Source organism: Stenella coeruleoalba (genome assembly GCF_951394435.1).
Source record: "Stenella coeruleoalba genome assembly, chromosome: 1".
NCBI lineage: Eukaryota > Metazoa > Chordata > Mammalia > Artiodactyla > Delphinidae > Stenella > Stenella coeruleoalba.
The window spans coordinates 130,993,038-131,281,395 of NC_137169.1; the positions used below are offsets into that span (position 1 = coordinate 130,993,038).

Consider the following 288,358-nt stretch of genomic DNA (forward strand, 5'->3'; position numbering starts at 1 on the left):
TGATTCACAAGTCCTCTTCTTCATTTTTAAGTATGCTATAATATGAACTATCTCCAGAAAAAGCTTAAATAAGATTTGAGTGGACCATCTGAAATTAGGGAGCATTAAGACTTTAAGTTATAGTTCCAAGAAGCATTGTATTTTTATCTAATTTTGGAAATTTTGGAGTTTAGCCTTAACATTCAGTTATATTTAAACACATTATTTTAAATAATAAAATAGATTTCCATCTAAAAACAATTCAATGTTCTATATTAGGAAGATCAAAAAGGCTGATAAAGGAGTATGTATACAATGCATACTTGTGATTCACTGATGGATAATGTAAGTTTTCTATCAAATATTTTTAATATTTACTGGAGATGAATTCTAGCTAATTAGACTTAAAATCATCACACATAACAAAACAAAATGTTTATAGCTAAGTCATTCCTTAAGTCATACCCAGAAGAGTTTGCCAATAGTGACTGATGCCTGGGTTCCTGGAGAGGCTCTATCCAGGCTGTTAAGGATTTGTTTCAGTTCTATAAACTACTCCTTCAGTAAACTTTTTTCCTTTAAATGATCTAGTTGTCTACATTTCCTGACACAAATGAATCTTAACTGATATGCTTCTTTATGTCTTGTAAACTTTGAGATTATATTTTTTCTGAAATATTCAGTTTTACCCTGCTCCATTTGGATCAACTATACTATGTATTCATATTTTCTACTGGAAAAAAATAGTTCAGTGGTTAATATTTTTACATGTATCATACTTATTTATTCATATTAAAAGCTTGTTTTTGGTTAAGTCAAGTAATACCATTACAAATATCACTATAACATGTACGGTTAACCAAACATCTATAACAAAGTATACTAATGATAATGAAACAAAACTAAAACTAACTAATAAATATAAAGCAAGACAGAGAATATTGCTAATATTTTATAACTTTATATGTAGAATAATTTATAGAAATATCAGATCGTTATGGTGTACATCTGAAACTAATATATTGTAAGTGTACTTCAATAAAATAAATAAAAATTTTTAAAAATAAAGGAAAAATGACCACAGTTGAAAACCATAACCATGTCATAACCAGAAAACCATGAATAACCAATGAGAAGTATATTTCCAAAAAGGTCACCCACAATTGAAACTTGTGCTTCATATAGAAGAAGCTTTGCAGCTTAGCCAGCCATTGTTTGGCATGTATATTATCTATTAGACTACTGAGTAGAGGTTTCCAGGAAATTATGGATAAGTTAATATTTTATGAACACTAAATGTTGGTTTAATTACTCATTTGGTTACAGGGAATTACATCTTAGTCATCACAAACATGAAACTCTGAGATTGTATTTCATTTTTCATTAGGAACAGAAAAGAGGAATATTTTGAGAATTTTTATGATTAAGAAGACTCCACAAGGCTCTGCTGACAATTCTTGAAATAATAATGCCTTAGTTATACATTTAATTCTAAGTTTGGTCATTTTTTCTTTGTCTGTGGTTGATTTCTAGTTTCATGTGTTGTGGTCACAAAAGATGCTTGAAATAATTTCTAAACTCTTAAATTTGTTGAGACTTGTTTTGTGCCCAAGTATGTGGTTAATCTTAGAGAATTTTCCATGTGCAGTTGAAAAGAATGCATTCTGCTTATTTTGAATGTAATGTCCTAAAGATATCAATTAAGTCTAACTGTTCTCTTGTATCATTTAGGATCACTGTTGCCTTATTGATTTTCTTTCTCAAAGACATGTCCATTGATGTGAGTAGCTTGTTAAAATCTCTTTCTATTATTGTATTCTTATCAGTTTCTCCCTTTATGTCTGTTAGTACTCGTTTTATGTATTTGGGTGCTCTTATATTGGGTGCATATATGTTGACAAGTGTAATATTCTCTCCTTGTATTGATCCTTTTTCATTATACAGTGTCCTTCTTTATCTTTTTTATAGCCTTTGTTTTAAGGTCTATTTTGTCTAATGTGAGTATCACAACCCCTGCTTTCTTGTATTTCTGTTAGCATGAAATATTTTTTTCCATCCCCTCACTTTCAATCAATGCGTGTCCTTTGCCCTAAAGTGGGTCTCTTGTAGGCAGCGTATTGTAGGCTCTTTTTTTTTTAATCCAATCTGCCACTCTGTGTCTTTTGATTGGAGCATTTATTCCATTGGTATTTAAGGTAATTATTAACAGGTATGTAATTATTGCCATTTTAAACTTTGTTTTCCTGTTGATTTTATATTTATTCTTTGTACCTTTTTCTTTTTCCTTTGTGGCTTGATGAATTTTCTTTTGCATTATGCTTGTTTTCTCTTCTTTTTGTTTTTTCTTATAACCTATTGTATGTTTTCGATTTGTGGTTATCCTCTTTTAAGTATGTTAACCCCTTCCTATATCTATTTGCTTTAGACTGGTAGTCATATAAGCTCAAACACATTCTAGGGGGAAAAAAAATCTACAATTTTCTTATTCTCCTTCCCTACATTTCATGATTTTCATGGCCACTTTTTCATGTTCATCCTTTTGCTGTTCATTGTGGTTATCATCTCTTTCACAGAAATTTTTTGATTTTTTAAAATAATCTGTGTACTGTCTTATTTAAGTGATTTACTTTCCAGCTGTGATCTTCTCTTTCCTATAGATCCTTACCTCTTTTCTATTTATAGAAGACCTCTCAATATTTCCTTTAGGATAGTTTAGTATTGCTGTATTCTTTTAGTTTTTGCTTATCTCAAAAATTCTTAATCTCTCCTATTTGAAATGATAATCTTGCTGGGTAGAGTATCCTAGGTTGCAAATTTTTCCCTTTCAAGACTTTCAGTATATCCCACCACTTGCTTCTTGCCCACAACGTTTCTGTAATCAGCTGGTAGCGTTATGGGGGTTCCCTTGTAATTAACTCTGTTTTTCTCCTGCTACCTTTAGAACTTTCTCTTTAACTTTTACCATTTTAATGATAATATGTCTTGGTGTAAGTCTGTTTGGCTTTATCTTGTTCAGGACCCTCTGTGCTTCCTGTATCTGGGTATCTGTTTCTTTCATTAGGTTTGTGACGTTTTCAGCCATAATTTCTTCAAATACATTTTCAATCCCCTTTCTCTTTCTTCTCCTTCTGTGATCCCTATTATACATAGATTGGCACATTTTATATTATCCCATAGATCTCTTACATTGCCTTCATTTTTTTTTTATTTGGGTTTCTGTCTGCTTTTGGAATTGGGTGATTTCCATTATTTTATCTTTCACATCACTTATTCATTCTTCTGCATTATTAATTCTGCTATTCTTTGCCTTTAGTTCAGCTTTCATCTGTTCAAATAAATTCTCTAATTTTTCTTGGCTCCTCCTTATAGTTTTTAGTTACTTTTTATAGCACTCTGCATTTCTATCAATAGTTCTTCTTAATTCTTTCAGTATTTGCATTATCTCCTTTTTGAACTCAGTGTCTATTAGAATGAAGAAGTCTCTTTGTTCTTTCAGGGGAATTCTTTTGGTCTGTTAATTGGGAGTGGTTCCTCTGCTTCTTCATTTTACTTATATTTCTCTTGCTCTATGAGTTTAGGAGAAAGAATTACCTACTGTGGTCTTGGAGGCTTACTTTTATGTGGGAACATCCTGTGTAGCCTGCGTGGGTTTCATATTTGTTGGTGTAAGGACTGTTTTTAGTAAGGCTGCCCACCACCTCTTTCCTCAGTGTATGTTGGCCATTATCCCTTTGATAGGAGGTGTGACTGACGTTGTGGTGACCAGAGCCTGCACTGGATATTGAGCAGGGCCTCCTCTTTGCTCTGTGGTTGTCACTGCCCTTTCCAGGGCAGGGTCTGCTCTCTTGTTGTTGGAATAGAAGCCCCAGCTCCATTCCTGAGCTGTGTTTCTGATCTGTGGCATGAGGCGTGAGGTAGGTGGGAGTGTTCCCCCTGGAGAGAAACCACTGAGTATTCCTCCACTGGTGCTGTTCACCTGTGAGTGTGCTCTGTTGTGTCACCTTTCAACCATTGTGCAGGCTCACAAAGTCCACTGTTGTTGGCACTGCCCTCAGCCCCACCTCAACCATGGGTATACCAGCAATTGGGCTGGTGCCTCTTAGGCTTTGTTTTCACAAGGCCACCAGTCCAGATCCGTTGAAGTCAGTTCCCAGGACCGCAGTATTCATGCACCTGAACCCACTGTGGGAGCTCTGAGGCAGCTCAGACCCTGGCTCCGCCCCCATGTGTACATGCCCACAAAACCCGCAGCTACTAAGGCCAGACTCATCCCAGCTGTGGGAGAACCAGTTGTCCACTTAGATGTTCTGCAGGTGCTGAATTTACAGCAGCAGAGGTATAAATATGTGGTTTGCACAGCCACAGGGAGAGATTTCAGCTCTGCTTCCTAAGCTGCAAGGCCCCTGAGCCTCAGCTGTGATTTCATCCCTACCTCTGCATGTTGGCAACCCACTGGCATCTGCTACCAGGGCCACCAAGACAACAGCCAGAGTGAGCAAGCCTGCTGGGTGGGTAGGGGGCTGAAGCTCACCAGGCACATGAGCCTGCCTGTGTGGGAGCCTCTCCTGGAGCCCACAGAGGCAGGAGCCAGGGGGTGGGGAAAGAGACTGCAATGGCAGCCCTGCCCCTCCCTTCACAGGCCACTTAACAATGGTGCTTAGCTTCTATGGAGGCCAGGGTTTCTTCCATAAACACTCCTGGTTGCTAAGTCCCACACTCCAGCCCCTTCAGGCTGTCTCCATGCAGCCAACAGCAGTCCCCTCCCTGGTCTGTCCTCTGAACCCCATGTTGCAGCACCAGCCCCTGCCCATACTTGCAGATATGCATCTCAGGCTGAGTTATTGCAAGGCAATGGCATGGACCGTCTGTACAGGTCTCTCTCTGTCCTGTCTGCCACTAACTGTTGCACTCTCCTCTGAGCCTCCGAAGCTTCTTTTCTGTCCCAGATTATCTCCCCACCAGTGAGGAACCTCTCCTCTCCTTCAGTTTCCTCCCAGGGGTGCAGGACCTGTTTTGCTCCCTCTTTTTTTCCCCTTTCATCCTTCCCAGTTATGTGGAGACCTTTCTTGTCCTTTCAGGCATTTGAGGCCTTCTGCTAGTGTTCAGTAGGTGTTCTGTGAGAATTTTTCCATTTGTAGATGTATTTTTTGATGTATTTGTGGGAAGAGGTGAGTTCCACATCCTACTACTGTGCCATCTTGATTCTGATCTGTATAGCATATTTTATGTAAAGGAAAAATCAACATGCAATATTAGTTGATTCCAACTAAATTTTGTGTGGCATCAGATTTTTTTCCTACTTTGCATATAAGTAAATTGAAGTTCAGAAAAGGACTAGCTCCAGCTAACCCCAGTAGGATGCATGAAGTAAGAATTTGAGTATAGGTTATGTAAAAGATCTGTGTTCTTACAATTTCACATTTTCTGAGGTAGGTTATCTTTGACAGATACAACAGGTTTGCAAAAGACACAAGTGAGGAAAAGCATAAGTAATAAAAGGAAAATTGATAAATTAAAAGAGAAAATGACATTTAGATGAGGGAGTATTTGAAGACAATACTTACTTAGTTTATAACTTTACCAAGGTCAAACCTGCATCAATGTCTTGTGCATTCTTTACAAATTTTCTTTTAATCACCTGGTAGGATCAAAGGTTATTCAAAGAGATCATATGATTAACCAGCCTGGGCTTTGGGAAAAGGAAGTATTAGGAAAGCATTTTAATAGTGTGCTTGATAAAAGGAAGGTCATCAAAGTACATTTATATTTGAACATTTAAAAGCACTTCTTTGAAGTGCTTCCTGATGAGAGTCCACTTAAATATTCTTCTAAAATGCTTTCCTTTCATTATATCCAAATGGAGAGAGGGGGTGGGGACAGGTTGGTATGGAGTTCCTGAACAGCTAGAGAGCTTTATGCTTCTGTTAGATTTGGAATCTTGTATTTATTTTTAAAGTTATGTTAAATGGTATATATGTCAGTTCTTTCCATGACAACAATGATATTTTATCTAGCCCATGATCTTTATGGAATTGCATGCTCTTTTAAATTAAGCAAATACATCAGAAATGTATGAATTCACCAGTGCATAATTATATTTTAATTGATTTGAATGGATGATTTGAGATTATTGATTGGGTCATAAAACAACCACTCAGGTAACTGAGTTAAAACTTGTCTTCTCAGGAATATTTCCTACTTAGGGGAGATGTGCTTCACACAATAATGATTAGTAGGTTTCCTTTTGAAAACAACCACTTTGATGCTATTTTAACATAGGTCTACATAAAATATACCTGTATTATATAGGAGAACCAGCTTTCAATTAGTTTCACTGATCTTTTTAATTGTTTTTTTTTTTTAGTTTATATTTCTTTTATTTATAGGTTTATTCCTAGGTATTTTATTCTTTCTGATGTGGTGGTAAATGGGATTGTTTCCTTTATTTCTTTCTGATAGTTTGTTGTTAGTGTGTAGAAATGCAACAGATTTCTGTACATTAATTTTTTATCCTGTACCTTTACCAAATTCAGTGATGAGCTCTATTAGTTTTCTGGTAGTGTCTTTAGGTTTTCTCTGTATAGTATCTTGTCACCTGCAGTTTTACTTCTTCCTTTCCAATTTGCATTCCTTTTATTTCTTTTTCTTCTCTGCTTGCTGTGGCTAGGACACCCAAAGCTATGTTGAATAAAAGTGGTGAAAGTGAACATGCTTGTCTTGTTCCTGATCTAAGAGTAAGTGCTTTCAACTTTTTACTATCGAGTATGATGTTAGATGTGGGTTTTTCATATATGGCCTTTATTATGTTGAGGTAGGTTCCCTCTATGCCCACTTTGTGGAGAGTTTTTAAGATACATGGATGATGAACTTTTTCAAAATCTTTTCTGCATCTATTGAGATGATTTGTTTTTTATCCTTCAACTTGTTAATTTGGTGTTTCACATTGATTGATTTGCAGATATTGAAAAATTCTTGCATCCCTGTGATAAATTCCACTTGACAATGGTGCATGGTCCTTTAAATGTATTGTTGGATTTGATTTGCTTGTATGTTGTTTAGGATTTTTGCTTCTATGTTCATCAGCAATATTGGCCTGTAATTTTCTTTGTGTGATGTCTTTGGTTGTAGTATCTGGGTGATGGATGGCCTCATAGAATGAGTTTGGAAGTGTTCCTTGCTCTGCAATTTTTGGAATAATTTCAAAAGGACACGTTAACTCTTCTCTAAATGTTTGGTAAAATTCACCTGTGAAGTTATATGTTCCTGGATGTTTGCTGGGAGTTTTTAAATTACTGATTCAATTTCATTATTCATCATATTTTCTATCTTCCTTGTTCAGTCTTGAGAGATTGCATCTTTCTAATAAGAATTTGTCCATTTCATCTAGGTTGTCCATTTTATCAGCATATATATATTTTTGCAGTAGTTTCTTATCCTTTATTTCTGTGGTGTCAGTTGTCATTTCTCCCTTTTCATTTGTAATTTTATTGATTTAGGCCCTCTCCCTTTTTTCTTGATGAGTCTGGCTAAAGGTTTATCAATTTTGTTTATATTTTCAAAGAACCAGCTTTTAGTTTCATTGATCTTTTTAATTTTTTTTAGTTGTTTATTTCTTTTATTTCTGCTCTATTTATGATTTCTTTCCTTCTACTAACTTTGGGTTTTGTTTGGTCTTCTTTCTCTAGTTCCTTTAGGTGTACGGTTAGTTTGTTTATTTGAGATTTTTCTTGTTTCCTGAGGTAAGCTTGTATCACTATAAACTTTCCTCTTAGAATTGCTTTTGCTATGTCCCATAGGTTTTGGACTGTCCTGTTTTTGTTTGCATTTGCCTCTAGGTATTTTTTGATTTCTTCAGTGATCCATTGGTTGTTTAGTAGTATATTATATAGCCTCCACATGTTTGTGTTTTTTGCATTTTTTTCCTCTCGTAGTTGGCTTCTAGTCTCATAGTATTGTGGTCATAAAAGTTGCTTGATATGATATCAGTTTTCTAAAATTTACCAAGGCTTGTTCTTTGGTCTAGAATGTGATCTATCCTGTAGAATATTCCATGTGTGCTTGAAAAGAATGTGTATTCTGCTGCTTTGGATGGAATGCTCTCTCTATATATATTAATTAAGTCCATCTGGTCTAATGTGTCATTTAAGTCCTGTGTTTTCTTATTGATTTTCTGTCTAGATGAGCTGTCCATTGATGCAAGTGGGGTGCTAAATTCTCCTAGTATTATTGTGTTACTGTCCATTTCTCCTGTTATGTCCATTAATATTTGCCTTACATATTGAGGTGCTCCTATGTTGGGTGAATATATATTTACATTTGTTGTATCTTCTTCTTGGAATGCTCCCTTGATCCTATCCTATGTAGTATGCTTCTTTGTCTCTTGTAACAGTATTTATTTTAAAGTCTATTTTATCTGATACTAGTCTTGCTACTATGGCTTTCTTTTGATTTCCATTTGCATGGAATATCTTTTTTCATCCCCTCACTTTCAGTTTGTGTGTGTCTCTAGATCTGGAGGCTCTGGTAGGTAGCATATATATGGGTCTTGTTTTTGTATCCATTCTGCCACTCTATGTCTTTTGGTTGGAACATTTAGTCCATATACATTTAAGGTAATTATCAATATGTGTGTTATTTCCAGTTTGTTAATTGTTTTGTAGGTATTTTTTTCCCTTTCTTCTCCTTTTATCCTCTTCTCTTGGGATTTGATGACTACCTTTTGTGTTATATATGGATTGTTTTTCTTTTTTGTGTGTACATCTATTATAGATTTTTAGTTTGTGGTTACCATGAGGTTTTTATATATATATATGGTTCAGTTGTTGTGCTCTTAATTTCAAATATATATTAAAAACTCTGCATTTGTACTCTCCTCCCCTCATGATTACTGTTTCTGATATATTTTACATCTAATTTTTCTGTGTATCTCTTAACTGCTTATTGTTGATATATTTGATTTTACTACTTTTGTCTTTTAACCTCCCTTCTAATTTTGTGTGTGAATGATTTCCTACCTTTACTGTATGTTTACCTCTACCAGTGAGCCTTTCATTTCATAATTTTCTTGTTTCTAGTTATGGCCTTTTCTTTTTTGCCTAGAGGACTTCCATTAACATTTTTTGTAAAGATGATTTAGTGGTGCTGAACTTTTTTAGCTTTTGCTTGCTGTAAAGATTTTGATCTATCCATCAAATCTGAGGGAGAGCCTCGCTGGGTAGATTATTCTTGTTTGTAGGTTTTTTCCCTTTCATCACTTTGAATATTTGGTGCCACTCCCTTCTGGCCTGCAGAGTTTCTGCAGGAAAAATCAGCTGATAGCCTTATGGGATTCCTTTGTATGTTATTTGTTGCTTTACCCTTGTTGCTTTTAATATTCTCGCTTTATCTTTAATTTTTATCATCTTAATTACAAGGTGTCTTGATGTGTTCCTCTTTAGATTCATTCTATATGGGACTCTCCACACTTCCTGGAATTGGGTGACTGTTTCCTCCCCCAGGTTGGGAAGTTTTCAGCTATTATGTTTTCAAATATGTTCTCAGCCCCTTTCTCCTTCTCTTCTCCTTCTGGGACCCATATAATGCAAATATTAGTACACTTGATGTTGTTTCAGAGGTCCCTTACATTGTCCTCATTTCTTTTCATTCTTTTTTGTGTTTTGCGTTCAGTGGCAGTGATTCCACTACTCTGTCTTCCAGCTTACTGATCCATTCTCTGTATCATTTAGTCTGCTATTGTTTCCTTTTAGTGTATTTTTCATTTCAGTTATTGCATTCTTCATCTCTTTGGTTGTTCTTTATATTTTCTAACTCTTTGTTCTGTGCATCCATTCTTCTCCTGAGTTCTTTCACCATCTTTACAATCATTACTCTAAATTCTTTCTCAGGTAGATTACCTATCTCCACTTAACTTAGTTCTTCTAGGGTTTTATCTTGTTTCCTCTTCTTGAACTTGCTCTTCTGCTGCCTCATTTTATCTAAGTTGCTATTGGTATTTTTATGTATGTAGTAGGTTAGTTATGTTTCACAACTTTGGAGAACTGTCTTCCTATGTGTCCGTGCAGTGCTTTCCTCTCATTACCCAAGCTATATGCTCTAGGGAGTCCCCTTCAGAGGTCTACATGGGTCCTTCTGTTGTGGTGGGATGACTATGTGGGCTTCTGGTAGGCTTGCTTTGCCCCTGGCCCGTTTGGTTGTCTGGCCCTTCCTTGTGTGGATGCTGTTGGTTAGTGGGGTCTGGTCCTGAAGTGGCTGACTGCAGAATGCCAGGGGACACTGGAGCTAGTGCTGCCTCACTGCTGGGAGGAGTCAGGGTTCTGAGACTCTGGTGCTGTTTCCTGCTCCACTGGTGGCTGAAGCCAAGTCCTGAGGCTAGTGCCAGACTATTGGCAGGCAGAGCCAGGTCTAGAGTCTGCCTGCAGGGCCCAGTGATCCCTGAGCTGGTGTCAGATTGCTGTGGTAGGGGGCTGGTTCCTGACACATTTGGATATGGTGTCTGTGGTGTCCCAAAGCTTATGTTGGCCTGGTAGTGGTCAGGGCTGAGGCCCAGCTGGTCCCAGAGTAGGGCTGGGCCTGCTGTATGTAGCCTGGGCCTATAGGCTATAGGACTGTGATTTTCTTGCATCTGGTGTCTGCCCTCTGGTTGGTTAGACTGGTCTAGAGGCTGGTGCAGCCTTTCTGGAGGTCAGGGCTAGTACCTGCCCATTGGTGTGCAGAGCTTTGTCTTGGTCCTCTGGGGGGCAAGGCCATGAATAGAGACATGTTTAGATGTGTGTGTGGGCTCAGGAAGTCTTTAGGATCCCACACAATGGCACCTGCCAGTACTGGCTTTCATGTGGTAGAACAAGCTCCCAAATGTGGCTGCTGCCAGTGTCTATGTCCCCAGGGTGAACTGCAGTCACCCACCTCCACTTCTCCAGGAAACTCTCCATGACCAGCAGGTAAGTCTGGCCCAGGCTCCTATCAAATTAATGCTTTTTCCCTCCGTCCTGGTGCACATGATGTTTTGTGTGCACCCTTTAGGAGTGAAGACAATGTTTCCCACAATCATTTGGGACACTCCTTCAAAGCCAAATGCTCTGGGGGCTCATCTTCCCAATGCAGAACCCCTGGGCTAGGGCACCTGACATGAGTCTCAGAACTCTTATTCCTCGGGGAGAACCTCTATAGTATAATTATTCTCCAGTTTGTGGCCCACCCACCTGAGGGTATGGGATTTCACTATATTGTGAGTCTTCCCCTCCTACTTGTCTCATTGTGGTTCCTTCTTTATATCTTTAGTTGTAAAAGATCTCTGTTAGGTTTCAGTCAGTCATGGTTGTTCTGCAGATAGTTGTGGTTTTGGTCTGCTTGTGAGAGGACGTGAGCTCAGGGTCTTTGTACTCTGCCCTCTTGGATGATCCCCAGTATCTTCTTGTCAAATTAGTAAGATGCAGGATTTACTTTTACTTAGTCCTGTATATCAAGTGGTAAAGCCTTAATTATTATACATATACATATACATATACAACATGTATACATATGTATACATATACAACAGTCTGACTACCTCTGGGGATGGAATGATGAAAAAGCTGTTTTGAGACTATTGACTTGATGGGGACACTCTGTAATTTTTCAAAGCTCCTGCTCAGTGTAGCTCTCTTCAGTTTAGTTGCCCGCCCTGAAATCTCTAACTGTCTTGCTCTTTTTCTCCCCAAATCTGCGTCTCCACTCAGTGAAGCACCATGCTCCACCAGAGTTCTCTCTACCTCTGCTGTGGCCTAAAAACTCTTTCCAGGCAGTACTAGGGCAAACAGGGTTTCAACTTGTTTGTTTGTTTCCCCACCTGCAGGTATCATTATCCTGCATTGTCTTATGTCCAGTGTCTTAAAATCATTGTTATGTTTTGTGTGGCCTTTTAGTTGCTTCATGCTAGAGGGTAAACCTAGTATCTATCTCTTTCTACATCTGGGCTAAAAGTAGAACTCCATTTGTCAGCTCGTAACGAGAAAATAAAAATTTCTGAAAATAAAAAGCTAAAATATATCTTGGGTAGATATACATATAAAGAAAATAGGCACAATAAATTCATACCATACCTTAAGAATGAAATAATAATTGATGATTAAGAGACAGATACTGTGTAATCATAAAATGAAAAAAAGACATCAGGAGGATATAATAACTTTTTGGTAGATGGATATAATTACATATTCTCAAATATGTAGAGAAAAAACAAAATTTTATATATCCACAGTCAGTATAAGAAAACTATTCAGTAAATCACTATTTTGGTAGTTGACATATCATGACTAGCAAAGTCTTAGAAAGGGCTGAAATTAATAGGCTTTGTATAACATATTGAAAATCCAATACACATACAAAAATAAAAACGTTTCAAATACATATGGAACTAAAATCTGACTGTAGAAGTCTTATTTTAGTTAACATTTTTGCTGTTGTTTTTTGTAAGAGCAACAAGATTGCCTTTGGGCTCAGTGGAATGCCCTCTTATCATCACCTTAATAGAAGTTTCAGTTTACTACAAGATATTATGAGCATATGTACCTTGGTCTGAGTTTTTGGCGCAGAAATATCCATGTAATTGGCAAGTTGCATCAGCTCATTTAACGTTGGTGTCAGAGCCATTGGCAATGTTCCAGGTGTATCTATGAAAGCTCCTCAAAACAGAGCCAGTGTCACTCTAATTCACAACTGAAAGGCTCAGTGTCCTTGGTACCATCTTGGCTTATGATAGGGATTGGACAACAATGAAATATTAAGTAAATGGTGCTTTGAAATTGAGTATTCTAACTAATATCATACACATATATGAATTCCAGAAAACAAACTTTCCATAAATTATTCCTCATTAATTCTTTTCTGATATTCATACTGAAAATATATATCTCAAATAATCTCAAAATACATGAAAGTGTTATTTGGTTATATAAAATATATGAAAATATATTTATAGATTTACTATAATAAAGGATTCCTAATAGAAGACAATAAGTGATACAAGCCATTCAAAACACATTTTAAACTTCATGTGACATAATATTCCTCAAGATTTAGCAATTCTCTCATAAGGAAATATTCTAGAAAGGTATGTGCATGTCTCAAGAATATAAAAATATTTTTCAAATAGGATTATTTATTATAGCCATATTTGAAATATCTTAAATGTACATTAAATTGGAAATGAATAATAAATATTTACATATATGTATAACTTAAGAGTACATATATATCTGAATATATATACACATATGTACTTATCTAAATATCAGATGACAAATAAATTGTATATAAAAGAAACACTAGAAATATATGTATTTATATACATATATATAGAAATATATTAAAGTAATTCAAATCTATACACAGATACTATATGCAAAATGCATATGGTAAAATGCAAAAAATCTTTGTTGAATATAAAATGATATTTATAGAAGTAAATATTTATTTCATGTTTTATCCCAAGAAAAACATTTTTCAATCTATTGTTTAAGAATTTCTAAATTCATTATAAGTTTTACCTCTGGAGAAAGGAGAAGGTGAATAGATTGTGGAGAAATACATAAAAATCTTTTTTACATGTAAGTCATTTTTGCTTAAGATGATAAAATAATATTTGGAGCAAACCTGACAAAATGATAAGATTTGACAAAGTTGCACTTTTGAGTTATTTTGTCTAGTCTGTTTATACAAGTAATATTTCAAGTAAAATTAATTTAAAAAACTTTATCCCTCAGACTGAATGAATTTCACTATTGAATTATAGACAGGAATGATAGGAAGGCTATTAATATGAGTCTTAGCCTCATAAAATTTCTTAGCTTAAATAATCTACAAAGTTTTCAGAGACAGTGAGGACATATGACTCACAAATGATTAAAAGTTATCCTGCCAGTATACTTATCTCCTCAGTAGGTGCTAGAATAGTGGGGAATAGCAAATGCAAGCCTCTGAGAGCAAAGACCACAGCCCCCAAGTCTTTGCTTATCCAAGATATCATTCACACACATGAATTTTTTAAAAGGCCACATTTTCAGATATTAAAGATTTCAGAAAAACTGTTTACCCCATTTAAAGAAAATAAGAAAAGAATCCAACTAAAAAGTTCAAGCAGAACATAAATATCACAGTAGAAAGTAAGTAGAACAATGAATTTCACAACATATTTAAAGTATATTTTTCTAAGCTTTGCTGATGGAGAGAAGAACTAGAGTACAATGAGTTGACAGTATATAATGAAGTGAATATGGTATATTTATATCAATATAGTACACTTATAAATATCAATGGATAGTTGTAAAATACCTGAAATTTTGTAATAAAACTTTAAAAACAAATGAATATTCTTAAAATACAAGTGGGAAAAAATTAGCAATAATTTGAAATTTTAAGTGTGAAATAATCCCACGAAAGTCTAAGCATTTAGATGGGGCCTTGTTAAAAAAAACTAAATATCACACTAAATGGAATAGAAGTGGTTTAATTAATGGGTTTTTCAATGACTATGTTATTGTAAAAAGAAGGAAAACGTTAAACCTAAGAACACATATTATTTTTATGTGTACTTTTAAAATCTTACCCCAAAAGATCATATATTTGGTTATAAAATAAGTCACAACAAATTTCAGATTTTGAAACTAGGATATTTTACAGATCACAGTGAAGTCATGTCAATATCACCAATAAATGAATAGAACATGGAATTTTAAAATCATCCGTGATAACATCAAACTATAGCAAATATTAGGAATGAATGTGTAATATGTGTAAAATATCTGTACTTAAATATAAAAATATTGAGAAAAATAAATAAAACCTTAATGAATTATTAAGATTATATACCATAGTCACTGAAGGAGGAATTAGTATTGTAATATAAAAAATTTTCCCCAATTATTCTATAGATTCAACACAACCTCAACCACAACCCCAAGTCTTATTTTTTGTGACTATTGATAAGCTGATTCTAAAACATATATTGAAATACAACTGACCAACTTAGCAAAGTCAATTTTTGAAGGAAAAAGGTGGTAACTTGGACCACCAGGTATCAAGATTTATTACAAGGCTATGGTAATTTAGATCATTTTTGATATAAGAACATACAGATGAATGGAAGGCACCTAAATGTGCAGAAATGAATCACACACATACAATGACCTAAATTATGGCAAAGGTCACACTGCAGTGTCATGTGGAAATGACAGTCCTTATAATAAGCAATGGGTCAATTGGATATTCACATGTATAACTTTGTTTGCCTGATGGTAGATTTTAAAGCTGCAATTGTGCAATGAAATTCTTATGCTAACTACCTAGAGTTAGTAGATTCCACAAGTTTAAAGGCACAGTTTCCAAAAGACCATCCTCACTACTAATGACAGCCACAAGTTTGGGGATCTCCAGGGCACAGGCACTTCTCACCAACTGAATGCAAATTCAGAGGTTGCATATACCTTCAGGTTTGATAATTCACTAGAATGGCAGAACTCAGAAAATTATAGTTTTATATTGAAGGATACAAATGATGAGCCAAATGAATGGACACATCAGGCAAGTGTAGGAGGGTCTAGAAAGCAGAGCTTCTGTGTTCTCTCTTCATGTAATCAGAATGTATCATCTTCCTGGCACAGCAGTGTGATCTTCAACAAGTCAGCTCATCCAAGCCCAGAGTTTTTATTGGAGTTACATTACATAGGCATGATTGATTGAATTATTAGACATGTGGTTGAATGCAATCTGCAGCTCCCCTGCCTTCCCAGAATGTTGGGCTGATGTTATCTGGTTTAGAAACTCGACACTATAACTACATGGTTGGTCTTTCCAGCATAGTAAGTCCCAATCCTGAGACTGTCTAGTGGCCACCATTAGACACTAGCATAAAGTTAGAAGGGGTGCATTGTGAATAATGAAGACAGTCCTACCACTTTGAAAATCAGAAGAGTTTACACTTGTATCCCAGGAACTCGGGAAAAGAAAGACAGGAAAATTTGTTTTTTTAGAAAACAAAGTTTCATACCTTCTCTTTTCCAACAGCAATGCAATATTAGTAGCAGACTTGACTATCTCACTTTCAACAATGGATAAGGAAACATTGGACTTAAAGAACACATTATACCTGATGGACTTAACAGATACTGAATACATATAGAAAATGCCATCCAACATCAGGATATTCTTCTCAAATACACATGGCTATTCTCCAAGATCATAAGTTGGACCACAAAACAAGTCTTGATAAATAAAAGAAGATTGAAATCATATCAAGCATGTGTTCTGACCATAATTGTATGAAACTGGAAATCAATTACAAAAAGAAAACCTGAAAATTCACAGAACTGTGGAGAGTAAAAAACATGCTACTGAACAACCACTGGATCAAAAAAGTCAAAAGAGAAATTTAAAGAATATATTTTGAGACAAATAAATATGAATACAACACACCAAAACTTATTGGATGCAGCAAAAGCAGTTTTGAGAGTGAAGTTCATAGTCATAACCTATATTAAGAAAAAATATAAACAACCCAAACTTAAGCCTCAAGAAAGTAGAAAATAAAGAAGAAACTAAGGCCAAAGTTAGTAGGAGGAAGGAAATATAAAATATATTAGTAGAAACAAATGAATGGAGACTAAAAAATAATAGAAAATACCAGAGAAAGTAAGAGGTAGTTATTTTAAAAGATAAATAGACAAACTTCTACCTAAACTTACAAGGAAATAAAAAGAACTCAAATAAAATTATAAATAAAAGGGGACACAATCTAAATAATACCACACAATACAAAGAATCAAATAGACTATGATGAGCAACTATTAGTCAACTAACTGATTAATCTAGAAGAAATAAATACTTAAACACACTATCAAGACTTTCTTGAAGAAAAAAATTTTAAAACAATTGCTAGTAACACAATTAATAACCAAAAACCTCCAAACAAAATACCTTGACCAGATGGTTTTACTGATGAATTTTATGAAACATTTAAATAATTAATGCCAACCCTTCAGAAACTCTTTTAAAAATTGGATGAGGAAGGAACCTCTCAAAAACTCATTTTTGGAGTCCAGCATTACCCTGACAAGAAAAACAGTCTAGGACACGAAAATATAAGAAAATTTCAGACCAACACACCTGGTTAACATAAATGCAAAAATCCTCAAAAAAATATTAACAAATCAAATACAACAATATAGTAAAAAGATCATACACCATTATCAAGTGGGATTGATTCCAGGGATGCAAGAATGGCTCAACATCTGCAAATTAATCAACACGATAAATCACATTAACAGAGGATAAAAATCACATGATCATCTCAAAGATGCAGAAAAGTCTTGACAAAATTCAGCATCCATCCATAAAAATTCTCAACAAACTGGGTATAGAGACAACATACCTTGGCAAAATAAAGGCTGTATATGACAAGCCCACAGCTAGCACCATAATTAATGTTGAAAGGTTGAAAGCCTTTTACCTAAGAAAAAGTACTAACCAGGGTGCCACTCTGACCACTTTTAATCAACATAGAATTGGAAGTTGTGGTATGGAACCACAAAGGATTTCAAATACCCAAAGTAAGCTTCAGCAAGAACAACAAAGCTGGAGGCATCATGCTTCCTGATTTCAAACAATTTATAAATCTGTAGTCATCAAAACAATATGGCACTGGCATAAAGACAGACACATAGATCAAAAGAACAGAATAAAGAGCCCAGAAATAAACCCACGTATATATGGTCAATATAATACACAACAAAGGAGCCAAAAATATACAATGGGGAAAGGATAAATTCGTCAATAAGTGGTGTTGGGAAATTAGACCACAACATGCAAAATAATGAAATTTGGCCCAATCTTACTCCATACACAAAAATCAACAGAAAATAGATCGAAGATTTGAACATAAAACCTGCAAACATAGAACTAGAAGAAAATAGAGGGTAAGCTCCTTGACACCAGTCTTAGCAATAATTTCTTCTCTTTTTTGATTTTACATCAAAAGCAAAGGCAACAAAAGCAAAAATAAACAAGTAGAGCTACATCAAACTAAAAAGCTTCTGCATGGCAAAGGAAACTTTCAAAAAAATGGAAAGGCAACCTATGGAATGGGAGAAAACATCCCATATCTGATAGGGTGTTAACATCCAAAATTTACAAAGAATTCACACAACTCTAGCACAAAATAAAAAACAATCCAATTACCAATGGACAGAGCAATCAAATAGACACTTTTTCAAAGAGGACATATGGATGGTCAACTGGTACATGAAAAAGTGCTCGACATCACTAATAATCAGGGAAAAGCAAATAAAAACCACAATGGGTATTGCCTTATACCTGTTAGAATGAGTATCATCAATAACATGAGATAACAAATGTGTTGAGGATGTGGAGAATAGGGGACCCTTTTTAACTCTTGGTGGGAGTGTAAATTGGTGCAGCAATTGTAGAAAACAGTGTGGAGGTGCTTCAAAAAATTAAAAATAGAACTACCATATGATCCATCAATTCAATTTTTGGGTTCATATCTGAAAGAAAGAAATCATTACCTCAAAGAAATATCTCCACCCCCTCTATGTTTACTGTAGCATTACTTACAGTATACCCAAGATATGGAAACAATCTAAGTGTCCCTGGATATATATATATATATATATATATATATATATATGTGTGTGTGTGTGTGTGTGTGTGTGTGTGTATATGAATATTTTTCAGCCTTAAAAAAGGAGGAAATCCTATGTCCATCAACAGAAGACTGGATAAAGAAGATGTGGTACATATATAAAATGGAATATTACTCAGCCATAAAAAAGAATGAAATAATGCCATTTGCAGCAACATGGATGGACCTAGAGATTGTCATACTGAGTGAAGTAAGTCAGACAGAGAAAGACAAATATCATATGATCTTACTTATATGTGGAATCTAAAAAAAAAATGGTACCGAAAAACTTATTTACAAAACAGAAATAGAGTCACAGATGTAGATAACAAAGTCATGGTTACCAGGGTGGATGGGTAAATTGGGACACTGGGATCGACATATACACACTACTATATATAAAAGAGATAATTAATAAGGACCTACTGTACAGCATGGAGAACACTTCTCAATACTTTATAATGACCTATATTGGAAAAGGATCTAAAAAAGAGTGGATATATGTAAATGTATAACTGATTCACTTTGCTGTACAGCAGAAACTAATACAACATTGTAATTCAACTATACTACAATATAATTAAAAAAAGAAAAACAAGGAAATCCTGCCATTTGCGACAATACAAATGGACTTTGAGGGCATTATGCTAAGTGAAATAAGTCAAACAAAAACAAATATTATGTGATCTCACTTATGTGTGGAATCTAAAGAACCAAATAAGCAAGCAACAACAAATGAATGAACTCATAGAAACAGAGAACAGATTGGTGAGTGCAGAAGAGGGGGTTGGGGGTGGGGAAAATGGAAGAAGATATTAAAAAGGTACAAACTTACAATAATAAGACAATTCTAGCAATGTAATGTACAGTATGATGACTATAGTTAATAATTTTGTACACTGGAAAATTCTAAGAGTAAATCTTAAAAGTTCACACCATGCAAAAAAATGTGTAACTATCTGAGGTGATGCATGTTAACCAAACTTACTGGGGTAATCATTTTGCAATATATACATATAAAAAATCAGTATGTTGTATATCATAAATTAATAGAATGCTATAGGTCAATTATATTTCAATAAAACTGGAATAAAATTAACAATTGAAAAATAGAGCAAAAATTAATTCATAAAATAAAGTCAAAATTAATTTTAATAGAAAATTCAAATATCCAGGAGCTTCAATAGCAAGATAAAATTATTAAACAAACCAAAGAGAAGAAATAAGCAATTTAAAATATTTTTAAGAAATAAGAAATATGCCAATTTTATTAAAATGAGAAATATTAAGTAAGTTAATAAGGTAAATTTTGTGAATATACTATGTGGATATTACTAAGAATTAGAATACTTAAGAACGTGGGTACTTTTGGGGAAAATATTATTTAACTTAATGAAGATGTAAAAATGCAAGTATATTAAAGAAAGAAATTTTAATCATGTTATAAACCTCATATTTGTCATTTGCCTAAATTAATTTGGTTCTAATTAGTCAACTTTAAATATATTAGAGTACTATCCTATCCAAGATAATTTTCAAAAGATACTGAGAGCAATAGTATCTTTCCGCACTATAATTTCTAACACCTTGGTATGTTTGCAGATTCAATGAAAATATTAAATCCCAAAAAAGTGTGCCTTTTGATTTTACCTGTTTATATCCATGTAGTTGTTTTTCCATATAAAACAGTCATAACATTAAAAAGGATGATGGAAAGATAAACCATGTTCTTGGATTGGAAGAATCAATACTGTAAAAATGACTATACTACCAAGGCAATCTACAGATCCAATGCAATCCCTATCAAATTACCAATGGCTTTTTTCACAGAACTAGTACAAAAAATTTGAAAATTTGTATGGAGACACAAAAGACACCAATTAACTAAAGCAATCTTGAGAAAGAAAAGCAGAGCTGGAGGAATCATGCTCCCTGACTTCAGACTATACTACAAAGCTACAGTCATAAAAACAGTATGGTACTGGCACAAAAAGAAATATAGATCAATGAAACAGTATAGAAAGCCCAGAAATAAACCCATGCACATATGGTCACTTAATCTATGACAAAGGAGGCAAGATTGTACGATGGAGAAAAAGATAGTTTCTTCAATAAATGGTGCTGGGAAAACTGGACAATTACATGTAAAAGAATGAAGTAGAACATTCTTTAACACAATACACAAAAATAAACTAAAAATGGATTAAAGACCTAAATGCAAGATGGGATAGTATAAAACTCTTAGAGGAAAACATAGAACACTTTCTGACATAAATCGCACTGAGCTCTTTTTTGATCCACCTCCTTGAATAACGGAAATAAAAACAAAAATAAACAAGTGGGACCTAGTTAAACTCAAAAGCTTTTGCACAGCAAAGGAAACCATAAACAAAACGAAAAGACAACACACAGAATGGGAGAAAAAATTGCAACCGATGCAATTGACAAGGGATTAATCTCCAGAATTTACAAACAGCTCATGTGGAGAACAGTGTGGAGTTTCCTTAAAAAACTAAAAATAGAGCTAACATATGATCCAGCAATCCCACTCCTGGGCATATATCTGGAGAAAACCATGGTTTGAAAGGATACATGCACCCCAATGTTCACTGCAGCACTCTTTACAATAGCCAAGACAAGGAAGCAATGTAAATGTCCAGTAACAGATGAACGGATAAAGAAGATGTGGTACATATATATAATGGAATATTATTCAGCCCTAAAAAAGAATGAAATTATGTCATTTGCAGCCACATGGATGGACCTGGAGATTATCATACTAACTGAAGTAAGAAAGAAAGACAAATATCATATGATATTGCTTATATGTGGAATTTTTAAAAATAAATGATACAAACATACTTATTCACAAAACAGAAACAGACTCAGAAAACAAACTTATGTTTACCAAAGGGGAAAGGTGGGAGGGAAGGGATAAATTGGGAGTTTGGGATTGACATATACACACTGCTATATTTAAAATAGATAACCAACAAAGACCTACTGTATAGCACAGGGAACTCTACTCAGTGCTCTGTAATGACCTAAATGGGAAAAGAATTTGAAAAATAATATGTATATGTACATGTATCAGTAACATCTTACAGAAAAACCCAAACGAAATTTTGGCCAACCCAATATAACTGAATCAACTTTGCTGTACACCTCAAACTAAAACAACATTGTAAATGAACTATACTACAATATAAATTAAAAAAGGAAATGAATGCAAATTAAAGTAGAACATTATTTTTTTTTAATTTCCATTTCAATTTGACTCTTTCCTAACTAGCAGTATTTTTGATTCCAGGTATCATCAACATTATTTTATATGGCATGGCATATAAACTATTTCCTAAGGCAGTTTTGCATAGTGTTTGAAATATAAAGTACTAAACTTTAATATATTATCATTTAAAAATACAAGTTGATGCAAAGAGTACCTTTTCTGCAATATTTGCTTGAACTAAAAATATAAAAATTTATGGTGTAAGATACATTTATTGTTAAAATAGTTGTTCATTTACATATACCTATTTTGTTTACAGAAATTTATTTTGTAATTTAACTTTTGAGTTTTTTAGTGATAGAGAAACAAAAGTGAATCAATTAAAGGATGAACTTATAAAATAGTCAGATGAAAGTGCGTGCATATTTAAATAAGTGTATTCAATCAGATAGCCACCTCTTCATGATAGTAATTATACCTAAGTGAGGATAAAAATCTGTAAAATACAGGTGAATTCTGATCAACCCCTAAAATTTTATAGCATAATAGGTTTAATTGCTTTTTTTGTTTGAAGTTTCTTCCTTATGTTTCTGTGGAATTAGGCATCTGTCCACTGTTCTTAGAGATTTAGAATTATTTGACTCAGAAGAGATCCTTCTTCCTTTTCACAGAGTGAGAGTACTTATTTCCACTTATGTAGTAGTGTCCCACACCTACAGTGATCATCCCTGTAGATAAAGGATTATTTTATCAATGGATTGAACTTGTGTTCTGCCCTTGAGTTTCCAGCTGGCTGCTGCAATCCTGGTTTACATGCTCTAGTTATCTTGTCACTTGAGGTGTTTATTTTACATTTACTAATTATTTTTTTGCATGGATGTGCTGTTGTTGGGACCACTTTTTGGAGAGAAAAGCAGATGAGCAGAGATAAAGAATCCAAAACCATGTAAAGTCTTAAATAAAACTGTTAATCTTACAGAACTTCTCTCCAATGTTGTACAGACATTGCACTATTTTGGAACAGTATATTTATCTGTTTGTCTTATCCAGGTAAACTCTGAGTACTTTTAGGTAAGGGATTTTATGTATTTTTTTTTCCATAGCATGCAGAATGGTTCCCAAAACTGTAGGTACTTAACAAATATTTCTATGTGCAAAAGTATTGATACAATTCCCTACAGAATGTGGGAACATACTATATCTCTTACTTGGCATTTTTAAGTTATGATTTATTGCTAATTGTATGACTGGATTTTTTCATGACAATAGAACAGAGTATTACTTTTGTCACACTCTGACAAGTATTGAACAAATTTCAACCAACTTTCCATAACTGTATATATAAGCATTGTCACTTTCCCTTCCTTGTTCTTTCTCAAAAAAGGCATATTATTTAATGACAAAAATAACAAGGTAGAATATAAGAAAAAATAATAACTCATCTTGGCTTCCCTATTTGTATTTAATGTGTTTTTGAAAAACTAAAATCACAATGAAATATTCTGTCAAATTCTGATTATCTCCTATCTATAATTTCATTTCTCCTACTTTAGCTTAACAAATCCTTCTCAGATCCTGACTTATTATGTTCTGTGAAGAAAGCATTTATACCTCTTCCATGTTACAATGGGTCCAGAGATTGACTGGTGTCATTGATTAAACATTGATCACTACTGCTGCTGAATTAGTATTCAGATTGACAGTGTCCTCATCAGCCTTCATGAAATTAAGTTTTTTTTTTTAATACACAAATTCTATCACTGCCACCCTAGACATTCGATCATGAAGCCATGGAGGAAACACTGGGTTGACTGGGAAAGAGGCTCAGTGACTTCATGGAGTAGATTATCCTTCTACCAGATAAACAATTGTCAAGGCAGGAGGGTTTTCATGAGCAATACCCTGAGAGAAAAGCATCTTCACATTCAATGTCTGTTCTGAAAGCTCAATCAAAATATTTTCCCCCAATACCTTTTTTTTTCAAAAATCCTCCAATATTATTTGTTTAAATCCTTGACCATCCACTAGCTCAAACAATACCATTAACCACTGCCTATACTTTGGAATGTATCTCTGCTTTTTAGAAGATGGCATCTGTGCTACCAGGGAAAGTGGACAACAATAAGTGCTGATAGAAGCATTTCCACAAGACATCTCTACCCCTACTGTCCTTCTTATCCAACCCGGAATTCGTTTGTAATACTAAAATCATTCATTTCCTCTGTGTGGAAGCATCTTATGCAAAACCTTATGTAAACTAGATAATCTAAAAGGGGAAATTTTCTTCTAGTTATAGAGGAACTGAGATTGGCTCAGAATCCTAAGAAGCCACTAGTGTAATTCAGGAAATGATAGGCTCTATCATGTATTTCAATCAAAAGCATCCACTCACAGCCACCCTACTCCTTGGCTATAAATTCCCACTTATCCTTCTTGTATTTGGAGTTGAGCTCCACTTCTCTCCTATACTGCAAACCCCCATCGTGTTAAACCTCCTGAATAAAGTCTGCCTTATCATTCTTCAACAACTATCAGGAATGTTTTGTTTTTATTATTTAATAAGACATTTCATTCTTCTCTGATGGCACCAGTCAAGATCTGGGTTTCCTATTTCCCAATCAGATTTCTAAGTCTGAAACAAACAAATGAACAAAGACTTGGAAAGTTATATATTAAACCTGTATTTTAATTCTCCAACCTACAAAATTAGAAACTGCTCATTAATTTCAGTTGTGTCAGCCCTTAGGCTTTTGATATAATAGCTTTTTAAAGTAAATTATAGAAACTATCTGTGGCTTTTTTCTCTCCCATGCCTTAAGATAAAAATTTTAAAACATAAGCCTATTAGCTTTCCAAGGTAAGTAGAAGCAGGCAGTTAAATAGCAGGTAAATAGATCCCTACAGTTCTTACATTTTTTTATGATGCCTGCCTCATGCTAGTCTACTGTTTTCAGTCAATCAGTCTGTCAAAGCTTTGCTTCAGTAGACACGTTATTCCAGATGACCACAGTTGACTGTATAAATATCCCACTGATTGACCACTGAGTGCCATCATTTACCAAGTCTCTTTACTGAAACTGGATCTTCATTTCCAACAAAACTAACAGGTTGGAAACCAATACAGATCCCTATTCCTTAAATGTTTATTGTCTCAATTACTGTATTGATCAATATTCTTAGTCACTGATAACATATATCACTCTTGAGAGATAAGGGGATTTTATGAAAGAAAGTGTGTGTGTATGTATGTGAGGGTATACATATAAACATATACATAATATACATGTATAATCTTCCAGGATCATTGAGAGGATTAAAATATCACTAGCCTAAGTCTCCAGGAATAACACCTCACAAACAAATGAACAACAACAATAAAAATCTGCTTTCCAGTAAGCTACTTCCACTGCTGCAATCTGGAATCCTGAATCAGGAAGCTTCCCTTTAAACTTTAGATATCAGAACTATGCTGATTTTTTCCAAAATCAATACAAGCAAAATTGATGTTTTCTTGAATGCTCTTCTCTCTGAATACTTCAGTTGCAAATCAAAACCTGTAAAAATTCATCCTACTAACAGACCTTAAAATACTAACTTAATCCCAAATATCAAAGGATACAAGCCTCTGCATGTTAGAAATAGTTTAGGAGGAAACTGAACAAAGTAATAAATAGTATCAGTCATACTTACGTACTTGTGATTTTTAGATGTATGCAATAGATTTCCAAGATAGAAATTACTGATTACTTACTTAGCACTCACCCCAAATACTGTAACAATTTATATTTCCACTAGCAGTATGTTAATATTCCCTTTCCCCACATTTTGTGTGATATAGCTCATTTTATAATGTTCAAAATCCTGGTGGTTATAAATTGATGCTAAAGTAGTCACTGACTTTGTTACATATTTCTATTATAGATACTTTTAACAAAATGTTTGTGTTATTTATGAAAGTTTAAAAAATCCATTTGTCAAAGCTCTTTGATTAGTATAGATATTAATAATCAGTATATGTGTGTAGACCTTTAAAAATCTGTAATTTATCTACAAAATTATTTCTTGCTTCATTCATATTTAAAACTGAGTTGGTAATTTTTTTCTTTATATATTTGTTTTATTTTCTCTTAGCTAAAAATTATTTTCTCCTACTTTTAGACTTGGCAGACTGAGTGGAAATGAGAAGACATCCCTCCTTTTTCTTTTGTAAGACAAAGTTTTTGGTTAAAATATAACAAAAAATAAATACATAAGTGGAATTAATATCAAGATAGAAGTCTTGAGATTTCAGAATAAAAGGCAAATGTAGAATAACTAAGCCATGGAAAATATTGGTTAAAACTGTGGACACTGGAGATAAACTATAGTTTTAAAGCCTGACTTTCCCACTAATCAGCTATGTAATAATGGGCAATTTACTTAGCCTCTCTGTGTCTGGTTACTTTACCTATAAAAAGAAAATAATAATAGGATTACCATTTTAAAATCCTGTTGAGTATTCAAAGATTTAATATAAGTTAAGACTTTAGAATAATGCCTGTTACATACTAAATGCTTAATAATTATTAGCTGGTTTCCTTAACAAAATTTAGGTCATAGAGCTATGAACCATAGTTACCCACAAATGTGAAGTATGGAAGGTCTCAGACTTCTAATGGGTTATTTCTGTTTCTGGGGCACAAAGGACTATTACATATAAATAGAACATAGAAAAAGCATGCCTGACAGCTCATAAAAAACAAGAAAGCTTGTCATCAGTCAGAAAATTGTAGTTGTAAGTTGTAGAAACCAACAATTACCAAAAAAAAGAAAACCAACAAATAGAAAATCCTAAAGATGACAGCAGAAAACTACTAGAGCTCATCAATGAATTCAGTAAAGTTTCAGGATACAAAACAAATATACAGAAATCTGTTGCATTTCTATACAGTAACAATAAACATTAGAATGAGAAATTAAGGAAACAATCCCATGTACCATAACAAAAAATAAAAGAACAAAATACCTAGGAATAAACCTACCTAAGGAGGTAAAAGATGTGTACTCAGAAAACTATTAAGACACTGATGAATCAAATTGAAAATGACACAAACAGATGGAAAGATGCACTGTGTTCTTGGATAGGAAGAATTAATTATTGTTAAAATGATCAAACTACCCAAGGCAATCTACAGATTCAGTGCAATCTCTATCAAAATTCCAATGGTTTATTCACAGAACTAGAACAACTAATTTTAAACTTTGTATGGAAATGCAGAAGACCCCAAAGAGACAGAACAATCTTGAGGAAAAAAAATAGAGTGAAATGATCATGCTCCTTGACTTCATACATACTATAAAGCCAGGGTAATCAAAACAGTATGGTACTGGCACATAAAAAGAAACATAGATCAGTGGAACAGGATAGAGAGTACAGAAATAAACCCACACAGTTATGATCAATTAATCTATGACAAAGGTGGCAAGAATATACAATGGAGAAAAGACAGTCTTTTCAGTAAGTGGTGCTGGGAAAACTTGGCAGCTACATGTAAAAGAATGAAGTTAGCCCACATCTGATATAATACTCAATGATGAAAAACTGAAAGCCTTCCTGCTGAAATCTGGAACAACACGTAATACCCACTCTCACCACTTCTATTTAACATAATATTGGAAGTCCTAGCCACAGCAATCAGACAACAAAAAGAAGTAAAAAGTATCCAGATTGGAAGAGAAGAGGTAAAATTGTTATTATATGCAGATCACATGATACTATATATAGAAAACCCTAAAGACTCTACACAAAAAATAATAGAACTGATACATTCAGCAAGATAGCAGGATACAAGATTAATGTACAGAAAACAGTTGCATTTCTCTACGCTAACAATGAAATATCAGAAGGGAATGTAAAAAAACAAAACCTTTAAAAACTGAATCAAAATAATAAAATGCTTAGGAATAAACCTGACCAAGGAGGTGAAAGACTCATATGCTGAGAACTATAAAATATTAATAAACGAAATTAAAGATGATTGAAAGAAACGGAAAGATATCCATGCTCTTGGATTGGAAGAATATTGTTAAAATGACCATAATACCCAAAGCAATCTACAAATTTAATGTGATCCCTATCAAATTACCCATGATATTTTTCACAGAACTAGAACAAATAATCCTAAAATTCATATGAAACCATAAAAGACCCAGAATTGCCAAAGCAAACATGAAGAAAAAAACCAAGCAGGAGGCATAACCCACCCAGACTTCAGACAATAATACAAAGCTACAGTAATCAAAACAACATGATATTGGCACAAAAACAGACATATGAACAATGGATTGGAATAGAGAGCCCAGAAATAAACCCACATACCTATGGTCAATTAATCTTCAACAAAGGAGGCAAGAATATACAATGGGAAAAAGACAGTCTCTTCAGCAAGTGGTGCTGGGAAAGTTGGACAGCTGCATGGAAATCAATGAAATTAAAACATGCTCTCACACCATACACAAAAATATACTCAAAATTCCTTAAAGATGTAAACATAAGACATGGCACCATAAAACTCCTAGAAGAGATCATAGGCAAAACATTCTCTGACATAAATAGAACCAATGATTTCTTAAGTCAGCCTCCCAAGGCAATAGAAATAAAATCAAAAATACACAAATGTGACCTACTTACAAGCTTTTGCACAGCAAGGGAAACCATAAACAAAATGAAAAGACAACCTAAAAACTGGGAGAAAATATTTGCAAATGATTAGACTGACAAGGGCTTAATTTCCAAAATATAAAATCAGCTCATACAACTTAACAACAAAAAAACAAACAACCCAAATGAAAATTGGGCAGAAGACCTAAACAGACATTTCTCCAAAGAAGACCTACAGATAGCCAAAAGGCAGAAGAAAAGATGTTGAACATCACTAATTATTAGAGAAATACAAATCAAAATTACAATGAGGTACCACCTCACATCCGTCAGAATGGCCATCATTAACAATTCTAGAAATAACAAATGCTGGAGAGGGCGTGGCATAAAGGGAACACTCCTACACTGTGGGTGGGAATGTAAGTTGGTGCAGCCACTAAGGAAAACAGTATGGAGATACTTCAAAAAATTAAAAATAGAATTACCATAGCCAAGACATGGAAACAACCTAAGTGTCCATCAACAGATGAATGGATAAAAATGTGGTACATATATACAATGGAACACTGCTCAGTCATAAAAAATAAAATAATGCCATTTGCAGAAACATGGATGGATCTAGAGATTATCATACTAAATGAAATAAGTCATAAAAGATAAGGACAAATACCATATGATACCACTTATATGTGCAATCTAAAATATGACACAAATTAACTTATCTATGAAACAGAAACATACAAACATAGAGAACAGACTTGTGGTTGCCAAGGGGGAGAGAAACTGGGGGAGTGATGGATTTGGAGTTTGGGGTTAGCAGATAGCAAACTATAATAACAAACATAATAGCAAACTATTATGTATAGAATGGATAAACAACAAGGTCCTACTGTGTAGCACAGGGAACTATATTGAATATCCTGAGATAAACCATAATGGAAAAGAATATATATATCTGAATCACTTTTATGTACAGCATAATTAACACAACACTGTAAATCAACTACACTTCAATAAAAATAAAAGAATAAGATCAGAATATTCTCTAACACTATATAAAAAAATAAAGTCAAAATGGATTAAAGACCTAAATGTAAGACCAGATACTGTAAAACTCCTAGAGGAAAACATAGGCAGAACACTCTGACAAAAATTGCAGCAATAATTTTTTGGATCCATCTCCTAAAGCAAAGGAAATAAAAGCAAAAATAAACAAATGTGACCTAATTTAACTGAAAAGCTTTTGCACAGCAAAGTAAACCACTGACAAAACAAAAGGACAACCTACTGAATGTGAGAAAATATTTGCAAATGATATGACCAATAGGGGATTAATATCCAACATATATAAACAGCTTATACAACTCAATATATATTAAAAAAAAAACCACAAACAACCCTATTAGAAATTGGACAGAAGAGCAAAATAGACATTTTTCCAATGAGGAAATGCAGATGGCCAACAGGCAGATGAAAAGATTCTCAACATTGCTAATAATCAGGGAAATAAAAATCTTTTGGGTTTTTTTTCCGTTTTATTGAAATGTAAGTGAGACAGCACTGCATATGTTTAAACTATACAGCATATTGATTTTACTTACGTATACTGGAATGGATAGTTCTTTAAAAAGAAAAAAAATACACATACCAACAAGACAGCAGTAGCTCTCTTACAATACCACACTAAATTTATGTAAAACATCAAGATAAATTTAAAAAGCAGAAATATGCAGGTGCAAACTATTTTCTGTCTTGGATCAAATGCAATGAGTTGTGACATTAGGTGTTAAACAGAGATAGCATTTACCTGGTGGGTAGCATGAAGGGTACTCATCATGCATTGTTTCTTTTTTTTCTCTCAATTTTATTTTATATCTTTTAACATCTTTATTGGAGTATAATTATTTTACAAAGTTGTTAGTTTCTGCTTTATAACAAAGTGAATCAGCTATACGTACACATATATCCCCATATCTCCTCTCTCTTTCATCTCCCTCCCACACTCCCTATCCCACCCCTCTAAGTGGTCAAAAAGCACCAAGCTGATATCCTTGTTCTATGCGGCTGCTTCCCACTAGGTATCTATTTTACATCTCATACTATATGTAAGTCCATGCCACTCTCTCACTTCGTCCCAGCTTAACTATCCACCTCCTTGTGACCTCAAGGCCATTCTCTACGTCTGCGTCTTTATGCCTGTCCTGCCCTTGGGTTCCTCAGAACCTTTTTTTTTTTGGATTCCATATATATGTCTTAGCATACAGTATTTGTTTTTCTCTTTGACTTACTTCACTCTGTATGACACAATCTAGGTACATCCACCTCTACAAAAAACTCAATTTCGTTTCTTTTTAAGGCTGAGTAATATTCCATTGTATATATGTGCCAAATCTTTTTTATCCATTCATTTGTTGATGGACACTTAGGTTGCCTCTATGTCCTGGCTATTGTAAATAGAGCTGCAATGAACATTGTGTTACATGACTCTCTTTGAATTATAGTTTTCTCAGGGTATGTTCCCAGTACTGGGATTATTGGGTCATATGGTAGCTCTATGTTTATTTTTTTGAGGAACCTCCATACTGTTCTCCATAGTGGCTGTATCAATTTACATTCACACCAAGAGGGTCCCCATTTCTCCACACCCTCTCCAGCATTTATTGTTTGTAGATTTTTTGATGATGGCCATTCTGACTGGTGTGAGATGATACCTCATTGTGGTTTTGATTCACATTTCTCTAATGATTAGTGATGTTGAGCATTCTTTCATGTGTTTGTTGGCAATCTGTGTATCTTTTATGGAGAAATGTCTATTTAGGTCTGCCAATTTTTGGACTGGGCTTTTTGTTTTCTTGATACTGAGCTGCATAAGCTGCTTGTAAATTTTGGAGATTAATCCTTTGTCAGTTGATTCGTTGGCAAATATTTTTTCCCATTCTGAGGGTTGTCTTTTCTTCTTGTTTATGGTTTCCTTTGTTGTGCAAAAGTTTTTAAGTTTCATTACATCCCATTTGTTTATTTCTGTTTTTATTTCAATTTCTCTAGGAGGTGGGTCAAAAAGGATCTTGCTGTGGTGTATGTCATAGAGTGTTCTGCCTATGTTTTCCTCTGAGAGTTTGATAGTGTGTGGCCTTACATTTAGGTCTTTAATCCATTTGGAGTATATTTTTGTGTATGGTGTTAGGAACTGTTCTAACTTCATTCTTTTACATGAAGCTGTCCAGTTTTCCCAGCACCACTTATTGAAGAAGCTGTCTTTTCTCCATTGTATATTCTTGCCTCCTTTATCAAAGAGAAGGTGACCATATGTGTGGGTCTACCTCTGGGCTTTCTATCCTGTTCTGTTGATCTATATTTCTGTTTTTGTGCCAGTACCATACTGTCTTGATTACTGTAGCTTTGTAGTAGAGTCTGAAGTCAGGGAGCCTGATTCCTCCAGTTCCATTTTTCTTTCTCAACATTGCTTTGGTATTTGGGGTCTTTTTTGTTTCAATACAAATTGTGAAATTTTTTATTCTAGTTCTGTGAAAAATGCCATTGGTAGTTTGATAGGGATTGCATTGAATCTGTAGATTGCTTTGGTTGGTATAGTCATTTTCACAACGTTGATTCTTCCAATCCAAGAACATGGTATATATCTCTCCATCTGTTTTTATCATCTTTAATTTCTTTCATCAGTGTCTTATAATTTTCTGCATACAGGTCTTTTGTCTCCTTAGGTAGGTTTATCCCTAAGTATTTTATTCTTTTTGTTGCAGTGGTAAATGGGAGTTTTTCATTAATTACTCTTTCAGATTTTTCATCATTAGTATATAGGACTGCAAGAGATTTTTGTGCATTAATTTTGTATCCTGCTAATTTGCCAGATTCATTGATTAACTCTAGTTGTTTTCTGGTAGCATCTTTAGGATTCTCCATGTACAGTATCACGTCATCTGCAAACGGTGACAGTTTTACTTCTTGTTTCCCAATTTGGATTCATTTTATTTCTTTTTCTTCTCTGATTGCCATGGCTAAAACTTCCAAAACTATTTTGAATAACAGTGGTGAGAGTGGGCAACCTTGTTTTGTTCCTGATCTTAGAGGAAATGGTTTCAGTTTTTCACCATTGAGAATGATGTTGCCTGTGGGTTTGTCATATATGGCCTTTATTATGTTGAGGTAGGTTCCCTCTATGCCCATATTCTGGAGAATTTTTATCATAAATGGGTGTTGAATTTTGTCAGAAGCTTTTTTTACATGTATTTGGTTACTCATATGGTTTTTATCCTTCAATTTGTTAACATGGTGTATCACATTGACTGTTTTGCGTATATTAAAGAATCCTTGCATTCCTGGGATAAACCCCACTTGATCATGGTGTATGATCCTTTTAATGTGCAGTTGGATGCTGTTTGTTAGTATTTTGTTGAGGATTTTTGCATCTATATTCATCAGTGATGTTGGCCTTTAGTTTTCTATTTTTGTGACATCTTTGTCTGGTTTTGGTATGAGGGTGATGGTTGCCTTGTTGAATAAGTTTGGGAGTGTTCCTCCCTCTGCTATATTTTGGAAGAGTTTGAGAAGAACAGGTGTTAGTTCTTCTCTAAATGTTTGATAGAATTTGCCTGTGAAGCCATCTGGTCCTGGGATTTGTTTGCTGGAAGATTTTTAATCACAATTTCAGTGCTTGTGATTGGTTTGTTTATATTTTCTATTTCTTCCTTGTTTAGTCTTGGAGGTGTTGTGCTTTTCTAAGAATTTGTCCATTTCTTCCAGGTTGTCCATTTTATTGGCATAGAGTTGCTTGTAGTAATCTCTTATGATCCTTTGTATTTCTGCAGTGTCAGTTGTTACTTCTCCTTTTTCATTTCTAATTCTATTGATTTGAGTTTCTCCCTTTTTTTCTTGATGTGTCTGGCTAATGGTTTATCACTTTTGTTTATGTTGTCAAAGAACCAGCTTTTAGTTTTATTGATCTTAGCTATTGTTTCCTTCATTTCTTTTACATTTCTTTCTGATCTGATCTTTATGATTTGTTTCCTTCTGCTAACTTTGGGTTTTTCCTTTTTGTTCTTCTTTCTCTAATTGCTTTAGGTGTAACATTAGGTTGTTTATTTGACATTTTTCTTGTTTCTTGAGGCAGGACTGTATTACTATAAACTTCCCTCTTAGAACTGCTTTTGCTGAATCCCATAGGTTTTGGGTCGTTGTGTTTTTACTGTCTTTTCTTTCTATGTATTTTTTGATTTCCTGTTTGATTTCTTCAGTGATCTCTTGGTTATTTTGTAGCATATTGTTTAGCCTCCATTTGTTTGTATTTTTTACCCTTTTTTCTGCTAATTTATATCCAGTCTCATAGTGTTGTGGTCAAAAAAGATACTTGATATAATTTCAATTTTCTTAAATTTACCAAGGCTTGATTTGTGACCCAAGATATGATCTATCCTGGAGAATGTCCATAAGTACTTGAGAAGAAAGTGTATTCTGTTGTTTTTGGATGGAATGTCTTATATATATCAATTATCTCCATCTTGTCTAATGTACATTTAAATGTTGTGTTTCCTTATTTATTTTCATTTTGAATGATCTGCCCATTGGTGAAAGTGGGGTGTTAAAGTCCCCTACTATTATTGTGTTACTGTCGGTTTTTCCTTTTATGGCCATTAGCATTTTCCCTATGTATTGAGGTGCTCCTATGTTGGGTGCATAAAGATTTTCAATTGTTATATCTTCTTCTTGGATTGATCCCTTGATCCTTATGTAGTGTCCTTCTTTGTCTCTTGTAATAGTCTTTATTATAAAATCTATTTTGTGATATAAGAATTGCTACTCCAACTTTCTTTTGATTTCCATTTGCATGGAATATCTTTTTCCATCCCCTCACTTTTAGTCTGTATGTACATGTCCCTAGGTCTGAAGTGGGTCTCTTGTAGACAGCATATATACAGGTCTTGTTTTTGTATCCATTCAGCCAGTCTATGTGTTTGGTTGGAGCATTTTAATCCGTTTACACTGAAGGCAATTATTGCTATGTACGTTCCTATTACCATTTTCTTAACTGTTTTGGGTTTGTTTTTGTAAGTCTTTTCCTTCTCTTGTACATCCTGCCTAGAGAAGTTTCTTTAGCATTTGTTGTACAGCTAGTTTGGTGGTGCTGAATTCTCTTAACTTTTGCTTGTCTGTAAAGGTTTTAATTTCTCTATTGAATCTGAATGAGATCCTTGCTGGGTAGAGTAATCTTGGTTGTAGGTTTTTCTCCTTCATCACTTTAAATATGTCCCGCCACTCCCTTCTGGCTTGCAGAGTTTCTGCTGAAAGATCAGCTGTTAACCTTACAGGGATTCCCTTGTATGTTATTTGTTGCTTTCCCCTTGCTGCTTTTAATATTTTTTCTATTTATTTAATTTTTGTTGGTTTGACTAATACATGTCTTGGCATGTTTATATCTGGATTTATCCTGTATGGGACTCTCCGTGCTTCCTGGACTTGATTAACTATTTCCTGTCACATATTAGGGAAGTTTTCAACTATAATCTCTTCAAATATTTTCTCAGTCCCTTTCTTCTACTCTTCTTCTTTTGGGATCCCTATAATTCGAAGGTTGGTGCATTTAATGTTGTCCCAGAGGTCTCTGAGACTGTTCTCAATTCTTTTTATTCTTTTTTCTTTATTCTGCTCTGTGGCAGTTATTTCCACTATTTTATCTTCCAGGTCACTTATCCGTTCTTCTGCCTCAGTTATTCTCCTATTGTTCCCTTCTATAGAATTTTTAATTTCATTTATTGTTTTGTTCATCATTGCTTGTTTGCTGTTTTGTTCTTCTAGTTCCTTGTTAAACGTTTCTTGTATTTTCTCCATTCTATTTCCAAGAATTTGGATCTTTACTATCATTACTCTAAATTCTTTTTCAGGTAGACTGCCTATTTCCTTTTCATTTGTTTGATCTGGTGGGTTTTTACCTGGCTCCTTCATCTGCTGTGTGTTTCTCTGTCTTCTCATTTTGTTTAACTTACTGTGTTTGGGGTCTCCTTTTTGCAGGCTGCAGGTTAATAGTTCCCATTGTTTTTGGTGTCTGCCCCCAGTTGGTAAGCTTTGTTCAGTGGTTGTGTAGGCTTCCTGGTGGAGGGGACTGGTGGGACAGTTCCACCAGTGGGACTGGGTCTTCTCTTTCTGATGAGCAGGGCTGCGTCCAGTGGTGTGTTTTGGGGTGTCTGTGTGCTTAGTATGGTTTTAGGCAGTCTCTCTTCTAATGGGTGTGGTTGTGTTCCTGTTTTGCTAGTTGTTTGGCATGAGACATCCAGCTTGCTGGCTGTTGTGTGGAGCTGGGTCTTAGTGTTGACATGGAGATCTGTGAGAGAGCTCTTGCCAATTGATATTACATTGGGCCAGGAGGTCTCTGGTGGTCCAATGAAGTGGACTCGGCTGTCTCATCTCGGAGTCTCAGGCCTACAGCCAGCTGGAGCACCAAGACCCTGTCAGCCACATATCTCAGAAGAAAAGGAATAAAAAAATAAAAATAAAAATAATAAAATAAATAAATAAAAAAGAAGAGAGCAACCAAACCAATAAACAAATCCACCAATGATAACAAGCACTAAAAACTAAACTAAGATAAACATAAAAATCAGAAACATATCAGTCGCAGACAGCAAACCCCAAATCTACAGTTGCTCCAAAAGTCCACCGCCTCAAGTTTTGGACATTTCTTTTGTATTCAGGTATTCCACAGACTCAGGGTTCATCAAGTTGATTGTGGAAATTTAATCTACTGCTCCTGAGGCTGGGAGAGATTTCCCTTTCTCTTCTTCGTTAACACAGCTCCCGGTGGTTTTGGCCCCACCTCTGCATGTAGGTCACCCTCAGGCATCTGTTCCCCAGCCAGACAGGAGGGGGTTAAAACACTGGCTGATTAGGGCTCTCTTTCTCTCTCAGGCCTGGGAGATGGAAGGGTATGGTATTCGTAATTGGAATCCAGGGTGAGCCTGTGGCAGCAGAGGTCAGCATGACATTGCAACAGGCTGTGGCACACCTTGTGTTCTCCTGGGGAAGTTGTCCCTAGATCTTGGGACTCTTGCATGGCGTGCTGCACAGGTTCCCAGAGTGGGGATGTGATTTGGGTATTGACCTGTGCTCGCACACAGGATTCTTGGTGGCAGTGGCAGCAGCATGAGTACTTCATGCCCATCTCTGGGGTCTGAGCTGATAGTTGCACCTTGCTTCTGTCTCTTGAGCTTGCTTAGGTGGTGCTCTGCCTTCTGTGGGCACGTGAGGAAGGAATTCCCTGTCCTTGTGCACCCTGAGACAATGTTCACTTGCCTCTTAAGCAGATACAGAGTTTCCCCCAGACTCCCTCCTAGCTAGTTGTGGCACACCAGCCCCCCTTCAGGCTGTTTTCACGCAGCCAACCCCAGTCCTCACCCTGGGGTCTGATCTGCAAAGCCTGAGCCTCAGCTCCCAGCCCCCACTTGCCCAGGCGGGTGAGCAAACTAGTGTCTCTGGCTGGTGAGTCCTGGTCGGCATCGATCCTATGTATGGGAATCTCTCCGCTTTGCCCTTTCCATCCCTGTTGCTTCACTCTCCTCCGTGGCTCTGAAGCTTCCCCCCTCCCACCCCCCTTCTCCATCAGTGAAGGGGCTTCCTAGTGTGTGAAAACTTTTCCTCCTTCACAGCTCCCTCCGAGAGGTGCAGGTCCCATCCCTATTCTTTTGTCTCTGTTTTTTCTTTTGCCCTACCCAGGTAAGTGGGAATTTTCTTGCCTTTTGGGAAGTCTGAGGTCTTCTGCCAGCATCCAGTAGGTGTTCTGTAGGATTTGTTCCACATGTAGATGTATTTTTGATGTATCTGTGGGACGAAAGGTGATCTCCACATCTTACTCCTCTGCCATCTTGAAAGTCCCCAGGAAATACAAATCTTAACCACAAGATATCACTTCACACTTGTCAGAACGGTTATCAAAAAGAGCACAATCAGCAAATGTTGGCAAGAACAATGAAGAAAAGACAGTCTCTCCAATAAATGGTGCTTGGATAATTGGATATTCACATTTAAAAGAAAGAAACTGGACCCATATCTTACATTACTCATAAAAATGAACTTAATTGGATTCAAGACTTAAATATAAGACCCCAAATCATAAAACTCCTGGAAGAAACATAGGAATAAAAATCCTTGATATGGGTCTTGGTAATGATTTTTTGGATATAACAACTAAAGCACAAGAAACAATATAAAAAACAGGTAGACTGCATCAAATTAAAAAGCTTTTGCACAGCAAAAGAAATCAACAAATTGAAAAGAAAACCTACAGAATTGTAAAAAAAAAATTGCAAACCATTTATCTGGTTAGGGGTTGATATGCAAAACATATGAAGGACTCATACAACTCAATAGCAAAAAGAAATAACTCAATTAAAAAATGAGCAAAGGACCTGAATAGACATTTCCCCAAAGAAGGTATAGGAAAGAGCAACAGGTATATGAAAAGATGCTCAACATCATGAGTCCTTAAGGAAATGCAAATTAAAACCACAATGAGGTATCTTCTCACACCTATTAGAATGAGCATCATTAAAAAGACATCAAAAAGAAATAACAAATACGGGTGTGGATGTGGAGAAAAGAGAACCTTTGTGAACTGTTGGTGGGTTCGTAAACTGGTGCATCCACTATGGAGGATCCTCTAAAAATTAAAAATAGAACTACCATATCATCCAACAATTTTACTTCTGGGAACATATCCAAAGTAATGAAAAAAACTAACTCAGAACAATATGTGCACACCAATGTTCACAGCAGCATTATTCACAACAGCCAAGATATGAAGACAACCCTAGTGTCCACCAATGGACAAATGGATAAGGAAGTTGTGATATATAAGTATGGTAATGTTACTCAGCTCTACATGAGAGAAAATCCTATCGTTTATGACAACATGGATGATGGATGGACCTGGAAGGCATTATGATAAGTGAAATAAGCCAGATAGAAAAAGACAAATACTGAATGACTTCACTTGTATATACAGAAGCTATAAAACAAACAAAAACAGCAACAAAAAACTCATAGGAGAAGAAGAGATCAGGCTTGTGGTTACCAAAGGAGGGGGAGAGAGAGAGGAACCTGGAGGAAGGTGGTCAAATGTACAAACTTCCAGTAATAAGATAAGTACTAGGGATGTGATGTACAACATGATGACTTTTGTTAATACTGCTGCACAACATATTGGAAAGTTGTTGAGAGAGTAATCCTAAGAGTTCTCATGCAAGGAGAATTTCTTTTCTTTTCTTTTTCGTATATCTATATGAGAGGATGGATGTTAGGTGAGACTATTGGGGTCATCATATATGTAAATAAAACATATTTACATATTCACAATATATGTAAATAAAACACTGTGCTCTATGCCTTAAACTTATACAGTGATATATGTCAATTATTTCTCAATAAAACTAGAAAAGAATGGTTACTTTTCCCCTCTTGCAGCTGGTAGCATAAGAGGATTTTTCTACTATCTAAACCATGAGAACCTGGTAGGGCTCGTTAAAATGTGGTGGTCCCCTAAGACTGGGCCCCTCAGAGTTTTTAACTCTCAAGTTACTCTACACTGAGCCTCCAGAAATTCATCAATTACAGTTTAAAATGTTCCTTCTGATATTGGCTCTAGTTGTAGTTGTTTGGTTCTGGGCTTCTGCTCCTGATAAGCTGAGATTTTTCTATAACTGTCTGTATGTTTTTAAAGTTTTTCAGTGCTTCAGTCTGCACTGAGATCTCAATTCTCTAATGAATCTAAAAATTGTTTATATTCAGTTTGTTCATATTTTTTCTTGTTGTACTGATAGGGGTGATGACTTCCAGGCTCTTTACATGTTGGACTGGCCAAATGGATATTGATGAGAGCACTAAAGCAGTTCCATAGGAAAAGGAAAATATATCACCAACAAATGAAACTGAAAACAACTTACTATCCATACAGAAAAGAGAAGAAACTTCACCCTAGTCTCACACCATAGAGAAAAAAAATCAAATTGCGATGAGCCATACACCTAAATTAAATGTTATAAAAATTTGCTTAAATAAAACATATAAGAATATGTTTGCAACTTTGATAGAGGCAAGGATTTCTTTAAAAGAACAGAGAAAGCACAAATGTAGAAGATAAAATTGAGAAATCGGACCTCATTGAAAGTAAAACCTTCAGCTGCTCTTTAAAAGATAGTTTTGTCTGAAAAGATACACATTAAACTTTCTTAAAACTTTAACCATATCTAAGTTAAGAATTATAGAAACAAATAAGAGGAACCAGTCTAGCTATATTAAGCAGAAAAGGAGGAATGTAAGTGTATAATATAGTTCACAGAACCCCTTGGGTATTATGAAAACTAAAGCTCTTCCTGCTGGAAAGAGAGCAAAATGATATCAGGAAGCTTTTTCATGGAAACATTGGTGCTGCTTCAATCTGCTTCTGAACAGCTGCTATGCCAGGGAATGAATTCTGGAATACGAATAAAAATAGTCTGAAAAGCCCAAACACCTGTCTTTCTCTGTTTACATTTACTCTCTTAATTTTCAAGTCTTCTCTATACACCTGATTAGGTGATTCTGGTTCAAATGTTGGTACTCCAATAAAAAAGAGGTCTGAGAAATTTAGTTTAAAAATTTGCAACCAATAAATGGAGAAAGTCATATTAAAGTGACTAGAAAGATTTGAACCCATATTTTGATATCTGCCATATTCTATCCCTTGAACTATACATTTTTCTTTCATTTATAAATTCTAAACAAAAAGTCACTAATTGAAACCTATTTTTGCCTAAAATGCAACCAGACCACAAAATAATTAACAATACACTTTTTACCTCTTCCAAATGAAGACACTGAAATTCTCATCGTTCACTGCATTAATTTATGGTTGATGTTCATTTCTCCCTCTCAGTCTGAATATAATATTGATAATCACAAAAAATTCTTTAAGAGAAAGGAGAGATGAATGAAAATTATTTCATATGCATTTGATTTATAGGTTTAAGGTCAAATTTTATATGTTTAATATTTTAACATTTTCATATGTTAAATAGATATATCATATTTAATTTCCTTTCTTAATATCTATTTCAGAGATGTTAAGTAAACCTCACTGTGTACCTCATACTTCTCTTTTATTCTGTGCAATTTTATCTTTTTCATATAATCTGTTTATTCTGAATATTTTAAACCAATCATCCTTAACAATGTTTTGCTTGTCTGCTGCATTGATTTGTTTTTTTCCTAAGTGATTCTCCAATAATATTAATGTTGTCTTCAATGTTTCCTTAGTTCTGATTTTTCATCTTTGATCACTGTGGTCTTTTAAATTTCTTTGAGCATGGAACGCCCCTGTTTAAAATTTTCTTCTTTTTTTTATCATATTAAGAATGTTTGAATTGATTTCAGAAAGTATTATAGATTTTTAAGAATGTCTGATTGTATTTTTCTTTTGTAGTTTCATGAAATTTTTATTTTATTTATTTATTAAAAAGAATTTGTTTTTGGCTGCACCATGCAGCTCATGGGATCTTAGTTCCCGAACCATGGATTGAACCCATGTCCCCTGTAGTGGAAGCACAGAGTCCTAACCACTGGACCACCAGGGAATTCCCCTTTTTTTCTTTTTTAAAAAATCTCATTTTCTCATATCCAGTGTTCTCTCTGCTGTGTGTAAGGAAAATAAATTTTGTTCCCATTTAGTTCTTTTATATAAATCCTAATTGATCTGTTTCTGGACCATACTATTTCCATATCTGCTCAGGAAAAACTACTGATTTCCTAGTATTTATTTATTTAAAATTAAAATGGGTTATTTATGCCTTGGTATCCACTCCACCAACTTTTTTTTTTTAAAGAATAACTTCTAAATATATCTTCTCTCCTGAATTTTGTAAACACTTTCTATTTCTAAACATGTTCGTTCATAGTAATCATAGTTAAGTGCTTTGCAGGGTGTTATTTATCTGCCTCTCTCAGAGAACCTGATCCCATTCAACAAGCTCAACCATTGCACAGTGTGGCAGAGACAATAATATATATTCATAAAATGACTTATTTTTTTGTTTGCACATAGAAAAATATATTCCTAACCGGTCTTCCACCAATGTGGGTTCTTATGATTGAGTTCTAGTGAAAGGACTATGGGGAAAAGTCATTTTGATCATGATCTTTCCCACCCTCTCTATCCTGGTCTATATGAATGGAATTAACTCTCTTATGTTAATATAGATATAAAATGGAAGAAGCAAGAATCATTGAGTTTATTGCTTGGAGAAGAGCCTTCAAAGACAGCCATCAAACAAAGAATATTCACATCAGACTTGTTTTAAGTGGGAAATACAGATTTTTCTGCAAGAAATTTGGAAATGTGACACTGATAACCTAAATCACTTAGCAGAACAGAAGAGAACTGTGTGACATGTACCTGCAAATTGTTACAGGAGAGTTCAAAATCTCCTACAACTGAGGTTTCTAAAATTGAAATTCCTCACATTATCTCTATAATATATCTTTTAAAAATATTAGCTCACATTAGTTCAAATGGATTTCTATTCCTAGTTCCTCATTATTCTTAGGAGAAAAAGGCTGTAGTCCTCTGGATTCTGCTATTGGATTTCTTGCCATCTGTCTGAATAATCATTGTGACAGTCAGAATTCCTAGTCACAAGCTGGGCCGGATGCAGCTGCTTTAAGCAGACAATGAGATCATTAAAAGGATATTGTGTAATTCACAGAGAGGGCTGGCAACGAAGGCCTGATTTCATATAATCCCATAATGGCTTTATAGGTGAATTCTACTAAAATTTAGAGAAGAGTTAACACCTATTCTTCTCAAACTATTCCAAAAAATTGCAGAGGAAGGAACACTTCTGAACTCATTCTATGAGGCCACCATCACCCTGACACCAAAACAAGCCAAAGGTATCACAAAAAAAGAAAATTATAGGCCAATATCACTGATGAACATAGATGCAAAAATCCTCAACAAAATGATAACAAATGAAATCCAACAATATATTACAATATAATACACCATGATCAAGTGAGATTTATTCCAGGGATGGAAGAATTTTTTAATATTCACAAATAAATCAGTGTGATACACCACATCAACAAATTGAAGAATAAAAATCATATGATCATCTCAGTAGATGCAGAAAAAGATTTTGATAAGATTCAACATCTATTTATGATAAAAACTCTCCAGAAAGTATGCATAGAGGGAACATACCTCAACATAATAAAGGCCATATATGAAAACCCCACAGCTAACATAACACTCAACAGTGAAAAAGCAGAAAGCATTTCCTCTAAGATCAGGAAAAAGACAAGGATGCCCACTCTTGCCACTTTTATTCAAGATAGTTTTGGAAGTCCTAGCCACAGTAGGTAGAGAAGAAAAAGAAATAAAAGAATCCAAATTGGAAAAGAAGTAAAACTGAAACTGTTTGCAGATGACATAATACTATACATAGAAAATACTAAAGATGCTACCAGAAAACTAGCAGAGATCATCAATGAATTCGGTAAAGCTGCAGGATTCAAAACTAATATATAGAAATCTGTTGCTTTTCTATACACTAACAACAAAGTATCAGAAAGAGAAATTAAGGAAACAATGCCATTTACCATCACATCAAAAATAATAAAATACCTGGGAATAAACCTACCTAAGGAGGCAAAAGACCTGTACTCTGAAAGCTGTTGGGATGCTGATGAAAGAAAATGAAGATGATAACATGCAGATTGAAAGAAAATGAATATGATAACATGCAGATAGAAAGGAAATGAAGATGATAACATGCAGATAGAAAGATAGACCATATTCTTGGTTTGGAAGAATCAATATTGTCAAAATGACTATACCACCCAAGGCAATCTACAGATTCAATGCAATCCTCATTGAAATACCAATAGCATATTTTACAGAACTAGAACAAGTAATTTTAAATTTTGTATGGAAATACAAAAGACCCTGAATAGGCAAAACAATCTTGAGAAAGAAGAAGAGAGCTGGAGAAATCGCACTCCCTGACGTCAGACTATACTACAAAGCTACAGTAAACATGTATAAATTTTGAAGGATTTTTTTTTCTCTTTTTGGGGGAATGATTTTATTACATGAGTATATAACCGAATTGAGTCCTGTTTTGACATTGAAATCTATATACGAATGGTTTAAAATACCCAACTGCATATTGTGTGAAAGAAAAATGTGCTGCCCAAGACCAAGGTTAATCCAGTTTTCTGGAGAAAGAAATAAAAAAACATTGTCATGATAAATTCTGTCACCAGTTTCCTGCTTAACCACTGGTGTCATTAATATATTTATGTATGTATTCATATATATATTCATTCTTATATATATCACAAGCCACTTAAAATTGTGATAGATATTTATGAAGATTTTTGGGACTTATGAGAGGCTCAAACACTGTACCTCACTAAAAATTACATTTAAAATTCTTTTGTTAATATATTCTCAGTCTTTAAAGTCCTCTTGTCTGCCTACCTACTGAGAATTCATAACCATTCAGGGTCAACAGAGTATCATATTTTATTCTCCTTTTCTCCTTCATCTTTTCTGATATTCAGTCTTCCCCTCTTGGCTTGCCCTGGGAACTTACTAAATATATAATAATATCAATAATATATTGAGATTATGGGGACACACATATATTTTAGACACTATGCATTACAGGTAATACCTAATTTAACTTTCATGAAAACCTTATGGTATAGGAGTTATTATCATTTTTATTTTTTAGATGGATGAACTATGTATTAAGAAAGTTAACTTGTCAAAATTTTTGTGTCTGTAATATGGTCCCAAATTTCTAAGTCATTTATTTTCAGAAAGATTGTTATGTGTAGGGATTAGAAAAACCTCTAGAGTCCTGGACTTTGCTATAAACATGTGATGGTCGTGGACCTGACTGCCCTCACACATGTGAAATACCTTCTTAGACCCTATATTGAAAATTAAAATTGTCTATTTACTTTCCTGTAGGCTCTCATTGACTTCCTAGATAGTAAGCACAAGAGGGCAGGGGTATGTTTGCTTTATTTATCATTTTATAATCAAGGCCTTTTATTGTGTCAATTTCAGTCATTATACCTAGCAATGAATATTTATTGAATGAATGAATACATGGAGTATAACTAAGATATATCAAAGGAGATGAGACATTGGAAACATTATTGACTTAACTGATTTCTGCCTCCAGGAATTAGGTTTCAATGTCAAAATCATTTTACCTGTAAGCATTCGGGGGTTGAAAAATTCAGAATTAAAGGTGGATCATTAAACACCCTGCCAATATGAAGCCCAAACACAAATGATAAGGGATCTATACTCAAAATTGTGTGACTGAGAGTTGAAACTAGTATATCTGCATTCATCCATGTTAAAGACTTTTTCTTTGTTCAAAATAACATGCTTATTTCAACTTCATATTTCAATTTCAGAAACATAAGTATAGACATAAATATTATATAGTAATAAATTATTTCAAGAAATTTGTATAGGGCTAAAATAATCAATACTCACATAAATTTAAAATAATATTCCATGAGTTATATTATGCTACAGTGAACACTTTCAGATAACAATATTTTGAAGACTTTATGTCATATCCTTATTAGCGTATGTTTATAGTGTTCTTTAAATATTACACATTGAATTTCCATTTAGGAAATCAAATTATCTAACTTGAATTTATTCAAGCATGATTTATCCATTTCATTCTTTAACAGAGACAGTCATAAACATTAAGTTCTTGTCATCATTCAATATTAAAATTCATAGAGGAAAGGATCAAAGATCAGATGTCTTGCTTCCATTATTTTCTAATTCAAAACTAATTCAGAAGAATATTGAAATCACCTCTTAATGTCAAAAAGAAACTTGGTTTTCCAGTGATTAATCTCACAGATTTCTCCACAAGTTTGACTGTTTCTTCTCAGTCTTTTCTGTGAACTTCTGTGCCCTGCTTCCTGGGTGTTGGTGACCCTTGAATTTCTATCCTCAGGTCACTGCCCCTTTCTTTTCTGCTTTTACTGCAGAAGGTAATGTGCTCACACAAGTTATTATATGAGCAATATTCAAATCTACATTTATAGCTTAGTCTAGGACCTACTTAAAAAAATATACTGCTTGCACATTTGAGGCACATGTTAAGACTCTAATTATTGAAAACCTCACAGAAGATTTGTCCCTACTCCTCCAGTGTTCTTATTTTAGGTTTTCACCAACTTCTACCTCATCTTCATGCCATAAATCTTTTTTTCTTATGCCATAAATCTTTAGGTCATTAAGCTTTTTTTTTTAAATCAATGATTTTCAATCTTTACTGCCTCTCTAAGATATATTTAAAATATGTAAGAACACATTTTATTGTCACAAAGACAGAAGTATCACTGTTTTTTAGTAGACCAAAGCCAGATACCCCCAAATCCTGTAATACACTAGATAATAATAAACAAAGAATCATCCTTCCAAAATGCCAATATTACCTGTTTTAAAAACAATGTGCTATCCACAGTGTGCCAATCTAAAATCCTCCTTCTTTTACTGCTGCAATATTTTTTACATTTATTTCTTATTTTTCATCTCTAATACCAATTTCTGTTTCAAGATCTCATAAGATCTTGGCTACTTTACTGAAATATTTTCTGAGATGTTGCATGAATTGAATCACTCATGTATTTACTGAACAATTTTTAAGTGCCTTGAATACGCCAGACATTTTTCTAGGCACTGGTGATAGAATAATGAATAAGTTATACAAAGTACATTATTTTAAATAACCCCATTCTTGTGAAAGGAGACAAATAACATGAAATTAAACGTACTCAATAACAAAATCAGACAGTAAAAATAATATGTAAAAAATAAAAATACTATGTGGTAAGCAGCAACTGAGAAAGCAGGGGCAAATTTGAATAGGATGGAGGCACAAAGGGAATAGCAATTATAACAGCATTTGTATTGAACAGATAGGAGACCATCGCAAATAAATTGGAGAGGATAAGTTGTCCAGAGACCGCAATGTGATGAGGTTGGCTGAATAGTCAGGAGGCAGATGTCATGGGCCATTGTAGAGAGGGACTATGCATTCCAGCATGCCCCATGTGAGGTCATAAATGTTGTTTGGGTGTAATTATTAATAACGGTGTAATTATTAATAACGTCCCCTAATGTTCACCCTCAGAAACTTTTACACAAGGAATTATACAATCATTCTATTTACAGAATACGTTAAAAGATTGGCATCTAACATATACGAAAAGTTGAGAACTTTTTGAAAGGTAACAATGGACAGACATGACCTAATTTAAGTAAAAACAACACTATTATGTGAAATTTTATAGGTGAGGAAGGAGGAAAGGGAAAGGTGAGAAAGATAGAAGATGAAAACGGAATAGAAGTATATTACAGCCATCCTAGTGAGAGTAACAACGGAATGGATGAGGGTTATGACAGCTCAAGTCCATATGGCAAAATCAACTATAACAACTCCTGCCTTTTTCTATTCTATTGGGATCTTTACATTGGCAGCAGCATAAACTCCAGAGAGTTCAACTGAGTGGAAAAGAAAACTGATGCCTGGGTATCTTGGTGCCTTTTTGAATTGCATTTCCTTCTACATCCTAATTTTCACTTTACCACTACGAACATTGACTTGCTTTTCTTTCTCGGAACACTCCACAATGCTATACACATGCTTTCCTTTGACAGATTTTCTTCTTACCTGGAAATATTTAAATCCTACCCTTTCTTAATCTATTCATTCTTTGGACTCAGCTCCAGTGTTATCAACTCTAACTCACCTTTACTGAATTCCTAGTTCACCAATTCATGAGCTCTTCACAGTTATTAAGCAGCAAGTTGTTTAGACATATAGACCAAATCTTATCTTCTGCCCCCATTGGCTATCTGCTGTAACAAATATTATGCAATTACAGACTTTTAGAATTAACATTATGCATCATTTTGCACCAGCATGAGATATGGGAGGCAGAGACCCTCTTTTCTTATTGGCTTTTTTTCTGCTGGAAATCACAAAGATATAACACAGTTTCAATTATCCTTGGATTTTTGCATTGAGTTTTATTTGAATGCAAACCCATGTTTAAATCAGGCCAATTGTGGTTACATAGTTATATTTACAGGATTTACAATCTGACCCCAATCCCTTACCTCACAGACAAGTACTTCCCCCTCCAAAAAAATACTTTTTTAAACGAAAATCATCTTTGATTTTCATACTTGTGTTCCTAGTGCCTACCTGGTATTTGGATATACATTAGGCACTCAGTAAGTATTAGTTTTAAAAACTGAAGAGCTGCTTTGGTGGAAGTCCTAAACATAAAATTCAATGTTTCTCTAATTGCTACTTCTTCACTGATGATCTAGAAAGTTTACACAAGACTCTTTGTATACTAGATAAATCAAATGAATCATGAATATTTATTCTTGAAGCAGTAGGTTTCGTATCAGCTGATGGTGACTTTTAGTGATCTGCCACATATGACCCTCACTTCTCAATCAATTCAGATGTTGACATTTAAAATAAAATCATCATATTCTCTAGGGAATTAAAATAACCTAGCAACTTGACACCCACTCATTTACTTAAAATATACAAGAAAAAGTCTTTTTTAATAGCCAGAAATTTTACCTGGTTGCTTTGTTTCTATGAAATTGTACTGACCTTCCATTTATGACTTTAATTTTTATCTTAATATTTTATCTTTCTAGCTTGCAAGTCCTTTATTGACTACTGTCATATTTACCACCAACAATATATGGTGGCTCCAAAGACTTTAATTTTTTTCTATTATTACAATTCTTTTTAGTATACAATTAATCATGTCAGCATACTGACCAGCAATTTCAAAGTCAAAAAAAATTTCTTTAGAAATATATTTCTTATTGAGATGAATGGAGATATTTTATTTTATTTTGTTTGCTTCAAGTAGTTTTTATTTCCCCACGGATTATTGCTTTTGTTAGAATTAGTGTTTTGTTTTCATAGGTATAACCTCTGAGGAAACTTGGTCACATAAAATAGATGGAAATGGAAGGAATTTTAATATGTTTATAGCATACCATTATTCTAGCTCATTTCAAGTTATAAGTCAAAATGTATACAAAAATCTATCATCACAAAATATAATTAATGATTGATCAACTGATAACTAGGCTAAGCACCTTTTCAATTTTGTTTAAATCAAAGGAACAAAAAACATCTGATATGTAATAGGATTTGTTTCTCTGTCATTAGGTGCCTGTTAACTTTTTCAATTTTCTGAAATTTTACAAATGCCTTTAGCAAGTCATAAGACTAATAATTACGTGTATTACGGTTTCATGTACAGAGACATTATTTTATCAGCTTTACAAACTATTTTGGGAAAATAAAAATTATAATATCATTACACATATGCTATTACAGTATTCAAATGAAATGTTTTTAAAAAATCTCCTGTCTGTTTAAATGGTTCTTGTCAAAATTTTAAAATTGAATTTTATCTATTTTCTACTTTATTGAAGTTTTTATATAATTTAACAATTTAGTGAAAGCAATCTTCATTGGCAAACCATTAGGCAAATCAGATTCAGTTCTCTAGAAAATGTTTATTTTCATTTTTCAATTCATATAACATATTAATGTATATTTAAAGAAATATTTAAAAAATACAGATATAAATTATGAAATTCAGTTTTAAAGTCATGACCAACAGCATTTACAGGCAATATAATTAATTTGTCTATGTTTATAATAAACTATGAAATAAGATGATATGATAGTTTCTCATTATCTATATTAAAATAAAGTAGTATAATATGTTGCTAAAATTGTTATTTATGAAGTGAGATGTATGATAAAATAAAGAGTATTATTTCCAAGTAATATTTATGGATGGATATGCAGAACTCTAATTTTGATATCTAAGTAATAAATAAGAACATGAATAAGAAATAAATTCTTTCATTTTTAGTTTTAACTATAATTTCCCTTGTATTTAATAAAAAAGAAAATTATATACTGCTAAAAACAAACAGGTAATATAGTAAATAGAAAATACACTATATTATAAGAAAAAATGAGAAATGACCATAAGTGGAATAAATATTTTATGACATTTTAATAAAATTATGTTACCTATTTTATAGAATTATGAACAACTTATCTAAAAGAAGTCACATTGTTTTTTCCTTTAATGTATCCTGAATTAGTTTGACCATCCTGGGAAGCACTCCAGTGGCATTTAAAAGATTTGGCATCATAAACAAATTTAGCTTTTTTTTTTTCATGCCTTTCCTTTCCACATACTCAACTCTTCCTAACGATGAGTTGTGAGAAAGCTTAAAAACACTGCTTACTCTTAAACACTGCTTAATCATTTTTATCTTTTGATATTTTATTTGACTTAGACAGAAGAAGAAAATCACTTTCACCAACTTCTCTACAGTATCTTTGAATTTTAAATATCTCAACAAGTGCCAAAATATTTTGCTTCTAAAGCCTCATTAACTCAACAAAAATATGTATAAAAAAGCACGTTTTATGATATAATAGATCATAAAAGGGGCTTCTGCAAGAACCAATAATTCTAATTGACACTTTCTTTTGCATCCCAGGTGATTTCACACCCAGGAGTAATACATCAGAATAAAATTCCAGACAGCAAGAGGATGTATTTCTTTTTTTGGGTAGGAGATTTTGGGGAAGAGGATGTGGAAAAGGTGAACCTAGAGACACATATAGGTTAGTTCTCAGGCAGATCAATTTTAGTAAAGATACCATAGGGAAATTACAGATGTGGAAATTTATTTTTATAACACTATCCATGTTCCCTCCATTAACCTTGGAAATGCTTCGTGTAGTGCATTCTAAGAACTGTGGTATCAGAAGTTTCATCTAGGCTAATTAGCATATTATTATACTGATCTGAAACATGAATAAGTATTAGCTAATTTATTGTTACAATCCATACAACTACTGGAGTGAGGAGGGGTTTTGAAGTGTATTAAAAATCCTCATTCATTATCAAATGTTACACATTTACCTCTATCAGTAGATTTCTGAGTTTCTCTTATAGAATGTTTGATAATTGTTTAATTGAGGTGAAGTATATAACTAAATATACTAAATATATGTAATTGTGTACCAATTACATATAATTTTCCCATTTAATAAATAATTTTGACTATTTATTATATTTCAGTATTTATATTGGCTTCTACAGATAAAGTGATGGCCAATCACTAACTCCATCCTCAAGTAGTCCATAGTGTATCAGCAGAAGCAAGCTAAGTAGACACAATCAATGCAGAGAGTGGGGCATTATGATAGAATTAGCAGAAGAGCCACTGGAAGGATATGTATGCCAATTTTGGACTGGAAGAAAGCTTCCTGAAGGAAACAGATACAGTGCAATCTCTGGACTGTGAGACAAATTCATGGAAACAACAGAAATATGTAGGAGCATGCTTTGATATAAAGATCACCTATCATCACTTCAATAAATTTTCTACAGTTGTGTACAAAGTGTTGATCTGAATTATGTCAACATAGTTCTTTCAATAGGTAATAGCAATTTCCTAAATATTTGACTATTCTTATTATCTGGTACTCTGCTTATTGTGTATCTCTATGTATTGGAAATTTTATAAATATAAACAATGCAAATGAGACAGATAATATAATAAAGATGAGATAATATTCTCAGAAAGAAAGATTATAATTATTACAACATAAGTGACTACGAATGGTGGTTAACTCTAATGCAGATAATCGTGCATCTTATGTATGTGCATGCCTACATGGATATATGTATATATGTGTGGGTGTGGACATGGGTCAGTGTGGAGTGATGTGAAAAATTCCATCTATCCAAATTAGCTGTTCATTTTGGAAAAGTTACAAAAATCAAGTAATTTGGAATTTAAAAATTATTCAGGGTATGCATGTTGTACTAGATTGTGAAACTAAATCCTAAATAAAATGTGTTTGCTTCAAAGTTCTTTGTTGACTTTGCAGACAGAACAGAGAGCTTGACAGTAAGAAATGACTCCATAGTTTCATAGTTGTTCAGGTAAATCAGTGTAACAGTCTGTGTTGCAGTGGTCCCAATTTTTAGTCTTTAATATATGACTGATCTGTATCTTGCCTATGATTTTTTGACCCAATAAGCTCAGAGCAATAGGGCAAAACTGACTCACGAGGTGGTCAAATGACTTTATAACTGAAAACATTTTAGAAATAAGATGATGAAGTATTTCAACCCACAGTATTAATGTGTTTTTGCAGCCTAGAAAGAAGTTGTTTTATTGCAGTATACTTATTGTGTTTATTATTGAAGATTAATCTTTAAGAGAATATGAAATATGAGAGAACCCAGAACACTAGGCATGATTTTAATTTGAAAGAGGAAATTGGAACTGTTAAGTGTGTGAGGTTAAGTCACATAGCATAATCAGATTTGTTAAGGCCTGTAAATGATATTGGAATGTGTAAGAGAACTTAATTTACTACATTTATTATTTTGGCTTATTATATTTATAAGATTTCTTTAAATGCTTAGAAATAGTTTACTTGATAAATCCTAATAGTATTCTATGAGGTATTGAGAGTACTTAAGAATATAATTTTAACTCCAGAAATATAGAATAAAATGTTATTGTAATTTAATTAGCCAAATTTGTAAATGGAGTATGATCATTTGGGGAAATTTAATATTTTAACTTGTTCCATGAAACATTAATTAAATCACAAGGAAAATAAATATTATTTGCAAATTTAAATTGTAAGCTAAAAATAATTTAGGTTTTCAAATGTATACGGTTAATAAATTAAATTCCAATATGCATGCACAATCAAACTGCAATTACCCTATACAGATACACACACACACTCACATACATACTCATACAACATTAGAATATTAAACATTCTAAATGACATCAGCTGAGTGACCTTGAGAGACTATCTTAACCTCATCAATTTCCCTTTGCTGTAAAATAAGGATAATAATAGTATCTAACTCATAGAGTTGATCTGAGCAAGTAGAGCATTGAATGATATAATAAATGTAAAAAAGATTCAGAAGTTGCTTGACTTCAAAAACATGCTACAAAATGATAACTTTATAACCTAAACAATGACATCACATGGCAATCTACTACATTCAGTGAGATTTTTCTTCCTTTAGTACGAAATATTGCTTATTTGTTGACCTTCAAAATGAGATGTTGCTTTAGGTTACAATTTTCTTTCTTTCCACTGTATACTGATAATTATTTGGAAATGCCATTACTCAGAAATATATATATAAAAGATGATTTATGAAACTCAAGGTTTTTTCATGTGTCCATAAATAATTATTGAATATCTAATGTTTGCCAGGAATGCAGCTGAGTCCTGGGAATCAAAAGTGAACCAGATGACACACAGAGTAGATCAAGGTTTTTTAAAAATATAAAATAGTAGTTAACATTCATTAAACACTGACTATGGGTTAGGAAAATGTCCTGAGTCCTTGTGTACTGTATCTCATTTCTCTTTAATGGCATTTTTATGAGGAAGGTATTATTAATCATTCATTTGACAGATGATGAAACTGAAGCTTTGAGAGTTTCAGTTACTTGCTCAGGGCGTTGGAGATAGGAACTAGTAGAACTGACATTTAAAACCTTATTCACCAATTTTATTGTGTCAAAATGACTGTTGTGTGTTGAAAGAGAGTAAATTTTTGTGTAAATTAGTCTGACTTACCTTCCTATGTAGCATATATCTATGACATTCTATGATTATGACATATGTAACTTAAAAATTTTTAACAGCTTTATTGAGGTATAATTGATATAAAAAGTGAACTGCACACACTTAATATGTACAATTTGATGAGTTTAGTTGTATGCAAAAATCTATGAAAGCATCACCACAATAGAGGAAATAGAGCCAATGCCTCTCAAAGTTTCTTTGTACATTTTTGTTTTTTTGTTTTTGTGGTAAGAATACTTAACATAAAATCTACTCTCTTCATGCATTTTGAAGTGCACAATAACGTATTGCTTACCATAGGTATTATGTTATACAACAGATCTCAAGAAATTATTCTTTTGCATAATTGAAACTTTATACCCATTGAACAGTAACTTCCTACTTCCTCCATACCCCAGTCCCTGTCAACCCCGTTCTACTCCCTTTTTCTATGAGTCTGATTATTTTAGGTATCTCTTATAAGTGGAAACATTTAGTATTTGTCCTTCTGAGACTGGCTTATTTCACTTAGCATAATGCCCTCCAGGTTCATCCATTTTTTGCAAATGGCAGGATTTCATTTTTTACTAAGGCTAATAATATTCAATTATATAGGTATACATATATAGATATAATCTCACATTTTCTTTATCCATTTATCTCTTGATGGAAACTTGGGCTGTTTCTGCATTTTAGCTATTGTAAATAATGCTGCAATGAGCATGGGAATGCAGATATCTCTTCAGGATCCTGATTTCAATTATAATGGATATATAGCTAGCAATGGAGTTGTTGGATCATATGGTAGTTTTACTTTTAATGTTTTGAGAGACCATTATACTGTATTCCAAAGCAGCTGTACCATTTTACATTCCCAGTTTACAAGAGTTCTAAGGGTTCCAATTTCTCCACATCCTTGCCAACACTTGTCATCTTTTGACTTTTTGATAACAGCCATCCTAACAGGTGTGAGATGATATTTCAGTGTGTTTTGATTTGCATTTTCTTGATGATTAGTGATGTTGAGCACCTTTTCATATACGTATTGGGAATTTGTACATCTTCTTTGGAGAATGTTCAACTCCTTTGCCCATTTTTAATCTTTCTTTTTAAAGATGTTGTAAGCATTTCATATATATATGTATATATGAAATGCTTACATTTCTTATATTTAATATATATATATACATATATATATATGTTGCATTAACCCCTTATCACATGAGTGGCTTGAAAACATTTTTTCCCATTTCCATAGGTTGACTTTTCACTTTTTAAATTGTTTCCTTTGCTGTGCAGAAGTTTTTTATTTCACATAGTCCCACTTGTCTATTTCACCTTCCGTTAACTGTACCTGTGCATGTGGTGTCATATCCAAGAATCCATTGCCAAGACCAATGTCAGAAATCTTTTCTCCTATGATTTCTGCTAGGAAATTTACAGCTTTCTTATGTGTAAGTCCTTAATCTCTTTTGAGGTGATCTTTGTGTATAGTTTAAGGTAGGGGTCCAATTTTAATCTTTTGCATTTGAATATCCAGTTATCCTAGCACCATTTGTTGAAGAGACTGTCCCTCCCCATTGTGTGTTCCTGGCACACCTGTCAAAGATCCGTTGACCATATATGCATGGGTTTATTTATGGGATCTCTATTCTGTTCCATTAGTTTATGTCTCTTTTTATGCCAGTACCACATTGTTTTGATTACTGTATTTTTGTAATATATTTTGCAATCAGGAAGTATGATGACTCCAGCTTTGTTCTTTTTTCTCAAGATCACTTTGGCTATTCTGGAACTTTCATGGTTCCATATGAATTTTAGTATTGTTTAGAAGATATTAAGTGGTATATACCTGTATCTCTCTCTGTATAATTTATATATAACATAATACTTCAAAATTGTAAATATTTGAGTTTTCCTTATAGGTCAAAGATAAAATAAAAGTATTTAACATTGTTGTTGTTATAGACTAATATATGGATTAGTCAAAAGGAGACACATATTAGAGAAGACACATTTTTGTTTTTTTCTATGAATTGATTTCTAATATGCATCTCATATATTACCTTCTTTCTCCTTTGATACCTTTGGAATGAATTAAAGTATGTTTCAGGTAATTTCAAAGCTATCTAAAAGTCTAAGCCCAAGAAGTTTTAAAGTCGTGATCTAAATAATTTTAAAAAAATTTTTGCAGCAAGATATGTGCCTTAATATTTTATATGTATATATATAGTATACATTTGCCATAACCTTTAATTTTATTTATTATGTATATTAAAAACTGATTCTAATTCATGTCTATTTGCATATGAGGTATATAAAATCAATTTTCAAAAATTTTACCTTCTTTTTAGTACAGAATAAAAATGTCACAGTTATTCAATAAAAGATAACAATATTAGAGACTATGATGTATGATTCATTTTTTTTTTTGTTTTAAGATGAATAGCCACAATTAGAATCTGACATTATAAAAACTGGAGATAAATGTATTCCTTAAAATATTAACTAGTAAAAAAATTGAATATTTAATACTTTTGGAATGATTAACCATGTTACTAAAAAAAGCATTTTATTCTTCTTCTAAGTATTAATAATTGATAATCCTAGGACAAATTTAAGGAAAATTAGGAGGTACTCAAATGTTGTGTTCCAGTCCCTAACAACCTTTGCTTACCTGAAATGGAATTCTTCAGATTAAAAATATCACTTTTTATCAAAACCCAATAACTGTGTATAATACAATAAAATGTGATTTTGCAATTAAATAATATGAACCTTTATGCCACTTTTGACTTTTAGGCAACTTTCTGTTCAAAGTTATTTTAGAGAAGTTATAAAAGGTCCTTTCCCTACAGATTTCACAGCAGCTCATTTCTAGCTCAGTGCACTGAAGTGAGCATCTTCAAAATGTGATCTTTTTTTGAGGTATCATCAAAAGAAGATGACATCAAAATCTTATCTTATACTCCTTATTAGGAACTTTGTTTTCCTCAACATGGAAAAAGAGCTGGATTCACATTTATATCTAACTTCCACCTGTGACAGTTTTTGCTTGGCAGATTAGGCCAATAATTTTGTCTTTATAAAGAATAGAAATGACACTATTAATGACACAGTGTGAAAGATTGACTACCTTGTCATCTGTATAGTTACCTGCTTACCAGGCCCATAATGAATGCTAGTTGGTTTTTTAATTGCCATTTCACATTATCTTTACATTTTATCTTTTTATTTTTCTTCTTCTAGTATCTTGCTTTACCTGGAATTTTTTTTAATGTTTGTACCCTTCCAACCTTAAAAGCAATGGATGAATCCATGACATATTTTTCTTATGAACATTAAAAACATATGCAGAGGAAGAGAGAAAAAAGGAAGAAGACTATAGGTTAGCATAATCAAGAGTTATTTCTTCACCAATTATGGCAGTGGAAGTAAGAACAATATAGAAGAGGAAGAATATGTGACTCCTTCTTTTCTGTCTAGGGACATTAATTCCCAAAGGGAATAATGATTTGAAGGTGTGTGTGTGAGTGTATGTGTGTGTGTTTGATGTTATAAACAGGAGGGTGAAAGAAGAGAAAGAAAAATCCACAGGAAAATTTTTACTCAAACTTTGAAATTCTTCCAAGAAAAAATTATAGGCAAGGCATTATTTCTGAACTATCTAGTCAGTAAGTTGGCAGGGGAACAAGGAACAAAATCACAGTCTATGTGTAATAAAATCCTCATTTACCATTGGACCTGCAAAGGCAATATCCGTTGATCTCTGAAAACAAAGTATTTCTTGGGATTATTTTTAAGCAGAGCTTCAATTAGGACACTCTGACAGCATTTCTAGAATTTGTAGGGTGTAACTTTTATAAAAAGACCTAAGAAGTGATAAGGCAAATTCTCATATTGTTCACAAATTATACTTTCTCTTTTTAACAGCTTTACTGAGGTATAATTGATAAACAAAACCTGCAGAAATGTTTAACATATACAGTTTGATGGGTTTGGGCATATGCATACACCTATGATGCTATCACCACAATCAAGATAATAGACATAGTCATCACCTCCAAATAAGTCTTTGTGTCCTTTTATTATTATTTTTGTGTGTGTAGTTAGAATGTTTAACATGAGATCTACTTTCTAACAAATTTTTAAGTATGTAATATCATGTCCTTAACTATAGCTACTACATAGATCTCCAGAATTTGAGCACTTTGTCATATAATTGTTGGCCATTTATCTGTTCAAGTCTTTTGCCTATTTTTAATTATTTGTTTTTGCTTTTTTGGTTATTGTTGAGATGTAGAAGTTTCTTATACATTTTTGATATAAACTTCTTCTTAGATAAATGGTTTGCAAATATTTTCTTCCATTCCATAGGTTGACTTCCACTCTTCTTTTTTTTTTTTCTGTGCAGGGCAGAAGTTTTTTAGTTCAATGTTGTCCTATATGTCTACTTTACTTTTGTCTTGTGTTTTGGTGTCATGTCCAAGAAACCATTGCCAAAACCAATGTCAAGAGCCTGTTTCTCTAGTGTTCTTGTAGGAGTTTTACAGTTTTAGGTCTTTAAGTTCTTAATCCATTCTGAGTTGATCTTTCAATATGGTGTAAGATAGAGGTTCAGTTTCAGTCTTTTGCATGTGAATATCCAGTTTTCCCAATACCAGTTGTTGAAGAGACTTCCCTTTCATCTTTCTGTATTCTCAGCATCTTTATCAAAGGTCAGTTGACTATATATGTGTGAGGATTTTTGCATCAAGGGATTGTGGCCTGTAATTTCTTTTCCTGCAGTATCTTTGTCTGATTTTAGTATCCAGGTAATGCTGGCCTCATAAAATGAGTTGATAATGTTCCCTTTTCTTCAAAATTTTGGGAGTTTGAGAAGGATTGGTAATCATTCTTCTTTATATGTTTGGTAAAATTTACCAGAGGAGCCATCTGTTCCTAGGCTTTTCTTTGCTGGGAGGTTTTTTTTTCCTTGTATTTTTTTTGATTCAATCTCTTTAATCACTGGTCTGTTCAAATTTTCTATTTCTTTATTGTTCATACTTGATATGTTGTATGTTTCTAAAAACATATTCATTTTTCTAGGTTATCCAAATTTTGACATACAGTTTTTCATAGTGAAGTCATATCAAGTATGTTTTCCAACTCACAGTGTGAAACTGGAAGTCAATAATTATTAATCAATAAGAAGGAGAAGTGGAAAATTCACAAATACATGGAAATGAAAAAATATATTCCTGGGCTTCCCTGGTGGCACAGTGGTTGAGAGTCCACCTGCCGATGCGGGGGACACGGGTTCATGCCCTGGTCCAGGAAGATTCTACATGCCGCAGAGCGGCTAGGCCCGTGAGCCATGGCAGCTGAGCCTGTGTGTCCGGAGCCTGTGCTCCGCAATGGGAGAGGCCACAACAGTGAGAGGCCCGCGTACCGCAAAAAAAAAAAAAAAAAAAAAAAAAAAAAAAAAAATCCTGAACAACCAGTGGTCCAAGAAAAAATTCAAAACGAAAATCAGAAAATATATTGAGACAAATAAAAATAAAAACACAACATACTAAAACTTATGGTATGTAGCAAAAGCAGTCCTAAGAGGGAAGCTTACAGCAATAAAAATCTACACTAAAAGGAAGAAAGATCTCAAATAAAGAAACCTAATTTGATATAACAATAAATTAGGGAAAAAAACAGGTTAAATTCAGAGTTAGCCAAAGGACGGGAATAATAATCAAATAAAAAATAAAGAAAATAGAGAATAAAAAATAGAAAAAATCAACAAGTTGTTTTTTTGAAAAACAAAATTGGCAAAGCTTTAGCTATATTAAGAAAAACAGAGAGAAGTTTCAAATAAATAAATTAGAGATGAAAAATAACACATTGCAATTAATGCCACAGAAATAAAAGGGACCATATGAACTACTGTTTTTTCTCCTTTGTTTTATGTAAAACAGAAAATTTCATTTCAAAGGAAACATGTTAAACTGAAGTTTTTTTCAATACAAATTCAGCAGAAATGAGCTTATGTGATGTTAAGCCTTAATTACTGCTTACATATTTTTAAATTGTAAAAAACAAAAATATAATAAAATAATCATAAACTCCTAAAAGATACTGTTCAAAAATACAAATAGCAAGAAATGGAATAAAAGGTAAATGATATTACAAAATCTACACAAAATACATGGAGAGAAATTCCAGCATTAACTTTCTTTCAAAGTACCTAAAAATGAAACTGGAATGAATCAGAAACTTTTTTTTTCCTTTAAATTTTCAAGTAGAAATGGGGTTTGTCAGGCATTTCAACCAAGTAGTTGAACTCTCAATTGTTTAATTGTCAAAGACTCTTGAACATTTTAAAAAAAACAAACACTGAAGCATTAGAATCTGAAATGCTCAGTCATTTTCTCTTGTAAAACTCATTGCCAAAATGTTCCCATGGGAACAAACCCAATTCCTTAAACATAGAATGTGTCTTTTTCAATTCTCCTATTGTAGCATCTAAATTCAGATAGTACCAGAAAAAAATAACTAAAATTTTATGCAATAAAATAAGACACTTTGATGGCTTTTGAGCTGAGTCATTGAGTTCTAAATGTACCATTCAACTGGCATTTCCCATTTGTTTAAAATAATCTTAACTCAAATAATGAATATTCACAGTACCCTGCTACTTTAATTTGGGATAAAGCTCAACAGAAAAAAGAAGTAGTGTAAAGAGAGTGCCTGTGCAATACTATATATATGTAAGTACATATATACACATGTATGTATATAGAAATACAAACATATATGTATGTGCAAGTATATACATATATTTGATAAAATTGCATGATGTATCACCTGCAAACAGAAACAGTATTATTCCTTTCTTTTTGATTTAGATGCCTTATTTCTTTTTCCTACCTAATTGCCTTGGCTAAGACTTCCAACACTATATTGAATAGAAGTGGCAAGAGTGGACATTTTAATCTTATTTGTGATCTTAGAGGAAAAGCTTTCACCTTTACCATCAAGTGTGATGTTAGGTGTGTGTTTGTCATATATGACCTTTATGATGATGAGCTACATTCCTTCCACACCTAATCTGTTGAGAGTCTATCAGAAAATGCATATATATTTTGACAAATGCATTTTCTGCATCTATTGATACGGTCATATGATTTTTCTCCTCCTTTTTTTTAGTGTGGTGTACAACATTTATTTATTAGCTAAATTGAACCATCTTTACATCCCAGGGATCAATATCACCTGATCATAGTGTATGATAATTTTAATGTGCTATTAAATTTGGTTTGCATTACTCTGGTACTATACTCAGACAAGGACACTATAAGAAAAGAGAATAATAGGCCAATATTCTTGATGTCATAAATATAAAATTCCTCTACAAAATATAGAAAACAGAATTAAGTTTGGCTTTTTAATGATATCTTAACCTTTCTTACCTGTTTATCCTGTCAGGGAATCTGCTATCATGTGAGGAAATCTTTAAATGCTATATTTCTACAAATTTTTAAGTCTCACCCACACAAAGACTAAAGAATGTATTAGTCTTGTGAAAATAAAAAAAACAGAGCTTTGATCTAAGTCAAAACATTAAAGTTGGTTAAATCAGTCCTTTGTTATCTATTATATATTTTCCTCACCCAATCACTGATTCATTCAACAAATGATTGTTTTAAATCTACTGTATTATGGGAACCATGATGAATTCTGAGATATTCAGTGATGAATGAAAGACATAATCCCTGAATGACTGAACTTTCAGTCTTGAAAGAAGAGAGATATAGGAAAGGTAATGCAAGTATTAAGGATAATACTAATGTATAGGTGTTGCTGGAGCATGTGACAGTGAGACTGATGTTTATTTGTGGAAAAGAAAATCTTCAGTGACATTGAATGTGAAACCAGGTATAATAAGAATTAGCTATTTGATGATGCTGGTACAAAACATTTCAGGGAGTGAGACTTGAATGTGTGAAGGTCCTGATACATCATAGAGAAATTTCAATATCTGGATAAAAGAGGACACATATATCAATAGAGGGTAGAGGACCCAGATGGAGAGTGGCATGGGTGAGTTTGGGGAGATAAGCAGGACAAGTTAGACCATGTTAAGCATTATTTTTTTTTCCTTCAAATAAGAGCAATAGTAAAATATTGAGGAGTTTTTATCAGAGTAGTACCATGATAATTTTCTGCTTAAACATTGTTACTCTGGCTCAGAATGGAGAATGAATTAGAGTAGATTTGGCTGAGTTGGTGTTGGTAAATATGGAGAGAAGTAGACAGTTTAGAGAAATACTTGTGAGGTGGAAACAAAAAGATATTTCCTTTGTTCCCATATATAGCATTTTGTACTTTAGAAACAGTGGAAGTCATTATTTCTGATTTGGATATATTTTGGTGGGCTTCCCACAAAACATCCAAGTGAAAATGGTTTTATTCTTACTATTTATATTGTTCTCAGGTAATTTAACATATTGTTTTCAAAAAGTAGGCTGTAAGATTTTCATGAGTGATTATATTTATTTTGCTTCCCTTTTGAAGAATGATATATAGTGTAGAAGCTTAACAAGAGAGCTTGAACAAGGATCAGAAAAAAAGAACAAACCCTATATCTACTGAAGAAAAATGGAAATATGCAAATTCAATTATAATAGATTGGTTTATTTAATGCAGATTGTATTGTTAAATATCTACTTTAGTTTACAAACCAAAGTAACTTCTACCACTAAGAACCATTAGATTGTAGAAAATCCAAAACCAAAAGACCTCTATTTTAGTAATTTCTGATTTTTATATTTAAAGAGATAATTAAAAATGTTCTTTATTTTGAAAATAAAAATAACCATTTCATATAATTTGTAAAAGCAACTCAGCTCATGATAGATAGTTGGAATTGATTGTGCTTATTTACCAACTCTTACTCTTTGGTTTTGAATATAAAACACAAGACACCATCTATAAATTTTCTTGCCAAAAGTTTGAATCTGAGTCTAATCAATCCTCTATATCTAATGTTTATTTACAGGAAATTTGAGGGATGGGAAAAACAATTAAGGGATACCAAAAGACACAAACAGAAAAATCCACGATGTGGAACACTCTCCAGGGCAACTGACAAGCTTTCTGAAACAAGTCAATGACTAAAAGCAGTGTGTTGAGAAGGGGGTCTTGTCTGGATTTAAAAATAAGAATGAAAGAAAGAGTCTTTTTTTCAAAGAAGAAAAATAAATGGTAAGATAACAATTTAGAGGATATTTGATACAGTAAAAAGAAGTCATAAACCATGGATTTTATGACATTCTTTATGAGGTCAAACCAGGCTTCCTGCAAGGACATCTTTGGCCCAGAGGCAAGGAACTGAGGGCCTGGATTAAGGAGTGGACTAGAAGTTTATTCAGATTTCTGTGCTACATTTTCTGAGAAATATACATTTTGGTACCTTCGGCTATTAATGTCTACTTGGTATGGCCTCCATATTACTGTGTCAAAGTTGTTGTCAGAAAAATGTTAAAGTGTCCCATGTCTAATATTTTAACTATGAAGATGGTATTGTGTTTGTGGCTGAGACTGAGTTGCCTGCGGCCTGACAGGAAAGCTGAGCTATTATGACAACAGTGAAACCAGGTCACATAGCAGAAAATTTGGATACATACTGCATTCTTTAGGCAAGATTCCTAGAAATATCGAGACTATTCCCAAGACTGTTTTCAAGCTGATGCAGAGTAAGATCACAATCTAACCTACCAGTGGCCCTCTGACATCAGGTTTATAAGCATTTTACTCAGTGCATTAAGGTCAAAGTAGAATTATATATATATAAATGTATATATATATATAATTTTTATTTATTTATGTATATACATAAATGTATATGTATGTATAAATACATATTTATTTATGTGTATATATATATATATATATATATATATATATATAATGTTCATCACTTCACTTTTTATTGGATTATGGAATGCACCCAGAGAAGAATACACATGTAAACATTTTTAAAACATCATAAATTTTAAACATCATAAAATTAAAATATCTTTAAATTAATACATTAACAATTTATATGTATTCCAGGGAAAATGTTATCATAATAAATATTTTCACTACTTAATAATGGATAGCCTGAACTCAAAGCCAAATTATATATCAATACATTTCATTTATCACATTATTTTCATATATGTGAAGCCATACTTTTTGCTCATCAAAAGGATCCAGAAATTATTGAAAGACATACTGGTTAAGGTTCTGTTAGTATTCTGGCAAAACTAAAACAATGAGTATCTTATACTTAAAATTTATAAGTTTGAATGCTTTAATTCATGAGAAAATGGGAAATATATACCCAAATAACTCCATAGTACATTCAGCTAAGAGTTTCTTTCTCATATTCAATATTAAAGAATTTGATGAGGTTTAAAATATTCCACATTGATAGCCACCAAATACTATATATAATTTATTTTTCCAATATGTGTAAAATGATCAAATATTGGGTAAAGGCAATTTAACAAATGAAATATAAATTTCTTTAATATATACATATTTTCTGTTTATGATGTATGCTTTTTATAACCTTTTTGAAACAGCTTTTGTTTATCTCTGCTCTAATCTTTATTTTTCCTTCCTTCTGTTAGCTTTCAGTTTAGTTTATTCTGCTTTTTCTTGTTTCTTAAAGTGTAAAATTAGATTGTTGATTTGAGATCTTTCTTGTGTTTTAATGTAAACCTTCATAGCTCTACATTCCCCAGTTAGTACTGCTTTTGCTCTATCCCATAACGTGTGGTATGTTGTGTTGCTGTTTCATTCATCTCTAATCATTTTCTAATTTCCCTTGTAAGTTCTTCTTTGGTTGTTTGATTTTGTTGTTTAACTGCCACAAATTTGTGAATTTTCCAGTTTTCCTTCAGTAATTAATTTCTAACTTCACCCTGTTGTAGTTGGAGAAGATAGTTTGCACGATCTCTATCTTTTAAAGTCTACTGACATGTAATTTGTGGTTTAACACATGGTCTACCCTGGAAAATGTAACATGTGCACTTGCAAAGAATATATATTCCTCTATTGTTGGGTAGTGCTCTGTATATATCTGTAGGATCTACTTGGTTTATTGTTTTGTACAAGTCCTCTATCTCCTTACCTATCATCTGTCTATATGGCATCAATGGTAAATTCTATCAAATGTAAAAATTAAGTAATGCCAATTATTCTCAAAGTCTGCCAGAATTTAGAAACAAGGGAACATATCTAACTCATCCAGGAGGCCAGGATTTCCCTGGTATCAAAGCCAGACAAAGCCACTGCAAGAAAAGAAAACTACAGGCTAAAATGCTCTATGAAAATAGATGCATTATTATCAAATTGAATTCAGCAGCACACATTATTATCAAATTGAATTCAGCAGCACACACAAATTGAATTCAGCAGCACATGGTTTTTTTATACCATGACCAAATGACGTTTATTCCTAGAATGCAAGGGTGGTGTAGCATATGAAAATTAGTCAATTTAATATACCACATTAGCAGAATGAAGGAAAAAAAAAAACAAATGATCATTTCAGTTGATGAAGAAGAAAACCTGAAAAAAATTCAACATCCTTTCATGATAAAAACGTTCAACAAACTAGGAAGTAAACTATTCATCACAATAAAAGCCATATATGAGTAACCTATAGCAAACAGCATACTTAATGATGAAAGACTAAAAGCTTTTCCTCTAAGATCAAGAATAAGGTAAGGATACCTGCTTTGGCCACTTGTAGTCAACAGAGTACTAGAAGTCCTAGACAAAGCAATTAAGCAAGAAAAAGAAATAAAAGCATCCAAACTGGAAAGGAAGAAGTAAAATTCTCTCTGTTTGAAAATGATATGATCTTATAAGTAGAAAACTTTAAAGATTCCACACACACAAAAATGTTAGAATAAATTCATCAAGGTAGCAAGACACAAAGTCAATACACAAAACTCAGTTTCATTTCTATACACTAACAATGAACAAACTGAAAAGGAAATTGAGAAAAAAATTCACTTACAATGAAATTAAAAAAAAAAAAAAAGAATACTTAGGAATTAACTTAACCAAGGATGTAAATGATTTTCACACTGAAAATCACAAAACACTGCTTAAAGAAATCATGAAAGACATAAATAAATGGAAAGACAACCCACGCTCATGAATTAGAGAGCTTAATATTGTTAATATGTTGATACAACCCAAATCAGCCTACAGATTTAATGCTATCTCTATCAAAATCCCAATGACATTTTTTGAAGAAATAAAAAATAATCCTAAAATTCATATGGAATCTTAAGTAAACTCAAACAGCCAAAACGATCCTGAAAAAGAACAAATCTAGAGGACTCACATGTCCTTTGTAGCAAAACATGCTACAAAGCTACAATAATCAAAACAGTGTAGTCCTGACATAAAGATAGACATAGAGACCAATAGAATAAAATAGAACATTCAGAGATAATATTAGGTCAGATTATTTTTGACAAGAGTTCCAAGACCATTCAACAGAAGAGAAAGTCTTTTCAGCAAATGGTGCTGGGAAAATTAAACATTCACTATTAGAATAAAGTTGGACCTTTACTGAATATTATATACAAAAAATATCTCAAAATGAATTTGTGACATAAATGTAAGATCTAAAACTATAAAACTCCAAGAAGAAAACAAAGACAAAAACTTTATGACATTGTATTTGTCAATGATTTCTTGGATATGACATCAAAGGCATAGGCAACAAAAGAAAAAATAGACAAATTGGATTTTATTATATTTTTTCAATTATGCATCAAAAGATACTATGAACAGAGTAACAAGAAAACCCACAAGATGAAAGAAAATATTCACAAATCATAGTTTTGATGAGGTTTTAATATCTAGAATATATGGAGGACACCTAACACTCAAAAGTAAGAAAACAAACAGCTTGGTTCAAAAATGGGCAAAGGACTTGAATAGACAGTTCTCCAAAAAAAGACATGTGAATGACTAATAAGCTCATGAAAATATTATCACCATTACTAATCCTTAGGGAAATGCAAATCAAACCACAATGAGATACCACCTCATGCCCATTACGATGGCTAATATTAAAATGAAACAAAACAAATACAGAAATAACAAGTGTTGGTGAGGATGTGAAGAAATTTGGAAACCTTGTGCATTGTTGTTGTAAACTAAAATGTTACAGCTGCTGCCAACACAGTAAGGTGATTCCTCAAAAAATTAAAAATAGAATTACCATATGATGCAGCAATTCCACTTCAGGGTATATAATTAAAATATTTCAAAACAGGTCTTGAAGAGATATGTGTACACCAGTGTCCATAGCAGTATTAGTCACAAGAGATTAACCATGGAAGCAGCCCAAATGTCCACTGAAAGAAGAATGGATAAGTAAAATGTGGTATTTATATATAATGGGATATTAGCCTAGGAAAGAAAGGAAATTCTGACATATGTTACAACACGGATAAACCTTGAAGACATTATAGTAAGTGAAATAAACCAATAGCAAAAAACCCAATATTGTATAGTTCCACTTATATGATGTACCTAGAGTAGTGACATTCATAGAGACAGAAAGTAGAGAGGCAGTTTCCAGGGACTAGGGGTAGGGAAAAATGGGGAATTACTGTTTAATAGATATAGAGTTTCAGTTTTGCAAGAAGAAAGCAATTTGGAGATACATGATGGTGATGTTTGCATAACGGTATGGACACATTGAATACCATTGAACAGGACACTTAAAAATGGTTAAAATGGTAAATATTATGTTTTGTGTATTTTATCACAATAAAAAGCAATGAAAAGAGAGACAGTTTTAGTTTAATAAATTTTCTCTATCATTTGTCTATTTATTATTTCATTGAATTCTGCTCTGATTATTTCATTGTTTCTACAGACACTGAGTTTCATTTCTATTTTCTAGCTCCTTAAGGTGGAAGCTTAGATCATTGATTTTAGACATTTTGTTTTTCTTCTAATATAAACATTTAGCACTGTATACTTCTCTTTTTTTTTTTTTTTTGCGGTACACGGGCCTCTAACTGTTGTGGCCTCTCCCATTGCAGAGCACAGGCTCTGGATGCGCAGTCTCAGCGTCCATGGCTCACAGGGCCAGCCGCTCCGTGGCATGTGGGATCTTCCCGGACTGGGGCACGAACCCGTGTCCCCTGCATTGGCAGGCGGACTCTCAACCACTGCGCCACCAGGGAAGCCCACTGTATACTTCTCTTAATTACTGCTTTAGCTTCATTCCACAGGTTTTGATATTTTTTTTAAAATTACGGTTTCAAAATATTTTCCAAATTCCTTTGAGTTTTCTTAACTCCTTTGTTATTTTAAAGTGAGTGCTTTATTTAAAAAATAATTATTTTCCATTCATCTTGTAACAGATTTGTAATTCAAAGCCACAGTGGTAGAGTACATATTCCTCATAAGTACAAATCTTTTATATTCCTTTTTTTTCAACCATTGGCAGATGGTCTACCTTATTGAAAACACTGTATGCACTTAGTTACCATTCTTTATTGACATCAAGAAAAATGCTTCAATACATATTAATGCACACTTATCTTTTTGATTATTCAGTCAAAATATTTCTGTATAACATGATACTGCTAGTGGCAGGATAAATGAGGGAGAAGGAGAGAGAGATTGAGATTGCCAGTTTAATTGTCTACAAGACAGTGTCCATCAACAAATAAATGGATAAAGATGATGTGGCACATATATACAATGGAATATTACTCAGCCATAAAAAGAAAGGAAACTGAGTTATTTTTAGTGAGGAGATGGACCTAGAGACTGTCATACAGAGTGAAGTAAGTCAGAAAGAGAAAAACAAATACCATATGCTAACACATATATATGGAATCTTAAAAAAAAAAAAATTCTGAAGAACCTAGGGGCAGGACAGGTATAAAGATGCAGACATAGAGAATGGACTTGAGGACATGGGGAGGGGGAAGGGTAAGCTGGGACAAAGTGAGAGGATGCCATGGACATATATACACTACCAAATGTAAAATAAATAGCTAGTGGGAAGCACCCTCATAGTCTCAAAGGGAGTTCAGCTCGGTGCTTTGTGACCATATAGAGGGTGGGATAGGGAGTGTGGGAGGGAGGGAGATGCAAGAGGGAGAAGTTATGGGGATATATGTATATGTATAGCTGATTCACTTTGTTATAAAGCAAAAACTAACACACCATTGTGAAGCAGTTATACTCCAATAAAGATGTTAAAAAAATAAACATATCAGCATATCCAAAAAAATAAAAAAGAAAATTAAAAAACAAAAGACAATACATCCATTTGGTCACTTGCAATATATGAAACTATCATTTCCCCTAATATCTCACTAACAATAATTATTATAGTTTAATTTTTTTGACTACGTGATGTATATAAATTTATATTGATGGATTCTTTATTTACATGTCCTTGACTGCTAGTTAAGTTTGGGATCTTTTAATTTGTATATGGTTTATTTGTTTTAGCATTTCTCTGCATTAACTACTGATATACATTGGATAAGATTTTCTATTTTATTATTAATCTTTATGTATTGACTTTAATTTTATTTTTATTACATATAGTGACCCTTTAGCTTTTATATACTTGCAACAATTTCTTCCCTATCTATGTGGTCTCTTTTGCCTTGAATGATTCACAGTTCTGTATATTGTATGATATGTCTTGGAGCTGTACATTTGTGTGGAATGGATTATTTTACACCTGCTAAATTTTGTATCTTTTTTACAAAGGACATCTGAGTTTGACATGCTATTATCTAATTTTCATAAAATATTTATTTATTTTATTAATTAGTACATTAACCTATCTGAAATTAACTTTTTTATATGATAGGAAGCATAATTCAATGGTTTTTCTTTCAGCTGGATAGGTAGCTTTGATAATATTAAATATACTTTCTTGTTCTCAATGTATTGAACTTCTAGCTTTGTCTTGTATTGATTCAAAATTAACAGTAAGGATACTTAATATGCTGTCCACAATGATCTGGGAGCATTTTAATATTTTTAATAATGAAAATAAAATTAATGTCAGTGTGAAAATGGTCTAAGACTCTCCTGTTTTAAGTGATTAAGTAACCTAATAATACAATTCTACAATGTTATCATTATCCCCAGTTACATATTAGAAAATCCAGGAGTGAGATTTAGATCTAGTCAGACCAGTTCTAGAAACTAAATATCTAAGTACTGAATAAACACAATAAGTTATACCATTAATGCAATCTCTCCTTGATACTGATGTCAGACCTTTTTAATAGCAAAACTCTAAGCAAAAAAAAAGGGGGGGATACTAAGCTTGAAGCAATAAGATCAAACTTGAAAGATTATATTTGTTTCAACAACTGCTTAAATTGAAGACACGCTGAAGATATTGAAGGCTTCAGAAATATGAAGATGGGTCATTAATAACCCAAGGAAAAATATGACATTGAGTTGAGGAGTAACTTACAGTTTTACTGTTTAAGGGGGAAATAATCAATGCCATAAAAAGGTACATTCATATGAAAAACATAAAAGCAAAATATTGACTGGGCACTGTAGTGTTAAAGTAATTAAACAAGGACGTCATTAGATTGAAATGACTCAGGGCCTTGGAAGACTACATAAGCAAACAGAAACCTAAGCCACAGTCAACTGTAAATGTACTCTTATCCAAATAAAAATGACATTTAAAAACAACAAATCACAAATAGCAAACTACTTTTCCCAAATAGCGCTATCACATAAGTCATAGCCAATCAAATAATTTCCTTTCTTTGCTTCTGCATCTGCTCTATAAAAGCATTTTTCCTAGCTCCTCCTTGTGGAATGCTTTCAGATTTGAATCTATGTCTGCTCAAAAAAATCTTGAAACGTTTTTATTTGCCTCAGTTTATCTGTTAACAGTTTAGAAGACCAAAATTGACATCAGTTTTATTATATAGTTTTGATATGGTATAGTTTTATTTTGGTCCAGGATAATATAAGATTATTGATAATTTAACACATTATAATGTATTGTTTCTTAAATTTGGAGGGAACATAGAAGAAAAAATGTGGAATCTAGAGGATTCTGACAATATCCAAAAGGAAAAACACCGTACATATGAATTGTTTCATATGGATTATGGTAAACTAATATTAAACTAGCTGATTAATTCTAAGGCCTGAGATTACTGAATAACATATGACTAAAATAAATGTTTTAAATCCACCAATCAAAAAACAGATGCTCTTAGATTGAATTAGAACAAAAAAGAGAGCTGGAAGAGACAAGATGGTGGAGTAGAAGGACTTGAGCTCACTTCCTCTCATGAAAACACCCAAATCACAACTAACTGCTGAACAATCATCCACAAAAAAGACTGGAACCTACCAAAAAAGATACTTCACATCCAAAGACAAACAAGAAGCCACAAGGAGAAAGGAGAGGTGCTTTTGCGATATAATCAAATCCCATACCCGCCAGGTGGGATACCCACAAACTGGAAAATAATTCTATCACAGAGGTTCTCCTACAGGAGTGAGAGTTCTGAGCTCTGCATCAGGCTCCCCAGCCTAAAGGTCTGGTATTGGGAGAAGGAGCTCCCAGAGCATTTGGCTTTGAAAGCCAGTGGTGCTTGAGGTTAGGAGCTCCTCCACAGGACTGGGGAAACAGAGACTCCACTCTTGGAGGGCACACACAAGTTTTCACATGCACTGGGACCCAGGGCAAAGCAGTGACTCTGTAGGAACCTGGGCTAAACCTACTGGCAGGTCTAGGAGGGTCTCCTGGGGAGGCAGGGTTTGGCTGTGGCTCACTGTGGGGACACGAACACTTGTAGCAGAGGTCCCAGGGAATATTCATCAGCATGAGCTGTCCATTTTGGCACCAAGACCTGGCTCCACCCAACAGCTTGCAGGCTCTAGTGCTGGGATGCCTCAGGCCAAACAACCAACAGGGTGGAAACACAGCCCCACCCATCAACAGACAGGTTGCCTAAAGTCTCCAAAGATTTACCAATGTATTGTTTGTTAAGTTAAGCATTTCTATTTAAATAATGCAGTGATGTTGAAAATAAGATAATGCAAAACAAAATTTTAAAAAGGAAAATACAAAATAAAAGAAAGCCTAGATAATTTTAAAGTAAAAATATAAATCAAATCAAATTTTTAAAATGCTTTCTAAGGAAAAAAGAAAAATATATTTATAAAATAAAAAAGGAGAAACAAGAAACAATAACTAAAGTATAAATTCAAAATAAATAAGGTACAAACTGAAAAAAGTATATGCAGAAAATAATATAAATAAGCAGAGTTAGATTGTAATAGAGAGAAAAGCACTGTAACTTATTACATGTAACTTAATGAAACATTTAATAAGCATTGTAACTTATTAAAATACAATCTAAATAATACAAATATCAATCCAGAACTAATGTGTATGTTTCTATGGAGAACAGAGCATTTACTTCTATGTAGTAGACTACAATAAAGCCTTAAAAATCCTGAAAAAATCAATGCATATGGACCAGGTGCTCTGAATGAAGCCTAATATACTTGAAAATCACTGATGAAAACTAGAAAAAATGTTTAGAAATTCATAAAATCTTTCTTTGCATAACCCTTGAGTTAAAGTAGAAATCAGGGTGATGTTAAATAATAAGGTACAATAATAACAGTAACAACAGATCTTGGACACAGTAATGCAATACTTATTGCAATTTAAAAAAGGTGTTTAAATATGTCAAACAAAACAATATGAAGTGAAAGCATTCATGCTATGCTATTAAAGAAACTAGCCAATATACCATCAGATTAATGCCTTTGCCCTCCCTCTCAAAAGAAGAAAAATAGAGATAAGGAAAGGATTAATGAGACAAAGAGCCAATTATAAAACAATATCAAAAATTAACAAAGACAAGAGATGTTTCTTTGAAAATAATTTGATAAGAACAATAACAGTAATAATAGAACCCTCACAGGACCTAGTAAGAAAAATGGAGAGACTTTCACTAAATAAAACATGGTGTGTCAAAATTACAAAAGTTCAGACATGGTAGGTACAATGTACTTAAAGTGAATTATAAACAAATATACACCAATAAAAATTGTGAAACACAGTTAAAAAAATAATTTCTACAGAATGTTAGATTTGACCAAAGAAGAAACAGAAAACTTTAATATACAGATAATGGCTAAATAAATTGAAAATATTCATGCCATAAAAACTCTTACCTAAAATATCATAGAAAGTTCTACCTAACTAATACTTTGAAGATGAAAAATATAATTCCTGTCTGATACAGATTGTTCCAAAGAAGAGATGACTGAAGGCTGTTGAACTCATTTTATGGTGATAGTAGAAATTATCTTAAAACTGGATAAAGCCAATAGAAAAGAAATAAACAGACACATCCATCTAATTCTCTACTCAGTGCAGTCACTGCAATATACTTGATTCATTTGGTAAAGGTTTAAAAAAACTGGACAATATGACCCTCAGCACAAGCTTTTAGTTTTATATTGTTTTAACAGATATTTGATTTGCTCTGGATTTTACAAATTAGAGGAAATCACTTGAAAAAAGATACTGCTTCTATGTATTCATGTGTCATATGTTTATTATCTTTTATATTTTCTCCATGTATATTTAGTTTTGTCGTTATATCACGGAGGATTATTGTCTAGGAAATAATCGTAATGGTGAATCATTTATTATTAATGTTAATAAAGGTGCAATTTCCTAAAAGAGTATTTTGGTGGTGTTTTTTTGCATTGCTTTATATTATATTACCTTTACTTCATTTTTATAATTTACACACTCATTGGGCTTAACAACGGTGAATTTTAAACTAGTTTCTTGTTTTAAAAAAGTTGACCCTGTTTTCAAGGAAGGCATTTTTGCTATAGCTTGGAGCAAAGTCCTAACAAGGAACAACAAAAACAGATCCCTTCCCTTTTTTCCCAGAAAAAACTCCAAACAAAATAATAATCTGAAAATTTTACTATTAATATCTATTTTTAGATGAAATCCTTTGAAAATTTTTCACATCCATGTGAGAACTTTCTCAACAGAAATGTAAGAATTTTTAAGCATGAGAAAACATACGTTAAATAGTGACAAGAAGAGAAATAAAGCACATTCAGATTAACACTATTTTCTGATAATATTGTTTGGTTCAATTTTAATTAATACTCAGAAAATGTACATTCCTTAGACTGCCCTGGCATAAGCACTGAGTTAGGCATGTCCATACCACCCAGTTATTCTCTCCATGCCTAGCTGAATGCAAGCCACACTCCTTAGATCAGTAAATCGTGTGTGTCTTCACTTGTAGCAAACACATCTTTTAGACACCAGTAGTTTTCATTTTCTCATTAGATTGGCAATAGCTAAAGAGAACCTGACTCTGCCATGAAATTCCATCTTCCTGTACTGAGAGTGAAGTTCAAAATATTATCCATACAGTTTTAAAGGATTGTTTTTAGGAAAGTGTTTGCATCCTTTTTGTGTTCAGCACATTTGGACAGATTCCCTGGCCTGCCAATTTCCCGTCAGTGGAAATCCTCCAATAGACTCTTCACATTCAAGTGATATTTTGAAGATACAAAATGAATCACTCCAGTCTCCCATTAACAGACTTTCTATACTTGATGAATTTTAATTGAATTTGTCATTTTGAAGACAAGTAACTATAAAATTGCTTTAATACTTTAACAGGGATGGCCCTTGACAATCTCTGTAGCTCTATGTTGTAGTCCATACACTCCATGCCCCAATCCCTTTTGTATTTTCTCCAGACCTATGGGGCATCTTTTCTGTGCTATTTATGTGCCATGCTCTGTCCTACTACAGAGCTGAGCAACTCTATCTCACAGGGCTTTCCAAGGTGGTCTCTTTACTCATATTTTGCAATCATTTCAGTTCTTTCTTTGACTTTCACATGCCTTTATTCTCCATATGGGTAGAGACCACATCAATATTACTTTGCCATTATAGCTTCAGGGTCAAAGGTAGTAACTATTGCACTGTAGCTGTTCAATAAAACTGTTCAATGAGTAATGAATATACTTTTATCCATTGAGGTCAGTCATTTACTTCCAAAACTAGCATTTTAAGCAGCTAAGAAGCATTTATTCAGTGCCTAGAGAATATATATATACTTAACCTCTGATTATTATTATTTTAAACATGCATGACTCATAATCTGCCTTGTAATTCCTACCAGATTTATACTGTTGTGTTTAAAATTGTGACTTTTCAAGCCAGATTATAGTTCTGTAGTTTCAATGATTGTTTACTAGCTCAGCTCTTCTCTTTCACAAAGAGAGGCTGGCATTTGATTTCACTAGAGAGTAAAAACCAAATAAAATACCACTAATTCAGGAACTCTGTAAGTCTAGACTTACCATATTTGGAGAGAAATTTGCAGCTAACTGTGCTTTGTCTTCTGACTTTTCTTTTTGAATTCATTTATCAGCAAAAAATCGTAGCAGGTCATCTGATTTTCCTGATTTGGGGAAGAGAACATATTTTGAATACAATAATATTTTAAAAATCTAAAATGTTTTAAAAATGTAATTTTTAAAATAAGACAAAAATGTTTCAACATTTTTAAATGTGAAGAAAAATTTAAAACACAATATGAAGAAAATAGTGTCACAATCTGTTGCTCTCTGCAACCAAAAATCACATTTAAATATTAAATGAATCAAGTTAGATAAATATGACATTTCTGCATAATGAAATATGTTTTTTGGGGGTTTTTTTGTGTGTCATGTGGGCCTCTCACTGTCGTGGCCTTTCCCATTGTGGAGCACAGGCTCCAGACGCGCAGGCTCAGCGGCCATGGCTCATGGGCCCAGCAGCTCTGCGGCATGTGGGATCTTCCCAGACCAGGGCACGAACCCGTGTCCCCTGCATCGGCAGGAGGACTCTCAACCACTGCGCCACCAGGTAAGCCCTGAAATATGTTGAATAAACCTTTCCCAATGCAGATAAACCTTATAACTTAATATATACATGTATGTATACATATATATACACACACACACGTATATATATATATCTTCTTGTAAAGGTTCTTCTAGAAAACTAATTTATATTTAATTCTTAGTTCAATTTAGTGTGTATTTGTGTAAATTACTTAAGTTCTCTTGGCCTCAGTTGCCTCTTGTTAATGTGAAGATAATAGCACCACTTACCTAAAACTTTCAGAAAACTGCTTAGATTTGTAAATATGTCACATGTATGTATTAATTTTTTAAGAGCAGAAATTTCTCCTTGATCCCTATAATAACTTCATGACTAAAAGGCAATTTGTACACAGAGGTATTTCAACTATTTAGGGCTAACACTACAAGTGAAGGTTGTCTTCAATTGGTGATCTGGCGTCAGATCACTGAAAACTTTGTTGGTTATTTTATTAGACCCTTTATGTAATTTCCCACCCTTTCTCTAAAGTTAATAAAAGGGAAACACCCAAATTTCTAATGAGTTGGGTGAGTTAAAATACTGTCTCTGTTATACTTTTACACTTTAATTATCATTTTACAATTTTATCTGAACTTTTCTATATTTGTCAAGTTGAAATTTAAAAGAAATCATCATCAAAATTTATTGATCTACTAGTTACAACCTTTTTTCATGAGTCTTCAGTATTGGTTTTTCTATGAATAATCAGCTCATGTACTTTGCTCAAATGTATTTTTTAAATTAATCTTAATTTTTTAATGTATTAAATACAATAATTTTTCTAAACATTGTCTTCTGTTTTGCAAATATTTTTCTTAATATCATTTCCCTTTTTAGTTTGCAATGGCTTGATTCCTGGGCAGAAATATTTAATTTTATGTAGTCAAAATTACCTCTTCTGTCCAACATAGCTTCAGTGTATGTTTTAAGTTGTTCTATTTTAGTTTATATTTTGTTTGGTTATTATCTCTTTTTTGAAAGGTTGAAATTAGCCAGTATATCTGAAAAATTTACAGCTATTTTTTCTTCTTTTTCATGACACAGTGTAGAGGTGCCATGTTAATCCATCTGGAGATTAATTTTATTATAATTTCTGTGTTGCAATTAAAAACAAGTTCTGCATCCATAACTATTCCAGCACTATTTATTAAATAATTTAGTACTACTCATTTGAAATGGTATCTTTATTATATAATAAATAGTACTTTGTATATGAGGTGCTATATCTGATGCTTACCAAAGATCTAATAAATTCCATTTTTAACTACTGCCACTTTATAATTCTTAACCAACTAATTTAATGCTCTATTTTAAAAGTGTCAACATATTGGAAGTTTACATTTCTATCAAAGCGACAATTGTTTTGAATTTTCTCCTATGAGTAGGTAAGGCCTTTGTCTACAATAAAATGCTCAGGGCAGCTAAGTTTGATTTGTCTGCACGAAAGGTTGTTTTTTAGGTCAAACACAGTCTAATTCTTTCTCTTTTCTCAGGTGACTATAATCACCTTCATCTAGCAGTCTCTAATTGAATAATAGGTTCATTATTTTTAACAACATTTAGATTTTTCATTTTAAAATGCCAAAGAACATATACCATAACATTTACCTTTATACACAGTAAAGTAACATGACCAACTAGCTGAAACTATTACTAAGTGCAAGCACTTTCCTGTAGATTACACAATTAAGACCTGGAACCTGTGCCCTGCTCTTTTAATCCTACTGAGATTCTCACTTCACACCTCCTTAATTCATCTTTTATGAACAACTAGATCCCCTAAGTCCTTTCTATTAATTATAAAGACTGTTTATACTCTCAAGACTTTCTAAAGAACTTTAGTATATAAATTTTAGAGTGTTTTAGTGATGATAAAAAGTAATAAGTCTACATAGCAATCAAAATTTTTCTGGGTGTGGAATGTAAGTGCTTAAAACACATTGTCCAATTTGTGATAATTTACTGCTTAGGATATTCTACTTGCTTTTTAGAAAGCAAGTTTTCTCTCTTTTATTTATACAAATCTCCCTAAATATTGAGGAAAGTTTGAGTCAAGGTCATTTCTATCCTTGCTATTCTATTATTTTAGGAAAGAATAATTTGAATATAAAATCTGGAATTCCAGGGACTTCCCTGGTGGCACAGTGGTTAAGAATCCACCTGCCAATGCAGGAAACACAGGTTCGAGCCCTGGTCCAGGAAGATCCCACATGCCGCAGCGCAACTAAGACCGTGCACCACAACTACTGAGACTACACTCTAGAGCCCGCGAGCCACAACTACTGAGCCCATGTGCCACAACTATTGAAGCCCACGCGCCTACAGCCCATGCTCTGCAACAAAGAGAAGCCACTGCAATGAGAAGCCCGCACACAGCAACAAAGAGTAGTCCCCGCTCACCACACCTAGAGAAAGTCTGCGTGCAACAGTAAAGACCCAACGCAGCTAAAAATGAATAAATAAATTTATAAAAAATAAATTTTATGTTTAAATAAATTTTAAATAAATTTATGTTTAAATAAATTTTATGTTTAAATAAATTTTAAATAAATTTTATGTTAAATTTTATGGAATTCCATAAACATGATTCAATAATTAGATGCAAAATTATATATGCCTTCTTATTTAGTCTTAAAATTCATGTATTTTACTTAAAAATATGAACATTATAAAAATTATTAAATTGTTTTCCCTGTCAATAGATTTTCTAGTTATTATGTACTGATCATTTAGCAAAGACAGCCCCTTCCTTAAATGTCATATTATTCCACTGTTCCTTATTCTTCTGAAAGGAAGATTTGTACACAAAAGCACTGGCTACCTCAGGCTAACACCTAAAGTGACCACTCACACAGCCAGTAGAGAACATGGCATTGTAATCTTTGGACATACCTAATTTATTGATATAGTATCAAAGAAATTAAGCTTGCATAAGCTGAGTTGTGTTTGAAATAAAACTTTTAACTCAATTATCTTCAAGTGCTTGAATAAAAGAAATATACCCAACTTTTCCTAATATTGATATGTTTCTTCTTACGTCTTTATCAATTCCTATTGCTTCAACATCAGACTGAATACGTATCCGAGTTTAAAATTATTGTAAAATGCCCAAGAAATATATACATGTTATTTCAATATTCTGTATGCATATGTATACATAATCACATATAAATCATTATGCTATATAGGCCTAATTCAATTTTTAAACACAAGAATAAAAAGTTATATGTATAATTGTCATATAATTTTTTTCAATAATTAGTACACAGAAACATCTTCTATTCATAGCTACTAAATAAAAAATAAGACCATGAAAAAAGACACATATGTAGATAAATATTAAATTAAATAAACCAGTGTCCTCCTAAAAGTCTGTTTAGATACTCCAAATTAAAATTACTTTTCCCCAAACTTCTTTTTTATTATAACAATTCAATTATTATATACCATTAATTACTGTTTATCCCTACTATTATTAATTTGTTTTCTGAATAAATCAAGACTTTCCCTTTTATTTTCATGCTTCTTCCTCTGCCTAAACTTTTCTTTTTTCCGTTGTCATATTTCCGTAGGTATTAGCCTGACTAACCCTCCCTTGTTCATCAAACTGCAGCTTAATATTACCTTTTTTGATTCCCTCAGTTTATTTACATTTTTCTTTTTAAAAGTTAGGGAGCATTTTTCTGTTTTCCTGGAGAAGGAAGGGGGCAGTAACTACATCATGTCAACCTAAATATGGAAAGTCCCATGAGGAATGCATTTATTTACAGGGGACCAGGCTCTCATGCCTTGGTTAGATGATATTTGAGCCCTGTAGTGGGGTATAGTGAGTCCTAGTGGAAGACAACATTTACCTCAAGAAGTCTTCAGTTATATACAAAGAACGAGAGTGAATTCTGTGACTGGGTTTGGAAATCTAAAGATGAAGGCAGGTAGCTTTCTCTGATTGTACAGTCAGGAGAAAGGGCAGCGTTGTAACGTTATACAGTGGCCTTTTGGTGGGACGACTAGGTTTCTAGATTGTGATTAATTTGTACCTTATGAATTTTAGAAAATACAGTCTGCAATTTCCAGAATAAGAATCCATATTATTTTGTTAGGACACTATTAGAGATTCTGTTACCTTTTTTTTTTTTTTTTGGTATTTCATATGAATGCTTATAATGAACACTTTCTTATATTATTCTTTTCCTGTGCTGTTTTAATCCATTTAATAATCACAGTTATACAATGAGTTGAGCGACTTTCATGTTATATTTCTTACTTATCTCTTAAAATGTATTTTCTCATCCTTGGAATTTTACTCACCATTTGGTTCTAGAACATTTTTGTGTAGGAATTGATTTACATGTATTTCAAATTAAATAACTTGTTTACTATTCATATTATCGTGAGGAATTCAGCAACCTTAGGTAGTAATATATCCCTGGCGGAAGAGATGATAAGATATTCTAACCTGTGACCACTTGCATGGGTTAAGTTTTAAGGTAGTTTTTCCAGGGGGTTGAATTTCCCTGAACCACATTTAACTGCTAAATATCCAAAATTGCTGAGCCTGAATCCACAGAAGCTCTGTTAACAAGTCCCCATGTTGCTCCTTTCCAACAGCCGTTAACCTCTTACTGATGCACAAAATAGAAGAGGTTAGAGATGGGCATGCTAGCAAATCTGCACCTCTTACTCTGGTGCCCCTTCCCCCCTTCTCTGCTTGACATCACCTTTGTTTGCCTCATCTGGTGCTGGGCCTCTACTGTTTTTCCTGGACATTTTCCATTTTACCTATAGTTCAAAGCTCTTCTCAGAGATGTGACCATCTCTCAATCTCTCTACTGGTTTATCCCAATTTTTATTTTGTGTGTGTGTGTGTGTGTGTGTGTGTGTGTGTGTGTGTGTGTACCCTCTTCCTTCTACTCATATGTGTCTACATGATTGGGTTTGGAATGGAGCACACCAAAATTACTGATACATTTTTCTTAAGGGATTAATATTTTACTGAGGCTAATCACTAAAATACAAAAGTAAGAGATCTGATGGGTCCCCAGATTACTAAATACACTTATTTTTAGTGTATGATTTAAAAAAAAATATCTCTGCAGTTCACTTATATTACTTTGAGAATTTTAGTTGGAAAACAGTCTGGAAATCTGACAGGAATAAACTTTCACATTATTTTTTTCACTCTCTAACTGGCAAGATCAGAAATGCCATGAAAAGTAGACTGTCGCACAGTATATTTTCTACTTCAGCTGGTTTCTGAACTTGTACAGACACACAGTCATACGCCTGATATATAAAATCACATTCTCAAAAGCTAAAGGGGAAAAGAGCAGGGGGAGAGAGTTGCATTCAATTATCTTCCAAGCTTTGTCCAAAAATTAATTGATTTAAGAGATAATAACACTTGATAAATTAATTTTTTTAAGTTATAAGGGGGCTAACAAAGTGAACAGAATAGAAAGTATTTTCTCACTGCTGTTTCCGCTCTTTATTGTAAAAATAAACAAACCAACTCAAATTTTAGATAAAATGCAAATTCAGTTTTTGAATATGGGAAAGCCTATTAAGAAATTCAGTCCACATGCTAATTTAGCTTTTAAATAATTAAGGTATGTACAGAGGGAGATAGCATAATACCAACATATTATTTCAGTGCTCACCTCATTTCATTTCATTTTACTCTAGGCATAATTAAGTCTAGATAGCACACTTCTTGTGTTTTATGGGGCATTGAACTGGTAGCACATGAGAGAATCATGACAATTACTGCTGCTGCTTCTGACAGAGTGGGAAGATAATAGGCCAATCTTCCCTCTCGATGACTCCTGCCTGACCAGAGATGATGAGGGAGAAGAGGAATTGAATCATTTTAAAAGAGGCATTTGTGCAGAATGGAGAGTGAACTATCAATTGAGTTGTACTTGACAGAAAATGGCACTTTTGCCTTTGGGCATCTTTTTAAGAGTAAGAACAAAGTTATATTTAATACCTTCTTGATTTCATGCAATGAACACTGAATTTTCCCAGATGTATATCAGAATATATGGTATCTTGGTGTCGGTGTTATTATCATAGATAACGTCATAGAAAAGAGAGACTATAACCATATTTAAGCTAATTTCCTGGGATTGAGTTTCCTTATATGAAGGTAATATCACTGACAAGACACAGAGGAATTTCCACAACACTGAATTACAAAGACGTAGGAAGATACTCAAGTTCCCAAATAAAATTTAGAAATACATGTCAATTAAACTCTCATTTCATAAGTTAGTGATGAAAACACAGGCTGTTTCCCTGAGAACTACAAAATATCATTAATACTATTTATGTATCTATGGTTTTCCTTATCTATTGAGTATCAAAAATAAAAGCTCTTTCTACATCTTCTGAAAGACCATAAGATAAACTACCTATATTACATTTGTGTTTTTCTAGTGCTTTGAAATTCCACTGCTTTGCTAAATTTTCCATTGTCTCGGCTTGCTGTTTTGGGTTTTGTTTTTTGTTTTGTTTTCTTAATAAATAGAACGTTGTATAATTTTTCAATTATTTTTCTTTCAAAGTAAATTAAACAGTCTATTCATGGCAGGAATTATAAACATGTATGTCAGAAATAGTGGTAAGAGATCTGAATTGGTAGTAATTGTTTTATGGTTATAATCATTTTGGTTTATTGTTTCATGGTTATAATCATTTTGGTTTAGGATGGCTTCAGGTTATGTATGGTAAAATCCATAAGCATAAAACTAATTTAAACTTATACATAACAAGTGAAGTGTTTTCTGACTCATTAAGAATATTATTTGTTATAAAGCCAAAATATTCCAAAATAGGATTTTTAATCACAAAATAATATGGAAGTTAATCTGAATAGATATACCTTGACTGTTGAACCCCTTCCTCTATACATATGTAAAAATATATATGTATATAGGGGTGAAGTGGTGGGGGGGGCACATGGGTGTATGTAGTGATGCTGTGGGTTCATAAGTAAAAAAGGAACTTTTTTTCTTTTAAAAAATATTTAAATCCCTTTGTGATGAGCCTAGGTAGTCATTACAGTCTTTGAGATATGCCCTTCCCTTGTGCAGAGAGATTTGGTAAGAATTTGAAGTTACTAGTTTAAATATTCCAAGATGTGGAGGGGACAGAGAGAGATGTCAAGGGAATGAAAAAAATGTTGCAATCTGAAAGTGTTTTCTCAGTATTCATCAACTACAGGTAGCACTCAGGGTTCTGTAAAAGATGAAAACTTGTGTCGTTCATGTGGGGTAGGGCTTTAAATATATATATAAGCCTTTGGAGGCTAAACATCAGGGCTACTCTACAGTCTTGAAAATAGCTGTAACGGGCCATTGTCATCAAGGACAGGACAACTGTGACCATATATCATGGTGACCTGTCTCGAGAGCAGAGCCAAGCAAGAACCTGGGATGGAGAGCTGTAGACAGCAGGAGGCAGTTTTCCTGGTAATACACTTCAGAGAAGAAAGGAGGGAAAAATAATAAATACTGTACTTTTAGCTAATCTTTATCAGTGTAGAGCAGAGTCATGCTTAATTTTACATTCTAAGAGAAGTGATCTTTATACTACAAACATTCTTTCCTCTGTTACACCAGTTTCAGAATAAAAATTAATTTGTCCATATAAGACTAATCTGTGATCTTTATCCAATTCCCTCTGTTCGAATTTTCATCATGATCAATTGCTTATTCTCACTTCCTTCTCTCTTTTCAATGTTGCCTTTCAATAATAGAAACTTAGACCAAGCTATGAACATCCTGAAATATCTGGTTATTTTTTGTTTGTGTATTTTCCCCTCTTAAGGGTGTTTCACGTGTATTTCCATAAGAATTTTTAACTGTTCATGGAAGATGAATTTAATATTATTTTAACCCAGAAGATTCCTTTATTTGTATTCATTATGATAATGCTACTAGTCAATTTATAAACATGTATACCTTCTACTTATTAGTATATGTTACCCTAGGCCCTTTATCTTTCAAATTGAACTATAATCTATCAGATTTTCCATATTGACAAATATAAAATTAATGTATCAGTTCTGCAACTATGTGTTTTGGCAAAATGTTCTGAAAACCATTTCTCCTTTAGTTATTGAAAAATTCATTAATAAACTTATACATTTAAAGGGGTTATCAAAGCTTTAAAGCACTTTTAAAGTCAACTCAGAAAGAAAGTCACAGGATTTTTAAAAGATTTTATAGAAGAAATTCCTAACTCACTTATCAATTAATTTGAATGCTTATACATTTATTCCTGAGTTTAACTGTATCTAACTAAATCATTCTAAATGTCTGTTCTATCTCTTTATGCTTCAAATTATTCTCTTTTCTGTCTTCTGGGTAGATAGAAAATTATCAGGCATTATTTAAGTCCCACTATTCTACTTGAAATCTGCTAAGTCATTCTTCAATGGAAAGTTAAACAATATAAACATATATTTTATATATATATAAAATAAAATATTTATATAAAATAAAAAATATATAAAATAAAACATATATATATCAAATAAAACATTATGATTTAGGGAAGCTACCAATGGCATTATTTGGGAATTGAAAAATTATGTAGTAAAAGAAGAGAATTTATCATTCCACTGAGTCATCTGAATATGTGATTATCATTTATGAGCCTTTAATTACATTATTCATCATGATCGACAACAAATGGTTGAAAATCTGTTTGAATAACACTGTAGGTGGCTGTGAAAAACATACTAATCGTGGCGATAACTTGCACTTGAATAGGATTAAAATTTTAATCTTGTTCTATTGAGAAATTCAGATTTGATAGACATTCTGTTTGATGTAAAAAATGATATAAGCAATATTAGATATTATTCCTGGTTGACAATAGTTATTAGAAAATATGCGTATTTGGTTACTGAGAGCTTGAAGAAAATTGGTGGTCACGCATACATTTATAGTGTGAACCGCTAGGATAATATAAAAAAAATTTCAATTTTAACCACAGACCAAGCAAAGTAAAAGTTCTGCAAGGATCTATCTCTAATTAGTGAACTAAGGAGCAAATCAATTATTTTATTTTATAAATCTTAAAAATCTATGTAAAGTTTTTACCAAGAAAGATCTTTTATATATAGTACATATCCACAACTCCTTTTCCAAATCTCTTAAATCCCCAAAGTTCTAGGAACAAACATAGTCATATGGTCCATAAGTGGAAATCTTGTGTGAATTAGCATGAGTTTACTCATGATCTTTATGTATTTCAGTGTGATTATATATCTGTTTTGCTGAAAATATGTTAACATATTTGAAAATATGTTAATTTAGATTTGGGACTGTATGTACTCATTAATTTTATAAATCTGAAAATTCTAAATTCTGCAAGACATCTGCCCTGAGAGGTTTCTGATAAGTAACTATGGACATAAACAACAAGAAACACTAGTTTATATAACTTCTGTCCATTTTGCAATGGCTTATTTATTAAAAAATAACTAAATGTCTCAATAATATAATATTTAACTGCATTGGACTTAATGAATATAAATTTCCATATGTGCCAATAAGCTGGCATTGAAAACAAAACTTTCTACCCCTTCTTATGATACCAATCACTTGGCCAAAATGGTACTAGTTTATACCGATGTCTTGGCCAATTATTATTTTTTTAACTATTGTTTATTGGAGTATAGTTGATTTACAATGTTGTGTTAGTTTCTGCTGTACAGCAAAGTGAATCAGTTATACATATACATATACCCATTCTTTTTTAGATTCTATTCCCATATAGGTCATTACAGAGTATTAAGTAGAGCTCCCTGTGCTATACATTAGGTTCTTACTAGTTATCTACTTTATATATAGTAGTGTGTATGTGTCAATCCCAACCTCCCAATTTATCCCCCTCTCTTTCCCCCTTGGTAGCCATAAGTTTGTTTTCTACATCTGTGACTCTATTTCTATTTTGTAAATAGTTCATTTGTACCATTTTTTTAGATTCCACATATAAACGATATCATATGATATCTGTCTTTCAAAATAAAGACTTATTTAAAATAAATGACATTATCTTGTTCCTTTTTATGACTGAGTAATAGTCCATTCTATATATGTACTACATCTTCTCTATCCATTCCTTTGTTGATGGACATTTAAGTTGCTTCCATGTCCTGGCTATTGTAAGCAGAGCTGCTATGAACATTGGGGTACATGCATGTTTTTGAATTATGGTTTTCTCAGGGTATATGCCCTGTAGTGGGATTGCTGGGTCATATGGTAGTTCTATTTTTAGTTTTTTAAGGAACCTCCATACTGTTCTCCATATGAGAGAACATTCCCACCAGCAGTGCAAGAGGGTTCCCTTTCCTCCACACCCTCTCCAGTATTTATTGTTTGTAGATTTTTTGATGATAGCCATTCTGACCAATTATTAATTGGGCTCCTTTCACTCTCAGAAATATCATGATTCTGATTATTCTGATTCTGATTACAAATTAAACATCTTCCTCTTCCTTCCACTCCTTGAAACCCTTCATTCTGTCTGTCTCCCCACTTCAACATCCCAGTGCTGGGAAAATCCGACCCTTCTTTCAGGATTCCCCATATCTAGGAAGCTGCTTAGGACTGTCCAGACACATGATTAATTGCGGGGAGAGGGTTTCCAGTGTTAAGCCACATATTCAATATAAGCGAAGTTATTCATTGTTCTTTTTAAGATTAAAAAAAAATAGGAACTCATATATTTTAGCACCACAATAGATCACTGTGAGCATTTCATGGATTCTTCTTCGATCTGGGTAAATATAGGTTTGGGGATGGAACCAGGGGAAGAAGAGGGTGGGCAGAGAATCAGTGGCACAACATTCTGTGCCTGAAAATGGGGCTGACTTCTCACTTTGTCGTGAGTATCATTTTTCTTTTTATGTTCTATAGCACATTTTAATGCAGTTGTATATATACAGATTTATAGAAAATCTTGAATTATAAGTGTAGGTAAGGCAAGTTTCCCTTGTAGTTCAGCTCAGTCAATTTTCTTTCAAAGCATGTTCCAAGTCACCTAGTCACCTTCTGCTTTACGCTCCGTATCTAAATGCGTGTGGATGACTTTAAGATGTATGTAGGTTCTGTGAAAGTATACATATTTAGCTGTATGCCAATTTCCCAACCATTTTTATTCCCTTAGATTCACTGTTATACTAATGTTATACTATATTTTTTGTAAAATATTGCATTACCAGTATTTTTGTTACAACAAGACAATTGTAACTATTTACAATACAGTAACTTTATTTCACTTCTTTCTACTTTTTGTTTGTTAGGAAAGAATTTGATGCTATATAAAGACAACGTTTCTCTAAGCAAATAAAATTATTGTTTCCTCTAAAACTTTTACAAACTGACCACCTCTCCCCAAAATAACTTAAAATCAACCTGCCTTGGGCAAATACATGCTGTTTACTTCTGTTCTATTTCAGTCTGATAACGTGTAACAGATGAATTGTGAATATGGATCTGGAGCAGTTCCCTTAACAGATGTGAGTGAACCAATGAGCAGTCAGAGAGAGTTTAGAAATTATATAATCAACAATATCTTCATGACCTTTAGAAATACCACTTACCAATTAAATCATGATTTTGTGACCTTGGAAGTTATTACGAAGTAACTTCATGTATTTATGAAGTTACCTTAAGATAGCACTCACACAAGTAGAGAAGATTTTTCAAATTGGATTATTGCTCTGATTTCTGTTGAAGAAAGTTATTTTTACAGGAATCTATTTGGGTTTCTTTCTGATATAAATATGAGTTTCTAAAATCTATCTTGTTAAAAATTATGGCCTCCTTAGAGTATATCATCCATTGGAGGCAAATGCAAAATTCTTTAGAGGAAATACATGTTCTTGATATATTTTAAAAATTCTTTAAATATATATTGCTAACTTTTAATTTCACTATGCTCCTTTTTAGAACACATAGGACACCAAAAAGATTTTTCTCTGATGGCTGTTTGCTGTGTAGATTTTCCTGTTTATGTGCCATTTCCACATTGGAGCTAAATCAAATGTACCTACATAACTTGAAGACTGAATTCAGTGCCTGTTCAGGCCGAAAACTGTATGCATTAAGATAAGAGGGAACAAGGAACTGGAGGAAAAATAACCTTGGCAATTGTCTTCTGTTTGCTAATGCAATATGTTTAGCTAAATCAAAGAACGCTTATTATGAGTTTTCAATTTCTCTTTAACATAAAAATACAAAGAAAATATATTTATAGAATTAATATTTTTAAATTATTAATTTGGCTGAATTTATTTATTTTTACCATAAAATTTGAAAGATGATCCTACTAATAACTGCATGAATGAAGAAAAAAGATTTGACCCCAAAACATTTTGCTTTTATATTTCTACTTAAATGGCAGAATGTATAAAACAATACTTTTCTTTTTAAGCTAAAAAAGTTCTTATAAAAAAAGTAGTGGTGTAGTTTAGAAAATAAATGTTTAGAATTTGAATCAGGAGATCTGCTTTTTATTCAGTGCCTAAGTGAACTGGAAATGACATTTTGTCTTCTCCTCATTTTCAACATGCAAAACAAACTTTGGGGAAGGTAAATGCATAATATATTTTAAAACAGATTTGAAACATTTCGACATGCAATGAGGTGACATTAACTCAAAACAATGGTTATGTCAAGGGTTCAATATGACCCTTCCTTTTTCTACTAGAAAAAAATGTTTATATTTTTAACAGCAACTACAGCAAAGTTGAGGCTAGCTTAATCTTCAATAAATAAACAAAACTGTTATTTAATATAAAATATCTTATTTTGTGGAACACAAGCCTATTTAGTAGCAAACTAAACTATAATAATTATAACTCAAACAGCACTCCTAAATGGTAATGAAGAATTCTGGTTATTAATTTGTCAAACAAACATTTTTTATTAATCGAGACCGGAATCTCATGGGATTGACTTTCAAGAACTAAGATGACATTAATAAAAATTTAATCAATACATATAAATGTACAACAGTGATTGGGGCCTGATTTTAGAAGAGCAATCATGCAAATCTGCATTCCCAGTATAATCTGATAACCACTCACCTATGATCTATATTTGTTCAGGATGAAATGGTAATATTTGGATATATATATATATATATCCTGTTTAGATAACAGGATGAATTTTGATTTTATTTGTAAATCCTCTTACCAATGTAAAGGACACTTTTCTCTTTGGGATCGTTGTAAAGCTTGACCCATTTTCAAATACAAAGTTCCTTGCTTCTCTCAGTTAATTCACAAAAATAAATAAAGCAAATTATCAACACCACCGCCACCACCACCAGCAAAATTATTCCAATAGCTATTTTCTCTCCAAACTAAGGTTTAAATTAAAAGTATTATGTTTTATGTCTTAAATTTGTATGCAGGTAGAAAACTGAAAACATCTAATTTACTTTAAAAAGACTGTCTAATAATTGTGGAGGTTTTTAAAATATGGATATGGAAAGATACTGTTGATATAGAATCTAAATTAGATTAATGTTAATAAGCATTTTGATGTTATTCTTGATGTAGTTTCTTGTTCCAGATACATTAGTTATTTTCTGGTATTCATGCCAATGTGAAATCCAAGGAACCTTTCAGGCCAGGGTCATTAAAATAATCTGATAACCTTTAATCATCATGTGCAACATTATGCCACTTAACAAAAATTGAGTTGAAATGCATCATTAGGCAGATACTATATATAGCTGGTATTTTTCTTATTTGCGCAAAGTTAATAACAAAGGTTTTACTGGCTTACATACAAAATTAAGAATAATGATGTTATGGAACAAATCAATGTTTTTAACGGAAGGTAATTTCAAAAAAGAATATATATTTGTGCAGGGAAGCATAAGGGGCAGATGATAGGTCTCATTAACTGTTGGCTTCTGGAAGTCAGGGTTTATGTAACAGCTTTATAGTATATCCCCCTTAGTCTGTATCATTGTCAATACTTAAAATTCCAAGGTTCAAATGGATCTCTAGTCACTCTCATTTGATAGTTCTATTTCATTGTACACATTATTTTTTAAAAATTAAATTTAATTAATTTTTTATACAGCAAGTTCTTATTAGTTATCTATTTTGTACATATTAGTGTATATCCATCAATCCCGATCTCCCAGTTCATCCCACCATCACCACCCCCCACCACTACACATTTTTAAGTGATCATAAATCCACAGTTTAAAACATCTCTGGTAATGGTGAATTCAGTATTTGTTAAAGCAGGTTATCTATATTACCATGGCAAATTATATACGTAATAAGTCTTTTGAGTTGAATGAAATAATTGATTAACTATCAATATATTAACGTTCTAATCTATGGGAAATGGGACATCTATGAAAGTCACAAGTTCCCTCATGTTCTTTTGAAGATTCTCTGTTTAAGATTCTTTACCTCAAACTCAAAATGGATTAAAGACCCAAATGTAAGGCCAAACACTGTAAAACTCTTAGAGGAAAACATAGGCAGAACACTCTATGACATAAATCACAGCAAAATCCTTTTTGACCCACCTCCTAGAGAAATGGAAATAAAAACAAAAATAAACAAATGGGACCTAATGAAACTTAAAAACTTTGCACAGCAAAGGAAACCATAAACAAGACGAAAAGACAGCCCTCAGAATGGGAGAAAACATTTGCAAATGAAGCAGCTAACAAAGGATTAATTTCCAAAATATACAAGCAGCTCATACAACTCAATATCAAAAAAACAAACAACCCAATCCAAAAATGGGCAGAAGACCTAAATAGACATTTATCCAAAGAAGATATACAGATTGCCATCAAACACATGAAAGGATGCTCAACATCAGTAATCATTAGAGAAATGCAAATCAAAACTACAATGAGGTATCACCTCACACTGGTCAGAATGGCCATCATCAAAAACTCTACAAACAATAAATGCTGGAGAGGGTGTGGAAAAAAGTGAACCCTCTTGCACTGTTCGTGGGAATGTAAATTGATACAGGCACTATGGAGAACAGTATGGAGGTTCCTTAAAAAACTAAATATAGAACTACCATATGACCCAGAAATCCCACTACTGGGGATATATCCTGAGAAAACCATAATTCAAAAAGAGTCATGTACCACAATGTTCACTGCAACACTATTTACAATAGCCAGGACACTGAAGCAACCAGTGTCCATTGACAGATGAATGGATAAAGAAAATGTGGCACATATAAACAATGGAATATTACTCAGCCAGAAAAAGAAACAAAATTGAGTTATTTGTAGTGAGGTGGATGGACCTAGAGTGTGTCATACAGAGTGAAGTAAGTCAGAAAGAGAAAAACAAATACCATATGCTAACACATATATATGGAATCTAAAAAAATATAAAAAGGTTCTGAAGAACCTAGGAGCAAGACAGGAATGAAGACGCAGATGTAGAGAATGGACTCAAGGACATGGGGAGGGGGAAGGTTAAGCTGAAACGAAGTAAGAGAGTGGCATGGACATGTATACACTACCAAATGTAAAACAGAGAGCTAGTGGGAAGCAGCCACATAGCACAGGGAGATCAGTTCAATGTGTTTTGTGACCACCAAGAGGGGTGGGATAGGGAGGGAGGGAGATGCAGAGGGAGGAGATATGGGGATATATGTATAGCTATTCACTTTGTTATACCGCAGCAACTAACACACAATGTAAAGCAATTATATTCCAATAAAAGTGTTAAAAAAAGTCTACAAAATTGTACGTGTAAACAAAAATGGCAACAAATACATTTGTACAGAAGAATGAACAGAAGAAAATAAAGAAAACGTTAACAATCAAAAAAACAAGGGGGACTACAATTAGAGTGTGAAAGTTTTAATGTGATGTAACATATACTAGTTATGTTTGCTGATATGGTTTAATGTGTTTTGCTGATCAATTATTCTGTTAAACTAGCTTTAAATAAATGGGCTTGTATTAAAAAAAAAAGATTTCTTACATCATTTCACTATGTATTTTAAGTAATTCAGAGAGAGAGAGAGAGAGAGAGAGACAGAGAAACTGACATTCTGTCTTGACCTATTGATCCTATTAAATGCATCTGAATGGAACTCAGGTCCACCAAATTTTCTTTTTTAATGGAATTAACGTGCTTGAAAAGAGTTACCAAAGATTTCAAGTACTTCCCTGTCTTGTCTGTAAGTTGATGATACTGATGCCGTCAAACAATTAAATACTGTTCAGATCATTTAAAAAAAACCAACAGAGACTTTTAGTTATTGTTCCAGTTAGAATAAGATAATTAATTAGCTAACTAATTATTACCTACAACAACCTTGCAGAAATAGTTATAAAGAAACAGTGGAAGACCAAATGTATAGTCAATGGGGTGCCCAATGAGATGCAAAGCTCTTTAGCTGACATAGCAGAAGATAAGGCATGCCCTTCCCAACCAGTAGTCAAATCTCACTATCTCCAATGTAATAATAACATATTCATCTTACTCTTCTATGACTGTGTGCTTGAAGCAGAAGGCAGTCTAGAAAGTTCATAATTATTGTCCAGTGATTGGCTCACAAGAAGCTGAGGTATGAAGAGTTCACTGTAGTCATTATTTTAAAAACTATAGGGACTTCCCTGGTGGCGCTGTGGTTAAGAATCCACCTGCCAATGCAGGGTACATGGGTTCAAGCCCTGGTCCGGGAAGATCCCACATGCTGTGGACCAACTAAGCCCATGTGCCACAGCTACTGAGCCTGTGCTCTAGAGCTTGAGAACCACAACTACTGAGCCCACACCACAACTACTGAAGCCCACGCGCCTAGAGCCTGTGCTCTGCAACAAGAGAAGCCACCGCAACGAGAAGTCTGTGCACCGCAACGAAGAGTGGCCCCTGTTCGCCGCAACTAGAAAAAGCCCGCGCGCAGCAATGAAGACCCAACACAGCCAAAAATAACTAATTAAATAAACACTATAACAATTGCAATATTGTAATAATTAAAAACTAGAAGTAAACCTGTCCACATGCATTCATGTAGAATAAAGACCCATATATCTATTAATTTAAAAGTGTAAATTAAGAAAAGGTTTATAGAATAATTGAATTGTGGCACAAAGAATAGTTTAAAGGGGGTCTTATTGAGCAAGCAGCCAACTCTGGGGTGTGGAAAACTTGGTGTTTTTAATTAATTATATATCTTTCTGCACTATTTGAATTGTTTTTGACTTAAATACTTATTATAATAGAAATTGAGAATAATTCTCTTAACAGAAAGATTATCACTGAATACACACAAAGGGACAGAGTTTGTGCTAATGGAAAGATAATACTATGGATCAGATTTAAATAGAATATTTTAAGGCTCAGCATTTATGGTATCACTCCATGGACTCTGCAAAGGTGAAAGCTTTAAAAATTTGAAAACATGCCTCTGTCTCAAGAAAATGAGTTAAACATCAGTACTTTCTGGTTGCTGTGAGCTCAGTCATAGCTTTTTAGAGATGTGACAGAGAATTTTTACCAAATTAATGTGACAGACTAATCTGATTGAAAAATTAACACTATTCTATTTTCATACATGTTGACTTCTCCGAATCAATGAAAGAATATTTTTTCTCCCTCTCACAAGAGAATAGCCATCATATCACATCCTAAAATTCTTGTCTTTTCCTGACTTCTCATGCAACAGGGAAGTGTTAAAAAGCACTTTTTTTCTTTACGGTATAAGCTAGAACTTCAAACTTGAACAGGAAAAAATATATATTTTATATATAAAAATAGTTTTTCACACAATTATAATTTAAGTTTAAATAAATCTATTTTTTGTAATATAGACATTGTAATAAGATACATATATGAATATTTTTACACTTAAAAGTGATTAAATGAATGAAATATGACAAGTTTTCTGGACTAAGTATTCTAGATTGAATACGCATTGGGACTTTTGGAAAATTTCCGAATTCCACAGGATGGTGGATGCAGATGTAAATGACTAAAGCCAAGCCTGAATGGTGTGTGTTGGTTCAGTTTTATATATTTTTATTTTTTAATTAAGTAAAACTCTAGTTAAATGCACATATTTTAAGTGTAAATTCTGAGTCTTATAAAGCATGTACACGTGTGTAACTAACACAATCAACATATAAAACATATTCTCACACACACACACAAACACAATGCAACATTATTCAGTCAAAATAGAAAAGGAAAATCCTGCCATTTGCAACTACATGAGTGAAACTGGAGGGCATTATGCTAAATGAAATAAGCCAGACAGAGAAAGACAAATAATCATTATATGCAGAAGCTAAAGAACTCACAGAAATAGAGAATACAACAGTGGTTGCCAGGGTGTGGATGTTGGGTGTAATATGGAGAGTTTGGTAAAATTATATAAATTCCAGTTATAAGATGATTAAGTTCTACGGATCTAATATGTCACATGACCACTGTAGTTGATAACACTGTGTTCTATAATTGAAATTTGCTTGGAGAATAGAACTTAAATGTTCTCATATACACACACACAAAGTACATATTTGAAGTGGTAGATGTGATAATTAACTAGATGGGAGCATGTATTAACCTGAATAAAATATATTTTTAAAATGATCACAACACTTCAACAAAAAGATATACAAATTGTGAGAAAGCAGTGTCTGGCAATGTTACTAATTGGTGAAACTTTCATGGAAATTACATTCTAATATTTAGCTATAGCTAAAAGGCTAAAATAGTGTAAAAATATGCCTAGACGGCCCAGCTTTTCCTTGATGTAAACTTACTTGGAGAGTTAAATCAAATCAGAAGACAGTTTGTTGGACACATGGAAGAGTAATAGCTAACATTAATTGAACTCTTACTAAGTGCCGTGTCCTAGGTGCATTTAAATTTTATTTAATCATCACAATAATTTTCAAAGTTAGAGACTATTAGTATCCTCATTTTATAAGCGAGGAAACAGAAGCACATAGTAAGGGAGTTTCCCAAGGTCCCAGAGCTAGAACCCACAGTGGAGCCAGAATGCAGATTTCAGGTCCCTCAGGACCCAGAGTCCGGGCTCTTGGCTTCTGAGTCATGTCTCATCCCTATTTCCAACTAACATTCTTCACTTAAAGAAACAAGGGCTCCTGCATAATACGTCTAATTTAGGGCTTGGATAGGGAAAGTACAAGAAGAACCTGAAACACTGTGTTTGAACAGAAAGCAAGAAAAGGCTCAAAGAGTCAAAAGGACGTGAAAGTCCATCAGGAAGGGCCTCTGCTGGTAAATCTGTGACCCCTTGAATATGAAAATGAATAAAAATAGTCACAGATTGTAACTCTTTGAATAAAGAAGAATACATTATTGAAGGAGGTGGCAGGACATGACCTGGCTGCTACTTGATCCCTGGCTGGACCTGGGCTATCTGAGGTTCCTCACCCACTCCTCTGTCCTAGGCTTTGCCTACTGTTCCCATACTAGGAGCCATTTCAAGGACACAGCCTTGATGGAGTGAGATGTTTTTGAGACCATTTGGACTGAACATATGACTGAACCCAGTTAATGCCTCTCTATAAACTTTTAAGAGTTGTGGGGTGGGCAGGTGCAAAGATCTACTGGTCTTGCGGCACCTAAGACAAGGCTTGTAAGTTCCCTTGCTTATTAAATCTACCACCTACCAGTCTGGAGTGGCCTGCCTCTTTTATGGGTCTCTCTTTGCCCTCCATGTCCTGGGGCCAGTTTCAGATTTCACCTGGGAATATCCCAACATTGCAAACCAACACCCATCATTATATATTCTTTTATATATATATATATATGGAGAGAGAGAGAGAAAGAAAGAAAGAAAGAGATGAGATATTTAGTTCTAAATGTTAACTAGTAAACAGAAAAGGAGAAATGTATTTCAAAATTGTAATGTATGGTAAAACTAATGAGTTACAGTTTGAAGTGTCATAAAATATTACAGAGACACAAAATATCTTCCAACAAGCTTTTAATTATAAATGAGAAAAGAGTAACTTTCCAACATGGAAAACTAGTGGCCACTACCTTAAGTCATCAAAACTAGTATCACTGCTATTCGGTCAAGCAAAGATCACATACTTCCTAAAAAGATGCACTGTGAAAGACAAATCAGTTCATTGCTTTTCCTGAAAATTAAATAACCTGAATCTAATGACTGCAATCTCACCTTGCAAGGCACTTCACAAAGTTACTGGCCTGTATGCTTCTAAATTACCAAGGACAGGAAGCACACAGACAAACAGTGTGAGACACTGCTACATATTATGAGAAAATAAAAAGACTTGACAGATGACAGAAAAGCATGATGTTGGACTGGAACTGGAACTGAGAAAACCAACAACTCCAAAGGACTTTAGTGGTGGAATTGGCTTTGTTTGTGAATGTGTTGTGTGTGATAGAAATGAATTATATGACATCTCTTTAAATGGAATAAACATCTATAATTCTGTAATGATATATATATATGGGGGATATTTAATTATAGATATAGATATGAAAGGATAAATAAATGGGATAGAAGCTAAGTGACAACTGTCAAAGATGGAATAATGTATTTATAAATCATAATAGATACTAAAACTGAAAGTTCGATGAGAAACATAGTTGCAGAAATAGGTATGTTCATTGATATGTTTTGTGTATATTCTCAACTATTTACACATACTATAAATATGTACCTGTGAACTGATTGACTATTTCAGTTAACCCATTATATATAAATGCAATTAAAGATAAGAAACTTAGTTCTACTGGTTGTCTAGATTATTTTGCTCTCAATATGCAAAATGCGTTATGTTTAAGATAATTGTATCTGATGTGAGATGCTTACACATGCCTTATTATCTAGTTTGAATTATATTCTTCAGAAGGAATCAAAATCCTACCAGCGTTGAAGCTTTCAGCTTAAGCCATAACTGAATCATGTCAATCAGAAAGGCAGTCTGGAAAATGTTGATACTGTGAATAGAGCATTAATTTCACTAATTAATAACTTTAACGTGCTTACACAAATATTTCTTAAATCTCACAATGAAAGAAAACACAAATCTTTTCCTGTAGCTGGCAAGTTTATACTTACAAACTATTTAGAAAAAAAATTCAGCAGTGGACAAAGAGGAAGAAAAAAAGCTGGCAGAATTAACTATTGAAATTCAGAATCATGCAGGTTATGGCCAACATCTTCATCCAAAACAATATATGAAATGAGGAAAACATTTATTCAGAAAAGTATTATTTTGGACTACTGTACACAGGAAAAACCAATCATATTCACATCAAGTTGTCTGACAGAAAAGTGATATTTCTGTATTCTATAATTATTATAAATCTGTATATAAAATTTTCTAAAAAGTTAAATTATAATTTTCTGGCCCATTTTTTTTTTACTATTTAAAATTTATAATTTTTATCATGTTACTCTCATTGTAAAAATAATAATAATGAATAGATATGTATATATACAAACACGTACACATGCACATATACATAGGAAAGAAAGGTTTATGTAAAGATCTCCATTTTGCAATTTAAACCTATGCTACAACAGCATTATGTGTCCTTTTTTTACACGGGCATTTTAGAAATCAGTGATACAAGTTCATATTAAAATGAACTGTAACAACCGTAATTCCACTGAACTCTTATCATATGGGTAAGAAGTATACTTTCTCCTGTGTAAAAGGTTAAATCATACTAGGAAAACGCAGATGATTTAATACTAAATATTCATTATTATTTAATATTAAGTTTTTATGTGAGTTATTTTATTATTACTATTAAACTTTAATGTAAATCATAAAATTTTAAGCCAGAAGATGACTTGAAATAATCAATACTAAAGTCACAATTGTAGCTTTCTCAAGAATCTAGTGATCTCAAGCTTCCTCCTTCTAGATATCCAGACCCAGACTTTGGATGGGATGGGATGGGGTGAAGATAAGTCCAGCAAGAACATAGTCCAGAAGCTGGAAGTAAGATTTTAATCTCAGTTAGCTGCCTCTCCAAATAATGAGGGTTATGTCTGAACCCAAGTACATGAAAGGAAGTTGAAGAGGAAAATAAAGTGGATGGTTCACCAAATCTGCAAAAATATTAAACAAACAATCTTGACCAAAAAAACTCTAACAGCTCAAAATAATCATGGAGTCCAAGAATTGGATGGAAATCATTAATGGAGAAAGGATTCAGAAAAAAAAAAAACAGAATTCCAGAAATATTCTAGTAAACAAATGCATTGCCAACAACTTTGAGAAATACTTTGAGGGCTGAGATTCTAGAGGTTTGCTTTCGAGAGTTGCCTTATGTGGTGGTGAGTCTGGAGTAGGTTGAACAGGGCGAGACACCAGATTCATATCTTTTACAGAAGTCTTCCTTTAGGTTTGCTGTTCTTTAGGGCTATGGTTTTGAATTTCTCTCCATATATTTCCCAGTCACTGCTTTCATGTGTGTGCAATTATTTTTCATATCTGTGAGTTTAGTATTGATCAAGTTACCATGATTTCATTTCATATCCTTTCAGAGATAAAAGCTAATATTTTCTCTTTAGTAGGACCCAATGGATAATTATTTGCCTTCATTGTAAGAGAGAAATCTTATAATGCAGATGTCTCTTAATGCCCCAAAACAGAATACTGTTCATTGCTTTTATGTTGTTCTTTGTAATTGCTCTTGTTTTATCAGGAATATCTTGACTCTGTAATTATATTTTCTATTATGGCACACTGTGTGATGGCCTAGGCCTCAGTACCCTCATCTCTAAAAGCAGTTTGGAATAGACAAGAATGTAGTTTACTTTTGGTACTAAAATTCTGTGAGTCTGACTTTCTCTGCCACATTTTTTTTCAATGTTACTCTCCTTTGGCTCACTCTGACTTCCTTTACCATGAATAGAATGGTCACATTTTAGTTTTAGTTGTCAACACAATTGGCTAATCTTATTCTTTTACAGAGAGTATTATTAAATATATAGAAGCATTTTTAAAAATAAATTTATTTGTTTATTTATTTTTGGCTGCGTTGGGTTCTTGTTGCTGCGTGTGGGCTTTCTCTAGTTGCAGTGTGGGCTTCTCACTGCAGTGGTTACTCTTTGTTGTGGAGCACAGGCTCTAGGCATGTGGGCTTCAGTAGTTGTAGCACGTGGGCTCAGTAGTTGTGTCTCACGGGCTCTAGATCACAGACTCAGTAGTTGTGGCACACAGGCTTAGTTGCTCCGTGGCATGTGGGATCTTCCTGGACCAGGGCTCGAACCCATGTTCCCGGCACTGGCAGGCAGATTCTTAACCACTGCACCACCAGGGAAGTCCTAGCAGTTTATTTTTTGATTATGTGTATTATTTTGTACTATACGAAAATCATTTAAATCATTTGGATCACAATATCCTCAGATGTGGAGGAGTTGATCTATAGCTTAGATCTGCAATATACTGTGAAACACTGAGTTGCTTGGGAAGAAAAGATGCCTCAGGCTTCAAATTGCTTTTGTGTAAAAATAAATGGGAATAAAGATGTGTCTGGAAGAAGAATTCTAGTTTCTGTTTCCTCCTGCTGTAAATTTGACATCAGCTCTACCTCTCTGGCAAAAGAGGAGGGTAACACATTTCACTATTCTTGTACTCACCCTGAGCTACAATAGTACTGTTCTTCAAGACTGAACATGATACCATTTGCAGCAACATGGATGGACCTAGAGGTTGTCATGCTGAGTCAAGTAAGTCAGACAGAGAAAGACATACATGATATCACTTATATGTGGAATCCAAAAAAAAAATGGTACAAATGAACTTATTTACAAAACAGAAATATAGTCACAGATGTAGAAAACAAACTTATAGTTACAAGGCAGAGAGGCCGGGGGAGGGATAAATTCAGAGATTGGGATTGACATGTATACACTACTATATATCAGATAGATAACTAATAAGGACCTACTGTACAGCAGAGGTAACTCTACTCAATACTCTGTAACGACCTATATGGGAAAAGGATCTAAAAAAGAGTGGATATATGTATATGTACAACGCATTCACTTTGCTGTACAGAAGAAATTAACACAACATTGTAAATCAACTATACTCCAATAAAAATTATAAAAAAAAAATCTTAAGTGAAAAAAAAAAGGACCGACCACAGATGCTTCTTATACACTCTTTCTTGCCATCAGTAAGAGGTATGATGATAACACACTAGGTATTACTTCAATCTCTTTTGTGTTGAGATGTTTAGAATATTATCTAGTCCCTTTCAGAAAATTGGGCTACCTGGTGTTTGTCCCATACAGTCTAAGTAGAGGGCAAGCCATTTACCAAATTGATGTCCAAGAAAAAGCACAAGTCGAAAGCAGAGTAAGATGAGAATATGTAACATCAGGATAAAAAAAATTTGAAAGTTCTAAGAGAAGATGTTCACAGCCTCAGAATCAGATGAACAGGAGGTAGGAAACCTGAAACCAAGGAGAGAAGGCCAAAACAAGTAAGTGAAAAAAACGCTTTTGTTCTTTGGTGATGATTCATATCTCCTTTAAAGGCTTAGTGAAAAACAGACAAGTATAGAGAAATTAAGAGATATTAAACTCAAATACATATGTGTGTGTTTTTTAGTTAATTCAAGTACAAGCCCATTCAAACATTTCCATGAGCATTTATTACAGGTTGTTAAACAAGTACTTCTTCCTTGAACATTTTATATTTAAGTATATATAGAGCTGATTAATAGATTTTTTTTCTCATCTTCAGTTTCTTGAAAACATCTTATGGAGAATCATAGCTTTGGAAAATTCTATCCAAAGCATTTTTAATAAAAATCTGTCACTATTGCCGTAAAATCCAAATAGATTTTATAAATGAAATTTATTAAAGTTATTTTTGTCCTTGTGAATTAATAGTTGCAATCAATAGATGGATAAAGCAAGTTACACTGAGAGTAGTAATCTGCCCTAAAATTATTATTATGTGGTAATGATTTTTCTATTTTTTTATCTGTCCTATGTTTTCTTCCAAAAGGAAATTATATAAAGGTCACTGCTCTTTGTGGTGAAAACATAAAATTTTACTACTATGCTGTAATAAATCCAACAGATGGCTCACAAGTTAATTGAAATATTTATCCCTTTGGCTGTTGGTAAATCACCTGTGTACAGTATATGGGTATAAAGTAGGCTTGATTTATTTGTGTGATAGATAAAAACTGGTGGGGCCAGTAAGGAAACAACCAATAAAAGAATAAAGGAATATACATATTTCATTTTTATTCTTCTTATTGGTTTCTACATTTTATTGTTTTCTATATTTTCTATATTCCATTATTTTATCTTTTGGCATTTACATTATCTTTGGCATTTTTATTAGTGGGAAATTCAGCTTGCTTTTGAAGGTATGAAAAGAATGAATGAGTTCAAACTTTTTCATTCAAAATATTTCTTATGGTTAATGAGTCTTAGTTTCTAATAACATCTCTCATAATACATCTTTTAAGTTACCTCTGAAGGTGTTTTAAGGACAAACAATGTTAGGTAAAGCTGCTGTGAGTGAGCTATACAAAAGCACACTAGGATGCAAACCGTTATCAGAATTTTAATAGTGGAGGCTGCCAAGTGTTGGGTGAGGAAGAGACAATTGACCTGCTATTTGAAGAAAGAGTTTGCAAGATCAAAACAGAATGAAAAGCCTCTAATGAGATGTAACAATACACATTAAGCCCATAGATGGAAAGAAACCTGGGATTTTTAAGGAAATAACAATCCATTGAGACTGTAGTTAAATAAATGAAAAGGTTTATACAGAACCTGAGGTTGGTCTAGTTGGTAGAGTTAAGGGGTTTTAGTTGAGTCCAAGTGGAATGGATGTGCAGGTAACACTTAAGTATCTCTCAAGGTTCTGTATGGAAAGCTGATTAGGAACAAAAGAATGTACTGTCAGTGGTCAACAAGAAATCTGTCAACCATTGTGGAGGAGAGTTGGTGGAAGTTGGATCATGGAGGTGATGGTCGATGTGGAAGGAAACGGAAGGAATCAAGGCAGAATTTGTAGTCCTAATTCACAGTACTGATGATGAGTAGGATGTGCCATATGAGGAAAGAAATACATAAAGAATGAAACTCAGAAAAAAAAGAAAAGAATGAAACTCAGGTAGTCTTAATTGACCCATTGAGTTGATTAAAATGTCATTTATGGGGTCTGGAAAGGACAGAAGTTAGGAGGTTGATTAATGAGCCTAAGCATTGTACAGTACTCTGTGATGTCTAAGAGGCAACCACTGAAGATGTTAATTAGACTTGTGTGGATAAATATAGATAAATACAGATATAGACAGAGATATACAGTATAATTAACAGTATATTAGGACAATATTATTTCTATTTTTAAAATACAATAGTGTACAGCATTAAAAAGTATTGATTTATTGGACCTCATTAAATTAAAAAAATTCTGTTTATCAAAACACCATTCAAAAACATGAAAAAATAAAATATTCACAGCAAACGACTTGTATGTAGATCTTTAAAGAGCTATACATCAGTTTTAAAATATAATTGATCCAATTTTAATCTAGAGTGTTAAATGTTAGAAAAGATGCAGGAAGTAAATATAAAATTGTACATTAATTGGAGTGTTCTTCATAAACTAAAACTTATTCATACAACCCTGCATATTGACTAGCTATTTTCCCAAGCAAAATAAGAATATATGTCCAAATAAAAATCTGTATACAGAGGGTTACAGTGGTTTAAACACAAATGAAAACAACCCAAATGTCTATGACTCTAATGACTGAACAATCTATGATACAGACGTATAATGAAATGCTATTGATCAACAAAATGAATGAATGAACTACTGATACATACAACAACAGAGATGAATATCAAGTGGATTAAGTGAGAGAAGCCAGACTCAAAAGACTGTAAGATTCCATTCCTAAGTCATGCTTGAATAGGCAAAAACAGTGTGACAAGAAACATATTAGTTGTTGCCAGGACATAAGGTAAGGGAGGGAAGGAGAGTAACTACAAACGGGCAAGAAGGGACTTTTGCGGTATTAAAGATATTATGCATCTTTACTGCAGTGGCCATTACAACACTTTTGTCAAAATTCAGAGAACTAGATGCAAATGATGAATTTACTTTATGTAAATTTTAACTCAATAAACCTGACTTAAAAAAATAATATGTACGGTGCAGGTATAAATTTTATCAGTATATAAAGATGTTCTATGAGTGTGAGTAGATTTTATTATGTTTACTAAAATTTACCTGTATTTTTTCAGATTTTATCTACAAGGTGACTAGAATTAAATAACTCAATGTTTCATAGTAAACTCAAAAACGTTTTAAAGTGTAGGCTATGCAATCATTATTCCCTTGATAAAAACAAGTTTACCTTTTCATTATTAGTAGTAAAAAGCATAATTTAAAGCTTTAACACAAAGGCCTTGCTCTTAAAAATTTCCTGGTGACCAAATTAATGAGGATCATATGTCTTGAACTTAAAAATAACAACTCTTTACAAATGGAGGGAAAGTAAGAGGAAGTAAAAAAGAAAATTCAATATTCTATTATATATGGCAAATGAAGCCAGTGGTGGCTTTGAATTCTGCACATTATAGGTGCTGATTACAGCTTTAATAATGATATTAAAAATACATAGTTCTTACTTTCCTCATATTTTATCTAATTATTATTGACAAAAATGGCATTTCTAATGTTTCCTTAATTCTGTTGGGGAATTATATTTTCTCCTCTGAATACTATGCAATTTAAAAGAGTAATTTAAAAAATCTTCCCTGAATCTCAAAGTAAGATATAAAAAAAAATAGTAAAACACAGAGCCCCATAATATGGGAAATTCTTTCCAGGAATTCTTGTTTCATAAGTAACAACGATTTCACAACTGTTTTTGTATATTCTATTTTTCCCAATGGAATTATTAATAGTTATGTTAATAAACATGTTAATGACCCTATTATTTACTACTTAGCAGTTATACTATTTATTATATATAACTATAATAAACTATGCAATTACTAATATTACTTCTATAGTGTTTATCCGTTAATTTTGTTAATGTCAACCTCTTAGAGTCAGAAACAAACATGTCTTTATATGAGGGTTATCAACCAAGGATTAATCTCAAATGCTATCTGGCCTGTGATATTGTACACCTTCTATATCAGACCTGAGGAGGAAACACAAAGCAGCTGATACTCAGAGATCATAGAAAACAATGTGTTTTAGGAAAATCAAATGCCTGCAGGGATCAGGCATTCAAAATAAAATTTTGAGCCTGGCCAAAGATAAAACAACAGAAAATACAGTATTCTTTGACATACAGAAAGTATATACCAGATTAAAGGCATATTAATTCTTAACGTTAAAGGGAAGTACAGGCCTTAAAATATCTATCTACTGAGGACTCCTGGCCCAAGAACCACCTGTTTCTGACCCTTTGACCCTTGGATTATTTACTGTTATAATAAAATATTATTATATGTAGACGGTTAAATTTTATCTTATATTTTTACCATTGTTAACATTAGTGATAGTATGATAAAAACACAAATATAAACAAGATATTTTAAACAGATTATCAAAAACAAATATTACAATTGTTCATTATTCACAAGACTGTACAAACACAGCCATCAACATAAATTTTAAATTCTGATCATAGCACACAAGGCACGGTATTTACAGTAAATCATATTTCCCTTTAATTTGTAACTAAGTTTGTGCTTGTGTGTGAATATATATTATTTTGGTAATAATTTGCTGGCTTCCATATAATTAGAAAAACTCATATCAGAGACATTAATTTTATAATATACTCAAGAGACATTAAATATTATGCTAACTAAAATGTCAGTTAATAGACATTGATTTATGATCAATGTCATAACTTCCTAGTTTTTTAGCACCATATGCCACTTATCAGCATTATGTTATTTACTATTTATTGACTGTGCATTTTATTTTCTAAGCTTGTGAACTAGAATTGCCTTCTTCTTTAGGGAGTGTAATTTCAATTATCTGAGTGGTTGATCTACCAGAAAATATCTCCAGTCAACTTTGACATTTAAAATAAGTTTGAAGTTTTCTAGAAGGGTAGTTACATTACTGAATGGCCAAATTGTTATTTAGGAACAAAATCCCTTGCATCTGAAATAAACTGGTACATGAGTAGAAAGTGAGTTTATATGCTAGTTCCCAACAACTAATATCCAGCATCCAAACCTCTATATATTTTGCCATAAAGCGTGTTTACAACTAATCAATTTAATTACTTTACAGACATTGATATTGCTGACAAAAGCATGGAAAACAAAACAAATCAATGCTGGCTTAGAAACTTCAATAAAAACCTTTTGGCATAAAACTTTTGAGTATAAAGGATCTGAGAGCCTTAAGTGAGGTGTACAGATATATCCCTAATCAGCTTCACTAATCCAAGAGATAGAATGTGAAAAAAAAATATTATGAGGGATTGTCTTTACCTAAAGAATATTATATTTTTATTCTTGGATGTACACTAATTTTTTTCAAGAAATGAAAGATATTTGTTTTACATGTAGCTACCTGGGCTGTGATAAGGTTGAGTTTTCATGACTGAATAAAATAAACTTATGTATCGTTCCTATTAGTTATCTCCCGCTATTGTTTTCTATTGACTATCATTTCTACTGGACAATTAAAACTTTAAAAAATATATTCCTATGTATTCAGTTATATAGCTCCACAGAAATGATATCTATTTGTGTTTTTAATTAACAAAGCTCATAATCACCAGGGCAATGAGTATCTGTAAACTATATAGCATTTATAATTGAAAGCTTACTGTTCATTTCTTACTTATTGAGGTTATATTTTGACTTGGACATATTTCTGCCAAGATAGCTGGGACTGGGGAAAGAGAGAGAGAGAGAGAGAAGAATAGAAAAAGAAAAAAAAGGAATACATTTAACATAGAGCAATTCTTTTATAATCTAGGAAGACTTGTTAGAGATGTACACATAAGAAACTTGTAAAAGAATGTGCAAGATGAGGAATATTAATTATGACCAAACAAATGTGCTCAGAAGTTCTCCATCAAATATTAAATTTATCTTCTATCTATTCCAGCATTTTCACAAGATACACACTGATTCCCAAATGACATTGGCTATTTGTATAAGATATTCATATTCTAAATGATGTGGAACACTGATATTTGGACTGCTCTGAAAGATGTCTGGGGATATGAATCAAAATATTTCCTAGAAAAAACCACAAAACCTTAGGTTACTTCACCAGTATATAGATGGCTGGTTAGATAGATATAGACAGTAATTTTAAAAGCCCTACAAATGCCTCCTTTAATTATTTTCTCACAGTGTCCCCATGAACATAGTTTTCTTATCTTCTTTTATTTATTATTAAAAAATAATTTAGAATTATTGTCTTTGAACTTCATACATATTTATAAATGCTTACATTTCAAAGATAGAACCACAAATTTTCTTTTATGTTAAAAAGTTTTTATACTAGTTTTAATTGGCACTCAGTAGATCTGTGAATGGAAAATGACCATTATCATTGGACATTCTATATAGCTTCTTCAATTTATCCTGTTTTTTCCTTGCTCCTAGTGCAGGAAGAAGGTATTAGTCATGCTTCTACATATACAAACTATATTTGGTAATAGTAGTAGTAGTAGATTCGCATATTTTTGTTGAGCTTTTAAAATAGGAAGTTCGAGGAATCTACTATTTTGATGTTCACAATCTCTCTGAATCAGTTTAATTTGGCAGTAAATAATCTGTACATAACTCAAGTGACAATAAATTAACTGTGCAACAAGTCCCATTTGAAATATCTTAGCACTCTGTATGCATTCTATGTTTCACCACATGAGATTAACATACCAAAACACGAGACTTCTCATTGAATCATTTACACAATTATTTAAATATTAAAAATCTTTATTTAATAATGTCCAGTAATACCTATTTATCTTCTTTAACTCTTATCTAATTTATTTCACATTCCCAGCTATGATTTAAAATAGTTTGCTTTAATATTTTTATGTCTTGCATGTCGGAAATCACCTCAAATCCTTAGTAGAAGTATAAACCAGAAAGGGTTAGCAGATTGCTGCCTAGTCACATGTCAGCCTTCAATAATCCATGTTATGATGGGGGGGGTCATTAATATATTTGACAAATTACTAAATTCTTCTAAATTTTATTCAGGGAAGATTTTGTGCTTTTCCCAGATAGGCAATTTCAAAGGCCTGAAAATAGTAAGACAGAATTTATCCACAGAAAATCTTGTGGCCTATAAAGAAATCCTCCCCATCAACTGAAAAATAATTATACAAATACAAAATTTTTATACACAATTCAATAGCTTTCCAGTCTATTAGAAACAGTAATTTAAAACAGAGTATGGAAAATGTGCCATATAAAAGCATCACAAAAGTAATAATTTAGCCACAATACTGATAACATACGTTCAAAACTTATGTGATAATAAAATGTTCTCAAAACTTTTGACTTGATAGACTGGATTGGAAAGCAGATACTGTGTACCCAAATAGTAAATATAAAACACAGAATGATGTCAATGGCTATTGTTTTCAAATAAATATATAGGTTTAATGCAGTTCCAAATACAAACATTCTGAATAGTTTTTTCGCTTTAATTATGCTCTACCTTCCCTTCTGCTTTCTGTTGACTAAGTTACATTCTTTCTGGAATCATTAGAATATTTTTTTAAATACTTGATTAATGTTTAATATTCTGAAGATTAAGTAACAAAATCAAACAAGTTTTTTACTTGACTAGGTTCATTTCCTCTGAATTCTTCTAAGAGTTTAAAACAAACTATCACACTTATTGATTTAGAACCATCAGATTTTACTTCAGGAAAATCTAATACCTTTCAAAAAGTGACCTTACACTTTAGGAAGACACACTCAGTGCTTTTTAAAATTTTCTTGACAATATATTTATTAACAAAATGCATCATGGGAAATAAATCTACCTCTTAAAATTCCATTTGCTTTTGTGGTTAGACATGCTTGACCAAAAATTTTTGGAGAAAAATATGCACCTGGTCCCAATTTAAGCTGCATTAAATTTAGTAGAGGCATTGAAATGGCCCTGTCCTCACTTTTACTGAACAAAAAGTAGATTTCATTTAGAATATTGGTAGTTGCTTTTTAGTAATAAAATATTAAGCCTATGCATTTAAAGAGGCAGGAGGAAAAAGAAAATTTGATGAAGGCAGTCAAAGGTACAAAATTCTAGTTATATATAAGTGCTAGGGATGCAATGTACAACATGATAAATATAATAACACTGCTGTATATAATATATGAAAGTTTTTTTAAGAGTAAATCCTGAGTTCTCATCACAACAAAATAAATTTTTTCTATGTCTTTAATTTTTATTTATGGGAGATGGTGGATATTCACTAAACATGGATGTCATTATGATAATCATTTCATGATGTATGTATGTCAAATCATTATGCTGCACCTCAAACTTATACAGTGCTGTATGTCACTTATATCTCAAGACTGGAGGAAGAAAATAAAAGAGTATGATAATGTTTTTAAAATTTTTTTATTTGCTTAATATTTACCTAAAAGCATGATTAGTGGGTTTCTTTTTCTTGCTTTTTGCTTTTAATATAATTAGAACTATTCTGCTTTACCCAGTTTCCCTGATGGATAATCAATGTTTGTAAGTTTTTCAGGGACACTTGCAAAATAGGTCCACAATACGGAGCCTACAAATAGGCTCACACGAATACAGTCAAGTGATCCTTGACAAAGGAGTGAAGGCAATTCAATGGAGAGAGGATAGTCTTTTCAACAAATGCTGCTGGAACAAGTGGACATTCTCATGCAAGAAAACGAATCTAGACACAGAACTTACACACTTCACAAAAATTAACTCAAAATGGATCACAGAGCCAAGTGTAAAATGCAAGAATATATAAAACTCCTACAACATAAGATAGAAAATCGAAAGCACACTTCATGAAAAAAAATATTGATGAGTTGGACTTAATTAAAATAAAAACTTCTGCTCTGTGGAAGACACTGTATAGACAAGCCATCACTGGAAAAAAATATTTGCAAAACTCACATCTAATAAAGGACTTGTATATAAAATTTATAAAAAAAATCTTAACACCGTACAATAAGAAAACAAACCAATTTGAAACTGGATAAATGATCGGAACATACGTCCTACCAAAGAAGATATTCAGATGGCAAATAAGCATATGGAAAGATGCTCAACAGGAAACGTAATTAGGGAATTGCAAATTCAAACAACGAGAAACCGTGACACACCTGTTAGAATGGCTAAAAATCAAAAACACTGACAATACTAACTGCTGGAGAGTATGTAGAGCAACAGGAACTTTCATTCATTCCTGCTGGGAATGCAGAATGGTACAGAAACTTTGGAAGAGTCTGGCAGTTTCTTACAAAGCTAAACACAGTCTTACCATATGATCTAGCAATCATGCTCCGAGGTATTTACCCTAAAGAGTTGAAAATTTATGCCCTTATAAAGACCTGCACATAAATCTTTATAGCAGCTTTTATCATAATTGCCAAACTTTGGAAGCAAACAAGATGCCCTTTGATAGATGAATGAATAAACAAACTGTGATACATACATTCCATGAAATATTATTTAATGACAAAATAAATGAGCTGTCAAGCTATGAAAATACGTGAAGGAGACTTAAATGAATATTTCTAAGTGAAACAAGCCAATTTTAAAAGGCTACATAATGTATGATGATATCAATATGATATTTTGGGAAAGTCAAACCTATGGAGATGGTAAAAAAGTTTGTGGTGGCCAGGGTTCCGGGAGGAGAGAAGGAGGGATAAACAGGTAGAACACAGGAGTGTTTCAGGTCAGTGATACTATTTTTTAATACACTGTAATGATGGAAACATGGAATTATATATTTGTCAAAATCCAAAGAATGTATAATATAGAGTGCATGCTAATGTATGTTCTGGACTCTCATTAGTAATACTGTATCAATATTAGTTTAATTCAATTATCAACAACTGTATTATGTATCACAATAATGGAAGATATAAAAAATAGGGAAAACTGTGGAGTGTGAGGGAGAAGGGGCATGTGGGCATGCTCTGTATTTTCTGTTCAATTTTCCTGTAAACATAAACTACTCTAAGAAATGAAGCCTATTAATTAAGAAAAAGAAAACTTAAAAAAAGAAGGTAAAGACAATTTCAATTCTCTACTGTCACCTCAGGCTCATTTTATTAATTATGTTGTTCAAACATTTAAACTGCATTTCTGTGTATTTTATCTCTCAGAACTGATAGTGTTATAATTAAATCTCATTACATTTGCATTTCTGTTTTTACGCTTTCTGGTAGCACTTAAGAGTTTAGCTGTGCTACATTTAATATATTCTCTGCAACACTTTGTCTTGTAACCTCATTCAATAATCTCAGGCTTTTAGTAACAAAAATAAAATTTAATAAAAATAATTAACTGAATTTCTTCCAATTCATTCAGAGTCCCCACTCACAAGGTGGTCCCTTTAATACGTCTAATATATGTGCTCAAACTCACGTCACACCTACAGGGTGCAGTGGGCTCTGTCATAACCACAGTCCCTATCCATCACATTTACACTCTCCATGCTAGTATAATTTGGTCAAGGAATATCCTGAACTTGGTATTTTCTCCACTGTATGAAGACAGTTCTTTAAATATCTCCAGAATCACGATAATTACTTCTTAGCCTATGTATAGGTCTCTGCCTTCACAATTTAAACCAAAGGCTGTGTGTCAGATATATATTGCTCCAAAACAAATTACCACAAATATAGTGGTTTAAACACCTGTTGATTATCTTACAGTTTCTGTGACGAGTCTGGACAGCTTAGCTGAGTGATCTGCTGTGATATCTTGGCACCTTTGTCATAATGTAACCTAATTAGATCACCCTAGATTGTGTCCGCAACAGGCATTTTCTAAGAATGTATTTTAGTTTCTCTATATGGTAATTTTACTATCATTTTGTGTTCCTGTTGTTTCTACTCTTGTCAAATGACATATAGTTGCAAAAACTTCACTGATTTATTTTGTTTTACTGATACATAAAATTACTCTCTACCATTATCATGTTTTCCACCTTCAAGTCTTAGTCATCTGCTACTAAATTGGTACCTGGGTTTGATTTTGGTTATTATTTGCCTCATATGTTTTCTTTTTTATTTTTTTAAGTTACCCCCTTTATTATTTGATTTAAGCCATAGTCTTTGTTTGATTTTATTACTTATTTTTAAAATAAAAAATATGTACATTTAAGGTGTACAACATAATATTTTGATATACATGTGCATAGTGAAATAAAAACACTAAAAGTAAAAGTACTGTATGATCCAGCAGTCCTCCTGGGTGTTTACTAAGAAATGGAAATATTTCCTGCCATATCAGTAAACAAAGGATATCACAGTCATCAGCGATTGCAGCCACCACCGAAGGTGAGCAGGTGAGCACTGAGGAAACTCAGGAAGGAAAAGCATACCTGCCATCTAGTAGCCATGAGACTGCAGCCACTCCCCACCAGGAGCCCCGAGGAAACTCAGGATATGAAAACACAGGATCCTGGCCCCAGAGAGCTGAGGTGCATGTCCAAGGAATGATTTCTGTGAGCCCAGACTCTTGCATCTTCCTATACATAGAAAAGCGCTAAATTCCTTAGCTTGAGATATCTGGTTTTCTTTAGTTAGCAATAATCTTTTTTTTTTTCTTTTACTTGCGGTACGCGGGCCTCCCACTGTCGTGGCCTCTTCCGTTGTGGAGCACAGGCTCCGGACGCACAGGCTCAGCGGCCATGGCTCACGGGCCCAGCCGCTCCGCGACATGTGGGATCCTCCCGGACCGGGGCACGAACCCGTGTCCCCTTTATCGGCAGGCGGACTCTCAACCACTGCGCCACCAGGGAAGCCCAGCAATAATCTTTTGACATTCAGAACACCTGCCCTTTGTTGCAAAACTCCTATATATCCTGGCTCCTCCTCTCACCTCCTTGGAGTAGTTCTTTCAGGGTTACTTGAGATGCTGCCTCCTGGGCTTTAAGTCCTAAACATTCCTGCTGAATAAAACATAACTCTCAACTTTTAGGTTGTGAATATATTTATTTTAGTCAAGACTACCTAAAGGAAATGGCATCTGTACCTCAAAGAGATATCTGTACTCCCAAATTCATTGCAGCATTATTCACAATAGCCAAGGTGTGGAAACAGCCTAAGTGTCAACTGATGGATGAATATATATATATGTATGTGTGTGTGTGTGTGTATATATATATATATATATATATACACACACACACACACACACACACACACACACATATATATGTAATTTCTTTATTCATTCTATATATATATATATTGGAGCATTATTCTGTTTTAATAAAGAAGATCCTGTTATTTGTCACAACATGGAAGAAACTGGAGGACATTATGGAAAATGAAAAAGCCAGACACAGAAAGAAAATCTCACTTATATGTGGGATCCAAAAAAGTAAAAGCAGAAAGTAGACAGGTAGCTACCAGGGGCATGGAGGTGGGGGAAACGGGAAGATATTGCTCAAAGGGTACAAAGTTGTAATTATACAGGATGAATAAGTTTGGAGACCTCATGTACAGTGTGATGATTATGGTCATTATTATTCTATCATATACTGGAAATTTGCTAAGACAGTAGAATTCAGGCACTCTCATCACACACACACAAAAGGCAACTCTGTGAAGGAATGGATCTGTTAATTAAGCATGTTTCTTGTATAAAACACATTGTTGCACTGGATTTTTAAAACCCACTGGATCTGACTATAGGATGCCACCTCCACATGATGTTCCTCTCACCTCATCCCATCCTTCTCTCTCCTTAGTCCTGTCATCATTGAGTTTCATTTCCTATATTATTAGTTGGTCAACAGAGTAAAAGAAGAACTTATTTTTTCTGGATGACCTATTAGCTACTGCTCAACAGTTTACTCCCAGCTCAGCATAGTTCTTGGAAAAGACTGGGGAAATTTTTATTTTACTTAAATTTGTTATTCACAAAAGGTTTAAGAATCTCTGGATTCTTCATTCTAATGTTAGAATTCTATAATTTTATGGGTTTAATGTCATTTCCTCATTAGGGGTTTGTTCTTTGTACCTAAGCAGATTTCTATTTTTTCTCAATTATCTTAAAATATCCTCTCTATCATACCATATTTTCACATAATTTATGCTGGAATTCACTAAAGAGAAATCTGAGCAGATCAGCAATGATGACAAGTTTATATTCAACACAACGTCCTCTTAGCTATTTGGAGCTTACTTTATCAAGAAATGTTCCCCTACGTGTCTTCTCATTTTCTTTCTTTTTTTATTCTCTACAAAGATATTACATGAGTAGGCACATATGAAATTATTATTTTCATTGTTTGGACTAAAGTCCTTATATGACATATCCATCATTTTTTCTTCATCGGAACACACACACACACACATTCTCTTTTCTAACCAGAGCCTTGTACATATCTTCAGGACTTGCTTTTGGTTTAGACACTTTTGAGGGTTAGTCCAGAGATTTAAAGTTTAGCTAGAAAGAAAAACAGTCAGACAAAGTGGGGTGGAACACTGACATTGTGTTGGTAGCTTTATTATCCATGTGAAAGTCCCCTGACTGGGTGAGGCCTTAGAGTTTAGGGCTGAGAATAAAGCCATGGTAAACTCTTACCTTATTGATAAACTCAGTAAAGCCAAATAAACTCTTCCATGTCTGTGGGCAGCAGAATAATGGCCCCCCAACGATGCTCAGGCCTTAATGCCTGCAGCCTGTGAATATCGTACATTACTTGGCAAAGCTGAATTAAGTGTGCAGGTAGAAGTAAGTCTGCTAATCAGCTGATGTTACTATAGGAAGATTATCCTGGATTACCCAAAGGGACCCAATGTAATCACAAGAGTCCTGAAAAGATCAAGAGGAAGCTGTGACTAAGGAGAAACGAAGAGGTGACAGGACTTAGCCTACAGTCTCTGGCTTTGAAAATGGGGGATTGGGGCCACAAGCCAAGAAATATGGGCACCCTCCAGAAACTGGACAAGGCATTCAGCATAGTGGATAATTGGATCGTCTACTAGAACCTTCCAGAATGAATGCAGCCCTCCTGACACATTGATTTTTGCCCAGTGAGATCCATTTTGACTTCTGACCTCTAGAACCAGAAGGTAACAGATTCCTATTGTTGGAAGCCACTGTTTGTGTCAATTTGTTACAGCAACAAATTAAGTGGAAATAGTAGAAATCTACAATTAATAGTAGACAGAGTAAAAAGTGGAAGTTAATACACTGTCCTGTGGAACAGGGGCTCAGTTCTCAGCTCTGCTGCTTACGGACTTAGTGGTAAGGTGCATGATTCCTAAAATCTGTGTCCTGGTTTGTTCAATCACAAAATAGGTAACATAATACCGACCTTTCAGAAATTTCATGTTAAATAAGATTATGTATGAAATCCACCTGTCAAATGATATAGAAAACTCTTTTGAAAAGTTAGCTATGCCAAAAAAAAAAAAAGTTAGCTATGGTTTTTCTTTGTTTTTATTGTAATTAGTAAGCATTATTGGTCTGTCGGCACTTGGGGATCTGATCTGTGGAGTGCAGATTTTCCTTCTGTGTTGCAGACCCCTTACCTAGCTAGGTTTTAATAACCTCCCAAACCTTCAAGACTTGCCTGACTGATCAACTGTCTGGACCTACTGTGTGTCCTGATCATGTATGTCTTCATTTTTCTGGGAATTCCTCTTGGGCCACTCTTTATCCGATATTCCTAATATCTGCCTTCTTCTATATGCTCTTCTGACTCTGGTTTTGTGTGTGTGTGTGTGTGTGTGTGTGTGTGTGTGTGTGGTACGCAGGCCTCTCACTGTTGTGGCCTCTCCCATTGTGGAGCACAGGCTCCGGACGCGCAGGCTCAGCGGCCATGGCTCACGGGCCCAGCCGCTCCGCAGCATGTGGGATCCTCTCGGAGCGGGGCACGAACCTGTGTCCCCTGCATCGGCAGGCGGATTCTCAACCACTGCGCCACCAGGGAAGCCCTCTGACTCTGTTTTTCATCCTAGCTCTTGTTCTGTCATTTACTACAGTCACTGCTGTGGACTAGCTGATACCCACTCCTAATTCATTTCCTGCCTAATATTCCTTATTCCACTCTCCTAGTTCTAGGCCTTTCACCTGTCTCTATGATTTGCTACTTCTTATTATAGACACTCTACCTTTCTGTATGTGTGAAGAAAAAAATAAAAAGACAAGAAATGAAAGTAACACAGTTAGTCATCTTTCAGAAAGTAATGGCGTTAAATAAGTTCAATGATAATATCCTAACTCAAAAATACATTGCCAAAAATATATATATATATATATATATATATATATATATATATATATATATATATATATATAGCCATGCCTGAAAATTGCATTGATTCTGAAGATGAAATTTACAGTTAGGATAAAGTTACCTTAGATTTCAAAATTTTAAAAGCACACATAGAGGAAAGGGGGACTTTAATAAATCACTTCTAGAATATATAGCTTAGCACGTGTAGAATTTTGGAGAGGCAAAAGTATGCATATGTATGTGAAGAGATTTTTTATTCTCCCTGGCTTACATATTCTATGTACGTTAAGTATCTTACATATCTTTGGGGGAAAATAAGGTTAGAGAAATAGTATTTATGAAGGTGCTTACTGAAAAGTTTTATTGACTGAATGGTATGAATAACCTTATTATATCTACATTTAAGTCTGAGGTTTTAAATCTTCTTAAACCTAAAAAACCTATTTAGGTACAAATGAGACACTAATAATATGGCATCTTGCTTGTAAATATCCTATTTCTCTATAATGCAAACCTATCACACTTTGTGAAAATTCATCAATGTGATATCTACATTCTTTTATTTCCTTTACACTCTATTTAACAGTGTATGAGTTTACTGTCACTTTCCCACTTCTTATTCACTAAATAAAATAATTTTAGTTTTGTTTTCTTTTAGTTTTCCTATAAAAAATTTCCAAAAATATTCCTCAACTATGAAGGGTCAACATTAACTAGATTAAGAAATAATAATGAACATCAGTAGTTAACATTTGTTGGAATGATCTGTTTAACCTGAAAAACATTCATCTACACATCAAAGTCTAATGCAGAATTTGCAATGTGTTGGTCCACAGGTCAGTTCTGGCATAGATCTGTAAGATATACTTTAGCCATTTTAAAACCAACTTTATTATTAGGACTTTTGTTGTTGTTGTTTTACATGGAGAGATTTCTCACAGTAGGTGAGGGGGGTTGTTTGTTTTTGTTGTTGTTTTGCTTTTCAGAACCTGGAATCTCACACTTCATCATACACTGACAATTGACCAGGAGGGAGCATGCTCCTTCTCCATGGCCAGCTACACTTGGATGGCCACTCTCCCTGCCACTCCCCCTGTATGACATTAGACATCTTATTTTCCTTTGTACTACTTGTTTGGTCAAAGAGTTAATTGATAAAGTTAATTTAAAAGCAATGGTTCTGGAAATATTCCAGGTGTGATATTATCTAATATGAATGAGAAAAAGCCAGATAATGACCTACAGAGTTTCCTACATAGGTTTACCCATTCAAATGATAAAGATGAACTAGTCCTAGTTCTTCAAATAAGTTCTTTCAGTGTCATTAATAATTTTTGTTTTTGATTGACATATGCCATGGTGACACAATAAAAGACATTCAATAGTTATTTAAAACTGCAAAATTACAATAAGATGCTTACTCTTACGGTTGATACTTATTAGACTAATTTTCAGATGATCCAACTTATAGGCGAGTCATTGGCCAAAAAAATAACAATGATATAAAAGTAAGGTAAAAGCCATAAAAGTAAAGGTAAAAGCCACATTTTACTAAAATAAACTTTGCTTGAGAGCCTGGTACCACCAACTATTAAAGAAGAATACAAACATTTGGTATAAGCGATGATTCTGGCATCAAGCTATATAAATTCCTCATTCAGTGAAATCAGGTGTTAGCTGTCTGTACAGATGGTGTTAATTTTAAATGGTCTACACAAAACAATCTTCCAGATGAGTTGTATGTACACAAAAAAACAATTCAAATATAAACTCCTTTTTATACAATTTAACCAAAAAAGGGGTCTCTAGGTAGGTAAAATGATGTGGGAAAGTTTTGTGATTATTCATTTTTATAAAGAACCAAGTAATTATCTAATATTTCATCAAGATTTTTTTTCTATGAGAAAATTGCTCCCATAAATTTCACTTCAATTTATAATACATTTTTAATGCTGAGGAAATGTACTACTACTGAACTATCATTGTAACATCATTTCTGGAAATAAGGCCTGATTCACAGAAGCAGAAACTCCTTGCTGTCCCTCAATTTCCATTTTCTCCTTTGCCCTTTGGTAATAGGACACGAAAGTTTTAGGCAAATACCTCACTGCCAGAAAATTGACCACATCTCCCAATCTTTCTTCCAGCTAAGTATAGCCTGATACTATACTGGCCCCAAGGAATGGGAGCAAAGATTATGCATTCACCTTCCAAATCACACCCTTAAAGTGATGAGTGAGTCGCTCCACTTTTACCCTTCTCAATCTTTTATATACAGAACAGTGCACATATCAAAGTATTCAGCTTGTTGGAATCTCACAAAATGCAGTAGGCAGCAACCAGATCAAATAACAGAACATAACGAGCATTCCAGAAACCTCTCTCAAGTTCCCTTCCATTTTCTGTATACTACCCCCTCCATCATCCAGGATCATCTCTATTCTGCTTTCTAGAAACATAGGTCAGTTATAGTTAACTTTATATAATGAAATCATATAATAGTATATATTTTTTGACTATCTTCTTTTGCTCATTACTGCATTTCTCAGATTGATTTATATTTTTGTGCATAATTGAAGTTAATTTATTTTTATTGCTGTACAGTATTCCATTGTGTGAATATAAAATTTCCAAAACACGTTACAGTAGATGTGGAATAATCAAATTATAAATAGATTGTGGCTGATATTCAGAAAAAAGGTATTAATTCTAACTTTAATTGAACATGTTGAAATAGACTTAATAATGAAATGTGCTTTTATTTTTCCTATTTTTAAATAATCATAATAGAAATGCCATTTTCAGAGTGCTGTTTTTATAAGGGTGTTTCCCATATACTATTAGTGGAAATATCTTTGTGCCAAGGGGACATCAATAAATTTTGCTAAGTAAATAATGAGGGGGAAATATGAGAACAATCTAGTAATTTTTAAACTATCCTTTGCCAATGTTCACAGTACATATTTCCATGTTAAAACCTATGGAATTAAGTTTATATTAACACATCTTTGAAGAAGGTATAATATGAAAATGTTTTATCAAGGGAGATCTACAGATAAATTATAATATTTTAATAGCATTGATACACATACCAAATACAAGAGAAAATAGAAAGTAACAATGGAAAATAAAAGAGAACATTAGGTATTGAGTTAGGGCAATAGTGTAATAATGTGTTTCTATATTTTTAACAATCATATATATATACAACGAAATATTACTCAGCCATAAAAAAGAAATAATGCCATTTGCAGCAAAATGGATGGATTATACTAAGTGAAGTAAGTCAGATAGAGAAAGATAAATATCATATGATATCACTCACATCAGGAATCTAATTTTTAAAAAAATAAATGAACTGATTTACAAAACAGAATCACACTTACAGATGTCAAAAACAAACTTATGTTTACCAAAGGGGAAACGTGGAGTGGGAGGGATAAATCAGGAACTTGGGATTAACATACACACACTACTATATACAAGACAGATAACCAACAAGGACCTACTACTGTATAGCATGGTAAACTCTGCTCAGTATTCTGGGATAACCTATATGAGAAAAGAATCTAAAAAAAATTAATATATGTATATGTATAACAGAGTCACTTTGCTGTATACCTGAAACTAACACAACATTGTAAATCAACTATACTCCAATAAAATTAAAAATTAAAAAAATTTCTAATAGCCTTTTCTCATATTGCTGTTAGAGTTCTTCACCATGCTACATACACAACTTCCAAAGAACAGCATTTTAATCTTTATCCCTAGAATGCATGTCTCTTTTCTTTCTTTACCAAATTCGGCTAGACAGAATCGTGGACATTCTTTTATACTTTCTTTTCTTTCGTGCTAATATTCTCTCAGATACTAAGCTCAGATCCACATCCAATTCATTTCTTCAGCAAATATTTGTAGTTTCAAGACCCTCTGCTAGATGCTGGGATAATATGGAGATTAGAAGAGTGTTTTCTTCTCCTTTTTTATATAATTGACTTCCTAGTGTCTCCTACAGAGAACAGTGTTCTCGCCAAGGTGAATTCTGATGCCAGGAGAGAGGACAGAGATTGCAGTGGCCCATCAGTAGTGGATGGAAGGTGTAGCCAAGACCACATGGGCTGAAGGCAGAGAGAGATGGAGGAAATGAGAGCAGCTAATTCTTCCCAATAGAGCACTGTGAGCTGGTGGATTGCAGGGCCAGTTTATCTTTGGAGATAAGCTGCATATGTAATGACAAAGTATCATGCCAGCTAAGTCACTCCCAGAAGCCACCATGAGTCTAGGAGTTTCTTTCCTCTTAGTGCCACAACAAAATATAATTTACACAGTTCTCCCTTCATAAACCGTGAAATCCTTTTACAGAGAGAAGCAGAGGGAGATTAGCTGAGAAAAAAAAAATGATATCAATTACAGGAAAAGATCTGTAAAAATACAAACACATGGAGGCTAAACAATACACTACTTAATAACCAAGAGATCACTGAAGAAATCAAAGAGGAAATCAAAAAATACCTAGAAACAAATGACAATGGAGACATGATGACCCAAAACCTATGGGATGCAGCAAAACTAGTTCTAAGAGGGAAGTTTATAGCAACACAATCCTACCTTAAGAAACAAGAAACATCTCGAATAAACAACCTAACCTTGCACCTAAAGCAATTAGGGAAAGAAGAACCAAAAAACCCCAAAGTTAGCAGAAGGAAAGAAATCATAAAGATCAGATCAGAAAGAAATGAAAAAGAAATGAAGGAAACAATAGCAAAGATCAATAAAAGTAAAAGCTGGTTCTTTGAGAAGATAAACAAAATTGATAAACCATTAGCTAGACTCATCAAGAAAAAAGGGAGAAGACTCAAATCAATAGAATTAGAAGCGAAAAAGGAGAAGTAACAACTGACACTGCAGAAATACAAAAGATCATGAGAGATTACTACAAGCAACACTATGCCAATAAAATGGACAACCTGGAAGAAATGGACAAATTCTTAGAAATGCACAACCTGCCAAAATTGAATCAGGAAGAAATAGAAAATATGAACAGACCAATGACAAGCACTGAAATTGAAACTGTGATTAAAAATCTTCCAACAAACAAAAGCCCAGGACCAGATGGCTTCACAAGTGAATTCTATAAAACATCTACAGAAGAGCTAACACATATCCTTCTCAAACTCTTCCAAAATACAGCAGAGGGAGGAACACTCCCAAACTCATTCTAGGAGGCCACCATCACCTTGATACCAAAACCAGACAAGGATGTCACAAAGAAGGACAACTACAGGCCAATATCACTGATGAACATAGATGCAAAAATCCTCAACAAAATATTAGCAAACAGAATCCAACAACACATTAAAAGGATCATACACCATGATCAAGTGGGGTTTATTCCAGGAATGCAAGGATTCTTCAATGTACACAAATCAATCAACATGATACACCATATTAAAAAATTGAAGGAGAAAAACCATATGATCATCTCAATAGATGCAGAGAAAGCTTACAACAAAATTCAACACCCATTTATGATAAAAACCCTCCAGAAAGTAGGCATAGAGGGAACTTTCCTAAACATAATAAAGGCCATATATGACAAACCCATAGCCAACATCGTCCTCAATGGTGAAAAACTGAAAGCATTTCCACTAAGATCAGGAACAAGACAAGGTTGCCCACTCTCACCACTCTTATTCAACATAGCTTTGGAAGTTTTAGCCACAGCAATCAAAGAAGAAAAGGAAATAAAAGAAATCCAAATCAGAAAAGAAGTAAAGCTGTCACTGTTTGCAGATGACATGATACTATACATAGAGAATCCTAAAGATGCTACCAGAAAATGACTAGAGCTAATCAATGAATTTGGTAAAGTAGCAGGATACAAAATTAATGCACAGAAATCTCTGGCATTCCTATACACTAATGATGAAAAATCTGAAAGTGAAATCAAGAAAACACTCCCACTTACCAGTGCAACAAAAAGAATAAAGTACCTACGAATAAACCTACCTAAGGAGACAAAAGACCTGTATTCAGAAAATTATAAGACACTGATGAAAGTAATTAAAGATGATACAAATAGATGGAGAGATATGCCATATTCTTGGATTGGAAGAATCCACATTGTGAAAACGACTATACTACCCAAAGCAATCTACAGATTCAATGCAATCCCTATCAAACTACCAATGGCATTTTTCACAGATCTAGAACAAAAGATTTCACAATTTGTATGGAAACACAAAAGACCCCGAATAGCCAAAGAAATCTTGAGAATGAAAAACAGAGTTGGAGGAATCAGGCTCCCTGGCCTCAGAGTATACTACAAAGCTACAGTAATCAAGACAGTATGGTACTGGCACAAAAACAGAAATATAGATCAATGGAACAGGATAGAAAGTCCAGAGATAAACCCACATACATATGGTCACCTTATCTTTGATAAAGGAGGCAGGAATGTACAGTAGAGAAAGGAGAGCCTCTTCAATAAGTGGTGCTGGGAAAACTGGACAGGTACATGTAAAAGTATGAGATTAGATCTCTCCCTAACACCGTACACAAAAATAAGCTCAAAATGGATTAAAGAGGGCTTCCCTGGTGGCGCAGTGGTTGAGAGTCTGCCTGCCAATGCAGGGGACATGGGTTTGTGCCCCAGTCTGGGATGATCTCACATGCTGTGGAGCGGCTGGGCCTGTGAGCCATGGCCGCTGAGCTTGCGTGTCCGGAGCTTGTGCTCCGCAATGGGAGAGGCCACAACGGTGAGAGGCCCGCATACCAATCAATCAATCAATCAATCAATCAATCAATCAATAAATAAATAAATAGATTAAAGACCTAAATGTAAGGCCAGAAACTATCAAACTCCTAGAGGAAAACATAGGCAGAACACTCTATGACATAAATCACAGCAGGATCCTTTTTGATCCACCTCCTAGAGAAATGGAAATAAAAACAAAAATAAACAAATGGGACCTAATGAAACTTCAAAGCTTTTTCAAAGCAAAGGAAACCATAAACAAAATGAAAAGACAACCCTCAGAATGGGAGAAAATATTTGCAAATGAAGCAACTGACACAGGATTAATCTGCAAAATTTATAAGCAGCTCATGCAGCTCAATAACAAAAAATCAAACAACCCAATCCAAAAATGGGCAGAAGACCTATACAGACATTTCTCCAAAGAAGATATACAGACTGCCAACAAACACATGAAAGAATGCTCAACATCATTAATCATTAGAGAAATGCAAATCAAAATTACAATGAGGTATCATCTCACACCAGTCAGAATGGCCATCATCAAAAAATCTAGAAAAAATAAACACTGGAGAGGGTGTGGAGAAAAGGGAACACTCTTGCACTGCTGGCGGGAACGTGAATTGGTACAGCCACTATGGAGAACAGTATGGAGGTTCCTTAAAAAACTACAAATAGAACTACCATATGACCCAGCAATCCCACTACTGGGCATATACCCTGAGAAAACCATAATTCAAAAAGAGTCACTTACCACAATGTTCATTGCAGCTCTATTTACAATAGCCTGGAGATGGAAACAACCTAAGTGTCCATCATCGGATGAAAGCATAAAGAAGATGTGGCACACATATACAATGGAATATTACTCAGCCATAAAAAGAAATGAAATTGAGCTATTTGTAATGAGGTGGATGGACCTACAGTATGTCATACAGAGTGAAGTAAGTCAGAAAGAGAAAGACAAATACCATATGCTAACACATATATATGGAATTTAAGAAAAAAAATGTCATGAAGAACCTAGGGGTAAGACAGGAATAAAGACACAGACCTACTAGAAAATGGACTTGAGGATATGGGGAGGGGGAAGGGTAAGTTGTGACAAAGCGAGAGAGTGGCATAGACATATATACACTACCAAACTTAAGGCAGATAGCTAGTGGGAAGCAGCCGCATAGCACAGGGAGATCAGCTTGGTGCTTTGTGACCACCTAGAGGGGTGGGATAGGGAGGGTGGGAGGGAGGGAGACTCAAGAGGGAAGAGATATGGGAATATGTGTTTATGTATAACTGATTCACCTTGTTATAAAGCAGAAACTAACACACAATTGTAAAGCAATTATACTCCAATAAAGATGTAAAACAAAAAAGACTTTCAAAAAGAAAGATTGAACAACATATGCATTTATAATAATGAATATAACAATATAGAAATTCATAATTATTTAAAAATCAATTTGAAACTCTATAACAATATAGTCTTAGCATTTCCTTGAGTTTCTTGATTACTTACCTGTATTTTATTTAAATATATTTCTTTATACTGTAATTTAAAGGAGTTGGGATAAACTGTTCTTTCCATTGTAATATAAATAACTTACTTTGTAAAGAGTAAGAAGTATTGGAGATTTAAAATATTGGTTCAAGTCTAATATCTTTCCCTGAAAATAACAGGGTGAAACTTTATGAGTGAATAATTTAACTTCTTTAGTACTTTGCTATAAAATAAAGGACAAAAACTGCCTCTCAGAATTAGAAATATGAAATTGCATGTGTTTATGTTTTAGGCATAACATATACAAAAAACTAATTTATTTTTGCTCATTTATCTTTGCTTTCATACAATATATTTTGTAAGGATTAAACAAAATGTAGAGCTGAAACATCACATCTCTAATTAAGGCACTGTTTTCTAGAAAGCAAACACAGGACTGAGATACATAATTCCTATAATGTGACTAAGAATGGATTTGCAATTCTGTTGATTTATTAAATATTCAACATTGATTGAATGCCTACCAATGCTAGGAAATGTGCTAGGCACTGATCTGAACTCGGTCCATATTTTTAATCACTTCTATTTTTTACGCAACCTACAAAATTTATGGTGAGATACAAAGATGTTAGTATATGTGTTAATGAAATCAAATGTTCAGCACAGTAATGAGCCAGTAATGGGGGCAAACAAACTCTATATTACACAGAAAGTGTATGACACATTTATTCAGCTTGATGAAAATGTTTACTGTGAATTTACACATTTTTCTTAACATCTGCAAATTCAACAGTTACTACATAACATCTTCTAATTTACGAAAAGCCTAGTCATGACAATGAGATAAAATGAAAATTGTTCATTTTAAAGTAATAGAGCATATTTTTAACACTAACATGTCATTTGAAGTCATGTAACTACTGCATCCAGGGAATCATGATCTTTTACTGAGACTGTTTTCTATTCTCTAAGTAAAAACAATTTTCAGAGAAATATGTTTTGCTTTGCATTAAAACCTTCTTCTCTTATTGGCATAAACCAGTTTCTTTAGAAAATAATGTATTTTGTGAAATATATTGTGCACCATTCATAAGGCAAAACAGTTCTATTTTTACAAAGCAATTGGATGAGCAGGATTCTAGAAGTTCCTTAAAAATATATAAATAAGTAAAATTACAAAGTTGGTTTCAAAAAGTTTTCTCCCTTTAAAATTTAGCTTCAAGTATTGAATAAGGTTGAAAGGAAAATTATAGATCTTTTAAAAGTTTAACTGTTTTAGCAATAAGAACAGTTAAAATTTTTTATAGACTCTGTTAAATACCTTCTGTATATTAATGGCCTAAGATATACTGACATTTTCTTATCAAGCTCTTTTTACTCAAGGTTGTATTGAATTTATACTTATATATTATACTATTTATACATATATAATACCCTTATAAAGATGATATCTGCCAATGTTCCCTAAATAGAATCACTGAGACTATATGAATTTCATGATTTTTTTTTTTTTACTATCTCAAAATAGTTATTTTTGGTTTCATAACATCATGTCTCTCTCCAAAATCTGGCCCCCTGACCTCCTTCTCTTTTCTCTGTGCATGTTCTCCTTCAGTCTGATGATTTCCTTTCTTCAGTTGAGTCTTCTATTTTTTTAAATTACAAATTATATAAATACTATTTTCTTCTAGGGCTTTTATTAAAATTAAATTTGTCAAATCATAAATACAATTTTTGTTCTACACTGCAAAAATTGGTTGCTTATTAGTTTTTATAAATAAAAGAAATATTTCCATATTCTTTTATAAATAATGCAATTTTTAACACCAGAACTTTAATATTCCTGGCAAAAGTTAAAAAATCATGTATTTAGGTGAAAAATAGAACTGAGACGAGAAAAGCTCTACATAGTGGATGCTTATTCACCCTTGGGTCTGGAGTGAGAATAATGAAAACAGAGAGAAGAATCCATAGTTGACCCCAAATAGACACATGACATAACTGAGGAATAAACCTCTGTTATTTTAAACTCTGGGATTTTCCTTTTTTTTTTTTTTTTTCCCAACATTGCAGCATATCTGGTACAGACACTATTAAAAACAGTATGGAAGTTCCTCAGAAAATGAAAAGTAGAACTACCATATGATCCAGAAATTCAACTTCTGGGTTTTTTCCCAAAGAAAACAAAATGCTAATTTGCTAAATATATGCACCCCTATGTTCCCTGCAGCATTAAGAAACATGACCTTCCTTAGTGTGTATTTATGCTAAAATATACACTAAATCATGAACATAGATTTAAAAATTATGTGTGTAGAAAACTATACCTCAAAACAAACAAATACACATTATTTTGAAGTGCATATGGAACATTCATCAAGATAGACTATGCTGTGACCAAAAATACAAGTTTCACCAAATTTTAAATAATTGAAATTATATAGACAATGTTATCTGACCACTAAAATACTAAATTCAAATCCAAGAACAAAAACATGTCTGGAATATATCCAAATATTTAAAAATTGTACAACATACTGCTAAATAATCCATAATCCAAAGAAGAAACTTGAGGCAAGTTAGAAAATATTTTGAATTAAATGAAAGCAAAAGCAGAACATATCAAAACTCATTGAATGCAACTAAAGATGTGATCAGAATATATATATGACATCTTATGATAGCTCATGCTAGAAAAGTTAAAAGGTTTCAGATTTATGATCTAAGCTTCCACTTATATACCTATGGGATAAAAGGGCAAATAAAGCAAAAGCAGAAGAAGGAAATAATAATTATAACAGAAAAACAAGGAGAAAGAAAAAATAATGAGAAAATTTTAAAAACCAACAAATTGGTTCAACGAAATGGTCAATAACAATAAATGTCTAGTCAGACTGATGAGAGAGGGAGAGATGCAGAGGAAAGAGCCCCACTATTTGCCTATAGAAGAAGAAGATAACATTAGCAGCTAAGTATTTGTTAAAGAAAGTAATTTTTGTAGTTAAAAGCTCTCACAGAAAAAAAAAAAAATCAAGGTCCCGAATGCCTCACTGGTGAATTCTTCAAAGTATTTAAAAGAAGATACATCAATCCACACAAAATCTTCTAAAATATAAAACAGGAGGGAACATTTCCCAACTCTCATCCCATGAACATCATAAGGATAATAAAGGAATACTATGCTCAACTCCCACAAATTTTAAAGCACAGACAACATGAACCAATACCTTGAAAGACACATCTAACCAATCTCATATAAGGATAAATAGGGAACCTGAATAAACCCTATATTAATCAATCAGTAATTAATAATATTATAAAAAATAGAGCAAACCCCAGGTAGTTTTCTGATGAATTTTACCATTTTAGAAGGAAATGATACTAATTCTCTACAATTGTGTGCAGAATTTAGAAGCAGGGGGTACACTTCCTAACTAATTCTATAAGGCCAGCATTACCTTAATACCAAAACCAGATAAAGACATGGCAGGAAAAAAAAACTACAGACCAACGTTTCTCATGACAATAGATGCAAAAATTATCAAGAAGATATTAGCAGGCCAAATCCAACACTGTATAAAATGCATTATATACCATGACCAAGTGAGATTTATACCAGATATTCAAGGATAATTCAACATTTAAAAAGCAATTTTACACTAGGTTTAGAAGAAAACTCATATAATCATATCCATTGATACACAAAAATAATTTATCAACATTCATTCATGAAGAAAACTCTCAGCAATCTAGTAGTAAAACAGATCTTAAGTTGACAAAGAGTACCTACAAAACTTTAAGCCAATGTCATGTTTAATGGTGAGTAACTAGATGCTGTCTTCCTAAGATCAGAAAAACGTCAAGGCTGTCCTCTTTTTCTCTTAGCATTCACATTCAACATTGACTGAAAATCTCGCAATATTCAAGGGAAAGAAAAGGTACACAGATTGGAAAAAAAGAAATAAAACTATCTCTGCTGACTACATTATTTAATATGTAGAAAATCCTAAAGAATCAACAACAACAAAATCCTTGATGTATTAAATGACTGTAGTAAGGTCACGGGATACAACGTTAACATACACAAGTCAATTGCAGGGAGTGACATTATCAGCATGGAAGAAGAAGAGTTTTATACCATCTTCCCCCAAAGAACATTTATTTATACTTTAACAATCACTGTGATGAAAAAGTCTTGGTGGAAGTCCAGGAATTCAGCACACTGTTGGAACAAAAGAAACCTGAGAATGGACACACTGAAGAGGGTAAGAGGAACAGTTTTGCTTTACTCACATCACCCCTCCTGCAAGGTGGCAATGCTCGTTGCCAAAGCAAACCTTCTTGTGCGTGATTTCTTCCATGAGAAAGGTGAAATTATGTGGGTGAGCATTTGGCTTCCCTAGATGTGTGGGATGCTACCAAGGAGGCCTATTTTTATCTCACTCCATCAAGAATACTGAGGAACTGCACTGTTGGAGAGCAGTGAGTGCCTGGGAAAATGGTGGCCAGGGCTCCGAATGGAACATATCAAAGAGATGGACCCTATTAACTACATCTTGTGCTCTATCATAAAGCCAGCCCATGGGGCTTCCCTGGTGGTGCAGTGGTTGAGAGTCCGCCTGCCGATGCAGGGGACACGGGTTCGTGCCCCGGTCTGGGAGGATCCCACATGCCGCGGAGTGGCTGGGCCCGTGGGCCATGGCCGCTGAGCCTGCGCGTCCAGAGCCCGTGCTCTGCAATGGGAGAGGCCACAGCAGTGAGAGGCCTGCATACACACACACAAAAAAAGCCAGCCCATGAACTGCTGGGGATGCCTAACGTACAGATCCCTCCAGTTGACCCATGGGCGCCCTCAGTGCTCAGTGGGCCTCACCCACACACACCCCCATCCCATGGACACCTCCCTGTGTGTGCTTCCAGTAGCAGTAAGGATGAGCTTTTGCAAATAGCTAGTGAGTACACACAGAGAGCCAGCCCAACTCTACAGGACTGGGAGAAACAATAAACTTGAGCATACATCACTGCCTAAGGGATAGCAAAAGGGGGCTGTCAGCACTGGGCCTGGCTTGGAAGGATCAAAAGAAAGCACAGATGCTTAAGAATACTGCCACAAGAAGAAACAAGATGTGTGGAGCAGGTGTACGCATAGAAAAGGTCAGAATCACTAGCAAGACTGACAGGCGGTATTTCTCCACCAAAACCTGTGAGTAAAGACTGGAGGAGGGGGCTTCCCTGGTGGCGCAGTGGTTGAGAGTCTGCCTGCCAATGCAGGGGACACGGGTTCGAGCCCTGGTCCGGGAAGATCCCACATGCTGCGGAGCGGCCAGGCCCGTGAGCCATGGCTGCTGGGCCTGCGCGTCCGGAGCCTGTGCTCCGCAACGGGAGAGGCCACAACAGTGAAAGGCCCGCAAAAAAAAAAAAAAAAAAAAAGACTGGAGGAGATGACTTTTCTTAAGGTGAAGACAGCAAGCAACAAAAAACTTCAAGGTACATAAAAAGCAAGAAAAAAATGACAACACCAAAGGAACACAACTTTCCACCAAATGATCCCAAAGAAATGGAGATCTGTAGTTTATCCAGTACAGAATCCAAAATACTTAATTTAAGGAAGCTCAGTGAGCTGTAAGAAAACACAGAAAGATAATTCAATAAAATCAGGAAAACAATATATGAACAAAATGAGAAGTTTAACAGAGAGATTAGAAATCATAAGGGAGAACCAAAAAGAAATTTTGAAGCTGAAGAATATGATGAATCAAATGAAAAATGCAACAGAGAGCATCAACAGCAGACTTTACCAAGCCAAAGAAAGAATCTGTGAAGTAAAAGATGGGACCTTCGGAATTATCTATTCAGAGAACAAAAGAAAAAGAATGAAAAGAGTCAATAAATCTTATACGAGCCATGGGATACTATTAAGAGAAACAATCATGCTTTATTTGAGTCCCAGAAGGAGAAGAGAGGAAGAAGGGGGCAGAATAGTTATTTAAAGTAATAATGGCTGAGAACTTCTCAAATATTCAAGGTCAAGAAATTAATCAGTCAAACCAAAATGTCAACCCAAAACAATCTTTTTCAATATACATTATAATAAACTCATCTAAAACCAAAGACAAAGAGAATTTTCAAATCAGCAAATGGGAAAACAAAAAACCTTCTCATACAAGGAAACCCTCATATGCTACCAGTGGGTTTCTCAGCAGAAACCTTGCAGGTCAGGAGAGAGTAGAATGACACATTCAAAGTCCTGAAATTAAAAAAAAAAAAAATTGCCAGCCAAGAATACATTATCCAGCAAAGTTGTCCTATAGAAATGAAGGTGAGATACAGACTTTGCCAAACAAACAAAAGCTGAGGGAGTTCATCACCATAAAATGCTGAAATGAGTTCATCAATTGAAATAGAAAGATGCTAATTACTATACAGTAAGTGCCCTATATACGAAACTTCAAGTTGCGAACTTTGAAAGATGCAAATGTGCATTCACATGTCCAATCGCGTAAGTTAGTTCACGTGTCTGACGTATGTCGTCACATGTGTGCATCCTCTACAAGTGTTCGTGCTTCTGTGTACTTTATTGTATGGTACTGTACAGAGTACAGTAGTATAGTATCTTTATTTCAAGCCCAGGATATCTGGAAGTAGGTGTAAAAACAGTGGTGATGTAACTGGTACAGTACTACCCAGACATCACTGGATTGTTTTTTCAAGAGGGTATATAGAATTGAATCCAGCAAGGAACCAGAACCTGTGCCATCAACGTCAGGCATGAGTGAAATTGCAGCTTGCCCTCCATCTCCTATTGCTGACGATCCTTCAGCTCTACCATCTCCCACCTCCTCTCCTTCCTCCAGTCAGTAACTCTTCTTGCCTGTTCACTCAGTGCCAGCCCCTATATGCCATCTGTTGTACGGTACTACTGTACTTTTCAAGGTACTATATTGTAAGATTAAAAACATTTTCTTTATTTTTTGTGTTTGTTTTTTATGTATTTGTGTGAAAAGTACTATAAACCTATTACAGTACAGTACTATATAGCCAATTGTATTTTAAATTCCATGCCCTAAATAACTTCAGGACTGGGTAAATTCTGAAAACTAAAGACAAAACATAAATCACTGTACTCTAGTTGTTGAGGTTATTTCCCATAATGATATGGGTTAACAGTTCTTATACTGTTATACATCTGTACTGGAATGGAACACTTAATAAACCTAACAATGTAACAGAACTCTCATTTATTGCTGGTGGGAATTCAAAATGGTATAGACACTTCGGAAAACAACTTGGCAGTTTTTCAAAACTAAAGATAGATGTATTTCATCTAGCAATTGTTTTCCAACTGATTTGAAATCTTATGTGTATACAAAGACTGCATCCTGATGTTTATAATAGCTTTACCCATAATTTCCAAAATCTGAAAGCAACCAAGACTCCTTCAATAAGTGAATAGTTAAACACAGTTTGGTATGCCCATACAATGCAACACTGTTTAGATAAAAATAAATAAATTATCAAGCAATAAAAAAATGGAAAAGTCTTAAATGTATACTGTTATGTGAAAGAAAGAAGCTGGTGTGAAAAAGCTACATATCATCTAATTTAAATTATATGATATTCAGAAAAAGTGAAACTAGAGATATAATACAAAATCAGTATTGTCAGGGGTTTTGGATGAGTGGGATTGAATTGGTGAGGTACAGGATTTTTTCTTGTGTGGTAAAACTATTTTGTATGTTATCATAATGGTGGATACATGACACTATGCATCTGACAAAACCCATTGAACAGCACAAGCACAAAGAATGAATCTTACTGTGTGCAAATTAAACAAAACAAAACATTTAGGAGGTTGTGTGTTCCCAAGATGGATGCAGAATGTGACAAAACAGCCTAAGTGAATTGCAGATGTCTGAAACAACCTCACAAAATGAAACTGGGGGAAAATTCCATGACCTAAATAACTTCAGGATTGAGTAAATTCTGAAAACCAAAGACAAAGAAACTACATAAATCACTGTACTCTAGTTGTTGAGGTTATTTCCCATAATGATATGGGTTAACAGTTCTGATACTGTTATACATCATGTGTACTGGAATGGAACACTTAATAAATGGACGGCAGAATGTTACAGCGAGGATTCTCACTGTTGGAGTGGGAAGTTACAGATAAACAAGCAAAGGAGGCTAGAATGATCACTGTGCTTATGGATTAGATTTGGAGATATAAGTTTGAACTCATGTTTTGCTTATTACAGATACATATGCTTACATACAGAAATATTTATAGGAATGTGTATATACAGGTTAGTATTCAAACAAATATATTCTTGACAGATGAGTCTAGTGGCAACAACACCTCTGTAGCAATGGCAATAATGCCCATATATAGTTTTCATTACTCTTCTCCAATTAAAGGAACCAGTACTCCTTGGAGAAATAGAGTGTGGCCAGAAAAATGTAAGATATGTAGGACGTGACTGAGTACTTGTGGTACTGGAAACTGAGGACATACTAAAAAAATAAACACACACACAATTATGGAATATGCTGAAGTGACACAGGAACCAAACAAAAGAGCTCCCAGTGGCCAAAGGCAGAAGAATTTGAAAAACATATTAAATAAATTAATAGTAGACTATAATCCAAAATGTAAAATAAATATTATTTTGTATAAATACTGACATAAATTATCAAATAAATAAATGAGAATGAATAGACAAATCCCCTGGGGAAACAAATCTGGATAATTTATGTAGATACTCCAATTTCAAGAAGGTGAAGAATAACTCCTTAAGTGTGGTCCACACATGGTGACTTCCTTCCAAAAGTAGAGTATATAGAGTAGGGAATATAAATAACTTGATAGTGAAGAAACCTGACAAATACTACTTCACCCAGGTGATCAAGGTTAACATCTGAATCGATAAGTCATATTGATGGTATGCACAGTTGATCCTTGCGCAACACAGGCTTGCATTGTTTGGGTACACTTATACCCAGATTTATTTTTCAATAAATACTACAATACTACATGATCTGGGGTGGGTTGAATCCAGAGATGCAAAACAGTGGATATGGAGGGCTGACTCTGGGCCTTGAGAACCCACTGGTTTTGGTATATGTAGTAGGTCCTGGAACCAATCTTCCTCAGGTACTGAAGTAAGACTATATGATTGGTATAATGAAAATGACACTTTACCTCTGCTGTCTTCTCTTCAAATCCAAAACCTAGTCTAATCATGAGAAAAATTTCCATAAAGGGACACTTTACAAAATATCTAACCAGTATTTCTCAAAACTGTCAAGGTCATCAAAAACAACAAAAATGGAGAAACTGTCAAAACCTAGAGGAACCTAAGGAGACATGGTGGTCAAACAAAATGTGGTACTCAGAATAGGATCCTGGAATGGAAAAAGATATTAAGGAAATCTAAATCAAGTAAGGACTTTAGCAAATAATAATGCATCAGTAGTGGTCCATTAATTGTAACAAGTGTGCCTTACTAATATGTTAACAGGGGAAACTGGGTGTGTGTTATATGGGAACACTTTGTAGTATCTTTGAAATTTTTCTGTAAATCAAAAACGGTTCTAAAATTAAAAGTTTAGGAAAATTTTCTAGTCTGTTAATGATCAACTCAGCCCGAAGATAGTCACAGGAAATATTTTCCAAATGCCTACTGTGTGTCATACTCTATGTATAGCTCTAACTTACAAAGGAAAATCAAATACTTGTAATTAGGAGGATTCTTAGTTTAATTATGAGAGATGTTTTGATGAGTAAATTGCAGTTAGCACTAAATGTGTAATCAGGAAATCTCTGCATTTATTGCTGATAATTGGTATATTTAATGGTTCTACAAAATATACTGGTACTGATCAGTGAAGAGGCTCTTTTCACTTCTAATTTTATGAGGCAAAGATCATTCACCATAAAGGATTTAAAATACTCTTCTTTTCTATATCTGGTAGAGACAGCACATGTCCTCAGTTTTCCTGTATTCAGATTACAAACTGAAGTAGAGAGAGGGATGAAAGCACCCTTACACATATATTTCTCCTAAAAAATAACCCTAACAGCTGATGTTTTGCAAAGAAAATTGAAAAACAGCAGCGTTTTTAATAACATAAATAAGTGTTCAACAATTGCATGCTATATCTGAAGAAATACATTGACAAACAATGAAATAACTGTGGTTGATAACGATAAATAACATGTGCTTAGCTCTTCCTGTGTACTTTACATAAACAAGTTCAGAAAGGACTGGAACATTTACTAGACCTTAGCCAAAGTTGCTTTGGAGTTACACACTTTCCCTAATAATGAGGAGCTAGAAGTTGATGATAAAATCAAACTTCAGAGTATAATAATTTTTCTCTCACAAATTCAATATTTTTTCCTCATTTCTTCACTCCAATAGGTCTCATTAGTTATACCCTTTACTTAATTTTAATTTTTACTTTTCAAATCTACTAAGAATTATTCAAAGCCGTATACTTTTACATCCTTATAGCATATTATATAACTCTAATAACATCAGTTAGGAATATATTATTTGAAAGTGACAGAAACCCAAATGCTATAAGCGTAGGCAAAAGAAGAATATGTGGTTCCTATAAATAAACCATGTCAAGGGCACATGCATCACATATTTAAGTATGATTGCAATAAGCAGCTCTATTCTCACATTGACTTTCTCTTAGATCATCTTTGCTTTTTCCTCATGTCAGTCTCATTATTTTAGACCATCCGTTACCATACTATCGGAAAGAGCTGCCAACTCTCAGTAGCTTAACATCTCACCCTGTTGCCATCACGAGACATAAGAGCCTTCTTTACCTAGCAAGAAGAGTAAAACCCTTGGAAAGTGCTTTGAACAAGTCAAGAGACCTCTCCAAAAGTAAAATGTGATCACTAAGTATATCATTTTTACATTTATTTAATCATTCAAAAATATTGAGTTCCTATCACATCCATTGCTCTGTTCTACTCATTTGGCATAAGATAGCTAATGAAACTCACATAATTCCTGCTCTAATTTATAGTCTAGTTGGGCACAAAGACAATAAACAAGTAAAATTAATATACCAGGTTATGATATTGCATTATGATATTGCAATATCATGCAACAAACATGATATTGCAACAAACAAAGCCATAAAAGGCATAAGGAACAAAGGAGAGATGTTATATTCAGTATCAGATGGTCAGGGAAGACTTCCCTGTTAAGGCGACATTTAAGAAAAGAATTGAAGGAAGTTACAACCATACGGCCCTACATATGGCTGGAGTGGGAAGAAATAAGAACAGTCTTCCAAGGAATGAGTCCCATCCCAATTTGTGCTGGCCAGATTCTAAAATAATAAGCTGACTATGCCAATTTATATTGCTTCTAACTCTTCCTTCCTTTATAATTGCCATTTTTGAAATATTCTGATTATTTTTAATGTTTAATATTATGTTTTGTGTATGCACCCTAGGGATCATTTGTTCTCTGAAAGTGTGAAGAAAATACTTAGCTGACAAATAATTTTGACATGGTACTTAAAAACATGCAGAAAATAATGCCCATTTTATTTTTCACTATAACAAGAGAAGTATATGCTGGTCATAGAAATTTAGGAAGATAGAGAAAAGGACCACAAAGACATAATGCTATTACAGGTTTCAGTATACCTATATCTTAACAATATTCCATTTAATAAAGAAGGCATCTGTTGATCTAGAATCTGCTTTTTCACATAACTATATGCCTGGTGTGAGATACAAAGTTCTTTCCCACCCAAGGTCACATAGCAATTTATGTTCTTTTTCTCCCGTTTCTTTATGTTTTTGTTTTGTTTTGTTATTTACATTAAAGTACTTAATGCATTTGGAATAAGATGAGTAAGGACAGGAGATCTGGACAGTCCTGGAGGCTCAGTCTCTCTTCCTTTAGGTAATTTAAGGAGAGCTGGCTCAGCTTCTGTGAGTTAAATTAATCCTGTGACTGGTCTCCCATCTCCCTCTTTTTAATAAAGCCACTTCTCTGCTCAGATGGTTACAGGCTTGCAGGTGTTCCCTTGTCATGCTAAATATATGTAGAGCATTACAAGGGGAGGATTCTTCTCTACTAGACATTGGACAATATGCATGCAAACTACCTGTGCTACCCTAAATCATAGAAAAAAAGGGAATTTGAGGGACTCTCTACACTTTATTACAGTTTACTTCAATGAACACTACTTCAAATCTGCACATAAGACACTAGTGGTGTTTATGACTAGACTGAATAATCTTGAGTTGTAACTTACTTGTTTCCTAGTACACATTAATTATTAACATATTCTTTTCCTAAATCATCCTATAAAAATTCTCAGACACATTCTACTTGGATATACTCATGCCAACCGCAAGTGGACAGCTGCCTTACAGCTTCACCCACGGGTGACTCTGAAGAAGAAAGGTGAACAAATTGTGCAGTGTAGATCTTAGAGCTGTAATGTGATTTCTCATATTTTTCTTGGCAAAGAAATGCCCCCTATGGTATCCCTCTGCCAAAGACCCATTCCTTACTAATTTCACCATTTTTACTGGTTCCCCAGCCTTAGGAGTACTGGCTGTTTTCTGTGGTTGCTACCTCTGTGATATGCTTATATTCTCTCTTTCTAATGCAATTGTTTGCTTAACTTCATAATTCTATATACCTAGTTAACAATTATTATTTTTTAATAGATCTTTATTGGATCTTTATAATTGCTTCACAATACTGTGTTAGTTTCTGTTGCCCAAAAGTGAATCAGCCATATGCATACACATGTCCCCATATCCTCTCCCTCTTGAGCCTCCCTCCCACCCTCCCTATCCCACCACCCCTCTAGGTGGTCACAAAGCACCGAGCTGATCTCCCTGTGCTATGCTTCTTCTTCCCACCAACCAACTATTTTACATTCCGTAGTGGATATATGTCGATGCTACTCTCACTTCGCCCCAGCTTCACCCTCCAACCACATGTCCTCAAGTCCATTTTCTATGTCTACCTTTTTATTCCTGCCCTGCAACTACGTTCAGCAGCACCATTTTTTTTTTTTTTTAGAGTCCATATATATGTGTTAGCATACGGTATTTGTTTTTCTCTTTCTGACTTACTTCACTCTGTATGACAGACTCTGGGTCCATCCACCTCACTACAAATAACTCAGTTTCGTTTCTTTTTATGACTGAGTAATATTCGATTGTATATATGTGCCACATCTTCTTTATCCATTCATCTGTTGATGGACATTTATGTTGGTTCCATGTCCTGGCTATTGTAAATAGTGCTGCAATGAACATTGTGGTGCATGTCTCTTTTTGAATTATGGTTTTCTCAGGGTATATGCCCAGTAGTGTACAGGATAGAATGCCCAGAGATAAACCCATGCATATATGGGCACCTAATTTACGACAAAGGAGGCAAGAACATACAATGGAGAAAAGACAGCCTCTTCAATAAGTGGTGCTGGGAAAACTGGACAGCTACATGTAAAAGAATGAAATTAGAACACTACCTTACACCATATACAAAAATAAACTCCAAATGGATTAAAGACTTAAATGTAAGGCCAGACACTATAAAACTCTTAGAGGAGAACATAGGAAAAACACTCTGACATAAATCACAGCAAGATCTGTTTTGACCCACCTCCTACAGTAATGGAAATAAAAACAAAAATAAACAAATGGGACTTAATTAAACTTAAAAGCTTCTGCATGGCAAAGGAAACCACAAACAAGACAAAAAGACAACCCTCAAAATGGGAGAAAATATTTGCAAATGAAACAACAGACAAAGGATTAATATCCAAAATATACAAACAGCTCACAGAGCTCAATATCAGAAAAACAAATAATCCAGTTAAAAAATGAGTGGAAGAGCTAAATAGACATTTCACGAAGGAAGACATACAGATGGCCAAGAGGCACATGAAAAGATGCTCAACATCACTACTTATTAGAGAAATGCATATCAAAGCTAATTAACAATTATTGATACTAAATTCTTCTCTGTTAAAATAGTTGGTATGGTTTCTGTCTCCTCTCTGGACTCTAATTGAAACAAATAGGTAAGTATGTTTTCAAATGATTAGGTAAGTAAGAATTTAGGTAGGTAATTTAGATATAGAGATAAACATAGAGATTGAGATAGAGCCAGATACATAATCTATTTAAGGCTGCTTGAAAGGACACACATCAGGTTATGAGCATGAGTTGCCTGGGGAGAAGGTGAGGAAGAGATACCAACAAGGAATGAGGGGAGTGAGAAATAAAAGAAAAAGGAAAAGTATTAAAACATTTATACAGTAACATTTAAAATAATTTTATAAAACAATGTGGCTACCTCATGTTTTCTTCACATTTCACCATATGTAATCTGTTTTAAAGTAGATATTATTTCTTTAATATTAAAAATAATTTTATTTCCAATTTTATAGGTATTTTACTTGGACTGTGTAGATTCTCTGAAATTTATTTTTTCTGTTTATCATATTATTGTTTTCATACTTTGACATAAAATGTTGAATACAATATTGAGTTCCTATATTAAAATTGATTTTATTTGGCTATCTCAGGCTTTTATATGATATCATTAATGTTATTGAGTTCAATGAATTTAATTTAATTCACCAATTAATTTACTGAATTTAATTTACTACCAATTTAGGGTGGGGTGCTATAAAGGAACACCTGTGTGCTTGTATTTTCTATGTTCTGTATTTAGTTGTAACCTGGCTTGTGCTGATTCTATAAGCTTATAGAGAAAGTAACTAATTTTTTGATTTGTTAGAATAATATGTAAAATAGGTAACATATTGCTTTTTAGACATTCACTGTAAAACTTTTGACATCCTGAGAGTTTTTTTTATTGTTTTTAAAAGGCTGTTAAGAAATCACTTTTGAGTGTTTTGTTTAGACAAGTATTTGAATAGGATACTTCTTGAATACTTGCCTGTGAAAGAGCATTTTATCTATTTTGGCCTCAGTGTGTGCAAGCACACATGCACGTAAATGATTTTAGTATTTAGTATAAACTCTGGAAGACAATATTTTTTAGGCTAAAGGTTTACAACTGTTTGTTATACTTATCTTCTGATTATGCAGATCCTGTATATGAGAACTTTTTAAAGAAACAATCTGATTTTATTTTCTAGATATCTGTCAGATCTTCCTATTATACATTAAAGATGATATTTTCATTCCTATACATTTATGGGTGCTTTTCCTGGGTTAAATATTCCTAGACAACGTAAATGCCCAAATTTCAGATTCAGGTCTTTTTCTGCTCAATCTACTTTCTCAGAAAATGTATTTCTGAGGTTTTGAATTGCTGTTATTATTTCCCACAATTATCTTTTATGTATTGTCCCACTTTAAACGTATTTTTTCCTTTTTTTTCTGGGACGCTATCAATTTTTATTGCTATCTCATTGTTATAATTTCCTATAAAGACTAAAGGCCATGAATTATAGTTACCATGGCATTATGCTTATCACACTTATGTATTATACATTTTAAATCTGTGCAGTCCTCACATATATCAACTTGTCATGTCTTATTCTAGACTACAGCTTTTCTTCAGTGTAAACAAATATTGAATACTGATGAAAACCAGTAGCAGTTAATTTCTAAAACTTACTGCTTTATTTATTTTTTATTAAATGGGCTTTGAGAAATTCAGCACAGAAATGATTCCATCTTTATCTTATTTTTAAGAATGTCTATAAATTTCTTCAATTATTCTTACAATAGTCAACATTTTACCTTTAACCTTTGCTTTCCCAGTAATGGTGTATAATCCACTAAATGATGAGTGGCATTATGCTCTGCATCTGTGTCAGCAAGATGAATTTTTTTGGGGGCAGCCCAGGCTATATATATATATATATATATATATATATATATATATATATATATATATATATATATGTTTTTTTACATCTTTATTGGAGTACAATTGCTTTACAATGGTGTGTTAGTTTCTGCTTTATAAAAAAGTGAATCAGTTATACATATACATATGTTCCCATATCTCTTCCCTCTTGAGTCTCCCTCCCTCCCACCCTCCCTATCCCACCCCTCCAGGCTGTCACAAAGCACCGAGCTGATCTCCCTGTGCTATGCGGCTGCTTCCCACTAGCTATCTGCCTTAAGTTTGGTAGTGTATATATGTCCATGCCTCTCTCTCGCTTTGTCCCAGCTTACCCTACCCCCTCCCCATATCCTCAAGTCCATTCTCCAGTAGGTCTGTGTCTTTATTCCTGTCTTACCCCTAGGTTCTTCATGACATTTATTTTTCTTAAATTCCATATATATGTGTTAGCATAGGGTAAAGCAAGAATTCATGGTGGGTACATGAGGCACTAAAAATGCCACTGTGTTAATCATATTATTCATAAGGAAGAACACACAAAGGATAAGACTTTCTGCTTGTTTGATTTTATATTTTAGTCAATCAATTACATTCGCCTCTGGAGAGCCAGCATGTAACAGCAGAGATCATTCAGGGACATTTTCCATTTTACTTTGCTTATTGCTATAAGTTTCTTTATTGAAAAGTTTTAGTTACTCAGCAATAGCCAACTAATACAATGTGACTTTAATTTGTACTCTCCTATACATTTGAATTGTAAATATTAATACATTATCAGATGCATATGTGTCCAATGACACCTCCAAGACTGAAACTGGCATTTTCAAATCCCTCAGGACATCTTTTTATAACTTTAGTATAAATGTAATAAAATGTATCAGTCATTTTCTTGTTGTTTTCACTTCTTGTGCTGTTGGAAAAAAATCTTTCCTTTCAGGGGACTTATAAAAATATTTGGGTATATATATATTTAAATATTATAAATTATAAATATTATAAATGTAAATTCTTTTATATTTAAGCATTTAATTCTAGACTGATTTTTAATATGTTGTATAAATTGCTAGGAATACATTCAGTTGTCCCAAACTATTTATTGAATAGTCATCATGATCTGAAATGCAAACTTTGTTATTTTTCAAGTTTCCATAGACCTATTAGGCTATCCTGAGGCTCCCTAATTCTTTATAATTATGCCTATAAAACAATATTAGGATAGATTTAATCCTTATCATTGTTATTTATGCTGCTATTATAAATATTTAATATAATTCTATTTTCATAATTATTTGTTGCTAATATATAAAAATGAAGTGTATTTTTATATGATCTTATAGTCAGTAACATTACTAATCCAAAATTTTTATGTCAATATTATCTCATTTTAAATGAAAAAAGACAGATAATCTGAATATAATTATTGTCCTGCTTCATTCTTATTAATCTTATGTCCTTTTGGTTTTTACTGTATTTGGAGGACTTGTAGGACAATGTAAGACAATACTGAATAAAAGTGATAATCTAAGCATTATAAATTATTTGTTTTTAAAAGAGAATGTTTTAAATATTTATCATTTTGTATGCAGTTCCTACAGACTTTTAATCAATATTTCTTTTTAAAATTAGGAATTTCCTTGCTTGATCAAATATTTTAAATTACATATGACTTTTAAATTTTATTGAAGTCCTTTTCTACATCTATTGAGATGAATCATTTGCCATTTTTTCCTGCTTATTATGGTAATGTAGTAAATTACAGTGATAGGTTTTTAAGTACCAAAGCAGTCTTTATTACTTGAAACAACCAAATTTGATCAATATATACTAGTTTTTTTATACTTTGATGGATTTGGGTAAGGTTTTTTTTTCCATTTTGCATATTGACATATCTGCTAATAAGTAAAAATGGCTGTAATTTATAACCTCCTAGGTAGTTTTGCAATCAAGTTTATATAATCATAATAAAATTAATATCTATCATCTTAGGGTTTGTACAGGTTCAGAATAATATGCCCTTAGAATGTTTGATAAAACCTATGAAATTCCTATCTGATTTTTATTGTGGTATATTTTGTGTGCTAGTTTTATATTTGTGGATAGTTTTATTACTGAATCCACTTTTCTAGTGATTGCATGTTTATACGGGTTTTCTCTTCCTTTTGAATGATTTCTAGTTAATTACCAGCTTTTGATAAAATTATTAAATTTGCCAAATTTATTTAACTATCAATATGCCAAATCCATTGGTTAACAATAGTTCACATGCTATTTTTTAAAATTTTAAACTGTTTTTTCTTCTCTCTCACTCGTCATTTGCTTTTGTTTTTTCTTGCCAAACCTGAGAGAGAATTTTGCATTTGTCTTTTCAAAGAGTTAATTTTTAGATGTTGAGTCTCTCAATTCATTTTCAAGTTAATAATTTTTCTTTGAACTTTATATTTCCTGTTCCTACTTCCTTTTGATTTGTTCTGTTTATCTTTTTCTTACTTTGTATATCTGTTTAATTTATTATTTTTAGTCTTTCTGTTTAAACAAATGCATTTTGAAACATTTCACTCTAATTTGTTTTTACTCTACCTAATACATTTTGTATGTAATTTTATATTTTATTTTTTAAGAATTTCTACATGTATTAATATTTTGTAATAGTATTATGCAATGTTTAAAATACAAGTATTTTGTTACAAAGATGGACAGCAGGAATTTCTGTTTCAACCTACAGCCTTGTTTCCAATTCTTTGTTGTTTCTAGCCTCTAGGGATTTCTTATGTTCCTGCAAACTCATTTATGTATTTTAAATGATGCTTGTTATATTGTGCAAAATATTACTTGGTGTTTTTAGAGTGGGAGATTTTTAAGGCTTTCTAGTTCACAAAATTGCTGCAAATTTCAATATTCTATTCATTTTTATCCCACTCCTCTTTGTTCTCTACCCTACAATTCTAATGGAGAAGTTGCAAGACCAACTCCATGCTCAGTTGATACATTTGGATACATAGCCAGGTCTGGAGACCTTCCTCCTGGGTGTGGACCCTGAAGCACCACTGGGACTAAGCTCCAGTTCCTCTTAGCCATGGTCTGGGGCCAGTCCTGCCCACTAGGAACCTACCCAGTGAACAAGCAGGAGGCCTTCCAGTGCGAGCCACACCCACTTGCCCACCCAGTAACAGGTCTACCATCTACCCCAACTGTGAGTCCTGAGGTGAACTCTTTTCCCAGTACCTGTCATACTGAATATGGTCTGCAGGCAGTTTCATCCAGGCAGAGACCAGACAAATCAATGCTGGCCTGAGTCCTCATAAACAAACAAAAAATAACTGCCAACAAAAAATAGTATACTTGGAAAAAATGTGCTTCAGAAATGAAGACATAATAAAGGCATTCTTGGACAAAGAAAAGCTGGGGGAGTTCATCATTACTTAAAATGTCTTACAAGAAAATAAATGCTAAAAAGGGAGTCTTTGAGTTGAAACAAAAGGAAGTTAAGTAATAACATGAAAACTTATGAAAGTATAAAAGTCACTGGTAAAGGAAAGTATATAGTCAAAGTCAGATTACTCTAATGTTGTAATTAGGGTATACTTTTAACGCTAGAATATAAGTTTAAAGGCAATAGTATCAAAATAAGTATAGCTACAGCAACTTTTTAATGGATGCATAAAACATGTGAAATATCACTAGCATAAAATATGTAGGGAAGAGAAGTAAAAGTAAAGAGATTTTATATGAAATTGCAAATAAGTTTTTGCTGGCTTAAAATAGACTGTTACAGCTATAAGATTTTTATGTAAGCCTCATGGTAACCACAAAGGAAAGAAACCTATAGTGGATACACAAAAGTTAATGAGAAAGGAAAATTAAAACATACCTATACAAAAAAAATGAGTAACAAGGGAAGAAAGAAAGGATAAAAGAAACTACAAAATGCCAGAAATCAACCAATAAAATGACAATAGTAAGTCCTTACCTATCAGTAATTACTTTAAATATACATGGATTAAATTCTCCAATAAAAAGACACAAAGTAACTGAATGGATAACAAATAAGACCCAACAATGTGCTGCCTACCAGATTCGTGTTAGCTTTAAGGGCACACAAAGTCTGAAAATGAAGGCATGGAAAAGAAATTTTATGCAAATCTTAACTGAAAGAGAGCAGGAGTGTCTATACTTACATCAGATAAAATACCCATTCAGTCAAAATTAGAAGAGAGAAAGAAGGTCACTAGATATAGCGATAAAGGGTCGGTTTATCAAGAAAATATAACAATTGTGTGTATATATATGAGCCCAACATTGAATCATCTAAATATTTAAAGTATACACAAAACTGAAGGGGGAAATAGTCATAAATATAATAATAATAGAGTAGTGTATCATACCCACTTTTAACAATGGATGGATCATCCATACACAAAATCAATAAGGAAGAAGCAACTTGAATAATATTATAAACCAAATGGACCTCACAGATATATCCAGAACATTCCATCCAACAGCACCAGAATAAACATACTTTTGAAGCACACATAGAAATTTCCCCATGATAGATCATATATTGGGTCACAAAGCAAGTTCTAATAAGTATAAGAAGATTAAAATCATATCAAGCATCTTTTACTACCACAACAGTATGAAACTAGAAATGAAAATTGGAAAATTAACCAACACATTTCAATATGCTACTCAAAAACCAATGAGTTAATTGAAATCGTATCAAGTATATTTTCCAACCACAATGCTATGAGACTAGATATCATTTACAGGAAAAATATCTGTAAAAAATAAAACACATGGAGGCTAAACAATACACTACTTAATAACCAAGAGATAACTGAAAAATCAAAAAGGAAATCAAAAAATACCTCGAAACAAATGACAGTGAAAACAAAACGACCCAAAATCTATGGGATGCAGCAAAGGCAGTTCTAAGAGGGAAGTTTATAGCAATACAATCCTACCTTAAGAAACAAGAAACATCTCAAATAAACAACCTAACCTTACACCTAAAGCAATTAGGGAAAGAAGAACAAAAAAACCCCAAAGTTAGCAAAAGGAAAGAAATCATAAAGACCAGATGAGAAATAAATGAAAAACAAATGAAGGAAATGACAGCAAAGATCAATAAAACTTAAAGCTGGTTCTTTGAGAAGATAAACAAAATTGATAAACCATTAGCCAGACTCATCAAGAAAAAAAGAAAGACTCAAATCAGTAGAATTAGAAATGAAAAAGAAGTAACAACTGACACTGCAGAAATACAAAGGATCATGAGAGATTACAACAAGCAATGCCAATAAAATGGACAACCTGGAAGAAATGGACAAATTCTTAGAAATGCACAACCTTCCGAGACTGAGCCAGGAAGAAATAGAAAATATAAACAGACCAATCACAAGCACTGAAATTGAAACTGTGATTAAAAATCTTCCAACAAACAAAAGCCCAGGACCAGATGGCTTCACAGCTGAATTCTATCAAACATTTACAGAAGAGCTAACACCTATGCTTCTCAAACTCTTCCAAAATATAGCAGAGTGAGGAACACTCCCAAACTCATTCTATGAGGCCACCATCACTTTACCAAAACCAGACAAAGATGTCACAAACACAGAAAACTACAGGCCAATATCACTTATGAACACAGATGTAAAAATCCTCAACAAAATACTAGCAAAAAGAATCTAACAAAGGATCATACATCATGATCAAGTGGGGTTTATCTCTGGAATGCAAGGATTCTTCAATATACGCAAATCAATCAATGTGATACACCATATTAACAAATTGAAGGAGAAAAACCATATGATCATGTCAATAGATGCAGAGAAAGCTTTTGACAAAATTCAACACCATTTATGACAAAAAACCCTCCAGAAAGTAGGCATAGAGGGAACTTGTCTCAACATAATAAAGGCAATATATGACAAACCCACAGTCAACATCGTCCTTAATGGTAAAAAAGGGAAACCATGTCCACTAAGATCAGGAAAAGGACAAGGTTGCCCACTCTCACCAGTATTATTCAACATAGTTTTGGAAGCTTTAGCCACAGCAGTCAGAGAAGAAAAAGAAATAAAAGGAATCCAAATTGGAAAAGAAGTAAAGCTGTCACTGTTTTCAGATGACATGATACTATACATAGAGAATCATAAAGATGCTACCAGAAAACTACTAGAGCTAATCAATGAATTTGGTAAAGTAGCAGGATACAAAATTAATGCATAGAAATCTCTAGCATTTCTATATACTAATGATGAAACATCTGAAAGTGAAATTAAGAAAACACTCCTATTTACCACTGTAACAAAAAGAATAAAATATCTAGGAATAAACCTACCTGGGGCTTCCCTGGTGGCACGGTGGTTGAGAGTCCGTCTGCCAATGCAGGGGACACGGGTTCGTGCCCCAGTCCGGGAAGATCCCACATGCCATGGAGCGGCTGGGCCCGTCAGCCGTGGCCGCTGAGCCTGTGTGTCCAGAGCCTGTGCTCCACATTGGGAGAGGCCACAACAGTGAGAGGCCCATGTACCTCAAAAAAATAAAATAAAATAAAAAACCTACCTAAGGAGACGAAAGACCTCTATGCAGAAAATTATAAGAAGTTAATGATGATACAAATAGATGGAGAGATATACCATGTTCTTGGATTGGAAGAATCAACATTGTGAAAATGTCTCTACTACCCAAAGCAATCTACAGATTCAATGCAATCCTTATCAAACTACAACTGGCATTTTTCACAGAACTAGAACAAAAAATTTCACAATTTGTATGGAAACACAAAAGACCCCAAATAGCCAAAGCAATGTTCAGAAAGAAAAACGGAGCTGGAGATATCAGGCTCCATGACTTCAGACTGTATTACAAAGCTACAGTAATCAAGACAGTATGGTACTGGCACAAAAACAGAAATATAGATCAATGGAGCAGGATAGAAAGCCCAGATATAAACCCATGCACATATGGTCACCTTCTCTTTGACAAAGGAGGCAAGAATATACAGTGGAGAAAAGACAGCCTCTTCAATAAGTGGTGCTGGACAAACTGAACAGGTACATGTAAAAGAATGAAATTAGAACACTCCCTAACACCATACACAAAAGTAACCTCAAAATGGATTAAAAACCTAAATGTAAGGCCAGACACTGTCAAACTCTTAGAGGAAAACACAGGCAGAACACTCTATGACATAAATCACAGCAAGATCCTTTTTGACCCATCTCCTAGAGAAATGGAAATAGAAGCAAAAGATAAAAAAATGGGACCTAATGAAACTTAAAAACTGTTGCACGGCAAAGGAAACCATAAACAAGACCAAAAGACAACCCTCAGAATGGGAGAAAATATTTGCAAATGAAGCAACTGACAAGGGATTAATCTCTAAACTACATAAACATCACATTCCACTCAGTATCAGAAAAACAAACAACCCAATCGAAAAATGGGCAAAAGACCTAAATAGACATTTCTCCAAAGAAGATATACAGATTGCCAACAAACACATGAACGAACACTCAACATCATTAATCATTTGAGAAATGGAAATCAAAACTACAATGAGATGTCATCTCACACTGGTCAGAATGGCCATCATCAAAAAATCTACAAACAATAAATGCTGGAGAGGGTGTGGAGAAAAGGGAACCCTCTTGCACTGTCAGTGGGAATGTAAATTGATACAGCCACTGTGAACAGTATGGAGGTTCCTTAAAAAACTAAAAGTAGAACTACCATACGACCCAGCAATCCCACTACTGGGCCTATACCCTGAGAAAACCATAAGTCAAAAAGAGTCATGTACCAAAATATTCATGGCAGCTCTATTTACAATGGCCAGGACATGGAAGCAACCTAAGTGTCCATCAACAGATGAATGGATAAAGAGGATGTGGCACCTATATACAGTGGAATATTACTCAGCCATAAAAAGAAACGAAACTGAGATATTTGTAGTGAGGTGGATGGACCTAAAGTCTGTCATACAGAGTGAAGTAAGTCAGAAAGAGAAAAACAAATACCGTATGCTAACACATATATATGGAATCTGAAAAAAAAAAAGGTCATGAAGAACCAAGGGGCAAGATGGGAATAAAGACACAGACCTACTAGAGAATGGATTTGAGGATATGGGGAGGGGGAAGGGTTAGCTGTGACAAAGTGAGAAAGTGGCATGGACATATATACACTACCAAACATAAAATAGATAGGGAGTGAGAAGCAGCCACATAGCACAGGGAGATCAGCTCGGTGCTTTGTGACCACCTAGAGGGGTGGGATAGGGAGGGTGGGAGGGAGGGAGACACAAGAGGGAAGAGATATGGGAACATATGTATATGTATAACTGATTCACTTTGTTATAAAGCACAAACTAACACACCATTGTAAAGCAATTATACTCCAATAATGATGTTAAAAATAAATAAATAAATACAAATAGACACACACACACACAAAAAGAAAAAGTAGAAATCAAAAGAGAAAGCAAAAATTATCTTGAGACACATGAAAATGAAAACACAACATATAAAAATTTATGGGATGCAGCCAAAACATTCTAAGCGGGAAGTTTATAGTGAGAAATGGCTACATTAAAAAAGAAGGGGCTTCCCTGGTGGCGCAGTGGTTGAGAGTCTGCCTGCCGATGCAGGGGACACGGGTTCGTGCCCTGGTCTGGGAAGATCCCACATGCTATGGAGTGGCTGGGCCTGTGGGCCATGGCCGCTGAGCCTGCACACCCGGAGCCTGTGCTCCGCAACGGGAGAGGCCACAGCAGTGAGAGAGGCCTGCGTACCGCAAAAAAAAAAAAAAAAAAGAAAAAAAAAAAGAAAAGAAAATGATCTCAAATAAACAACCTAAGTTTACCCCTCGAGGAACTGCTAAAAGAACAAACAAACTAAGTCCAGTATTTAGCAGGAGAAAGGGAACACTAAAAACCTAAGCAGAGGGCTTCCCTGGTGGCACAGTGGTTGAGAGTCCCCCTGCCGATGCAGGGGACACGGGTTCGCGCCCCGGTCTGGGAAGATCCTACATGCCGCGGAGTGGCTGGGCCCGTGAGCCATGGCCGCTGAGCCTGCGTGTCCGGAGCCTGTGCTCCACAATGGGAGAGGCCACAACAGTGAGAGGCCTGTATACAGAAAAAAACAAACAAACAAATAAAAAACTAAGCAGAAATAAATGATGTAGAGACCAGAAAGTCAATAGAAAAAAATGAACTAAGTTAAGAATTTTATTTAATATGCAAAAATAAACTGTTAGCTAGACTAACCAAGAAAAAGTGAGGGGATTCAAATAAATAAAATTATAAATGAAAGAGAAGATATTACAACTAATACCACAGAGGTGCAAAAGATCATAATAGACTACTGAACAATTGCATGCCATTAAACTGGTTAACCTAGTAGACGTGAATAAATTTCTACAAACATACACATACCAAGACAGAATCATGAAGAAATAGAAAATCTGAACAGACCAATAACAAGTAGGGAGATTGAATCATTAACGTCAATCTCCCAACACTGAAAAGCTCAGAACCAGATGGGAAATTCTACCAAACATTTAAAGAAGAAAAAATGTCAATCCTTCTCAAACTCTTCCAAAAAACTGAAGAGGGGAGAACACTCTCAAATTTATTTTAAAAGATGGGCATTACCCTGATACCAAAGTCAGACAAAGACACTATAAGAAAAGAAACTTACAGGCCAATATCTCTAAAAAAAAAAAATAGATGTGAAAATCTCCAAATAAAATACTGTAATTCAAATTCAATAGCACATTAAAATGTCATAATCATGATCGAGTGGGATTTACCCATGGGGTGCAAGAATTGTTCAGCATACTCAAATCAATAAACATGACACAAAACACTAACAAAATAAAGGATGAAAATTATACGATCATCTCAGTAGAGGCAGAAAAAGCATTTGACAAAATTCAGTACCTTTTTATGATAAAAAATTTTCATAAATTAGGTATACAAGGAATGTACATCAATATATAAAGTTTACATATGACAAGCTTACAGATAACATCATACTTAATGAAATCCCTATCAAAACTCCAATGTTTTTTTCCCACAGAAATAGGAAATAAAAAAAATTATCCTAAGATTTATATGGAACCACAAAAGACCCTGAAGAACCAAAGCATTTTGAGAAAGAAGAACAAAGCTGGAGGTATCACATAGCCTGATTTTAAGCTATGCACAAAGTTATAGTAATCAAAACAGTATGGTATTGGCATTAAAAATAGACACATAGATGAATGGAATAGAATATCGAGCCCAGAAATAAATCCATGCATGTATAGTCAATATTCTATTACAGGAGTGCCTAGAATGCACATGGGGAATGGGTGGCCTCTTCAACAAATAGTTTTGGGAAAACTACATGCAAAAGAATGAAACTGGACCCTTATCTTACACCACATATAAAGATCAACTCAAAATGGGTTAAAGACTTTAATGTAAGACATGAAACCATAAAACCCCTAGAAGAAAACATAGGAAAAAGTTCCTTGATATTGGCCTTGGCAATGATTTTTTTATATAAGACACCAAAAGCACAAGCAACAAAAGCAAAATCAACACGTGGAATTACATCAAACCGAAAAGCTCTGCCCGGGAAATAATCAACAAATGGAAGGTTAACCTACAGAATGGGAGAAAATATTTGTAAATCTTATATCTCACAAAGGGTTAATATGCAAAATATATGAGGACCTCATAAAACTCAAGAGTAAAAATATCAAACAACCTTATTAAAAAAATAGCAAAGCACCTGTGGACATTTTTCCAAGAAGACATACAATTGGCCAACAGGCATATGAAAAGTTGTTCAACGTCACTAATTATCAGGATATCCAAATCAAAACCACAATTAAGTATCCCCTCACACCTGTTAGCAGGGCTATTTCCTTAGAAACAAGAGATGACAGGTATTGGTAAAGGTTTGGAAAAAAAATAAATCCTTGTATACTGTTGATGGAAATGTAAATTGGGATAGCCATTATGAAAAAACAGTCTGGAAGGTCCTCAAAATATTAAAACTACAACTATCATATGATCCAGCAAGTAATTTCTTGGTATTTATCCAAAGGAAATGAAATCAGTGTCTCAAAGTGATACCTGCATTCCCATATTAATTGCAGCACTATTGAAATTAGTCAAGATATGGGGAAATGTGATATATAAATTGTGTATATATGGGATTATTCAGCCATAAAAAATAAGAAAGTCTTGCGTCAACATGGTTGAACATGCAAGACCTTATGCTAAGTGAAGTAAGACAGACAAAGAAAGCATATACTGTATTAACTCTTATACATGCAATATAAAAAAGTTGAACCAGAGCATAGAACATTGGTTACTGGGGTCTTGGGGATAGCAAAAATGGAGAGATACTGGTCAAACAGTACAAATGTTCAATTATAAGATGAACAAGTTCTGGGAACCTAATGTACATCATTAGATTAATGTACTATAGTTAATAATGACTATAGTTAATAATAGTGTACTGTATACTTGAATTTTGCTAAGGGAATAACTCTTGTGTTCTCATACACTGAGAAAAAACACCCAATGTCTACATGAGGAAATAGATGTATTAATTAACTTGGTTGTGATAATTATTTTAAAATGTATATGTATGTTAAACCATCAAGTTGTACACCTTAAATATATACAAATTTTCTTTGTCAATTATATCTCAATATTGATGGAAATAAATAAATAAAAAGAAAAAGGAAAAAATAAAAGGAAGGAAAATTCATTTGTCAAATTTGTTCATTAATATAGATGTAAAATACTAAAGAAATATTAACAAACTGAATCCTGCAAACTTTAAAAATGATAAGATGATCAAAATTGATTTATTCCAGGGAATTAAGTCAGTTTAACATGTAAAAATCAATTTTGCTTACCTTAACAGAATATATAGAAAAATGAAAAATTAATTCACTAGATGCAGAAGGCATCACTTGTTAAAGTCAATAACCATTCTATAGGAACTCTCAACAAACTAGTATTAAAGGGGAATTTCATAATTTGATAAAGTTTATCTACATAAATCTGCCTAATACTTAAGAGTAATTTTCAGGATTAAATGTACTATAAACTTACATATATTTTGAGCAAGTAATCAGATATTTACCTTTCAATGTGTAAATAGCAAATATATAACAAAACCAAATTATTGTTTTTGTCCCCCTCTTCTTTGCCACATTTATTTGAGTACAAACTCTAGCATAATGCAAAAATTGTAAGGATTCTGCATTAGTCTACACTCTGCCATTAACCAAATATGTCCTTGGGAAAGCAATTTACCAAGTTTCAGATTCAACACCTTTAAAATGCAAATAATATTTAGCCTTGAATAAGTTTCTAGGTTGTTATAAGATTACATATGTGTATGTATTCCTAGATATTTAAAGTGATATAAAATCATAATGCAATATTTTAATCTAGTAAAAACTTTAAGGTCTGAGAAATGTAGAGACTTCTACACCTAAGTATGTTTGTCTCAGTGATTTTACTTTATTCATGTACTTAATGAATATTTTTGATTATGTATATAGTGCCCTAGCCTAGGATACTGATTTAAGGGATACATACAATCTCTCCTCTTATGGAGCTTTCATTACACTAAGGGGGATAGCCATTCAACAAATAATTATACAAATAAGTATTCAACTTATAATTGTGGTTGTCAAAGTATAAAAATGTACTGAAACCCCTTGATTTATGGATATACCACAAATTACTAAACCTTCTTTGAGGATATTGTGGGATCAGCCTATATAAGCCTTCAAGATTCTTTATCTTGTGTGTGTACATATATACTATATTTTGATCCCTTGTAAGACACCAAAATTCCTCCGAGATTCTTAATTATCAAAACATCTCTATTTCTTGGGCTTCCCTGGTGGTGCAGTGGTTGAGAGTCTGCCTGCCAATGCAGGGGACACGAGTTCGTGCCCCGGTCCGTGAAGATCCTACATGCCGCGGAGCGGCTAGGCCGGTGAGCCATGGCCACTGAGCCTGCACGTCTGGAGCCTGTGCTCCGCAATGGGAGAGGCCACAACAGTGAGAGGCCCACGTACCGCAAAAAAACAAACAAAACAAACAAACAAACAAAAAACCATTTCTAATTCTTAATGTATTTTAGTTTTCATGACAAAAAATAGCTATGTACAAAAAATAGCTATGTCCAGTCAATACTCATTAGTGAAAGTTTAGTTAACTAGCTACAGCTATAGTCTACAATACACTTATTAATATTTCTTTAATCATTAAACATTTGTATAAGAAAAAATGTACCCTAAAAGGATAATAATTTTAGACAATTTTGCTGATTTAGCCAATATTTTAGTAAGAATTTCACTTTGAAATGTAAAGTACATAACCCTGATAAGCCTCATTAACTATGTATTTGCTTTTCTTCTTACATCACTGTTAGAACCAGAAACTTGATTGATGAAAGAGTGAAGTAATAAACAATTAGATTAGGGTATTTTATATAATATATCTCATGGAACTCTTTACCTTAAGATATTATGAAATCAACAAAAAGTTTTGTTGAAAATATCTGAACACATATTGGTCACAAACTCTGAAAACAATTAGAGCTATGACTGTGATCTTAATTACTAATACTAAATACTAAAAAGTATGGTACAGATATCCTTTAGTCTTTGCAACTATAGAATAATTCTGACCTATCTAGATTTATTTTCCCTTTAGTTATTTTATTTTATTTTTTAATCATTACTTTAAAAAAAATCTTCTAGTTTTATTGAGCTATAATTGACATACAGTACTGTATAAGTTTAAGGTGAACAGCATAATGATTTGACTTACACACATCATGAAATGATTATGACAATAAGTTTAGTGAACATTTGTCATTTCATATAGATACAAAATAAAAGAAATATTTTTCCTTGTGATGAGAACTCTTAGGAATTATTCTCTTAACAACTTTCATATATAACACAGAGCAGTGTTAATTAATCATGTTGCCCAGTACATTCCTAGTACTTACAACTGGAAGTTTAGACCTTTGACCACCTTCATCACTGTATAAATATATTACATTATTATTGACTACATTCCCTGCAGTGTAGATTTCATCCCTATAACTCATTTAACTTGTAACTGGAAGTCTGTACCTCTTAATCTCTCTCACCTATTTCACTCATCCCTCCCTCCAACCCCATAGGTTCTTAAAATCTTCTTTTGGAGTCCTTAATCTCAGTGTCAGGTTGTGAATTATGGTTTTTGTGTTGAGTCTTCTGTTCAATAGAAGTTTTGTTTTCTTTAATAGTTTGTGATACATGTATGTAGCATAGTGCCTAAGACATAGTGTTTAATAACTATTATTTAAGTGAGCTAGTTTCTGACTTTACTTGAATACAAAAGTCTAAGCCTTTAGACTTCTTAAACATATATTGGTTCTGCAAGTTTGTCATAATGTAAGGAACATTTTCACTGGAATAAGCACCATGAGCCTGAACTTTGCAAAAGAAGAGATATTTTAAGTTCCTCTCTGTGGGAAGTTATCATTCCTTTGATCCATAACATGAAAATTAATTCCTTATAACAGTATATCATAATCTCTACTATTTACTGTATTAATCAGGCCTCCATTCAAATAGCAGTATGAGGAATGAACAAAGCATGGTGTGATACATGACTAACTGCAACATTTTCCCTGGGGTTATCTGAAAATGGAGCAAGTTTAATAGGTTCCTATAAAATTATAACTGCATGTAAAATAACCAGCATAATTATAAATTTTAAAATTTATTTTGATATCCTAAAATATTTAAATCCAATAATCCTCCTTTACTGAAAATTATTGAGGTAGAAATAAAAGAAAAAGGGATAGCTACTCTATATCTGTAACCATAATGAAATGGTTACAAATGGTTTGCACTATACTACAAACCATAATGTAGTATAGTGTTACCCAAATTGATTTCTACCGATTTAAACTGTATTCCGAAGACAGAGAGACTGTGAAGGAGATGTAGGGATGGGGGGAGAGGACAGAGAGAGAGAAAGAGCCGTAGAATGCAATTTTATTTTTAAAGACCCTACAAACAAATTTGGAAAACACCAAATACTCTATTTCTCTTGGTAATTCAGAAATGTTTCCTACATATTAAAGACTGATAAGTTCGCCACAAAGAAAAGCGTTTCACTTTGTTTTACACACTATTTCCCAAATACATTTGAGAGGGGGTCTCAGGGGATCAGGCAGCAGGAAAAGAGCCCTTCTCAGTCTGTCGTGATGCTGGTTCCCCCCACCAGTCTGTTCTCTCCTTCTGCCTCATAAAAGGGATCCCAGCTGGGAGAGCAGGTCCCTGATAAGAATGGAGTCACTTCTACAGCTTTGGAAGGCCTGACTGGGTTTCTACATGAGAGAAAGGTACTCCGTTGGTTTGTGTTTTGATTTAGGGACTTTTCTGTTCCCGAGAGCTGAAACTCACTCTGATCCAGCAGGCTTTCTGAACTGAAAGTAAATATAAGCCTACTGATCTAGGGATTTTTGCTGCAGGATTGGAATTTATTGCAGTTATTCTCAATGTGGGCTGCATATCACACCTGGAGAGTTTTTAAAAATATTCTGATATCTAGGCGCCAACCAAGACCAAAGGGCTCTGGAAAGGGGGTCTGGCATCGGCAGTTCTTAAAAGCTCTCTAGGTGATTCTATAATCACACAGTCAGGGCTGAGAACCACCCCTCCAGTGCTTCATTTTTAACCTCAGCTGAAGAACTCCCTGTAAACCTGTTTTTCTCTCCATTTACCATTCCTATTCTCATTACAAGCTTAAGGGTTTCAATGTACTCTCTGTTGAAATTCCTAAGACAAGAAAACCTGATTCACATAGACAATGAACCCTATCCATATTTACAGACAATTTTAGTCCTTGTTTTTGAAAAATGGTTGTGTGTTTTCACACTAGGTCAAGTTCTAAGTTGCTGGCCGGCAAATGGGTTCTTGTTTTTGCCTCAGGGACCTATGTGTAGACCAACCATTTGTGTCCTTTGGAGTCAGAATCACAGGAGACAAAAAAATTAAAATAAAATAAAGTCAACCAAAACAAAAAAACTACATACTCCTGCGCAAAAGATAGAGACAATGTTTTACAAATAATCAATAAACCATAGTGTGGCAGTTGTTCTTAATATTGTACATTATACACTCTCTTGACTGGAAATATATACACAAATTCTTCATCCAAAATTTTCAACTATTTCTCACTAATATGACTTAAGCAATGATAAAACCAACAAGCCCACTCATTTTCTCTCAATCCGAGAGTAATACAGTGCCATTTCAATATCATTCAAATCAAGGTGTAGCATAGGGCCAAATTTATTTTATTTTTGATTAGTCTCAGGATTCACAACATCCAGTCTTCCATTTCCCTTCTGATTTTTATTCCCAACCCAATCTAGGTATTATTTCCTAGCATTTGTCAGTTTGGGGAATAAATGTTACATTTAATCACTACCAACATAGCCTATGTAAAATCAACGGGTACAAAGAGAAAATTGGCAGTACTATTTCTGTTGGAAAAGGTTAAATAATCAGAACTACTACCAAGGCAGCACTGCAGCCACTTAATGTAGTGATCCCGGCTGGTATTTTAAAACCAAACACTTTTGCATGATGGGGTATGTGTCAGGACTATTGAATCTTATGAACATCTGCATCACTTGATTGATTGATATATTACTGTTTTGTTGCATACGAGTCTCCAGGTCAACAATACGGTTGCCAAAAGTTTAACCCCATAGGGGCTAAAATCTACTACATTCCATTCCTAGCTGGTAAGAACTTCTAGGAAGAGCACACTGCTGCTGTAAGTCATTCACCTTCCTGCCCCATGTTGGGTACAGAAATTTTTAAATTTTCCACCTTAAAGTAATACCATATCTATGTTCAAATTCTCTCTTTTGGGACACATGGTATTTCCCAAGCAACCATACTAAAGGCACAGAGTTTATTTTAAATATGTGCTATTACTAAACATATATGATTCCACAGCTACTTCAAGAGTGGGGCAAGGTATAATAAAAGAAAGGATGCATTCGTCAAATAAGTGAACAAATCACCCAGGGCTTAGTGGAGACTAGAACTAAATTCAGGGCAATTCAAGGAATCATTAGGCAAGGCTCCTGTTATTGGTGTCGAACTAAAGTGACTAATCATAGAGCCCTGCCTCATGGTTCCTTGAACCACTCTTAAGAATTCACTGCATACTCTCAGTTTTCTCAAAGATTGTTTTGTCCAGCTTACTTCCAATGCTACGTAGATATTTTTGTTTTCATCAAAATACTCTTGATTTTTATGCCATTTAAATAGCTCAGTCTTTGTTTTACCTTTAGAACTAACTCTTGCTGAGGGTAATTAAACACATAGGAAAAAGAAAAAAGTTTAAAATGTGTGTACTCTGTATGTTACATTAAGTAAAGTGTTTCATAAAACCAATAGCTGTGTGAATCTCAGCGTGTCGTTTTACTGAAATGGAGTTTTGTTTGCTTTGTTTTTAAGTTAGTATAAAAATATGGGGAGGGGGGAGGGTGAGCTGTGACAAAGCGAGAGAGAGGCATGGACATATATACACTACCAAACGTAAGGTAGATGGCTAGTGGGAAGCAGCTGCATAGCATAGGGGGATCAGCTCGGTGCTTTGTGACCACCTATAGGGGTGGGATAGGGAGGGTGGGAGGGAGACGCAAGAGGGTAGAGATATGGGAACATATGTATATGTATAACTGATTCACTTTGTTATGAAGCAGAAACTAATACACCATTGTAAAGCAATTATACCCCAATAAAGACGTTAAAAAAAAATAGAAACTCCTCTTTCTTGTTTTCATGGTAAATATTTTAAATAAGTCATTATGCTTTTTTTCACACTGAACAAATTTGGAACCTCAAAATTCTTCTAACTCAACAATTCAGGGAACTGAAACACCAATCTATTAGACGCATAATGTGAATTTACATCTATTATTCATTCCTGATCTTAAAGATTACTTAATTCAACAGATAAAGACAAATGGCCAAATCATTTGATGCATGTAGATAAAAACATATATATAGATTTATTTTTTAAGTGAAAATAATAATGAAAGTTTATTTTGATATTATGGAAAATTTAATACATAGTTTAAATATAAAGACTACTGAAAATATCAATATTAATTTAAATTTTGCAATTCTTATTATTTGAATAGAAACCTTCAAATGCCTTTTGTAATGTTTCAAGGGCAGTATTCAGGAATTAATGTGTGTTAAGAAACAATTCTTCATGGGTCTCCCAGTTTCTATGCATCTTATCTTTTGTTCTGGGTGATCATGTCAAGGATGTTTGTACAGCAAACAACCTTGGAAGACAGAGATAGTGCCTCACCCTAAAGTAGAAGACATTTATTTACTGACCAAAATCAGACAGACTTTGGCACAAAGAATGGACAGTTTGCTAGAAGCCCCTATAAAAGATTGAGGATTGCTAAACTCAGGTTTCCTCTGCTGTGATGTAGACCCAGCAAGGGCACATCATTCACCTTGGTGCCCCTCCTCACTGCACTCAAGGGGTGTGGGGGGCATGAGATAAATGAATACAAACATGAAACTCTGACAGCTTACTATGCTGTGAGTTATCAAGTCCTTGTCTCCAGCACAGGAGACTCCAGGCAGCATACATGAAACTAACTTGTAATCTTGCAAGTTTGGCAAGATCTCAAACCCCTCACAGAGCCTGACCAAGTGCTTTTAATGTTTAGTATAGGGGGGATAGGGATACTCAATGGGTGCGAGGCTTTCGTTACACAAGATGAATAAATCCTAGAGGTCTACTGTGGAGTGCCTATAGCTAACAATACTGTACTGTATAATTTGAAAATTTGCTAAGAAGGGTTGATACTATATTAATGTTCTTATCACAAAAAATAATAAAAAAGAAGGCAGGAAGACAGTTTTGGAGAAGATGGATAGGCTTAAGGCATAGATTTTGGTGATGGTTTCACAGGTATATACTTATGTCCAAGTTCATCAAGTTGTACACATCAACTGTATACAGTTTTTTGTATGTCAAACAAAAAACAACCAAACAAAAAACTTCATTAATAAAATAAAATTTAAAGATATAATTTGCTATATATGATATTTCCTTTTCCTCTATGATTCAGTGTTTTCTGTACAAATAAAATTTAAAACCGTAAGCAATAATTGAGACAAGCGTAAAGTAGTTTACAATAGAAAGCTAGAAGAATGAAAACCAGTCAAGGTACTGTTCCTATACATTTTTTAAAATTTAGTGTGAAATACATTGTATACTCAGAAATATATAAAATATATGTATACACCTTAAGGAAAATGATAAAGTGAGTACACATGCAATCACAAATCAGTTAAGAAAATTAACAATTTACTTTAGAAATCTCTTTATCTCACTGCAAAAGCATCCCTTGTCTCTTTAAATAATTACTCTAACTATTGTAATAAGTTGATTGCTTTTATGTATAGGTTTAACTTCCATGCATGTATCTTTCTCAATTTGTTATACATATCAACTATTTTGAAAACTCCTATGCATAGAATTATTGAGCTTCTTTCATGAGTTGCTTTTTTTCATTTGCCATTACATGTGTAAAATGTATCCATGCAGGTTATCTAATCCTCCTTAGAGTTTAGCTTTGTATATTTTTATATTTATTTATGGTATATTTATACTATAATATATGTGCCCAATCTACTACTGAGAACCTTTTATATATTTTTTTAAGTTTTGCCCTTAAGAAAAATTCTGCAATAGATAATCTGGAACATATTTCATGGTGCCCAGATGAAGAGTTATCTATATTAATTGTCTAAGAGGAAATATCTGGCAGAAATTTGAAGGGTACATCTGATAGAGCAAGGCTTCCCACCATGTTCTGCTTCAAGAGTATCTTGGCCATTCTTGGCCCTTTCCATGATGTATATAACATCTGTTTGTCAATTTACACACACTTCGGTGTACACACACATCCTCTCATATGCAAAAAATTGACATCAGGGATGTAATAAATCTATCTAGTGAAAATAGGTCTCTTTACAACACTATATTCAGTGAGTGGAGAGGTTGTATCATGTGATTTACTTTAGACTTCTTTAATTTCTCTCAACATGTGATATATGAGAATTTTCTCCTTAAAAGCCATAAACATAGTCTGTTAAACTTATTCCTAAATACTTTAAATTTTTTGGTGCCTATCTAAAATGTAGTTTTAAAATAAGTTTTCATTTTCTAACAACATGTTCCTGTCGTAATACTGATTTTTGTATGTTGATTTTGTATGTGCAAAATCTTCCTAAAGTTCTTATTAACTGTAATGATGTTTCTGTGGATATTTCCTTATTCATTTCTTTCCTATTTTTGTAACATTTACTTGCTTAACTATATTGTTAGATAATCCAATATAATTTTGAACTGAATTGATTGATAATGGGCATATTTGTCTTATTCCTTATTCAAGGGAATGCATGCTTTTGAATATTCACCATTAAGTCCAAAGTTTGCAGCATTTTTTACATACCCTTTACCAGATTAGAAAAGTTCAACGTTATTACTACTTTGCTAAGATTTTTCGTAAGTAGATTTTAATTTATAAATTTTTTGCATCTTGTGGAAATAATCAAACCTTTATTTATTTTTTCTTTAATGTCTAAATGTGGTCAATTGAATTGATTTTCTAATTTTAAACCAACCTTGAATTCACAAGATAACTCCTTATGTTGGACATGATGCATTATTTTGTTTTACGTGTAGTAAATTTATTTTCTAAAATATGGTTAGGCCCTGCTAGGGAATTAATTTGGGATTCGATAATGTTAGTGGCACCCAATATCCTCCATGTCTTGATTTCTTAACAATGGTATTGTTTGGAGGTGGCGATATGCTTAGACCAAAAGATGTTACCTCGCATTCACTTCTGCAGCCAGGAGTGGCCCCGTGAGAGTGCTTTCTGGTCAATGAGACATCAGCAAACGGCTTGTATGGAAGCTCAAAGCAAGATGGGGAAAGGAAAGTAGAATGGGGGGTGGTAGGGGACTGTCATCCTTTTTTATTTCTGCTTTCTATGAGAGATATGATACGGAAGGATTCCAGAAGCTGCTATGGATCATGATGTACCCTTAAAATTTGAAGCCATACATATCCAAGCAGAAATATACAGGATATATGGGTCCCTTCATGAGTGGGAGGTATCTCTCCATATTTCTGTGCCTACTCATATTTATAACATCAACCCTAGGACATTTAGGAACTGGAATCAAGTCAATACGGTGAACATTTTAATTCAATGCTTTGTGGAAATAAGCCTTAAAAATCAAACAGGTCCCGTCCTCTATGTCTGCATATAAGCATAAAGTGAGGGATAATGTTCCCTTGCAAGATCTAAAATTGTTGCAAATGCAGAGAAAATGAAGAACATTTAAGCTCATAGGCAGAAACCTGTTCACTTTCCAAAATTTTTTCAGTATTTCGGATTATAACAACAAGGAAAAGTAACATGACACTAACAATTGCCAATCTTCAAAAAGAGAATCAGAGCATTTTACAGCTAAGAGTAAGAACATTATGTTTATGGCTAACTTCCATTTATTACAAATTTCCCATTCATTACTGTGCAACTGTTTTAAATTAATCAAAAGGGAGTTATCTTACGGGGACAACAGTAGGTGTGTAACAGTAGAAACAATAAGTATCCAGGGCACAAAATATTGAAGTTTGAGAAACTTAATCTCTAGAAAAGTTACACAGGCTTTTCATGAACAGTGCACAGACTAGCACAGGAATTCTAAGATTTTAGTTTAATTGTAATAAGTTATAATAAATAGAATAATATTTTAACAAAGAGAATAATTTTGTTGGGAGGCAGAATGGGAAGATATTGGAGAGACGTTTTCTAACCTGGGAGACTAGCTGGATGGTATAGTAATTTACATCACAAGAATATGGGAGGAGGAGGTTTAGGTGAGATGAGATAATTTGGTTTTGAGATGCTTTTAAGATTCGTTTTGTGAAAACCTCCTCCAAAAAAAGATTTTCCTCTCACCTATCAGTTTCAAGATTTAAAACATGAAGGAAGAGCAAGGACAAATTGCACTCCCGTCCTACAGCCCCAGAAGGGTAGCACACCCTTCTCTGCACTGATTTTACCTGATCAGCCCTGGTTGGGATGAGATGCGAGCTTCCTGGCTGATGTCAGCAGCACCATCTAGATTTCATGCCCAAATGAAGCAATCAAAGGAACCCAGTCAGCACAAAGGAGGAAAGCGTGCCAGATATGAGGCTAATGGGAGAATGGCAGGGAACAGGTTGTGAAGCTGGAACAAGCTTGTTAAGCAGGGCTAAAAACCACACAGAGCAGCCTTCTAGAAGTTCTAATTCAAAAGCTAGCTTTGTGTGTCTTCACTCAGGAGAAAGTATGTGATCAAAGTGCTCAAATATCATGTCTACAGAGGAATTCATTTCAGTAGGTTGAGTTATTAATAATAAAACATAACAGAATTTTGAAATGTTTTAACAATCTGTTTGAATTTTACCTTGGATTTTTAGCTGTAGAACATATGCACCTTTATTTGATCTTCTGAAGGGTTTTTTTCTTTTCTCATTAGTATCTTAAACCTACTGGAAAATTAGAAACTCTAATGGGAATGGTTGAAATAGACAGTAATATTATTATATTTTATTAAATTTCAATTAAAAATGCAAAAGTATATTGCTTTAACTTCCCTCAGTTTTCATATCAGTTCGTTTATGAAATACATCCTTTTACATTTAGATTATGTTCTGAAATGTATATTTCATTAGTGATAGCTGGCTTTTGTGTCATTCTCTACAAGGTATGCTACATAGAAGTCTTAATTTATCAAATACTTTTAAATTGTGTGTTCTATTTTTTATTTAGAAAATAAATAAATCAATAGGCAATTATTTTATTTGTCCATCTTATTTGTCAGGCTCCAAGTATTTGTAAGTATGAGTAAGGATCAGCCTAAACTGATACTAACAGCTTGGGAGAACTCATAATTGGGGCATCCACCCTTCTCAAAATGAAAATTAGGTAAGCTGTTTATTACTTTGTTTTTTCTTAAAATATACTTAATTGAGTTCACTTAATTCAATATTTCTTGTCAGGATCATTGCTAGTGAATATATGGTTGTGAATAAAATAAACATGTTGCTCACTTTCCTGGTGCATATGAAATAGTAATTATGAAGTTGTTAAAAAAAGTATGAGTATCCATATTATCCAGTCTACAAAGAAATGGAAAGGGTTTGTGGTAAATATTATAAATTGTAATGAAAGTGACAGGAAAATTCTCATAATCAAAAATATCCTGTCATAAATATTTTATTTAAAATATTTTTCCATATATTTTGAAATAACTTTATGTCTTTCCTCTACCTCAGCCCTCACAACTTTTATACATATTTTTTGAGTTTCCTTTTGTGTCCCCTCCTGAGACATCTTTTCTTGACTACTCTAGGTAATATAGTGAGGGGAGTTGGCATGATATATGTTCTGTATGTACATTTATGCTTTATTTTTTCAGTTTCTGCAGCTGCGGATTTATCTATATCTAAGGTAAAGCAACGTAGGGTTTGGGTTTAGAGCAGGTTTATGGAGCCAAACTGTGCTTAAATAACAATTCCACCACTAATGAGCTATTTGCCTCTGAGCAGGTAATATGATTTCTCTGCATCTCAGTGTTCTTATCTTTAAAATAGAGATTAGAAAAGCACCTACTCCACGAAGTTGTTATAAACATTGAATGGGAAAAATAGATATATGTATGATGTATGTGTGTATGTTTATATGTTTGTGTTTGTGTGAGCTAAATGCTTAGAAAGGTACCTAGCAAAAGTAATCATTTATGTAATCATTAACTACTCCAATAATGTATCTTTCTAGATACCCAAATGTATTATATCCATCTGCATTATATAAATTATTCATTCTAATTTCCTTTCAGTGGACTGCTGGCAGGTGGGGAACATGATATAGACCTTGATATATCTTCACTCCTCCAAACATCAATAGAATTTGCATCAGACCACTGACAATCGTTCAAGGAGGTGGCATTGAACAGTCATTTTTCGGCTGCTTCATACACAAGGGTCCACTAGCAATGTGCATCACACACCAAAAGTATATTGAGGTAAATAAGTACACAAAATACGCTTTCATGGATATGACCAAATTTTTCCTTCTGAAATAACTATGACTTCCTACTCTGACTTCCCCAAAATATATAGCAATTTTCTGAGAGCATTTTTCCATGCTTTTAGACTAGAAAATTTTCTCATTTAATACAAATGATTAATGCCCTTGTTAGATAAAATCTACCTATGAAAAATGAGAAGATGCACTGAAAGGAAGAATATTAGATTGTAAGGACTAATATATTCCTCATTAACAACTATTTAATGCTTGCTCGCTCAGAATACACGCGTATTAATCAGAAATAAAAGAATAGGGCTTCCCTGGTGGCACAGTGGCCGATGCAGGGGACATGGGTTCATGCCCCGGTCTGGGAAGATCCCACATGCCACAGAGCGGCTGGGCCCGTGAGCCATGTCCTCTGGGCCTGCGCGTCCAGAGCCTGTGCTCCGCAATGGGAGAGGCCACAGCAGTGAGAGGCCCGTGTACCACAAACAAACAAAAAAAGAATACATAACAAGAAGGCGCCTAATTCTCTGGCAGGATTTTATTTTGGCCACTGTGCCTCCAAGGTCATGCATCCTGAGTTCAATACATTCTGATTTCACTCTGGCTTTCACTTAGATGAGTGTCTGCTATGTGCCTTCCTTAACCCCATCCCCTTACTCAACTTGGTACTTCCTGGCATGAGGTCAAGGCATGTTTGAGGCATCAAATACATGTTTGTTGATTGAGAAAATAAATAAATGATCTGGTGATGAGATAGACAGGATATGTATTGGAGTCACGTAAGATAGAACGAGTTTTATAGAAGTTCAATGATGATGCCATGTACTAACATGAAGAAAAATCTAAAAGAATATCATTGGCTAAGGCAGAGAGGCTCTCTCCTTTGTAGTGAACATTTTTGTAAACTTTGAGACATTACTTGAGAATATATATTTTTTATTTACAAATATAACTACAATAAGATTAGTTAGAATATATATCAGAGTATCTGTAAAATATACACTAATCTGATACTGTTATTCCTGACATCTCTTCTTATCTCCTCATTTATTTATTAACTGACACAAGTTTTACATGCATAGCCGTATAAATGTAAAATACTGAAAAGAATTGGGAATCAAAATGTGAGTAATACCCCCATTTTCTAAAGAACATATTCTAAGTAATTAGTAAACTACCCCCATGAACCACCCAAAACTTTTATTTTGGCAAATACATAAAATTAATGTTCAGTGGATGACTTTTGCATTCAAGAAGGTTTAATATATATTAAATATAGTTTTGCAACTTGAACTTAGATTATAAAAGCACAAAGTGAATGAATAATAGCCTATACTTTTCTATAGAATATATCTGTGAAATCATTGTGATATGATAAATCATATTGGTTACTGATTAACTTCTCCTATTTGGATATATAAAAATCACAAAGCTGAAATCAATCTCTCTAGTCATGCTTTACATCATTTAATTTGTGCAAGTTAATCTTACTAAACCTTATGCAAATACCTTGAAGTATGTTTTAAATGATCATGGAGGTATGAAATATAATTATGCCTGTCTTTAGAATATGTATTTTATATATTAAATTGGAAAATTTAATGGAAACATCCAAAATTAGAGTGGAAATAAATTAACATTGGAAGGATAATGGTGTGTATTTTAACTGTGAACAATGACACTTCATACCAGAAAAATAAATTTATATTTATTTCAAGTTATCTTCCTTTTTGTGAAGTCACTGCTCCATGCCATTCTTCTCTCCTTTTTATCCACCACGCCATACTGAAGCTGACATTTTGAAACTGGCATACACACAGACCATTTTTTAAGACTGCTATTTTTAATCTTGACATAATCAGAAAAAGAATTTCTCTGGCGCCTTCCTTTCTGTTCTATAACACATTAGTCAGTTTGGTGAAATGTACCTCTGAGTGTCAACTTGAAACTGAAGGGGAACAAGTGTTCAAAAGAATCCAGACTATTTTTTCCCTCTGTTCTTGAGTTTATTTCCACCAATACGGCTTTCTCTCTTTCTTGGTATGCTACCAAGATAAGCAATACCATGCTTTTCTTTCTTTGGTGTAACTAATTTTAATAAAATAAAACATGAATTTGTCACACACATTTTTAAGTTCATCAATATGTAAAATGCCTTATTAATTATTGGGAAGATAATTATTGTTGACTCTAATATTGTTTATTTGTAACTCTGGGCTTCCTCTATAGAATTTATATTTTGTTATACATAATAAAATAATTTTTAAGAAATAAATGTAAGAATATATTCCTGTATACAGTAAATGACTCTGCTTTTACTTGTCTCTCTTACTGTTCTAATAAATAAATTGTAGTTTAACCCCAGTATACTTCTTAGGAAAATGCTGAGTTATAAATACATTTCTAGATATTTAATATATGTGGATTTCAAAATACATCCACACATATAAATTCAATTGCATTGGGACATTAACAAAGTTTGGTTTTATCTTTCATTTACAAATGTAATTGTGTATTACAACTATTTACATAGCATTATCCATGTCGTTTATAGATAGAATAATAGAGTTTGACAAAAGCATCTAACATACAAATGCAGATGGCTTTAGGCAAGAAAACTCCCTTCACATTCTTATATAATGTGCAAACACACTACCCACATATGCATAGATATAAACCCATCAGGTTTCTTCCTCTTAACTCACCATTAACATTGTTACTTGTATCACCTCACGTAGAAATAATCATCTTCTATAATCGATGATTGTTACAGAGTATGAGTATAATGACCACCAGAATCCTGAGTAGTTTGAGGACCAAATGAATAAAGTTTGTAAAGGACAGATATTCCAAGTGTAGAAAATTATTAACTTTGCCTAAAATGTAGATTTTATGTATATTCCCCACCTATTGTAAGACTATTCAATGTTGACTAGTTTCATGCAATAAATTTTACATTTCTTGAAAATATGTTCTGAAATTTCATCTGCTATCCATGCCTAAAAATAACTCCTCTCTCTATGCTCTTTTGAAGTAGGAAAGATGTATTGTGCTGGACTGAACCTGGGGAAGAATAGAATAATTTTTAGGTTGAGTGCACAGTAAAACATTTTTCAAAAATATGCAAAATCAGTGACACTATGTAATACTAAGTAACCTTCCTAGCTTCAGCCATCAGGGATTTGGATGTTTGATGTTTTTATGTTTACTTAGATGTGATCTACCTTTGAATGATATGCTTGGATTAAGAATCCTACTTATTCAGGTAGCAGTTGATGTAAGGAAAGAGGAATACACCTGAAATCAATCATCAGAGCCCTTCATGATAGTGAAGATAAGTGCAAGGTTTTCATTTATTTAAGATATTTTTTCTTTTGTCATTTTCAAAATAATGCGACATTTCCATTTCTGGCAATATTGAACATGAGGTATCTTGAAAAACAATGCAACGTGTACTACATAGCACACAGAAATATTAGGTAAAATAAAGCAAGCCCGTAAGAATAGATATAGAAACCAAAACTTGCAAAACTGTACTAAGACTTACAAAAAAATTACCCTGATATGCAAGACAAATACTTAAGCTCAAGCCCATTTAAGCAACACAGTCAGACCCATATTTCTGGAATAGTACAGGCAAACTGATCTAACTGCAACAGCCCCATGGATTCTACTTACTGTTCAAGCAACTCTCTTGGTTTGCAAACCGACCCACCCTGCCAAGACCAGTCAATGACTGACTAGTTCCCAAAATTTTTAAAGTACTTTGCCTTAATTTACTTCTTTCTGAGACACTCCCCAGTTGCTTTCTTATATGTTCTCTCTTGCTTCACTAAGCAAGACAAACTGTTTAAGTAGAGGGGTGTTTCTGTTGGCAAGGGGCTGGCAAGCTTCTAAAGGATGAAAGGTTATACTGGATTTGGCCAAGATCCTCACAGCTATGGACTTAGGTAGTGGAAGCCCTGACAGTTGACTTTTCTTTTGTAATTCAAGTGCCCAACTTAAGCTTTGACTGCCAATGTATACACTTCCAAGAGGCATCCACTGCAACAAAGTGGATCTCCAATAAACACAAAACACACTGCCAACCACAGGACTAGATAAGGAGCCAGGACAACTGGGCATACATGACCTCCCTCCACCTCCCACCAGGGAATCTCCTTTGATTTAAAGATCCTGGTTGATTTAGATAACTGGCCACTTGTTCCCTTTCCTTCTTCCCTTCTTCTTCTCTCTCCCTATGCTTTTAATAACGGCTCTGATATTTTAAATTTGCTAACAAAGACTGAGCCTGGGAAACCCTAGACCCTCCCCCTCAACACCAATAAAAGCAGATCCCCTGACCCAAGCTCACTCTTCCTCTCTCTACCTGTGACCTCACTGGGTGCCCCCTGGAGTACCTTGTATGCTCCAGTGCCTTGTATGCATACCTTGTATGCTCCAGTAAGTACTACAGTTTATTTTCCTTCAAAGTTTCCTTATGGCTATTACCGAGGGGCATCTTAAAATCGTAAGAACCACAAGGGTCAGTCCAGTGGCAACATTGGCTTGGAAAAGGGAGATGTCTGTGGGAAGTTCACCTGGGGCCCAGGTGAGAGACCTCAGGCATTTCTAGTCAATAACATTATAATCGATAGGCTGAGACTAGCACAAAACAACTCAGTAATAGGGTTTATATCTAAGGGTCTCAAGCCACACAAAGCTAACTTATCCATCACAGGTTCTATGCTGAATCAAAGCATTCAACAACCAACAACAACAACAACAAAAAACAAGGTTTAAACCATTAGCCACTGTAGTTGCTCATCAATAATGCACCCTGGGAGGAAGTTAGGATGAAAAGCAGGATAAGGCACTCTGTGTTTGGAAAAACAGGCCCCTTAGATACTTAGAGATATCTCAGAAAAAATTGTGAACTCAGATTCTTGCATCTGCCCATTCACAGAAAAGCACTAAAATTTACAGAGATATCTGTGCTTTGTGACTGGCAAGTAATCTTTTACCAGGATGTATGCTTAACTAGCCAAATTCACATACAAACTGGCTTCTCCCCTACCCCTCAGAGCAGTTCCCTTTGAGCTACTGAGAGACTGCATCCCTGGCTATAATCCTTAGTAGCGTCCCTGAATAAAATTTAAACTCACAACTCTTATATTGTACATTTTTCTTTAAGTCAACAAAAACTTTGGGTATTTCATTGATATCTTCAGGGTTGAGTTTATTTATTTTATCCCAGGAATAAATTCGCCCATGTCTCTCTGGTTGTATAATCAGAATTGTACTTATTCTCTTTGCTGAATGTCTGTAGGAACATGGCTTTGCTACTAACTATTCTATCTGCATGTCTACTGGCTAAATGGTGTATGTCTATTAAACTAAGTTCACAAGGTAGGAGACAGAGAGAAAATATATTGGTCTCCTGAATTCATCTCAAGTAATACCAAGTTAAGTTCCCCTCAGATTGGTATTATTAACATAAACTACCTGAGGGATCTTTTCAAAAGCTTATAAAGATGTTTCTGCATCTTTACTGTATGTGAGTAACTGGCATTGAAAGAGAACTACTCTGCACATACTCTGCTTTCTGGAAGGATGCTGATTTCTGCACCAAGACATTCTCAAGTGATGCTTCACTTTTGACTGTCAGTCATTTCTTTATGAATTCATTGCTGACAAACTTGTACTTCCTCCTGAGTGGACATTGTAGTATTCTCATTCTTGTGTTTATCTTTCTAAATGGCATAACTTCAAGCACAATTATAAATTTCAGTTACCATTTGGGGAAAATTTTAACATGAGATTTTCTATCAGAAACTTTCTCAGAAAATACTAATATTTTAGTTCTGAGGCAAACTTTTCTGTAGAAGATCAACTCTGAAAAGAATGTCTTAACTGTGATTTAAGCTAATGGTCTTGATTATAAGATTTGGGGTAGGAAAGGGATTGGAACTCTTGGAGCATTTAAACAAGATTTTAAAAGTCTGTAAATACTTGATTTATAAATAGAGATATTTATAAGTTGAGTGAAAAAGTCCATGTAACATCTCCAAAAAGTATGACTTTGTACAAATTACATGGGCAAATAATATTTGTTTGCAAACAGCTTTCTTTCTACCTAATTCTACTATAGTTTAATAATACTCTCTTTATATATGCCTAGAATTTATTTCCTCATGTTTAAACTTTCTAGATCTCACTTATTATAAATTAAGTGTCCACATATATTGCTTAAAATTAGAAATATATATATACCTATGTTTAACCAAATATAATAATTATCACAATGGATTTTTTCCCAAATGTCTGGTTTTGTAAATCTCTTAAAATGTCATAAACAAAGAATTAGTATGTCACTGTAAACTGTAATCTCAACATCTTTAAAGTCCACAAATTACCACCACATTGAGTTAACTGATAATCTTCAATCCAAGCCTAAAATCATTGTAATACTTCTCCTTGTATTTAATACAGTATAAAGTAGCCATAAATTAACAGGTAAAAAGATGGGTAAGTGACTGCTTTTGCACTACGTGAATGTTCATGCTAGTTCTGAAGGAACTTAAAAGGGTGGCAGCATATATAGGTAAGGGTCACCAATGTGATTTTGTTTATAAAGAAAAAAGAGTATAATTTTGTCCTAAAATAAAAAGTGTTTACCTGTTCCAGAATAAAGGAGATTAAGACAGAAATTTGGAAATACAGCATAAGTATAGACTACTTGGTGGGAAATAAACTTTATTTTTGTAAGATTATACAATAATACCTACAAAAATGAGATGGAGAGAATCAAATTGGTTGAAATTTTGGACAAATTTGGCAAAATATAATGATAACATATAAAGTTATAAAATTCACCATGTATTATACAACAAATAAAAACTCAATCCTTTCTAATGTAGAAATACAAAGGTGTCAATTTCTGCTAGGCAGGGGAAAATCTAAATAGTATTAATAAAATTAGAAAAACAGAAGAACCCTGCTTCCTAGCTTGATGGGAACATTCCTAACTCATGGATAAAAGAGGAAAATCAAAATGGCAAGAAAATATATTTATTTGTGACATATTTTAGTTTATGTAAAAGCAATTTTTATTGCAACTCTCAAAAATATTCTCTTAGTTCATTTGTGAAAAGTTTTCATTGGGTTTTTTATATATATATATATATATATATATAAAATCAGATTATCTGAAGCAAACATTTTTTTTTCTCTTTGATCATTTATCTCACTGTTGGTTTTTTTTTTGTGATACGCGGGTCTCTCTATTGTGGCCTCTCCCGTTGCGGAGCACAGGCTCCGGACGCGCAGGCTCAGTGGCCATGGCTCACGGGCCCAGCGGCTCCGCGGCATGTGGGACCTTCCCGGACCGGGGCACGAACCCGTGTCCCCTGCATCGGCAGGCGGACTCTCAACCACTGCGCCACCAGGGAAGCCCTATCTTACTGTTTTTAGTATTATTTTTACTTCTCTTGTTTTACTTGCTTATCTCCTTCATTAACTCCCTCAGAATGGTGCATAAAAAGAATATTTAGAGAATCTGTATGTCATAAATTATTTTTGTTACAGACTCTTGTATACTTTCTAGCTTACCTCAACAGTGTTTCTTAAACTCAGCACTATTGGTGTTTTGAGATGGATAATTTGTTTGGGGACCTGCCCTGTAGGATGGCTAATGCACCCCTATGTTCATAGCAGCACTATTCACAATAGGCAAGACATGGAAACAGCCTAAATGTCCATCCACAGATGAATGGATAAAGAAGATGTGGTACATATATACAATGGAATACTACTCAGCCATAAAAGAGAATGAAATAATGCCATTTGCAGCAACATGGATGGACTTAGAGATTATCATACTAAGTGAAGTAAGTCAGACAGAGAAAGACAAATACCATATGACATCACTTATATGTGGAATCTAAAATACAACACAAATGAACCTATCTAAAAAACAGAAAGAGACTCACAGACATAGAGAACAGATTTGTGGTTGCCAAGGGAGAGGAAGTGGGAGGTTGGGATTAGCAGATGTCAACCATTATATATAGAATGGATAAACAACAAGGTCCTACTGTATAGCATAGGAAACTATACTCAATATCCTGTGATAAACCATAATGGAAAAGAATTTTAAAAAGAAAAAAGCAAAACATCTCAGGTCTCTACTCATTAGGTACCAGAAGCTCTAACAAACTCAGTTGTGTGCAGATGTTGTGCAATGTTTCTTGGGGAAGCGTGAGCAGTATTTTTCCTGGTTATATAGAATTTCCTGCTCTGTGTAAGTAGCCAGTCTCCTAAAGGGCCTCCAAAGATTCCTGCCTCCTCCTGTTCACATCTTTGTTAGGTCACTTGCCCCATGTACTGGTGTTGGTCTTTGCAGCCAGTAGTATTCGGCAGAAATGATGGTATGCCACAACCAACATTAGGTTATAAAGAGACCACAGCTTCCACCTTGGGTTCTCTTTCTTGGATCACTTTCTCTGAGGGAAGCAAGCAGCCCTAAGGAGTGAGCTCACATGGTGCGGATCTGAAGCCTCTGAAAAATTCAGTGAGGAACTGAGGCCACCAACAACCAAGGGAGAAAAGTAAGAAGCAGATTCTTTAGCCCCAGTAGAGCCTTGATAAGACTATAGACCAAGCAGCTAAACTCAACTCATGAAAGACCCTGAGGCAGAACCACCCAACCTAACTGTTACCGAATTTCTGATCCACAGAACCTGTAATATGTTCAACATTTGGTGTTTGAAGATGCTAAATAGTGGGGTAATTCATTACACATCAATTCATAATTTATAAAATCACTAATTCCTGAGAGGCATAGCTTTTTCAGCTGTGCCTTTACTCTGTCTATTGCTTTAATGCCTTATATTTTATTTCTGTCTACAGTTGCTCCAACTATTTTTATGACAAAAGTATAATGGCACCTTTTCTTTGAAGACTACACTGCAAGGAGAGCCTGTTTACATTTCTATTACATAACTTATTACAGTTATACTGTTTATGTACATTTGGTTGTTATTTTCATTAATACCTGCTTGTACATTGAGCCAAGTGGTGAGTACATAAGAATGAACAAATTGTCACAATGTGGAAAATTAAGTAAAGAAAAACATAGAGTAAACCCAAATCTAGGAAAGCAAAAATAAAACAAAAGACAACATACTGACTGGGAGAAAATATTTGCAAATGATGTGACTGACAAGGGCTTAATTTCCAAAATATACAAACAGCTCATCCAACTCAAGAACAACAAAAACAAAAACCATATAATCCGGGCTTCCCTGGTGGCGCAGTGGTTGAGAGTCCGCCTGCCGATGCAGGGGACACGGGTTCGTGCCCCGGTCTGGGAAGATCCCACATGCCGCGGAGCGGCTGGGCCCGTGAGCCACGGCCGCTGAGCCTGCGCGTCCGGAGCCTGTGCTCCGCAACGGGAGAGGCCACATCAGTGAGAGGCCCGCGTACCGCAAAAAAAAACAAAAAAACATATAATCCAATCAAAAAATGGGCAGAAGACCTAAATAGACATTTCTTCAAAGAAGACATATAGATTGCCAACAGGCACATGAAAAGATGCTCACTCTCACCAATTATTAGAGAAATGCAAATCAAAACTACAATGAGGTACCACCTCACAACAGTCAGAATGGCCATCACTAAAATGTCTACAGATAACAAATGCTGGAGGGGGTGTGGAGAAAAGGGAAACTTCTTACACTGTTGGTGGGTATATAAATTGGTGCAGCCACTATGGAGAACAGTATGGAGGTTCCTCACAAAATTAAAAATAGAGTTGTCATATTATCCAACAAGCCCACTCCTGGGCATATATCCAGACAAAACTATAATTCAAAGAGATACATGAAACCTATGTTCATAGCAGTGCTATTTACAATAGCCAAGAAATGGAAACAACCTAAACGTCTACTGACAGATAAACTGATAAGAATATGTGGTGTATATATGTATATATATATATATATATATATATATATATATATACACATACATACATACATACACACACACAATGGAATATCACTCAGCCATAAAAAAGAATGAAATAATGCCATTTGCAGTAACATGGATGGACCTAGAGATTATCCTACTAAGAGAAGTAAGTCAGACAGAGAAAGACAAATACCATATGACATCACTTATATGTGGAATCTAAAATATGCCACAAATAAACTTATCTATGATACAGAAACAGGCACGCAGACATCGAGAACAGATTTGTGGTTGCCAAGGAAGTAGGAAAGGGATGGATTAGGAGTCTGGGATTAGCAGATGCAAACTATTATGTACAGGATGGATAAACAACAAGGTCCTAGTGTAGAGCACAGGGAACTATATTTAATATTCTGTGATAAACCATAATGGAAAAGAATATGAAAAAATGTATATGTATATATGTAGAACTGAATCACTTTGCTGTACAGCAGAAATTAACACAACATTGTAAATCACCTATACTTAAATAAATTTAAAAAAAAAAACAAAACTGAAAACAAAGCAATGGTTCTGTCAGATGATATAAATCTCTTCATAATCACAGCCATTCCATTTTAAAAATACATACAAGTTATAGCCAGTGGAAAGACCAGAGTATCAGTTCACAGATTCACAAGCCAGTAATGAACCTGCATTTTAATTTCAGCAAGCAGCTGTCTGTTGGGTGTGTGGGCTTGGAAAATGCATTTAGATTTTAGTGATAATAATAAATAACCCCAAGGTAACCTAAGATATAGTAGATACTCAATAAGTTCAGTTTGCTTTTCCTTCCTTTTTTCTATTGAATCATGTTATATACCATTTTTCGTAAAATATCCTCACATGGAACTTTTTTCCATGCTCCCTGGTCCTGCCTATTCATATCTAACGATTCACAGTGTTTCTAAGTATTAGCTTTTACAGTGATTTCACCCTGAATATAATCATTTATCCTCTGAAAGTCTAAGATCCTCATGGGTCCTTTAACATAACGTAATGCATGTTTTGTCTTGCTTTGTTCTCTTTCTCACATGCACTTTAATTTCTTCTCAAAACATGTTTTTCAATTCTTTGTTCTTATTCTCACCAAATAAAATATTGTTCAGCACAAAATATATAATCAATACATATATAAAAATTGAATGAGTTCTATTTTGTTTCAGTGGCTGTATCTCTACAAGGTAAGCAAGAAATGACAATGATAATATACTTTCCTTGGATCTAATATTTGATAACTCAAAATATGATGAGAATTTTTAACAAAAAAGTCATTGCACTGAAAGAGTAGCAATTGTGGTTCCTTTTACTTAACATGGCTTTTACTAGGTGTTCTACTGATGGCAATATATAAGCAAGAAACTAAATGTATAATTTTCTAACCATGGGAAATGGAGCTTTATTTTCACTCTATGCTTCAAGATTAGAATGACATTTTGAGACATTCAAAAGTCAGATTCATTTGGTCACTGAGGTTATTTTCAACCATCTATAAGGGTGCCTCCTTTAAAATGTGTTCCCTTTGACCCTAATCACAATATGCAATATTTTTCCTTAAAGCAACTTCATTTGATATCACCAGGCATAGAGCCATTCACATTGCGAAGCACATTGTGGAGAGATTCAACAGAACGGAATGAGCTCAAACAGCTGTCAGAGCTTTTGTCAGAAAGCTATATTATTAATCTATTATACCATTTGATTACTATGCGTTTCAAAGAATGCAATTTACTTTCCTCACAAATAACACATTACATTACAAAGCTGTCCATATTCTCAAGCCCAATCAGAAGCTACTTCTTCCACCTAATCTTCCCTGATTTCCCAGTTCAATAAGGAGCCATTTTGCCCCTGTCTGCCCCGCACAGTTATGCTAAAGATCTACACTTACCTTGAATAGAAGTTCGTCCCGTCCATGTGTTACCATGTATTCTTTGGACTATCACTTATATAACTTTGTATATTTATATGTGTGTGTTTATATGTGAAAGGATGTTTTAATTATTTTAGAGGGGAAAGTTTTGAAGAATGACTCTGCTTTATTACTGACAGTGGAAGAGTCATTAATACACTTAAAATCCTGTTCATTATATTATGAATGTTAAACCTAGAAGACACTTAAATGTGAAATAATTTAAACATGAAAATCTCTAGATAATATTCACACTGATAGAAAGTTTATTTATGTGTGTGCTTATATGTAAAAGGACATACACACTTGAAAAGGTCTAAATCATATTGACATTCATAAAAAGTGTACTTCCTTAAAAGTGGAAATTAACAAATAAAGACTTTGGATACAGATTCACTGGATTTAAAGGCAAATTTAAGCATATAATCTGTCCTAGGATGGTATAAAATAAAATTTTAAAATCTGGCAATTAAAAATTCCATGAGGTAGCATCCCAATATCTAATAACTCACTCTCATTGTTGAAAAATTACTATAATCCATAAGAACTTTCATTATTCCCTGGAGTTTATTTTATAATCCACGATAATCTAGAACTTTTTTCAATTGAAATGATATAAAATGATTACATCTCATTTTATTTTCTTACCTATCTAACTCTGTATTTTACTTATCCTTTCGCATTTTTTTTTTACCTCTCCTTTAAAAGTAAAAAGTTATTTGGGATTTTAATATTTATTTTCTTCTCTACTGCAAGTTCTATTTATTTATATTAAGGTGAGATATTTAGGAAGTCATGAGGCTAAAAGCGTTTTGATGAAACTCTAACAGAGAAATATGTTCTAAAAGAATGTTGGAGAAACCACTCAAAAATGACATAATTATCTGGTGGGAGAGGAGGCAAAGGAAGAGGAAGAACTTGCATGGTAATTGTTAAAAGGAAGAGGAGTATTAAGCACCTACAGAGGGCTCCCACTGCAGCATTCTGGTTGTGGTCCTGCACCCACTCCTGTAGCCTTTGTGTTTTATTCAGAGGGTCTGCTAAGTCGACAGCAGCCCTTAAGTAGTGATAGATGAGGCAGAAAATTCAGGATGCAAGAGAGGAGACAAAAGAAGCACCGATGCTGGGAAGGTCTGCTACGTCAGTGGAGGCCGAGTCTAAAGGAAAATCCCCTCTGCTTCCAACATTCAAATTGTACCAACACGGACTTCAACAAGCACCGGGACACTTAATATGGAACTGAATACACAACACATCAGGCACTGACCATTTTAAGGAATAAAGCATGAGGCATTGCAGGTGCAAGGAATTCACTGCATAACTATGGTTCCTGAAGATTTCTATTTTTTAATGCAAACTTTCCACCTAAGATTTACATATGAGCAAAATAATAGTCCCGGTAATTAAATATGTTAATGTTATTCTGTGGCACAGATACCTGTTTGGCATTTTAGAGATCTGCACTAGCAGTGAGCTGGGGAACACTGTCGCTACTCCACAAATTACATTACCAAAGAAATTAATGATTAAAACGTGCATGTATTATGTGACAGTATGTTTGTTGTAATAACTGAATGAACAATATACTATGGTCAAAATTCTTGTTCTTATATTCCCTAATTTTACAATACATTCACAATTGTATATATTTTAAAAAATCTAGTCTCATCAAATATGGTTATAGAAATAGTAAGTGGCTAAGTAATAACTGAACCGGTAATTGAAGATGGCAATAATAATAACCAGAGCAGAGTGCCCAAGTTTGGTTTGTGGCTGCCAGCAGATTCTAAGGACATTTTGCTTTGTATTGTTTTGCTTTATTTATTTTAGGAAGCCAATTTTATATGCTGCTACTTGGCTGCAATTAAATTCTCTAGAAAGATTCCAAGGGGAGCAAAAGCATCAATGGTAAATTATCTTGGGAAAATAGAATATCTACCAATACTTCTGAGTTTTTATAATTTAAAAATAACAAACATATACAAAGAGTAAAAAAGAAAAAAATTAGTGAAAAGTAAATACATGAAATTTTGTTAGTATCAACTAGTAACATGACACATATGCTGTGTTTTAATATTTAAATATTCCTAAATATTTTAGGAAGAAAATGAGCCATTGAGGAAACCAGGAAATCATGTGCTAACTTAGAAAAAAATTAGCATTTCTGTAATGCTGTGTTTTTGGAGATTTTGTTGCTTTCACAATATTTACAATACAAATATCTCCCTTGGGATCCTATAGGTTTAAAATGGAAGTGAAGTACTCTCAACTGATATTTAAATCTTTTTCTTTCTCCACCTCTCACACCCATACTCTTTCCCATAATTTTGTCCATAAAATTTCATAATCAAATACATAAAAGTGAACTGAATCTAAAAATGTTACAATCCAATAAAGTAAAGCCGAGAATCTTTGAAAATAATTGCTATTTAGTATATTTAGAGTGTTATGCTCACAAAAACTTTGGATTATGTGCCTGCTGTATTAAAAGCATATTGCTGATATAAAGAGAATTAATTAATATAGTAATGTGAAAATTATTATTCCTCATTAGTACATTTCTCACCGATTCTAAAATATATTACTTTTCTTCTGCTCCACTTCTTAACCACTCATATATTCTTTTATTTAAACAATAATTACACACATATATTGTGAATACATTTTAATACTCTCTACTAGAGAAGCTGTAAATAAATTACAGTTTCCAAACAATGTTAGACATAAGTAAAAATGGTGATAGTTGAAGGTATTTGCCCTAATGAAGCAGTTCCTGCAACGTTGCTCAGGAGAGGTAATTTTTACTATTCCTTTTGTTTGTTTTTAATACAAGACGCTCTATGTGCAAAAGAAAAAAAATGACTTCCTCTGACAGAGTCAGATATCTGAGATTGGAAGTAGCCTTCATTCTCTCACTTTAAAGAAAACAAATGACTTAACCCAAGGACTTGACAACGGCAAGGTAATTGGGGGAACTTTGGCAAATTAAGTGTCTACGTAATGTAGATACCTATTCTGGACTATGCATAGAAGACTATGTTAAGCTATGCATTAATGATAACAGAAACATCTTTTTTCATACAAATAAAAGTAAAGATAAAATACTAAGAAATCAGTAATTACCTTGATCTCTATGGTCATATAAAAATTTTAAAAGCTATGTAGAGATAAAACATTAAACTGTAATAGTATCATATAATTTTTCTGTATACTTCTTTGCATTTTCCTAATTTTTTTCACTTTGTTATGGATTACTTTTTTCAAAAGAAAATCTAACACATTATTCTTAAAAGTTTAAGTTGCCTAAGTGTCTTTTAAAATGAAAGTTACTAAAATAGCTTGAATATAAGAATACATTAAATGATGCAATATTTCAGTTATTTTATAAAGTGAAGGAAAGTCTCTAGTGAGAGTTGGCATTTTAAGACTAATGTGATCTTCTAGCTCTAAGTTTGTGTTTATTAACAAACAGGGTGAAAATGAAATGACTCACCTGAATTCTGAAGCAAAGCATCCTGAATCAGCATAGAAATTTAACTGCAGCAAAGACAGAATCTGAAATTAAAAATTTCACAATTTACCTTGTTTGTTCAACCACGATTCACCATTTTCTGCAATGAATTAAGATGGTTCAATATTTCAATATCATTATCTAGAAATTTATCTGTTTCTATTATATACAAAACTATTAATGATCTTAGTTTTGAAAGGGTAAGATGTATAATGTTAAAGAATTTTTAAAAATTCTATCCTAACACCTTATAAAAGGAGTACATTCCTAGGTATTTATTTACATGGGAATTCTTTATGGCTGTAGAACAAATACCAGGGATGCTATGATATTTTAATTGAGATTCTAATGAGCTACCATGACTACTTATCATTGCCTGTTGTTAGAGAAATATTCTGAAAGAAATATATTCAAGAATTACTATTATTATTTTTAAGAATGAAGTATGATTTGCTAATGTATTTGGGCAATTAAAATGCTTCTCATAAAAATTCTGCCAGTTGTGTGTTTAAGCTTGGTGCATAATTATGACATATATGGAGTACAGTACAGTTTGTTTGGGTTTTTAAAACTATTTTTTCTGTAATGAATCTATATACCCAATCCATAGTGTTTATTATACCCTCCTTTACACAATTTGTTTAATCCAATATCAATGTATACATTGCATTTCCCTCATCCCCAAACTGTTTCAAATTTCTTTTAACCTGGCAGCAGATTATCTATATGTATCATTTAATTTCATTTGTACCATCTCTCTATCAATCACAAGAGCTGGCACAGAAGTCACCTGTTCCTGCTAGTGTGTTGGTCAACCTGGAAAATGACCTTCAATTAACTCTTCAATTAGTTCTTTCAAGAAAGCACTCAACAATGTCCTGAGGATGTCACCAATTACTTGTGCCTTGTGTGCAGGTGACTGGTGACTCCAGAGCAATGTGAGTGACCCCGAGAGCACAAAAATCCCTCTGAGGCCACAGATATCACAAGTAAATACTTATATTAAAAACAAAGGTAATAAATACTCGAAAATCATCACTTTCACATTATTTCACTGCATTTTACTATTATCTATGCGTGTCCTGATATAAGTGATACAGTTGAAATTTAACCTGTCCTCCAGTTTTACAACCATTACAATAAGCTCCTGGGCTGGTCTGAATTCTTGTGTCAATGCAAAAACGGAACCAGACAAACTTAGATAAGGAAGACTTAATTTAAGACTATTGCAGAAAGGGACAGTTGCCAGAACTGAGTCTGAACTCAACTCCCACGGGAATAAAAAGCAGAACATCATATAGGATGAACAAACAACAAGGTCCTACTGTATAGCACAGGGAACTATATTCAGTACCCTATCATAAACCGTAATGGAAAAGAATATAAAAAAAAAGAATGCTTATATATTTATAACTGAGTCACTTTGCTGTACAGCAGAGACTGTCACAACATTGTAAATCAACTATACTTCAATAAAAAAAATAACATTTTTTTAAAAAAGAAAACATGATAGGGTTTTAAGAGCTGGGAAGAGGAGGACACCTCACTCTGTGTTTGCTAATTGGCTTTACCCTGAAAAAAAAAAAAATCAATGTTCTCTTAACTTCATGATTAGAGGTAATTTTGCAGCTTGGAGCAAGGCACCCCTGACTAGAGAAGTTAGGCTTCTATCCTCCCACAGGAACTGGGGATAGAGGTGCCATCTTTTTTGATGACTACATTTCAAAGGGATGAATCCCAAGTCCTTGAGAAAGACATTACTGGGTTGTAAAACAGGCAAGAGACTTTTAAAAAGATTTACATCTAAAAGATGCAGAGAAAGGATTTACAGTGATAAGTTTTCTAAAGGAAACACTTTAAGAAAAGGGAGGTCCAGGGTCTAGAGTCAGGAAGAAGAAGCTTTTCTAAAATTAAGTCAAGCTGCAGAGAATGTTAAGGTCCTTTTGGTCAGGTACTTGTTCTAATTTTTTTTTTTTATGTTCAACCAATCTATACAGGCAAAAGTTTACATATGTTTTCCTGTTCCTTCATGGTTGATTTTTTTTTAATTTAACTCTTTAATACATCAGGAATTAACTTAGATTTAATAAGTGGAAGTGTCATTTTCTCATTCAAGTACTACTTGTATCACATACTACATTTTATATGTAATTGAGACTGCAGTTTTTATCTTTTCTTAATATGTCTGCCCATTTCTGCACCTATAAGAAATATTCTGTGATATTTTAAGACAAATTATTCTGTAGTATATTATCGATCAAAAAATTACACACAACCTAAAAGTTGAGAATTTTGTTTTAATCGGGGCATGACTAAGGACTACAGCCCGGGATACAGCCTCTCAGATAGCTCTGAGGAACTGCTCTAAAGAGGTCAGGGAGGGGCTTCCCTGGTGGCGGAGTGGTTGAGAGTCCGCCTGCCGATTCAGGGGACACAGGTTCGTGCCCCAGTCCGGGAAGATCCCACATGCCGCGGAGCAGCTGGGCCCGTGAGCCATGGCCACTGAGCCTGAGCATCCGGAGCCTGTGCTCCGCAACGGGAGAGGCCACAACAGTGAAAGGCCTGCGTACAGCAAAAAAAAAAAGAGGTAAGGGAGGAGCCAGGATATATAGAGCTTTTGCTGAAAATAAAACATGTAACTGAACATCAAAATATTACTGCTAATCACAAATAACAGACAACTCAAGTTAATGATTTTAATGCTTTGCTATGTCTGGGAACATGCAAGAGTCTGGGCTCACTAAAATTATTTCTTTGATGTGCATTTAACTATTTAGGGCCAGTATCCTGGTTTTCTCCATCCTAAGTTTCCCTCAGGGCACACCACTGGGGGCAGCTGCAGTGGCTGATGGCTTGATGGCTGCAACATTCTTTGTTTACTGAAATGGCAGGTGATATATTTTTGTCCACAATATTCTTTCTATATTCCAGATATTTCTAGACTCTTACTGCATTTTCCCCATACACATGAAAATTGGAATAACCCTAAAAACTTTTTATCATCTTCTCATGTAAATCATACTTGGTTTTTTATTCAAATTATTTTAATTGTATAAGTGTATTAAGGAAGAATTTAAGCCTTCCATTCAGGAATATGCTTGAGATACATATTTTCTTAAAATAGTTAAGATGTGTAGGTCCACTTTACATTCTTTGTAGAGTGTTACATAGTTATTCATATAGATTTTCACGTCATATATATTTCTATGTTGAAATACGTTTTTGTCTTTTGTATGCATTTACATCATACAACTTATACTATTTGGTTATTTGGTCATTGTATATATAATCCTAATTTAATAATATAATAGGTAATTCACCTAAGGTTAGTTTATCCTGCTTCTTTGAAAAGTAAACAAAAGAAGAATATGGGATGCTCAAACAAAACTGTCCATAAATTATAAACGCAATTTAGAATAAACACAAAAAACATCATTCAAGCTGTCAGCCAAACAGCTGCTGTACTAATTAGGAAAGGAGAATTTGATGTACAGTACATCTGTATTCCTTTTTCTGATCATAACTCATTAGAGATTTCATCTGTTGACACCAAAAGCTAGTTCTATAAACTATGATGGATGCAGTTAAAAAATAAAATACTAACATATAGTTGTCTATAAGTAAAATGAAAGTGTTGTACAGGGTTTTATTTATACGTGGTAAGATGTGACATTTGCTTTTTGATAGGCTTCGTAAAATGTGTTTAGTCCATTTGAAGCTACTTAATTATATAATAATAATTTTTATATTAGAAGTAATTATTCAGATCTTACATGTGTTTGGTTAATTAGGTTTCCATTTGCTAATGCAGCATTATTATGCTTCTTTCATCAGAACTGGAAATATAGTTCATCTATTTTGTAATTATAGAAAATGACAAAAGTAATCACACTCTGATTTCAGAATGCTAAACAAGACATTAGTGTGGTTCATTGGACAAGATTTCATGAAACAACGATCATGTTTCCAACAATGCCAGGTGTGTGTCTTTGAATAAAATGCCGTGCCCTGATATAGTTATCTCAAACTGAGTACTTTAAAGTCACCCAAGACTCTTCAGCTCAGTTATGCTTCTGTTCCGTTGAATACAGTTTACAAATAACAGTTAAGTGTGGTGAACAAGGAGATGTCCCAGAAACATCCTTCAAGATATTAAGTGCTCATGTGATAGGCTTTACTTTAATAAAATACCATATACTAGTGGCTTAAGCAACAGACCTTTATTTCTCACAGTTCTGGGGGCTAAGAAGTCCGAGATCAGGGTACCAGCATAATTGGGTTCTGGTGAGAGCTCTCTTCCTGGCTTTCAGAGGGCTTCTTTCTTGCTATATCCTCACATGGTAGAGAGGGAAGCTCTGGTGCCTTTCTACTCTTATAGGGTCACTGACCACATCATGGGAATTCTGCTTGTGTGAATTCATCTAGACCTAATTACTTCCCAAGGACACATTTCCTAATACCATCATTTTGGGGATTAGGGCTTCAGTATATGAATTGGGGGATGGACACAAATATTCAGTCCATAACATAATCTATGTATTTTCTCTACATTTCTGCCATATTCTGCCCTCTCACTGATACCACATGGTCAGTATTTTATATCCCCTAACCTCTACCTAGACCAAAATAAGTAAAAGGTAATAAAATGTAATAAAGTCTCTATGTAATAAAAGTTAAATGAAATCAAGATTCAACATTCACCAAAATGAAATACAGAAAAATTTCCATAAGAACTGGAAGAATTTAATTTTATGGTTATTTTTGTTTTATTACTTTTTTCTTCTACTCAAAACCTACTGAGCTCAAAACTAAGTGTGACTAGAATTAGGCGAAGCTGAAGGAGAATTCCTGGAAAATAAAAAGTGGAGAGACAGGAGGCTTTGAAGAGAAATCAAGAAGACATTCAGTCTCCAAGATTCAAAAAACAAAATGGACATGACCTGGCACCTAAGTTGTCCTCCTGCGTGGCTACCTTATCATCCCATTCCCCATTAACTACCTGCCATTCTCATTTGTAAGGAGTCAAGCTGTCCCCTCTTCTGTTTATTCAGTGGGGTTTGAAACAAACACTCTTATGGGTTGAATTATGTATCCCCAAAATTCATATGTTGAAATCATAATTCCAAGTATCTCAGAATGTGTCCTTCTAGGGTCATGCAGATGTAACTAGTTAAGATGAGGTCATCCTGGAATTGAATGCCGCCCTAATCCAAAATGACTAGTGTCCTTAGTAAAAGGAGACATCTGGACAAAGACACACATGGAGAGAATATCATGTAAAGATAAAGGCAGAAATCATGGTGATGGAGCAAAAGCCAAGGAATGCCAGTGCATGCCAGTAAACCCTAGAAGCTAGGAGAGAGGCAAGGAACAGACTCTTCCTCACAGCTTCCAGAAGGAACCAACGTGTGTAATATCTTGATCCCTAATGTCCAGCCTCCAAAACTTTGAGACAATAAATTTTTCTTATTTAAACTACCCAGTTTGTGGTACTTTCTTTGGGAACCCCAGCAAAGTAATACAAACACTATATTAAAGACTATTTAAGCAATTAGGAAATGAATTCACTTGTGGGATACTCAGACTTCCACAGGCCCATTTCAAAACGAAATCTATAGTATTTATATCATGTTATGAAAATATTTTAACAATGGACTGACACTGGGTTGATAACATCTTTACTTCTTTTACAACATTTATCAAGGAGTTTGGAAAACAGTCCCAATTCCAAGCTTGATCAGCAAGAATGAAAAAAAAAATAATGATGAATACCTAATTGCATTCTAACACTTTCTCTGCCCAGAACTGATTATGCTGGTCTCTTAAGGTAAGCTACAATAGTTAGCTCAATATTGACCAAAACATCTTTATTATGTAGTGAGAAGAGAGATCCTTGGGAATATTTTATACTCACGTGTTATATTTTTATTCTGCACATGAAAACATTAGTCTATTATGCAAGAGTGATCTACAAGTAAATAAGTCATAATACTATGGCTTTTAACCAAGATTTAAAGACTACTCTGGTGTTGAAACTTTCCCTAAAGATCTTTAAAGGATACAACAGACCTTAGCAGGTTTGAGGTTACACATAAATTAAGACCTACTTTCTTTGTCAGATCTGTGGTTAGAAATATTTGAGTTTAACTTGCTGAAGTTCCAATGAAGTTGAAAATGAGTAACCAATATAAGTATTTTTAAGTCAATTTAAAATAAAAAGCTGCAAGGATTAATTTTCACTCAACATAACAACATGTATCACATGGTCTCTGGCAGTTTTTAAATCTTGACCTTTTGACTTCATGAGCTTCCTATTTGACATTGTGTTTTAAGATTTTATGACATTTTTGAAGGCTGTTTTTATGACAGGCTTCTGAGTTGCTTTAAAGCAACAGTGTTAACACAAAAAAATTTGTCAAGGGCAATTTAGGATAGAAGAATATTTATGAAAATAAACTTGTAAACACAGAATCACCCTAAATCAGTTAGTATTTTTTTCTTTTTTTTTTGCTTCAGCATTATATAAATCTTCTTTCTAGTGACTTCAAAGTGTTAAGGTAGCTTCCAAAAGATATTGATTTAGCCACTGTCTGTGTGCTCAATTTCCAGAAATGACATAAAATATACATGAGTTAGATCTTTTTACTTTATTATTGACATAAAGGAAACTATATTCTGAAATACTGTAGCAATTTTCACTGGTTTTAAAACTATAAAAAAAAGAAATTAAGAATATTTATAACTTCCCCCAATTTAGTCCTTGGTTCATGTGAATAAAGCCTAGTTCCTGATGAATTTCTATAAAATTGTATAACAATAGCAACAACAATGACAATAACAAAAATAACATGTGGGGATTTAAATTGGTAAAGGAGAACCAAGGAAAAATCAAGAAGAAACAAAGTCAATTCAATAGATTGGTCAGATTTCAGGATGGTATTCATATGACATAGGACATTAACTATTGACCTGATTAATTTGGGTAGATTAATTTGGGTAATTACTTTGACTACAAAAGGTGTCACGTTTGCCTTTATTCTCTGTGGAATTCATTCTCAAAATTGTATATACTGTTGAAGGAAAAAAAACATACAATTTCTACCTGCAGGATCTTTTAGTAATGATTAAATGATTAATTGTCTTATTCTAATAGGTTCCCCCACCCTAATACATGGGACTATAAATATTATTTAGTTGGAGAGAAGAACAATTTAAATAGGAAAAACACTATATTTCTAATCTATGTTGTAGAACAAACTACTCCAACTCTTATGAGGCCAAAATACCCAACATCTTTTAGCTCAGTTTCTGTGGTACAGGAAACCAGTTACAGTTTAGCACTCTGGCTCATGGACTTGCAGGCAAGCTGTCAACCAAAGCTGTGGCCTTTTCTGAAGGCTCTACCAAGAGGGAGATTCTGCATCCCAGTTGCCATGTGGTTATTGGTAGGACATGGTTTCTCATCATGTGAACATCTCCTTGAGCTTTCCTAATGACACAGCAAATGGCTTCCCCAGGACAATGCAAGGCAAAGATGAGAGAACACCAAAGACCACTTTGGTGGCCACCAATTTTTATAACTTAATTCCACTGTGACGTCCCATAATTTCTGCCATAGTTTATTTGTTAGAGGTGCATCAGTAAGTCCAGCCTACACTAAGGGCAGGAGGGATTAACAACTGTGTCAGAAGGCAGGGATAACTGGGGGCAACCTCAGTGTCCACCTACCATGACTAGCAGAGCCCGTGTATATGTCCAATAAGTACTTCAGCAAAATAAGGGATACAGATGTATTTTAAAAATAAAATGTCATGTCTTTACCAATGAAAAGCAATGCATGCACACACATACACACATAGAGCATTATAAATGCATCTTATATTTTATGCATATTAAATTAGATAATATATTACATGTTAGCAGAACAACTAAAATTGGGAACATAGTGCAGGCAAAGAAGACTGCTGCTCTGGGAACTGGAGATAGCAAGGCAGTGCAGTAATAGGCTTATTTGCATAAAAACCAAGGCCAGCTATGGAATTCATTTAAGACAGACTTAGGTACTAATGGGTTCCAAGAATTTGTGATCACAACAACAATAATTAGAGATGGCATTTGCTTTTTACCTTCAAGATGAAACCCCGTGAAAGTAGGAATTTACCATGAAGAAGCAGAGAGAGAGAATCTCTGGGATTCCAATTATCTTGTGTTACAAAATAACTTTATTTTCAGCATTAAATACTATTTCTTGAATTCCTTTAGCTAGGTCTATCATTATTTCAAATATATTTACAGAAGATGCTGTAAAAATAAAGGGTACATCTGACTCTCAGGAGAATAGCTATCAAAAGTAATTGCTGTAACTTTTACATTTACATCTGACAAGAGGAATTTTCCTTATTAGAGATTAAAAGTGTTGAAAGTAAAATAGTCAGAACAAAGTCATTCAGCATCCATGCACAGAAAAAGGATTATTAAAGAATTTAAAAAATGGAATACTTCAATACTTCACCTCCAAATATTCAACACTAGAATAGAATTGTATAGAACAGTTGGAGAAAAAGGCTTGTAATGCATGCTTTTAAACTCAGCCATGCGGCATCCATATGTGAAACAACAGATATATGTGATCACAGATACAATTATTGAGGAAATATCACACCCATGTATATTTCCCAAGGTGAGAATAATTAAAGATTTGATCCAACCATTTATAAATATAGGCAACAGTAAATAATTCTATAATGGAATACTATGATATAAAAGGACATAGTGTAGGCATTGAAAAGAAGTAAATATTGTAGTTTATCTGAATATATATTATTAATGTGGAGATAAAACAGAAAGAAGAACCATAAATAATTTGTAAGCAAACATATGTAAAAACAAAATAAAGATTTTAATACTAAAAGTCTGGTTATGAAGACTACATATTGCCAATAAATAAAAGAGTTTTGGAAGGATATAGGAAATTAAAGTATGTATGTTTTGAAAATTCATGGGTGATTACCAAGAGATATTCTTTTCTTTGCAATTAAAAATTATGTAAATACAGTTGTAATAATTTGAATTTTAAATATAAAAATTATGGTGAATACTTCCCAAATCATTAGATTAAAAATTGTCGATCATTGAATATATGTTATAAAGGAGAAAAACAAATAAAAATAAGAAAGCATAGAACCGTGCACAACAAAAATTGTGATGTACAAATTATATACACATTCTTTGCCAACAAATTAAAATGGATTTACATTTTCTATGAAAAGAAAGTTTAATTTAAATAAAAATTAAAAATAAAGCTCTGTGGCTTCAATAATAAAAGTGTCTTTAATATAATGGTCTAGAATAGATAAAGGCAACAGTAGTACAGAAAACATTAAATTCTGCCTATAGCAGCCCACTCACCAATAAAAATAGAAAACCTTAAAAAAAAAAAGAATGCAATCCTGAAGCAAAGGACATTGAGATGAGGACAATAGTTGGTTTCATTCTATCAGGGTATTTACTAATTCTGAGATGACCGAGTGAGTGTAAGAAGTTGGGAAAAGTTTATCTGATCTCTACACATTTATGTGGACTTCAGAAATGGAGTTAAGGACTCACCAAAGAACAGAAACCTGGTAAACACTGCAGGGCTCTTGACTGGACTTTAAAGGGCTACACATTGGATATGACTGAAAGCAAAATACAGTAACTTACCCTAAAACTAAAACTAAGTTTTGAAAAACCTCATTCTGATATTTTATTAAAGTATACCTGTCTCTACTCTCACTGTGTGCTAAAAGAAGAAAATATGACCTGGAAGAAGATAATCTCATCTGACTAAAGATGAGATTAATCTCATCTTTAAACTAAAGATTTTATATATCATATCAATCATGTTTCATCCTGCTTGCTTAATAAAAAATAATCAGACTTTTAAAAAGCATGAATTGCTCAAAAATGGAAAAAAAGACAATACAAACTCATATGAAATTTATATATCTAAGTTACATTCAGTGTTTAAAACAACTGTGATTAAATTGTACAAGAAAGTAAAGAATAAAATTGAGAACATGAGAAGAGACTTGGAAGTCATAAGAACCAAGTAAAATAACTAAAGTTAAAAACCCAGTAGATTGAGATATCATCAGGTTAAACATAGTTAAAGAGAAATTTAACAAACTGGAAGATAGGTGAGATAAAAAGTAGACTGTCATGTACAAAGTAAAAAAAAAACAAAACTGAAAATAGAGAAAAAAAGCATCGGGTCTATGTGGATATAATGATTCACAATTATGTGTGTTGTTAGGGTTCTAAAAGTATAGGAGAAAGAGAATAGGATAGGAACAATAGTACGAGGAAAGAAAACACCAGAAAACTTTTCAGAACTGATGTCATATTATAGTGCTTCTTAAAACCAAAAGTTCAAGTTAGTAGAGAAAAAAAAATTTGAAAAAAGAATATATCCTTGTACATGTGTATTAAGAGAAAATAATGCAATATTAAGAAGTAAATAGAATATAGAAATAGAAGAGAAAGAGAAACTAGAAATGAAAATAAAAACTAGAATTATAGCAAATAGAAAACACAAAGGAATGTGAAATTGATCAATACATATCTATGTTTATATTGAATATAGAATATAAGTAGACTAAATAATCCAGTTAAAAGACAAAGATTTATCTCACTTAGATATGGAATCTAAAAAACAAAAACAAAAAACTGAATTCATAGGTACAGGGAACAGCTTGGTGGTTGCCAGAGGTTTGGGAGGGTGGGACAGGACACGTGAAATGGGTGAAGGTGATTAAAAGGTACAAACTTCCAGTTATAAAATAAGTCTCAGGGATGTAATGGACAACATGGTGACTACACTTAGTAATGCTGTACTGGACATTTGAAAGTTGCTAAGACAGTAGATTTTAAAAATTCTCATCACAAGAAAAATATTCTAACTGTGTGGTGATGAATGTTACCTAGACTTACTGTGGTGATCATTTTGCAATATGTACATATATTGAATCATGTTGTACAGCTGAAACATAATGATATATGTCAATTATACCTCAATAAAAAAAGAATAGGAACAGACACCCAGAGATGTCTCCCTTCATGCACACAGAGAGGAAAGGACATGTGAGGACACAGTGAGAAGGACCACCTGCAAGCCAGGAGGAGAAGTCTCACCAGAAACCAACCCTGGTGGCACTTTGATCTTGGACTTCCAGTTTCCTTCCTTCTCCAGAACACTGAGAAAATAAATGTCTGTTGTTTAAGCCATGCAAACTGTGTTATTTATTTTACAGCAGCCTGAGCTAACTACAGTGTCTAAGAAGAGATGCCAAATTGGCAGCTGGACATATGGGGCTGAAGTTCAGGAAAAAGGAGTAGGCTAGAGATGTAAATTTGTGCAACATCATCAGAGAGATGCTGTTTAGTCATGAGGCTAGATGAGATTGCCTATGGAGGTTGTGTGACAGAGATAAGAACATGACAAAGGACCAGACCCTATGACCACTTATGTTTAGAGGTTGAGGACATGAGGAGGAATCAGTAAAGAAGACTGAGAAGTGACCAGTGAGACAGGAGGAAAATCAGGAGAGTAAAGGGTCCTGGAAGCTGAATGAAGAAAGGATTTTAATGAAGAGAGAGTGGCCATCAATGTCCAGTGCTGTTGATGGGTTTAATAAATTGAGAACTGAGAACTGACCATTGGATTTAGCAGCATGGAGGTCACTGGTGACCTAGACAAGAGCATTTGATTTAGCTTTGGGTTCCCTGATGATAAAAGCAAAAGGGAAACCTAATGGATTCTGCAAGTATCATTATCTTTCAGAAAGAAATCTACCAAATTTTCAAGACACCCAACTTTTACCCAGGAATTTTCACATGAGTTCTTACAAAAGGGGAATTGGGTAATTAAAGAAAGACAAAGGTTGTCAGATTGGATATAAAAATAAATTAAAACAACTATATGTTGCTTGTAGAATAAGTACTTTCAATATGAGAATACAGAAAGGCTGAAACTAAAGGAATAGAAGATACCATAAAAACACAAAACACAAGAAAGCTGTTACAACTATAATAATGTGAGAGAGTATCAACAATATGGCAAGGGCATCACTAGCAGTAAAGAAAAATGTTTTATAATAATAAAAAGGTCAATCCACTAGGGAGACAAAACACCTCTTAATTTGATGCAGCCTATACCACAGTCTTAAATTTATATAAAATAATAATTTAAAAAAGGAAAAATTGACACATATTCATAAAGGATTATATTAAAAATCATCTATCACACTGTTGGTGGGAGTGTAAATTGGTGCAGCTACTGTGGAAAAACAGTATGGTGATTTATCAAAAAACTCAAAATAGAACTACCATATGACTCAGCAATTCCACTCCTGGGTATATAATCTGAAAAAACCAAAAACACTAATTTGAAAAGATACATGAATCCCATTGCTCATACCAGCATTATTTATAATTGCCAAGGTATGGAAGCAACCTAATTGTCAACAGATGAATGGATGTATATACACAATGGAATATTACTTTGCCATAAAAAATGAAATTTTGCCATTTGTCCCTAAATGGATTGTCTTGAAGGGCATTGTGCTAAATGAACTAAAGTAGACAAAGACAAGTATTGTATGATTTCACTTATATGTGGAACCTAAAAAATACAACAAATGAATGAATAAAACAATAAAGAAGCCGACTCACAGATATAGAGAACAAACTAATGGTTACCAGTGGGGAGACAGAGGGGGGAAGGGCAACATAGGGGTAGGGGGAAAAAAGGCTTATTAGAGGATTATATGAAATCATCCATGTGAAACTTTTGAAAACTGTAAAGCACTATACAGTTTAAATAATCATTCATTCAATTACAAAAATTTAAAAAATAAAAAAAATCATCTATTACAATCACTCAAAGAACAAGTAGAAAAATAACAGAAAGGTCAAAGAAAATTAGAAAAACTTTCAACAATTTCTTCTAAATTACATAAAAAGAACACTACACCAAACAATCACAGACTGAACAAGATATTCATATCCTTAGGCAATATTTACTACAATTAACCAGATTATCTATCTTAGTACAAATTTCAATACATTTTAAAGAATTGAGATCATGTGGAGAAAGTTTTCGAAGCAGAATGAAATTGAACTAGAAATTAATTTTAGAAGAAAATTAGCAAAACTCCAAATGGGAAAATGAGCAATATATTCAAAATAGCCTAGGTACATTTTATTGAATGAACATTTTCAAGAATGAATATTAAAACTGAAAAATATATTAAATATTTGAAAGTACAGCAAAAAGCATGCCTAGAGGAAATTCATATTCTTATAATACATATTATAGGAGAGGAGAAAAGCTGAAAATCACTGATCTAAGCATATAGACTAAGAAATAAGAAAACAAATTTAAAATTAACCTGCAGAATATGAAAGAATTATTTTAAAGATGATAAAAATTAATAAAATAGAAAATAAATGTAAACCAAAGCATCAATAAAGCAAAAAGTAAAATTTTTGTAAAGATTATGAAAATGGTAAGTCAAATGAAAGACTGGGAAAAAAAGATTTAAGCATAACTAACCAATATAAATAATAAAAATTGTGTTATCTTTATGGATCCTACAGACAATAAAATTAATAAAAGGACATTATAAAGAACTGTATACAATTACATTTGAAAATTTAGATATAAAATATTAAAGCTGACACAAGAACTACAATATCTGAGTAGTTGTACATTTAAACTAAAAGAAATAAAATATACTTCCCGCACAGAAAACTAGACTCAGATGATTTTTATCTTTGAGCTATTCCAAATATTTAAGGAAAAATAACTCCAATCTCATGCAGAATCTTCTGGAGATAATAGAAAAGGAGAGAAAAAATCTGAATAATTTTTTATTAAGTCAACATAACCTTGATCCCAAAATTGAAATAGTCATAATAAGAATAGTAATTCATAGAAGGGCTCCAATCAAGATGGCAGAATAGAAGAATGTGGAACTCACCTCTTCCCAAAAATACACCAAAAATACATGTACAAATGGAACAATTCTTTCAGAATACCTACTGAACACTGGCAGAAGACTTCAAACACCTGAAAGGACAAGAAAGATCTCCACATAAACATGTAGGACAAAAGGAAAGGAAAAAAAAAAGAGGAAGCGGGACAGCACCTGCACCCTTGAGGGAGCTGAAAAAGAGAAAAGGTTCCCACATTCTGGGAAGCCCCCTCACCGGTGGGAAGATCAGCTGGGAGAGAAAAGAGCTTCAGAAGCTCAGAGGAGAGCACAACTGGTTTGTGGCAGGCAGAACAGAGAGAGGCCTGCACACGGTCTGTGCCATCACCCTCTGTGCCCCAACTTGAGACACGTGTCCACTGGTATGAGCAGGGGCTGGGTGCTGGAACTCCAGGTTTAGAGGACAGACCTGGGGAGAAGACTGATGTTGGCTGCTCAAAGACAGCCTGAAGGGACTGGACTGTGGTATGGCTGCAACCGGGAGTGTTCATGGAGGAAGCCTGGGCCTGCCATAAAAGTGAAGCACCATTGTTAAGTGGCACATGAATGGAGGGATGGGACTGGCCTAGCAGTCTCTGTCTCCACACGCTTGTCCCAGCTTCTGTGGGCTCTGGGAGAGTGCACCCCAGATGCTAAATGGGGGGCTCCCAGCTCACCTGGCTTCCATGCCCCAGCCGCCACCTTGGTTGACCTGCACACCCACAGTCACCTTGGTGGGCTCCTGGAGCAGACACCAGTGGGTTACCCATGCATAGAGGCAGGGCTGAAACCATGGCTGAGCCCCAGGGGCTGGATGACTTAGGAAGCAGGGTTGAAATCTTTCCCCACAGTTGTGTGAGCCATGAATTTACACCTCTGCTGGTGGCTTTGTAAACTCAGCTCTTGTGGGACATCCGAATGGACAAGAGGTGTTTCTGCAACTGGGTTGGGCCTCACCAGCTGTGGGCTTTGTGGGCCTGTGCATGCAGGGTCTGGGCTGAGCCAGGGTCTGAGCTGCTCCATAGCTCCCACAGAGGGTCCAGGTTCATGACTACTACAGTTCTGGGACCTGACTTCTATGGATCTGCACTGGTGGCCTTGTGAACACAATGCCTAAGGGACACCAGGGCCTATGGCTGGCATTTGCAAAGTTGAGACAGGGCCAAAGGCAGTGCCAACAACAGTGTACTTTGTGAGCCTGCACAACGGGTAACAGGTGACACCACAGAGAACACTCACTGGTGAATAGCTATGGTGGAGGAATACTCACTGGCTCCTCTCCCAGTAGGAATACTAAAATCCCACCTACTTTGTACCGCAGCTCAGAAACACAGTTCAGAAAGATCTGAGGGCTTCTACTCTAACATCTAGAGCAGACCCTATCCCTGACAGGGCAGTGACAACCACAGAGCAAAGAGGAGGACCCACTCAATATCCAGGGCAGGCACTGGTCACCACACTAGTCACATCTCCTATTAAGGGGATAGCAACCAGCATACACTGAAGAAAGAGGAAATGCAGGCATTCATACTAAAAACAGCACTCGCACCAAAAAATATGAAACCCATGCAGGGTACACGGGGACATTCCCACATAAAAATAGCCCACCAAGACCACAGTAGATCATTGTTTCTCCTAAACCCACAGAGCAAGAGAAATATAAGTAAAATGAAGAAGCAGAGGAACCACTCCCAATTAAAAGACCAAGAGAATTCCTCTGAAAGAACAAACAATGAAACTGACTTCTTCAATTTAAGAGACACCAAGTTCAAAAAGGACATAATGAAAATACTGAAGAATTAAGATAGATATGCAGGTAAGATAGATATGCAGGTTACTGTAAATAGGAGCTATAACTATAAAAAGGAACCAAGGAAATTTAGAGAACTCATTCACCAAGATGAAAGCTGAGCTAAAGGCAATGAATAGCATAATGAATAATGCAGAAGAACAAATAAGTGATCTGGAAGATAGAATAATGGAAATCATGCAATCACAACAGCAGACAGAAAGCCAAATGAAAATATATGAGACCTATGGGATAATATAAAGCATGCCTATCTATGCATAATAGGCATCCCAGAAGGAGAAGAAAGAGAAAAGGGGATTGAAAATGTATTTGAAGAAATTATGGCTGAAAACTTCCAAAATGTAAAGAAGAAAACAGACATCCAAGTAGAGGAAACACAATGGGCTGCAAACAAGATGAACCAAAACAGACCTACACCAAGACATATTATAATCAAAATGGCAAAAGTTAAAGAGAGGACTCTAAAGGCAGCAACAGAAAAACAGAGTTAATTACAATGAACCCCCATAAGGCTATCACCTGATTTCTCTACAGAAAAGTTACATGCCAGAAGGGAGTGGCATGATATATTCAAAGTCCTGAAAGGGAAAGATCTACAACCTATGATACCCTACCCAGCAAAATTATCATTTAGAATAGAAGGAGAGATAAAGAATTTCTCTAATAAGCAAAAACTAAAAGAATGCAGCAATACTAAACCTATTTTAAAGGAAATATTAAAAGGTCTTCTCTAAATAGAAAAGAAATAAGAATCTATAGGAAAGAGAAAATCACAATTGGAAAGTAAATTACTTAAATAAGCCAGTACACAGATTTAAAAAAAAGAAAAAAATCTGTGAAAGTGATGATAACCACAGTGAAAAGCAAAAGAATAAGCATGAAGATGAAAAAGAGGACATCAAAATCATAAAGTGTGGGTGAGGAGAGTAAGAAAATGTAGATTCTTCTTTTTTATAATGGGTTTGAGCTGATATGACTACCTGTCTAAAATAAGTAGATATAGGAAGGGGTTAACATACTTGTAAAACAGTGCAACCATAAAACAAAAACATATGATAGATTCACAAAAACCAAAAAGAACATAACCATAATGCAAAAGAAAATTATCAAAGCACAAAAGGAAAAACAAAAAAAAAGGGACAAAGAAGAAATATAAAATCAATGGGAAAACTAGGTTTAAAATAGCAATAAATAGATATCAATAATTACCTTAAATGTCAATGGGATAAATGCTCCAATCAAAAGACAGAGTGATAAACTGAATTAAAAAACAAGTGCCTACAATATGCTGTCTACAACCCACTTTAGGACAAAGGACACACATAGAATGCAAGTGAGGTGATGGAAAAATATTTCATGCAAACTGAAATGAGAAGAAATGGGGGTTGCCATATCAGACAAAATAGACTTTAAAACAAAAGCTGTAAAGAAAGAGAAAGAAAGACACTCTATATAATGACAAAAGGATCAATACAAGGAGAGGTTATTACACTTGTTAACATATATGCACCCAATACAGGAACACCCAAAAACATAAAACAAATACTAACAGACATAAAGGGAGATTTTTTTTTTCTTTTGCGGTACGTGGATCTCTCACTGTGGCCTCTCCCATTGCGGAGCACAGGCTCCGGATGTGCAGGCTCAGCAGCCATGGCTCACAGGCCTAGCCGCTCTGCGGCATGTGGGATCTTCCCAGACCAGGGCACGAACCCGTGTCCCCTGCATTGGCAGGCGGACTCTCAACCACTGCGCCACCAGGGAAGCCCTAAAGGGAGAATTTGATGGGAACAAACTAATAGTAGGAGACATCAACACCCCATTTACATCAATGGACAGAACCTCAAGACAGAAAATCAATAAGGCAACAAAGATTCTAAATTATACAATAGAACAGTTAAACTTATTTGATATTTTCAAGACATTACATCCATAGAAGCAGAATACACATTCTTTTCTAGTGCACATGGAACATTCTCTAGGATTGATCTCATACTAGGGCACAAAATAAGCCTCAACAAATTTAAGAGTATATACGTTATTTCAAGCATCTTTTTTTGACCACAGTGGCATGAAAATTGAAATCAACAACAGAAAAAGAAATGAGAAAAAAACAACTACATGGAGACTAAACAATATGCTACTAAAAAAGTAATGATTCAATGATGAAATCAAAGAATCAATTTAAAAAATACCTTGAGGCAAATGATAATGAAAACAACCATACAAAATCTATGGGATGTAGCAAAAGCTGTTCTTAGAGGGGAGTTCATAGTGATAATAGGCCTTCTTTAATGAATAAGAAAAATCTCAAATAAACAACCTAACCTACCACCTAAAAGAATTAGAAAAAGAACAAACAAAACCTAAAATCAGCAGAAAGATAATAAAGATCAGAGAGGAAATAAATAAGATAGCGATTAAAAAACAATGGAAAAAAATCAATAAAACAAAGAGCTAGTTATTTGAAAGGGTAAACAAAATTGGCAAACCTCTGGCCAGGCTCACCAAGAAGATAAAGAAGACCCAAATAAACAAAATAAGACATGAAAGAGGAGAAATCATAACTGATACCACAGAAATAAAAAAACATAACAAAATACTATGAAAATTTGTATGCCAACAAATCTGACAACCTAGAAGAAATGCACAAATTTCTAGAAACATACAGCCCACCAAAACTGAATCAAGAAGAAATAGATAACTTGAACAGACCTATCAGTAGAAGTGAAATAGAATCTATTATATATATATATATATATATATATATATATATATATATATATATATATATATACACACACACACACACACACATATATATGTAATTCCCTAAAAACAAAAGTCCAGGACCAGATGGCTTCACAGGCAAATTCTACCAAACATAACAAAGAATAACTTATACTGGTATTCCTCAAACTCTTCTAAAACCTGAAGAGGAAGGAACACACTCAAAGACATTCTATGAAGCCACCATCACCCTAATACTAAAACCAGACAAAGACACTACCAAAAAAGAAAATTACAGGCCGATATTTTGATAAAGTTAGATGCAAAAATCCTCAACAAAATATTAGCAAACGAAATCCATAAACACATAAAAACGATCATACACCACAACCAAGTTGGATTCATCCCAGTGTCACAAGTGTGGTTCCACATACGCAAATCAAATCAATCAGATACACCACATCAACAAAAGATAAAAATCACAGGATCATCTCAATAGATGCAGAAAATGCATGTGATAAACTTCAACATCTATTCATGATAAAAACCTTTACAAGAGTGGGTATAGAGGAAATATATCTCAACATAATAAAAGCTATTTATGACAAACCCACAGCCAACATAATACTCAGTGGTGAAAAGCTGAAAGCCGTCCTGCTAAAATCTGTAAAAATACAAGGATGCCCACTCTCACCTCTTCTCTTCAACATAGTATTGGAAGTCCTCGCCATAGCAATCAGACAGGAAAAAGAAATAAAATGTATAAAAATTGGAAGAGAAGTAAAATTTTCATTATATGCAGATGATGTGATACTATATATAGAAAGCCTTAAAGACTCCACACAAAAACTACTAGAACTGATAAATGAATTCAGCAAGGTAGCAGGGTATATGATTAGCATACAGAAATCAGTTGCATTTCTTTACACTAACAATGAAATATGAGAACGGGAATGTAAACAAACAATACCTTTTAAAATTGCACCAAAAGAAAAAAATACATAAGAATAAACCTCACCAAGGAAGTGAAAGGCTTATGTGCTGAGAACTACAAAACATTGATAAAGGAAATTAATGATGATTCAAGAAAATATCCTATGCTCTTGGATTGGAAGAATTAATATTGTTAAAATGGCCATAGTATACAAAGCAATCTACAGATTTAACATGATCCCTATTAAATTACCCATGATATTTTCATATAAATAGAATAAATAATACTAAAATTTATATGGAGCTATAAAAAACCCAGAATTGCCAAAGCAATCCTGAGGAAAAAGAACAAAGCAGGAGGCATAACCCTCCCAGACTTCAGACAATACTACAAGACTACAGTAATTGAAACAGTGGTACTGGTACAAAAACAGACATATGGATCAATGGAACGGAAGAGAGAGCCCAGGAATAAATCCACACACCTATGGACAATTAATCTTTGAGAAAGGAAGCAAGAATACACAATGCGGAAAAGATAGTCTCTTCAGCAAGTGGTGTTAGGAAAGTTGGACAACCATATGTAAATCAATGAAGTTAGAACACACCCTCATACCATAATCAAAAACAAACTCGAAATGGTTTAAAGACCTAAATAGAAGATAAGTCACCTTAAAACTCCTAGAAGAACATAAGAAAAACACTCTGACATAAATCTTACCAATGTTTTCTTAGGTCAATCACCCAAGGCAATAGAAATAAAAGCAAAAATGAACAAAGGGTACCTAATCAGACCTATAAGCTTTTGCACAGCAAAGGAAATCATAAACAAAATGAAAAGACAACCTATGGACTGGGAGAAAATATTTGCAACTGATGTGACTGACAGGGGCTTAATTTCCAAAACATACAAACAGCTCATACAATTTGCTAACAAAATAAACAAAAAACCCAATGGAAAAATGGGCAGAAGACCTAAATAGACATTTCTCCAAAGACGACATACAGATAGCCAACAGGCACATGAAAAGATGTTCATCATCACAAATTTTTGGAGAAGTACAGATCAAAAGTACAATGAGGTACCACCTCACACCAGTCAGAATGGCCATCACTAAAAACTCTACAAATAACAAATGCTGGAGTGGGTGTGGAGAAAAGGGAATGCTCTTACACTGTTGGTGGGAATGTAAATTGGTGCAGCTACTGTGGAAAATAGTATGGATGTTTCTCAAAAGAATAAAAATAGAGTTGACATGTGATATAGCAGTTCTACTCCTGGGCATATACCTAGACAAAACTATAATTTGATAAGATACATGCACCCCTGTGTTTATAGCAGCACTCTTCACAATACCCAAGACATGGAAGCAACCTAAATGTCTATCAACAGATATATGATAAAGAAGATGTGATATACATATAAATACAATGGAATACTACTCAGGCATAAAAAAGAATGGAATATTGCCATTGCAGCAACATGGATAGACTTTTAGATTATCATACTAAGTGGAGTAATTAAGAAAGAGAAAGACAAATATCCTATGATATCAGTTATATGTGGAATCTAATATATGACACAAATGAACTTATCTACTAAACAGAAACAGACTCATAGACATAGAGAACAGACTTGTGGTTGCCAAGGGAAAGCGGGAGGGGGAGAGGGATGGATTGGGAGTTTGGGATTAGCAGATGCAAATTATTATTATATAGAGAATGAATAAACAATGAGGTTCTACTGTATAGCACAGGGAAGTATATTCAATATCCTGTGATACACCATAATGGAAAAGAATATGAAATAAATGTGTACACATACACACATATATATGTATAACTGAGTCACTCTGTTGTACAGTAGAAATTAACACAACATTGTAAATCAACTAAACTTCAATAAAATAAAAAAGAACAATAATTCATAGAAAACCTCTCATAAATATTGATGCAAACATCCTAAATACATATTAACAAAGCTGATTTATTAACATAGAAAAAGGTTTGAGCCATATTTGATGTATTACTGAAATGCACGTTTGGTAAAATTGTTAAAATTCAATCAAATAATTCATAACATCAAGAGATAAAAGGGGCGTAAAACATGATAATCCCCAAATATGAAGAAAAAAGGATGTGACAAAATGTAACACCTACTTATGTTACAAGACACGAGGGAAAAAGTTCATAGCAAACTAGAAATAGAACATATTTAATGTAAGGTCACCTACAGAAACAATCTATAGAAAACATCATTCTTAATGGTTATATTTTGAAAGATTTCTCACAGCTATGGGTACAAAAATAAACATCCCCAAATCCTAGTCCTCTTAATATTGTATCAGAGGTCAGAGCCTATAAAATAATAATAGTACTGGTGATAATAACAATTATAATTAGTATGTAATAGTAATCAGTATAGCAGGTTAAAAGGACTCAAAAGAAGAACCCTCCCAGGGGACAATACTGTGGAATGTCATCATGACCTTCCAGCATGCATACAACAGGACAAAGAATAAAAGAAAAGATAGATATTAGGAGGAGAAGAGATGTTTAATAAGCCTCTAGAAGTGTCCCTCTCATACTTGGGAAGACAGAAGCAGATGGAGGTGCAAAGTGTGCAAAGTAGAATGGAGCAACATTCAGCTAAGAGTATTTCTACAGCTTAAGGTAGCAAAGAAAGAATCCAGTTTGCTTGCTGAACCCAAGAGAGGTTTGTGCTTGGGAGACAGTGGCTGGTAGAATGAGACCTAGGATTTAAATGGAGGATTCTGGTAGTCAGAAGTCAGTATATGGTATAATCAACCTCTCACTACATTCTACCTCACTTCATAAATCTGGCTATCAGGGATTCATCTCCAAGCAAGAAATCCAGATGATTGTTTTCTAAAAAGAAAGCAGTGAATTAGGTCAAGCCAAGCAAACTAGACCGCGAGTCGGTTCCCCAAGACCAGTTGTTCTGTTTGCTGTCATCTTGAGATGAACTAGGGTGGTCTGCTCTCTTCCCAGAATACAGGAAGAGTGTCAGTTAAAAAAGCACAGGGCACTTACACAGAAGCTGTCACCTGGTCTTTGAAATCATCACCATTCTTACTGGTTTTAATTTCCTGTCTTCTCTGAAAACTTGCTGCTCTCCATGCCAAATGCTGCTACTTTGTAAAGGCTCATGTGAGTTTTTGTTAAATTCTATAATGCCATCTTCCTATTCAGCCTTTTGTCTCCCGTCTCTCTTACTTCTCACACTAATGTTAATTCCCTATTCTGTGAACTTTTGAACTCATGTGTCTGGTCACATCATTCTTTTAAAATCCTTTATGAGGGGTTTCCATGGTATTTAAATGCTATCTAAATAGTTCACATGGCCTAGAAAGCCCTGCATTACCTGGACACTGAGAACTTTTTACAATTACCACCTGGAAATACTCCTCACTCCCTAGCTGCCACCTCACCCTCCAAACCTCTCTCTTTATCCATACTGGCTTCCTCTAAGGTGTCTGACCATGCTTCCTAACTGTAGAGATTTGCAAAGTGGCTGAAACTGTAGCCTCCCTCTCAATTGCTTGCGCAGCTAAGCTCTACTCAATGTAAAGAGTAGGGGCAAGTCCTTAAAAAAGAGACTTTATTGGGGAAGATGTCTGTAAAGCATTCAGACTGGCTGGGTTCTCTGGTCACATGCTTTGTGGAACACTGAACATCATTGCAGCAGTTGGCAAAGATTATCCAAGAGAATTACCATAGGCAGAAACCAATAAACAAATGAAAAGCAAGTATGACTGAAATGCCACCATAGCATTATGTTCCAAAAGGACAATTTCTCCAGATTCTGCACACCTATGTATCTAGCTAGTTACGTAACTCTAACATCTATCCAGAGATAACCAAATCAATGTATATAAATTAAGTTCGTAAAGATTCTATCAAAAGAAGTAACTATTATTAACACATATTCTAAGATTCTCATCAAGACTATATAATTTTAAGTTTTTCTATGAATAAAGTTTCACTAGTTACATTCAGAAAGAACAGGCAACAATAACTGACCCTGGGAAAGGGAATAATGTGGTAGGTGACAAGGGTATAAAGAGGATTCACTTTAAAGGTTTAGTCCTGGAACTTTTGAATTTTGACCCATGGCTATACTTTAGCTACTAAGAATAGTTTTTAATTATATTAACAAAAAGATACCAACATTTTTTAAAAAGTTATTGACTTTAAAGTTTTTCTAATGGTCTGATAATTCATATTGCTAACATAGCTCTATTATATTTTAGAGCTTTGTCAGAAAATATGGCAAAATTTGGAGCAGTTTTGTATCTTGGAAATAGCATCAGGACATAGGAGTTAAATTATGTTTGAATCCCTAGTAAATTTGAGTCTCAGATATCAGCAGTATTTACTAGAGAAAAACATTTAATACCTAAGCCTGTTTGTTTGTATTTTTAATCTGTAAAGTGGAGTTAGTATATCTTTGCCTTTAGAATAATTAAATTCAGTGACAGAAATTTATATAAAGCATGTCACAGGGCTAAATACATGTTAGATGCTCACTGTGGCTAACAAGGAATATTAAATAAAAGCAGTGTTTGTTTTTCTCACTGTGATAATTGGAGACTCATTATTATGGTAGTTTGATCAACAAAGTCAATATATATAGTTATGAAAAAATTACTATAAAATATTGATAATTATCCAGAATGCTGCAAAGCCAAATGTGTTTATTATTTCCTTCCAAAACATATAATCAAATTATATTGCTTGGTTTTAAATGTTTTGTTAATTGTTTTTCAGTAGCTAACATTGTCAAACATATTAAGCTGAATTCTATTTTTATTTTTCATATAAAACTCAGAGTAATATATGCATACCTTCTGCTTTGTACTGAAGGGAAAATTGGGGTCTTTGACTTTTGTAAGAAACCCAATTATATAGCTAGAATTAAGCTGCAATCACATGTCATAGATATTTGCAACAATAAATTTGCTCGATATTGCCATTTTTTTTCACTCTCAATGAAAATCCAATTTCCATTTTAATGAAGTTTTCTGAAAATACTATATGCATATATATTTCAATATAAAAATCTATGTAAGTCTTACTTTGTTGGTAAAATAAGTATTTTTATTTGTGTTATATCAATTCTATCTGTATTTTATAGGTTCTCCTTTGTATATAAAGATACCACTATTAACCAGCCATCAACTGGGAAAGCACATTTACTTGTTTTGTCAGTGACAGTGAAAGTTTTGCCCTGAGCAATCTTCATCCATGCATCTAACTCCTTTTGTGACAAATAGTATACTTTTGTGAGACCTGAATACTTGCAAGTCTATGACTAGAGAAAACAATCGTGCTGTTTGTGATTTAGCCAGGTCTTCATATCAGAATTGAAAATAACTTAAGACAATAATAAAATGCTTTATAACAACCGGATTACTTAATAGAAGTAAGGATGTTTTACACAGAATAACACTTAAGCTATCCATGAAATAAAATAAGTGAATAAACATAAAACTTTAACTTCCAATTATTAAAAAAACAAGTGTTGGCTATTTGAAACTGTTTTTGTTGTTTTAAAGAGTTTACTTCACAGAGTCCACACAAGACTCAGACACCAGTATTGTTAGTTCTTGTAGTTCCTGCTGTTCTACAGGACTGGAATCTTAGAACAGGAGTTACAATATGTATTCAATAACAAAGAAAAACTTTGATATGATGTTCCCTATATAAGAATTGTTTACTATATTTTATTTATCGATTCACCTAATTGAAAATTGAATCTTTACTAATTACAGATGAGGTAAATATGAACTAGATACAGAGTCATGGACATGGCGGGACTGAGAGTATAGAAAGAAAATTTGCACACCTATGTATCCACCTGGTTTCATAACTCTATCCATAGATATCTAACTCAATTCGCATGTTACTAAAGATTCTATCAAAAGAAGTAACAATATTATCCAATAAAATTACCATAGGCAGAAACAAATACACAAACAAAAAGCAAGTATAACTGAAATGCTACCACAACAATTTATTCCAAAAGGACAATTTGTCCAGATTCTGAAGATTTCTGCAGAGTCTGGCTACAAACACAGAATTTCTTAAAATAATCCAAGAGAGCACACAGATATGAGGAATGGTCAATATTATGTGAAAACAACAAAAAATTAATTTAAATAAATATGTAGTTTAGTTTAAATAGTAAATTCGTAAACACATCCAGTAATTGCTTATGTGTTTTGAGTTAAAATTCCTAGCAAGTTTTACTTAATAGGCAAATAGGATCAACTAACACAACTGCTTGGAATCAAGAGTGAGAAAATTAAATTTATTCAATTATTTGTTTGACAATTTTATTAGGAATTCTCCTATATTTTCAGCACTCTTTGGAAAGTGGGATGGAATTATCTGAGTGAATAAAATGGACAAAGCCCCTGCCTCATGGAGTTTACCTTCTGATATAACACAATATTAAAGTGAATAAGTAATATGACACCAGGAAGTGACCCACTGATACAGAGTAAAGAGGGAAAGAGATGATATTTAGATATTTTTCTTAGATGTTTTGAAAATCAATTTTCCCATGCTATAATTAGTGCAGATACTTTAGAGAATTTGAGAAGATAATATTATCATTTGGGGGAGGATTATCAGTTGAACTCAAATGTGAATAAAGCTATTCCTTAGTGAAAATAAATATTTTATATAATATTTTCTTGGTATTTATTCATTAAATTATGAGATTATTATTTCCTGAATTGGTGTGTAAGACTAATGGGTTGGGACAGGCAAATTTTGCAAAAAGTAGAGGACATACATTAGTATATAGTATCATTTGAGGTGAAGAAATAGAGAAAAGTTGATATACTTTTTATTTTTGGAAAAAGTACATATGTATACATAGTAGTAAACTACACATAGTATAAAATTAACCATATTTAACTGTACAGATTGGTGGCATTAATTATGTTTACATGGTTGTACAGCTATCACTACCATCCATCTCCACAACTTTCTCATCTTCCCAATCTGAATTATTATTAAATAATAACCTCTCCCATTCTACCCTCCCCCAGCCCCTGGAAACCACCATTCTACTTTCTGTTTCTATGAATTTGACTCCTTTAGGTACCTTATTTAAGTGGATTCATACAGTATTTGTTCTTTTGTGACCAGCTTATTTCACTTAGCATAATGTCTTCAAGATTCATATCCGTATTGCAGCATATATCAGAATGTACTTCTTTTTAAGTCTGAATAATATTCCCCTGTATATATGAATATATCCATCTGTCTGTCACTGGACACTTGGGTTGTTTCCACATTTTGGCTATTGTGAATAATGCTACTATGAACATGGATGTACAATTATCTGTTAAAGTCCTTTCTTTCAATTTGTCTGGGTATATACCCAGAAGTGTAAATGATGGATCATACGATAATTCTATGATTATTTTTCTGAGGAAATGCAAACTGTTTTCCACAGGGGTGACACCATTTTACATTCCCACCAGCAAAGCAGGAGGGTTTGATATTTTCCATGTCTTTGCCAACACTTGTTATTTTGTGGTTTTATATGTGAGTGTGCATATATGTTTTTTTTTAATGATAGCTATTCTGATGGGTGTGAAGTGGTATCTCATTGTGGTTCTGATATAAATTTATCTGCTGACTAATGACTTGGGCATCTTTTCATGTGCTTAATGACCATTAACAGCTAGGCTGGCTGAAAGCTCTAAAATGACCTCATTTACCTAGGGGGTCTGACTTTAGAGAATTGTGGAAACGATTAGTAGAACACAAATAACCCAAGGGCAAAATAAATGAGCAGTCAGCAGGGGTCTACTCAACCTGCACCGTCATTAGGAAGAATTATCAGAGGCCAGTTGCATTAGCAAAATTTAGGGATCTAGTAATCAAGGCCATGTCAGGACATCCCATCATAAATAAGAAAAATTGTTGCCATTTACATCTCCCACAACAAAGGAAGAAGGACAATGCTGGAGGTTTCTTGAAGTTCCAGAAACAGCATATTCTGTACATGGGAAATTTAGGATTTTATGAGTAACACAAAAGTGTTCTAATTGACAGTGGGGCCTGGAACTGGAAAGTATCTTCAAGTAGTGCAGGTTACTCTGCAACAGCCTTGCTGTTTGCACCAGAAAACCCGGCAGACCCTATGATATTAAAGAAAATAAAAGAACCTAGCAGTATTTGTGCAAAACTGTTGCATGCATGGAAAGTCTCAATGGGAAAATTGTGTCACAGGCCCCTAGCCTTCCGGAGAAGGTGATGCCATCAGCCACTTATAATTTTCTACTTTTTTGAAAACAACTCACGCATTCTGACAAAACTAGATAAATATTCCAGATATGGGTTTACCTGCTTTATGTCAGACCTTACCCAGCACAACTACATGGGGTCTTACAGAGTGTTTGATCCACCGGCATGTAATCCCACATAAAAGAGTTTCAGACCAAGGGATCTACTTTCTAGCAAAGGAGGTGTAAGAACAGCTAATGATCCTGGCCATATCATACTACATACACAGGCAGGACTGATAGAGGTGCAAGCTATTGGCAATACTAATGAGGGACAACTCACAGTTAATAACTGAATCAAAGTTCCTTATTTAGTGTTGGGTCACCAATTGGAAGTATATATGGTATCGTGTGCCAAGAGCAGGAGTGGTCCTCCCAAAGACCCACTTGGGGAATCTGTACTTCCTATTTCCAGAAGGGGAACTAGGTCAAAATGCTGTTAACTGATGGGGGCAGAGAGAAACAGGTGGTAATACTGCTCAGTACTCCCTTACCCAATCCTAATAATACATTAAAAATAGCAGCAATCTCAGCCAGAGACACACATCGTGACCAGAGACTCAGAAGCCTCAGCAATAAGGATCTGATTTACCTCCAGCAGGCAAGACACCAAGACTAAAATCATCACTAGCTGAGGTTGAGACAAATCTAGAATAAAAGTAGAAGAGGGAAAATATAATTATCCGTTATGTCCCAGGACCACCTGAGGCAGCAGGATCTGTAGTTCTTCTCACTAGTCCTAGTCTTTTTAGTTTTCCCCAGGAATAGAAGCCCATGTGGTTCCTGGCAGAGCTTCTTCCTTAATGCATATAAGGTAATGGATGCAGGCATCACACGTAGACTGTGATAGACATGGAGATGCAAGAAAGAACTTGTGGCACAATTTCTGGGAATGTTGTCAGTGGATGTTCCCTGCAGGGAACATCTCAGCTTCAAAGAGCTACCTGTCCCAAGCTCACACCTGAGATGGCCCACATTCAATGACTGAGAAAAAGTAAAGGATTAGCCATTTTTACCCCAATATAGAACAATTCTAATAGGCCCCAAATAGCAACTCCTCTCTATAATCTCCTTCTCTACCATGTTATTTAACCAATGCCCTGTTGATGGAGATTCCTGTTGTTCCTATCTTTGGCACACAACAGACCTGACACATTTTCTCAATTATATGAATTTAGTTTATTTAAAAATGGGCAAAAAACTAGAATATTCATTTCACCAAGGAGACATACAAAAGGCCAACAGGTATATAAAAAGATGCTCAACATCACTATTCATCAGGAATATATCAATCGAAACTACAATGAGATATCACCTCACACCTGTTAAAATGCTGTTATCAAAAAGACAAGCAATATCAAGTGTTGGTAAAAATGTAGAGAAATTGGAATCCTTGTACACTACAGGTGGAAATTTAAAATGGTGCAGCCACTATGGAAAATAATATGGAGGTTCCCCCCAAAATTAAAAATAGAACTACCATATGATCCAGCCATCCTATTTTTGAGGATTTACCCACAAGAATTGAAATCCAAATCTTGAAGCAATATTTGTACTTTCATATTCATTGCAGCCTTAGTCACAATAGCCAAGATGTGGAAACAACCTAAAAAACCCTGGATGGATGAAGAAAATGTGGCATATGCAGATAATGAAATATTATTCAGCCTTAAAAAGAAGGAAATTCTGCAATATGTGACAACAAGGATGAAACAGGAGAACATGCTCTCAACACAAGAAAAAAAGATCAAAAGCGACAATTATTTTATTTCTATATTTAAAAAATATTAAGAAAACAAACAAATAAAAAAAACTCTTGGGCTTCCCTGGTGGCGCAGTGGTTAAGAGTCCGCCTGCTGATTCAGGGGACACGGGTTCGTGCCCCGGTCCGGGAAGATCCCACATGCCGCAGAGCGGCTGGGCCCGTGAGCCATGGCCGCTGAGCGTGCGCGTCCGGAGCCTGTGCTCCACAACGGGACAGGCCACAACAGTGAGAGGCCCCAGTAGCGCAAAAATAAAAATAAATAAATAAATAATAGAAAATTGAACATAATGATAATGAGCAAGGAGATCGAATCAATACTTTGAAAATCTCCCAGCAAATACAAGCCCAGGAGTAGATGGCGTCACACGTGAAATCTACCAAACATTTAAAGAAGAATTAATACAAATCTCTCTCAAACTCTTACAAAAAATTCAAAAGGAAACAACACCTCTAAACTCATTTTATGAGGCCAGCATCATCCTGACACTAAAGCCGGTCAAGGACACTACAAGAAAAAAAATTACAGGTCAATATGTCTGATAATATAGGTGTAGACATTCTCAACAACTTACGAACAAACTGAATTCAAGAACACATTAAAAGGATCATACACCATGATCAAGTGAGACTTATTCCTGTAATATATAGTTGGTTTAAAATATGCAAATCAACAAATGCGATAAACCACATTAACAGAATGAAGGATAAAGATGATATGATCATTTCAATAGGTTCAGGAAAATCATTTGACAAAATTCAATATCCATTCATAATAAAAACTCTCAACAAATTAGTAATAGAAGGAACATTCCTCAGCATAATAAAGGTCATATATGACAAGACCATGCTCACTGGTGAAAAGTTACAAGCTTTTCCTTTAAAATCAGAAACAAAACAAAGATATCCATTCTTACCATTTCTATTCAACGTAGTATTAGATACTGCAGCCATAGTAATTAAACAAGAAATAGAAGTAAAAGTCATCCATATCAGAAAGGAAGACATAATATTATCTGTTTTCAGATGATATGATTTTATACATAGATAACCCAAGAGCATTCACCAAAAAAACTGTTAGAACAAATGAAATAAAGTTGCAAGATATAAAATTAACACTCACAAATCAGTTGCATTTTATACACTAAAGAATTATGCTAAGGAGAAGTTAAGAAAGCAACCCCATTTACAACAGTATCAAAAAGCATAAAATACTTAGGAATAAATTTAACCAAGGAGGTAAAATACCTATACACTGAAAACCATAATATATAGATGAAAGGAATTTAAAAAGATACAATTAAATGTTAATCTATCCCATGTTCTTGGATTGAAAGATTGAATTAGTTTGTGAAAATGTCCAATGTATTCAAAGCAATCTAAAGATTCAATGTAATCCCTATCAAAGTTTCAATGGTATTTTTCACAGAAGTAGAAAAAAACCTATTCTAATATTTATGTGGAATCAAAAGGACACTGAATAGCCAAATTAATTCTGAGGAAGAAAACATCACATCACACTTTCTGATTCCAAATTATACCACAAATTATATTATTATTATATGCCAAATTTATAGTAATCAAGACAGTATAGTATGGGCATAAAAACAGGAACGCAGACCAATGAAACAAAATTCAGAGTGCAGATATAAGCCAACACATATGTGGTCAACTGATTTTTGACAAGGACACAAGAAAATACAATGGAGAAAGAAATCTCTTCAATAAATGATGCTGGAAAAACTGGGTATCCACATGCAAAAGAATGAAGCTGGACCCCGGTCTTATGCCATTCACAAAGTTAAGTCAAAATGGATCAAAGATTCCAGTGTAATATCTGAAACTATAGAACTTCTATAGGCAACCGTAGGGAAAAAGATCCTCGACATTGGTCTTGGCAGCGATTTCTTGGATAAGACACCAAAAGCAAAGGCAGCAAAAGCTAAAATAAGTGGGACTACATCAAACTAAAAATCCTCCTGCAAAGTAAACAATCAATGAATTGAAAAGGGAATCTACAGAATGAAGACAATACTCACAAATCATGTATTTGATAAGGATTAATATCCAAAGTATATAAAGAACTTATACAACTCAAAAGCAAAAAAAAAAAAAAAAAAAAAAATACCAACCAAAAAAAAGCAATTTAAAAATGTGCAAAGAACCTGAGTTTTTGGTTCCAAAGAAGACATACAAATGGCCAATAGGTATATGAAAATGTACTCAACATCACTAATCATTAGGAAAATGCAAATCAAAACCACATAGAGATAATCACTTCACACCTGTTAGGATGGCTATTATCAAAAAGATAAGCAATAACAAATATTGGTGAGAATGTGGAGAAAAGGCAACTGTTATACACTGTTAGTAGGAATGTAAAACAGTACAGCCATTATAGATAACAATATGGCAGTTTCTCAAAAACTTAACGATTGAATTACACTATGATCCAGCAATCTCACGTCTGGGTATTTATCCAAAAGAAGTGAAATCAGTATCTTAAGAAGCTATCTCCACACAATGTTCATTGCAGCCTTGATCACAAGAGCCAAGATATGGAAACACGCTAAATGTCTTTTAATGGATGAATGGATAAAGACAATGTCTTATATGTGTGTGTGTGTATATATATATATATATATAGTTTTATTATATTTACAGTATAATTGAATATTATTTATTCAGCCATAAAAAATAAGAAAAGCTTGGCACTTGCTACAACATGGATGAATCTGAATCTGTAGGTCATCAGGCTAAGTGAAATAAGCCAGACATGGAAAGACAGATACCGTATGCTACCATTTATATGTAGAATCGTAAAAAAAAAAAAAAAAGCCAATCATCACAGAAACAGAGATTAGAATGCTGACGCTGATTGCCAAGGGTTTGGCGGGAGGGAGAAATGGGGTGGTGTAGGTCAAATGGTATAAATTTTCAGTTATAAAACAAAGAAATTCTGAGGATCTAATGTACAGCATGGTGACTATAGTTAATAATAAGGTATTGTATACTTGGAAGTTGCTGAGAGTAGATCTTAAACATTCTCATCTCACACACACAGTTAACTGTGAGGTAAAGGATGTGTTAATTATTTTAATCTGGTAATCATTCTACAATGTATATGTATATCAGATCATCATGTTGTGCACTTGAAATATTTACAGTTGTATTTGCCAAGTTTTCCTCAATAAAGTTTTAAAACTCAAACAACCAAAAAAGTAAAAAATGGGTACAGAATATTCACTACTTAACACTGCTTGGTTTAAGGAAGTACAATAATTATATAGAATTGTTTGTGAAAAGAGAGATTTTGAAAATCCAATTGCCAGGACTAATATGCATTTTATATGAATAAATATGTATTTGAATAAATGTTTGTTAATTGTTTTAATTCACCACTTTCTATACTAACAACTAAACAGCTTTTAAGATGTTCATTGAAGCTGTTTGAAAAGTGATTAGAAAATACCAAATGTTAATCATATCTCTGATTAGTTTTTACAGATTACCTCAAAATTAATTATGTGAATCTGTTTTAATATCAGAGAAAATTGTTCTTCCGTCTCACTCTTTGTCAGTTTTAACTTATTTTGTCCATGAGACTTCATAATAGGTTGTAAAAACCTTAATGATCACTTATATGATCTTTCCCTCTTTCATTTTAGTTTTTTTCCTATGTATCTTAAGTCCTAAGTTCCCGACAGTACTTACTTTTGTACAACATTTTAAAAATATACTGTAAAGAAAAGCTACAGTGTTTTCCCATCAGAAGAAGCCTCATTACACTGTTTAGAAATGAATCTATTTAAATTGTCTTCAGTTATTTCTGATAAGGTAATCATTAATTCATGACCTAGCATTTATCAGAACATTTAAAAACTGTATAGAACAGCCCACCATATTCCAGACTTCTCAGAAAAGCATTATACTGTTACTAATTGACAGATAGTGTTCTGAATATATTCGACCATTTTATGGGTGCCAATGATTGAGATCTCTAAATAATCTCATAAGCTACTGCTATTCCATTTATCCTCACCATGGATCAACCATAAGTTCTATTTATCTCTATACTTTTAAGAAATATACTCTATACTTTTAAGAAATAGATATGTGGAACTATAAAATGCACCTATCTTCTTCTTACGCATTAGCAATCTTTACTTGTATCACGCCAGGGTCAGAGATTCCCTATCCAGTGAATTTTTGTTTGCAGAGGTCCCATCTTTCTATCTAATACCTTCTATGAAAAAACAACCAAGGCCATTACTTTCTTTCATAATAATTCATAATATGGCATTCTAAAGCACAGTTCTAATAAGAGGAAATCTAATATTTTATTTGCCACCTCTGAACACTCAAGTCTGAATATACCAATACAAAAGAAACAAACTCTTTTTGTTAATTCATATTACATTCTTATGGCAAAGAATTTGTTAAGCTTTGAAATATCAAGAAATATCTGATTGTATGGATGAAAACAATATATCTGTAATCATATTTGTGTTATCAGATATTGAAATTTTTTTCTATTACTTATTTTGATTCATTTATATGGACTTCATATGTATTTGAACATTTACTTCACATTTAACAAATTTATTAATATAAACTGTTTTCTTTATAATGTTTTTATAGTATTAGAATATTTACTAAAAATCTTTGGTAAATTGTCTAAAACAAGGCTACTTATACTCTTTTTTCCTTCTTTAGTAGGTTTTGAAGAATCTTTTTTTTTTTTTTGCGGTACGTGGGCCTCTCACTGATGTGACCTCTCCCGTTGCGGAGCACAGGCTCCGGACGCGCAGGCCTAGCGGCCATGGCTCACGGGCCCAGTCGCTCCGCGGCATGTGGGATCTTCCCGGACCGGGGCACGAACCCGTGTCCCCTGCATCGGCAGGCGGACTCTCAACCACTGCGCCACCAGGGAAGCCCGAAGAATCTTTTTTATAACATATATTTTATGTATCAAGATGGTATTTAGACTATGAACCATATATTTATATTTGAAATATGTGCAGGTCTACAAATAATAAAAAATCATATAAACCAAGTAACATATGTGTCCATATGTAAAAAATCTGTAATATATGTGTTATCTGTATGTGAGTATATCTATTATGTCTATCTATTATGCTCAGACAACCACTTATGGAAAAATAAAATCTCTCAGAAAGCTAACTGGGAGGAAAGTTTATGATGCTATGATTTGAAAGAGGCTCCTGAACGTTCAAGAACAAAAATATAAAGTGTTAGAAAGGTCCAAGTGATTATGACTCACCAAGCTCCATCTCTTTCCTCCAATAATGTGGGTAAAATCTTCATGTAGAGAAGAGCCTTAGTTCAAGGTTAGCAAAGTATCAGGGGGCTCACGTGTGATCTGTGGATTGCTGAAAAAAAAGGAAACAAGGCTATCATAGTTTGAAAAATATGGATTTGGGCCCAAATCTTAGAAGAGGAAATATAATTCAGCAGGGTTGAATCTGAGAGTTTTCTTGCCTTTCTCAAAGACTCAGGGTCTAGATTTGGGATGTTAAAAGGAAAAAAAAAAACCTCATTAATGAAAAGTTCATGTAATTCTTATCAGAAAACGTCGGCAAAAAGTAGATGAACTCAAATTCACATACCAGGAGTCTTTGCTCCTTTTCCTCTATCACCTCCCTAACACTGGAGACAGCGTATTGTAACGTCCTTCACTTTTTTGGCCCTTCCTCTGGTAGTGACAGTTAGTGTCATGTTGCTAGCTGTTGGGATGGGCACCATTCGTGGGTTTCTTTTTTTTTTTTTTCCCCCTAAGATTTGCCTTTTCTTTTAACCTACAAGATAGTTACGCAAAAATGGAATCTCTCATGGGTAAAAATCTTGTGCCTACTATTAAATTGGAACCCTATCTTTTTATTGAGACTATTTTTTATTTTCATATTATTTTTTAATATCTTTATTGGAGTATAATTGCTTTACAATGGTGTGTTAGTTTCTGCTTTATAACAAAGTGAATCAGTTATACATATACATAGGTTCCCATATCTCTTCCCTCTTGCATCTCCCACCCTCCCACCCTCCCTATCCCACCCCTCTAGGTGGTCACAAAGCACGGAGCTGATCTCCCTGTGCTATGTGGCTGCTTCCCACTAGCTATCTATTTTATGTTTGGTAGTGTATATATGTCCATGACTCTCTCTCACTTTGTCACAGCTTACCCTTCCCTCTCCCCATATCCTCAAGTCCCTTTTTTAAAACAGAGCATATATCACAAGATACATTTGAGCCTGATTTCTGTTCTCTGAAAGTCTTTATCATGCATTTGTATTTCCTTAAGGACTGATTCCTTTTCTTCAAGAGGGAAGACAAATCTCATCAACATGAACCGACCACTGACACTTGCAGTGAAAAATTTACTGTCTCCAAAAAGCACTCCATACCCCCTGAGTTAGAGAGTCAGGGTTGTCCCCAAACACAAGGCAAGGCATTTTTCAGGAGTATGACCTATTTATCTTTACAACCCTGAACCTCCATGACCTCATCCTATGGAATATTTACAACTATCCGTGTATGATTCTGGCAGAAAAGATTATCTATATTCTTGTTGACGACCCTTGCTATGCAGTCAATATTGAAATTTGTGTGGCCTTTTGTAAAGCCAACATCACCTTCTTTCACTGAGTTTGGTGTTAGGGTGCATGCAGATGAGTTACTGTCTCTCCACACTTCACAAAATGCTCCTTGAAAAATATGGGCACTTTTAAGGTTAAAACCTAGAATTTCTCAATAATTCATGGGTCTAATACTCATACAGAATCATATTCTTCATCGTACTGTACTATAGATCCTAGGATAGCAAAGCTGGCATCTATGTGGCTCATGAAGGGCTTAGCATGGTGAGAGACGCCTAAGACAATATCTCGCGGTCCATTAGGGATCTGAGGATTGTAGCAAAGCTTCCTGCAAATAGTCACTCACTCTTAAGAGGCCTGAACCTTCTACACTGCTGTTCCCTACATGGCTTGATATCCATGACCTTAGTTTGGCAAGGCCGTGTCGGGGCAACAGTCACTTAAAAAAATCTTGAATAACCCTTAACAAGGCTCTCACAGAAAGTACTCAGCTCCTAATCTGTTTTTTATCCTACAATGAAGACGAAGGATCAGTTGGGAGATTTTGGACTTTCTCATTAAATAGTCAAATAGCTCAAGGAATAATAGTTGGGTTCTTTCAGAATCTACCAAAGAAAGAAATAAAAAAAAAAGAAGAAGAAGAAGAAATTAAATAAATTAGCACACTTAGGTAATTTATATCTTCAACTAACTTCATCAATTACTAATATTAGTGGGAAATATTGAAATATTTTAGGGCATTTTTTCACATTGAGATATAGTTTTCACCACTTTGGGGTCCATTACAGTGATAAAATCCTGATGGAAATACTAGGGGAATACTTGCTCTGGCAAAAGAAAGATTTTCACTAGATTGGATTCTACTTTCCGGGGGAACTCTCTTTTCCATTGTTCTCTGGGGGTGGGGGTTCCTCCCTATCCAATAACCTCCTTGACCACACCTGATGGGGGCAATATACAGGAGGTTCATCTTAAGGTATGCTCAGTTTTACAACCTACATAATGCTGGCAATAACTTTTGGCATCCAGGTGTTGGGTGTGTGTGCAAGTCTGTCTCCCCAAGAACGCTTGAGGGAAACGCTTAACAGAGTTCCTGGGATAAAAAGGCAATCAATGATTGTTTCCTTATCCTCAGTTTTAGATGAGAACCATTATTCCTAAGAAGTTGAAAGTAGAATGATGAACTCTTTTCAACCTCTTATCATGTAGTATCTATCAAAATTCTGTAATAATATTTTTTTTTGTTTCAAGCCAGAAAAACCTCCAATTAAACATAGAGAAGTTGTAGTACAGCTATAATATGAACTGTAACATAAAACAATGAATGTATGAAAAGAGGTTAAGCAGTGCCACTTTAAAAAATTCTAATTTGAATTCTATAATTATAGGTGTCACAGAAATTTTGTCGCCCTTTTGCAACTTTTGTTAAGTAGAGAATATAAAGAGGTTTGCACTTACAGCAAGAAGATATGAAATTGTAAAGGGCAAAAATCTACAGAAATTGAGTAAAAAGAGAACATGTTATTGTAATGAAAAAAATAAAACTAAGCTGTAAAATGAGACATACAATTCTCATTTTTAAAATGTGGCATCCTGTTGTATTTTTAAAATAGATGTGTAAATCCTAGAAAACACTTGTGTGGTGTTTATAAAATTAGGTGTGTATAAAATACATTAGGATTCTAATGTATTTGCTCTGTTTTTAATTGCTCATGTGTTCCTTTGTGGTTTTCCACTGTAGCCCTATTGCCATTCAAGCAGCTAATTAACATCTATTACTAGGTGCTTTCTCCACAAAAATACCCTCTGCTTTATATTTAATTACCTTTTCCAAATCCCAGAGCCAGGAGGCTTATAAGATGATAAGGGCAAATGACTATCTGTGGAGTGGAAAGCATATATTTTAGATGGAGCAAGTGAACATTTATCACTAAGAAAGTATTTATTAAAAATAAATAATAATAAAAGCAGCTAAATTAAAAGATCACATTTAGCATTAGGTATCCTTCTTATAAAAATGTCTAGAAAGATGAGCTACTTAGTATATATCTAAAAATATTTATGTTCTGTCAAGTCTTCATGAATTCTAAGAGTACTTTCAGTATAAAATATTTAATTTCAAGCAAAATGGTAATGCATATTAATTTCATTTTTATCAAATGATTACTTATGATACTGTAAAAATAGTTAAAATTGTTTTAAAAACACAGTCACTTAAAATACATAGAAACCCAGTATATGTATGTGCTTGTATACAACAAATTATTTTGATACTAATTTTGGTGCAGTAGTGAATAATTTAGTAGCCTACTACATCTCTCTATTAAGGAGAATGTTTTGATACATAAAGCTGTGCATATAATTGTAAGACAGGCATCACTGTATTTCCTAAAATAGAATCAACATGTTGCTTCACAGTATGAAAGTTATATGACTTACTTGTAATAACGGTACATTCGTAATAATGCATTTGAAATTTATGTTAATAGACACTTATGGAAGAAAGTTACATAATAGGTAACAGTTACATAATAGTTAGGTATTTTATTGTTTTTTTCTTAAAAGAATTACTTGGACTACAGTGTGGAAAATTATTTTTAGTGTAACAGGTGGAACAGTGTGAGTAGGAAGGAAACACTTGCGGTAGTCAGTAGTGAGGGTGGATTAGCGTGTTAGTGGTGGAGATATACAAACATAAATGTCAGATGTACAAAATATTTGGGAGGTAAAACTGATTTCATTATGTATCTGATACAGGAGATGAAAGAGGGGAAGTATGGTGAATGATTTCCAGGCTGGATTGTGTAACTAGATGGAAGACAGTGGTCTCTCTCTTGGAGGAGCTACTGAAAAAAGAATAAGTTATATTAGAAGGACATGAGTTTGGTTGGCAGGATGAATCTGAAGAGTTTCTATGGCTATGTATCCCAGCTCTGGCTCAACATGATCATCAAATGAGAAGCTTAAAAAAAAAAAAAAACTCTAAATATTCTGATTTAATTTTTTCTGAAATATATCCCACATGTCGATTTTTAAAAGCCCATAAGTGATTTCATTGTTAGTCCCCTTGGAGAATCATAGACTAGGGCAGTCAAATGTAAATAACTAGATGTTGTACGAATGTAAACTTTCATACATACAGTTTTAAGTATTAAATTCTGTAGAAAAAACATTTGAATATTAAAATATGGAAAAAGAGATTCTGAAAGATTTATGGTAATAAAAACCCTTTTTCTAATAAGGAACCATAATATTTACCTGGAATTTAAATCAGTATATTCATTATTTTGCCCTAAAATATCTCAGTATTAGTTTTTCAAAGTATTTTTCTCCATTACTAATATTGAATATTGTGATTCATTTTACATAAATATCTGAGCATAGAAATGTTATTCTCTTCTGGCTTTAATGTTTTCTGTTTTAACTCCCAAAACTTTTTTCTTAGATTTTTCTTAGTATCTTTGTACTCTTCCTTTTCTTTCTTCATTAATGCTTTGAATAATTTAAAAATATTTCTTAGAGCCCTATCATTTCCTATAATGTTATTAGTAGATTCATAAATAAGCTATTGTTTCATAAATGAATTTTATATCAGTTACTGTTTTTGGAAATGCTTAACTTTATTCAGAATGACTTTTGTCGTATATTCTGTATTCAAAGAATGCCATAATATTTGCTATCAATGATAGTTGAAAACTAGTTTCCACATTTAATAAAATAAATCTAATAGTTCTCATGCTTTGGATAAAATAATGTATCTTGCCAATGGAGTTAAATTACTTCATTTTGTTTTATCCATAAGTTCACCAATTATTTAATTAAATTAATAAATAAGTTAATATTATATCAGTTGGAAACCATAACAATCCCATTAAATAATAATCAGGACTTTATGACTTTATGACGAATGAATTGCTGCGAGATTGTAACTTTTGATCATATCTATATGATATATATACATATTGTACATATTGCACACATTATAATTCTTTACAACTTTATATATAATATATATAACTATATATATTTTAGAACATTATAAATGTATATGTATGTATACACATACATATTTATTAATAAGTAGGAGAAAACAGATTGCTTAGAATGCTATTTATTGAACATAATGCATATAGATCTGTTTTATAAACTAACAAATGATTATGAAGGCAAAGATGAGAGGCTGTATCATTGTCACCTGTGCATCTCTAGTGAAGAGTGCACAGAACAAAGGAAATACAGAGTAAATACCCTCTCTATTATACAAGGGTTGAGGACTAACTTACCAGTAGAATTTTATACTAATATGATACCATCAACATGAGTTTCAAATACAATTAATTCTTCTTTTTTCCATTCAAAAGTGACCCAAATATTGGTATAAAAGTAAGTATCTACTAAAAAATGAGTTTCTTTTCTACAGTGTGTACCTGTAATGATTTACCTGCCTTTATGGATCACAAAATATAATACTGCTATTATGAATACTTCACATGCCAATACTTTATGGATCAAAATGTAACTCAACTGACATAATTTCTGAAATGTCTATATTTTTTTTTCATGCTTCTCATTAATACATTGTGATGCTAAGTCATTGGCAATGCAAATTCTTCATCATAAAATGAAAGAAAGATTAAATCAAATAAAAATGCAGTGTTAACTTTTAAAACCCATGTTTTAAAAATAAACATTCCACTGACATTTATGAGGCACCAAATAAAATAGTCTCAGGAAGATCATCATAAATGCGAACGCACAGGAGTTAAAGTCATAAATTCCTTTCCAAACATTTACGAGGCCAAAAAAATAGAAGGCAGTATTTGAGAAGGCTGGAAATTTTTGTGTGACAAGAATTTCTGATTTTTCTTTTTTCAATATACTCCATTATAAAGAAATAACAAGTTGAATTTTTACCTCAAACAGAAACAAAACTCCTATCAATATGAAGACATGTTTATTATGCTGCATTCAAATAATTTAACTGAACATAGTTCCACAATAGGAAGCTTTCTCAACATCAAACAGTATTTTCAAAGCTTCTTGTTTCTCTATGCTGGTCATTTAATACTGACCAACACCAATATGTGAATACCAGTCGGTCTTCTCCATTCATTCAGCATTTTCTAACAATGGCCAATGAAGGTTCATGAATGCCTAGGACAGTATCTTAGATCAGCCTTAGGCACTCTGTGAAAGGTCATTCCGAAATTTTTAAAGCCTTGATCATTATGTATATGACTTTTCAGTGAAATGTAATGGGTTTTGATGGCTCTCAACAAATTGGCATTTAATCTTACCAACTGCTTATTAAAAACATGCATTTTCCAAAAATTGAATTGTTATGCCTGTAGCTTCATAGGATTAGGACCTAAAAATTAGGACCTAAAAATCAAATGTATTTTTATCAATTCTTACTTTAAGATATAGCATCATGATTTCAATTTTGTTAGGAAAGCCTATCCACATTATTATACTTTTAAAAGAATACTTTTCATCTATTCTGTGTGTTTATTCACCCAAATGAATTCTATTATCATTTTATGAATTTACATTGAAAAATTACATTAACTTTGACATATTAATTTGTTAAGGATGAAGTCTTCAGAATTTCAGAGCTTCAAGTTTAGAAAGATACATTATTTCTCCATTGATTTAGGTCTTATTTTATGTCTCCGTTAATATTTTAACATTACCTTAATATAATTCCTAGATATTTGTTTTTAATTTATTCCTAAATATTGTTAATTGTGTTATTTTAACAAAGTATTTTTCTCATTATACTTTGTCATGAGATTTTTCAGTTATGAAAAATAAAACTGATTTATATGCATTTACCTAGTTTCTTTTATCAGGTCACAATATTATTTTTAGTTTTATTAGTTTTCTTTTTGGTTTCTTTGTTTTTGGATTTTCTAGGTAAAAATGCCATAACTTCTAAAAGCAATGATAAGTTTATTTTTAAACTCATATCTTCTCTTTCACTCTCTCTCTACACACACACATATATATATATGTATATATATGACCTTTACTGATTTTTAAATAAAAGAACAGTATCCAATAAGATTTAAAAACACTGTCATTTGCAGCAACATGGATGGACCTGGAGATTATTATACTAAGTGAAGTAAGTCAGACAGAGAAAGACAAGTGTCATATGATATGGCTTTTATGTGGAATCTAAAATAAACTGATACAAATTAACTTATTTACAAAACAGAAACACTCACAGACTTAGAGACTGAACTTGTGTGTACCAGGAGGAAAGGGTGGGGAGGAGGGATAGATTGGGAGTTTGGGGTTGACATGTACACACTGCTATATTTAAAACAGATAACCAACAGGGACCTACTGTATAGCTCAGGGAACTCTGCTCAACATTCTATGATAACCTAAATGGGAAAATAATTTGAAAAAGAATAGATACTCATATATGTATAACTGAATCACTTTGCTGTACACCTGAAACTAACACAACGTTGTTAATCTACTCTACTCCATAATAAAATAAAAATTAAAAAAAAAAGAAACTTAAGAGACATATCAAAAAATAAAAATCCTGTCATTCCTGACTATAATTTTGTTCTGTTTATTTATTGCTCCATAACTAATCACCCCAAAAGTTAGTGGCTTAAACCTTAAAAAAATCATTTAATTACTTCTCACAATCTCTACGGGTTGGTAATTCAAGAAGGCCTTGGCTAGGTATTTCTCACTTGGGGTCTCCAGTGTAGCTGTAGTCAGATGTTGGCTGGCAGGAGCTGGATGGTGGTGGGAGGGGGATCACTTAGATGGGGGCTGGCCAGTTTTCACTATCTTTTCTTATAGCCCTCCTTGTCATCTCTGACAAGGCTGGTTTGGGCTTCCTCTAGGTATCATGTCCTCAGAGCACTTAGCTTGCTTACTTGACACCTGAAGCTTCAAGAGTGAATATTCCAGACAGCAAGGTAGAAACTTTATTACCTTTCATGACCTAGCCATGAAACCAGAGTTCATCATTTCCAAAGTACTCTATTTGCTGACCAATCAAAAGCTCATTTAGGGCTTCCCTGGTGGCGCAGTGGTTGAGAGTCCACCTGCCGATGCAGGGAACACGGGTTCGTGCCCCCGTCCGGGAAAATCCCATATGCCGCGGAGCGGCTGGGCCCGTGAGCCATGGCCGCTGAGCCTGCGCGTCCGGAGCCTGTGCTCCGCAACGGGACAGCTCAAAACAGTGAGAGGCCCGCATACCGCAAAAATAAGTAAGCTCATTTATATTCAAGGGAAGGAAGATAGGTTCCACCTCAATGGGGTGGTTGTCATAACCGGGAGCCACACTCAAAAAATATAACTTCTAGCATTTTATAAGATTTTTTGCTCTTTTCTTTGAATACTCTTTATAATACTGAGGAAATTTCATTCTGTTTTTAGTTTATTTGAATATTTCATTTATTTTAATTAGAATGTATATTTTTAAAATTTTTATCAGCATCTATCTATGTGATAAATATGTTTATTTCATTCCAAGAAAATATTATGTTTGCCTTATGCCAGGCTCCATGATGGATCCTGGGTATATACAGATGAATCAGGCAAGATCTGTTGCACCTCAGTTGATCTCATCTCAATTGTCTATATAACCACAAACCTACTGTCGGCCAGAGTCCTGCCTGACTATCTACACTTTGCTGAGTGTTTTCTCATACCTAGTCTACTCCCACCTTCTCTTCTCAAAACCTCAAGACTCCCAGTCCCAACCCTCAGTTAAAAATCTTGGTTCACCTACACTGTTGCATTTATCAGCAATTCTTTTCTCTTTATTGCTGAGTAGTATTCCGTTGTTCCACAGTTTATTTCTCTAGTCTCCTGGGCTAGGCCATTTTTTTTGCTATTATTCATAAAACTGCTATGAACAACAAAAAAAATCTTGGCTTCTATTTCACTGAAAAACAAAACAAAACTTTTTATTATTTGTCAGTAGGCGTACACAGTATCATTTTATCATAAAATATTCCCATATAAGCCCTACTCCCCATATTCTGTTTTCCCTCCAGTAACAATGGGTGAATTCTGTCTGCTGCTCACTTTTCTTCTTTATTTCTCTACTAGATTCCATCCCCCAACCTACTCAAAAAATTATGATCCTCCAATTAATTCCACTCTTTCCTGCATTATGCAACCCAGGAGTTGATTCTCTTTCACATGGAAAGTCAGAACTTGTAATGAAAGCGTCTGCCAAATCAGAAAGATTAAGAAAGGTCCTCTGATCTTATTCTGCTGGTGATATCCATTCTCTCCATGCCAAGCTCAGAGCTCAGGCATGCAGTTATTTGTCATATCTTCCAAGGTCATGTCACATTGGATTCAGCCTCCAGTCTTCACGGAGCCTCTGGTTTAGAATACTGATGAGTAAGCTGGTACTTTGGCTGCTGGCAGCCAGTGAGAGCTCAGCGACTGACTTGTAACACCAGATACTGCAGTACTGCAGACAGACACCAGTGGGAAGAAGAGAATACGAGCTCTATAGGTAGGCCAGTTTGACTGAGCCCTTTCCTTTTGTGTCTTCTCCTTTCTGCTCAGTCCAGTTTCATTTGCTCATAGGGTGCCATGTACGGAGGTCTTGCCCCCGTCTTCAAAGCAAAGATCCTTGAGCGAAAAGCTATGCCCGATACCTCAGCTCACAGAAGTGCTGTGGAGACACTGCAATTCAACATGGTGGGGCCATGTCACCTTGACTGTTTTACATGAATATTCTTTATTACTCTATTTCCTCTGTTGGAAAATTAGCTACCCCTTTTGCATCATTTTTCCCCTACTAGGTGTTAGGATATTCATCCCTAATTTAGTCTACTTTAGAGTTAATTTTTACCCAGTAATTTGAAATATAAGTACCTCATGAAAGTCTATTCCCATTTACCTTCTGATACTTTGTGCTATTTTTGTCATACATGTCATATCTACATCTATTTAATATAAATATATAAAGATATTATAATGTATATTACAGACACTAAGTTTTTCAGGGCAGGTAATAATGATTTAAAACTATTAAATTTTTTTAGGAAAAAAATACAAATTAGAAAAAAGAAGGAACTAATTTACCCATAAGAAACAATGTTTAGATGCTCTTCACAATATAAATTCCGATAATTCTGTGGTTAATATTTACAATTTATCTATATACGGAACATAACATAATTAAAGCTCCACCAAATAACGAAAATGTTTACAACTTAGATACTACAAATATAGTGTTAAATCTGACAGAAGGTTGAAGTGAGAAGGATGGGAAAAAGTGGTGTGTTATATTGGGATGTTAAAACATAGCACAGGGAGATCAGCTCGGTGCTTTGTGACCACCTGGAGGGGTGGGATAGGGAGGGTGGGAGGGAGGCTCAAGAGGGAGGGGATATGGGGCTATATGTATATGTATAGCTGACTCACTTTGTTTTACAGCAGCAACTAACACACCATTGTAAAGCAATTATACTCCAATAAAGATTAGAAAAAAGAAGTGATTAGTGATACTTATTGAATTTAATGTGGTAAGACATAAATCCAAACAAAGAATGAATTATCAAGCTTTTTGTTTCTCAGAAGAGATCATGGAACCTGGAGGCAAGTGTTTATCTTTCAATCCTTATCATTTTTAGTGAGAGATTGATAGATATTGCCTCAATTAAGCAAATCAGGAAATAGAAGCATAAGGACAATATTTACACCTTTGAAAATGAACACCAGGGCTTCCCTGGTGGCGTAGCGGTTGAGAGTCCGCCTGCCGATGCAGGGGACGCGGGTTTGTGCCCCGGTCCGGGAGGATCCCACATGCCGCGGAGCGGCTGGGCCCGTGGGCCATGGCCGCTGAGCCTGCACGTCCGGAGCCTGTGCTCCGCAGCGGGAGAGGCCACAGCAGTGAGAGGCCCGCGTACCGCAAAAAAAAAAAAAAAAAAAGAAAAAGAAAAAGAAATACCAGAAAATGAACACCAGTAACACTAAAGAGAAAACTGATTACAAATGAGTTACCTCTAGTAGTAGAGCTGGAAATAGGGAAACACTGGGGAGGAGACTGTTGATTCTCATGGCTTATTACTGATTTTTCAAAAGCTCTTGCCACGTATTTGCATTGGTTTTCTATCACTACTGTAACAAATTACCACAAATTTAGGGACCTGAAACAACACAAACTTCTTACCTTCTACTTCTGTGGTTTAGAAGTCCACCACACATCCCAGTGGACTAAAATTAAGACGCTGGCAGGGTTGTAATCCTCCTGGAGGTTCTAGGGAAGGACCCCGTTTCCTTGCCTTTTCCAGCTTCTACAGGCCACCCACCTTCCTTGACTCATGGCCGCCTTCCTACATCTTCAAAGTCAACCATGTTGTATCCCTCCAAACATCCTTCTGCGGCTGTAATTCCTTCTAACTCTCCCATCCGGCCTCCCTCTTCCACTTTTAAGGGCCCTTGTGATACATTGGCTCCACCTGGGTAATCCGGGATACTGTTCTCATTTTAAAGTCAGGTGGTTAGCAGCCTTTATTAGCCCTTTCCATGTAAACTAACATACTCACAAGGGGACAGGATGTGAGCATCTTTCAGCAGGCCACTATTTTGCCTACCATGGTTTTAGTACTTCAGGTGAATTTAAAAATAATGATATGAAAATAATTTGCTTCATTAATAATAAATTCACACATAGCTGTTCTTAGCTTATTGCAGTATTTCTTAAACTATGGTCTACATGATGCAAATCACCTGCATCAAAAATCAGCTGTAGTGTATCACGCTCCTGGGGCCACACCCAACTTTAACGGATGGGAACTTGGAGGATGGGTTCCAGTATTCTGGATTTTAACAAGAATCTTACCTAATTTTAACACACAGCACATCAAAGTTTGAAGTGTACGGGTTCAGCCCACTGAAAGAGAGTTAAGGAAATGGCATCAGCTGAGGGATGTAAGAAGTAATGGGGCACAAACTAACTTGAACTATTTGTCCTTAAACAGGCAGCTTAGAATAGAAGAGCTTAACATTTAACCAGTATGAAGATACTATTTCCTGGAAGAATACAGTGAATAATAAAGAGATTCAAACAGAAAGGACATGCAATGTCCTACACATAATACATTATTTCTAAAATGTTTAATAAATGAATCTTGAATGATGAACTAACCATTTAAAAAGCAAAAATAAAACAAACAAAATGTATGCTGGGGAAGCCTGAAGATTCAAGAGAGAGAAATCTGAATAACTAGAGAAAAAAATTGATCCCAGTATAAATTAGTAACAAGGTATATAATTTGTTCTGAAAATTATTTGCTACTTTTTAACTTTATAATATACATTTTACGTAGTATATGTAGAAACGCTAAATAATTTGTGTCACATATAAAATATATATATGTTTTAATTTATTAAAAGGAGCTGGTGAACATTTTAAATAGTAATATTCCTGTTTCCTCCCTTCTTGTTTATGCATGAAAGGCCTAGCCACAGTAACTATACTTAATGAACAATCATTAATCACCTACTGGCAGATGCTAGCAATAAAAGCAGAGTACATGGGAGGAATTTCACAGTGACACTGGAATAGTACTGAAACTTCAAGTTCTTTGAAGTGATGGAAAAGTTCAGAAAGACATTGAACGCAGAGAAGTAAAAATGCAACTTTAAAATGCTACCAAGTCATAAAGGAAACATGTTTCTTCATTTATGCTTCTGGCTCTCTTAAGCTCTTACTCTAATAAGAGCTTAAGAGAGCCTCTGCATCTCTGTTGCAGAATTTGTAATGGCTTTAAATTAGTGCCTCTGTGACCAACTCTAATTTTTCCCCCTGAACTGTTATATGCTTAAGGGCAGAGATTATATCATGTATTTTGTCTGTGTGTTTGTGTGTTTGTGTGTGTGACTCTAGTGCCCAGCAGAGAACCCAGCATTTAATGGATGTTGAAGAAAGGTCTGTAGCATGTTCCAGAGACACAAAAAGAAAGGGCAGAAAGGCTAATTTTTAAAAGCTCTTTCTAAAATGACTTTCTTTTTCAAGAATAGATTTCATGTACTTAACCAAGGCAGCTGTACGTTCTCATTTGTTGGTTTGTTTAGTTGTTACTATTTCCCACCACAAATATTGCAAATTAATTGAAGTCATATATTAATAATTGCATAAGTGCAAGAGAAATATTTTTCTCAGTTTTTTTCTTATAAGGCTTACAAAGCATTGAGAATTTTACTTCAACAAGCTCATTAAATTAATAGATTATTTTAATGGTATAGACTCATATTAAAGAAGCCAATATATTACTAAGTAGGATTACCCGAAAGAAGCCTAATACTGCAAATACATTTCCAGGGAGGCAAAAAATCATAATGCTAGAATTTTAGAAAGAGATTATTAGGAGTTCATGGTCCTAATAGTCTGCAGATAATATGATTTTCTTGAAATCTATGTATTACAATGCATTGATTGAAAATAATATTTTCTTATATTTAAGTTTACACAGTACTTTGAAAAATAATCAGATGTGCGGATAGCACAAGGAACTCTACTCATAACTACCCTTTGAATGTACAAAGTTAGCTCAGTCTCAGCAAACTTCAAGTTTTCTTATGATTTTTCCCACCAAACCTACCTTCCAATATTCAACATCTCTGGAAATGGCCCATCACTCCACCATTCTGCAGACCAGAAACCAAGACTTGTTCTTGACCTCATGCTTCACACCCAATCTGTCCCTGAACCCATCAGTTGTACCTCCAAAATACTCTCTCAGACTTACAGTTATTCTCTATTTTTATTACCACTATTATCCTAATTCAATTTTTAAATAACTTTGACCTGAACTACTTTACTTCCTCATATACTGGTCTTTCTCCCTCTACACTGATCCCTACTAATCCATTTTCCAGACCACAGCCAGAATAATCTCACCAAAACACTCATCTAGTCTAGTCTGTGGCGATCCTCCTAGATCTCTTCTCCTAGGGTAAAGCAATTGTTTATTTTTCTATGCATTTGCATGTTAAAATAATTAAAATAATATGATGGATATGCATATAGACTATCAGCCTTTGTTTGTATTTACATAGTATTCTGTGTTGAACATTTTGAGGACATTATAATTTTTACAAAAAGCTATTAGTAATGGCAATGTTGATTATAATATTTGCTAACTCTAATTGAATGGCTTACGTGCGCTAATGCAACTAATACTCCCAACAAACCCATGAATGAAGAACTATTATGATCTACACGTATAGATGAGAAAAGCAAGAAAAATACAGACATTCAGTGCTTTCCCAGAGTTAATGAAGAGGCCAGGATGTGAACCCAGTCCAGAGCCTGAGCTATAGTACTTGTTCAGTTTATATGTGTGTAATAATAAATAAAGACTTCTTGGGGGAAAAGAAAAAACTTACCGTGTGAAGTTATTTTGTAAATATTTTTATTATTCAATTTTAAAACTCATCTTTTTATTAGTAGTAGTTATTTAATTATAAATGACTCTGAAAGACTGTGACCCCTTGCAAGTCCTTCCCTTACAAACTGAAACGTTCTTATTCATAAAATGCTTATTTCCAAGCTATTAAAGTCAATTAAAAAATATATTTTCCTATCCTGGAAGTAGAATAATGGAAATAGGCTTAACACCTCAGGGCAGGCTGTGGTTACAACTACATTAATCAATCTGCACAAAAGTACATCCAACTCTTGGTCTGATAAATCCTATTCCAGAGACACTTGCCACCTGCGAAGAAAGGTGAACATTGTCCCCTACCTTGTGCTGTTGTCACAGTGATGGAGACAAGGCGTCAGGTTGCATTATAAGGTACTGCTGAGCTGGCATTTGGCATGCTGTAGAGGCCACTCTTGGCTCTGTTCTGGAACAGTGATATCTGAGACATAGGTATGTATCACTAAATCACCCAAAATATAACTTGCATTTTTTAGCATCACTGTTATTATATGTCTTCTCGCTCCAGTTTTATCACAAATATAGAGGAAGATGTCTCACAATTACCATCTTCCTTTTCTTCTATGCTTTGTTGTACATCTAGCTGACTTCATGAAGTCTTGCTCCAAAATAATGTGTTTTCTTTCTGGATATTCTACATTCTGCTGTTTTCAAATTATTTCAACTGAAAGTTGGTGAGGAAAGAGGTTACAGGACATTCTGCTCAGACCAGGTATAATCCATGAAGGTGACGCAATCTTGAATTGCAGAGACAGTGTTTCTTCATTTTGCTGATACTTGATACAATTTATTCTCTGCATATGCATATATTTTCTCAGCTTTTTCTATTTGCTGGGAGCTAAACCCACAACTGTGCAGGAAATATGATATTCCTGCTAGAGATTCATTACTACTACCTTAGGTGGATCACTTGAGCTATTCATGGCTTCTTTCCTTCTCGCAGGGTCCAGGTATCAAGTGGGAAATTTAACCTTCTTTCTCAGGCTGGGAGGAAATTGTGTACTTAAGAGTTGCCAGTCTCTTCATTTCTATGCAAGCTATTTTCCAAAAAGGAAATACATAGGACCACTTCCTGAGATATACATTCTGTTGCCAGTACATCAAGCAGAACTTTTGGTTGTCAGGCTCCCCACTGACTCAACAAATTTACTTTGTTGATTTCAGAGGGAGAGGCTGAAAACTGATGAATCCAATATGTAAAAAAATATATTTTTAAAGTTACCAGGATGATACTTTTTGTCTGTCTCTTTAAAATCATTATCTTCAGTTTTTGTTTGTTTTGTTTTAAGAGAGGGAGAGGACACATCTATTCTCCCTCATTTCTGATATTTATGTAAAATTAAAGGAGGGACAAAATTTGTTCCGTCTATGTTTTAACTTGGCAAAATGAATCTGCCTTGTCTGGGATTTGATATAGCATTGGCTAAAAGAGAGCCACTCTAAATTTAAATTAAAGTTCAGAGAGTGAAATTCAGGAGTTTAGATTCTTAGATCCTAGTCCTTGAAGACATCACTTCACAAAAGGCAATTTTTCCGTATTTGTAATGAGAGATTCATCATTTATCGTGAGACAACTTTTCAGTGAAGATGATATGAACATTATTTAAGTCAGAATATTGGCTACAATAATGCAGTGTACAAGCTAGAAAATGACAGAAATTATAAACAGACTAAACTTGCTCTGATTTACTACTGACAGGAAGATTCAAACACCCCTGTAATGGGACTTTTCAATCTGAGAATTGCAATTCGTTAGACAGGACAGTTGGGTACAGAATGAAAATTTGTAATGCTAAGGAGAGGAAAGTAGGGGAATTGAAAGTCATTCATCATTGTAACACTTCCCTGTAGACTAAGCAGAGATAAAGGACTCTGTTCACATAAGAATTTCCAGTTTTTGAAAAGCTAAGTTGTTTCTCTTCTATAATATTATATTGGAACTCATGAAGTGTTTGCAGATAAAAGTGACAGAGTTTAGGAGTTTATGAAAAATAGTTCCTGTGATTACCCACAACTGAAGTCTGTATTGTAAAAATGAATAATATGAGGAAATAGTTTCTTACAATGTCAACAAATATTTATCTCACAAGTGATCCACGTGACCACAAAAAACTGTCAAGATATGAAATAATGTTAGCCCACGTAGCAAATTTATGAAGTACACATCATTTATGTAGTAAACTGTGGGTTCCCTTTGCCATTCCATGAATATAAGTTTCCTTGTTTTATATTTTTAAGTTGTGTTTCTGTTTCCCACTGAACAGGGTTACCTGTATTAATTTAGACTCAGAAGTCAAGAGGTCAAATTTTAAATTTTCTTTTTGTCCAATATATGTTTACCTTGTGCAACCATACTCACATTTGCTGTTCATGCTTTGGCATAAGCAGTCTATGATTGATGAACTTTTAATTTTTGAGCAACCCATCTGTGGAAATGAACTGTGAGGGTTATAGATATCCTAGAATCCTTAACTGAAATTCTGTGCAATTTAAAATTCTTTGGAAGTCATTAAATTAGAGAAGCCTTCAAATTCACACACATACGCACACACACACACACACACACAGGCCAAAATTCAACTAGTTCACAAAAAGAAACACTAGACAAGAAAGACTGATTATCTGGATTCTGATTTCTTTTTAGCTTAAAGTGCACAGCTCACTGCTGATTTATAGCAAAGGCAGTTTCACAATCTCATTACATCGACACATCTTTTACGGTAAATAAGTAAGTATAAAATTTAAGTTGGCCTTGCTGTCAAAGAATGATAATGTTTATATCTGTTATATACTGGAGTTTTGTTCCTAAAATCAGTATGGCTAGTTGACAGATAGAGATCTTAGACTGAAACACTTGATTTTGATTTTCAACTCCATCTCAGAAGAGACAAGAGAGAAGTGTTGGCAAGGATGTGCACAAAAGAGAATTTCTGTACATTGTTGGTGGGAGTGTAAATTGCTATAGTATGTTCACTATAGCATCACTCACAATAGCTAAGATGTGGAAACAATCTAAATGTCTGTCAATGGATGAATGGATAAAGAAAATATTTTTATATATAGTATGCTATATAATGCTACATTAAATTAAATATATATGTATATAATATTATTTAGTCTTAAAAAAGAAGGCTATCCTGCCATTTGTGACAACACAGATGGTCCTGAGGAAATTATGCTAAGTAAAATAAGCCAGATATAGAAAGAAAAAACTGCATGATCTCACTTATATGTGGAATCAAAAAAGGCAAATACACAGAATCAGAGAGTAGAATGGTGGTTACCAGGAGCAGGGAGGTTGGGGAAATGAGGAAAGGGTCAAAGGGTACAAGCACAGTTATTTAGGATAAATAAGTCTAGAGATCTAATGTACAACATAGTGACTATTGTTACTAATACTATATTGAATACTGGAAGTTTGCTAAGAGAGTAGATTTTGGGTGTTCTTATCACACATAAACACACACAAAAATGGTAACTGCGGTGAGGAGATAGTATGTTAGTTTGACTGTAGTAATTGTTTTACTATGTGTGTGTGTATATATATATATATATATATATCAAATTATCATGTTGTACACCTAAAGTACACACAGTTTTTATTAAAAAATAAAATTAAAAAAATAAGGCAAGCCTTTCCACTCCAACCATTCAAAAACATCCCTGTGATTTCCCTGGCATGATTTTTTTCTCTAAGTTTGAACCACATTCCTAAATTACTTTCTTCCTGTTTTCTTCTTCAACCTTAGATGGCTGATCACTCTATTCTCACTCTATTCTTAACTGATTTCAGTCCAATGTTTAAATGATTCTTTCAAATTCAAAACAGCTATAAGTATTTGTATATTTAACCATTTCAGGAATGCTAGGACATATTAAGAGAGCATTTGTAACACACATCTGCTTATAAAAACATATGAGGAACTGTCATTTTATTTTGTACATTACAAGGTGTTTCTCATAACCCTACAAGATAAAAGACAGTCAAACTGATACTTAGACAAGTGGGAGGAGCACAACATTCATTTTGATGCCCCAAATTACTAACCACCATTTAAATGATAAACTGTAATCTGCGGCAGAACATAAAAAGTTTAAGGTACTTGATATGCAATGCAATGTGAGATACAGAACGCAGAACCACGATCTTGTATTCAGGCTTTTAAATGTTCAGATTTGCTTGATAATGCATACTTAGTCTTTAGATTCCTTATTTATTCAACTAATATTTATTCAGTGCTTGTCACAGAAGAGACACTGCCCAGGGTTAGAGACAGAACAATGAACAAGAGGTAGAAAGTTTTTGGCTTCAATAAGTTTATACACCAGAAAAGGAAATGAACCGATAAATAGGTAATTCATATAAGGCATCGTGAGAGTTGTGACAAAAGTGGTAGAGATTGCCCTGGAAGTGCACAATCAGGGGTGCGGGGGGGGGGGAGGACACCCCGATTTGGGGAGTAAAGAAGGCCTCTGATTGGAAGTGCTCTTAAAAGAGAGGTTGAGAATGAGCCAAGACTAGCCAAATAAACTGTCCTAGTGTAAAGGAGGTAAGAAGGCCTGCAAGGGGACACGGGTTTGTGCCCTGGTCCGGGGGGATCCCGCGTGCTGCGGAGCGGCTGGGCCCGTGAGCCATGGCTGCTGGGCCTGTGTGTCCGAGCCTGTGCTCTGCAACGGGAGAGGCCCCAACAGTGAGAGAGTGAGAGGCCCACGTACCGCAAAAAAAAAAAAAAAAAAAAAAGAAGAAGGACTGCAAGTGAAAAGATAAACACTTCTTTAAGGAACCAAAAATATTTAGGACTACACATTAACGTTCATGTGAACAAATTAAGTTTTGTGAGTTTTTTCTTTTGTATGTACTGCCCAGTATCTGTATCGGCTGTGTGATGCTAGGCCAGAGTTTTTGCATTGATTTCTTACCTTTAAATAAACTAATGCATAAATAAATATATACATTAAAAAAATAGCAAAATGGGCTTCCCTGATGGCACAGTGGTTGAGAGTCCGCCTGCCGATGCAGGGGACATGGGTTTGTGCCCCGGTCCGGGAAGATCCCACATGCCGTGGAGCGGCTGGGCCCGTGAGCCATGGCCGCTGAGCCTGCGCGTCTGGAGCCTGTGCTCCGCAGCGGGAGAGGCCACAGCAGTGAGAGGCCCGCATACCGTAAAAAAAAAAAAAAAAAAAAAGCAAAATGAAGACAACACGAGTATAACAGCAATACATATTTCATAAGAATATTCTGAGTAATAAATATGTTAATATACATAATTCACTTAGAACCTGCTATGTGATACTTGATATATAAATATTAGATATTGTTTCCTTATTTAGTATTTTAATATTACTACTATTAAGTATTACTATGATTGGTGGGGGGAGTAACTACAAGATAGAGGAGTGACAATATTAGATGTGAATGTTACTAAAATCAGTGAGTCTGTAGTGTGAAAAATAAATCAGAGGATAATGGTTAGGAGTTTCTCATAACCTTGACATGGGTGGATGGTGATCTGGAGTGGAACAGTAGTGATTTGACAAAGAAAATGAAAAAATTTAATAATTCTTCATAATAAGAATTATATGCAGATTTTGGTGACTGAACGTGATATAAACTGTCACCTTTGGGTGCTTAACTGAAGATGGGGCAGTGACAGTTATTAAAAATGGAGAGGACTGGCAGAGGACGACATTTGTAATGAGAAGATGATTGTTTTAGACCACTGAGCCTGCTGAAACAAAATACCATAGACTGGGTGGCTTATAAACAGCTGAAATTTATTGCTCATAATTCTGGAGGCTGGAAGTCCAAGATCAGGATGCAGCCTAACTGGGTTCTAGTGAGAGCCCTCCCTGGTTGAAGATGACTTCTGGCTGTGTCCTCCCATGGTGGAAGAGGGAGGGAGCTTTCAGGGGTCTCTTTCATAAAAACACTAATACAATTCATGAGGGCTCTACCCTCAAGACCCAAGCACCTCCCAAAGAGGCTCCACCTCCTAATAGCATTACACTGGGCATTAGGATTTCACATATGAGTTTGGCCATGAGGATTTCACATATGAGTTTGGAGGGGGGCATAAACATTCAAAAAATATCAGTGATGAAGTCAGTTTTGATATAGACATTTGTACAAACTATGAAGCAGATATATATATATATATTTATAAATATTTATATATATGTATATGAGACTATTTCAAGAATGATGTATTATCCAAATACATAAGAATGTATTTATAATATTATATATAATGTATTTATAATATTTATATAGTGTATTTATAATATTTATATATGTATTTATAATATTTATATATTTATATATATATATGTGTGTATGAGAGACTATTTCAAGAATGATGTATTATCCAAAACAGTCAAATTAGAAAAGTCAAGCAAATTAGAATTAGAAAAACCTTTGGATTCAGCAAGCATAGTTTCACTGTGTGATTTCTAGACTTAATGAATTTAGAGATGAATTTCTCCTTGGTTCTAAAGCAGAAATAAGAGAAATTTCCACAACTAGGGTGGCATATGGAAGAAAAGACAAGGTCTTCATACAAAATGGGATAACTTCATGTATATTTAAATGCCAATGAGTAGAATAAAATGAAAGACACATACTGAATATCAGAGAACAAGGAATAACCAAAGGTATAGTGCTAACAGGTGGAAATTCATGCCTAGACAGGGAGATGTACCTTTATTGGGAGAATGGGCACTACTTTCATTGTAACATGAGGGAAGTAGAAAGGGATGGTGCAGAAAACAACAAAGTTTTCTTGGCTAGAAGACTGTCTTTCTGTCTGCTATAAAAACAAGTATCTTATCCGTATTGCTTGGGTGACCATCACAGCTCCTATACAATATCCATGAGAGAGAAAGAAAAAGTGTTGGACAATTGAAACCATAATATTTTGAAATTAAAATAGATGGATTAGAAACAAAGATGTTCGGTTCATCATTCTACATTAATCAGGTAGGATTTAGAGGCAGGATTAGTGATAAATTGTGGAAGGGCTTAGCAACCTGACAATTACACCTTTAGGGCCTAATGAACTAAAAAGAGCGTACAGTTCCTGCTGGTTTTATCTGGCTACTCCACTCCTGCAACACCCAAGATTTATTCAGGCCCGAAATGAAGAGAGTATAAGGTATTCAGCATCCATTAGTTCATGATCAAGACTCATAATATTGATAATCTTGTGGTTTGCTTGCATTTTTCCCCCTCCATGTTGTAACAGGAGAGGAGTTGCAAACATATCTTTAATAGTATTGTATATCTTATACAAGTTTTGGATTTATATGTGAGAGATAAGGCTCACTGATTAATTTTAAATAGACTATATATATATATATGTATATACATATATATATATATATATATATATATAGTCTATTTATTTGCATTTTTGGCAAATTTATTAACTATTTTGGCCATATAATTTGAGAACCAAGCTTAAGAAATGCTGGGGAAATTCCTGGTCTCTTTCTGTCAGCCTCATCCTTATGAGTCTTCATGGCCAGGAGTGAGATCTGGAAATCCCATTCAGAACCAATAGAAGGAAAAACCACTTCTGATAAACTAACCTTGCTCTTTACCTGAGAATATATATATATATATATATATATATATATATATATATATATATATATATATATATATATATGACAAATGGAAACAATCAAGGGAAAAGTACATGGATTTGACAAGGAGAGAATTATTGTGGATCAAACCAAGGAAGTGAAAATGAAAATGAAGAAGAGGGGGTGAAATTAAAGGATATTTATAAGAAGGCATCGACACAATGAGGTTTCTGATTCATTGCGATAGCAGTGATATAGACAAAGAAAATACTCTTGTCAGTATATCCACAATTTCATGTAATACCTGTGGAAAAGTGATCATTGCTAATTGTAAAAGAATAGGTTTAACATAATCTTCAAAGAAATCAGGTACTTTCCTCATCTAGAACATGATAATGTGATTTAGTTCTTGCTTGATCTTATGTGGTCTACCTACAGTTCATCATAAAATAATATACTGTCAGGGTTACTCAGTATGAGTGCTATGGTGTCTTCAATTTGTAATTAACAACATGAAAGAGAACACTATATAATATATTTTGTGACTCTTACAAAGACTTGAATAATAAAAAATTAACAGAAGGGCAGTACACATAAAATCCTTAAAATAGATCCTGTGTCCATATATTATGGGAAAATTAATTGTTCACCTTATAACATAAATATCTTTTACACTATCTAAACCTTACTTATAAGATAATGACACTCTAGGGAAGATATTCTGCCTCACTGCCCTTTGTGAAGAAAATGGCTTATTTGAATTTCAATTGAAGATACTTTTTTAAAACTTTTATTCTGTTGGAATACACCTTTACAGTATAAATTAACTTAATTGTTCTCCTGTCATTCATCAACTACTGATGTTGAACTCATATAGTTTATGATGTCAGCAGAAATTAAATTATACCCTTGTGTTCAGTTGGGAATCATTTTTTTAAAAAATAATCTGATATCAGAAAGTAAAAATCTTTTTCTAATATATGATAATTGTAGTTCATTATGAAAATGGAACAAACTGCTAACATTCCCATTTCAGAAAAAAAAGAACAGTATGTGAGAGCTCAACTGATTTATTAAAATAATGAGTTTGAAAGGGGAAATTACCATAAACTTGCTATAAAATCTCCAGTAAAATCATAAATAATCAAGTCAAAGTAGTTTATAGAGTTTGACCCGTTACTATTGTCAGAAACACCCCAATCCATAAAACAATCTCAAAATATTATTATATTTTCTTTGAAAATTTGTAAAGAGCATTCTGTCTTGCTGTAGACAAAGTACTTCAAAGCTTAATTGATGAGTCCAATATTAAGCAAATTTAACCCAAACGCCCACTTTTTCATTTTAAAATCAGTATTTGCTCATTTTCCTTCAGTGATCCCAAAGGAGCAATCAACCAGTTGCCACTAAAGCTGAATGAATTTACAGCCTGCTCTTGCAAATAGCTGAAGACATTTACAATCATGCTATTTTGTCAGTGGGGATATGATTTGTACTTAACTGTCACTCATACAGAAGATGCTATGTTGGCAATATATAGAACATGATAAATATGTAGATATTTATCAACAAAATCATTATAGACCAAAACATCATGCTGTCCAAAAAGGAAGTACATTTCTCTTTGTGAAATATAAGATACGTTTTGATTACAAATTAATGCCTCTTATATTTTTCCCATTTTTTTTTCTTGTTGTTCTGGCTTGCAACAGCATTTGACCTCAACTACAGGCTCCCAAACACCAACTTCCAGTCTCTCTCTTGGATAGCAATCAGGTGTTGTCTTTTGAAATGCTCGTCCTCCCCCATCCAACCGGAGAGAGTACTTTTGGCAAATATATCAACTATCTTGGCCATATAATTTGAGAACCAAGCTTAAGAAGTGCTGGGGAAATTCCTGGTCTCTTTCTGTCAGCCTCATCCTTATGACTCTTCAAGGCCAGGAGTGGACTATAAGATCTGGAAATCCCATTCAGAACCAATAGAAGGAAAAACCACTTCTGATAAACTAACCTTGCTCTTTACCCGAGAGAACAGAATATTTTTGTAAGTTTTGTCTTAGGTCAGAACTACCCAACCTTTTTCTACCTTTTAAAAATTATTATTCAATGTATTCAACTTAAAAACAAAAATAATTAACCCATTCCTTCCACTCCCCACACATTGCCTCTGGCAACCACCAATCTGTTCTCTCTATCTATGAGCTTGTGTTTTTTTTAAAATATATATATTCACATATAAGAGAAATCATATGGTATTCATCTTTGTCTGACTTATTTCACTTAGCATAATGCCCTCAAGTTCTATGTTGTCCCAAATGGCAAGATTTCATTCTTTTTTTGGCTGAATTATATACATTCCACAATTTCTTTACCCATTTATCTATTGATAAAAACTTAAGTTGTTTTCATATCTTGGCTGTCATAAATACGGCTGTAATGAACATGGGTGTGCATATATCTTTTCAAATCAGTGTTTTGTGTGTATGTGTGTGTTCGTGTGTGTATTTTTCCAGATCGATGCCTAGAAGTTGACTTGCTGAATCAAATGGTAGCTCTATATCTATATCAAATAATTGCATCAAAAAGAATAAAATACCTAGGAATAACTTTAACCAAGGAGGTAAAAGACATGCATATTGAAAATGACAAGACATTAATAAAATAAATTGAAAATGACACAAATAAATGAAAAGATATGAATTGGAAGAATTAATGTTGCTAAAATGTCTATATTACCCAAAGCAATACATAGATCCAATGCAATCTCTATCAGAATTAATGGCATTTGGCACGTGGGTAGAACAAACAATCCTAAAATGTGTATGGAAAAAATCAATAGACACACTTGGGTTGCTTCCATATTTTGGCTATTGTGAATAATGCTCCCATGAATACAGGTGCACAAATATCTCTTTAAGACTCCATTTACAACTATAGTATTTTGAGTATATTCCCAGAAATGAAATTGTATCATAAGGTGATTCCATTTTTAATTATTTAAGGAGTTACCATGGTGTTTTCCATAGGTTCTCTACCATTTCACATTCGCACCAACAGTGCACAAGAGTTCTACTTTTTCCACATCCTCAAAAACACTTGTTATTTCTGCTTTTTAAAAATAGTAGTCATCCTAAAAAGTATGAAGTAGTATATCATTGTAGTTTTGATTTGCATTTCCCGAATGACTAGTGATTGTTGAGTATCTTTTCATGTGCTTATTGGTCATTTGTACATCTCCTCTGGAGAACTGTCTATTTAAGTCCTTTGCCTATTCTTGAATTGGGTTGTTTCTATCTTTGTTGTTGAATTTTAGGTGTTATCTGTACATTTCATATACTAACCACTTATCAGATATATGATTTGCAATATTTTCTGCCATTCTGTGTGTTCCCTTTTTAACTCTGTCGATAGTATCATTTGATGCACAATTATTAAAAATAATTTTATGAAGTCTATTTTTTTTGCCTAATGCCTTTGATATCATATTCAAGAAATCATTGCCAATTCCAATCCTGGGAAGTTTCATTCCTTGTTTTATAGCTTTAGCTTTTATATTTAGATCTTTGATCCAGTTTGAATTTTTTGTATATGGTATTAGGTAAACATCCAACTTTATTCTTTTTGTATGTCCAATTTTCCTAGCACCATCTGTTGCAAAGACTGTCCTCTCTCCATTGAATGGTCTAGCATCCTTATCAAAAATTATTTGAACATACATGTTAGGGTTCATTTCTGCGTTCCTTGTTATAATCCACTGGTCTATAGTTCTGTCTTTATGTCAGTACCACACTGTTTGGATTACTATAGTTTTGTAGTAAGTTTTGAGATTAGAAAGTGTCAGTCCACCAGCTTTGTTCTTTTTCAAGCTTGTTTTGGCTATTCTGGTTTCCTTCAGATTCTATATACATTTTAGGATGGGTTTTTCTATTTCCATAAAAAAAATCATTAGGATTTTGATATGCATTGCACTGAATCTATAGAATGCTTTGGGTAGTACTGACTTCTTAATATTTAGTCTTCCAATGCATGAACATAGGCTGTGTTTCCATTTATTTATATCTAATTTCTTTCAGCAGTTTTTCGTACTTTTCATTGTACTTGCTGTATACCTCTGTGGTTAAGTTTATTATTCACCTCCTTGACTAAGTATTCAATATTTTATTCTATTTGATTCTGTTAAAATTAGAATTGTTTTCTTAATTTTCTTTTTACACTGTTCATTGTTATTATTTAGAAATGAAATGCAACTGATGTCATTGTGTGTTGACTTTGTATTCTGCTACTTTGCTGAATTTATTAGTTCTAATAGTTTTTGTGTGGGGGATCTTTAGGTTTTCTACATTAAGATCATATTGTCTATGAACAGATATAATTAATTTTACTTCTTTTTAAATTTAGAGGTCTTTTATTCCTTTTTCTTTTTTTAATTAATTAATTATTTTTTTGGCTGCATTGGGTCTTTGTTGCTGCATGCAGGCTTTCTTTAGCTGTGGCAAGCGGTAGCTACTTTTCATTGCAGTGCACGTGCTTCACACTGTGATGGCTTTTCTTGTTGCAGAGCACGGGGCTCTAGGCGTGTGGGCTTCAGTAGTTGTGACTTGTGGGCTTTAGAGCACAGGCTCATTAGTTGTGGTTCACAGGCTTAGTTTCTCTGCAGCATGTGGGATCTTCCTGGCCCAGGGTTCGAACACTTGTCCTCTGAATTAGCAGGTGGATTCTTAACCACTGTGCCACCAGCGAAGTCCCTTATTTCTTTTTCTTCCTTAATTGCTTTGGCTAGAACTTTCAGGACCATATTGAATAGAGGTGGTGACAGTGGACATTCTTCCTTTGTTGCCAGTGTTAGAGGAAGAGCTCTCAGACTTTCACTGTTGAATGTGACTCACTGTGAATTTTTCATAGATAGCTTTTATTATGTTGAGGTAACTTCATTCTGTTCCTACTTTGTTGTGTATTTTTATTATGAAAGAATGTTGAATTTTGTCAAACGTTTTTTCTACAATTGAGAGGATCATGTAGATCCTTTCCCTTTATTCTGTAAATATGGTATATTACATTAATAGATTTTTGTATGTTGAGATATCTTTGCATTCCAGAAATAAATCCCACCTGGGCATGGTGGTTTGCTACAGGTGCAGCTACGTGCCACATACCTCTTCAGCCTGGATCCAGATTGAAGAAACCCGGTACTGGGGACATGTCATTCCTGTGCCAGAGAGAAAAAATAAGAGTGTGAAACTTTTCAATGACTCTTACAGCTTCTTTTGGGAACTGGCTCCCCTTGTACTACTGATTCATCATCTGTCTGAGGATATTCACAACCAAACCAAATGTCAATGGCAGAGGGAAGCACAGCAACCCACATATCAGAAGGCAGGAATATATAATCTTTTATGGAAACAGCAGTGAATAATTGGGAAAATAGTATATGCTACCACACTTATTTTATCTTTAAGCTGTTCAACAATTCTTAGCACTATGAACAAACTAAAATTATGTGCTAGCTGCAGGACTAATTAATCATTAGCATTATATACTTTATCTTCTATGAAATATGTAGAAAAATTCTGAACCTGAGATCCTATTTTTATTGAGATACTGATTGGTATTCCCAAAAGCTAAAAAGATATTAACAGATACCTACACATTTACTGAAGAAAACCACACCTTATGCACGTTGCTTTATTGAACAACTTTATCTTTATATCACACTGCCTTATTACAAATGAAGGGAAACAACATACTGATTTATACTTTGATTTTATAATTTATTATAAAAATGGATACATTGTATTATATTTGCATGTTAATTACTTCTCTGATGTCCCCCTAAAAATCTCTTTTTCCCTGTGGCTTCCCTAAGAATCCCTCACACTACAGGCCATATCTGCACTGTCACCTACATAAACTGAACCACGGTGAGGTCTACCTCATTTAATCATCCATTACTTATGCCATGTTATTTGTCTGGTATTCTATTAGTAATAAGCCTGTATAACTGTTATTCTTATAGGCATGGATACACAATCATTCTTTCTCCTACTCTCCTATCACTCTGTAGTTTTAAGAGAACACTTCTCACTATTTCCCTAGGGAGCTTATAACAGTTTCTTCTTTGCTGATCCAAATGCATAATATCTTAGTTTAGGCTCCCCAGAAGTGGACTCTGAGACAAGGATTCTATTGAAAGCAGTTTGTGTTTGTAGGAAAGAATCACCAATAGGGGAGTATGGAAGAAATCCAGGTTAGGTAAACATTCAATAAGGATATGTATATGTGTGTGTGTATATATATATATATACACATTTAGACAGTTTCTATAGGAGGTGACTGGACTTTAATCTTGAAGAAATCTATCAAAGACCACTAGAACCACCCGTAATTGGACAAAATGACATTTAAGCGGCTCCATCCCATACAGGAGGGAACTTGAGAGGAAACAAGGAGAATTGCTCAAGAAGAGAGAAGGAAAGTCTATTTTGCAAGGTTTGGGTTCCAGAGAAGAACACTGAGGAGAGTTTAAGAGAAGCAGGGATCAGTTCAGGATTGTTTGCTGTTTCTGCGGCAGGACTGGGAGAAGCAGGGATTAAGTACAGACTGCAGATATAGAACAAGGGGTGTTGGTGCATCACTGGTTGGAAGCAAGTAGTCACTTCAAGAGGTCGTCTTTTCAATAAATGCTGGAGAGGGTGTGGAGAAAAGGGAACCCTCCTGCACTGTTGGTGGGAATGTAAATTGATACAGCCACTGTGGAGAACAGTATGGAGGTTCCTTAAAAAGCTAAAAATAGAGGTACCATATGACCCAGCAATCCCACTACTGCGCATATACCCTGAGAAAACCATAATTCAAAAAGAAACATGTACCACAATGTTCACTGCAGCACTATTTACAATAGCCAGGACATGGAAGCAACCTAAATGTCCATCGACAGATGAATGGATAAAAATGTGGCACATATATACAATGGAATATTACTCAGCCAAAAAAAGGAATGAAATTGAGTTATTTGTAATGAGGTGGATGGACCTAGAGTGTGTCATACAGAGTGAAGTAAGTCAGAAAGAGAAAAAAAATACTCTATGCTAAAACACATATATGGAATCTAAATAAACGGTACTAATGAACCTAGTGGCAGGGCAAGGATAAAGATGCAGATGTAGAGAATGGACTTGAGGACACAGAGGGGGAAGGGGACACTGGGACGAAGTGAGAGAGTAGCAATGACATATATACACTACCAAATGTAAAATGGATAGCTAGTGGGAAACTGCTGCATAGCACAGGAAGATCAGCTCAATGCTTTGTGATGACCTAGAGGGGTGGGATAGGGAGGGTAGAAGGGAATCTCAAGAGGGAGGGGATATGGGGATATATGTATACATATAGCTGATTCGCTTTGTTGTACCACAGAAACTAATACAACATTGTAAAGCAATTATAGTCTAATAAAGGTATTAAATTTAAAAAAAAAGAGGTCCTTTTTTCATCTCAGAGAGGTTTTTCCCTCTTTAAATTTAGTGGAGAAACTCTGAGAAATAGTGTAACACACTTCTCAGAATTACTTTCTCTAAGAGGGTTATGAGCTGGAGTTACAGACCAACTCCCTTGAGCTATTAGTTGAAGGGTGGTTGAGTAATAATACCTGTATGTCCTTCAACTATCCATCCTTATTTTCACATTTTAAAAGGCTTCAGGCTTAAAAATGTGGATACTGGCAATTTAAAGTCTGTAAGATCACACCGAAGATGTCAGTGAAATACTGAAAGCATGTGTGTGGTGTGCATATATACATGTGTGTGTTGAGACTATATATTGGTACAATGGGCTGGAAAGTTGTCAAGTTCAAAATTGAATATATGTGTACTCAGTGATCCATCAATTCTAATCCTAGTTATAGGGATCAAGAAATGCATACATGCATATGTGTCCAAACGAATGTTCAAAAATATGCATAACAGCATGATTTCAATATCATGAGTTGAAAACAAGCATAGAGTTGATTTCAACATATACTGGTATAAACATATATGGGAACACTATACTGCAATGCAAATAAGTGAACCACTGAAACACCCAACAACATGTATGAATCTTACAAAGAAAATATTGTGTAAAAACAGCCAGACAAAAAATAGCACATACTGAATGATTTTATTACTATAAAATTCAAAAACAGGCAGAAATTATCAACAAGAATGAAACTCAGGATTGGGGGAGTAGGTAGTGATCAGAAGGAGACATGAGGTAGAGAATTTATGGGGTGTTTTTCATCTTCTATTTCTAGACCTGGTTGTGCTCACTTGGTGATAATTTATCAAGCTATGCATTGTGGTTTGGACACATTTCTGTACAAATGTTATATATATATAATGTGTATATATATGTATATATATATATATATATACACACACACACACAAAGACATATACATATATATGTTTTATATATACATAAAATTTTCTCCAATATTGGTACACCTTCTTCATTTGAGTGCATCTCATTTAAAGTCCATAAAGACTGTGAATTTATTTTTTTCCTTTTCTAAACTTTCCAGTAACAGGCTGCAATCAAAAGGAAGTATGCCTGCTGTGTGAAGCAAACCATTCCCTCCAAATATTTGTATCAAGGTCTCAAATAGCAGGAGAGGGTATTTATTTGCACTCAAACTATTCTCCAACTTAACTTTCATCCGTATTCATGCTAATTTTGAATTCTATGTACTTAACTCCTCTCTTGAAATCTTTACTGTTTCTGAACTTGAATGGGGAGGATTTTCTTTTAGGCCAAGTCAGTCTCATTGTAGCATGCCAGTAATTCTTCCAAATTATCTTCAACCTCTTTTGGGGACACTGGGTTCTTGCTGGTAGGCCTGCAATGAACACAACTCCTTTCTCTGGTATTGGCTTATTGTAGGCCATGCTCCCTACCTTCATTTGTGTCAGATCCCCAATGTATTACTGAACACATACCTGCTTAAAAGGAAAATGTGCTTTGCTTGCTAGAATTAAACCTTTTTATCTTTCGATGAAAATGGGCATAAGGTTAAATCACTGCCAATGTGTTATAAGTAACAGATTTATGTGCGCTCTCAGGAAAGCACCTTTTACGAGGGTAGAATTGAGACTCCTCTTTCTCCAGCTGACTGGAGTATATATTGGGTTGGCCAAAAAGTTCATTTGGGTTTTTCCATAACATCTTATGGGAAAACGCAAACGAATACCAACTCAGTACGTAACAGAGGGAACTACACCAGCCATAGTTAAGGACACCGCAGGCTGCAGATAAAAGGATGACTTAACAAGGTCCCCATGCCAGGCATGGACTCCCCACTCTAGTATTTTCTTTCAAGAGAGAATAAATTCTTTCAAGGTTAAAAAATGCTAGCCAAATATCTGTTACCCATAACTGAGGGCATTCTGTAATTTATACACTTCTGAATGACTGTTGGTTCCTAGACTTTCTATATTACTAGCAATTAATAGGATTATCTGGCTTTATACCATGATAAAAATGTAGTTAATTTTGGTACAAAGTTAAAATAGGGAATAAACTATATGAAGAGAAGAAAAAATTATAATAAATCATCTAACAATTTTTTCTCCTTACTCTTTGTTGATCAAATTCTCTAACTTCTTTTTAGGTTTAAATCACATATTACTGAATCCATTATCCTTTATTCTCATTGAATATCCCTAACATTTGTACTTTTGTCTGAATACCAGCAGCAATTTTTGATTCATCCAATTATATTCTAAATGTTTCTATTTAATATTATCAATTAAATTGTAAACAACTTAATGATATGAATTTTTTACTATTTTTAAGTATCCCTACAGTCATATGCATAAGTGTTCCATTAAAAAAAAAACAGGGACTGTATTTTTCAACTGAAATTTAGACATGGAAAATCTTATCATAAAAATCAAGAAATTTGTACAATACAGCTATTTCTATGTTGAATTGCTCTAAAAGGGAATATTTTAAATTGAGACACTTCAGGAAGACACAAACATAGAACACATCTACACACACAATACGGTAATTTGTTAAGAATGACTGAAATTCTCTTTGTTGTTGAAGGAATTGATTACAATGTATTAAATATCCTTATGTACAACAGTGTAAAGAATCTGTGATGGGAGTGATGTAGGACTCTAGTTCTTCAGCAAAGGAATGTCAAAGACATTTAACCAGTGTGAAAATGCAAGTTTCTGCGTCCTTGACTGGTTTAACTTCTGTCTACATTGTTTTTGTTCCACACAATTTTCCAGTTCTGAAACCCTTAGTTGTGTGCTGTGCTTTATAGCTTTGTTTTCTGAGCTCTTCAAAATACAGTTTGAGTGGGCTTCCCTGGTGGCGCAGTGGTTGGGAGCCCGCCTGCCGATGCAGGGGACATGGGTTCGGGCCCCGGTCCGGGAGGATCCCACGTGCCGTGGAGCGGCTGGGATGAGCCGCTGGCCATGAGCCATGGCCGCTGAGCCTGCGCATCCGGAGCCTGTGCTCCGCGACGGGAGAGGCCACAGCAGTGAGAGGCCCGCGTAGTGCAAAAAAACAAAACAAAACAAAAAACAACAACAAAATACAGTTTGAGTAACAGATCTTTATCATTTGATTTAGTCAGAATCCTACGCTTCCGATATGTGATGCCAAATACTGTCTATGGCTGTGTGATGAGTCTCATAAAATCAAATCTTCCAAATCTGTGTTATTTTGATCCTTTATTAAGGGAGCTGCATTTTCTCTATGGAGTCACTGTCCTCTTTATTATATGTTGTAGGTATGGAGGTTCAAAACCTTTTAAAATGGAGAGTAAACAAAAAACAGACTTTTCCAGGCTGAGGAATTCCTGTGCCACACCATTGCATGCCTCCTAGAAGCAGTGGCTCAGGAATAGCTCAGGTCTTGTCACATACTGCATGCCTGTAATTGTATGTATCATATTGTGTGTGTTATCTCAATTAAAGGCCTGTGGATTCTGACCTAGATGAGCGGAATCATAAATCAAAGGCCATTAAAATGACTTAAAATTGTATGCAAGACTTGCTGTTTATCTGAAAAAGATAAATCCAGCTTGCTCATTGTGGTTTTGGGGTATTATCTACTTTGATAACAAGTTTAACACGATTCTGATTTACTTTCTCCAACTTTGACTTATTCAATTTTAATGCCAATAATGGATGTAGAAAAATTTTGTAAGTGTTAACTCCTGACAATATTTTCTCATCATAATAAAACTTATTTAGTATTAAAACTATAGCACATAATAAATGAGCCTATCATTTTACTGCTAAAAGCTATATTATATAATTTGTAACTATGATAAGAATGATTATATTTCGTACTATGTCGTATAGTTCAATGAGTATATTATTTTAATATTGATCTGCAAAACAAAAAAATAACCAGCAGCTTTCTGCATAGTTATATGACTAAAAATAACAGTCTTGGAAGAATCATATTATAATTTAGGCACACAACTCATATATTATAAAACATTATCACATAAGGTTCTGAGTACTAGAAATCCAGTTGGTTTCAACTGAAAAACACTATGTGAAATATATTTTAATATTCTCTACATAAGTTGTCTTATTCAAGGAAGACAATATTTGCTTAAATAAAGTCTATCCTTGTTTTTAAACAAAAATGCAATTCCACTTAGCATAAAACAAAAAAAGAAGGAATAATATCTAAGTTCCAATTTATGAATATCTAATGTTCTCACAAAAGTAAAAATTTAAAACCTGTCTTAAATCTTTATTACAATATCAATATTAATTAAGAAAACTGCTGACATTTCATTCAAACCTCACGATAATGAAGTAATAAATGGACCCTCATTAGACGCTCTCGTGAGAATTTTACACATTTCTGCTTTTTGAGAAGCTGTGGTATCCCTTTGTTCTAGAGCTGTCACTTCTCTCTGATTTCAAGGACAAGTGAAAGTATTCAACGTGTAGAAATCTCTGAGGGGCTCAGTGATTTCCAGCACTGACTTGTCAGGATAATTACTAAACTTGTCTGTGCACACTCACACCTAAACACAGTGCCTCACAAAGAATATAATTTTATTTCTCGCTAATGGAGCCAATCACTGTGGATGGGCAGTCTCTGTGAACAAAGATGCAGGGACCCAGGCTACCAGAGCAGCTCAGCCTTACACACGTACAAGGAAGATCGTTTCCATCACAGCCAGATGCATCCAGGGAGACAAAAATGGAAGAGTATGTGCCATGCAAATGTTGTTTTTAAAACATAGTTTAGATGTCACTGAGCTCACTTCTCTTCATGTCCCCATGGTGGGCAAATACTCCCATGGCCACATCTAAGCAAAAGCTAAGAGAACTAAGCACCACAAAACCAGCTTTACAACAAATGCTAAAGGAACTTCTCTAGGCAGGGAACAAAAGAGAAGGAAATGACCTACAATAATAAACCCAAAACAATTAAGAAAATGGTAATAGTAACATAAATATCGATAATTACCTTAAATGTAAATGGATTAAATGCTCCAACCAAAAGACATAGACTGGCTGAATGGATACAAAAACAAGACCTGTATATATGCTGTCTACAAGAGGCCCACTTCAGACCTAGGGACACATACAGACTGAAAGTGAGGGGATGGGAAAAGATATTCCATGCAAATGGAAATCAAAAGAAAGCTGGAGTAGCAATACTCAAATCAGACAAAATACACTTTAAAATGAAGTCTATTACAAGAGACAAAAAAGGACACTACGTAATGGTCAAGGGATCAATTCTAGAAGAAGATATAACAACTGTAAATATTTATGCACCCAACATAGGAGCACCTCAATACAAAAGGCAAATGCTAACAGCTATAAAAGGGGAAATTGACAGTAATACAATAATAGTAGGGGCCTTTAACACCCCACTTTCACCAATGGACAGATCAACCGAAATGAAAATAAATAAGGAAACACAGGCTTTGAAATGACACATTAAACAAGATGGACTTAATTGATACTTATAGGACATTCCATCCAAAAACAAGAAAACACACTTTCTTCTGAAGTGCTCATGGAACATTCTTCAGGATAGATCCTATGTTGGGTTCCAAATCAAGCCTAGGTAAATTTAAGAAAATTGAAATCGTATCAAGTATCTTTTCTGACCACAATGCTATGAGACTAGATATCAATTAGAGGAAAAGAGCTGTAAAAAATACAAACACATGGAGGCTAAACAATACACTACTTAATAACCAAGTGATCACTGAAGAAATCAAAGAGGAAATCAAAAAATACCTAGCAACAAATGACAATGGAGACACGACGACCCAAAACCTATGGGATACAGCAAAAGCAGTTCTAAGAGGAAAGTTTATAGCAATAAAATCCTACTCGAATAAACAACCTAACCATGCACCTAAAGCAATTAGAGAAAGAAGAACAAAAAAACCCCAAAGTTAGCAGAGGAAAGAAATCATAAAAATCAGATCATAAATAAATGAAAAACAATTGAAGGAAACAATAGCAAAGATCAATAAAATTAAAAGCTGGTTCTTTGAGAAGATAAAAAAAAATATAAACCATTAGCCAGACTCATCAAGAAAAACAGAAAGAAGACTCAAATCAATAGAATTAGAAATGAAAAAGGAGAAGTAACAAGTGACACTGCAGAAATACAAAGGATCATGAGGGGTTACTACAAGCAGCTCTATGCCAAAAAAATGGACAATCTAGAAGGAAGGGACAAATTCTTACAAATTCACAACTTTCTGACACTGAACCAGGAAGAAACAGAAAATAGGAACAGACCAATGACAAGCACTGAAATTGAAACTGTGATTAAAAATCTTCCAACAAACAAAAGCCCAGGACCAGACGGCTTCACAGGTGAATTCTATCAAACATTTAGAGAAAAGCTAACACCTATCCTTCTCAAACTCTTCCATAATACAGCAGAGGGAGGAACACTCCCAGACTCATTCTACCAGACCACGATCACCCTGATACCACAACCAGACAAAGATGTCACAAAGAAAGAAAACTACAGGCTAATATCACTGATGAATATAGATGCAAAAATCCTCAACAAAATGCTAGGAAACAGAATCCAACAGCACATTAAAAGGATCATACACCATGAACAAGTGGTGTTTATCCCAGGAATGCAAGGATTCTTCGATATATGAAAATCAATCAATGTGATACACCATATTACCAAATTGAAGGAGAAAACCCATATCATCTCAATAGATCAGAGAAAGATTTTGACAAAATTCAACACCCATTTACGATAAACACCCTCCATAAAGTAGGCATAGAGGAAACTTACCTCAACATAATAAAGGCCATATATGACAAACCCACAGACAATATCATCCTCAATGGTTAAAAAGTGATACCATTTCCACTAAGATCAGAAACAAGACAAGGCTGCCCACTCTCACCACTATTATTCAACATAGTTTTGGAAGTTTTAGCCACAGCAATCAGAAAAGAAAAAGAAATAAAAAGAATCCAAATCAGAAAAGAGGAAGTAAAGCTGTCACTGTTTGCAGATGACATGATTCTATACATAGAGAATCCTGTAGATGCTACCAGAAAACTACTAGAGCTAATCAATGAATTTGGTACAGTAGCAACAAAATTAATGCACAGAAATCTCTTGCATTCCTATACACTAATGATGAAAAATTTGAAACTGAAATTAAGAAAACACTCCCATTTACCATTGCAACAAAAATTAAAATACCTAGGTATAAAGCTACCTAAGGAGACAAAAGTCCTGTATGTAGAAAATTATAAACCACTGATAAAAGAAATTAAAGATGACACAAATAGATGAAGAGATATACCATGTTCTTTGATTGGAAGAATCAACATTGTGAAAATGACTCTACTACCCAAAGCAATCTACAGGTTCAGTGCAATACCTATCAAACTACCACTGGCATTTTTCACAGAACAAGAACAAAATATTTCACAGTTTGTATGGAAACACAAAAGGCCCCGAATAGCCAAAGCCATCTTGAGAAAGAAATATGGAGCTGGAGGACTCAGGCTCCTGGACTTCAGACTATACTACAAAGCTACAGTAATCAAGACAGTATGGTACTGGCACAAAAACAGAAATAAAGATCAATGGAACAGGATAGAAAGCCCAGAGATAAACCCACACACATATGGTCACCTTATCTTTGATAAAGAAGGCAAGAATATAAAAGGATAAAAGACAGCCTCTTCAATAAGTGGTGCTGGGCAAACTGGACAGCTACATGTAAAAGAATGAAATTAGAACACTCCCTAACATCATACACAAAAATAAACTTATAATGGATTAAAGACCTAAATGTAAGGTCAGACACTATCAAACTCTTAGAGGAAAACATAGGCAGAACACTCTATGACATAAATCACAGCAAGATCCTTTTTAACCCACCTCCTAGAGAAATGGAAATAAAAACAAAAATAATCAAATGGGACCTAATGAAACTTAACAGCTTTGCACAGCAAAGGAAACCATAAATGAGACAGAAAGACAAACCTCAGTATGGGACAAAATATTTGCAAATGAGGCAACTGACAAAGGATTAATCTCCAAAATTTACAAGCAGCTCATGCAACTCAATATCAAAAAAACAAACAACCCAATCCAAAAATGGGCAGAAGACCTAAAGAGACATTTCTCCAAAGAAGATATACAGATTGCTAACAAACACATGAAAATATGCTCAATGTCATTAATCATTAGAGAAATACAAATCAAAACTACAATGAGATATCATCTCACGCTGGTCAGAATGGCCATCATCAAGAAATCTACAAACAAAAAATGCTGGAGAGGGTGTGGAGAAAGGGAACCCTCTTGCACTGTTGGTGGGAATGTAAATTCATACAGCCACTATGGAGAACATATGGAGCTTCCTTAAAAACTAAAAATAGAACTACCATATGACCCAGCAATCCCACTACTTGGCATATTCCCTGAGAAAAGCATAATTCAAAGAGAGTCATGTACCAAAACGTTCATTGCAGCTCTATTTACAATAGCCAGGACATGGAAGCAAGTGTTCTTCAAGAGATGAATGGATAAAGAAGGTGTGGCACATATATACAATGGAATATTAGTTAGCCATAAAAAGAAACGAAATTGAGTTATTTGTAGTGAGGTGAATGGACCTAGAGTCTGTCATACAGAGTGAAGTAAGTCAGAAAGAGAAAAACAAATACCATATGCTAACACATATATATGGAATTAAAAAAAAAAAAGTCATGAATAACCTGGGGACAAGAGGGGAATAAAGACGCAGACCCACTATAGAATGGACTTGAGGACACGGGGAGGGGGAAGGGTAAGCTGGGACGAAGTGAGAAAGTGGCATGGACATATATACACTACCAAATGTAAAACCAATAGCTAGTGGGAAGCAGCCGTATAGCACAGGGAGATCAGTTTGGAGCTTTGTGACCACCTGGGGGGTTGGATAGGGAGGGAGGGAGACACAGAGGGAAGAGATATGGGGATATATGTATATGTATAACTGATTCACTTTGTTATGAAGCAGAAACTAACACACCATTGAAAAGCAACTATACTCCAATGAAGATCTCAAATAATAAAAATATAAAGTGTGTATGTAACATAAAGATGAACATTGAAGACAAAACAAATATCAAATAACATTTTCTAATATTTCTTTTATGATTTATACCTCTCTAAAGTTTAATATATTTCATTTTGATATAAAGATGATATGGACTATCTCTGTGTATATATTTTAAATTGGCTCATATTTGTACCCTTGTAATTTAAGTGATATCATCTAAATCATTAAAAAAGTCTTTCAGAACTTTCAGTTATTCCTGTAAATGACATAATAATAGTAAAAAGCAACTGGACAGCTACATGTAAAATAATGAAATTAGAACATTTTCTGACACCATTACAAAAATAAACATAAAATGGATTAAATACCTAAACGCAAGACTTGAAACTATAAAACTCCTACAAGAGAACATAGGCAGAACACTTTTTGTCATAAATCTTAGCAATATATTTTGAAACTGTCTCTTAAGGCAAAAAACAAAAGAAATGCAAACATAAACAAATGGGACTAATTAAACTTAAAATCTTCTGCACAACAAAGGAAACAATTGAGAAAATGAAAAGATAACATGGAATGGGAGAAAATATTTGTAGATGATATAATATGACCAATAAGGGGTTAATACTCAAAATACATAAACAGCTCATACAACTCAACATCAAAAAGATACAAGTAACCTGATTAAAAAATGGGCAGAGGACATGAGTAGACATTTTTTTTCAAAAATGCAGATGGCTAACCGGCACATGAAAAGATGCTCAACATTGCTAATCATCAGGCAAATGCAAATCAAAACCACAGTAAGATATAACCTCATGCCTGTCAGAATGGCTATCATCAAAATGTCAACAAATAACAAGTGTTGGTGAGGATGTGGAGAAAAGGGAACCCTAGAGTACTGTTGGTGGGATTGTAAATTGGTGCAGCCACTATGGAAAAAAATATGGAGGTTCCTCAAAAAAACTGAAAAGAGAACTAACGTATGACCCAGCAATTCGACTCCTGGGTATACCTCTGAAGAAAATGAAAAAACTATTTCAAAAGATACATGAACCCCAATGTTCAAAGCAACATTATTTATAATAGCCAAGATACGGAAGAGACTTATGTGTCTATCAACAGGTGAATGGATAAAGAAGATGTGGTATCTATATATACTCAGCCATAAGAAAAGAATGAAATTCTGCCATTTGCAACAATGTGTATGGACGTAGAGGGTATTATGCTAAGTGAAATAAGTCAGACGGAGAGAGACAAATACTGCATGATATCCCTTATATGTGGAATCTAAAACAAGAAAAAATGATGAATGTATATAACAAAGTAGAAACAGACTCACAGATATAGAAAACAAACTAGTGTTTACCAGTGGGGGTAGGAAAGCAGGGAGGGACAAGATAGGGGTATGGGGTTAAGAGATACAAACTACTACATATAAAATAAATAATCATCAAAGATATATTGTACGGCACAGGGAAATATAGCCTTTATTTGGTAATAACTTTAAATAGAGTATAATCTATAAAAATATTGAATCACTGTTGTACACCTGAAACTAGTATCACATAGTGAATCAAGTGTACTTCAAAAATTTTTTAAAGGAAGAGTCAAAATCACAAAATAAGTAGTAAATATTTCTGCATATTTTTTTAACTTTCTAAAATAGTCTAGGTATATTGTCATATATTCAATGCTACACAACTAGCTATGTGAAATATTTAATATATTCTTTGTTACTTTAATTTGATGGCTATTGATACATTTTTTTAAAATAAATGATATTTATCTTTATTTTTACTGTATAACTGAGGTCCTAATTACAATCTTTCATAGAAATACCTTTAAAAGCCAGATATGTTCTCAAAAATGTTTAAATTTTGCATGCAAAGGTAAGTCCAAATGTCTATAAAAAAGAGCCTATTTGCAAATTGGCAAAGAGCAATGAACAGAGCTGCAGAATGCATTCATTTTCTAACTGCCATTGTGTGTGAGAGTTTGTGTGCTTTCCAAAACTTTCCTGACTTGCCAGCCCTATCAGATATGCTTGCTGGAGCTTGGAAAGGAAGCCTACCACATTCTCCATTCTTGGCATAGACATCAAGAAAGTTTTAAGAAATACAATTTCGTCTACTGCTATACATTTCAAGTTTTAGCAATAGCACGTTCAAGGAGAAACTTAACTTTAGGTTAAATTAATTGATATTTTATATTTATTTGCACTTCAGTATCATTTCAAGAAATTGTATTTCCTCTTTTTGAAAGCAAACTTGATAGTTAATATTATTTAGTAACATTACTGTTTTGTTTTCAAATCATATACTGAATCACATTTCCTGTGTTCAAATACTGCACTTTAAAAAGCAGGTTGCATGGTAGATATGGCATGCAAAAGCATCTCTTATGCTGAAATTACTAATGAATTACATTATTAATGGATAAAATACAAGTAATTTTAATGTTTCATAATAACATGTGCTTATTATTCCCGAAGTGACCCAGTGATTCTGAAAAAATTCAGAAAATTCTAATGGCTACTAATAAAATAATATTCAATTAAATTAATCACATAAAATGTTAGATTAAAATCATAGATAATATATACAATTAAAATTATAGAACTAATTAACCACTCAATGCCTGTTTGGGATGAGCTACAAAGTAAAATATGTAGACAACAGAAATCTATGAATTTTGAGTGTCAAAAATTGCCTAACATTCTTCTTTCATTAAAGATAAAATGAATTGCATAAAGGAGCTCTGGAGAAGGTCAAAATCATACATTTTGAGGAACTAAAACTAATTTTAACTTAGAGTGATATTATCACCAGCTGGATATTCAAATCTGTATTTCACATAGACATTTAGATTTTCATTTCTACTTAAGCTTAGATATCAGTCCATTACCTTTAGTAGGAAGGGTCAAAATCCATTAACTTGTCCAACTCACATAGAACCATCACATAAAAACTACCATGATAAAATTTTTCTGTATCTTAAAAATTTTAATGCACTAAATGTATAATATAGCCAACTAAGGAATAATCTAGGCCTTTCTGTTTTATCAATAAGTATGAATTTTTGTAATATATGTTTTATTGCTTAAAATAGAGTGATAGCTAGATTCAATACTAATTTACTAAGAATCTATCTTTTTTTCTATCTACCATCTATCCTTATATTTTCTAGCTTATATGAGTATTGCTGTCAGATAATTTTTAACTGTCAGCAACTTTCAGAATTGCCTCTTTTGAAAAGACTATCTTCACTCAAGACATGCCCCGTTCTCAGGGTGGCCTGCATCCAATGACTGATCTCTGTGAGGCAGAAATTCCTTGCCTCCTTTCCCCAATTTGGGACAACTTTGTATTGTCCCAAATACAGAGGATGATCCCCATTTCAGAGTTCCTTATAGAGGCCTCCATTGGAAATTCTATCTCACAGATCCCAGGAAATCCAACCTGTAACAGGGGCCAAAACTCTTCCTTGTAGAGCCAAACCTAGACCATAATAATCCTAGTGCATAATAGTAGGTTCTCAATGCTGTTCACAAGTGATTAGTTAAGAGTTCTACCTACACACCTGAAAGCAAACACACTATGCATGATGTCTATTAGTTTTTTTTTTTTTTTTTTTTTTTTTTTGCATGATGTTGGATATACATTGAAAAGCCACCTAAACAGTTAAAGAGACCAAACCAGATTGTTAGGCAATGCTGCATAGAGTGACACTGTATTTTTTCCTGAATAGCAGTGAAATTACTGCCATAAAATGGAAGACACCTTGATGTTTTGATTAATTTTCTTATAAAAATGTGAGTGCATAGATTGTTTTTAGCACATGCTAAAAACCATGTTGATTGGAACTTTTAGAAAGCACTTGAAAATGGCATCGTGACAGGCCAGCGTGCTTTAGAGAAAAAGGCAAATTTATATTTTAGCAACTTTATTTTGTGACTTTTCTCTGAGCACTCAAAATACTGTTGAGCTGAGTCATTAAAGTGGTGGCAAGTTTTGATTATTCTGAAAAGAAGCTCTTCTTTCCAGCGATGTACAGAATTTGCAAACTAAAATACACACGCACTTACAAACTCCAGAGAATTCTAATGAGTACTTAAGAATGCCTCTGACTAGATAATTTCAAATTTTGTACTACAAGTGCTGCAGATATTATTATTGGCTAACATGAACCCAACTTATTTTGAACTAGATAAATATAGGTTTTACATAAATAATAAATATGTTCTTAAACTCTATGAAACATATGTAGGACCTTAATGTTTTCCATGTCATGCTAGATGCTAGGGATGTAAAAATGAACAGGAGGTAGGACCTGCCTTTAAGAATCTCATCAATCCAGTAGGTGAAATTTAACCAACCAGCATATTGAGACTGGGAGGGACATTCTGCTTCCTATTTCTTCCTTCTCTAGAGTCAAGCACAGGTCAGATTACAGTCAGGTATAGATACTCTTTTAGCATAAATGTCATACTAAAGATGATCAGAGGGCTGTTAAACTGGGTGACATAAAAAGCCTCATTATCTTCATGATAACACACCTAAAGGGCAAATGTATAAGAAGACCCACTTTCCTCTCCCCTCTTTTACTCCAAAGGATTGAAAGAGGGTTGACTTTAAAAGGACACAGCCGGGCTTCCCTGGTGGCGCAGTGGTTGAGAATCTGCCTGCTAACGCAAGGGACACGGGTTTGAGCCCTGGTCTGGGAGGATCCCACATGCCGTGGAGCAACTAGGCCCGTGAGCCACAACTACTGAGCCTGCGCATCTGGAGCCTTTGCTCTGCAACGAGAGGCCGCGATAGTGAGAGGCCGCACACTGAGATGAAGAGTGGCCCCTGCTTGCCACAACTAGAGAAAGCCCTCGCACAGAAACGAAGACCCAACACAGCAAAAAAATAATAATAATAATAATTAATTAACTCCTACCCCCAACATCTTCTTTTAAAAAAATAAAAATAATAAAAGGACACAGCCAATATAAGAAAAGGTAAGGTGCCTGAGGCCAGGGTCCAACGGAGATTAATGACCCTAGGAGAGAGGAAAAACAGATGGATGGTCCAAGAAGAAGAATATGCCAGGGATTCTCCATGGTGTGTTCATAGGAAAAGGTACAGAACTGAGGTCCTCACCAGGGAGGAATACTGGTGGTAATGATGATAATAGAAAAAGGCAGACAAATCACTGTCGATTATTTCAGTGTTCTCATCGTCTCTTTAATGGTTTTTAATACATATCTCAAATTTAAACTAATTTTTTTTTTTTTTTACGGTGTTCCAGATTCTGTGGATTTACTTAAAGAAATTCTATCTGGGGCATTAAATGTACTCATCACATGCATAATGGTTTAATTGTGGTATCATAAAGCAATTCTATACGTTTTATCTAACTGGTTACTATGAGGTGATAAGAGAACACATTACAAATCGATACATTCAGCTTGAAGATTTTAACCAGGACACTAGAAAGGAAGAAAAACTAGAGCTGGGTTTTCAAAGGGGACTCACTATTTTCTAACTGAACAAGGTAATAAAAGTATATCTCAGGCAGAAGCTCAAGCATAAACAAGAGAGGCCAGAGAGTGTTTTTCAGAAACACCAACTGTCAGGACTGTAAGGAAAACTTAGTATTCTAGGATATGTAAAGAAGAATTTACACACAATTTTAGATAATACTTAACAACAGAATGCCTTTGTAACCCCAGGAAATTACTAGGGAAAAATACATTTTTTAGCTGTTTTGCTCTTGGTTATAATACCTTTCATGTTTCTATTTCTTAACTGGATGTGAAAAACAAAACCAAAATCGAATTAAACTGATAACAGGTAGTAAAATTTAGTAGGTAGTATATTAGTTTCTTATTGATACCTGTGAAATAATAGAAAAATATATATTGGTATTTGCCTCTATTTCCTGACAGAGCTCCTAAAACCCTTGTAAATAGGGATGCTAGGAGAACCTTTGTTCTAATATTTAGTCTTTGACCCTGGTTCTTGACACAGAGATCCCAAGACCTTTGTAGTTGTCTCAGTGACAGGAACATCTTTTGTTCTAGTAAGATAACTCTTGGTGCATTTCTGAGTGGGGGCTGGTCACCAGAAAGACCAAGCTATGACCAGAAGTTTTCAGCCCCACCTCCCATTCTCCAGAGAGTGGCTGGAAATGGAGTCAATAACCAGTTATATGTACATGATGAAGTCTCCATAAAAGTCCCAATAGTGTGGGGTTTGGAACTTCCATGTAGTTGAACACATCCAGGAAGGATGCCAGAAGGATGGCACAGCCCAGCTCCATGAGAACAGAAGCTCTTGCACTCTGGGCATTTCCAGACCTAGCCCTATGTATTTATTCATCCTGATGTTCACCTGCATCTTTTATCGTACCTTTCATTACATAATAAACTGGTAAACATAAGTGTTTCCTTGAGCTCTGTGAGCTTTTCTAGCAAATGATTGAGTCCAAGGAAGGAGTTATGAGAACTTCTGATTTGTAGCTGAGTTGGGACAGAAGTTATGGATTACCTGGGACCTACCACATGTGATTGGCATCTGAAGCGGGGGACAGTCTTATGGGACTGAGCCCTTAACCCCTGAGATCTGTGCTAACTCTGGTAAGTGTCAGAATTGAACTGAATTGTAGTACCCCCAGCTGGTGTCACAGAAAATTGCTTGGAGTGGGGAAAAAACCCACACATCTGGTGTCAGAAATATTTTGTGTCGGAGGAAAGGAGAAACAGAGTGATTTTCCCTAGAGACTCTCTTAACAAATTGCCACAAACTTAGTGGCTGACAACAACACAATTCATCTTACAGTTCTAGGTCTCACTGGGCTAAAATCAAAGTGTCAGCAGGACTGAGTTTCTTAGGAAAGAACCTGTTTTCCTGCCTTCCCACCTTCTAGAAACCACCTGTGCTTCGCAGCTTTTACCTCCTTCTTTGAAGCCACCAATGGCCAGTATCAGCCTGACTCTGACCCTTCTACCTCCCTCTTTCATTTTAAAGGATCTTTGTTTTTACACTGGTCCTACTCCTATAATCTAGAATAGTCTCCCTATTTTAAGGTCAGTTGACTGCGGTCTCAATTCTATTTGCTATCTTCATTCTCCTTTGCCGTATTATATAACATAGTCGAGGGTCCCAAAGATTAGGATGTGGACAGCTTTGGTAGTGAGTAGTGGGCGGGGTCGTTGTGTGGATTATTCTGCATGCCACAGTATTCATCTGCATAGCTTATTTCAAGCTCAGATTGCTATTTCATTAAGATAAAATTTTTTTGCAACTTATAAATACAATAAGGCTGGTAAACGTGGCATATTGAATATTTTACCCAATCCTTCCCTAAATCTCATGAAATAACAGTGAGACAAAAAAAAATAACAAAACAATAAACAACAACAACAGTGAAAACACAAGGTGTAAAGCTGGAAAAAGAACTACAGTTGGTAGATAACTGATTTGGCATACAGAACAAGATAAAACCTGAAGATATAGGAGAAATAACATGCGGAAAATAACATTTGTGTCACAGAACTGAGCAAAGTCTCAGGAGTTAGAAGCAACAAATATTGTTGAAAGAAATTTTTCATTCAGTTAAGTTCAATAATATATAATATTAAAATTCCAAAATAATATTACTAAATCAAGATAAAATCTTATTTCTCTTTTATGAAAAAAAAAAACGGAGGTAGGCAGTTCAGAGCTTATGTGGTGCTGTTACACATCCTGATTCCAACTTTCTTGTTCACCATTCCATGTCCTGCTTCCATCCTCAGGTTTCCATCATGAGCTAAGACGATTGCAGGCATCCCAATCATCACAACCTCATAGCAGGTGAGAAGACAAAGCAGCAAAAACATGGCAAAAAGACTAGTAGAGTCAGCAATTTTAAAGCAAATGTCTTGAAAATGTCGCATATGTCCACCTGCCTCTCACTGGTAAGACTATAGATAGATAACATTTTTTAAGGGAAAAGCTTAGCTTTTCAAGGAAAACTAGAAAATGCAATCTTTAGTCCCAAAATCAATAAGTCCAGTTTATGGCTACGTAGTAGGGAATTAGTAGTCACTGACAGAGAGATATGGGATAGAAACATAAAACTGAAGGGTTAAAACTGTGAATAAGAACCACCTGAACTGAAGATTCCTTCCATTACCTTGTGTACCATACAACTGCCCCTTCTTCCTATGATAGGACTTGAAAAGTTTATTCCATGAAGAGTTTGAAAATCAAATTTTCTATACATAATGTAGACACTTCTCATCTTTTTCTCGGAGATGAGAAGCACTGTGTGCTGTCATGCTAAAACCAGCAGGATTAGGTGAAAGCCTGCAAGTAGGATAGTAAGACCTTTTCCCTGACTCAGTCTCCTTTCCAGGAGAAATGGAAAGCTCTCAAAGAAAACCTTCAGATCCTGACATTAAAGTTTGCTCCCCAAAGAGATTCGCCTCTCCCCAGCCGCATTATCCACTCGTCACAACAAACGACTAAGAAGCCCCTTCCAAATATCCAGAGTTTGGAATGAGTTTTTAGATCCTAATATTATCTGACAGCCAAGGATCATCATCCATCAGGACAAAACCTCTAACAAGAGAGAGAAACAAACAAAATAAAATCCTCAAACTAGTATGAGGCAATAAAAGACATAGTTGAAAAGTTCATGAAACTGTGAATAGTGTGCTTAAAATAGTAGAAGACATTACACCCATGAAATGTGAACTTAATATGGGTGTGTTCAGAAAAAAGCAAATGCAAAAGAAATATATATATATAATTTTTGTGTTAGTGACATTTATTGAATCTTTATTCGCCATCTCTTTCCCCATAATCGCCATATACTAATACTAATACATCATTTATTCAGTGCCCTATCGAATCATGTGGCTAATATCCTACTCCAAATCCACCAGAATCTCTTGACTGGACAACTCTGATACAATTGAAGCAAATATACTTCCTTTTGGGAATGGGGAAGAAATTACAGGGTGGAATATTTGAACAAAATCTCATGAATAAAATAACACAATTGTTTAGAAAATATACATTTTTAATCTTTAATGAAAAATGAGAAAGTGACAAGATATTAAGGAATTACCAGGTCATAATTTGTGTGAAAGTAAGAACTGAAAAAACATGCCATGCATAGAATCTACATTTGCTGTACAGCGTTTTCTGTTCTGATAGAATCTTGGGACCAGTATGACAACTATGAAATCCCCGGGCTTCAGTAGAGAGTATAATAGGAGAGCCAACTCTAACTCAAAAAATATACAACCTCAGTGTAAGTGTGAACTAGAGATCACTCTTAGGGTACAGTAAATAAATTTTCCTTGATATTATGTTGGGGGAGAGGAGATGAATGATAATATATGATATAACAATTCATTGGTTAAAAAAAATCATAATGGAAATTTGAAAATAATTTCAATTGATTGATAATAACCTACATATTATATTTTGAGAGACACACATAAACGGTCAAAAGAAAGACCAAAAAATAGTAAAACATGACACTCAAGAAATTAGAAGAATAGTGATTTCTTTTAAGTTAGGAAATAATACAAATCAGAGCCTTTAGAAAAGTGAAGCATATTTTCTGATAGATCAGAAATGTAGTTCATTTCAGAAACAAAGTTTTGTTTTGTTAACTCAGTTTATGTAAAACATATGGCGAGACAGCTGTTTTACAAACTCCTTTTTCCTGGAAGACTGAATAAAAGTAGAAAATAATGCACTTTGCGGCAAGAGCAAATCCAACAGGGACCATTTTAAAATATGGCCACACGACTAAAAGCACATCAGGATAAATCACGTGGAGTTGGGCCAGTGTAGGAGCCTTTTATTTTTTTCCTCCTATTACCCACCCATAAAATATGAACCCAGTACTTCAAGTAGCATAGTTACATGTAAGTGACTTGTAAATGACTAAATTTTATACCTGAGGCCAGAGCACTGGGGTGGGTGAAGGAAACAGAGTGATAGGCTAGAGGATAAGGAGAGAGGAAAGACAGAGAAATTGTAAAGTGCAAGGCTGCTGCACCCTCCAGAAATGAGGAGTAGTCAGGCCACATAGTGTAGACCCATAGTCAAGATTAAAGATTATTCTACCATTTAGGTTAGTTTCTACCATTAGGTTGTGAGCTGAATAAAGGAGAGGGACGCTCTCAAATTCCAACCCATTGACACTAAGTGGGTTGTACTAGGAAACTTAAGACAGAAAGAACTATTTATGCACTCTGATTAAAAGTGACTTGCTAGCACTATGAACATGTTTTGCTTTATAATGGACTTTACTATACATTGCTTCCACAATTAAAGGAGTAGAATTTACGCACATAAACCAGTTCTTATTTCCTTATTACAATGCAATCACCGTTAATTCAGGTAGGATTTTACTTAGAATGTCTAAATAATAAGACAGCTCTCTCTGTAAGAAGACTGACTGCTGGAGTGGATTAAAAGCTTTCAGAGAAATCCTCTACTCATTTATATTAGAGTGGGAGAATCTGATTTTCCTTCCAACAGAAATTGCTATTTTATCCGGTTTGTGTTTCTAAAGGGCATCCTAAAATATCCTTGATTTAATGCTATTCCACTGTTATGAAACATTTATCCAGCTTAATTTTATAGGTTACTTTCTGATCTTCTCAAATATTATTTTCCATTTCAAATTATAACAAAAATTCTCTTAGTAAAATTTTATTAGCAGATGATAGTCTATAAACAATGGTATTTTATAGTTAAACTATGCATCTATTAATTTTCTCTTTTTCTTTTAAAAATATTTCTATTTAGAAACTGATTTCATAAAATTATAAAGTCACTTCATGTTTATTCCTCTTCAAAATTCATATCTTGTAATTATTTGAGTGTATTAAATATACTAAAGTCAAGTAATATTAACACCTATGTCATTATTATTATCAGATTTTCTTCTCCAAACCTTCAAACTTAGAAAGAAATAAAAGTTTGGACATAGGTCCAGACATAGGACTGCATCAAATAGTTTTACCTGAAGACAATTCATAAGTAAATTGAGATACCAAATAACTCTAAAATGGACATGCAGATAATGATAGTTTCTGGCTGTCTTCTGTGTTCTATACATTTTTTTAATAATGCAATATGATGTTTTTAATATAACTAAGATTATTTTCCTTTCCTCTGTTTTGAAGTAGGGGTGGGGTGGGAGGAGCTGGGAACTAAAGAGAATGTAAACACAGTTGACATGCTGAAGGATCTATGAGGAAAAGCCCTGTGCCTCACATCCCAAAATTGAATCCCAGGAGGAAGAGGTAAACCCATCATAAACTCCATCAGAATCCCTGCTGCACTTGGGGAGAGTCCTAGAGCAGGTGGTCCGGGCAGCCCAGGGTGTTCAGGCCTGACAGTGATTTTGTCCTTTGTTTCCACAGAGTTTCCCCTTTTGGGGGCAGTAACCCAGTATTCCCAGTCCTAAATTCTTAGTAAATATCCATCAGCTGGATGTGTAATGTCTTCATTTTAGACACTCTGAAAGACAGGGGGCCTTGATGAATTATTATTGTAAGCAGATGCTAACCTTGACAAAAACTGTTCTTCCACATGTGCTATTCTTACTTGAGTATTTATAGAGCCCCCAGCAGGCCCTATGAAACTCTTAATATGGCCATTGCTTTAGAAATCTGCCCCAATGTGCAGAGAAAGCACAGGGGCAACAGTAACCTGTGACCACCCTGCTTCAGATTTATATCAGTTCTTCAACATCGGCTACAATTTATTCTGCAGGAACATGGATTATCTCACTCTCCTAAAGACCAACACACTGGTCCAGTACCTTGATGGAATCATCCTCATTTTCCTGACAGAAACTCAGACAAGGAAATGACTCATATTTGGTAGATCGTTTAGTAAGATGTATTTGTTAGAGATGGAAAACAGACTCTAGTGGAGACTATATGTCTGATCATGAGGTGAAACGTGACAATGGGACCCCAGCTTTCCACTATGAATTGTGAATAATCTGATCAACAAAGCCATAAATTAGGGCATTCTTAGCATCATTTCCTCATCAAATAGATCTCCTTTATAGAGACCTAGGATAAGCATGTGCCAAAGTCCAAGAAAGTTATATAAACTGCTGCTCACCTTTCCAAAATGGCCATATTTGCCATCCTGTCATCCTTCCCTCAACCTACAGTTAGGGTTTCTTGGGAGGGTGTGTTCACTATGATGGTTTAAGATGCAATGTGGGCTTTTTTAAAAAAATTGTGATCCACTATAGCCAGTTAGGTTCAAAGTCTCTGTGAAAGGTAATGTTTTCTCTTGGGCTTGTGGAAAGTCTAGAAAGAAAAGTTACAGAGGAGACCACTACAGTTTTGAAGCAAAGACATGTATTCTCAACAAATTACATGTAGCCCACTACAGTTTTGAAGCAAAGACATGTATTCTCAACAAATTACATGTAGCAAGTGTTTTCGCTTAACATAAATTTTCCCCTCACTGAAGCTGCCCTGTCTACTACCACTAATGAGTACCCAATATACTAGAAGCAACAACTAAAATTGATCCTTACCTTAGTTAAAGAAATAAGGAACATGTCTACTGCCTGAAGTAATAGATGAGATGCACAATTAGCAACACGGATGGATCCTAAAAAAAGAAAGTTCTTACTGAAAGAAGTATAAGATATTTAACAAAAAACTTTTATAGAAATAACAAAAATATGCACCCAAAATAGTAGATCCCCTTTTGCAAGAACATATTGTAATAAAAATACATGAGAATGGTTATTTTTATATGGGGAGAGGATAGTAAGTGATGACTATAAAACTGAATGAATAGAATGAATGAATGCTTGAGTTAATGATTAAAAATCAATCATGGGCTTTGCATAAACTCCAGTGATTAAAAGGTGCTATGAACTTGGATATTCTTCTTAATCTGTGCATCTGATACCTAAGGGAAAAAAATAAGATACATTTTTTTTTAATTTGAGAAAAGAGAAGAAGGCCTAGTGTAGCAATAAAATAGTAAATAAGAGGAAAGAGGTAGGATATGGCCTTAGGGAGGATGGTAATGTCCTACTCACGTAGGTCATGGGAACAAATTTGACTTTTATTTTCTGATCTGAATTTCACTGTGATCTACTGGAAGATTTTAAGCATGGGAGGAACATTATCAGACTAAACCTACTGTAAAACACTCTGGTTACTGTGTAAAAATAGACTGCAAGGAAATGAAATTTTAAAAAGACAACAGGTAGGAAGCTTTTAATTCCTCTGATGAGACTGTCATGGTTGGTAACAGGGCTGGAGAACATAGTGTGAAGAGGGTAAAAGTGATCATGTCACGTAACAGACTAAAATATGCCAATTACATCCAATATGCAGTTTTCTGATTAAAGTCCAGAAACTTTGAATGCTATCCTTAGCACTTCAGGGTTTGACTATGCCTACCACATTCCTTCACTTTCTGAAATATTATCCTTCCTGGAAGAGGTGTTTCTTTGCTCATATCTTCATGCCTTTTCACATGCTTCTTCTTTAGCTTGGGAAAAATCTTCCCCCTGTTTTCTTGACTGGGCTGTCTCAGAATCAACGGAATTCGCTTCCTTTGAGATTTCCTTTTAAACTATCTCCATACCATGAGCAGTTTAGATTAGCTTCTGGTCTTAGTACTCCATTGTTAGTATGTGATTTCCTTTATAGTAGCACTTTTGTATTAATGTGGCTTTCATTGTGTGTAATTTTCACTTGTCTGATTTTCTAACTAGACTTTATAATCAGGAAAGATATATTTATATCTTTACAGAGCACCTTAAATATGAAAGCCTTCTAATGAATGTTTGATGATGAATGAATATTCAATCAAAAATAGTTACCAAAGACTATTGCCATTTTTCTTTCTTTTTTGTGTGTGTTTTGCTTTAAATCTGCATGTTTGTTTTGGGGTTTTTTTCTATAAAGTAGGACAATGTAAATGTGTAAATAAATATGTTCAGATTGTTATGTGATACTTGTCACAAAAATGGAATATATCAACATGGTCAGCTAAAGAAGAAATATATGCAGGTATTTATTCATTTAGTCTATAAGAATAATACTCATTTACCAGCAGCTATACACATCACACTGTTAAGCACCATACAAGATAAAAAAAAATTTCTATCCTTACAAAATGGGACAACACTTTGGGATAAATGTAGAATATGAGACACATAACTTAAAACAAAACCACAGTGAACATAGAATTATAATAAAACTATAAAAAGATTCCCATGAAAAAGTAGAAATTGAGAAAGAATGCCATGTTTCCTTTTTTTAACTTGTCAATTACCATGTCCTTTATTTTATCATAAAACAATTAAAAATATAAAGTGCTATATACTAGTTAGGAGAGCACAAGCTGCGATAATAGATATACACTGAGTTTCAGTGATTTAATTCAGGGGATTGTTACTTCTCATTAACCTCAATTCTAATTGGTCCTGAGTGTGAGTGATGGAGTGGGAGTGGGGGTCAGACAGTTCTACCCCGTATAGACTAAGACCAGATCATCAAATGCTCTGATATTGTCCAGCCACTAGATAGGGGATGAGATCAAGTGATGGATGGGGTGGGAGGTTTTTAGAGTCAGATCTAGAAGCAGTATGCATATTATCCAAGTCATAGGATGATGGGATTAATGAATTATTCAGTCGCTGCCACAAATATACATTGAGGTGCACTTAATAAAAGTAACTTTAATAAAATGTAGATAAATGAAGGATTTAGTGAATAGTAAAATTCTGGAACAATTTGGGTTTTACCCAACTTATAAAAAATAAGAGAAAGCAATTCTATGAATCAAATATGATGAACCACAAGGAAAATCCTGTCCAAATACATATGAAAACATGCGTGAACAAAAATACACAATAAATAATTGTTAAAGGAAATTACCTCAAATGTTTCATTATATCTGTAATAAAGGATTTTTAAAAATATGATTTGACACGTTTCTGTCTCTGCAGATTTTTTTCTAGTTCTGTCAAATTTGGTGGTGCTCAAACAAAATTTAAAAGAGATTATAAATTGTTAGTAAACTTCAAATGTCAATTCCATTATATCTACAGTTCCACTTCATCACTCTGATGATACTACATTATTATATAAAAACGTAACAAAAAGGGATGAAATGATAAATGCAATAATAATTATGAGACACTACTTGAGTTAAGCTATTCAATGTTAAACTGGTTAATGGGCAAATCTCAGATGCTCTGTTCTGTGTTTTCCCCCTTTTTTATCTATTCTATTCCATTTTGAGCAAAGATTATTAACTTGCCTTCTAGGTTACTGATTTCTTTTCCTTTGTGGTATCTCGTCTGTTGTTTACACACTAAATGAAAGTTTTTTTCCAATTACCATATATTTTCTAGCTTTTCTACTTAGTTATTTTAAATTAATTTTGATTTCTGCTAAAATGATCTATTTGTTCATGAATGCTGTCTCTATTTTCCATTGTCTCCTTCAACACTTTTGAATAGTTATTCAAAGTCCCTGTCATATAATTCCAAATCATCAGTTTTTCTGTATTTGTTTCTATTGATCATTTCCACTCATCCATGGGTTTACTTGCTTCTCTGCATTTCTTATATTACTTGTACTGTATAGTGCACATTGTGTGTGAAAGATCAGTTGAAGTGGAAGTAAATGCTATTTATGCCTAGAATGTTGCGCATTGGGTCACTACGGCTGTGTCTGATCTGTAGCTCTGAGGTGTCTCGAGTTTCTTGCAGTTTTAGATAGGTTCAGTTGACCACTTGTTTCAGATGTTGGCAGGGTGAGGTGACTTTTCCTTCAGCAGAACACAGAATGTGAACACTGCTGAGACCCAGCTCTCTTTATGATTACAGTCTAACCAACAGCTTTCCAACTCTTGGGATATTTATTCTATCTTACAGTTTGCTTTCACATTTTTGTGTTCTGGGGGGTTCTCTTGCTCTGAAATCTTGCCCCTTAGGAGACCACTCTCACCCTGGCTTCTTTGACTCCAGCCTTTGGAGGGCTAGTGCAGTGCCCTCAGTGATGCCTGGACCACAGGAGGTTCCCTGTCATACGTGTGGGGAAGCCCTGAGGTGCTCTTCAGCAGGCTGCTGTGTTGCACTTGGGAAAACCATTTGCAAACCAGGAAGGTGTAACTCAGCCCTCCTGCCCTGCTTCCAGCTTCTGTTTTGCCTCCCTGGGCACTTGGTGTAAGCCCATGAGACTGTGGGTGGGTGACAGCAAGCTCACTTGGGGCTGAGGATACTTATTTGTCATTTCAGCATGGATATGCATGTGCTATCATCGGTTTATTAAAAGATCACTTTATTTTTCCTTATTTCTCTCTGGTGTGTTTTTCCTTCTAGCATTCAACCAAAGATGAACACAGCCATGGGTCTATTTGTCTTTAATAAGGGATTATAACTACCTGGAACTCTGTACATGAGATCTTTGGATCCTCAGCACTCTGATGATTTTGAAATACTATAATTTTGTAGCTTATCCTGCTTGTTACATACCCTAAATGGAAGTGGTAGTCCATAGAAGAAGGTTTTTAAGTTTACTTATTCATTATTTATTTCTATTTAAACAAATTGAAGATATCTACAGACACTTAAAAAAAATCTCAGTCAGAACTTTCCTAAATTAAATGACCTGAAGATATGAAGTTAGCTAAACAGGCCATAAGAACAAAAATGAGAAATTCTGTAAGGATAAACCTCATGAATTTATAGATTTAAAAATTTTTACCCATTTACTTTTAAACTACAAAACCAAACTTACATTTTATCTATCCCTTCATCGTCTACTCAAAAGTGGCTATTAGATTGTCTTATTTTGTGAAATATTTGAAATTATCATCTATTCATGGTCAGAAAAAATGTTTATTATACTAGATGACTGGAATTTAAACCTCTATCACCATGCTGATTATGATTACATCATAAATACAAGATTTAAAATGCAGACTAGTAAAGTTTTTAGATCTAAGTAACCAATTTTCTATTTCAGGATAAGAGCCTACCCTTCTAAAATTAACATTAAAATATAATTTTATTCATGTTAATTGATGTGCCAATAATCACATCTATTGCTTCATCTTTTCCCCAAGCCCTGTCATATAAATTAGAACATACACTATAATTTAAAGGAAATGGTGATAGATAATCACCTTAAGTCCTTAGGGTCCAATAGCATTTAATAGCATCCTTTTAAGCTTTTTAAGAGAATGTCAGTCTCAGGTTTATAAAAAATATATAGTAATCTACATTATCATTCTCCAGAATAGACATAAAGAGGAGACCTCTCACCTTAGGGACTGGTTTAAATGAAGCTTAAATCACACCAATTGACTTGAATATTCCCCAGAACATCATGTCTATTCATATGCAGAATCAGTTAGATTCAGTCCAAGTGTCAGCAGACACGAAAGTGATTTTAAACTAGTTTTTTTTTTTTTTTTTAATTTAGGTGGGGAGGATATCAAGGACATGACACTCTTGTGTCATATCACAGGTCATTTGCATAGAATAAATGTGCTTAGATAGGACTGTTCAACCCCAAGATACATCACAGCTCTCTTCACAGGGCTACTCCAACAACTGAGGAAAGGAAAGTTCCTTTAAAAACATAACTGCCAAGTTAAAAAAAAATAAAACTGCAGTAGGGAATTAGCATTCCTAGTGAAAATCAGGGCTTCAGTATAGAACTTACAGACTCAAATATTTATTTTATTTTTTAAACGAAAGATTCTGAAGGAGCATTGAAATATCTGAACATTAACTTCAAAATCTACAACCTCAAAAGGAAAAGAAAGTGAAAAATTACCCAGGAAAAGCTTAGCTTCTTCATAGTTCCTATAAAAGTTATATAGCATGATAGAAAATGTTTATAAAAATTATACACAATTATTTTAGAAATTTGAAAAATAACAGAGAAGAGCATTCAGGATTAAAAGTGAAAGTTATGTTTATCTTCATTTCTAAGATAACATCATTGTTTATATTTTATTTTCTTATAGAGTTTTCTATGTAAAATTTAAATTAATATGATCATATATATCTATATACCTATATTTCTCTCTTTACATACATATTTGATATATATGTATGTACATAATTTTGTATACTTCTTCTTACATAATATAATCTTATGAATATGATTCTATGTCATTATTTTTCCACAAAGGATTTTATTTGCTACATAATATTTATTCAGTTAATTATATTTTTATTTACTTTTTTCTATTTTGGGATAATTAGGTTATTTACAATTTGTTGATTATTATCTAAATAATAAAAATGCATATTTTGTAAATCTAGTTCACATAAAACAACTGTTTCGTAAAAGGTTTGGTTCTATCTTTATTCTTTTCTTGAGAAATAGTACTGAAAGTAAAGTTATTGAGTCAAAGTCAAACATTATAGATATTTTAACATGTATGTTACCCATTTACAAATACTTTTTCAGAAAGATGATAGCAATTTACGATCTGATGCAATATGAGGGTGTCTGACTCATTATATTTTAGCATTTTTGTCATCACTTTTTAATACTCACTAGTTTGGTTGTTTAAAAAAAAAGGATATCTCATAAGTTCTTTATTATTATCATTATAATGACGATGGTGATATTTAACGATTTATTTTCATTTCTTAATACTACCTACCTTTTTTGTTTGCATGTGCTTCACATGCCCCTAAACTGCTCAAGCAAAAAAAAAAATAACAACACTAAAGTATTAAACTTCTAAGCCTTTCACTACTGAAACCTCATTAAAAACCCTATCTACTTAGTATTCTCTTTTCTCATGTTCTTGGTCTTTAATAGATTACAGTTGGTTTATGTGATAAATGAGTATACATTAATAAAATAAGAAATATACAAGCGCACCTTTGCAACCTGAAAGAAGGGGCCAGGCACCACAAGGATGTCATGCTGGTGCATCTGTCAGAAGAGCTGGGTGTGTGTCCTGCCTGTCCCTGAACGCTTCCTGGCTTGGGCTTAGTGTAATTTCGTGAGTCTCTGTTTCCTTATAAATGAAATGGTTATATACAATCTATTTTTGTAAGAAGAAAATTGCAATGACTTAGTAAGACCCAAATGTAACAGTTTTTAACAAGTAAAAAGAAAAAAAATCTACCAGTGAATTTTATTTTAGTTACCAGGATCTCTTTGCATTTGTATTCCTCTGTACCTGTAAACCCCTAAACAGTATACAAATGGATGATTCCAATAGTGATTAATGTAGGTCTTTAGAGAGAGCATATTTTGTAGACACTGCCCTCAAATCATAGCACTGAAATAGCTCAAAGATATATATCCTATTGGTTCTGTTTCTCTGGAGAACCCTAATACATAAACAATATATGCACATATGTGAAAGTATGTTTAATGTAGAAATTCAATATTAAGTCACCTTTTGTTCTAATATTATCTGTTATACATCTTAGATAAATCACATAATATTACTTTACCCTAATAATGATGTTTACTGATTTAGAAATTATTGTTGGATTTAGCTTCCATTAAAATCACATTTACCATTTCCATGCAATGACATAAAACAATTTCAGTCATTGCTAAGTACAATTCTCTTTCTGATGATATAATCATAATAGTTACTAATCATTAAAACCACCACTGGGTCTAAAATAAAACACAATGTTTAAATCATGAGAATTTGAATGTTCTGTTTTATAGAATTCATGCCATGCATATTTTCGAAGATGAACCATAACTAAAATTAGGAAATGATCTTTCATTTATCTTATTCACCTATTTATGTGAATATACTATTAAATGGCTTCTCATCTCAGTTGTGATTTCATTGTTATTCTCTATTTATCTGAATGACTTTTGCTTAGGTGACTAAAGAATACTAGAAACTTGATCTTCCATTATAGGCTTCCATTCACAAACCAAGTTCCTAAAATTTATAGATAAGATTAAAAATATGGGAATACAAAGAATGTAACTAGAAAATATGAGGATCCTAGGAAGATAAAACTCAGACACGATCTTACTGAAGAATGTGACACTCAAATTCCATTTAGGATGTTTTGCTGCAGAAGTGGGATGTGGCCAGAAGGGTAATCTACTTCCAGACACAGAGACTCTGGGTTCCCTGAGACAACAGGAACATCAACCTCCAGAGAGGGGCCTCATAACCTATATCCGGGGTCTAGAGCAGCAATACTCCAGGATACGGCAATGTCTAAGATGGACGGGGAGCACCGACAATGTAAACTCTTTCATGACACAGCCAAGCCCTCCATTCTTAACAAAACAACAACTAAAATGCAAATGGTAGAAGTGTTGGCTTTTCCTATTCATATTAAAAATATGTAAAGCAGAAGTTCACAGACTAAAAAAAAAATTGTTAATGGCCATATACTTTTGGAAATTAAAGAAAAAACATGCATATGCATAAGAAATATTACTATGTTAAATAAATGTAAGTATTATAAGCTGAGGATAATGCAATTTATTACATTAATAAAACTTGAATAGATACATGAAAAAATCAGAGATCTATATTTTATATATTTATTATATGTATATAAATTATATATAAATATGTATATATGTATTTAGTAATGATTAAAATGGACAAAGATATAGAGCAAATCACTAAACTGTTACTAAGCTTGAAAGATAATGCCAACAGTTTTTCCCAAGATGTAGCGGGTAGAAGGCTTGAGGTGGAGAGATTATAAGAAAATTTACCATGTTAGATATTAACAATATAGTTACAGGATCTATACGGCAAGTATCTCAGAGGAACAGAAAAGAGAGCATTCACAGAGGTAATATTTTAAATGAATTAATAAAATAAAATAAATTGATGAGACTTTTCTAGAATTGAAGATAAACAGAAAGAGATTAAATACAAAGTGAGCTAAGCAGTTTTTTTAAAATTAATAAAAGTATAAACATTGTTTGTAGATTTTTTGATGATGGCCATTCTGACTGGTGTGAAGTGATACCTCATTGCAGTTTTGATTTGCGTTATTCTAAAGATTAGTGACGTTCAGCATCCTTTCATGTATTTGTTGGCAATCTGTATATCTTTGGAGAAATGTCTATTTAGGTCTTTTGCCCATTTTTGGATTAGGTTGTTTTTTTGATATTGAGCCGCATGAGCTGCTTATAAATTTTGGAGATTAATCCTTTGTCAGTTGCTTCATTTGCAAATATTGTCTCCCATTCTGAGGGTTGTCTTTTTGTCTTGTTTATATTTTCCTTTGCTGTGCAAAAGTTTTTAAGTTTCATTAGGTCCCATTTGTTTATTTTTGTTTTTATTTCCATTTCTCTAGGAGGTGGGTCAAAAAGGATCTTGCTGTGATTTATGTCATAGAGTGTTCTGCTTATGTTTTCCTCTAAGAGTTTGATAATGTCTGGCCTTACATTTAGGTCTTTAATCTATCTGGAGTTTATTTTTGTGTATGGTGTTAGGGAGTGTTCTAATTTCATTCTTTTACAAAAATCTACAAACAATAAATGCTGGAGAGGGTGTGGAGAAAAGGGAACTCTATTGCACTGTTGGTGGGAATGTAAATTGATACAGCCACTATGGATAACAGCATGGATGTTCCTTAAAAAACTAAAAATAGAACTACCATACGACCCAGGAATCCCACTACTGGGCATATACCCTGAGAAAACCATAATTCAAAAGGAGTCACATACCACAATGTTCATTGCAGCTCTATTTATAATAGCCAGGACACAGAAGCAACCTAAGTGTTCATCAACAGATGAATGGATAAAGAAGATGTGGCACATATATACAATGGAATATTAACTCAGCCATAAAAAGAAATGATACCGAGTTATCTGTAGTGAGGTGGATGGACCTAGAGTCTGTCATACAAAGTGAAGTAAGTCAGAAAGAGAAAAACAAATACTGTATGCTAACACAGATATATGGAATCTAAGAAAAAAAATTATTCTGAAGAACCTAGGGGCAGGACAGGAATAAAGGCTCAGACATAGATAATGGACTTGAGGACATAGGGAGGGGAAAGGATAAGCTGGGATGAAGTGAGAGAGTGGTATGGACATATATACACTACCAGATGTAAAAAAGATAGCTAGTGGGAAGCAGCCGCATAGCACAGGGAGATCAGCTTGGTGCTTTGTGACCACCTTGAGGGGTGGGATAGGGAGGGTGGGAGTGACACGCAAGAGGGAGGAGATATGAGGATATATACATATATGTATGTATATGTATATATGTATGTACATATATGTATGTATGTATATGCATATATGTATAGCTCATTCACTTTGTTATAAAGCAGAAATTAACACACCATTGTAAAGCAATTATACTCCAATAAAGATGTTTAAAAAAGTATAAACATAAAAAACCTTGCAAAAATTGAAATAGAAATTGTTAACTTTTAAAAAGATAAAGTTATAGGAAAAAAATTCCCAAACCCTAAGCAGAGAGGAGAAATAGAGACATAAATAAGAATCAGAATTATATCAGAGGTCTCATTTGAACACAGAATGAAACAAAGATCAACACAGTAAATATCTTCAAAGTTATGTTTTAAAAAAAGCAAACAAAAAACATTACACTTACAACACTTTTTTTGACCAGACTAACATTCAAGTGTGAAGATAAAAATGACAGGTTAAGACTCAAAAAGTTTATAAATTCCAAACATTTCCTGAAATAATACATTCCAGCAAAAAAAAAAAAATATTTCTAAGTGAAATAGAAAATGGAGTAGCAGAATATATATAAACTTAGTAAAATTACAATTCTAAATTTAAATTTTGTTAGAAATATAATAATAAGAAAAAGATTTTTTAAATGATGATGATCTCCCATGATCTCTCATCATGGAAGATGAACTTTTGCAGAAGATACAAGAGGAAGTTCTTAAAGCCATCTAAGTTATTGTGTTATTTGGTTGTAAAATATATATATATTAACTCTAATTATTTTTAGGAAACTTAAAACTTTTAGGTAGTTACTAGAATTATATAAATCAAATGCATACCTTTTAAAATATTAGATGAAAAATAGAACAAAGACAATATGATCAATGTCACAAATGATAGGAAAGGGAAAAAACATCAATAAAACAAGACAGAGAAAAAACACTAACTATAATAGCATGCATGTGTCAAATATATATTCATAAACACAATGTCTCTAAAGGCATGCTTAACAGTTTCAATGATGATAATAATACTGAAGGATGAAGTTCACTCTTGGTTTAGTGTGCTACTCATTTGCCTTCCAAATTATTAAAAGAGCACTATGTCCATCAAATATTGATTATCTGGTCACAAAAATGGTGGCCCTAAGAGACTCTTTGTAAACTGTCATACAGCTTCCAAGCCTGTGTCTTTCTAAACACCCCGTTAGAGATCCTGGTGTTCTTTCAGATGCTCTAATTTTAATCTCGTGGACGTAAAGCACTTTCTTTTCAGATAATATATCAACCTTAGCAGTAGACATTGGTTGAATTAGTACTAGGAACACTCTAGGAATATGATTACATATATTTGTTTTGTTTCTTCCAGAGATTGTGCAGTTATGTCATGGATAAGTTCATCATGCATATTTTGTTTATTTTTTTAAGATGAAGTATGCAAAATGTAAAGAGAGCCTATTGTCTTTTTTACCCTTTTGAGTTTTTAGTTACTTTTGGAATCAAAACGAGCAATGTGTTGAAAAGAGACAGGGAGGGAATATATCCTGGTAATTACTAACCTCTCAAATCCTCCGTCATAAGAATAATGGTCTGAGTGCCAAAGACAGAGATTTTTGCCTCTGCAGTTATAGTTATCTCTTTTCTTTCATTTTAAAAAAATTGCATATAACTTATTTTATTACTTTTCTTTTTTGAGTAAGTGGCTCAGATATTATTGGCTAGTAAGTCCTGAAAAAATATGTTTCCTTCTCTAAAACACTATCCAAATACCTGCCTGCACACTTTGGGCTGCCAGAGCTAGCAGAGGTCTGGGGATGCTTCAGTGTAAAACCCTTTAGGTCAGTTTCATAGACTGACTTCTACATGTCACTCATCATGGTGTTTAACAAATTTTCTTTACATGTGAGTCTCTGTGTTAATAGTAGCTTCTATGAGGGACAAGATATGTTTGTGTTTTTTTTTTTAATTTTCTTCTTATTTTATTTTATTTATTTAACTTTTTATTTTGTATTGGAGTATAGTTGATTACCAATGTGTTAGTTTCAGGTGTACAGCAAAGTGATTCAGTTATACGTATGCATGTATCTATTCTTTTTTTTTTTTTTTTTTTTACTAAAGGTGTCAGCAGGGCTGTATCCCTTTCTGGTAGCTCTGGGGAAGAATACATTTCCTTGCCTTTTTCATAAGCCCTGCCTTCCCTGGCTCTTAGCCTCATTCTCTCATCTTCAAAGGCACCAATGTTGCATCTCTCTGTGCCTTTATTCAGTAGTCAGGACTTCCTCTGACCACAGCCGGGAAATGTTCTCTCTGACTTTTTTTAATTAATTAATTTATTTATTTATTTTGGGCTGTGTTGGGTCTTCATTTCTGTGCGAGGGCTTTCTCTGTTTGTGGCAAGTGGGGGCCGCTCTTCATCGCAGTGAAGAGCGGCCTCTCTTGTTGCGGAGCACAGGCTACAGACGCGCAGGCTCAGTAGTTGTGGCTCACAGGCTTAGTTGCTCCGCAGTATGTGGGATCCTCCCAGACCAGGGCTCGAACCTGTGTCCCCTGCATTAGCAGGCAGATTCGCAACCACTGCGCCACCAGGGAAACCCCATGTATCTATTCTTTTTCAAACTATTTTCCCATTTAGGTTGTTACATAATATTGAACGGAGTTTCCTATGCTATACGGTAGGTCCTTGTGGGTTATCCATTTTAAATATAGCAGTGTGTACATGTCAGTATGCTTTAATATTTTTTTTGCCGACACCCTGGGATGTAACAGGCATTTAACATATGGAAGATACTCATATAACATCACCAAATTCATTAATTCAAATGCACTTCTCTCAAAGGCTTATTTTAGCTTTTCTTGATTGGAATGTCTGTACTGTTCACCAAAGAATTCTGGGTGGGAAAGGCCCTCTAATCTAGAACTCCCATTTCAGAGGTAAGTAGACTAAAACCCACAGGTAAGTATAGGTTAGTTTCTTGTGGCTGCAAATTACCACAAACTTGGGGGCTTAAAATATCAGAAATTTATTCTTTTATGGTTCTAGAGCCCAGAAGTTTGAAATCAGGATACCTGGGCTGGAATCAAGGTGTTGAGAGAGCCCCTCTCCCAGAGGCTCAAGATGAGTATCGCTTCTTGTTTCTTCAGCTTTGATGGCTGCTGGCTATCTTTTAGCTAATGGCCAGGTCACTCCAATTCATGCCTTCTTGGTCACACTGCTTTCTTTTCTAGTTTTCAACATGTTCCCAAAATCCTTCTGAGCTCTTACCATAAACACCTTTATTGCTCATATTTCTACCAACAGTCCATGGAAGGCAATCTAGGATTTTTCTATCATGCACCTCCAAATTTTCCAGCTCGTACCCATTACCTAATTCCAAAGCCACTTCCACATTTTTAGGTATTTGTTATAGCAGCATCCCATTTTCTAGTACCATATTTCTTTGCAAAAATATGTTTTACAAAGAATGGTGCATTACCTCAGGAAATGTCTTTGCTGCACAACTACATTTCTTCTGTAAGAAAAAGGAACAGAATTAAAGTGAATTTTCCTTACCCTGTATGTTGTTCTAAATTTTTAAGATTATTACTTCCTGGAAGTTACATTGGAAAAAAAACTATAATTGAGGACATGGACTAAAAAATGTTGCATATTTGTAAATAATATATGAATATTTCAATTTTTAAAAAAACTTAAATTTTACAAGGATGTATTTTCTCATGAGTTAAATGGAGAGTTACCATTTCTATCTATGAGAGGCTGACTTTGTTGGGCTAAGATTAGATGTGAGTATAGAGGGAAAATATATACATTGAGTGATTAGTAAAAACAAATTTAAGACATAAAGAAGAATTATGTTGAGTTTATTACCTCAATGTGTCTATTTTGTTTTCATTTTCAACTATTAATTTAAGCCACATATGGTAAAAAGGCATATTTGAAGTATGAAAGAAATCCACATTTCCAACAAGGACCACTTGAGGAAACTGGACAAAAGACTGATGTTAGTTGGTTAGTTGCTTTAAGAAGAGAAGCAGTAGAAAAGGGCTGATGGGAGTAAGCTATTTTCAGTAACAAGTCCCACCACATCTTTGTCTTTAATATAAATGTACTCTTACATATTTAATATTCATTCCTATTCAAATAAAAGCTAAGTTTGATATTGTGGCACTTCCTATGTATAAGAAAGTTGTATATATAGGAAACATCCCAAACAAATTGATAAAGAAAGCACTTTCAGAATGGGGGTATGAGTAGCTCTGTAGACCCCCTTCCCAGCGAAACAACCATAACATGAAAATTATTGTAAAAACGACCATTTGAAGTCTCTGGAAATTGTTTTCAGGGCATAATGCAAGTGTAGAAACATTTACTCAAGAAAATCTATTAAATATCCATAAGAACAGTGAGAGTCAGTGACACTGAAACCAAACCAGCTCCTTCCACCACCTCTCCCACTCAGCTCTGTGTGTCAGAAGCTCTACTACAGGTGAATATAACCAAGAGAAGAGGGGACCCCTCTTACCTAACCTTCTAGTTTACGGCTATTCCAGGAGGAGCAGGCTACCAGCATTTCTCATCTACCCCAACTCCATGTGGCAAAAATGCTGTTTTAGGCAAGAGGAGGCAAGAGGTCTAGGGACAGTTCTTCCATCCAGCACTCACTTGTAGTGTGGAGGCTCTGCCCAGACACCGAAGACTGAGAATACTGAGCACCAACCATCCTTACCCAGATGACCTTTACATCAGATGTTCCACACTGGAAGAGAAATGGCAAAAAGCCCAGAGACTACAAAACTGCCCAGATCTCTGTTCATAAAGCAGGAGTGACACTCTGAGAGAAGCAGATTGCTGTCCTCACACCCATTTCCAAAACCGTGGCACAGAGGTCCTGCCAGGACCAGAGACAGTTTTTAAAAACAGAGACTTCTGTAGCTCTATAGCAAGTAGCTGAAAATTAGTGGAGCCTAATAGCTGTGTGTGAAACCACAGGAAGAAGGAAGATTAACAGAGAGGTCAGGGACAGAGATAGTCAAAGAGAACCCTGTTAAAAACACCATCATCCCTGGGATTCAGGGTAATTGATGCATGCCCAAGGCTGCACTCTTTGGAAATCAACATTAGAGACTTCAAGTCTGCATGGGAGATAGACTTCACTGGAAGGGTCTAGATAAGTTACTAAGCAGATAAACGAGAAAACAAGCAAAAAACAAGTAGTCATGGGGTAGGAGGGATCAGAACACAGTACTGCTTCAAGACATTAGCTGATGTGTCTTGTTTTCAACAATAACAACAAATGTGAGACATGCAAAGGAACAGGGAAAGAAACATTAAATGGGATTCATTTACAGGAAGAAAAGCAGGCAATAGAAATTACCTGTAAGGGGCTTCCCTGGTGGCACAGTGGTTGAGAGTCCGCCTGCCGATGCAGGGGACGTGGTTTCGTGCCCCGGTCTGGGAAGATTCCACATGCCGCGAAGCGGCTGGGCCCGTGAACCATGGCCGCTGAGCCTGCGCATCTGGAGCCTGTGCTCCGCAACAGGAGAGGCCACAACAGTGAGAGGCCCGCGTACTGCAAAAAAGAAAAAGAAATTGCCTGTAAGAAGGCTCAGATTTCAGAGTTAGCAACTATCCAAATATATTCAAAAAATATAAAGTCATAAAGAAAGGAAAGCAAGATATGATAATCATATCTCACTGAATAGAGAATATGAAGATAAAAAAATTAAGTATATCTCCAAATGGAAATTGGGGAAATGAAAAGTGTAGTAACTGAAATGAAAATTTCACTAGAGAGGCTCAAATATAGACTTAACCTGCAGAGAAAGAATCAGTGACCTTGAAAATAGATTGACAGTAATTACTCAATCTGAGGAATGAACAGGAATCAGAAAAAAGAAAAGAATCAGAGAAAAGTGGTACACCATAAAATGTATAAATTTACACGTAATGTGAGAACCTGAAGGAGAGAGACAAAAAGGCACAGAAAAATGTGCAAATACATGATTGCTTAAACTTCTCCTATTTGATGAAAAAATTAATTTACTCATTCAAGAAACTTGATGAACTCAAGAGATGATAAATTAAAAGATGCACATTCTGACACCTCATAGTCAAAATACTGAAAGCCAGAAACAAAAGGAAAATCTTTAAAGGACCAAGAGCAAAATGACTCATCATCTGTGAGGAAACTCCAAGAAAGTTAACAGTTAACTTTTTATAATACAGTGGAGGTAAGACGGCATATTCAAAGTACTGACAGAAAAAACAAACAAACAATTCTTAACTGAAAATCTAATATCTAGCAAAAATTCTTTCAAAAATGAAAGTGAAATAAAAACATTCACATATCAACAAAAACTGAGAGAAAGTGTTGCTGGTAAACCTACATTACAATAAAATGTTCAAGGAAATTCTTCAAGCTGAAAGTTTGTGAAACCAGAGAGTAATTCTAAGATACAGTAAAACAAAAAGAACCAAGAAATTAATTATGCAAGTATTGACAAAAGACAGTATGATTGTATATTTCTTTCTCTTCCTAACTTAATACCTATTGCAAAAAAACCCAGTATGTGTACAATTGTTAGTGATATAAAATATAAATTTGCAATGTATTTGACAATAATAAGACAAAAGAGGTAGGTAGGAATAAGCTGTATTGGAGTAGTCAAATAACACCAGATGGTAACTTGGATCAACAGGAAGAAATGGAAAAAACAAAACAAAACAGAACAGAAAAGATAGCTAAGAAATGGTAAATATAACATTCTATAAATATATACTAATATATATTAGTATATATGTCATGTAATATATATATACTGCTATCTTCTTTCAAGTTCTTTAAGTGAATTAAAATCCTATAAAGTAACATTTATAACAATGTATGTTAGGGAATATAACATATATAGATTTATATGTATAACAATAGTAGCATGTAAAAGAAAGAGGGGGTAAAGCTATATAACCAAAACCTTTCTATAGTTCACTGGAATTAAATTACTGTAAATCTCAAGTGGATTTTGATATGATTTATATTGTGAGCTGTAGGATAATCATTAAAAAAACACTCAAAGTATATAGATAAAAATCATTAAAGGATGAAAATGTTACACTAGAAAGTATCTACTTAGTGCAAAAGAAAGCAGTTAAAGAGTCACAGAGGAATAAAAAAATGTAAGATATAGAAAACAAAACAATGTGGCTGACATGAATTCAACTATACCAATAAAAATACTAAATGTAACTTCACTGGACAATTCAAATTTATCTAAAGATCTAATGCAATATCTGTCAAAATACCAGCTACTTCTTTTCCAGAAATTGATAAACTGATTCTAAAATTCATATGGAAATAGAAAGTCACACTATGAATAGCCTAAACAATCACAGCAAAGAACAAATGTAGGAGGATTTACACTGACCAATTTAAAAACTTACAAAGCAATAGCAATCAATATAGTAAGATAATAGCAAGAAAATAGAAAAACAGATCAATGGAATAGCATTGAGAGTCCAGATATAAACTTTTATATTTATGGTTAATTAATTTTTGACAAGGGTACCAAGACAGTTCTATGGGGAAAAATAGTTTTGTCAACAATTGGTGCTGGAACAACTAGATTTCCATAGGCAAAAGAAAGAAGTTGGACCCCCTTCCTCACCATAAATAAACATTAACTCAAAAGGAATTGTATAAACTAAAATTATAAATCTCTTAGAAGAAAACATAAGATTAAATCTTGTGAATTTGATTTAGGCAAAAATCTTCTTAGATAGGACACCAAAAGCACAATCGATTGAAAAAAAAATCAGACTTAATCATATTTTATCACTTTTGAGCTTAAAGAATACCTCAAGAAAGGGCAAAGGTCGGAGGGATACCTTCAAGATGGCGGAGGAGAGAGAAGTGGAGATGGCCTTCCTCCCCACACATACATCAGAAATACATCTACATGTGGAACAACTCCTACAAACACCTACTGAATACTGGCAGAAGAACTCAGACATCTCAGAAGGCAAGAAACTCCCCACGTACCTGGGTAGAGCAAAAGAAAAAAGGAAAAACACAAAGAATAGGGACGGGACTTGCACCAGCGGGAGGGAGCTGTGAAAGAGGAAAGGTTTCCACACACTGGAAGCCCCTTCGCGGGCGGAGACTGCGGGTGGCGGAGGGGGGAGCTTCAGAGCCACGGAGGAGAGCACAGCAACAGGGGTGCGGAGGGCAAAGCGGAGAGATTCCCACACAGAGGATCAGGGCCGACTGGCACTCACCAGCCCGAGAGGCTTGTCTGCTCACCCGCCGGGGCGGGCAGGGCTGGGAGCTGAGGCTCTGGCTTCAGTCAGAGTGCAGGGAGAGGACTGGGGTTGGCGGCGTGAACACAGCCTGCAGTGGTTAGTGCGCCACGGCTAGCCGGGAGGGAGTCCGGGGAAAACTCTGGACCTGCCGAAGAGGCAAGAGACCATGGTTCCGGGGTGCGGGAGGAGAAGGGATTAAGAGCGCTGACTAAACAAGCTCCAGAGATGGGCCCGAGCCACCGCTATGAGCACCGACCCCAGAGACAGGCATGAGATGCTAAGGCTGCTGCTGCCGCCACCAAGAAGCCTGTGTGTGAGCACAGGTCACTATCCACACCATCCCACCCGGCAGGCTGTGCAGCCCGCCACTGCCTGGGTCCCGTGATCCAGGGACAATTTCCCTGGGAGAATGCACAGCGTGCCTCAGGCTGTTGCAAAGTTCCACTGGCCTCTACCGCTGAAGGCTTGTCCCGCATTCCGTACCCCTCCCTCCCCTCGGCCTGAGTGAGCCAGAGCCCCCTAATCAGCTGCTAATTTAACCCCGTCTTGTCTGGGAGGGGAAGAGATGCACTCAGGTGACCTACACGCAGAGGCGGGGAAAAATCCAAAGGTGAACCCCAAGAGCTGTGCAAACAAAGAAGAGGAAGGGAAATCTCTCCCAGCAGCCTCAGAGCAGCGGATTAAATCTCCACAATCAACTTGATGTACCCTGCATCTGTGGAATACCTGAATAGACAACGAATTATCCCAAAATTGAGGCGGTGGACTTTGGGAGCAACGATATATATACTTTTTTCCTTTTTCTCCTTTTGTGAGGATGTATGTGCATGCTTCTTTCTGTGACTTAGTCTGTATAGCTTTGCTTTTATCATTTGTCTTAGGGTTCTGTCTGTTCTTTTTTTTTCTTTTTAGTATAGTTTTTAGCATTTGTTATCATTGGCAGATTTGTTTTTTGCTTCGTTTTCTCTCTTTCTTTTTTATTACTTGTTAATTTTTTATTTTAATAATTATTTTTTATTTTGATAAGCTTATTATTTTATTTATTTTTCTCTTTTTTTTCTCCATTTCCTTCTGAGCAGTGTGGCTGACAGGGTCTTAGTGCTCTGGCTGGGTATCAGGCCTGTGCCTCTGAGGTGGGAGAGCCGAGATCAGGACATTGGTCCACCAGAGACCTCCCAGCTCCACGCAACATCAAACAACAAAAGCTCTCCCAGAGATCCCCACCTCAACACGCTAAGACCCAACTCCACTCAATGAACAGCAAGCTACAGTGCTGGACACCTTATGCCAAACAAATAGCAAGGACAGGAAAACAACCCCACCCATTAGCAGAGAGGCTGCCTAGTATCATAATAAGGTCACAGACACCCCAAAAAACAACAGCAGACGTGGTCCTCCCCACCAGAAAGACAACATACAGCCTCATCCCCCAGAACACAGTCACTAGTCCCCTCCAACAAAAAGCCTACACAACCCACTGAACCAACCTTAGCCACTGGGGGCAGACACCAAAAACAGCGGGAACTACGAACATGCAGCCTGTGAAAAGGAGACACCAAATACAGTAAGTTAAGCAAAATGAGAAGACAGACAAACATATAGCATATGAAGGAGCAAGGCAAAAACCCAACAGACCTAACAAATGAAGAGGAAATAATCAGTTTACGTGAAAAAGAATTCAGAGTAAGGATAGTAAAGATGATCCAAAATCTTGGAAATAGAATGGAGGAAATACACAAATGTTTAATAAGGACCTAGAAGAACTAAAGAGCAAACAAACAATGATGAACAACACAATAAATGAAATTAAAATTCTCTAGAAGGAATCAATAGCAGTATAACTGAGGCAAAGAACGGATAAGTGACCTGTAAGACAAAATAGTGAAATAACTACTGCAGAGCAGAATAAAGAAAAAAGAATGAAAAGAATTGAGGACAGTCTCAGAGACCTCTGGGACAACATTAAACCTACCAACATTCGAATTATAGGGGTCCCAGAAGAAGAAGAGAAAAAGTAGGCTCTGAGAAAATATTTGAATAGATTATAGTTGAAAACTTCCCTAATATGGGAAAGGAAATGATCAAATCCAGGAAGCAGAGAGAGTCCCATACAGGATAAACACAAGAATAAACACACCAAGACACATATTAATCAAACTATCAAAAATTAAATACAAAGCAAAATTATTAAAAGCAGTAAGGGAAAAACAACAAATAACATACAAGGGAATCCCCATAAGGTTAACAGCTGATCTTTCAGCAGAAACACTGCAAGCCAGAAGGGAGGACATATTTAAAGCGATGAGAAGGAAAAACCTACAACCAAGATTACTCTACCCAGCAAGGATCTCATTCAGATTTGATGGAGAAATTAAAACCTTTACAGACAAGCAAAAGCTAAGAGAATTCAGCACCACCAAACCAGCTTTACAACAAATGCTAAAGGAACTTCTCTAGGCAGGAAACACAAGAGAAGGAAACGACCTACAATAACAAACCCAAAACAGTTAAGAAAATAGTAATAGGAATGGACAAATTGATAATTACCTTAAATGTAAACGGATTAAATGCTCTGGCCAAAAGACATAGACTGGATGAATGGACACAAAAACAAGACCCGTATATATGCTGTCTACAGGAGACCCACTTCAGACCTAGGGACACATACAGACTGAGAGTGAGGGGATGGAAAAAGATATAATATGCAAATGGAAATCAAAAGAAAGCTGGAGTAGCAATTCTCGTATCAGACAAAATAGACTGTAAAATAAAGACTATTACAAGAGACAAAGAAGGACACTATATAATGATCAAGGGATCAATCCAAGAAGAAGATGTAACAATTGTAAATATTTATGCACCCAACATAGGAGTACCTCAATGCATAATGCAAATGCTAACAGCCATACAAGGGGAAATCGACAGTAACACATAGTTGGGGACTTTAACACCCCACTTTCACCAATGGACAGATCATCCAAAATGAAAATAAATAGGAAACAAAAGCTTTAAATGTTACATTAAACAAGATGGACTTCCTTGATATTTATAGGACATTCCATCCAAAAACAACAGAATACACTTTCTACTCAAGTGCTCATGCAACATTCTCCAGGATAGATCACATGTTGGGTCACAAATCAAGCCTTGGTAAATTTAAGAAAATTGAAATCATATCAAGTATCTTTTCCGATCACAATGCTATGAGACTAGATATCAATTACCGGAAAAAATCTGTAAAAAATGCAAACACATGGAGGCTAAACAATACACTACTTAGTAACCAAGAGATCACTGAAGAAATCAAAGACGAAATCAAAAAATACCTAGAAACAAATCACAATGAAAACACAGTGACCCAAAACTATGGGATGCATCAAAAGCAGTTATAAGAGGGAAGATTATAGCAATACAATCCTACCTAAAGAAACAGGAAACCTCAAATAAACAACCTAACCTTACATCTCAAGCAGTTAGATAATGAAGAACAACAACAAAAAAAAACCCAAAGTTAATAGAAGGAAAGAAATCATAAAGATCAGATTCGAAATAAATGAAAAAGAAATGAAGGAAACAATAACATAGATCAATAAAACTAAAAGCTGTTTCTTGGAGAAGATAAAAAAAAGTGATAAACAATTAGCCAGACTCTCATCAAGAAAAAAGAGAGAAGGCTCAAGTCAATAGAATTAGAAATGAAAAAGGAAAGGTAACAACTGACACTGCATAAATACAAAGGATTATGACAGAGTACTACAAGCATCTTTATGCCAATAAAATGGACAACCTGGAAGAAATGGACAAATTCTTAGAAAAGCACAGCCTTCTGAGACTGAATCATGAAGAAATAGAAAGTAGAAACAGACCAATAACAAGCACTGAAATTGAGACCTTGAATAAAAATCTTCCAACAAACAAAAGCCCAGGACCAGATGGCTTCACAGGAGAATTCTAACAAACATTTAGAGAAGAGCTAACACCCATCCTTCTCAAACTCTTGTACAATATAGCAGAGGGAGGAACACTCCCAAACTCATTCTATGAGGCCACCATCACAATGATACCAAAACCAGACAAGGATGTCACAAAGAAAGAAAAGTACAGGCCAATATTACTGACAAACATAGATGCAAAAATCCTCAACAAAATACTAGCAAACAGAATCCAACAGTACATTAAAAGGATCATACATCATGATCAAGTGGGATTTATTCCAGGAATGCAAGGATTCTTCAATATGTGCAAATCAATCAATGTGATACACCATATTAACAAATTGAGGGAGAAAAACCATATGATCATCTCAGTAGATGCAGAAAGAGCTTTTGACAAAGTTCAACAGCATGTATGATAAAAATCCTTCAGAAAGTAGGCATAGAGGGAACTTACCTCAACATAATAAAGGCCATATATGACAAACACACAGCCAACATCATGCTCAAAGGTGAAAAACTGAAACCATTTCCTCTAAGATCAGGAAAAAGACAAAGTTGCCCATTCTCACCACTATTATTCAACCTAGTTTTGGAAGTTTTAGCCACAGCAATCAGAGAAGAAAAAGAAATAAAAGGAATCCAAATCAGAAAAGAGGAAGTAAACTGTCACTGTTTGCAGATGACATGATACTATACATAGAGAATCATAAACATGCTACCAGAAAATGACTAGAGCTAATCAATGAATTTGGCAACATAGCAGGATAAAAAAATTAATGCACAGAAATCTCTTCAATTCCTATACACTAATGATGAACAATCTGAAAGATAAATTAAGGAAACACTCCCATTTACCACTACAACAAAAAGAATAAAATTCCTAGGAATAAACCTACCTAAGGAGACAAAAACCTGTATGCAGAAAACTATAAGACACTGATTAAAGAAATTAAAGATGATACAAACAGATGGAGAGATATACCATGTTCTTGGATTGGAAGAAAAAACATTGTGGAAATGACTATACTACCCAAAGCAATCTACAGTTTCAATGCAATTCCTATCAAACTACCAAATAGCATTTTTCACAGACCTAGAATGAAAAATTTCACAATTTGTATGGAAACACAAAGGACCCTGAATAGCCAAAGCAATCTTGAGAAAGAAAAACGGAGCTGGAGGAATCAGCCTCCCTGACTTCAGACTATACTACAAAGCTACAGTAATCAAGACAGTATGGTACTGGCACAAAAACAGAAATAAAGATCAATGGAACAGGATAGACAGCCCAGAGAAAAACCCACGAACATATGGTCACCTTATTTTTGATAAAGGAGGAAAGAATATACAATGGAGAAAAGACAGCCTCTTCAATAAGTGGTCCTGGTAAAACTGGACAGCTACGTGTAAAAGAATGAAATTAGAACACTCCTTAACACCATACACAAAAATAAACTCCAAATGGATTAAAGACCTAAATGTAAGGCCAGACACTGTCAAACTCTTAGAGGAAAACAGAGGCAGAACACTCTATGACATATATCACAGCAAGATCCTTTTTGACCC

General features: G+C 34.2%; 1 long non-coding RNA gene across 1 annotated transcript; it reads right to left on the reverse strand.

Annotated features, from left to right (window-relative positions):
- Positions 1 to 37,209: 37,209 nt before the first annotated feature.
- Positions 37,210 to 213,479, reverse strand: LOC307193523. Its single transcript, XR_013830348.1, has 4 exons — positions 213,425 to 213,479; positions 178,549 to 178,610; positions 74,739 to 74,839; positions 37,210 to 37,341 (listed from the first exon to the last, which is right to left on the reverse strand). It is a non-coding gene; the product is annotated as an uncharacterized lncRNA (long non-coding RNA).
- Positions 213,480 to 288,358: the final 74,879 nt, after the last annotated feature.